The sequence below is a fragment of the Schistocerca americana genome, chromosome 5, assembly GCF_021461395.2.
Source record: "Schistocerca americana isolate TAMUIC-IGC-003095 chromosome 5, iqSchAmer2.1, whole genome shotgun sequence".
Taxonomy (NCBI): domain Eukaryota; kingdom Metazoa; phylum Arthropoda; class Insecta; order Orthoptera; family Acrididae; genus Schistocerca; species Schistocerca americana.
In genome coordinates, this window is record NC_060123.1 from 415,797,512 (window position 1) to 416,076,180 (window position 278,669).

General features: G+C 39.6%; 1 protein-coding gene across 1 annotated transcript; it reads left to right on the top strand.

Moving 5' to 3' along the window:
* The first annotated feature begins 47,740 nt into the window (after nucleotides 1-47,740).
* Nucleotides 47,741-230,503, top strand: LOC124615990 (lysosomal acid glucosylceramidase-like). Its single transcript, XM_047144199.1, has 11 exons — nucleotides 47,741-47,820; nucleotides 66,993-67,047; nucleotides 90,425-90,628; nucleotides 104,112-104,238; nucleotides 115,298-115,451; nucleotides 130,036-130,196; nucleotides 151,347-151,584; nucleotides 161,396-161,540; nucleotides 193,693-193,772; nucleotides 211,805-212,085; nucleotides 228,061-230,503. The coding sequence occupies exons 2-11, from the start codon at nucleotides 66,996-66,998 to the stop codon at nucleotides 228,158-228,160; spliced, it is 1,542 nt and encodes a 513-aa protein (XP_047000155.1). The 5' UTR covers nucleotides 47,741-47,820; nucleotides 66,993-66,995; the 3' UTR covers nucleotides 228,161-230,503.
* Nucleotides 230,504-278,669: the final 48,166 nt, after the last annotated feature.

Consider the following 278,669-nt stretch of genomic DNA (forward strand, 5'->3'; position numbering starts at 1 on the left):
AAGTGTCGTAGTTATCGTCCTCCGAAAGCTAAGTTCTGCAGAAGTCAATGTACTTACCTCATGATAAACAAAAGTGAAATGCTTTGCGTATAGATATCTTAGTTATTACGCTTATTGCCGTGATGAAGAAAGTGCTGTGCTGTAACGTATTGTTGTGCAACGGAAAAGGCTGTCTCCTTGTAGCTATACCACAAAAGTTACTACTAAAACATGTTTTACTTTCCAGAAGAATTCAGAAAAACTGTGCAGATATAAAACAGGTACACTGCAAAAGCAACATTGTAAATTGTCACTCATTAGTAGAGTCGTGATAAAATCGTGTAGCTGTCACAAACTAACCACTGTGTCATCTGGTATCTCACAGAAAGTACTTTAAATGCAGAATGTATTTTCAAGTAAACCAAAATGTTGCATTAAAATCTCATTAGCAGCACTGGTAAATGTTCTAAGTATGTGAGCCTTATAGTCGTTACGTAATCGTGCAACTAACAAGCAAGAATGTACACACACAATAACACTGTGTCGTCTTTTTACAATAACAATGCATTCATAATTTCTGTTTAAATAAATTCTCTTGGTTCTTGACTGGATATTTAACTTCAAACATTGTTGTATGTTAACAGATTCTAAGTCTGACAAAGCATACTAGTAATGTAAAGTGAAAAGTTATATGGCAAAGACAAAGTTAAAAAGCAGATTATCTTTCAATAAACGGTTTTACATGTGATATGTGGTGTAAACCTTTACTCTTCCTAGTACGCAGAGGTTCAACTTGAACGGAATTATCATGCGGTATACGTCGGTGAGGAATGCTAAAATTTTTCTCAAGGTTAGCGTCTATGTTATTTTTCTCTGAGCCAGCCAGCGCACGCGGCTGCCTGCGGTTCGCGTCATTGTCTGTTCCTTTGTTGGCGCACGTTGTTATTGGGATTAGGAGACCTAACTTCTACAAATTCACCTTGACGAGAAGGCCCTGCCCTGTTTGAAGCTCGCCAGTTCTGATGGAATTCAGGTCTGTCGTTTTGTCGGTAGTTTACATAGTTTCTTGTTTGTCGGTCATGTGGTAGAGAATTTCTCCCGGAATCATAACTGCGTGGTGGACCGTTGCGTCTGAAGTTATTCTGTCTCCCTTGATAATAATTATTTTGGTTCCCATATTGTCTGTTTCTATGGTTGTCTCTGTCACATTCATTACTATGGAAAAGCGATCTTTCACTGTAACTATTATTCTGCCAACGGTTGTCATACGGATGGTGTCTGTTTTGGTCACGATTTATGTTGTGAGAATAGCGTTGTCGTGTCCAGTTATTATTTCTTTCGTCGCGGAATTGTGACGGATGTGACCTGTAATTGTTGTGTTCCTGTTTTCGCGTTCCGTGATTTCCGCGAGTGTCAGTGTCAATTTCCAGTTCTTGTAACAGTCCCTGAAAAGCTTCAAGGTCCTCTTTGCAACGTCCTGCTAAAATAATATGTCGTAAATGTTCAGGCAATTTGATTAAGCAAATGCAGATAAGTTCTGAAGGGCTGCACGGGTATGAAAGATATTGATTCTTATGCAACATGTCTTCAAAATATTTGACAAGACTGGAAAATTCAGATTGCTGAAAGCGTTTCATCATCATGAGGCTATGTTTTACTCTTTCTTGTGTAGCTTGAGACCAATATGCTGAGAGGAAGGCATGATAAAATTGTCCTTCACTGTGACAATCGTGAATGACCGATCGCATTCTTACGGCTGGCTCATTCTCTAAGTAGGCACACACAAATTCTAATCTGTGCTGCAATGACCAGTTGGGAGGAAAACAATGAGAGAGTTGATGAAACCATGCTCGTGGATGCATGTCGTTGCCAGAATTCTTAAATGTTTTGAATTTACGTGTAGTAATGAACAGATTATTGTCAAAATCATCGTGTCAGCTTACTCACAGAAATCTTCGTTACTCAAGCTACAGCAATACAGCGAGCGCCACTTACAACTTCTACCTGGCACAAATGTGAGCGAGTGCGTCTTACCTACGATTCCACGACACGATGGTGGACATACTGCGCCAAACCAGCTCTTCGCCGCACGCTCATAGCTTATGGATCAGATAGGGCACTTTACTTCCGATTCACCTCTGAGTTTTACTACTCGGTCTTGCGGGAACTAACGTCGCAACAACCTTCACCAGAGCGCCAAATGGCCGTGCACCGGACACAGGCACGGCTTCTGCAGATCACGGCTGACAAGACTGGACGGCACGCGCGTTCGAGCAAACTGCAAGATTCCATCCCAGAGGAACATGCTTCTCTTCATCACATCCTCAGAGAACGGAGACATCGTAAAATACGACTCATCACGGCAGTTATTTCTGCGGAAAGGCAACGCACAGATACACACAATGCCATTTCCTGTGCCCTCACAGGCTATTACCGCACTCTCTATCTAGCAGGTGAACGGCGTGGCAATAACATTGAGGACATTCTGCATGATCTGCCATCTTCGGGTAGGGTGCAAGGCGACGTCACATTCTTGGAAGCCTTCACGTGGGAAGATATGCGCGTGGCCCTGTCACGGGGTGCGAGAAACAAATCTCCTGGAGCTGGTGGTCTTCCGCTGGAATTTTATAGCACCTTTTCTGACCTGACGGGAGAAGTTTGGCGGCAGATGTGCTGCGAACTCCCGGATCCGGACTTCCACGTTCCCCCCGAATTTGGGGAGGGCATGATCATCCCTGTGTCAAAACCAAATGGGGTGGTGCAGACCGCAAGACTTCCGGTCGTTGACATTAATGAATTCGGATTACAAGCTGTTCGCCCGCATTCTTCATGCTCGCTCTTGTCGAAGATGCCTTTCACGCCGACCAAACATATCTGGGAGGTGGCAGTAATATACATACGGCGTTAAGGTCTTTTAGAGATGTTGTGGCGCTCATGTTGGTATGCCACTTAGAAAGCACCCTCGTAGCAGTTGACCTAGACCACGCATTTGACCGAGTTGAGCACCATTTCTTGCAGGTTGTCTAGGAGAAGGTGGGACTGTCCCCAATATCAGCAGGTGTGGTTTTACCTCTCATCCATGGAGCCCCTTCAACAGTCGTGTCCATGGCTACCGCTCGCCACCGTCGAGCTCTCAGTGTGACAAGGAAGACTTCTGTCAGTCTTTCTCTACGCCGTCGCCCTAAAGCCTGCAATTCATGGTCTACGACAACGTATGGAGGACATTCGTCCCCACAATGTGCATTTTAAATATTGTGCCTATGCGGACGATGTAGTTTTCTTGGCGAGGTCGGCAGAAGATATATATATGGCGATCGCATGGCATCAGCGACACAGAGAGGTGGCCAGGAGCCGTATCAACCTGTGTAAGTCGCACTACATGGATGTGGGCAGAGGACTGCATATGAGTACGCCAGTGCTCATTGTCAAAGTCCCGGCGATGAAGTGTTTGGGAGTGACCGTCCATGGGAACCTGCAGCTTACAGCAACAGAAACGTATCGCAGACTGTTTAATGTGATACGCACTCAAGTTAGTCTCCATAACATTCAAACACTTGACTTGATCACGCGGGTACATTTTTTCAACGTCTACCTCGCTCCGAAACTTAATCATTACACACACATACTTCCAATGGCCGCTACGGCAGCAGCCAAGTTCCAGGCGACCTTAGGTCATTTCGTCAGCGAGGGTAGGGTGTTCAAGAACCGTTACGAGACGCTAACGTTGCCCACACATGCAGGTGGCATTGGATCGATAAAAGTACACAACAGAGAGCACGCTCTCTTCCTGCGGACGATGCATCGCCTACGTACTTCGGACAAGGACACCCTCTGTGGTGTCACCGCCAGACACCACACTTGCTAGGTGGTAGCCTTTAAATCGGCCGCGGTCCGTTAGTACACGTCAGACCCGCGTGTCGCCACTATCAGTGATTGCAGACCGAGCGCCGCCACACGGCAGGTCTAGAGAGACTTCCTAGCACTCGCCCCAGTTGTACAACCGACTTTGCTAGCGATGGTTCACTGACAAAATATGCTCTCATTTGCCGAGACGATAGTTAGCATAGCCTACAGCTACATCATTTGCTACGACCTAGCAAGGCACCAGTACCAGTTACTATTGATACTGTACTCATGTACCGTCAAGACCGACGCTCATCATTAATGGATTAAAGTTAAGTGTTCCACCAGCTACGTCCGTTTTTCTAAATTCTAATTTCCTTGTCCTGTTCCAGACCTCACCCCAGCCTGCGTGAGCTAAAACGCGTGCCTTTCGGCCTCCTTCTAGTAACACGGTGTTGGCTCTCCTGCCAACCAAAACATTGGCGACGAGGCAAAACCGCGTTCTTATCGATATTGCCCTGATTTACTTGGGTAATAGCTTCGCCACAATCTCCAGATGTACTGTCCGAATTTTATCGCTTACAGAATCAGCAGACGCAGGCCTTACTGGATGCCCTTGGACAGCTCGTCCAGGCTCAACGTGCAATGCCAAACGATACGGCAGCTGCCGCTCCACTGCTAATGCAGCCACAACATGCAGTTGCACCAACTTTTCGTCCTTTTGATGCTGCACTGGAAAGCTGGACGGAGTGGTCACGCCAATTTGGATTCCATCTCGTCGCCTACAGAATTCAAGGTAACGAGCAGCAGCCTTTTTTGTTGTCCTCCGTAGGGGTGCACACGTACCGTGTGATAGTCAAATTATTTCCCCGACGCGACGTAGCAACTCTGTCCTACGACGAAATTTTGTCTGCATTAGATGCATATTTCAAAGAAACAGTCAATGTAGTTGAAAAAAGGTATACCTTCTTTCGTACAAAATGTACGGCAGGTCAGACTAATAGGGAGTGGGTTGCAACCTTGCAAGGCCTTACTAGGGATTGTGCTTTTGAGTGTCAATGTGCACTCCCTTATTCAGATACTATGGTGCATGATGCAATTGCACAGAACGTTTCTGATGTTCGTATAAGGGAAGAGATTTTGAAACTAGTCAATCCCTCCCTTCAACAAGTGATGGACATATTGGATCGGCAGGACACATTTGACTTTGCTCAGGAATCATTTGCAACTTCGCCACCCGTGTGTCAGGTTAACCGGCCCACCGGGTGAGCTGCACGGAACAGTAAACAGCCCTCGCGCCCGGCTGCGCCGCTGCCGCCAGGCTCTCAGCCACGTGTGCCGTGCAGGCACACTAATGCAGTGATAAAATCATGCCTGCGGTTCGCTACTAGACATTTGCGTGAGAACTGCCCATCATGCCAAGCTATTTGCTTTTTCTGTAATAAAAATGGACATGTTCAGAGTGATTGCCAGAAAAAGCTCCGATTGGAAACTCACAACCATTCCAGGCCCTTTGCTTCGCGATGGATTCGAACCAAGGATACTCAGACTCGTGAAACTTCGCCCATGGAAATTCATGTAGTTCATTCCACTCCGCCCAGTGCCACTCTCTCTAATAGTGACTGTGTTCGTCCCCCAAATAGTGTGCGTCGACATATCCGGAAATCCCGTCAAGTCGCAAGTGATTATGTACCAGTGTCAGTTCACGTTGCATGAGACAGTCGCTCTTGTCGTCAGCAGGACAATAAACTTTTTGTAGACTTGGACATTAACGGCAAAGTGATACCATTCCAGCTCGATACCGGAGCTGCAGTTTCACTGATCAATCAAGACACGTACAAACAGCTGGGCACACCTCCGTTGCGTGCTGCAAATGTTAAGTTAACAAGTTATTCAGGTTAAGATATCCTTGTGTTGGGACAGTGCAGCCTTCACACAAAGGACAAAAGGACACACAAAACTTGTGTCATTTTATGTCCTTCGTTCTTCTTCTTTGGTTTCGATTTATTTCAGTTGTTTAACTTGTCTGTAGTAAATCAGGTCCTATCAGTGAACCAGACTGTGCCTTCAGACAGTGTTTCTCGTCTATGTGAAGAATTTGCAGACATTTTTGCACCGGGCCTTGGTTGCGCTAAGAACTATAAAGCACATTTGGAACTGAAAGTAAACACGCAACCGAAATTTTTCAGAGCGCGCAATGTTCCCCACGCATTGCGTGATGAGGTTGCAAAAACATTACACAACTTGGAATCACAAGGTGTAATTGAATGTGTGCAGGCTTCTCTCTGGGCATCACCCTTAGTAATTTTGCCAAAACCTTCCGGAAAATTGAGACTTTGTGTGGGCTTCAAGGCAACAGTGAATCCACAACTAGTGATTGCAACTTTTCCTTTACCTCGCCCGTAAGATCTTTTTGACAAACTGTACCCAGGTACACTCTTTGACGTAAAACTCGACCGGCGGCCGGCCGCTTCAGAGGCTAAGTCCGCGCCGATCGCGACATGGGACAATAAAACTGGCAAACTCGCTAATCCTCTAAGTCAGGCTATCTGCACAGTCTGGCAACACTGCAGACTGCGGCACTTACTGGAAGAAAACTTGTCCCATGATAGAGAAACACTAGGCTCATTACGCCTGTGGTCTAGCGGTAGCGTGCGTTGTTTTTGTTCGTAATGTCAGTGGATCGAGAGCAGCTGGCATAAAATATTTTTATAGCCTCTTCTGTCTGAATGCTGAAGACGTGAATGTAATGGTAGCGCAGATTCAATCTATTTCGCTTTCTGACACACCGATATCAAAATTTTATCCAGTAACGATTTTGCGGCAGATTTCCTGCAGACCATCCTCCTTTGGACGCCGTATGCGGCAAAGCTCCGGGATCCATTTGCTGGCTACCGGCAGCGGCCGTGGCGACAGCAGCGGCGCTGCACTCCCCCGTTCTTTATCGAAAGCGCCTGCTCCCGCTCATCGCTTTTGATTATTTAAAACGCTTTATTATTAAATGTTGCTCCACAGAAAATTTCTACGATTTCCATTCACGCTCAAAAGCAACGGAGACTGACGCCCTGATTAGTAGGCGGGTATTATATTACATTAATCGGCAAGAGCTGAGTATGTCCCGAAATTAATTTTATAGACTGGGACGAAATTAAACCACCTCGGTACATTCGATGAATTTATAAATGCTTCATACCTCGTTTCTTTTCCTTTCAAACTCAATTATTTGTGCAACTTTTGGTCTATGTTCGGATGTTTTCGTCAAGCCGGGGTGAGCGTCTGTGGTGTGAAGTGTATTACAGTTCTTGTTTCATTCCTTATGGTAACTCTATGCGATAAACTGTGTGAATACCTTGCAATGCATGCTCTGTAGCAGTGCAGGAACACTGCACATTTGGAGTTCCATGTATGGGTTCATGAAGTATTTAATGTTGATCGGAAGTGATAGTTAAGGTCATCAGATTTAGACCAGAAAAATTTGTCGTCTTGGAGGTTTCAGAGAACGGAAAGGAATTGCTAACGCCGGTGTTAGAAAACGTCTACAGTTAAATGCTATTGCAAAAATTTAGAAGAGGGGAACTATATTAATCAACATGTGCACTTCATAAACAACCTTCTGACATGTTAGACCTATATGACGAACAAAACTCAAATTTATATCGTTGACAGTCGCTTTGAATCTTTTCAGGATCTATTTTACAGTGAAGCACCTTGGCATTTGCAAAGCAGACACCCATGATATTAACTTAATTTACTAAGTCGAATCGGACAAAGATTGATGTTTAAAGGCATTCTTCAGATTTCGTATAAAGAATTTTTACTAGCCGTTTGCAACTCCATTAATTAAAATGGAAAATAAAAGGTTGTAGTCAGCGGCTTCCACCGAGATTGGAACTGCTATGTCATACAGTACGACCACCGCAACGCACAAGGAAACTTCTTTTTTTTTAATTTTGCTTTTTTTCTTTTACTTTTTTTGACGATTACCCCTTTTTTTCTCTCTTATTTTAAAGCCTCTTAGGAAAATGGCAATAAAAAAAAAACTAAGTGCCACCGCCACTTTTCATCCTATAACAAAAAAAAAAAAAAAATCTGGTCCACTTCAGGCGTTGGCTCCTGACTAAACCTACCCCAAGAGCTGCCTATATACCAGGGGAAATATGGGAATTCAAGGTTAGGGCTATCATTACAAACAAAACAAAATCTTCCTCTTTCTGAATTTTATTTTTATTTTGATTTTTGTTTTGTTTATTTTTGTTGTGTAATTGATCAGACGCCTTCTGCACCCCGCTGGTAATATGTTGAGTCACTTCTTCTCGAAATTGGTGTGTTCCGTTCAGTAGTTCAGAAATGTTCATTGGTTCAAACTGGAAACCTTCTTCACTCTTGGCTTAACACATTCCAGCTGCGAGGCGGGTCGTGGAAAGCACTCCCAAGGAAGTTCGAGAAAAATTGTCTGTGTTTTGGGTGGCGGACAACGACATAATGACGGTCGTTGAGGTATGTCCAAAAATCGAGTACAGAGTCTACAGTTTGACCAAATAGGTGGTTCTCCCCTGATGGTTTCTGACGTCGCCTTGTGGGCTATGTCTACATTTGAGACATTCAATTATCATTAATCCAGAATGATACAAGTTTCAGCTTCCGGCGTGGAAGAAGGCTGTTGACGCCGACATTATATCATTTCAACGTAGGGAAAGCAAAACAGGTCATTCAATGTTTCTCATTCAACATAAAGCATGTAAGATAATTTTCCGTAACGTTCATAATCATCTAAAAATGCAAACGAAGTAAAAATACATCTGAAGCTTATTCGAATTGAATATAATGTAAGATACCAAACGCTGTGCACCTCGATGTCGAATTTGTCCACGTGCAATCTTTTGCAGCATACAAAAAGAATGTCATGATTACCACGAGAATGAAGAAATATGTTGGTACGGATGGAAGCAAGAAGAGACGCAGTCAACAAATATTCGATTCCTCATGGCATTCATTTCATTTGAGACGTAAGAAGAGTTAAAGCGGGATATTACTTTCGTTAACACGAAAGATATGCCGCACATATTGATAACGAGGAAGTCTGCGTCTTCATACGTTTCCTCCTTGAAATCTGTATGCTCTCTTATATACTTAGTAGCCTGATCATTGTTTCAGTAATGTTACCCTCTTGTTTGACCCCGTAACGATGAACACATTCCAAATGCATGTCTCTGCATGAAAGTAGCTGTTCGAACCCTTCCTGGGTTGCTTTTTGTGTTTTATTGCTTGGAATTCCTGAAGCAGACCACTGTGCCTTCTCCCCTTGTGGGTTAGGTCTCAAAACTAAACCGCTTTTTATCCAATGGCATAATTTATTCAGACAGCATCAGCACAAGACTGTCAAACAAAGCCTTCCATTTACAGTTGCAACACACTAACCAGCACTGACCGAAGTGTAATCCACGGTCATGGTCCGAAATTAGCAGCTGTCTGCTACTGTGGCAAAGTCCGTACTACACTTTCGATTCCGCAGCACCATTTTATCTGGTAACACTGTGTAGTTGCAGGGTTGTGCCAGCATGTCTGTCCTCACACTGTCAACTTTATGTATCTCACTTCTCCTGCAGCGTTGATCACGAGGAGCAGAAGTAAATGAGTGTATTCTGCATGACGTAACATTCAGTATTCCCTTCTTTCATAGCCACTCTTCATGTGCATCGATACCAAATAGGAATGTGAAAACTCTTGCGAGTGAGAGAATGACAATAATCGCAACAAGAACAATCAAATAATGAATAATGTTTATTCCAACGCAGAACGAGAATGGCTTTAAATATAAAAATCTATATCTATATCCATATCTATTGATCTTTGAGTTGGCACAATGCAAATATATTCTTAGCATTTAGTTACTGAATTTAGTTCGGGATGTTTGCAGAGAAAAGGAAAAGTCGGTACTTCTCGCTAGTGTAATATAATGTGAACCAGCAACTACCCTTTCCTCAGAACACGACTCAAGCAGGTCCCCAAGTAGGTACCAAGGCACTGCTGCATTCTGTTCTCTGACATTGCTCTGATGACGGTTAATGCAGAGAGTTCCGATTATGAAATACAAAACATATTGCAGGTTAGTTCCTAGGATAGTAACATTAAATTTGCGTTGTAAACGGCACATGAACGTGACGACTATCCATATTACTCTTCAATATAAAAAGACAATATTATGGGAATTTAGCAGGAATACTCAACATGAACTCTGAAATTGGTTGACTGACCGCACAGGTGCTAAACGTCGTCAAGAGTGTACGATGGCCTAATCGCATTAGGAATATGAAGATCATCTTCGACAGCTCGCAACTTTCACCTTGCTATCTCCACCCTACTCCAGACAGCCCTCGGTGGAGTTCCACTAAGTTGCCGTTGCAATGTATGGCCTTCAAACCGACAACAGACCACATATTGAAAAATACAAGCGAGTTCTCTTGCAACGTAAGCTTATTGTAACTAATCTAAAAATTATTGGACAGGAACATTGTCCTATTCAAAAAAAGCTGTCTAGCAGGTCCTCTAATCGCTCCTTGGTACAGTCGTTTGACTATTGAAAATGGTTCCAACAAGTCACCACTAGAAAACACTGCTCTGTACCGCAATAACTCAAGATGTAAAGTAATACCACGGTACTACAAATATCAGGGAACACCTTATCACAGGTAAGACTGTCCTTAAGGCCTGTAAGCTCACATTTATTACAATAAATGACATACCTGAAATGTTACCACTCTCATTATTACGTCAGATTGGTAATGCACGTAGTAAGTTCGTCGTATTCATGATTTCCTCTTCAAAGTAACATACCGTACTTATCATTTAACACAAAATGACATTAAAAATTTAAGTTATTCACGAGCAGCTAGTTGAGAATATGTATGAACTTCAAATGACACGACGAACCGTCTTGTTCCGCATATGGATTAAAACCCAGCTCATGCAGACTAAGCAAAGATTTCGTTACTGACGGAAACTAACAGTCATTCCTGATTAAGCATACAGAGAGTGATATACCTCGATTTTAGACAGTATCAGTTAGCAAATATCAACTTTAAATTGCGTAACGCAAACATGTTTAACAGACGCGAATTCCTACCCATCATCTATTGTCCCTGTTAACGAACTACGAGAGATGTTAAATATTGCTTCTTCACAAGTAACTTACTTGAAATGCCGTGAGGTAAAGCTTTGTGTTGGACACGGATTCGAACCCAGAACCTAATCGGATTGCTATCGAAGCACAGTCAAATGTGACATATCGGATTTTCGCGGCAGTAGCAAGATGTTTTAACTGAAATGACGAGACGAAACATTAATTTTTTCCTTCCCAGGACTCCTACCCGGCACCTATCGCTGTTATATTCTAGAGAAAACGAACGTTAAATATGGGTTTGTTGCGCCAGCAGTGATATGTGAGCATGTTTGAACTAGAAATAATATGACGAAGAGTCAGCGCTCACTGGGAATAGAGCCCCACATATATCGTTGTTGACTACACACAAAGAGACGTCAGCTACCGAATTCTTCTCCACCAGCTGCTCAGAATAACATCTTGAACTTACAGTCATCTCGCAAATAGTTCTGTGTCTCACTGGGAGTTAAAAACGTCAGATATTGTTAGTGTTGACAACGAATGAAAATACATTAAAAATCAAAATTCTTATCCACCAGCAGATAGATGTTCTCATGCTAGAGCTTGATAATACATAATTAAATCTTTAGTGCCGGGCCAGGATTCGATCCCATTCACGCGTAATATGTGGAGATGTTAAGGAATCTGCAGTTTTGAACAAACAACGAATTGTAGCCGGGCTGTATTGTCACAAAGGGATCAAATTCCGCGTTAAGGGCGGTCTGAATTGCATTCCCAGTTCAGAACCAATTTTATCGACATACAGAAGCTCAGATAAAAGATGGAATAAGTGTCCTGTGACCATACATAGCGTTTGTTTCGTCACTTGAAATAAATAACTAGTATAAGAAAGGTTATTGCTGATAGAGTTTCTACATGTCGCCACTCCAGACTTTATTGTGGTTCAACCTACCGTCTACTTGGTAGAGAAGGAAAATCATCTTTAATGTGAATTTTCAGACCACACTGCCATTACGCCTTCTTCACTTGGTGTAGCCAGGAGAGAATGGACTCTGTCTCTCCCTATCTAAAATCATTGACAGAAGTGGGAATCCAACCCAGACCATAGGTATAACAATCTACCATCCGTCCAACAGACCACGAAATCCTCTTCTCTCATTTTTCTATCGTAACGCCGTTGCGCCACACTGGATGAGAATTCTGACACACAGGCGTCCTGTAGTAATTTGCACCATGTTCAGTAAATTCATTTACTTGGTTGACCAGATCACCATGAACTAGCTGCCTCGGCTACCCACTGCATACATTCCACTTTATATTTTGTAATCACCGAAATAAAATCACGTAACTGCCACCTACACAGAACTGCCAACAGTGTAGGATGCAGAAGTTTAAATAGGAAGTGTTCCTTTCCACTTGAGCTATTCTATTGGGCTATCTGTTTGTAGAAAACGTCGTTCAGTAAAAAAAAGAAAAGCTGTAACTGTTTGTCTCTCAGAAGTCAAGACCTGGCCATATGCATAATCTCACAGTGCTGTGGAATCCTAAAGTTCTGGAGGAATAGTTGTCGAGCTCTGGAGCTGTTGTAGCTACGTGTCAGCTAGTAGCGTAGATAAGATGTCGCGAGTTCGAATACATTTAGTGCTACATTTTTTAAAACGCAATTCTGCTGTCTGCTGAAGTTGTCAATCTAATGGAACTTAGAACATACTTCCCTTCACTTCTCAACCCAAAGTAGTCGCATGTGGAAAAAGGGCTAACTGCTGTGACATTTTGTTCTGTTCAGGTTTAATAGACAGCAGGCAGCATATGCATCTCGAAGATGTGTAGGGAGAGCGAATCGTTCCATAATATATCAGAAAAGTATTTTCTACATTAGCTGTCGTGTGGTAGTGAGATTTTATTCTTCTTCAAACTTTGTTTGACAGCTTCAATTCAGAACAAGTTTTCTACATGCATGTAATCAATAAACTGCACGTGCATTGTCATACTGTCATAGATAACATCAGAGAATTCGCATATATCGTTGATGATTAATTTCTCTCTCATGTTTACTATTGTTTTAACAACACTAAAGGAAACCTTACGAAAATTGTGCACTGTATTATAAGAAATGAAATAAAACTAACCACGATAACCTTACGACGAAAGTATGTTTTAATAAAACCGAGTATCTGGACACAAATGTGCCTCTATCGACACGAATTAGTAAAATACTACTCACTTAGATTTTGATTGGGTCTGTGTTTCATTGGTATGCTGTGTCATACTCAAGAGGTATGCAAATGTGGTATTTCATCCCTTTCACAGAAGGGATGAAAACGTTACAGTCGGTGAGACTGGAACTGCGAACCATAACAGACGCTTTTCGACAGGTCAGCACGTTACCACAGAGCTGGCGAAGAGGTATGGGTCTGAGCGTCCTCTTGCGACGGCAATAGTGCCTAGAACTCGTAAACCGGTATTTAAAGATCGAGATTAGTTGCGATTTCCACCTGCAACGACTTTCCTGGGCTGAAAACCGTAAATTTACAATCTTTTGTTACCCTTCAAGCGATAATAACTCAGATTATTCAATGGAAATGACAGGTAAAATCAAGTGAACTTTGAGGCTTAATTCCGTGCACACCAGGAAGTAACTCGTCGATCACAGAGTTGCCAAACATACGTTGCCTTGTTGCCAAATCTCAGTTACAGTACCAGCAGGAAGAAGACGAACCGATGTGATCCTACAGCGGGCTGGGAAGTGACCATAGCTGGTGTCTCCAAGTCGCGGCTGCTACGGCCTGGAATACGTAATGCGTCTGACTCGCTTACTGTTACTAGGTTTAGGGACTGGAGCGTAGTTACTAATAATACTCAGAACTGACTGCAAACTAAGCATCATAAATCAGTAACTCTCATTGTTGTTTTTATATTTCTTTAGTAAGTGTACTCAAAACTAAGAAACTCATTCACAGGCGTTTTCGTGCCTCGCCGATAGTCGAGCACAACAAACAAATAAAAATAAAAAAGAATGTTTATGTGTGTGTGTGTGTGTGTGTGAGAGAGAGAGAGAGAGAGAGAGAGTGAGAGAGATAAAAAAGAATGAGAGAGAGTGTAAAAAATTGTTGTAAAGAAATTGAATCATGGTATTTAAAGAAATCTTTCATTGTAATGACACGTTCCACATCATTACGAAATGTTGTATTCATGATCTATGGAACAAGAAGTAATCTAATGTAATGTAATATAATCTAATCACATCATATTGATGACTAGCCATAAAGAGTCATGAATTACCGAAATTTTTGCCAATACCAGTAACCAAATGTAAACTTGAAAATAAAAGACGACAAGTTTTGTAATAAACCGTGACTCCTATCAAGACCCTTTCGTCCCTGTTATCTAACCACGAAAGATGTCTGATATACCTCCATTCTGAAGTAACAAAGTGTGCATGCATTTAAAGATGAAGTGCATGATGTGAAGTTCTGTGACGGAGATACAAACCCAACACGTAATCGGATTGTTAACTAAGAAAAATCAAATGTTACGTATCGGTTTTTCTTACGAGCCGCTAGGTGTCTGAATGTAAAATAAGGATAAAAACTTTTGTGCCTAAGAGACAATCGAACTGCACACCTACCGTGCATCCACGAATATAGCTTAAGTATCAGTTTCTTACTCACGAACAGTAAGATGTGTGTGTGTTTGACCAGAAATAACGACACCTATTGCGATTGTTGGCAACACATGAACAGACATCAAAAATGTGCGTTAATTTTCACTAGCAGGTGGGTGTGCACTTGATAGAGCTGGAAATGAAATTATGAATATTTTTGTACTGGATCAGGATTTGGACCCACATATTTACCTTTGGAGGAGACCTAGAGAAGACTGCAGTCTTGGGGAAAGGAACGAAATGATTGAACTATACTGTTCCGAGAGATTCAGATCCTCGAAAGAGGAGATACGAATGCGAATCACAGTCCAGCACCAAATTTTTCAACGTCTCTAGTTCAATCAAGTACAGGTAAAGTAAGAGCCCTGTCCCTTTCAATGGCTATCGGTTCATCAAATAAAATAAAATTTGCTAATGTAAGTAAGCTTACTGGCGACTGTATTTCTGTTTACAATGACTTCCGCTATGTCATTTCCCAACGTAAACTGGCTCTGCCCAGTTGGTAATGAAGGAACGTGGTGCTTAATGCTGATTCTGGATTATAACGTCTTTCTCTTGAGGTTACCAGAGGTAAAATAAATCTGTTTGTGCCTGTTAAAAGCAAATGCCTGAACCCACGCATTGCATCTGTGATAGTTCGTTCCACCAGACCATTGTGGCCACATTTCCCAGCCCGTGGAGTGTACTGTAACGGAGGATGTGCTTAGCTTACAAAATTAATCATGGTGGAAAAAATGCGAGTCTATTAAATGGTTAAGTAGAAGCATGCTTCTGACGCAGAGATTATGCTATTCTTATGTCAGCAGAATGTAAAGACTCTTCTAGGCATCATAGGCTGGATGTGAAGCCCTTTTTGACTTTTCACAAATTCAGCAAATTTCTTAGTTCGAGAAAATCCACTGTGAAGTGTGAAGTTGCCGGATAATTCGATTATTACTGTTATTATTACTATCATTTAATTCATACCGCTGCTGGAACACGACCGTAGTCTTGAGGTAAAACGCGAGACCAGCTAATATGACGTCTGGCGACCGAAAGCACATATCGACAAAATTTTTATCGCCCCTTTCCTCTTGGTGCTAAAGCTATGAGTGTAATTCAAGCGAATCTACTATATAATATTAGCTGGTCTCGCGTTTTACCTCAAGACTACGGTCGTAGTGAAGAGTAATGTACTAAGACTCGAGTCAAGACTTCCTCTGGGAAGTGCCGCAGTCTACATGTTGCCAGATCGAGCATGTTGCCAGACATAGAATTCTGAGAGGAGCACGACTGTATTGTCCACCTTACGTGAACGACTCGGCGGTCAATTTTTTGGTCTAAGACTGTATCTACAACACATATTGCACGCTGAAGACCCAGAAGAATTAAAGAAACAAAAGTAGTTTATGAGAGCAACGTTAACCATAGCGTTCGAAGTATTCATAGTATTGTATACGCCGGCCGAAGTGGCCGTGCGGTTAAAGGCGCTGCAGTCTGGAACCGCAAGACCGCTACGGTCGCAGGTTCGAATCCTGCCTCGGGCATGGATGTTTGTGATGTCCTTAGGTTAGTTAGGTTTAACTAGTTCTAAGTTCTAGGGGACTAATGACCTCAGCAGTTGAGTCCCATAGTGCTCAGAGCCATTTGAACCATATTGTATACGTGTGTGTAAACGCCTTCCAATGACCACTCAAGGAAGACAAGGATACACAGTCTAGCTTCAATATTATAAATACGCCTCACTTTGTGGATGAACTCAGACTTAGGTTGATATTAATTTTGATTATTTAGCAGCACTGTACCAATTGGTGTTAAACTCGTTTTCAACCAATGATTCCCATAGCTACAGGAACACTACTTGTGATACCTCTTAGACAAAATACTTAAGCAGTGTTATCAGACGAAAAGATCAACCTGACACAAACTGTGGGAAGTTTGTGAAACAACCTTCGTACCTGGATAATGAGCTTTTTCCTTTTTGAGATATCTGTGAACGTTGCTGCTTAAGACGACTTAAGCAGAAACTAAATTCCCTCAGCTTCGATAATGTTTAAAGAAATCGTCTTATCGGCACTAACTCGTGATTTGTGAATTGTTACCGGCCGCACTCTGCCGTATTTCGCCGGTTGGAAGGCAAAAACTTACTGACAAATTTCAGACAGAAATTACTGTTACAGTGTACTTATGGAGCGAAATGAGTGGATTGCGTATTTTCCGGTGAGAAAGAGCACTGGCAAACAGTCTTCGCTACATGAGGTTATTTAAACTGGCGTCACTCTGAGCTAGAATTTATGGTCAGGTCAATGTTTCGGATGCGAGTTTTGCAACTGTGAAATACTTTCCTACATTATAGAAGCGAATATTAAATTTGAAATAATATTGCGAAAATTTTGTACTTGGACAGCTTAGAATGAAAATACTTCTGTTTATTTCAAAGGGAAACAATAGATTTCTAAAACATTGTCTGTCATACACAACTTGAAACAGGTCATGTCGACCAACTCATGTGGAAGAACTGACAGCGACGTATATCGGAAGGCAGTAAGATCTCTTGCCTTTTGGTTTGTCAGTACTCGATAGCCTTTTCTAGGTGCAAGTAAATGACGAAAGGCAGCGCGTTTTCGTCATCAAGTAACGTCTTCGTCAATTACTTTAGTTTTAATGTAATCTAAGAGTAATTGCTGATGTTTGATATTAACATGAACAGGATTCCGTAGACAGGGAAAGAACCTGTTCTTGGGAAACTACTTCTATAGTAACCAAAAGGCATTAAATGATCTTCAAGCACTTGTGTTCCAGCAGCGGTATGAATAAAATGATAGTAATAACAGCAGTAATAATCGAATTATCCGGCAACTTCACACTTCACAGTGGATTTTCTCGAACTAAGAAATTTGCTGAATTTGTGAAAAGTCAAAAAGGGCTTCACATCCAGCCTATGATGCCTAGAAGAGTCTTTACATTCTGCTGACATAAGAATAGCATAATCTCTGCGTCAGAAGCATGCTTCTACTTAACCATTTAATAGACTCGCATTTTTTCCACCATGATTAATTTTGTAAGCTAAGCACATCCTCCGTTACAGTACACTCCACGGGCTGGGAAATGTGGCCACAATGGTCTGGTGGAACGAACTATCACAGATGCAATGCGTGGGTTCAGGCATTTGCTTTTAACAGGCACAAACAGATTTATTTTACCTCTGGTAACCTCAAGAGAAAGACGTTATAATCCAGAATCAGCATTAAGCACCACGTTCCTTCATTACCAACTGGGCAGAGCCAGTTTACGTTGGGAAATGACATAGCGGAAGTCATTGTAAACAGAAATACAGTCGCCAGTAAGCTTACTTACATTAGCAAATTTTATTTTATTTGATGAACCGATAGCCATTGAAAGGGACAGGGCTCTTACTTTACCTGTACTTGATTGAACTAGAGACGTTGAAAAATTTGGTGCTGGACTGTGATTCGCATTCGTATCTCCTCTTTCGAGGATCTGAATCTCTCGGAACAGTATAGTTCAATCATTTCGTTCCTTTCCCCAAGACTGCAGTCTTCTCTAGGTCTCCTCCAAAGGTAAATATGTGGGTCCGAATCCTGATCCAGTACAAAAATATTCATAATTTCATTTCCAGCTCTATCAAGTGCACACCCACCTGCTAGTGAAAATTAACGCGCATTTTTGATGTCTGTTCATGTGTTGCCAACAATCGCAATAGGTGTCGTTATTTCTGGTCAAACACGCACACATCTTACTGTTCGTGAGTAAGAAACTGATACTTAAGCTACGTTCGTGGATGCACGGTAGGTGTGCAGTTCGATTGTCTCTTAGGCACAAAAGTTTTTATCCTTATTTTACATTCAGACACCTAGCGGCTCGTAAGAAAAACCGATACGTAACATTTGATTTTTCTTAGTTAACAATCCGATTACGTGTTGGGTTTGTATCTCCGTCACAGAACTTCACATCATGCACTTCATCTTTAAATGCATGCACACTTTGTTACTTCAGAATGGAGGTATATCAGACATCTTTCGTGGTTAGATAACAGGGACGAAAGGGTCTTGATAGGAGTCACGGTTTATTACAAAACTTGTCGTCTTTTATTTTCAAGTTTACATTTGGTTACTGGTATTGGCAAAAATTTCGGTAATTCATGACTCTTTATGGCTAGTCATCAATATGATGTGATTAGATTATATTACATTACATTAGATTACTTCTTGTTCCATAGATCATGAATACAACATTTCGTAATGATGTGGAACGTGTCATTACAATGAAAGATTTCTTTAAATACCATGATTCAATTTCTTTACAACAATTTTTTACACTCTCTCTCATTCTTTTTTATCTATCTCACTCTCTCTCTCTCTCTCTCTCTCACACACACACACACACACATAAACATTCTTTTTTATTTTTATTTGTTTGTTGTGCTCGACTATCGGCGAGGCACGAAAACGCCTGTGAATGAGTTTCTTAGTTTTGAGTACACTTACTAAAGAAATATAAAAACAACAATGAGAGTTACTGATTTATGATGCTTAGTTTGCAGTCAGTTCTGAGTATTATTAGTAACTACGCTCCAGTCCCTAAACCTAGTAACAGTAAGCGAGTCAGACGCATTACGTATTCCAGGCCGTAGCAGCCGCGACTTGGAGACACCAGCTATGGTCACTTCCCAGCCCGCTGTAGGATCACATCGGTTCGTCTTCTTCCTGCTGGTACTGTAACTGAGATTTGGCAACAAGGCAACGTATGTTTGGCAACTCTGTGATCGACGAGTTACTTCCTGGTGTGCACGGAATTAAGCCTCAAAGTTCACTTGATTTTACCTGTCATTTCCATTGAATAATCTGAGTTATTATCGCTTGAAGGGTAACAAAAGATTGTAAATTTACGGTTTTCAGCCCAGGAAAGTCGTTGCAGGTGGAAATCGCAACTAATCTCGACCTTTAAATACCGGTTTACGAGTTCTAGGCACTATTGCCGTCGCAAGAGGACGCTCAGACCCATACCTCTTCGCCAGCTCTGTGGTAACGTGCTGACCTGTGGAAAAGCGTCTGTTATGGTTCGCAGTTCCAGTCTCACCGACTGCAACGTTTTTATCTCTTCTGTGAAAGAGCTACAAGGAGTCGGATCAAACATCAATAAGGAAATCGCAAGAAAGTACTTTCGGCTCATAGTGCAATGTTGAAAAACTTACAATGCTGCACAACAGGTAACGCCTCTTTCCGCAGCTGACTAGCGAATTTTGGGTTTCTAGGAATACGTAACTACATTTATGAAATACCACATTTGCATACCTCTTGAGTATGACACAGCATACCAATGAAACACAGACCCAATCAAAATCTAAGTGAGTAGTATTTTACTAATTCGTGTCGATAGAGGCACATTTGTGTACAGATACTCGGTTTTATTAAAACATACTTTCGTCGTAAGGTTATCGTGGTTAGTTTTATTTCATTTCTTATAATACAGTGCACAATTTTCGTAAGGTTTCCTTTAGTGTTGTTAAAACAATAGTAAACATGAGAGAGAAATTAATCATCAACGATATATGCAAATTCTCTGATGTTATCTATGACAGTATGACAATGCACGTGCAGTTTATTGATTACATGCATGTAGAAAACTTGTTCTGAATTGAAGCTGTCAAACAAAGTTTGAAGAAGAATAAAATCTCACTACCACACGACAGCTAATGTAGAAAATACTTTTCTGACATATTATGGAACGATGCGCTCTCCCTACACATCTTCGAGATGCATATGCTGCCTGCCGTCTATTAAACCTGAACAGAACAAAATGTCACAGCAGTTAGCCCTTTTTCCACATGCGACTACTTTGGGTTGAGAAGTGAAGGGAAGTATGTTCTAAGTTCCATTAGATTGACAACTTCAGCAGACAGCAGAATTGCGTTTTAAAAAATGTAGCACTAAATGTATTCGAACTCGCGACATCTTATCTACGCTACTAGCTGACACGTAGCTACAACAGCTCCAGAGCTCGACAACTATTCCTCCAGAACTTTAGGATTCCACAGCACTGTGAGATTATGCATATAGCCAGGTCTTGACTTCTGAGAGACAAACAGTTACAGCTTTTCTTTTTTTTACTGAACGACGTTTTCTACAAACAGATAGCCCAATAGAATAGCTCAAGTGGAAAGGAACACTTCCTATTTAAACTTCTGCATCCTGCACTGTTGGCAGTTCTGTGTAGGTGGCAGTTACGTGATTTTATTTCGGTGATTACAAAATATAGAGTGGAATGTATGCACTGGGTAGCCGAGGCAGCTAGTTCATGGTGATCCGGTCAACCAAGTAAATGAATTTACTGAACATGGTGCAAATTACTACAGGACGCCTGTGTGTCAGAATTCTCATCCAGTGTGGCGCAACGGCGTTACGATAGAAAAATGAGAGAAGAGGATTTCGTGGTCTGTTGGACGGATGGTAGATTGTTATACCTATGGTATGGGTTGGATTCCCACTTCTGTCAATGATTTTAGATAGGGAGAGACAGAGTCCATTCTCTCCTGGCTACACCAAGTGAAGAAGGCGTAATGGCAGTGTGGTCTGAAAATTCACATTAAAGATGATTTTCCTTCTCTACCAAGTAGACGGTAGGTTGAACCACAATAAAGTCTGGAGTGGCGACATGTAGAAACTCTATCAGCAATAACCTTTCTTATACTAGTTATTTATTTCAAGTGACGAAACAAACGCTATGTATGGTCACAGGACACTTATTCCATCTTTTATCTGAGCTTCTGTATGTCGATAAAATTGGTTCTGAACTGGGAATGCAATTCAGACCGCCCTTAACGCGGAATTTGATCCCTTTGTGACAATACAGCCCGGCTACAATTCGTTGTTTGTTCAAAACTGCAGATTCCTTAACATCTCCACATATTACGCGTGAATGGGATCGAATCCTGGCCCGGCACTAAAGATTTAATTATGTATTATCAAGCCCTAGCATGAGAACATCTATCTGCTGGTGGATAAGAATTTTGATTTTTAATGTATTTTCATTCGTTGTCAACACTAACAATATCTGACGTTTTTAACTCCCAGTGAGACACAGAACTATTTGCGAGATGACTGTAAGTTCAAGATGTTATTCTGAGCAGCTGGTGGAGAAGAATTCGGTAGCTGACGTCTCTTTGTGTGTAGTCAACAACGATATATGTGGGGCTCTATTCCCAGTGAGCGCTGACTCTTCGTCATATTATTTCTAGTTCAAACATGCTCACATATCACTGCTGGTGCAACAAACCCATATTTAACGCTCGTTTTCTCTAGAATATAACAGCGATAGGTGCCGGGTAGGAGTCCTGGGAAGGAAAAAATTAATGTTTCGTCTCGTCATTTCAGTTAAAACATCTTGCTACTGCCGCGAAAATCCGATATGTCGCATTTGACTGTGCTTCGATAGCAATCCGATTAGGTTCTGGGTTCGAATCCGTGTCCAACACAAAGCTTTACCTCACGGCATTTCAAGTAAGTTACTTGTGAAGAAGCAATATTTAACATCTCTCGTAGTTCGTTAACAGGGACAATAGATGATGGGTAGGAATTCGCGTCTGTTAAACATGTTTGCGTTATGCAATTTAAAGTTGATATTTGCTAACTGATACTGTCTAAAATCGAGGTATATCACTCTCTGTATGCTTAATCAGGAATGACTGTTAGTTTCCGTCAGTAACGAAATCTTTGCTTAGTCTGCATGAGCTGGGTTTGAATCCATATGCGGAACAAGATGGTTCGTCGTGTCATTTGAAGTTCATACATATTCTCAACTAGCTGCTCGTGAATAACTTAAATTTTTGATGTCATTTTGTGTTAAATAATAAGTACGGTATATTACTTTGAAGAGGAAATCATGAATACGACGAACTTACTACGTGCATTACCAATCTGACGTAATAATGAGAGTGGTAAAATTTCAGGTATGTCATTTATTGTAATAAATGTGAGCTTACAGGCCTTAAGAACAGTCTTACCTGTGATAAGGTGTTCCCTGATATTTGTAGTACCGTGGTATTACTTTACATCTTGAGTTATTGCGGTACAGAGCAGTGTTTTCTAGTGGTGACTTGTTGGAACCATTTTCAATAGTCAAACGACTGTACCAAGGAGCGATTAGAGGACCTGCTAGACAGCTTTTTTTGAATAGGACAATGTTCCTGTCCAATAATTTTTAGATTAGTTACAATAAGCTTACGTTGCAAGAGAACTCGCTTGTATTTTTCAATATGTGGTCTGTTGTTGGTTTGATGGCCATACATTGCATCGGCAACTTAGTGGAACTCCACCGAGGGCTGTCTGGAGTAGGGTGGAGATAGCAAGGTGAAAGTTGCGAGCTGTCGAAGATGATCTTCATATTCCTAATGCGATTAGGCCATCGTACACTCTTGACGACGTTTAGCACCTGTGCGGTCAGTCAACCAATTTCAGAGTTCATGTTGAGTATTCCTGCTAAATTCCCATAATATTGTCTTTTTATATTGAAGAGTAATATGGATAGTCGTCACGTTCATGTGCCGTTTACAACGCAAATTTAATGTTACTATCCTAGGAACTAACCTGCAATATGTTTTGTATTTCATAATCGGAACTCTCTGCATTAACCGTCATCAGAGCAATGTCAGAGAACAGAATGCAGCAGTGCCTTGGTACCTACTTGGGGACCTGCTTGAGTCGTGTTCTAAGGAAAGGGTAGTTGCTGGTTCACATTATATTACACTAGCGAGAAGTACCGACTTTTCCTTTTCTCTGCAAACATCCCGAACTAAATTCAGTAACTAAATGCTAAGAATATATTTGCATTGTGCCAACTCAAAGATCAATAGATATGGATATAGATATAGATTTTTATATTTAAAGCCATTCTCGTTCTGCGTTGGAATAAACATTATTCATTATTTGATTGTTCTTGTTACGATTATTGTCATTCTCTCACTCGCAAGAGTTTTCACATTCCTATTTGGTATCGATGCACATGAAGAGTGGCTATGAAAGAAGGGAATACTGAATGTTACCTCATACAGAATACACTCATTTACTTCTGCTCCTCGTGATCAACGCTGCAGGAGAAGTGAGATACATAAAGTTGACAGTGTGAGGACAGACATGCTGGCACAACTCTGCAACTACACAGTGTTACCAGATAAAATGGTGCTGCGGAATCGAAAGTGTAGTACGGACTTTGCCACAGTAGCAGACAGCTGCTAATTTCGGACCATGACCGTGGATTACACTTCGGTCAGTGCTGGTTAGAGTGTTGCAACTGTAAATGGAAGGCTTTGTTTGACAGTCTTGTGCTGATGCTGTCTGAATAAATTATGCCATTGGATAAAAAGCGGTTTAGTTTTGAGACCTAACCCACAAGGGGAGAAGGCACAGTGGTCTGCTTCAGGAATTCCAAGCAATAAAACACAAAAAGCAACCCAGGAAGGGTTCGAACAGCTACTTTCATGCAGAGACATGCATTTGGAATGTGTTCATCGTTACGGGGTCAAACAAGAGGGTAACATTACTGAAACAATGATCAGGCTACTAAGTATATAAGAGAGCATACAGATTTCAAGGAGGAAACGTATGAAGACGCAGACTTCCTCGTTATCAATATGTGCGGCATATCTTTCGTGTTAACGAAAGTAATATCCCGCTTTAACTCTTCTTACGTCTCAAATGAAATGAATGCCATGAGGAATCGAATATTTGTTGACTGCGTCTCTTCTTGCTTCCATCCGTACCAACATATTTCTTCATTCTCGTGGTAATCATGACATTCTTTTTGTATGCTGCAAAAGATTGCACGTGGACAAATTCGACATCGAGGTGCACAGCGTTTGGTATCTTACATTATATTCAATTCGAATAAGCTTCAGATGTATTTTTACTTCGTTTGTATTTTTAGATGATTATGAACGTTACGGAAAATTATCTTACATGCTTTATGTTGAATGAGAAACATTGAATGACCTGTTTTGCTTTCCCTACGTTGAAATGATATAATGTCGGCGTCAACAGCCTTCTTCCACGCCGGAAGCTGAAACTTGTATCATTCTGGATTAATGATAATTGAATGTCTCAAATGTAGACATAGCCCACAAGGCGACGTCAGAAACCATCAGGGGAGAACCACCTATTTGGTCAAACTGTAGACTCTGTACTCGATTTTTGGACATACCTCAACGACCGTCATTATGTCGTTGTCCGCCACCCAAAATACAGACAATTTTTCTCGAACTTCCTTGGGAGTGCTTTCCACGACCCGCCTCGCAGCTGGAATGTGTTAAGCCAAGAGTGAAGAAGGTTTCCAGTTTGAACCAATGAACATTTCTGAACTACTGAACGGAACACACCAATTTCGAGAAGAAGTGACTCAACATATTACCAGCGGGGTGCAGAAGGCGTCTGATCAATTACACAACAAAAATAAACAAAACAAAAATCAAAATAAAAATAAAATTCAGAAAAAGGAAGATTTTGTTTTGTTTGTAATGATAGCCCTAACCTTGAATTCCCATATTTCCCCTGGTATATAGGCAGCTCTTGGGGTAGGTTTAGTCAGGAGCCAACGCCTGAAGTGGACCAGATTTTTTTTTTTTTTTTGTTATAGGATGAAAAGTGGCGGTGGCACTTAGTTTTTTTTTTATTGCCATTTTCCTAAGAGGCTTTAAAATAAGAGAGAAAAAAAGGGGTAATCGTCAAAAAAAGTAAAAGAAAAAAAGCAAAATTAAAAAAAAAGAAGTTTCCTTGTGCGTTGCGGTGGTCGTACTGTATGACATAGCAGTTCCAATCTCGGTGGAAGCCGCTGACTACAACCTTTTATTTTCCATTTTAATTAATGGAGTTGCAAACGGCTAGTAAAAATTCTTTATACGAAATCTGAAGAATGCCTTTAAACATCAATCTTCGTCCGATTCGACTTAGTAAATTAAGTTAATATCATGGGTGTCTGCTTTGCAAATGCCAAGGTGCTTCACTGTAAAATAGATCCTGAAAAGATTCAAAGCGACTGTCAACGATATAAATTTGAGTTTTGTTCGTCATATAGGTCTAACATGTCAGAAGGTTGTTTATGAAGTGCACATGTTGATTAATATAGTTCCCCTCTTCTAAATTTTTGCAATAGCATTTAACTGTAGACGTTTTCTAACACCGGCGTTAGCAATTCCTTTCCGTTCTCTGAAACCTCCAAAACGACAAATTTTTCTGGTCTAAATCTGGTGACCTTAACTATCACTTCCGATCAACATTAAATACTTCATGAACCCATACATGGAGCTCCAAATGTGCAGTGTTCCTGCACTGCTACAGAGCATGCATTGCAAGGTATTCACACAGTTTATCGCATAGAGTTACCATAAGGAATGAAACAAGAACTGTAATACACTTCACACCACAGACGCTCACCCCGGCTTGACGAAAACATCCGAACATAGACCAAAAGTTGCACAAATAATTGAGTTTGAAAGGAAAAGAAACGAGGTATGAAGCATTTATAAATTCATCGAATGTACCGAGGTGGTTTAATTTCGTCCCAGTCTATAAAATTAATTTCGGGACATACTCAGCTCTTGCCGATTAATGTAATATAATACCCGCCTACTAATCAGGGCGTCAGTCTCCGTTGCTTTTGAGCGTGAATGGAAATCGTAGAAATTTTCTGTGGAGCAACATTTAATAATAAAGCGTTTTAAATAATCAAAAGCGATGAGCGGGAGCAGGCGCTTTCGATAAAGAACGGGGGAGTGCAGCGCCGCTGCTGTCGCCACGGCCGCTGCCAGTAGCTAGCAAATGGATCCCGGAGCTTTGCCGCATACGGCGTCCAAAGGAGGATGGTCTGCAGGAAATCTGCCGCAAAATCGTTACTGGATAAAATTTTGATATCGGTGTGTCAGAAAGCGAAATAGATTGATTCTGCGCTACCATTACATTCACGTCTTCAGCATTCAGACAGAAGAGGCTATAAAAATATTTTATGCCAGCTGCTCTCGATCCACTGACATTACGAACAGAAACAACGCACGCTACCGCTAGACCACAGGCGTAATGAGCCTAGTGTTTCTCTATCATGGGACAAGCTTTCCTCCAGGAAGTGCCGCAGTCTGCAGTGTTGCCAGATTGTGCAGATAACCGGACTTAGAGAATTAGCGAGTTGGCCAGTTTTATTGTCCCATGTCACCATCGGCGCGGACTTAGCCTCTGAAGCGGCCGGCCGCCGGTCGAGTTTTATGTCAAAGAGCGTACATATTTTTCGAAGTTGGACCTAGCATATGCGTACTTGCAAATACCGGTGGACGAAGAATCCCAGCGCGTTTTGGTGGTTAACACGCATCTTGGTTTGTATCGATTCAAACGACTGCCATTCCGGTGTGCATCCGCCCCTGCATTGTTTCAGCAATATCTACAAACTGTTTGTGCGCCGGTCCCTACTGCAGCAAACTATCTGGACGATATTGTGATCTCCGGAAAGACGGAAGAAGAACATTTAGCCAATCTCAGAACATTATTTCAGGTCTTGCGACACAATGGTCTTCGCTTGCGGAAGGACAAATGTGTGTTTTTTGCTCGTGACTTGCCCTACCTGGGACATGTACTCAATGCCCAAGGCATACATCCCAGTCCAGAGCACCTCCGTGCCATACAAGACTTGCCTTCGCCGCAGAATTTGAAGCAGCTACAGAGTGTGCTGGGAAAAATTAATTGTTATTATCGTTATATACCACACGCCTCTTCCGTTTCAGCTCCGCTTCATCGCTTACGCCGTAAAGGTGTTCCGTTCGTCTGACCGACGGAATGCGAACGCGCCTTTCGCCAGTTGAAATCGGCGTTGCTTTCCAATACTTGCCTTACGCCATTCAATCGCCAGAAGCCCCTTTTGTCGATGGTGGATGCATCGGATTTCAGGATCGGTGCGGTGCTTGCGCACAAAGATGGTTCGCACGATCGCCCTATTGCCTTTGCATCCAAATTGTTCTCGTCTGCGCAAAGAAATTATTCACAGATCGAGAAAGAAGCATTGTCTCTCGTATTTGGTGTTACAAAGTTTCATGATTTCTTGTATGGTCGTCACTTTAGCATCATCACAGACCACAAACTTTTGACATCGCTTTTACATCAGAGTAAGCCTGTACCTCCACGTACAGCGCAGAAATTCATTCGCTGGTCTATTTTCCTCTCGCAGTACCGCTACGATATCTTGTATCGGTCCACTGCTAAGCACGGAAACGCCGATGCGTTGTCCCGTTTGCCTGTTGCTGAGGATAGAGCATTCGATTCCTCCGAACTTGGTTGCATGTTCATTGATTCGGAAACCGATGACGTGGTCGACTCGTTTCCGATTGATTTTCGTCGTGTAGCTACAGCCACAGCTACCGACCCTGTCTTTGCTACCGTTCTGCGTTTTGTTGCTACGCAATGGCGCTTGCCAAAGTCACGGATCGGGAACCCGTTGGTTCGCCGATTTTTTGCTCAGAAGGAGAGCCTTTTTGTTCGACGTGGTGTTTTGCTGTTGAGTTCTGATAATGATCAGTCCAGGGTCGTGGTCCCACGTTCGTTACAGTCCTCTGTCTTACAGCTTCTCCACCAAGGACAGTGGGGTATAGTGAGAAAGAAACAACTTGCTCGTCGGTACTGTGCTGGGTTCGGAATCGATGCCGCGATTACGAATATGTGCTCTTCTTGCATGATGTGTGCCGAACAACAATCAGCATCACCGCGGAAATTCTTTGCATGGCCAAAAGCCACTTCCCCTTGGCAACGCTTACACATCGATTTTGCTGGTCCATTCTGGAATGCTCAATGGTTGGTTGTGGTAGATTCATTCAGTAATTTTCCTTTTGTTGTCCGGATGTCTTCCACGACGTCATCTGCCACCATCCATCGTTATCTGCTATCTTTTACATTGAAGGTCTTCCACAGACTATTGTTTCCGACAATGGCCCACAATTCATGCCCGCAGAATTTCAGTCCTTCTGCAAGGCCAATGGTATTCAACATCCGACGTCCGCGCCGTTTTCGTCACTGTCAAACGGTGCCGCTGAACGATTGGTCAGAACTTTCAAGTCACAGATGTTGAAGTTAAAAGAGTCGTATTCTCGGGAGGACGCGTTATTGCTCTTTTTTTCCTCGTATCGCTCTCAGCCCCGAGATGGTCGTTCGCCGGCTGAGTTGCTCCACGGTCGTCCTCATCGAACCTTGATGTCTTTGCTACATCCGCCGCATCAGGTTCCTGTGCAGCGGCAGACACCTGCTTTTGCTCCAGGCGACGTTGTCTACTATCGTCACTGCCGCGGTTCACGGCGTTGGCTCGAAGGGCGCATTCTTCGCTGCCTCGGACGCGCTGTGTATCTGGTTTTGCGGGCCTCTGGTGAGGTGCGCCGGCATCTCAACCAGCTGCGCCTCTGTCGTCGCATGGGATCTGCCGCTCGCCGTCTGCTTTCAGCGACGGTGCCGTCCGGTCAGCGCCCTGGGGACCCATCTACTGCCTCGCCTCAGCCCCAGGTGTTACCGACGCTGCCTTCCATTTCGCCCCATGGCGACGCGCCGCCGCCACCGCCGCCGCCGCCTGTTCTCCCGCCGGCGACGCCAGCAGTGGACGCGTCGCTGCAACCGCCGATCGCCTCCCTGGGTCACGCGCTGCCGATCGCTTCCCGTGACCGGATGTCCTCCGACATGAAACTCTTGCCCGCTCCGGACCATATGTCGTCCTCGCCTGTCGGGTGCCCTGACCCGATGGAGGTCGACCCTTCGGCCCCTCCTGTCTCTCTGCGGGCGCATACACCGCATGTTGGCGTGCACCCTGGAGCAGGTTTTCAGGCGTCTCCTAGCTCCCCGCGGTCCGAATGGCAGGGTGCGGGTGGCACAGCCTCGCCTGTTGTTAGGCTCCCCACCTCGTCGCATACGTCAACATGGGGTCCTCCCCACGGCGGGCGGAAGCCTTATGCCACCACCGTACGCCAATTTGCGGGGGAGGAATGTACCGCCAGACACCACAATTGCTAGGTGGTAGCCTTTAAATCGGCCACGGTCCGTTAGTATACGTCGGACCCGCGTGTCGCCACTATAAGTGATTGCAGACCGAGCGCCGCCACACGGCAGGTCTAGAGAGACTTCCTATCACTCGCCCCAGTTGTACAACCGACTTTGCTAGCGATGGTTCACTGACAAAATACGCTCTCATTTGCCGAGACGATAGTTTAGCATAGCCTTCAGCTACGTCATTTGCTACGACCTAGCAAGGCGCCATTATCAGTTACTATTGATATTGATTCATGTACCGTCAAGACCGACGTTCTTCATTAACGGTTTAACGTTAAGTATTCCACCAGCTACGTCCGTTTTTCTAAATTCTAATTTCCTTGTCCTGTTCCAGACCTCACGCCAGCCTGTGTGAGCTGAACGCGTGCCTTTCGGCCTCCTCCTAGTAACACGGTGTTGGCTCTCCTGCCAACCAAAACACCCTCCCTGGTACACTGCTTCAGCAGGTGGTGCCTCAATCCCTCCAGACGCCTATTCCTGTTGGACATATCACGCCAGCACTGTGTCGCATTCGCACCTATGTGGTCGACACGAGTTATCCGGTGGATGTCTTGCCGACCACGCGGGATCGTGGAACTAGGGACTTCCACCGCTATTTCAACGGAAGCTGCCTGTTAATGTGGTTGAACGCCGACATCCGGCAGTTGGCTCTAAGCGGGTGTGGAGTAACATACACTCGCCTTTCATTCCCACCACTTTCAGGGCGCTGTGGTATGTGATAACGACTGAGAAATTCCCCACCCGACAACGTTTACAAATGAACATCTTTCCGAGGATCCTCTCTGCCCCAGATGCACCGCTATCGACACCGATATGGACCGTTTCGTTTGTGGTACGGCTACCGACTGCTGGCTCCTCACACGGCGCATGTTGACATTGTTGCTGCGACGGACGCCTCAGTCCATAGAGCCCACCGAACTGATCCATCCCGACGTCACTTACAATGCCACGGTGTGGGTTAAGGGTATGCCATTGTCATACTTTTTTAGTGAGAGCGTTGCACGGTTGCTAGATTTTTCGCATTATTTGACGAGCAACTGCACGGTTCTACGGCGCAAAGCGTCGTATGGTACGCTCTTTGCGAATTACTTGGGGTCGCTGCTTAAGCGCCCTCCAGACCATTGGGTTGTACCGGGTGTGAGAAGAGACAGATATTACACATCAATGGACTGATGAGAGACATCAACGGTAATTATAGGGTGGTTCACCCTCGCTGAACCAGAAACGACCAGGACATACCGCCGTCTGGCTGCAGCGGACACCTGCGAAAGAAGACAAAAAAAGATAGAAAAAAAGAATAAAAGAAATAAAAACATAACAACAAAATGAAAAAGAAACAAAATATAATTAAGTATTGTACCCCTTCCTTTATCCTTTTCTTTTTTTTGATAAAACGTTCTGAGGCGTATTTAGTTAGCTTTAGGGTGAAAGTGGCGGTGGCACTAGCTTAGTTTTTGCTTTTAGGTTAGATAAGTTTCTGGAGGTAGTATTGGTGATAGGGGCCAACGTCTGAAATGGAAGAGGTCTAAGGAATGAAAAAGAATAAAAAATAAAAAATAGAAGAAAAAACATAAAAATAAAAATATAAAAGAAAAAAAAGAAAAAGAAAAAATGGTAGAGCACTTGCCTGTGAAAGGCAACGGTCCCGTGTTCGAGTCTTGGTCCGGCACCCACTTTTAACCTGACAGGAGGTTTCAGAAGTGGCCTTTTCTGGCACTTAAAAGACGCAATAGCTCACTAAGCCGGCAATTGTAGCCCTATATTTTCACTAAAAGACATTTCGTGTTCTGACACTGCTGTACTGTTTACAAATGGATCATTCCCAGTAGAATATAGAGTGGAACAATACTTTCTGCGCCTGCGTGAAGTCGGGGCGCTAGTGTTGTGTCAAACGTTTTCATACATGAAAAATCAAAATGTTGCTCAATACTGAAACAGCTGTTAACACAAGTAGTACCCAAGACAGGCGCGATTTCTCTACATGATTACGTCTATTTTGTCACTGTCTGCTAGATAAAACGAAGTAAGCCTTTCTAATATTTCAGTAATTGTAACACTCGCCAAATAAGCGAATCTGTGCTGGCAGAAATGATCATTTTTATGTACCTCGTTTACACAAATAACGCGACAGAATATAATTCACGAATTACCAATATGAAATGTTTATTAGTCCTACTACAAGTAAAAAGTTTTATGTTAGGAAATAGTTTCACGTTTCATTCATACGCTCCAGCCTCTCAAGCATGAGATCGAAAAGTATTAGTATGAATTTTTATATAAATTTGGAATCGTCATGTTCTACCACGTAATTTGTGTAATGTCCCTGATTCTTCTCCTTCGCCGGCCGCTGTGGCCGAGCGGTTCTAGGCGCTTCATTCCAGAACCGCGCTGCTGCTACGGTCGCAGGTTCGAATCCAGCCTCGGCCATGGATGTGTGTGATGTCCTTAGGTTAGTTAGGTTCGAGTAGTTCTAAGTCTAGGGAACTGATGATCTCAGATGTTAAATTCCATAGTGGTTAGAGTTATTTGAACCATTTTTGAATCTTCTCCTTCCTCGTTCTAACAAACAACCCTGTCATCACTAATTCGGTTACTATTGCTGCCATTGTCAAAACTTATTCTCCAGTTAACTTCGCTAACCCTGCCAGAATCATGGATTCAATTATCTCGCGTTTATTTTCCGGTTAAACGTCATTACGAGTTCGTACCACACGTTTTCCGCGCTATTCCGAGAATAGAACTTCCGCGGCTGCTAATCGGGGACTGTAGAACTGGCCCTTAGTAGTGTATCGTTCTGGCAAGTTTTCTGTCAGAATTTCATTTTCTTGGATACACTGAGAAGATAATATGCAATCTTTCATATCTGTTATTCCTGTTAGTCGTTTATTTACACTCAGGCAGTTTGAATCTATGGATTTCGATAATAATTATAACCATGCTGATCATTCGGATAACTAATCGACCATATAAACAGCGAATTGCATTCACGCGTTCGGGTTGACTCGGCTCAGTTCTTACAGCCGCGTCCCCTTTTGTTTGGGTCATAGTTTTTTTTTATTATTTCTAGATGCGACGGGGATTCCCCTGGCAGAGACATCACGCACGCTTTCAAAAATCAACTTACGATTCTTCACAAATCAACTTTTAATGTGTTCCAAATGGTTAAAAAACCAACTGCGATGCGTTTCAAAAGCATACAAATAATCGATAGACCAACTTGCTCTGCATGGTAGTCGCTTTGTGAAACAAGGTTTCGTTCTTCAAGAATATGAATTTGGAGCCCCCTGAAATTGCCGCCTATTGTAGACACCCAGGTTTGCCCCCTCCTAGGTCTGGGACTGTGCACGTATGGCCACCTGCCGATTTGAACCTTCCCCACTGCATTAAAATGTCGCACGATGGTGGAACGATCAAAGTTCATCACATTTGCTAGTTCTCTAATACGCTCACTTGGATCATTGTGATCTAGTGCCGTTAAACGATCTTCATCGAACTCCGAAGCTCTTCCTGGAATTGGAGAGTCACTAATGTCAAAACGACAAACCCATTTTCTGTCTAGTGGCATTATCCCCGTACACGGCGCCGACGTTTCTGGCTGCCTCCGCTGCTGTCACTCCTCTATTGAAGTCAAATAGAAGAATATGTCGGAAATGTTCCAATTTCTCGACTTGTCACTCGATATCACTGCTCCACTTACTATCACGAAATGACAGTACGTCGACTCAAATAGCAACAGTAAACTACAAATAAAAATCAGTCAATAAATAAACCCATAGCAACCGAAATACCAACATGCAAAGCAAAAAGGCTACGAACTTACGCATCAGCCTACATATCGTTATGCGCCGTTGTAATAATTTGCACACGTCATCCCCACTGCCATCTATTGGCTGGCACAGCAGAAGCAAACGCATAATTTTGGCACTCCGGATTTATAACCATTTACTGGTAAAGACACTTGTCACAATTCAATATAATTCGGTTTGCTGGGGGTCGACTCACGACGAGGAGGACACACTCTCGGCCGGTACGACATTGCCTCCTACCACTAAGCCATTAGAATAAACACACACTTACTGCATAGCTGTATGCGACAGCAATAACACACGGTGGACGCACTCGCCGCTTGACTATCGATTTTTTTTGTGAGAGTACAGTATGCATATCGTTGAGTAAGGGATACTGGGTTCCTTACAAATTGCGACAGGAAACTGGAAAGACAAATTTTATCTTCATTTCAAATTAAGAAAGAAAATGCCCTCGTGAAGGAAAGTAACATCTTATAATAAATGTTAAAGACTTTGCTGTAAGAGGCTATTATGACTCCGATGAAGCGCGATGTTTGTTGCCTGGTGATTCAGTGGATGGCACAGTGTCAGACGACAGATCCGCTTTGCCAAGGATCGATCTTCGGTTTTCCCAACTTTTACCGTCGTATACCGCTTCTTCAACCTCTGGATATTGTTTGTTAACTTGTTATCTTGAGAAACTGCTACGTCGATTGAAGTGTAGATGCACATCAGTGATAGTGAGTGATTTCAGATGTTGGACGAAAGCAAGGGCGTACATCGTCAAGTATGACCATACCTTGTGAAGTACTGCGTTGTAAATCCAACTTTCGTAGTGAGGGCAGCTTTTCTATTATCTGGGATGTATCAGTTAAGCTTAGTTAATATAAACGGAAGTATTAGTTTTAACAGACATTTCAGATGCATTAAGTATCTCTAGAAAGTAGGCATGAGTCGACGATTTTCATTTATAAACAAGTAATATAATACTGAACTAAGTTTTATAGTTCTATACTGTTCCTTAGTGTTCTGCCAGTAACTCTCTCGTCCCGGATTCTTTAAAGACTGGACTTCCCACATATAAACCAACTTCAAATGTATAATTACAAATTAGTTAATGTGTTATATGTTCGGTTTTATGCGTGTAAGAGGGAAAAGTATAGAAAAAGTTTGAAGTTAAAGTTTGTTGGAAGTTGATAAATGACCTCATTATCAAAAGTTGGATGATTTCAGTCAGGGAAATTTGCGCTCCGTTTTAAGCGAAAGCTAGTTTTTCTCGCATCTCGTTGTTTACGAAGTCGTATTCTCGGAACAAAGTATCGAACGATGACGTTATTTGGCAGATACATTAAGTGGCGTATATGGATACTGTCTGCGAAATGTGTTGCCAATAGAGTTCTAGTAAAGAAGAAATAAATTAAAACGTCTTGACTGATGCTGAAGTTTACTGCAAGAACAGCAAATATATAGCAAGGGACAAAATTTTTTCTTTCTTCATATTGTGGAGGATGCCAACGATAAAAAGTTTCTTAAAGGTTTGAAGGTGTGTATGAAGTTTATTGGAAGTCTCTAAGTTCTCTCATTCTCAAGTATTTGACGAATATGGACTAAGTAGTTTAAGCACCGTGAGTTACGCTGCATCAAGACATTTACACAGTTTATAACAGTAAAATTTACCTCACAATAATTGTATGAAATACTGAAAATCATTCAGTGTTCCCCTGGAAACCGTTATATAGACAAACTACAACTGGGACCGTGCCCCTGATCAACCGGTTAGTAATATAGACTGAAGGTAAAAAAATCGCAACTCCAAAAAATAACTAATGTTGAATAATGAAATTCGAGAATACATTTGTCGAGGCAACATATTAAAGTGTTGAAAATTGCAAGATCATAGATTAATGTAAGTGAGAGATAAGCCATTGAAAATGTAAAATATTGGTGCAGCCGCCAGAATGATGAATGCAAGCTAGCAGCCGTGCACGCATTGTGTTGTACAGGTGCCAGACGTCAGGTTGCAATTGCTCGGTCAATGATGGGACGGTTAATACTCGTTTGGATGACGCTGGAGTTGTCGTCAGATAACATCCAATATTGGAGACAGATCTGGTGATCAAGCAGGCCAAGGCAACGTGTCGACAATCTGTAAACCATGTTGGATTACAACAGCGGTGTGTGGGCAAGATTTATCCTGGTGTAAAACACCCCTTGGAGTGCTGTTCACGAATGACACCTCAACAGGTCGCATCACCAGACTGACGTACAAATTAGCAGTCAGGGTGCGTGGGATAAGCTCGAGAGCGCTTCTGCTGTCACACGAGATTGCACCGCAGACCATACCTCCAAGTGTAGGTGCAGACAAGTTGGTTGCAGGCCCTCAGCTGGCCTCCTAACACGTGGCCATCACTGGCATCGAGGCAGAACGAGCTTTCATCAGAAAAAACAACAGACCTCTACCTTGTCTTCCAATGAGGTCTCCCTTGACACCACAGCGCAAATGGTGGTGGTTTGGTGTCAGCAGAATGCACGCTATAGGGTATTTGGCTCGGAACTGTCCTTGGAATTCCCGATTTGCGTCACTATGGTGCTAACTGCTGCTCAAATTGCTGGTGCAGATGTAGTAGGATGCGCCAGCGCCATACGCCGAACACGGTAATGCCACGCGGCCGTGCGGAGTCCGGTCTTCTTGCGACCGTACACTCCCATGACAACCGCTGACTGCAGTCATGTACAGTGGCTACATTCCTGCTAAGTCTTTCTACAGTATCGCAGAAGGAACATCCAACTTCTCGTAGCCCTATACAAGACCTCCTTCAAATCCAGTGAGGTGTTGATAATGGTTTATTTGTCGCCTTAAAGCAGTGATTCCCAACCTAGGGCCGGCCGGAGTGGCCGTGCGGCTCTAGGCGCTACTGTCTGGAACCGAGCGACAGCTACGGTCGCAGGTTCGAATCCTGCCTCGGGCATGGATGTGTGTGATGTCCTTAGGTTAGTTAGGTTTAATTAGTTCTAAGTTCTAGGCGACTGAAGACCTCAGAAGTTAAGTCGCATAGTGCTCAGAGCAATTTGAACCATTTTTGAACCCAACCTAGGGGTAATTACCCCTTGAGGAATAAATTGAAATTTTCTGAGAGTTAAAAACTAAACGATTCGATTCTGTTTCAGTCACAAAACTAAATTATTTCCAAAAGATCATTACTATTATCACAACTTTGTAAAACTCTGATACTGTTTGTATAAGTTATCAATAATTACTTTTCCTCAATTAGTAGCGTTATTGCGATGGAGGTTACAGGTTCCTTACATAGTTCACCCAATATATGTTGTGCTTTGTCCCGTACATCGCTGATGATAAGAGTGAGACATACACGTGGAAAATACTAAATATCTCAAGAAAATGTCTTCTCCAAATTGTAGATAGTACCTGCAGTAGTTCAGAAATTGCTTCATTAGTCGCTTCGAATCGGATAAATGTATTAATTGACAGCACGATGCAGGAGTAACCACATAAGGGCTACTATAGTACTGTACATAGTTTTTTATTAGTATTGATGGCTGTGGTCAGACACAAAGCATTCACAGCCTGAAGTCTTCCGTTTTCTGCCAGTTCAGAAGTAAGGAGTGCAGCAGTCAAGAGATTTACGAACAGTAAGAATAGTGCACACATTTTAACTTGGTTGACTTTAAATGGGGTTGCAGTGTGCAGGTCAAGCAAGTGAGGCAATGGAGAGGAGTAACGCAGGGGGAGTATGTTTTATAACGAGTGTGTACCCTCACTGTGATAGTTGGCTTTATTATCTAAGAAGGAGTTGTGAGTAGCACTTGTGATGCACCACGAATTCCTTCGTAATTCATTCTAACACACACACACACACACACACACACACACACACACACACACACACACACACACACACACACACTAAATATCATTCATCTTTAATCATTTTAAAAATAAAAGAAGTTTTTTAAGAAAAGCCTTTCATTCTATGGTTTAGTTAGGTGCTAAAGTTGGTGATAATATGATGGAAGCCACTGCCTTAAAGGCATTCTTGACCAAGATAGACTCACCCCCAAAGGCAACTATTGCTCACTGCCATTACAGCGTGTATTTAAAGAAAACCTGATTTGCATCCTCTAGCGCCACTCTTATGCGACTGGCGTGGAATTTGTATAGACATCATGTTCCAGATGTGGAAACGTGCCTGCCAACTTTCGTTTATGTCACACAACTCCTTCTTGATGTTGCGATTTTTTTTCCCGTCGGTGTAGATTCTGATCACTCGCATTCTACCGGTTTGGGAAGGTGGTGTTTACTGTAGTTTCGTTGTTCACAAATGTTTCCGTCATCAAAATACTTAGAAATCTCTTGAACCTCCCGGACATTCCCACGCTTAAAACTTTAGTTTCAGTCATAACAGATGACTGATAACGTGCCTAATGAGTAATCTTGTTTCACAATATCAGCCGATATTGAGCACATGAGATAATAGTCCAAAGCCTAACAGCTTACTGTAGAGCAAACTGAGGGATTCTCATTGAAGTGAGGTTGACTCATCTCCAACATATTACTTATGTAATAATGAGTGATACGTGCAAGGAAATTCCATGTCTTTCATCTGGCGCCCAGCGTACACAGTGACAGAAATACGACAGCATCTTGTATGTCCGAATATATGTAGGTTGGAACCTAAATAGTTGCAACTATTTATTCACAACCGATATAAAAGAGTTACATGTTTACACCTGTTACTGTCCTTCACAGTAGTCACCAGCGTTGTGTAGAACCCGTTGACAGCGATGTGGAAGGCGTAGTATACCGTTAGCAGAGCCTGTTCTGTTGATGGTGTGAACGGAGCGGGAGTGTCTCCCGACAGTACGCACTTGGCTGTTTTGACGCTTAGCTGGCGGAAGTCACGTGACTGTCCCTTCAGAAAACCCTTGGCTGCGATGACGGTTTTCATGCAGTTGCACCCGAGAATACTGAAGGAATTAGTTATGCATGAAATAATTTCCATCTAATGTTTTAGTCGTTCATGTTCAATTAACAGAATAGTGTAAAAGTTCCGCAGTAGGCCCATACTTAAATTTGCGTAATTGATATATGTGCGTACAGATACGCCGAAATATTCTACCGACAAGTGTCAGTTTTTTCTGTGAATATTAGTTGTTATAACGAAATGTGCGTTAAATATAGAAAAAATAAATGTGGTTAAAAAATTAACACAAGGCTGTACTGTACACAAGTCTGCTACCACGGTTTATTACGCATCCACATGTAGGGGGACCAAACAGGGGGATTTGAAGTATTTTTAATATTTTGGAAGACGAAAAGCGGCTTTTAAGTAGCCATAGTATAGTTCCAGCCCTGTTAAAAATCTGCATAAGAAATGCTGTATGGTGAAAAAAGATCATGGTTACATTTGAACAGAGTCAAAATTCGCACAACTCCAGAAAAAATAATTAGCTTCCAGCAAAACAAAAAAAAAACTTTGTAACACCATAACTCTAATGCTGTACGGATTTATTTTGCCTTTTGTTTTATTTAATGTTACGTCGTTGAGCTTCTGTAAATGTATTTGTTTGAATCGATAAAACAAAACTGTATACTCGTTCCTTTGTAAAAAAACTTTGATGTCATGGTTTGATTCTATGCATATTAGTGTATCTGTCATTTAAATTCTTTGTCCCATTTGGAGGGAACAAAACTTACAATATATAATTGTAACTTCTGTGTGATGCACCACGAATTCCTTCGTAATTCATTCTAACACACACACACACACACACTAAGTATCATTCATCTTTAATCATTTTAAAAATAAAAGAAGTTTTTTAAGAAAAGCCTTTCATTCTAAATGTCAATATGCGCAAATGTTCTGTCTTATTTAATGAATTTGGTTGCTGTTATGTAAACTGCTGATCCTCGCTTAGGGTTCTTAGTTGATTTGCATGTAAAAGTTGTGATTCCCCTCGGGAGCGGAACTGTGAAGCGCGCGCAAATTGTGGTCGGCCTAGGTAGAAAATGTGGAACAAGAGTCAGTCGGGGACGAGCTACGAGTCGGGGACGAGATACCAAACTGTGCACTGCCATGTAAATGTTGCGTATTGTGCTGGTTGCGAGAGAGGCTTTTCCTGCCGCTTTCAGTGCCTCGGATGGATGGACAAATAGCGGGAACCATTCTGGAATTTGTATCTATCATCGCCACCAAGAAGGGACAGAGTCCAGCAATTCTGCCTGCAAATCCACCTACCAACATGCAGTTGCCACCACATTGCGCAATCACTGTATCGGAATCCTATAATAATGTACAGTGAAGGATCAGCTCATTGGATGTTTTAGTGTGCACAAATATAAGGTAACTCATAACTGGATTTATGTATCTACCTTGATTTTTTCCTTATCATAACACCTCTCAGGTTCCTCTCCGTTTTAACTAAAGTGATTTCCGAATGTCCTTACTGAAAGAACATTAAAGACCAGTGTTTTTGCTAATTACTGCCTCTTGAACATAGTAAAAAGAAAATTAAAGTTAATGTGGCAAGAGAGTGAGTTAAAGTTAATGATGCTTGCTGAAAATAATTTTCCTAGTAAAACTGCTTATTAATGTATTGTTGCCAACTTCAAATTAAAAGTTCTTAAGACTGAGGCTTATAAAGTTATGCTTAGTAAATGATCACATTACTGCCTGTTGTAAATCGCAGAAGGCGAGTCAGTATCTTACATATATGTTAATTTTGTCTCTCAGTGTAGTAAAAGTGGAAAACCCATGTTTGCTAAGTGTTTGTCTTTCTTGTGTATTGGAAGTGCATATTAATAATATAACAGGATCCACAGTTTGTCTATTGTGTTAATGCTAGGTAACAAGTAATGGGAAGACCACTAATTATGAAAACCATAATTTCTTTATTCAAATGATAGTGAGAAGCAACCTGTTAGTGGATTCCAATTAACTTTCATTTTAAATAGTAAAGTATTTAACTGAGAGAGACTTAACCTATATCCAATTAATGATTCTGCAGTGAATAGTAATAATAACGTTATAAAGACCATTCAGTTTGTATAGTAAGAGTGTGTTTCGGTATCTCTTATAATTTTGCAAATAGTTTCTGCTGCTCTAACTGTTAGTTTCAATCTTACCGAAAACATATGTATGTGTCAGAGTTCACTGCACTCGCGTGTCACATAGTATAGGTTGTGTTTATCCATTAAAATTACTAATAACTATTTTCTTGAACGAGAATGTTAATCATTCTCTTGCCTAGTTAGGCTGGCGACCGTTCTCTTTATCAGTTAAACAGTGCAGATAGGCAAAATTTTGTTTGTTACTGTTCAAATATTTACGTAATTGTGACTTTCATTTCCGATAAGCCACCTCCGTTAGGGACAATACGGTCAACATAACAAAATTCCTCTCAGAAGGTAACACTGCTCTGTTGCTTTATACCATAATTGCTTTAACAAGATAGTTTTATTTCACGACCTGCCTAAAACTTTAAGGTCATGATACAGCAGTAGCAGACTGGAATGTTATAACTTCCCTAAACATAACAACTTTACAGCTGAAAAGCTTGAAAGTGTTTACTCTGAGCTTAGATATAATGTAATGGATAATGCTACAGGGCCCAAAAATATTGTGATGTATCGTTCTTTTATTCCAGAGAATCGCCAATATTCCTGTGAAACAATCTGTGACAAACACAAAGAAGAATTACGTACTGCTCAGAAAGTTACTCCCAGAATCATAAGCAGTGCCTATGTCTTAGAACTAAACTTAATGTGTTATCACTCTTTATAGAAGTGAAGCCAGATGTACTGTGTCTGTGTAAACATTGGTTATCAGCACAAGAAGCAGGGTAGTATAACTGAATTGAATGCCTAAATTTAATAAGTGCATGGTGCGGAACAACTGCTTCCTTCGGTAGTGTATCTAAATATACCAACAGAAAATCCAGTGTTAAAGAAGTTGACTTAAAAAGCTACTGTGTGGACCTAGATTTAGAGTTGGCTGCTTTGGAGATATTAAATCTTATTATAATAATTGTTGTCAAGTATACCATTCTCCAGATGGCAACTTTGAAAATTTTGTCATCAAAATAGAATCTTGGCTGTGCTATTTAATGCACTTGAAATCAGAAATTGCTCTGGGTGTTCATTTCAGTGTACGCTTTTGCAAGGAGAGTTCTAAGGAGGAAAATTTATGAATCTATTAACCATTTATAGACTATTTGTAGCATGTCATTTACCAAACAGAGGTGATGCCTGCCTTGACACTGTTATCACAAATCTAAATACATCGGACTGTTAGATGACTTTAGTTGACCCAATGACCTCTGCCAACAGAACACTAGTCATGGGACTTTATACAAAGAGAACTAATAGTCAACCAGCTGTCTCCTAGCATTCTAATTATGTATTCACAAAAGGGGTCATTAATAAGGAAACATTAAACTCTTTTAAAACAGCACTATCTACAGTAGACTGACATGTGGGATTACAAGAAATGGCTGTGATTACTGCATTTAAAGAGTTATTTGAGACCATCAAAACCAAATTTGATTATAGCTATCCACAGAAGACCAAAAAATGCAGCAACACAGGCAAACTCTGTGTGTGGTAAAGTATTTTGTCATAACAGACGTAACATTTAAGCATTTTTGTGAATTTCAGCCAGTTTTCTTTTACTTGAAACTAAGACTTGCAGTAGCGTGACACTAAATCGTTGATTTTTGTGCTTATGCGCAATAGTAAAATCGTGAAAAATTCCATTACTTTCTTTGTTGTCTTCTGTTAACTCAAATCCTTTACCAAACTCTGATACAGACCAATTATAATGTTTCATTGTGCAATTCAGTTTCATTTACACAATTAGATATCACTGAATTATAGAATACAGTTTGAATGGGCCAAGATAGTGGGATAGCATTATTTTAGTATACCATGATTAACAAAACTAAAAAAATGCATAAGTAAATTTTTATTCACCTTCAACTACATGGAATCTCTCTCTCTCTCTCTCTCTCTCTCTCTCTCACACACACACACACACACACACACACACACACACACACACACATGTGCATTAACACTACTAGGAAAAGGATAGTTTGCTATTCACTGTACAGGCACAATATAAAGACTGTTACACATTTGGCTTTTGGGCAAAGCCTTCTTCAGAAAAGAAAACACAAACAAATTTACACACGCAAGCTCACTCCCTGCACACATGTCCACTATCTGCAGCAGGAGATGTTGGTCACGTGTGCTTGCTAGTGTTAATCTGTTCGTGTTTTGTTCTCTGGAGAAGGCTTTGGCCAAAAGCTAAATGTGTAACATTCTTTACATTGTGCCTATTGCAACTCAACATGTCACCTTTACAGTGAGTAGCAAACTATTTTTTGCCTAATATTGTTGATATTCCAACCTGGAATTTCCTTTTTTTGTATTAACACTTCATCACCCCTCACAATATCCTTTTCCGCTTTGTGGAAAAAAATCTAGCCTGAGATTCAATCTTGGCATTCACATTTACTATATTTTCTTGTGAGCAAGAAAGATCTTCATTAAGATTGCCAATGATCTTCTTCAGACCCTTCAATACTTTGGCCTTAGTCTGCTGTCCACACTGTGTTCTTTTGCTGAGTGCAACTATAGTTTCACAGTGAGACATCACATCCTGTTCAAATGTGTCAGCAGATTTTTCTGAATTGCCAGAAAGCAATGCTGACACATATTCATTGTCTGCGCTAAAGGGCAAGGAACACTGTTCAGTATCTTGACAGCACCAGGCAATGATTTGGCACATGCTTGTATATGCTTACAAATGCTAAAATTTAAAATGTTGTCTAAACAGCTGCATTTATACAAATGCACACATATGTTACGCTTAAGTGAACATTTTCTTTCGCATATCAGTTCTGAATTTTTTACAACATACATACCACAATACCAGTGGAAGAAAGCGCTTCCCACAACCTTTCACACCTGCATAAAATCATCCCATTTGTTATCTCTGAACTACCGTTGTGGCTTGTTTTCACTCTTGACGCCCTAGAGCATTGTTTACGTTTTGAGAGCTTCACTAAGCCCTAGTAAACTTTGTCTCTCACTAAACATAACAAAGCGTTTAATGACTTGTCCAGCCTTCTGCACTTTTTCCCTTCTAGGTAACTGTATTTCATTACTTTATGTAGGGACTCCAAGTAATTGATTGTATCAATGCCCAATCGGTGCCTAAAGCAATACGCCCACTTTTCCACTCGCTGGCAGTACATCTTAAGAAAGTACCTGCCAAATTCCACAGTATCTGGATCATTCAATAAGTCTTCCAGCACTTTCTCCAGACTACAACTAAAAACATCTATATCCAGTTCAGTCTGAAGTGGCTTTAGTGAACTAAACACTGATGATTTTTTGTCACTACCCCCAGCAATTCTCCTTAAATTCTGAGATGAGTTCCGTTGCGTACACCAAGAACACAGCAATTGGCTTGGCCCAGGTCCCATTACTACTGACCATGCATTATAAAATGCTGGTGCATCGTCAGACGTAACATATTGTTCTTTACAGTGCCCACCCTCTCTCTCACACATTTGAAATAAAAAGACAGTAAGCACACGTCTCCCCTATTTGAAAAACAAAATGCAACTAGCATTCCGCACCATACCTATCAACAACGACAATAGCAAAAAGTTGAAAAACCTATGCAGTCATGCCATGAGTGCCATCCACACACATTTTATCTTCTCCATACTTCTGAAGTTGTTCAGCCTGAAAGTCTGTCATTATAATAAGAATGAAGTCTTCATCTCGAAAATTAGGATTCATTTGTTTTTGCCGCTTAAAATACAGTACTGGGTTGTCACTTTGTCTCTTAATTTTTTCAACCCACAATTTAACACTCATTGCACCATTTTCATGCTTCTTCGTTGCATATCCAATATCAAAATCCCTTTTTATATTATGCAAATCTTTTTTCTCAAGGAGATGAATTCTCTCCACACTTGCAGCGATTGGTGCACTTCGACGAAGTGTAGAACTCGTCCAACAGGAACACCCTGTGGCAGCCGTCCTGAAAATAGAAAAAAACAAGGAAATAAAAATGAAGCACATTGATAGTCCCTACATGTTTGTTCACACAAATAAATTTGATAATTTCATATTTCATGTACATAAGTGTCACATTATACATTTTACCTGCCAACTCTGCCCTCTCGTACCTAGGCAGAATGACATTTTGGGTGTGTCCCATATTTTTTGGAAAAAATTTTAAGCAGCATTTGTCGTCTCTTATTGTCACTTGCATGTTGGATGGACAAATGCTGCCTATTTTATTCGTGCCCATATTTTTGACACACCTAGCACCTGTTCCTTTAGCAATGATTGAAAGAGCGATGGCAGTGGTAATATCGGGAACGTTTTTCTAGTCGCTTCTGCTCCGAACAATTCATTACATAACGAACGTGGTTTGTGTCGTTGTGGTCTTTAGTCCAGAGACTGGTTTGATGCAGCTCTCCATGCTACTCTATCCTGTGCAAAGTTCTTCATCTCCCAGTACCTACTGCAACCTACATCCTTCTGAATCTGTTTAGTGTATTCATCTTTTGGTCTCCCTCTACGATTTTTACCCTCCACGCCGCCCTCCAATACTAAATTGGTGATCCCTTGATGCCTCAGAATATGCCCTACCAATCGATCCCCTCTTCTAGTCAAGTTGTGCCACAAATTTCTCTTCTCTCCAATCCTGTTCAATACTTCCTCATTAGTTATGTGATCTACCCATCTAATCTTCAGCATTCTTCTGTAGCACCACATTTCGAAAGCTTCTTTCCTCTACTTGTCCAAACTACTTATCGTCCACGTTTCACTTCCATACATGGCTACACTCCATACAAATATTTTCAGAATCAACTTCCTGACTCTTAAATCTATACTCGATGTTAACAAATTTCTCTTCTTCAGAAACGCTTTCCTTGCCATTGCCAGTCTACATTTTATATCCTCTCTACTTCGACCATCATCAGTTATTTTGCTCCCCAAATGGCAAAACTCCTTTACTACTTTAAGTGTCTCATTTCCTAATCTAATTCCCGAAGCATCACGATTTAATTCGAGTACATTCCATTATCCTCGTTTTGCTTCTGTTGATGTTCATCTTATATCCTCCTTTCAAGACACTGTCCATTCTGTTCAGTTGCTCTTCCAAGTCCTTTGCTGTGTCTAACAGAATTACAATGTCATCGGCGAACCTCAAAGTTTTTATTTCTTCGCCATGGATTTTTATTCCTACTCCGAATTTTTCTTTTGTTTACTTTACTGCTTGCTCAATATACAGATTGAGTAACATCGGGGATAGGCTACAGCCCTGTCTCACTCCCTTCCCAACCATTGCTTCCCTTTCATGCCCATCAACTCTTATAACTGCCATCTGCTTTCTGTACAAATTGTAAATAGCCTTTCGCTCCCTGTATTTTACCCCTGCCACCTTCAGAATTTGAAAGAGAGTATTCCAGTCAACATTGTCAAAAGCTTTCTCTAAGTCTACAACTGTTAGATACGTAGGTTTGCCTTTCCTTAATCTATTTTCTAAGATAAGTCGTAGGGTCAGTATTGCCTTACGTCTTCCAACATTTCTACGGAATCCAAACTGATCTTCCCCGAAGTCGGCTTCTACCAGTTTCTCCATTCGTCTGTAAAGAATTCCTGTTAGTAGTTTGCAGCCGTGGCTTATTAAACTGATAGTTCGGTAATTTTCACATCTATCAACACCTGCTTTCTTTGGGATTGGAATCATTATATTCTTCTTGAAGTCTGAGGGTATTTCGCCTGTCTCATACATCTTGCTCACTAGATGGTAGAGTCTTGTTAGCCTGGCTCTCCCAAGGCTGTCATTAGTTCTAATAGGATGTTGTCGACTCCCGGGGCCTTCCACATCGCTGGCAACTTGTTCTACATAACGCAGGTGACTACTTTGAAGGACAAAATGGGCCTGAGCACTATGGGACTTAACATCTTAGGTCATCAGCCCCCTAGAACTTAGAACTACTTAAACCTAACTAACCTAAGGACATTCACACATCCATGCCCGAGGCAGGGAACCGAGCGAGGTGGCGCAGTGGTTAGCACACTGGACTCGCATTCGGGAGGACGACGGTTCAATCCCGTCTCCGGCCATCCTGATTTAGGTTTTCCGTGATTTCCCTAAATCGCTTCAGGCAAATACCGGGATGGTTCCTTTGAAAGGGCACGGCCGATTTCCTTCCCCATCCTTCCCTCACCCGAGCTTGCGCTCCTTCTCTAATGACCTCGTTGTCGACGGGACGTTAAACACTAAACTCCTCCTCCTCCTCCGAGGCAGGATTCGAGCCTGCGACCGTAGCAGTCCCGGGGTTCCGGACTGCAGCGCCTAGAACCGCACGGCCACCACGGCCGGCTTTGAAGGGCAGTAACAGGTGCAAACTTGTAACTCTTTTGCATCGGTTGTGAACAAATAGTTGCCACTATTTAAGTTCCAACCCTCGTATGTGATTCAGATGAGATTATTGTGCAAAGCACATTTATACCGGCCCGAGCGACTAGGGGATGCCTGGAGGGACTACAAAGTTATAGAGAACGTTGTGTTCGGAGCAGCCTGAAACACAAACCCTCGCTGTCACGACAGGAACAAGAGTGATGATGATGATGATGTTTGGTTTGTGGGGCGCTCACCTGCGCGGTTATCAGCACCCGTACAAAGTCCCAATCTTTACATACTCCAATTTCGTCACGTTCACGAATGACGATGAAATGAAGAGTACAACACAAACATCCAGTCCCCGGGCAGAGAAAATCCCCAACCCGGTCAAAAATCGAACCGGGACACCGTGATCCACAGGTAGCAACGCTAGCCATTAAATCACGAATTGCGGACAGAACAAGAATGGTGATTGTTGAGGGAGGCTAGGGTTGGTGTAGTGAACAGGTGCAAAAGCGTTCAGGGTGAAGTAATTGTAAAGAAATGAAAAGTCTCGCTGGGTAGGCTAGTGTGGAGAGCGCCTGAAAACTGCAACAAAGGAACACTTCGGATGTTTCTTCCGACCTCATTTTAGTGAATTAAAAGCTCTTAATAAGCTTGACAAACACTTGGTAGACTTTGAACTCGTCTTCACCTGATCTGTAGTATCTGATAACGGGAAACGAGCGTAAACGAGTACTTTTGACATTTAACAAACACGTTATCGATAGTTCTCAACCTTTTAAAGAGGTTCTCTACTCGTGGGAAACGACCGTGTGATATGAGAAATTCCCAGACTCCGTTGTCGGAAACATTCGCCAGCAGCCCCTCTACGGAGACTGAACCGCTGCGAGTACGGCGTGCAGTCCGCTGTCAAGTAAGTGCACTGGCCGAAACTCGGAAGATACAAGTAGAACCCTAGTTTGTGTGTTTTTATTTATTGAAAAAACATTATGTCATCGTTACAGTCGGAAGATACTACGCTATAGTTTAGGTTTTATTAATTGTATTTGTATCGACATTTTTGCTACCCAAGACGCTAAAAGTCATCCTTTTTGCTTATTGGCGGGTGCTCATTACAATTATCATTCCTGTTTTCAAAATGAGTCATATTAAATTTTGTGAAACACGAGCATTTTTCAGTGTCTAGTAAATGCCTTTAACTTTACTTTTTGTTCATTAGACGTTATTTCTGACATTACTGGAGAGGCAGTGTAGCTATAAATAAAGTATCGAAAAAGTAGAAGAAAATTGTGAGAACAATGTTAAATCTACATGTTTGTGTTACTTTTCTTCATAATCGTCTTTGTGAATGAAGCTGTTATCGTACCCCTTAAGCAGCTGCCAAATTCCATTAGCACAAAATTCTGAGACTGCAGCCAGCTTGTGTAGCAAGCTCATCGGATAAAATGTTAGTCGCGCTCTTAAAAACGCACACTGCTCGCTTTGGAGGGCGCGGGTGGTATAGAACTGTTAGTAGGCCGTCATGTGACCCAGGGTTCAACACAGTGAGATGAATCGACGTGGAGACGTGACAGGTGATCGTGTCCAGACGTGCCCGTAACCACACTGTGAATAAAGCTGCCCGATTTCTCGGACTCTCGAGTACGTCTACAAAAAGTTCCGCCTTGGCAGCCGTAGCGGTCAGTCGCGCCGTGTTTACTTATTTACGTTGCAGTCAGTGTTTGTAAGTTACGCATTACTCGTGCCGTCTCGCTTAGTATTATTAAACCTGAATTCCACAGAGGTAACGCTAGGCGACACGATGCCTCAAGTCGCATGCTGTATGTCGCCTAGTGTTGCCAACTTCTAATGTTTCTCATGAACCAGTGCTACAAAGTTGCTGCTGCACGCCGGCCGAAGTGGCCGTGCGGTTAAAGGCGCTTCAGTCTGAAACCGCAAGACCGCTACGGTCGCAGGTTCGAATCCTGCCTCGGGCATGGATGTTTGTGATGTCCTTAGGTTAGTTAGGTTTAACTAGTTCTAAGTTGTAGGGGATTAATGACCTCAGCAGTTGAGTCCCATAGTGCTCAGATCCTTTTTTTTTTTTTTTTTTTTGCTGCTGCCCACGAGTTACCTCTGATTGCTCGTAGCATGCGCCTCAGTCAATTCCACTGAGGCAACATCAGAACAATGCAGCATTTCTTTGTAAACAACTGCAGTAGCTGGTTGGAGTCTCGAGTAACAGAAAAAAATGAAAACATGCCAAATATTTAATTCGATATTAAAACTTGAAGCACGGGGAGGGCTACAAACACACTAATACGAACTCAACACAGAGCCTTCCCCTTCGCTCATAGTTGATGTTTTACTTTGGTACATTAACCGTCTTGTAACAGTCAGTAGACCATATGCAAACCATTTTCCTTTTCTTTGACTATTGCAGTTCTTTTGCGTTCACAATGGCATACGGTCCGTAAATTCTTGATTTTCTTGTGTCCTTCGAAAACACTTCAACCACACTTTTAGCAAGCTGCTTCAACTACCTTTTCTTAATATGTTGCTTTTGTAATCACTGCGTTTGATGATGTTTATAAGTATTTTATCCCTTTAAACATAGTTAATACGAATTTGGTAAGAGCTTTAAAATAAAACGTTCATATTTTTTCTCCTTTGCTGTTTATCACTTGTTGTTCGTGCTGACCTGTAACTCTTAGCTGGGCGATTAACTACCTTCATTTTGAATCAGATAACCAGTTAACAAAATACAGAACGAACTTAGTTGTATTCACGAAAATATGAATTTGACGGCTAGAGCTGACCAGCTGAACAAAAAATGGGGAACACGCTATTAACACGAAAGGAATCAATATAATTTTGTAAACTACTGCAACAGTGACGATGACGTGCCGTAGACCGAAATACAACATAGAACATCGTCAAACACCACAGCAGATTATAAAACAAATCCTTAGGGGGAAAAAACCTCACTGATGATCACACAGTAGTACTGAAACATGTCTGGGAAGCAGTAAGTGTCACCATATGTAGCACTGGCTGCTGGTGCATTTCTCCTGCAGGGACACATTATGAAACCCTTTCAGACCACCATGAAAGCGGTTATTGTAGAAAACAGTGGAGGAAGAAGTGGTATAATGGGACACAAGTTTGATTTTTCGTACCTATTGCTACAATTTCTTTACTATTTGCTAAAGAGTTGCTGTGTACGTACTATGACATGTCTTTGACATATTTATCATAAATTTCGTTTTATAATGATGAGGCAAAAAATGTAATTTGTTATTGTTATTGGAATCTTGCACAAACTGCGAAAAGGGTTGTGCTGGTAATATGAACCCCAAGGAACCTTCTACAATCTGCGATAAAAAGGTTGTGCTCGTAATCTGAGCCCCATGGTATAAATTCAAAATATTAAATCAAGACAAGACAGTTTCATTAAATCAGATATAATTATAAGAGTGTAAAATGTCGAATGCTACTTGGACACTGGAGCACTGTGTGGCGAAATTTTTATCAGAACTTCCTAAAATCAGATGTCAATGCCACTTGGTTGGATGTAACCTATGAGAAGGTTCCAGCTAGAGTGAAGCCACTACATCAATCTAACACCAAATCCTCTCTGCAAGAAATGTCAGTTACAGTATACCCTCACACATAAATTCATTTGTTCAGATCAAAATGGAATTTGGTCGTGGACGGGAAGAAATTTGCTTTAATCCAGAACAAGTCGTACCAAAATGAACATCATTTTCCAACGAACTGGCACATGTTCCTAGGGACAAAACACCAGTCGTATATTTGGTACGTGGTTCATGTTACTCAGTACTCAATAACTACAGCTACACTGAACACATTGGACTTTCAGTGTTACCTGCAGCTGCAACATTGGATCATGTGTCAAAGTTGTGGCTGAAAAAAGTGTTGAGCGTTTCCAAAAGTTTTAATCATTTTAATTGGTTTGCATTGACGAGAAATCAGGTTGGATTTCAACGAGGACGGACGCCACGGGGTGCTAATAGTCTTCATTTGGTCAGAAAGAATATCATAATACCGAAGAAGATTTTTATGTTCCTTTTTCCATTTCTGTCTATGAGTGGTTATTGCACGTTGACGTCGAACAGAGTTCATCATATAGGACCGTGTAGCAACGATAAGTTTAATTTAATTTTTGTTCGTTATAAAGGTCATGTGCAGCCAACGAAAGACATTATGCTAGAATTCTTGTAGGCAGTGAAACTGGTATTTTTCAACAGCTCAAACGAATCAGTGCGCAAGCGTGAGTCACGTAAGGCTCAAATGGTTCTGAGCACTATGGGACTTAACTGCTGTGGTCATCAGTCCCCTAGAACTTAGAACTACTTAATCCTAACTAACCTAACGACATCACACACATCCATGCCCGAGGCAGGATAGGAACCTGCGACCGTAGCGGTCACTCGGTTCCAGACTGTAGCGCCTAGAACCGCACGGCCACTGCGGCCGGCTCACGTAAGGCGTTTATATGTATAGTTTCTATAGTAATAGTAGGTATCCACGTTGGCTTCGCACGGGTACACCAACCATCTACAGCTGGACGATTTGTCTGGCGTAAAGGTAAATGTTACATAAGTATATACTAGGTTGGTGCTTAAGTTCGTAGCGTTTTTCCATAAGTTTAATAAACGCCACAGATTCATGTAACACGGATTTAAGTCATGAATAATATATTCTCTTTCATTATTTACAACAGTTTAACAATGCTGGGGTAGCTATTAGATTTCGCGACTGTAGAAATCATGTGATTTTAAGGGGAAGAACTCGTCGATCCATGTGCGAAGCGCGTTTTCATCCTTAAAAGAAGTTCCTTGAGGTTGCTCAATAGAGAGCAGGAAATGAGAAAATCTGAGGGCGGAAGATCAGGGGAATAACTTGGGTGCGGAATGACGTCTCAACTCGTCTCCTTGTAGTGGTTTTCAGTCTAGCTGAAAGGGGGCGGATGTTATCATGGAGTAGCATCACTTCACACAGTCTTCCTGATTGTTGTTCTTGGATTGCGTCTGCAAGGCGTTTTAGTTGTTGACAATAAATGACAACAGTGATGGTTATACCTCGGTGTAGCAATTTGTAGTACACCACACCGTCGCTATTCCACCTGATGCATAACATCATCTCTTGTGGATACCCGTAGGTCTTTGTACAGGGAGTTGCACCGTTGTTTGGACTCAACCATTCCTTTCTTTTCCTTATTTTTGTCTAAAGACGCCATTTCTTGTCACCAGTAACGATGCAGAGTAGTCATGGTCGGTGCTGTTCACTAGCTGGTTGATGAGGAGCAAGCAGAGATGAACTTATGAGCACCTGCCGACTTCTCTGATTTTGGCTTAGAGCATGTGGTACCTATCTACCCGATTTTTGAACCTTCCCCATTGGATGCAAATGTCGCACGATGATGAAATGATCATAGTTCACCACATATGCCAGTTCTCGAATATGCTCACGTGGATCACCGAGGATTAAAGCGGTTGAACGATCTTCATCAAACCTCGAAGGTCTTCCCGAACGTGGAGAGTCCCTAATGTCAAAACGATCCTCCATAAAGCGAGAAAATCATTTATTGTGGCGCGCTGTCTAATGACATTATCCCCATACATGGAGGGAATGTTTCTGGCTGCCTCCGCTGCTGTCACCCCTCTACCGAAATTAAGCAGAAGAATATGCCGGAAATGTTTCGATTTTTCCATTTGGCACTCGATTTTCTATCGTCCAAAGCTTTACTCAATCTCCAAATGAATAAATGACAATATTTAAAATAGTGACAGTGGACTACAAGTAAAAAATGACAATCGTAAAGAAACCCACAGCAACCAGAATTCCAACTCGCCAAAAAAGAAAGAAAATACTACGAATTTTTGCACCACCCTAATTAAATGTCCATGTTCCCAGATTCGATCTTAGCCACTGCTTCAATTTTGAAAAAAAAAAAAAAAACGGCCTAAGACTTCGGTATGAGGAGTCACCCTCGTGTGCCAACGGCTTTGACAAAGAGGCTGGAGGAGCAGACAGAGGTTCACCCCCCACCTTTTTTTTATTACTCATCCATCTTCTGATTGGTTTTATGGGGCCCACTACGAAATCCGCCTCTGTGTGCCAACCTCCTTACCTCAGAGTAGAACTTGCAACATATGTTCTCAGTTATCTTCTGGATGTGTTCCAGTCTCTGTTTTCCTCTACAGTTTATTTTTATTTTTTTACCCTCTACAGCTCCATCTAGCACCGTGGAAGTAACAGATATCTTATCATCCCGTCCCTTCTTTTTGTAAGTGTTTTCCGTATGTTCCTTTCTTCTTCAATACTGCAGAGAACGTCCTGTTTCCTTACGTTATCAGAACACCTAATTCTCAACATTCTTCTGTAGCACCACATCTCAAACACTTCTACGAGGGGCCTTTGATAAGTCCGTGGAAAGTCCGAGAGATGGCACCATCGGCGCGTATCGAGGTCATGTTTAGTTAGTAGCATGTTTGGAAAGAACGCCAAGTTTCAGCCATATTGGTCTATTTCTCTGTGTTTGGCATTCGTATGAATCATGGAAGTCGAATGATTGTCAAGAAATTTCGTGTGGTGATTAAACATTACTTTACGAAAGGCAAAACGCCTCAGGAGACTAAAGAAAAGCTTGATAAACATTGCAGTAACTCTGCGCTTTCGATTAGAACTGTTTACAACTGGTTTCAAAATTTTCGGAGTGGCCGTATGGGCACAAGTGATGCTGAACTTTCTGGGCGCTCTCTGGAGGTTACGCCACCAGAAATCATTGATAAAGTCCATGATATGGTGATGGATGACAGACGAGTTAAGGTGCGTGAGATTGCAAGTGCTGTGAGCATCTCGTCTGAACGGCTACATAATATTTTGCATAAACATTTGGACATGAGAAAGCTATCCGCAAGATGGGTTCCGCGATTGCTCACACTTGACCAAAAACGGAATCGTGTGAAGTGTTGCAAGAATTGTTTGTAGCTGTTTAGGAAGAATCTGCAGGAGTTTAAGCGTCTTTTCGTCGCTATGGATGAAACAGGGATACATTACTGTACTCCTGAGACCAAATAACAATCTAAATAATGGGTTACCAAGGGAGAATCTGCACCAAAAAAGGCGAAGACCATTCCTGTGGCCGGAAAGGTTATGGCGACTGTCTTTGAGGATTCACAAGGAATAATCCTCATCGACTATCTGGAAGAGGGTAAAACTATTACAGGTGCATATTATTCATCGTTATTGGACAGTTTGAAAACCGAGCTGCAAGAAAAACGCCGGCGATTGGACGGCAAAAAAGTCCTTTTCCATCACGACAGTGCACCAGCACACACATCCCAGCAGTTGTGGTCGCAAAATTAATGGAAATAGGATTCCAAATCGTTTCACATCCCCTCTATTCTCTAGACTTGGCTCCCTCGGACTACTATTTGTTCCCCAATTCGAAGAAATGGCTGGTGGGACAAAGATTTTATTCAAACGAGGAGGTGATTGCAGCAACTAATAGCTATTTTGCAGACTTGGACAATTCCTATTATTCGGAAGGGATCAACAAATTAGAACAGCGTTCGACGAAGTGTATAAGACTAAAAGGAGACTATGTCGAAAAATAAAAAAGGTTTACCCCAAAGACGTAAGTAGTTTTTATTTTTGCACGCACTTTTCAAACGCCCCTCGTATTCCCTTCTATTCTGGTTTTTCCTACAGTCCATGTTTCGCCTCTATGCAATGCTATGCTCAAACGTACAATATTAGAAATTTCTTCGTCAATTAAGGTCTATGTTTGATAGTAGTAGACTTCCTTTGGCCGGAAATGCCCTCTTTGCCTGTGCTAGTCTGTTTTTAATATACTCCTTGCTTCGTCCTTCACGTTGTATTTTGCTTCCAAGGTAGTAGAATTCCTTAAATTCGTCTACTATGTGATCACCAATTATATGTTTTTAAGTTTCTCGATATTCTCACTTTCTACTACTTCTCGTTACTTTCCTCTGTCTTCGGTTTACTCTCAAGCCATGTTATTTACTCATTAGACTGTTCATTCCATTCAATATATCTTGTAATTTTTTCCGACTGTCACTTAGAACAGCAATGTCGTCAGGGAATCTTATCATTATATCATTTCACCTTAAATTTTAATCCCACTCTTGAACCTTTCTGTTACTTCCGTCATTACGTCTTCCATGTACAGATTGAACAGTAGGAATGGAAGACGGCAGCCCTGTCTGATCCCCGTTTTAATCCGAGCACTTCGTCCTTGGTCTTCCAATCTTACTGTTCCGTCCTGTTTGTTGCACATATTGTACATTACCCGCCTCTCCTTATACTTTACCCCTCTCGTTACCCCTATTTTTTTCAGAACTTCGAACATCTTGCACCATCTGACATTGCTGAACGCCTTTTTCAGGTCGAAAAATCCTATGTACGTTTCTTTATTTTTCTTCAGTCTTGCTTCTATTATCAAGAAGAGCGTTAGGAGTGCTTCTCTGGTGCCTTTACCTTTCCGAAGGCCAAACTGACCGTCATCTGACAGTTCCTCAACTTTCTTTTCCGTTCTTTTATATGTTATTCTTGTCAGCAGCTGGGATGCAAGAGCTGTTAAGCTGATTATGCGATAATTTTCGCACTTGTCGGACCTTGCTATCTTCGGAATTGTGAGGACGATAATTTTCCGAAAGTCTGACGTTATACAGTCGCCAGTCTTTTTTATTCTACACACCAACTTGAATGGTCGTTTGGTTGCTATTTCCCCTAGTGATTTTAGAAATTCCGGTGGAATGTTATCTATCCCCTCTGCCTTGCGTAATCTCAAGTCTTCCAAAGGTCTTTTAAATTCTGACTCTAATACTGAACCCCTATATCCTTCACGTTGACTCCCGTCTCTTATCATCAGGCAATACCTCCCCCTCTTAGAGGCCTTCAGCGTAATCTTTCCACCTATCCGTTCTCTTCTCTGCGTTTAATAGTGGAATTCTAATTGCACTCTGAATGTTGCCACCCTTGCTTTTAATTTCACGGAATGATGCCCTGACTTTTCAGTTTGTTGGGTCAGTCCTTCCGAAGATCATTTTTTTTTTTTTTTTTCATTTTCACGTCTTTCTAGCAACCATTTCGCCGTGGCTTCACTGCTCTTCCTACTTATTCCATTGCTGAATGATTTATGCTGCTATTTTCGCGTTTGTTCAAAAATGACTCTGAACACTATGGGACTTAACATCTGAGGTCATCAGTCCCCTAGAACTTAGAACTACTTAAACCTAACTAACCTAAGGACATCACACACACCCATGCCCGAGGCAGGATTCGAACCTGCGACCGCGCGGTTCCAAACTGTAGCGCCTAGAACCGCTCGTCCACTCGAGGCTCGCGTTTGTCCCTGAACATTTTAGTACTGCCTTGCTTCGTTCATAAACTGAAGTATTTCATCTGTTACACAAGGTTTCTTAGCAGTCACCTTTCTAGTATCTATATTTGTCTTTCCGACATATGTGATTGCTCTTTTTAGAAATGTCCACATCTCTTCATCTGAAATGCCTACTGTGGCATCCCTTATCTTTAGCGAATTTCAAACGCGTTTCATCGTTCCTCATTAGTTCAGTATCCCTCTTCTTTCTACGCTGATTCTTCCGTCAGATTCACTTAAACTTCACTCTACTCTTCATCAATACTAAATTGTTATATGAGTATATCTGCTCCTGGGTACGCCTTACAATCCAGCATCTGATTTCGGAACGTCTGTCTGACCGTGATGTAGGCCTAATCCATCTGGAATTTTGCCACATCTCCAGGTCTTTTCCAAGTATATCTTGTGATTTTTGAACAGTACATTAGCTATTACCAACTGAAATTTATTGCACAACTCAGTTAGCCTTTCTCCTCACTCATTCCTACTACCAAGCCCATATTCTCCCGTTTCCTTCAAAACCGCAAATTGCGAATACGATTATACACCAACTGTACAAATAATTACTGACAGATGAAAAGCTGTGCCGGACTTGGACTCGGACCCGAATTTCCCGCTTAAGGCCAGCGGTGGCCTTAACCATTTTGGCTATCCGTGCACGCCTCCCGGACTGAACCAATCTCTGATATGTCCCGGTCCGGCATGAATTGTCATCTGTCACTGATCATTTGTACAGTTGGTGTATAATTTTATCAGCAATTTGTGAATACATTTCGATAATTTAACACGGCTGCAGATCGTTGCCAAGGAGGTCATTGTATTAGATTACACAAGCCCTGAACCATACAGACAATGCCAACCTGTTCTTCATCTTTTGCTTGCGACGTCGGGCTGTATGACAAAACTATTGTTGTCGGCGTTAGTATCTGTCAAAACTGATGAAAACAAACCCATCGCTGAACTCCAGAATGAGATTTTTACTCTGAAGCGGAGTGTGCGCTGATATGAAACCTCCTGCCAGATTAAAACTGTGTGCCGGACAGACTCGAACTCGGGAGCTTTGCCTTTCACGGGCAAGTGCTCTACCAACTGAACTACCCAAGCACGACTCACGCCCCCTCCTCACAGCTTTACTTCTGCCAGTACGTCGTCTCCTACCTTTCAAACTGTACCGAAGCTCTGCTGCGAACCTAGCAAAACTAGCACTCCTGAAAGAAAGGATATTGCGGAGACATGGATTAGCCACAGCCAGTCTCGAGGAGGCACACAGTTTTAATCTGCCAGGAAGTTTCATATCAGCGCACACTCCGCTGCAGACTGAAAATCTCATTCTGGAAGCATCCCCCAGGCTGTGGCTAAGCCATGTCTCCGCAATATCCATTCTTTCAGGAGTGCTAGTTCTGCTAGGTTCGCTGGAGAGCTTCTGTAAATTCTGGAAGGTAGGAGACGAGGTACTGGCAGAAGTAAAGCTGGGAGGAGCGGGTGTGAGTCGTGTCTGGGTAGCTCAGTTGATAGAGCACTTGTCGGCGAAAGGCAAAGGTCCCGAGTTCGAGTCTCCGTCCGTCACACAGTTCTAATCTGCCAGGAAGTTTCCAACATTGAACTGTTTACAGTAACTTACTCTCTTCCCTACCTTCGCATTCGTAACGAATCCTACTCCCTTTATACCATTTTCTGCCGCTGTTGATATTACCCTATATCAATCTGATCAGAAACCTTTACCTTCTTTCCATTTCACTTCACTGACCCCCACTATATCTAGACTAAGCCTTTGCATTTCCCTATTCAGATTTTCTATCTTCCCTACCACTTTCAGAATTGAGACATTCCACACTCTGATTCGTAAAATATTATCCTTTTATTGGTCGTTCCAACTTCGGAACGGTGGACTAATCCGGAATCTCCCCCTTGGCGGCCCCCTCCCAGTGATCGGAATGGTGAGCTAATCCAGAATCATTGGCCAATGGAGGGATCATCACGACACTTTTCCAGTTACAAGTTGCATCTCTTTTAATACACATAAATATGTGTCTTTAATGCAGTTATTTCCATTGCCTTCTGCATCCTCATGCCACTGATCATTGCTGATCTGAAGGGCAAGAAGAGTGCCCTGAACATGTGTCCGCTTCTCCACCTTCTTCGACAAGGCGGTTGGCAGAATGGGAGTGAGTTGCTCTGCCGGTAGTCTTTCGGCCACCATTGCTGATGGTACAGATAACACTAAGTATATTACACATTCATCATTACTACAATTATTAATTTTAAACACAAATCTTCCTCGTGGATCAGTCTATTAATGAGAACCTTATCAAAACCCCCATAGTAGTTCGTGAGATTAGCCTTCACACACAAACAGAAATAACGCGTTGGTTGACTTTAATCTATAACAGATTTAGATCTACAGATGTGTAATTTTTTGGGTTTTTACAATGAAAGATCAAGTCGGTATAAGGACAGCGGCAGTGTTGGCCTGAGTGAGTTCCCATTAAGAAGTCGGTGACTAAAGATAAGCACCGATAAACGGGGTATCAGTTGCGATTAAGGTGTCTGGAGCTTTGGGAGCGACAAGTCTCGAGACATCTTGAATTTCTGCAGCAGTTACGAACTTAACAGAAGTTTTCGACAGGAGAGCTCGTGGACTTTAAACTATTGAACAGCAGAGCGATGTTAGACCTGTGCAAATTGCTTTTTAGGTTCGTGGACTTTCACTTTTAAGTGCAGCATCGTGTTTAAAGACTTGTGAAATTCGTTGGTTGGTGAGCTACGCCAAGTTATCCGCAAACGATTTTTCGAACTTTAACTCTGAACGGCAATGTGATGTGCCTGACTTAGTGTACTCTTCATGGAGCTCGGAAACCAATCTATCATTGCACTCGCCATAGTAAGCTGCGGTTCAACGAAACGTTTTTATTGCTGAAAAGAACCACACTTGTGTTAAGGAAATCCATTCATTTCGCCAACTATAATCCTGCTTGCAGTTTAATCAAGTTAAAGGAAGTTAACGGAATAATAACAGGATACTGCGAAAAGTGTGTGGCTGATCCCTGGACGCATACGAAGCTAACCAATTTTAAAAATCGGTCTCGCATTTAGCTAAGCGCTTTGAGATCGAGCTAGTGTATAAGGAGAGTATTAAGTACGATGACGTAGCAAGGAGGCTGAAGAAGACCTCAGTCTAGGTTATTTGCTTACTACTGCTTCTCGAAACTTCGTATGTATACACTAACGGGAAAAACGTGTCTGTCTCTCAATTCTGAGTTTTCACTAGCCGGCCGCTGTGGCCGAGAGGTTCTGGGCGCTTCAGTCCGGAACTGCGCTGCTGCTACGGTCGCAGGTTCGAATCCTGCCTCGGGCACGGATGTATGTGATGTCCTTAGGTTAGTTAGGTTTAAGTAGTTCTAATTCTAGGGGACTGATGACCTCAGATGTTAAGTCCCCTAGTGCTTAGAGCCATTTGAACCATTTAGTTTTCAGTATTTCCCTGACACACTCCCGCCATTCTTTGCACACCTACGTTGAGTGTCCTCCGTGTTGGTATGGCTCTTCTGCCTATGGTACATTTAGAGACAGAGCACTTGCCACGGTCTCCAACAATCGCCATTCCGTACGTATCGGTCTAAAAATGTGTCGACATCAGAACAAGATTAGAGATTCCACGGTGCGTGACAAACGTAAACAGTGAAAAGGATGCCCGTTTGTTCCATGTATAAAATGTCTGACAGGGTATTCTGCTACGATTTAACTAACTACGTTAATCGACTGCTGCGGGTCGCCGGCCTGAGTGCCGGGCGGTTCTAGGCGCTACAGTCTGGAGCCGAGCGATCGCTACGGTCGCAGGTTCGAATCCTGCCTCGGGCATGGATGTGTGTGATGTCCTTAGGTTAGTTAGGTTTAATTAGTTCTAAGTTCTAGGCAACTGATGGCCTCAGAAGTTAAGTCGCATAGTGCTCGGAGCCATTTTGCTGCGGGTCACATACGCCTTACTACTTTCTCTACGCTGCAGCCCACCTGAAAAACAAATCTGCCTGTTTTTATCACGACTTGTTGACATAGGAACATTATGAACGTGGAAAAGGGATCGTGGCAGGTTTTGCACGGTCCGCAAGTCGGATGTGGAGGAACAGGTGTTGTGAAGAGTGACAAATGATCCTGAAATACGAATATTTTGTTGTCAGGAACCCCATAAAAGAAAGATAAACTCTGTATGAGCATCCGTGCTTGTAACTTTAGTTCCGTATATCATTTAGAAAAAGAAATCTTTCAATGCAAAGAAATTCATACATAGTAGAATGCTTTGTTCATTTGCTTCCCTTTGAGCCCTGACCTTTAGTAGTTCCCTGAGGTCAATTTAGTAGACCTCCAGCAAACGCCTGATTCTTTAAAGAATCGAACACCCATCTATAAAACTGCTTCAAACGTCTGATCACAAATGAACTAATGTATTAAAGATTTGCTTTAAATATGTAGGCGAGAAAAATTTAGGGAAGATCTGAAATAATGCTTAAGTTTGTTAGAAGTAGCCAACTGCACACATTATGCAACACTGGATGAACACAAACTGGATAACTGGCGGTGCATTTTAAGCAAAAGCTAGCTTATCACGCATCTCAATGTTCATGACGTTATATGTCGTGAACCAGGTGTCGTACAATGATATAATTTTGCACGTAGGTTTAGTGGTATATGCGGATACTGTCTGCAAACTGTAATGTAACTGCCTCGGTAGATGCACACCAAGCGCGGCAGGTAGCCTGGGTTCGATTCCCGGCCTGGTCGGAGATTTTCTCCGCTCGGGGACTGGGTGTTTTGTTGTCCTTAAGTTAGTATCGTCGTAATTGACATTGCGCTATTAAGATTATGTGGATACGTCCCGAAAGCCAGTTTAATTTTTAAAAAATATGTTGCGAACGGAGTTCGTCGTAAAGAAACAATAAATTGAACTAGGAAAAATACAAAAAAAAGTAGAGGAATTCTGCAATCTTTTGGAAATTGAAATATCCCAAATTCTAAAGACGAATACCATATTACTATTAGGTGGGTTCAAGGCACAATGTGAAAATAATGAGGAATGATGAATCTGATTCTGATCATTAACACTCTAAAATTAAAGTCTAACTCCTACCTAATAAAGAACAAAGAAAGTCACGAAGGTTAATAAAATTGAGACAGACTTACTATAACAAAGGATCAATTAAAAACTATCAAGATGAAATTAAAGTGGCCAAACATGGCAACTGGCAATAAATATCCAAAGCAGTTAATAGTGCTGCACAGAAAACATTTGGGTCAATAAAAAATGAATGGAAAATGTGGTGGAATGAAAGCCATAGCTGAGAGGGCTAAAAAAATGGGGAAAATGAAAACACTCAAAGAATGTTGAAGAGAATGTCAATTTAAAAAAACAAAGAAAGGTAACAGTCAGATTAATCAAAATACTAAACGAGTCTTTGCAAAGGAGAAACGTTTGGAAATTGACAAAAACTTTGTAAAAAATAACACCCGTGACTTCTATCAAAGTTTGGGTTAAGCAATACTGTAAATTGTGAAATACGAGCAAGATATTTTCATCAGCTTTTGAGCTGTCGTGAACCAAGTCATATGTTGGAATTCTCAGATATTAACGAAAATCTGTAAGAAGATTAACCACCAACTATAGAAGACATTGGAGAAGTGATTAAAAATCTCAAAAACAACAAAGTTAGTGTAGAAGATTCTATTACAACTGAACTTTTGAATCGGTCCCTGCCAAATACAGCAAATGAGCTAAATTTATTCTTGGAAGAAATCTGGAAATGGAAAAATCCCAGAAGAATGGAAAGTTGGCAGCAGGAAGGCATTAAACAGGATGTAAAACAACAGCACATCAATCTCTTTACTGCTAGTAGCGTATAAAACGTTTTCCAAGGTTTTATTAAGCAGAGTAGAAGCAACACTTGGCAGTCATTTACGCGAATAAAAGGTGGTTTGAAGAAGGAAAGCTCATACTCAGAACAAATATTTAATCTCAAGTCAGTAATTAGCCACAGATTACTTAATTTAAAGAACACTGTAATTATGTTTGTGGATTTCAAAAAGGCTTTTGATCCTGTTGGCAGAGAAACTGTAGACAAAATAATTCGAGAACTTGGCGTAAAATCTAAACCCGTGAAACACATACAGATACAGTCTGCAAAGTAAAATTTATGGAAGAAATTTCACAGCCTTTCAAAATAAAAACAGATGTACGATAAGGTGACGGTCTACCCCTAGTTCTTTTTAGTAGTGTGTTAGGGAAAAGAGTGAGAATTTGGAACGAAAAACTTACTGAACTCAACATTTCGCCTTTTAAGGTTAGAAAAATGAAGCAAAAAGATCGAAATCAACTATCTTGCATTTGCAGACGATTTTGCTATACTTTCCGAAAATGTGGCATCTGCTACAACACAAATAAATCTACTGGAAGAAATACCCAGCAAAACTGGCTTAAGAATTTCTCCATAAAAAAACAAAACTTTTAACAGACGTTTAAAGCTTCTAAAGTATTTTATCCGTGGTCTAGGGGTAGCGTCTATGATTCATAACCAAAACGTCTTCGGTCCCGGGTTCGATCCCCGCCACTGTCCAAATTTTGATAAATAATCAGCATTGGCTGCCGAAGACTTCCGGCATAAGAAGTCAGCCTCATTCTGCCAACGGCCTTGTCAAAGAGGGCGGAGAAGCGGATAGAGGTTCAGGGCACTCTCTTGTCCTAGGGGTGGGAAATTGCCCCTAAAGGCGGAAGAATCAGCAATGATCAACGACATGAGGATGCAGAAGGCAATGGAAACCACTGCATTAAAGACACGTAATGTGTATCCACAGGACATGTGGCCTGTAATTAAAGAAGTGTCATGATGATCTCTCCATTGGCAAAAGATTCCGGAATAGTCCCCCATTCGGATCTCCGGGAGGGGACTGCCAAGGGGGCGGTTACCATGAGAAGAAGATTGAATAATCAACGAAAGGAAAACATTCTACGAGTCGGGGCGTGGAATTTCAGAAGCTTGAACGTGGTAGGGAAACTAGAAAATCTGAAAAGGGAAATGCAAAGGCTCAATCTAGATATAGTAGGGGTCAGTGAAGTGAAGTGGAAGGAAGGCAAGGATTTCTGGTCAGATGAGTACCGGGTAATATCAACAGCAGCAGAAAATGGTATAACAGGTGTAGGATTCGTTATGAATAGGAAGGTAGGGCAGAGGGTGTGTTACTGTGAACAGTTCAGTGACCGCGTTGTTCTAATAAGAATCGACAGCAGACCAACACCGACAACGATACTTCACGTATACATGCCGACGTCGCAAGCTGAAGATGTACAGATAGAGAAAGTGTATAAGGATATTGAAAGGGTAATGCAGTATGTAAAGGGGGACGAAAATCTAATAGTCATGGGCGACTGGAATGCAGTTGTAGGGGAAGGATTAGAAGAAAAAGTTACAGGAGAATATGGGCTTGGGACAAGGAATGAAAGAGGGGAAAGACTAATTGAGTTCTGTAACAAGTTTCAGCTAGTAATAGCGAATACCCTGTTCAAGAATCACAAGAGGAAGAGGTATACTTGGAAAAGGCCGGGAGATACGGGAAGATTTCAATTAGATTACATCATGGTCAGACAGAGATTCCGAAATCAGATACTGGATTGTAAGGCGTACCCAGGAGCAGATACAGACTCAGATCACAATATAGTAGTGATGAAGAGTAGGCTGCAGTTCAAGACATTAGTCAGGAGGAATCAATACGCAAAGAAGTGGGATACGGAAGTACTAAGGAATGACGAGATACGTTTGAAGTTCTCTAACGCTATAGATACAGCAATAAGGAATAGCGCAGTAGGCAGTACAGTTGAAGAGGAATGGACATCTCTAAAAAGGGCCATCACAGAATTTGGGAAGGAAAACATAGGTACAAAGAAGGTAGCTGCGAAGAAACCATGGGTAACAGAAGAAATACTTCAGTTGATTGATGAAAGGAGGAAGTACAAACATGTTCTGGGAAAATCAGGAATACATAAATATAAGTCGCTGAGGAATGATATAAATAGGAAGTGCAGGGAAGCTAAGACGAAATGGCTGCAGGAAAAATGTGAAGACATCGAAAAAGATATGATTGTCGGAAGGACAGACTCAGCATACAGAAAAGTCAAAACAACCTTTGGTGACATTAAAAGCAACGGTGGTAACATTAAGAGTGCAACGGGAATTACACCGTTAAATACAGAGGAGAGAGCAGATAGGTGGAAAGAATACATTGAAAGCCTCTATGAGGCTGAGGATTTGTCTGATGTGATAGAAGAAGAAACAGGAGTCGATTTAGAAGAGATAGGGAATCCAGTATTAGAATCGGAATTTAAACGAGCTTTGGAGGACGTACGGTCAAATAAGGCAGAGGGGATAGATAACATTCCATCAGAATTTCTAAAATCATTGGGGAAAGTGGCAACAAAACGACTATTCTCGTTGGTGTGTAGAATGTATGAGTCTGGCGATATACCATCTGACTTTCGGAAAAGCATCATCCACACAATTCCGAAGACGGCAAGAGCTGACAAGTGCGAGAATTATCGCACAATCAGCTTAACAGCTCATGCATCGAAGTTGCTTACAAGAATAATATACAGAAGAATAGAAAAGACAATTGAGAATCCGCAAGGTGACGATCAGTTTGGCTTTAGGAAAAGTAAAGGGACGAGAGAGGCAATTCTGACGTTACGGCTAATAATGGAAGCAAGGCTAAAGAAAAATCAAGACACTTTCATAGGATTTGTCGACCTGGAAAAAGCGTTCGACAATATAAAATTGTGCAAGCTGTTCGAGATTCCGAAAAAAGTAGGGGTAAGCTATAGGGAGAGACGGGTCATATACAATATGTACAACAACCAAGAGGGAATAATATGAGTGGACGATCAAGAACGAAGTGCTCGTATTAAGAAGGGTGTAAGACAAGGCTGTAGCCTTTCGCACCTACTCTTCAATCTGTACATCGAGGAAGCAATGATGGAAATAAAAGAAAGGTCCAGGAGTGGAATTAAAATACAAGGTGAAAGGATATCAATGATACGATTCGCTGATGACATTGCTATCCTGAGTGAAAGTGTAGAAGAATTAAATGATCTGCTGAACGGAATGAACAGTCTAATGAGTACACAGTATGGTTTGAGAGTAAATCGGAGAAAGACGAAGGTAATGAGAAGTAGTAGAAATGAGAACAGCGAGAAACTTAACATCAGGATTGATGGTCACGAAGTCATTGAAGTTAAAGAATTCTGCTACCTATGCAGTAAAATAACCAATGACGTCCAGGGGACATACTCCAAGAAAATGCTTTGGAAAAATCTGCAATAGAGGAAAAGAGAGAGCATATGGTAATCACAAAGTGCGTGCCAAAAAATGCAAAAATGAGGCACTACAACGCAACAGTGAAGCCAGACTGCCAGTATGCAAGCGAATGTCCTACATTAAACTAAAATTCAGGTAAATTAGAAGTACTAGAATGACGAATTATAAGGAAAATATTAGGACCAGAAAACACAGCAAAAGGTTGGAAATTACGAAGTAATGTTGAAATACAACAAAATTCTGAAATATTTAAAACGTAAAGAGAATAAGAAGACTCACGTTTTTTGAACATTTATTTCGAATGTAAGACAGTAGATTAATTAATAATATTTTCAAATATTTGTGGGGTAAGAAGTCTACAATAAGCTGGGCCAGCGAAGTAAAAAAGGGTTTAGAAATAAACAATATAAAAGCAGGAGATATAAACAACAGAGAAGTCTTTAGGGAAAAAAGTATTGAAAATCGAAGGATTCCAGGCATGGTAGCTAGAAAGGCTTGTTCAAAATGGTCTGAAAACAGAAAGAGGAAACATAGTGAATAGATAAAAACATACCAAAAGGAAAAAATCAAAGAATGAAGAACTTAAACTGGAAGTGGTCGTCAGAAGGGCTATTCGCAGTTACAAAAAAATAAAATTATTAAGCGTCTTGCCTGTTGCTACCGTTTTAGTACATGAACAGCGGAAATGTAATAAGCAATTAAACTTTTTTCCTTTCGTCATTTTGGAGGGGGGGGGGGGTGTCACCGAGAAAAGGTTTGGAATTATTTGTAACGTCTGTTGGATAACGTTAAGTGCTTCCATTCTCATATGCTTGATAAATTAAATCCGAACATTTGCGCACCGTCAATTAAGTTGCCTCGAAACAAACACAGTTTTTAACTATAATACTTGTCTTACTGTGTTAAGCTTTTAACATAAATTGAATTTTGACAGCATTTGAAATTTTTGAATTTGGTCCTTTATCACGCGAAATATTGAAAACCAAATTTTTGTTGCCCCTGGAAGCCGTTAGATAGGCAACTTGCAAATAGATGCTGTTGCTGTGCCTCGGGTTCCGAGACAGTTGCACAGTAATATAGATGTTATTCATTGTTGACAATGTATCAGTGCTTCACAATAAAGAGAAGGTTCCGCACCTACAGTGCTGTTGCCGCTAACGTTCCTGTGTAGAGGATGCTGGAATAAGCTGTAATGGTTGTAATTAAGTCCGCCCATGTGTTTTATTTGATAAATCAAGATTTCATTTGTGAACTTAACACTTTTAAAACGACAATCTGTTTGCATCAGTATCACTCGGTACTAAGATTTTTTCTTTATTGCAGACTATGGAGCTCCTGCATGCAATGGCTGCTTTCTTCATCCTAACTTGCTCTGCAGGTAAGATATCTGTTACAGTTACATATAAAAAATGAAAGGTCAGAAACTGAAGAAATAATTCACTTGTATGTCATGTAAAACAATCTGCATACATATCATGTGGGTACTCATATCAACGTAGAATTTTATGTTTTTTTGGAGTTTCGTTGAATAAATTATCTGTCCATTTGTTTATATCGCTATAGTTTATTCAGATTTTGGGTCTCCAATACAGCACTATGTACTTGGAAGGCGATAGTCAGCTTTTCTTCATTTGTACTTCGACTGCTCCCTCTAGTGCTTCAGTGTTGCCACTTTATGTGGTGCAAGGAGTAAACCACTGGAACGGTATGTGGGAGGAGGGACTTTAAATCCTCACCCAGTCATCTGCATTTACATTATGCATGATTCTCTAAATCGTTCTATAAGAATACCAGACTGTTCCTTACGCTTAGTTACGGCCGATTTCGTTCCACATCGTGCAAAGTTTGTACACAGCCTTTAATGACAGCGATGAGGAAGGAGGATGATAAGTTGTGAAGCTCCATGCAATTGTAATTTCGTTTATCATTTTCCCATTTGAATCTTAACATCCTTATGTAACGCGATATTTGAACGCTGCTCCTTTTTTCTTCACTAGCTTTACCATACCCGACGTTTCATTTAAATAGGTGGCTATTCGCAAAGTAAGGTCCGATCGGTCGCGAAATGGAAACCACAGTGAAAATCAAAAATATCTTACTTGCTACAAATTCCACTTATTTCTCTACATAGTCGCTGCTCCGACTTAACAGATTTGTCGTAACGCTGTGCCAACTTCCCAATACCCTCATTATAGAAGGCAAACACCTATGCCTTCCGCCACTTCTCTATGCGGGTCGCAGCTCTTTGAGTGTGCCAATATCTTTTCTTGTTAGCTGACGGTTCATGTGAGCATAGATGAACTTTAGAGAGAGCGAAGGCCGGGCTGTACACTGCGTGGTCAAACACTTCCCGCTGCAGGGCCTTCCTCACTGCGCTTACAGTGTGTGGACGAGAATTGTCATGAGGAAGGAAATGCATGACAGGTACGTTATGTGGGGTTGCATGAAATCGGGCGAAACCTCTCAGTGGGCACTCATACTTGGCGGGGGACTGTTGTTCTTGGCATCTTTACGTACTCACTGTGTGCTCAGAACTGAAAAGAGCGACATGACGCTGTCAACAGGCATACTAGAGACACTGACCAACACATCTGTGTAAAGCTTCACTGTCGTTACCATATCGCGACTTAACGGACCTTGCTTTCCGCGCAGCCCTCATGCATTCACTACTGAGCCAAAATTACTGGTCAGTGTAATGCACGGCATGCTAGCTTGCAAGAAGGAAAGCTGCGCCAAACCAGCATCGAATACCCGCCGATTAATGCCCACGGCTGATGCACTGATTTGTGGTTTTAGATGGTTTTCCACGCCAGTTTAGGCAGATGCTGAATTTATTTCCCAAAACATACGAACACAAACAATTAAAATACGACTACACAAAGAACAAAGTTTATACAATTCACAAACAGATTGGAACATCTCAGTTTCAGTCGTTCCACTGGCTCTATTGAGCTGTCTTCAGCATTCTATACTTCTTAGCACCACTGTCGGTGCATTGTTGTTGTTGTTGTGGTCTTCAGTCCTGAGACTGGTTTGATGCAGCTCTCCATGCTACTCTATCCTGTGCAAGCTTCTTCATCTCCCAGTACCTACTGCAACCTACATCCTTCTGAATCTGCTTTGTGTATTCATCTCTTGGTCTCCCCCTACGATTTTTACCCTCCACGCTGCCCTCCAATACTAAATTGGTGATCCCTTGATGTCTCAGAACATGTCCTACCAACCGATCCCTTCTTCTGGTCAAGTTGTGCCACAAACTTCTCTTCTCCCCAATCCTATTCAATACTTCCTCATTAGTTATGTGATCTACCCATCTAATCTTCAGCATTCTTCTGTAACACCACATTTCGAAAGCTTCTATTCTCTTCTTGTCCAAACTATTTACCGTCCATGTTTCACTTCCATACATGGCTACACTCCATACAAATACTTTCAGAAATGACTTCCTGACACTTAAATCTATACTCGATGTTAACAAATTTTTCTTCTTCAGAAACGCTTTCCTTGCCATTGCCAGCCTACATTTGATATCCTCTCTACTTCGACCATCATCAGTTATTTTGCTCCCCAAATAGCAAAACTCCTTTACTACTTTAAGTGTCTCATTTCCTAATCTAATACCCTCAACATCACCCGACTTAATTCGACTACATTCCATTATCCTCGTTTTGCTTTTGTTGATGTTCATCTTATATCCTCCCTTCAAGGCACCATCCATTCCGTTCAACTGCTCTTCCAAGTCCTTTGCTGTCTCTGACAGAATTACAATGTCATCGGCGAACCTCAACATTTTTATTTCTTCTCCATGGATTTTGATACCTACTCCGAATTTTTCTTTTGTTTCCTTTACTGCTTGCTCAATATACAGATTGAATAACATCGGGGAGAGGCTACAACCCTGTCTTACTCCCTTCCCAACCACTGCTTCCCTTTCTTGTCCCTCGACTCTTATAACTGCCATCTGGTTTCTGTACAAATTGTAAATAGCCTTTCGCTCCCTGTATTTTACCCCTGCCACCTTTAGAATTTGAAAGAGAGTATTCCAGTCAACATTGTCAAAAGCTTTCTCTAAGTCTACAAATGCTAGAAACGTAGGTTTGCCTTTCCTTAATCTTTCTTCTAAGATAAGTCGTAAGGTCAGTATTGCCTCACGTGTTCCTGTATCTCTACGGAATCCAAACTGATCTTCCCCAAGGTCGGCTTCTACTAGTTTTTCCATTCGTCTGTAAAGAATTCGCGTTAGTATTTTGCAGCTGTGACTTATTAAACTGATTGTTCGGTAATTTTCACATCTGTCAACACCTGCTTTCTTTGGGATTGGAATTATTATATTCTTCTTGAAGTCTGAAGGTATTTCGTCTGTTTCATACATCTTGCTCACCAGATGGTAGAGTTTTGTCAGGACTGGCTCTCCCAAGGCCGTCAGTAGTTCCAATGGAATGTTGTCTACTCCGGGGGTATTGTTTCGACTCAGGTCTTTCAGTGCTCTGTCAAACTCTTCACGCAGTATCGTATCTCCCATTTCATCTTCATCTACATCCTCTTCCATTTCCATAATATTGTCCTCAAGTGCATCGCCCTTGTATAGACCCTCTATATACTCCTTCCACCTTTCTGCTTTCCCTTCTTTGCTTAGAACTGGGTTTCCATCTGAGCTCTTGATGTTCATACAAGTGGTTCTCTTATCTCCAAAGGTCTCTTTAATTTTCCTGTAGGCAGTATCTATCTTACCCCTAGTGAGATAAGCCTCTACATCCTTACATTTGTCCTCTAGCCATCGCTGCTTAGCCATTTTGCACTTCCTGTTGATCTCATTTTTGAGACGTTTGTACTCCTTTTTGCCTGCTTCATTTACTGCATTTTTATATTTTCTCCTTTCATCAATTAAATTCAATATTTCTTCTGTTACCCAAGGATTTCTACTAGCCCTCGTCTTTTTACCTACTTGATCCTCTGCTGCCTTCGCTACGTCATCCCTCAAAGCTACCCATTCTTCTTCTACTGTATTTCTTTCCCTCATTCCTGTCAATTGTTCCCTTATGCTCTCCCTGAAACTCTGTACAACCTCTGGTTCTTTCAGTTTATCCAGGTCCCATCTCCTTAAATTCCCATCTTTTTGCAGTTTCTTCAGTTTTAATCTACAGGTCATAACCAATAGATTGTGGTCAGAGTCCACATCTGCCCCTGGAAATGTCTTACAATTTAAAACCTGGTTCCTAAATCTCTGTCTTACTATTATGTAATCTATCTGATACCTTTTAGTATCTCCAGGGTTCTTCCATGTATACAACCTTCTGTCATGATTCTTAAACCAAGTGTTAGCTATGATTAAGTTGTGCTCTGTGCAAAATTCTACCAGGTGGCTTCCTCTTTCATTTCTTAGCCCCAATCCATATTCACCTACTACGTTTCCTTCTCTCCCTTTTCCTACGCTCGAATTCCAGTCACCCATGACTATTAAATTTTCGTCTCCCTTCACTATCTGAATAAATTCTTTTATTTCATCACACATTTCTTCAATTTCTTCGTCATCTGCAGAGCTAGTTGGCATATAAACTTGTACTACTGTAGTAGGCATGGGCTTCGTGTCTATCTTGGCCACAATAATGCGTTCACTATGCTGTTTGTAGTAGCTTACCCGCATTCCTATTTTCCTATTCATTATTAAACCTACTCCTGCATTACCCCTATTTGACTTTGTGTTTATAACCCTGTAGTCACCTGACCAGAAGTCTTGTTCCTCCTGCCACCGAACTTCACTAATTCCCACTATATCTAACTTTAACCTATCCATTTCCCTTTTTAAATTTTCTAACCTACCTGCCCGATTAAGGGATCTGACATTCCACGCTCCGATCCGTAGCACGCCAGTTTTCTTTCTCCTGATAATGACATCCTCTTGAGTAGTCCCCGCCCGCAGATCCGAATGGGGGACTATTTTACCTTCGGAATATTTTACCCAAGAGGACGCCATCATCATTTAATCATACAGTAAAAGCTGCATGCCCTCGGGAAAAATTACGGCCGTAGTTTCCCCTTGCTTTCAGCCGTTCGCAGTACCAGCACAGCAAGGCCGTTTTGGTTATTGTTACAAGGCCAGATCAGTCAATCATCCAGACTGTTGCCCCTGCAACTACTGAAAAGGCTGCTGCCCCTCTTCAGGAACCACACGTTTGTCTGGCCTCTCAACAGATACCCCTCCGTTGTGGTTGTACCTACGGTACAGCTATCTGTATCGCTGAGGCACGCAAGCCTCCCCACGAACGGCAAGGTCCATGGTTCATGGGGGGGGGGGGGGGGGGGGGGGGTCGGTGCATATGTGATTTTAATTCTGAGAAGAAAGAATAATAGCAGAGTGTTTCATCAGACAGCCACAGTGGCACTTTAATATTCTGATACTGTATTTTCTCAACTTATATTTTACGTCTTACACAGCTATATTAAGTATATATACAGGGTGAACATTAACAAAACCGACAAACTGCAGGGACTGACTGTGAATATGTGTCCGGCAATGGCCAGGGTGTGTGCAGCGACAACAAATCGTCCCAGAACACAGTACCGAGTTGCAAAACATACGCATCACAACAGATGTTCAAAGCGATCTCCATGGGATTGTATGTGATAGGAATAGTAGCAGTTGTCATTCAGGATACACGTAATAGTACTTTGGCTTACACCATGTTTGCGGGCCACTTGCCTGGAGCTTGTGCTAGGGTTTGACTCAATATCCTGTAGAATGCAGTCCTCCAAATCTGGTGTACGCACAGTCCGACACCTCCCTGCGCGTTCGCCTGTCTGAAAGGCCCCATGATCACACAAATAGTATGAATTGTGGTTGGTGTCTGTCAGGGTGTTTGTATTGGTATAGCCGTGCTGCCTCTCGACCGTTTCTATCTGCTTGGCCGTTCATGAATACCGGACCATTCAGGACCTTTTTCCCTCCATTTGCAGTCAGGAATCCGCCCCTGCAGTTTTTCACTTTTATCATTGTTCACCCTTTATACTCCCATGACCATGTTATTACGTATCCATGCTATATTTCTATGTTCCTTGCTATATTTCTGTGCTTCCTTTTTTCCTACGCCTTATCTCGTCTGCTAGAGAGAGTGTGTGAGTGTCTTTGTGCAATGCTTCCATATACCTTGAATGGTAGTGGCAGTTTTGCCAACTTTTGTGTAGAGCTGAAGTTTGTTGATGCTAAGTTTGTTTTGTTTGCTGATGATACAAACATTGCAATAAATAGCGAGTCAAGTACAAATTTACAAATAGCTTCTAACTGAATTTTCACTATCGTTAATAAACGGTTTAAAGCTAATTCATTGTCGTTAAACTTTGAAAAGATGCAGTTCAGAGCGTGTGAGAGATTTCCTCCCATCGTGTGTATAGCATATGAAGACATGCAGATCGAAGAGGTTGACAGCGTTAAATTTTTGGAATTACAACTAGATAATAAATTCAGTTGGGAAGAGCATTCCACTGAATTGCTGAAGCGCCTAAAGAAGTCTGTATTTGCAGTCAGAATGATGTCAGTTGTACGAGGTATCAATATAAAAAAAAGAATTGCTTACTTTGTTTACTTTCATTCAATTATGTCACACGGGACCATATTCTGCGGTACCTCGTCAAACGCACCGAAAGTTTTTAGGGTGCAAAAGCGTATAATAAGACTTATTTGTGGAATAAGAACATCATGTAGAAACCTGTTCAAGGGACTTTGTATTCCAACCAGTACTTCTCAGTAATGTATGTCTATTTCTAACCAATAATTTCATACATAGTATCAACACTAGGAATAAGAACAATTTACTTAAAGACCCAAAATCACTTACTTTGGTCGGAAAAGGGGTCCAGTATCCAGGAACACACATTTTTCCATTAATCTCCAGCAGCTTTTAAAAACTTGGTTAAAGATTATTAGGATGTCATATTACAAATTTTCTTTTCCACAGACCTTACGCAGTTTCTGTATTGTGCTTGGCCAGTGTCATTAACTGCGTTGTCATTCTACATTGTGTTTCTTTCTTATGCTTTTGTGTGAAGTGTATTCGTGTCTTTTTGGGGATTTTAAAGTGTTCTATATTGTGTAGGACTTTTTAACTATTCCAGAAGACGAAATATTGCGTATTAGGAAATAGAGGAGAAGGTTGAAGGGAAGGTACTACCACTTAAAACTAAAGAAGTACGAATAACAGGAGTTAACTGGTAGGGAGAAAAATGTGAAGTTCAAAGAGTAGCTGGAGAGGCTCGCAGAGAGTGTAGAAGTTTTAACGGTTTCCGGAAATAGTGACAGGACGGCACCGGCAACGACTGTGGAAAATGAAGAGATAGGGTCCTTACTGAAGTTCCAGCAAGGGCAGTATGAAATAAATCGAGGGCATCGAGGCGCCACGAATGAACTGAGCGGCCTGCATCTCAAGTAGAAATCCTCCTCAGGTGTAAAGTTGAGGAGAGAGCACGCGCACGGTAGAGCGGCACTCAAAGCGATAGACTGGCAGTGGGAAATAGTGACATTATCATGTTGTCAGTACACGTATGGAGAGAGAGAAGAGATATGAGCAGGCCCAATTCATACAAAATGACGTGGCGTAGTGGCCTGGTGGTGGGGAGTCGGGAACATCGCATTGGCGGGACGTGCCATTTCACACAGAAGTGGCACTGTGAGAGATGCAGGACAGTCGTGCTATGAACGGAATAGAATATGTCGTCTCCAACGGACGATGATATTGATGCATTGGATCTTTGGGAACTCGTAAATGTTGAGCAGCGAAGAAAATTTTGAGACATCCATTATGGTTGAAAAAAGGGAAGAAATATGACACATTTGTTGTAATAAATGAAAGGAATATGCATCGTGAATGTTTCCAGCAGTTTGAAGAAATGTCTCAAAAGTGTTTCTGTATTGCAGTAAACAAAATAAAGGACAGCATTCATAGAAATGCAATGAAACTGGTTTGTTTTGATTACAATTCCTATTTTACACATGATATTCATATGTTTTGACCTGGGCTGTTGTAAATTCTCCAAATGAGGTTTCTACACAATAACAACAAATGAAAAACAGGGTGTTTCAGCAAAAAAACGTTGTAACTGCACGGATTCAACGTTGTCCGTGCAGGAAAATAAAAAGAATCAGTGTTCTTTTTTTTTAAAAAAAAAAGAAGCAGCATAATTAACTGTGTAATAGCTGGTACAAAAATATGCAAAATAATGTTTTACCTCATATACACTGCCTGAATCAAGAAAGCTCATATCGATTAGCATAACATAGATAAGCAAATCGGTAAGCATTAAACATCCCGTACACAGTATGCTTTAGTTATACCAGTAGTAAAATCCCATTTCACAGTCATTGCTCGCTGGAACACATGCAGTTTCTTCGACAATACGTAAACAAAAATAGTTATTAAATATTTCGTGAATGAAACTGGAAAACTGGAAAAAAAGATCTACAGTAACTCTGCTTCTGGGTTTACGATTGTCTGTTTATAGTTTTAAAATTAAAATAACTCTTAATGCAATGTCAACTTAAAATGTGATAGTAGCTCACTTCAATAAACCACAAATAAACGAGAGATCCACACAATGCACTACCCTAACGCCGAGTGACGCACATCGTATCTCGGTGCAGCCAAATGGCAAACATGTATTACTTATTTACTTGGTACTGCAAAAAGGCATCACTCCCCTTCCACTGTTCAAAACAAATGTTAGCTATATTTCGAACACTGCAATGTATGATGTAAAATACACCAAAGATAAGCTGACCAGTGACTACATCCTTCACTACAAAGTTTTCAAAACGCGCTTGGTAATTTACATATTTGCGAAGTATCACAGCATCTGTGGACAATAACGAAAATAAAACTAGTTCGCTATCAAACTGCGATGTCAAGCTATAGGAAGCGTACTTTTTTTTTTTTTTTTTTTTTTTGGGCGGATGTAGCTTTCCTGCATCTACATGAAACAATTTTTTGGAGGCGCATCAGAAGACTTCAAATTAACGAAAACGGCAGCGCGCCACTTGAACGCTCGCGTCGCTTCGTTGCGCCACTATAGCCGGATCCGCGAACGATGACGGTTCGCGCAGGCCGAGACAAGCGCAAGAAATGCATTGTTGCCGGTTCCAAGCGATAGTTGCGGTACGCGCATACACGTGCTTTGCGCTTGATATAAGCGTGTATCCCTCAAATTATGTCTCTCGCTTGCCTGTGTAGAATTTATCGCCTACCGCCACCGTCGGCCATGGCACCTCGCAACATATGGAGTAAAAATTCACTAAATAATTCCCTAAGATCACGTTAAACGGTCGCACTGCATACAACACTTACAGCACAGCACTGCCCTCAGAACACTGCTGTATGCTCATTGGCTGTCAGGGAATGCGCAAAACAACCTTAAACTCGACCATCATCTTTCATGACTCCAACTACAGTGCCTACCAGAGTCCGTACCGAGCAGGGTGGCGTAGTGGTTATGACACTGGACTCGCATTAGAGGACAAAGGTTCAAACCCGCGTCCAGCCATCCTGAACTAGGTTTTCCGTGATTTCCCTAAATCAGTTCAGGCATATGCCGGGATGGTTCCTTTCAAACTACACGGCCGACTTCCTTTCCTAAAACGATGGGACCGATGATGTCGCTGTTTCGTCCCCTACCCCCGATCAACCAACCAACCAGCGCCCATACGTGAATTGCTTCATGTGTTAACATGGAGGTGGCTTGTAACAGCGCAGTGTTCCCATCAGACATCGGCATCATATCATCTCTGTGTGAACTGGACCTTATAGGACTTAACATAGTCACGTATGTGGAATAGTGATCTTAATTTTCAATATATTTTTATTTTACTTCTCTAGATGGTGAATTTTATATTACCGTAGCTTTTTTTATATTTTATATCTTTACATTATATATTCCAGAAGTTTCGTTTTAGATCGACAAGAATACAATTCTCTATTACCCTATTGTCGGACAATAAAATTCCCCGTGGAAAGCATATTACTTACTGATAATCAATAGTAGCGTATCATAAAGGTTTGTTGGGCTTTACGGTGCTACGTTTTTAATGGCTCCTTAATAGGCTGCTGGAGTCATTCAAGAGTTTGTAATTCCTTTTTCTAGTGCTGGAATGAAGAGCAGACTGCTTGAGAAGGTATGTGAGTTTTTGAGCTTATTTAATAGCAAGGGAACTTTTCAGTCAGTGTAAAAATATTTAGACTCGAAACACAGTTCATCCCGCAGGCTTCATTCAGTCTGGTGAATCAGTAACGAAAGTTCGTTCATATTTTTGAGGGCCATCATAATCAGACGGGAGTTAGCAGATTATGTGTTACGTAATAAACAATTCGTCACAAGTCACAGCAAACCGTTTTAATTCGTCACCACTTTCAGTTTTTGTACACAATAATCATCGGATGCTTCTTTGTCACATTTAACAACATCCCAGGATAGTTCAAGTGAGAATGAGATGGTAAACAATGTAGGTGCCGTTTTTCCACAACACGTGTTTAATTCCTACTATGTTCCCGGTACTTTTACATGCCCCTAGATTTAATCCAGGTGAAAAATCATGGAGGAAATTCACACATGGCGCATAGTCTGTGTGCCATGCTGTACTTCCCTCCGGAGTTCCAAAATTTAAAAGAAATGAGAAATTGTTCTGCTCGTTAAGAACCTAATGCTGTAATTTTGTTGATCTCTTTTTATCATTAAAAGAAAACGTAGTGCTTCAGTATTAATTGCACTTGGAAAAAAACTGTCATTTTTTACATCATTCAGAAACCACTGCGACAGAGCCGTTGCTAGGTGTTTTGCCGCCCTAGGCGAGAACTGAAAAATGATGCCGCCTCTTTTTTACTACCATTGGTCTCCCCAATATCTCCCACCCACCCCTTCCGCACGACTTTGCAAATCCCCCTATACTTTCAATCATTAAACTAATGAGACCAGACGCCCTCATTTTCTGGGGACAGTCCTCAGTTCAGCTGGCACATAACTCACCTAAAACAAGGGATCAATTGATAGGACACAGGCTAAGATGCCAGGGCATCAGAAATTTGATTACAGAGGGAAGTGTGGTGGATAAAAATTGCAGGAGACAAAGGCTTAGTTATAGTCGGCAGGTTCAAGTGGATGTAGGTTGCAATAGCTATCCAGAGATGAAGTAGGACATAGCAGCATGGAGACCTGCATCAAACCGGCAGGAAGTAACCACATGGTGTGGTTTGTGGTATCTGCTTTCAGGAACCCAACTGAGCATGCTTGGGATCAGTTAAAACTTTCAGTGCATCTGTGTCATCATAAAAACTTTCCTCACACATGTGATGACTACAGGATGTTCACCATTAAAGAGTGAGACAGGCTTGAGCAGCAATGTATCAACTACTTTCTTGGCAGCATTCCAAGGAGCATCCAAGTGTATTAAAATGTGTGGACATCATTTTCAGTGGGATGAGGATGTACAAGAGAGGGTGCAGTTGTGGATCTGTAAGCAGCCGACCTTGTTCTATGAAACACGAACTGATCATCTTGTCTCCCACTGGGATAAATGTCCTAACAAGTGTTGTGATTACTTTTCTATGGAACCATTCCGTGGTCCTGTTGTGGTGTGTGCTCAGTTTGCATTTTACTGCCCCTTTTTGTTTTATTTTATGTGACAAACCACTTCTACGTTTTTATAGCACTATTTGTAGGGGAGGTTTTAAAAATTGATGTCCTTACTAGCTGGACAGAAATTTGTTTTTCTTCCCCTGGTACCATGTTTGTGCATATTAATGTTTTTATTCATCTCTTTTAAATTCTTTCTCATATATTTAGATGTTTCTAGGATAAAAACGTAGGGGAGTGGTGGGACTGAATGCTTTGAAAGAGGAGCCTACAGGAATCTGTTTGTTGTGCATGGTGCATTCTTCTTATAGCTCTTTTTTGGATGAGGAAGATAGCTGAGCAAGCAGTTGCGCTACGCCAGAATATAATTGCATATTGTAAAATACTGTGGAACTGGGAAATTCAAACAGTGTGAACCTAGATTTGTATGCAAGTAAACATAGGCTGTAGCATACTTTCTTTGGTGTTTTATTTCTTTTTGTTATGTGTGTCTGCTGTTTAAAATCATGTAGAACTCATATTCCTAAAAATTTTATCTCCAATGAGGATGTAACTCCAGTGGAGTTTATTGTCACATTTGTGTTGGTCACTTCTCCCTTTAAACAGAAGTTTAGAAAAGTTGTTTTGGATGTATTTATTATTAACTGATTTCCATCAAACCAGTCATTTAGCTGTTTGTAGTTTTACTTATGTTTGCTTGTAGCTGTCTTGAGGTTTCCCTTTAAGAGGGATGTTAGCATCATCTGCAAACAAGATATTTATTTGTGAATCGATGTATAAATTTAGATTGCTTATGTGCAGAAGCAAAAGAATAGGCCCAAGAATCGATCCTTGAGGGACTCCATTTTTTTATTTTTTTCATGCATCTGAAAAATATGTTGTAGAACTGTCATCTAGTTCATGTGTTATTACTAGTTTTTGTTTTCAATTGGTTAAGTATGAGGAAAGCCATTTTGACACAGTGTCTCTAATGCCCTACTTTTGGAACTTTTCCAACAGTATTTTGTTTAGATCTGAGAAAATACCACCACCATTTTGTTTTTTATCCATTGCTTTGGGAGTCTATTGTAAAAATTTATGGATGACACTAGTTGTGCATGTTGGCCATCAGTGAGGATTCTTTTCTGCATCTACGTTTATTTCTATACACTGCAAACAACTGTCAAGTCCAAGGCAGAGGATACATTCCATTGTATCAGTTATAACAGTTTAAGAATGATTTTTTACATGCCTGGGTACATGTCACAATTAATCTAATCTTGCCCCATGATCCCTACAGGAGCAATATGTAGGGAGTTATAGTATATTCCTAGATCCTAGTTCTTGTTGAGGAATTTCACTGAAATGTTATACAAGATTCTTTCAGTGATTTTGCTGCCAGCCGGTGTGGCCAAATGGTTCTAGTCTGGAACCACGCGACCGCTACGGTCGCAGGTTCGAATCCTGCCTCGGGCATGGATGTGTGTGATGTCCTTAGGTTAGTTAGGTTTAAGTAGTTCTAAGTTCTAGGGGACTGATGACTTCAGACGTTAAGTCCCATAGTGCTCAGAGCCATTTGAACCATTTTTTTCAGTGATTTTGCCAAACCTGGTACTAAAGACACTGGTCTAGTTTTCGAAATTTGCCTTATCTCCATTTTTATGAAGAGAGATCACTTTGGCAATTTTAAGACAGTCAGGAAAGGTTCCTATTGAAAAGGATGAGTTAATTTTAACTGCAAAGGATGTTGCAGTATTTATAATACATTCCTTTATGATGAAGTGTGAGAAAAGGATCAGCTAATTTTAACTACAAAGGATGTTGCAGTATTTATAATACATTTCTTTATGATGAAGTGTGAAATTCCATCAACTTCAGAGGACATTTTTTTTTTTGGCAGTTTTTGCTATGTGAATGATTTCATTTAGGATTGTTTCATAGAGACAGGTTTGCAATCTGTTGCATGTAATTAACTCTCTTGTTGTCAAAGTTCAGGATAATGTTTTCCTTTTTACTATTTCCTTCATACTTTATTACTTTCCAGATTGCCTTACTTTTATTTTAGGACTCAGATGTAAGCTTATCATTAGCCATTATTTTTGCCTGATATACAACTTTTCTGTATATTTGAATGTATCTTGTATTGTAACTGTTGTGCCTATTCTGTAATCGAGCAACTCTCTTTTCATGTTGTTTCAGATTTTGAGCAATTGTCCTTTTGTGTTGCCTGAGATTTTTATGCCTCTTGTTATCCATGTTTTCACTTTTAGACTTGTGCTACTTACCAACTATGATTTGAGAGAAAATGCTGTTCCAAAATAATAGTTGGGAATGTCAGAGAACTTTTCAAACGTTTTGTTGGTGTAATGCATCTGAGAAACTTATTCCCACTTTGTTGTGATTACATAAACTTTCACAGTGTAATGACTGATGACACAGTTCTAGGGTATGCAACTGGATAATGTACTCATCTTGACACAATATTTCAGTGGCTCAACTGATCATCATTTCAGGTGAGTATGCTCATGCATCATCTAGCCAGGATTGAGTTTTCAACAAAAACGACTTATACATTGTGGCCAGCCTACTGCAAATGTGGTAGCAGCAGTGCTGCTGCCCTGAAGTGCAAGTGATTAGTAGTGCACTGCTGGAAGAAATAGGCAAAATGATATATTGTTAGCAGAACACTAATGAACAAATCTGCTGGTTGAAACGAAGACCGTTGTTGTTCAGTATCAGACAAAATTGGGTTCCATGTCTTACTTTCAGGGAAACCCTTATCCCGATTAATAATATTATTAAATAATCAAATGGAAATGATGTGTGGCTAGGGCCTCCCATCGGGTAGACCATTCGCCTGGTGCAAGTCTTTCAAGTTGACGCCACTTCGGTGACTTGCGTGTCGATGGGGATGAAATGATGATTATAAGGACAGCACTACACTCAGTCCCAAAGCAGAGAAAATCTCTGACCCAGCTGGGAATCGACCCGGGGCTGTTAGGTATGACATTCCGTCATGCTGACCACTCAGCTACCGGGGGCGGTCAATAATCAAATTTTGATAGATTCTTTTAGAACACATTCCCAGTAGTGGGAAGCAGGAACAATCATATGTGTCTCATAATACAATACCTCATGTCCCTCATTAAGACAGTGTTCTGTCAATACAGATTACTGTGACTGGAGCAAACGAGTGTGACAGTAGTGTCTCTGCATCTGTCCTATATAGTATTGACAATTTGGCCAATATAAGCCATCTAACAGTGACAAGGAATTTTGTATACCTCTGGTTTCGTCAGTCCCAAATCATCCTTTACTAATCCAAGAAGGGCTCTAGTCTTAGATGGTAGCATAAATACACTTTTGATGTCATATCTTCTTAAAATTCCTGAAATTTTCAAGGATATACTCCTAGCAAAAAGTAAAAAAGCAACAGATTTACAAGTATCCTCTGATGGTTTCCCTGGCTCTCCAAACTGAAGAGAAAGACATATTTTTCAGTCAGTATAACCGTTTTATCTGAAAACAACTTTAGGGTGGTCCAATTCTCATATCAAATTTTCAGCACCGGAAATGGCATAGGATCTCTTCAGCAAAGTTCACAAGATCCCTGTGCCTTGGTGTCATGTTTGACAGTTGCTCATATGAAGATAGTGATCAGTCTGCATAGGTTTATTGTACACACTATGCCCCAAATTCACTTTATCATTTCTGTGAAACACAACATCAAGAAAACAAAGTTTGTCATTCTTTTCAACTTCCCCACACCCACTCTATTAGTTGACTCAAAATATGTTTTATTAAATAAAAAATATGTTGATGTCAGCAAATGACAATATTACTTAGTTGTTTTTTGTCTAGTTTCTCTTCGATTAACCACAGGGACCCTTCCAGGGGAACCAGTGTGACAGAGACAAAACATCAGTTCTGTTCGTAGATGATACTTCTGTCTAATTTGAAGATTAGGATTTGGAAAAAATTCTCAAATCTGTGATCAGAACCCCCAGTACCTTAGAAACTTGGTTTCAGCTAAATGGGTTGAGTTTAAACACATCTAAGACTCACATGAAGCAGTTCAAAACCAAACAGTCAAAATGTGAGCAGATTAAGATTGTACACAACAACCAAGATGTAGAAGTAGTCGACTCAGTCAAATTCTTAGGTTTATATGTACGTAAAAATTTCAGGTGGCAGGTACACATTGAATACCTAGCAAACAAACTGAGCAGCTTTGCATTTGCAATGCAAATATTATCAACTGCAACTGATATGGACACATGAAAAGTAGCACATACAAGCTGCTTCGAATCCATTATTAGGTACGGTATTGTTTTTTTGGAGTAACTTGACAAACATAGTGCAGTTACTAAAAATACAGAAAAAAATGATTCAAAATGTGTGCAGTGGATATCACAAAGAACTATGTATTTGTATTTTTTATTTCTTTATTTGTCCTGTAAATCGTGTTTACGTACATATTTTGCACAAATGATGTAGGACAAGTCAGGCTGGTACAGTATATACATCATATACATTGTTGTTTTGAAAGGATAAATAATTAAAAGTTATTCAATACATGTTGAATATTGATGACAAATTTAATATAATGAAATAAAATGGTAGACTTATTAAGAATATTTGAGCAGTTACACTACACTTTTCTAGTACTCTAAAAACTCGGAAACAGAATAGAAGCAGTGGTCAATCAAGTACTCTTTCAGTTTCACTTTAAACTTTTGTAAATTTTGGATCTGATTCAAATAGGATGGCAAGTGATTGTACAGCATTATGCCAGTATGATACACTCCTCTCTTACAAATGTTTGTACTGGCTGTATTGACACGCAAGTAATGCTTCTGCCTAGTGTCATGAGGGTGGTAATCACAGTTGTACTTGAAGATATTTCCATCTTTTAAAATACTTCCTTCTGTGAAATTTAATATTTCATACATATATACGCAAGGAAGAGGCAGAATACTGAGATTTTTAAATAGGGGTCTACAGGAGTCTCTGTACTTAGCATGATTTATTATTCTAACAATCTTTTTCTGTAGCCTAAATGTTTTGTTTGTATCTATGGAGTTCCCCCAAAAGATAATGCTGTACATCAGCAATGAATGAATACTGCCATGGTACATTGTGATCACAGACACACGGCTTGTATTTTGTGTGAGGATTCTTACTGTTTACATAAGTGTGTTTAGCTTTTTATTTACATGATTAAGATGTGTCTCTCATTTTAGGTTTTGCTGAATATGTATACCTAAAAATTTTGTGTCACTCACGGATGAGACAGTTTTTCAATCAATTTTAAAAATTGGTCTTGCAGGATGTAGTTTCTGTGAATTGTGGAAATTGACTGTCACTATTTTCTCATTATTTATTATTAGCTTGTTTGTTCTGAACCATTGTGTCAAATTTTGTATTATACCTGTAGCTGTTTTTTGTATGCTTTCTTCATCATGTGATTTGATTAGGATATTTGTGTCATTTGCAAAAAGTACTGTTGTCCCTTTAGTTATTTTTTCTGACAAATCATTAACATAAAGAATGAAAAGAATTGGCCCAAGGACTGACCCTTGAGGAACTCCATATGTAATGTTTTGTGAACTCCATATGTAATGTTTTGTACATCACTGTAAAAATTACAATTTTTTTGTGTTTTTATGTCTTTGTATTTTATCTGAGTGATCTGTTGACGGTCATGAAGATAGGAATGTATCCACTTGTTTGGCAGGCCTCGTATTCCATAATTACCTAGCTTCTGCAACAGAGTATTATGATCAATTACATCAAAGGCTTTACTAAGGTCAAGAAATATGCCGGACACATGTTGCTTATTATCTACTGAGTTATAATTTCATTTAAGAAGGTATAAATAGCTGACTGTGTTGATCTGCCAGTTCTGAATCCGTGTTGCGCATCGCTATTATGTTTTCTTTATTTAGAAAGGCTGTCAGCCTTCTAAGAAATAGTTTTTCAAGAATTTTACCAAAGCAGGACAATACTGATACAGGTCTATGGTATGCAGCTTCATGTTTGTCCCCTTTCTTGTACAGTGGTGTCACTTTTGCCATTTTCAGATTTCTCAGGAATATACCACTCACGAATAATGAATTGAAAATATCCATTAACGGTTCTATGATAGATGTTACACTTCCTTTGATGATAATATCTGGTATTTCATCAGTACCTGCTGAATACTTATTGGGTAACCTTTTTATAATGACATATAATTTCTCAGGTGTTGTTGGAGACATGAATAGTGTTCCTGTAAGAATTTTTGTATCGACCATTATTTCTAAAACTTAAAATATTAACTCTGTTGTACACCATACATGAATTATTTGAGGGAAACCATTTGTCCATTCACATGATAGTAGAAACAAAGAAAATTTTGTGCTCCCTACCCACTGCCTCAGACTGTATCCCCAGGGACCTCAATACATGGGAATGAAAATTTGTAATAAATTAAAAGGCAACTAGTTGACGCAGATGCAGATGAATTTAGGTTCACTTAAAAAAAAGCTATATGAGGTGCTGACACTGAAGTGTTATTACTCAGTGGATGAATTCATGCAGGACAAACTGGAAATTTGAGATGGATATAATGTGTTACATATTCAAAGAATCATTTTTACAGTGTTATTATTTATTGTAGTGCTATTATTTGTTAATGTAAAAATCATTGTAGATGTATTATAAATTTTTGGCATGTATCCTGTATGCAAACCAAATGGATTGCAAATGTACATCATGAGATGAATAAAACACAAATTCACAAATTCAAAAGGAACTCTGAAGGACCAATCCACAATGACCACAACTGCCAGATAAGTTCCACTGAATTAGAAATGTGATGTTCACATTTTCCAATATGGGGGCTGAGAAAGAGGAGTTTCATGCTTCTGAACCTTTGGTAACTCATATAATCTTGGGGGAAGAGCAGGGTGAATTTTTTAAGCACTTAATCAGGGAAGGAGCTCATCTTAAGAAGTGATAGCCTTCCACTGTATTTGTTCTGTAGGATCATTATGTAGTCTTTGATATGCTGAGTTCTCCAATAAAAGATCCATTTAACCAAATAATCTGCATGTGAGAAAAAAATGGTGACTTTACCTTTGTTGACTGGAAGAATAAGTAAATCCTGATCTTCTGTCATGGACTGAATGACCACCCTTTCATGAAATGAAATGTTGCTTCATGGGAGTGTTGTTAGATAAAGCTTATGAGCGTCCTCCTGCCTCAATTCCTTTGCCAATTCCTCAGGAAAGCAGGACAGTGCCTGCTCAACTGCACAGATGAAATAAATAATAGTACACTTCACAGTGTGGGAGCAAAAATATTTCTGTAATTCTGATAACATAGCATCATCCAGTTCCTTTTTAGTAAGATTAATTACAATCTGTTGATGGCTGTCATGATCAAATATGGTGGATTGAGAACAAAGTCAATAAAACGTAGACAATTCTTTCCTGACACCATTCCTCTGTGTTGAGTTTGAAAATGCCCATTCCCAGAATGTAGCCAACAGCTGAGATGAAATCACCAAATACATATCTTTGGATATAAAATCCAATTGTCTACAAGTAAAACAAATGTGTTCATATACTAGAGAAAATTTGACTTGCTTCTTAATCTTATTAGCTATTTTCATATCAATGTAATGGGCAATTCTAGCATATTTAGAAATAATACCTTCATTATGACATCTCAAAAAAAAAAAAAAAAAAAAAAAAAGTACACTCAGCAGCTTTCCGCTTTCCTTTTCTGTTCTCAACCCCCAGACTGGAAAATCTGAACATCACATTTCTAATTCAGTGGAATTTATCCAACAGTTGAAGCCTCATGTTGTGGTCCTTCAGACTTGCTTGTGAGTTTTGATCTTGAGTCACTTTTTTTGCACGTTCCTCTGGAAGAGTCTCTATTGTTAATTGGTGAGGGACTTGATGATGTTAGACACTGGACTCACATTCGGGAGGAGGGCGGTTCAATCCTGCATCCGGCCATCCTGATTTAGGTTTTCCGCAATTTCCCTAAATCGCTCCAGTAAATGTCGGGATGGTTCCTTTCAAAGGGCATGGCCAACTTCCTTCCCCGTCCTTCCCTAATCCGATGAGACCGATGACCTCGCTGTCTGGTCTCCTTCCCCAAACAACCCAACCCCAACTTGATGGTGAAACAACTAAGTGATATTCCCATGTGCTGATATTTGATATATTTCTTATTTAATGACATATATTTTGAGCAAACTGATGGAGTTGGTATGGGGAACCCCCTTCCCCCATAGTCACCAACTTTTTTAAGGAATACTTTGACCATTTCTTAAACCTACCTGTTTTTGGATATACTTTGATGATATTTTTGTGGTTTGGCCTCATGGGACTGATACTTTGAATCATTTTTTAAATCATTGTAATTGTCTATGTCTTAGTATCAAATTTAGAATGGTAAACTTTCTGTTCTTGATGCTATGGTTCACAGAAAATGACAATGAGACTTCGAGGTATAGTGTATATCATAGCCTTTGCATACTGATCACTATCTTCATGCAGCAAGCTGTCATCCACCACACCAATGCAGGGGAATCTTGTGAACGTTGGTGAAGAGAGCCTACGCCATTTCCGATGCAAATAATTTGATACGGGAATTGGACCATCTTAAAATTATTTTCTAGGACAATTGTTATACTCAACACGAAATATGTCATGCTCTTCAGTCCAGACTGCAGGGGTAATCATCAGAGATACTTGTAAATTAGTTGCTTTTTTACCTCTTGGTGATACTTGTAAATCAGTTGCTTTTTTACCTCTTGGTGGGGGTGTATTCCCAAAGATTTTTAGGAATTTTAAGAGGATATAACCTCAAAAGTGTATACCACCAGCTGAGATTTGAGTCCTTCTTGCAGCAGTGTAGGATGATTTCGGCCTGAGAAAACCTGGAGTATACGGAATTCCTTGTCAATGTAGGATGGCTTATAACTGGACAAACTATCCATACTATTCAGGACCAAAGTGTAGAACACCATTGTTACACTTTTGCTTCAACCAGAGAACATTGTCTCAATAAGGGACATAAAATGTTATGTATGGAGGTGCAAGTGATTGCTCCTGCTTCCTGCTACTGGGAATGTGTTCTAAAGGAAACTATTGAAATTCAATTATCCAACAAGATTTGTAACGGGGATAATGGTTTCTTTTTAAGTAAGATGTGGAATCTGATTTTGTCTAATATTGAACAACAATGGTCTTCATTTCAACAAGTAGATTCCTTTCATTATTGTTCTGCTAGCAATATATAGTTTTGCCTATTTCTTCCATCCATGTGCTATTAGTTCACTTGTGCTTCAGGGCAGCAGTGCTGCTGCACGTATGTGTTTGGGTAGCAGCCATGTTATATAAAGGAGCTGCTGATTCTGTTGGAAACTCAGTTCCAGTGAGATTGTACATCAGCATAGTCACCTGAAGACGACAGCCACTTGGTCCATTGAAATATTGTGGCACTATGACTACGTTATCCAACTGCATACCTGAGGACAGTGTCATCTTGTTCCCACCTTTCTCTTCATAATAAGTGACTGAGTGGTTCAACACTCTGTGTGTTCTCTCAGTCAAAGTTCTTTTATGGTATGCTGTGGCACTAATTGCCCTGAGATGGTTACCATTTGGGCTTTACGATCACTAAAATTTGTATTTATCCAGTAGTTTTTGTAGTTCTTGTTGGGATTGTTATTGTTTGTTTTAAATCAAAAGTATCTGCTAGGATTAGCAATAGTCCATATCTCTTGTTTGTTCCAAGAAAATCAGCACATTACTGTTGATTTCTTGCCTATATGTATGCTATTTAGTAATGTTCCAAGTTTATTGAGAAATGACTTAAAACCTTCCATTTGGGGAGTGTTAGGTACATACTAAAGCTGTATTTGCACCAATGATTTCTAAAACGGTTCCCTCGAAGTGTCTTTCTGTATTTAAGTGCTGGAGACTTTCAATACTTTTGTATTTCAGCCCACTTTTAATTAAAATTATTGTGATTTCTTCTACAGAAGTAATTTTCATGTGGGTAGCATCATATCAAAATGAAGCAACTTGATCTGCATTTAACCAGTGTTCTTAGAGACATAGAACACTGACAGCCACTTCTCTATAGCAGGAGCCCTAACCACCTTAACTATATGGACACACTTTCTGTCGGACCTAGATCCCCAACTTCCTACTCACCACACCACAACAACCCCCACTCATTAACCTCATACTCGCACATTTCTGATGTAGGAGTTTGGACAGTGGTTGTACATCTGAATGAAACTTTCCTTTTTCATCAGATACTCATCATGCTCATAGAATTATAGATGAGAGTGGTATTTATTCTATAACTCTATGTGTGTAATGGCTATTTGATGAAAAAGGCATCTGCACTGAAATTTTTACGTCAAAACACCATTGTGCCTGTAGAAGTATGGATATGAGTGGTGTTTGTTCTGTTGGACATGTCTGCCATGTCCAACAGAACAGATATCACTCATATCTACAGTTCTATCTGCATGACAGCTGTTTGATGAAAAAAGTTCAGTGCGGATGCACAACCAATGTCTGACTCCTATGGGAATCAGAAATCTGCAAGTGAGGGATTAATGGGTAGGGGTTGCTGTGGTGTGGCAAATGGGAATTTGAGTCTGATGGAAAGCAGGGTCTGTATGGCCAAGGTGATTCAGGCAACCATTTAGAGAAGCAGAGCATCTGGGTCCATGTCCCAGTCTGGCACAAATTTTCAATACTCACTGTTGCATTGCTGCAGTGCCATGTGCCACAGGAAGTCATTATTTCCTTTCTACATCTTTCCCATCTTGTTTCCTTTCCTTATTCATGTATATGGCCCAAATGCATCATTGTGAGTGGGTCAGAACAGGAACTACTCATGTCTGTAATTAAATCAATTAATTTTTAACATTCTTTAGCTTTTTCAGTCCATTATTTTTTGTGGGGGTGGGGAGGCTACAATCTTTTTAATACCTTCCTTTCATTGATCTCCAGCCATTCAATAGAATCAGATTGGTGATGGACAGCATTTCAGCTGCATATAGAGTTTCTGGTTTGATTACCATATTTTACTACCTTATTTTTGTGTACCATGGCAGGACTTTCTGTTATGTATTTTTGGTGAGTTGGAAGACCAGTTGAGCTTTATTTCTTCCAGATTCCTTTACCTTTTCTCGAGGACAGTCCATCTACCCCTATTTGAAACTTTGACCGTTTCTATTTTTTACTCTGTCACTTTAAAATGTTTTGTTGGGTTTCTTTTGTGTATCATTATTTTGCTCTTTCCAAAGGAGGTTTTGAGACCTATTTTTTTCTGCCTGTTTTTGTAGCTCAAGAGTCTGTTCTTTTGCTTCTTCCCTGGTTTTGGCTAGTAGGGCCATTTCATTTGCAAATGTCAGACAGCTGACTTTCATACCTTTGGTTTTTGTTCCTAGTTGGATTCCATTATGAGTCTTTGCATTCCATTCTCTGAATAAAATCTATACAGCACAATTAAATAGCAGTGGTGAGAGTCCATTCCCTTGCCAAAAACCAGTGTTTGTCCCAAAAGTATCAGATGGTTCTCCCATGAACTTAACTTTTCAGTATGATTTAGTGGGGATTCTCTGCTTAAGTTTATGGTTGTGTTGTCTGGGTGTAGTTCCTTAAATATAGTAATGAGGGATTCTTGATCTATTCAGTCATATGCTTCTTGAAAGTCGCGATTTTTTACTTATGACTTTTGATAGGCCCTGAGGTTTGAGGTTTAGTATTTGTTCTGAGTGGGACCCTTCTTTTCTAAAACCTGCTTGATATTCTCCAAGTTGACGGGCTAGTTACAGTTCTGCTGTGCTTAGTAAGACTTTAGAGGATATCTTGTACATTATATCTAGGTGTGAAACCCCTCTGTAGTTGTTGGGGACTCTTTCTATGCAGTAGATGAATGTTTTCATTCCATAAATGTTTCTTTGTTTATATCACAAGACTCATTATTTTATTTCTTTATCTATTTGAATCTAAGCTCACACACATTTACAGATGCGCAGTTGGTTCAAAGTGATTTTTGAGTTGCTTCTTATCTAATGCTGTTATTATTTAATCTCAATTGACTGTATTAATTTTATTTTACAATTTTTGTTACCATTCCAGTTGCAGTTAATGCTGACTCACAATGCATTCCCAAAAGTTTTGGATATGACAGCATTGTATGTGTCTGCAATTCCACATACTGTGATGAATTTGAAACAGTAATGCATTTTCCATCTGGACAGTATTTACTGTACACTTCAACAAAAGATGGGCTTCGCTTCAAGAAGAGCATTGGTTCATTTTCTGCAAGAAAGAATGCCTCCTGTAAGTACCTACAAGTAGAAAATTCTTAATCAGTTCTGTATGATCTAGTATCATGTGCCACAAGGTACTGTATCCATAAGCAATGTTTCTCTCAGACTGAATGTTTTTAATAGGCTGTTTTATACCTAGTTTACCCAGGTGATTACTGCTAGACCTAAGCTATAATAAGGAATCTGAACCATGCTGTAGGCTTGTAGATTATTAAGATCATGCAGAGTTAACTAAAGACTCAGTGTTTGTTGAAACTTTAATATTGATTTTCCGTCTGACAGTGGGCCTACTGACGGAGGACACAGAGTAATTGACTTAAAGATTAGGAATATTTCTCACAGTAAACTTCCTTGTGACTTCATGGGGATTCAAGATGGAAAAAGCAACTTTTCTTTTAAGTTAGCAGCTTTCATGCTAATTTACTTCATTAAATTTTGACAGCCTTAGCATGAATAGCACTAAGAAGTATCAGTATAGTTACTTGTTAAGTCAGTATAAGGATTGCATTTCTATGAGATCCTTCTCTTTCATTTGTATACCTTGATTAATTTAACATCGCTGAAGGTTCATCCTCTTGGTAGCATCTATGCAACATGATGAATAAATGTATGAATGAACGGCAGTAGTGTACAGCCACTGACAACTCATCCCAAAACATCTTGTTACTTACATGCAAAAATGACAATAATCAGTACGAACAAATGTTGGATATATCATGTGATGGAAAATAGAAGACATATCATAAGAGAATTTTACTGTACAGAAATACAACAAAGACCCTAGAGATTCAGGAGAGGAAGATCCTGAGAAAAATTCTGGAAGTGGCCAAAACAGATGGTGAGTACAGAAGATGATCAAACCAAAAGCTATACAATCATACTGAGAAAATCACAGATGTAGCCAGGAATAGTTGTCTCACTTTCTATGGACATATCACAAAGATGGACTAAACAAAACCAACCGACTTCTCAACCACAGGAAGAGCAGGAAGACTGTGACACCATGGTGGACAGAAGTCAAGAAAGACATCCAGGAACTGAACGTAACAGAAAGTGGCATTAGAAACAGAGAGCTTCTCAGAAGTATAGTAAAAGAAAAGAGGTCTCAGGACAGATAACCCTGTAGAAAGACTGGTGCCCTGTGGACAAAGGAGAGAAAAGAGAAACATAGCCAGAGAATGCGGGACTACTGGGCAAACATCAAGTCCGTCTCCAGGCTGAAAAGTTGAATATCGTGGTCCGTAGCTGGCCCATTCAAAAGTAGAAGAAGAAGAAACACCAACTCATAACAATGTGAGAAAAGTTGAAGAAAGAGCAATGAGAAGAAATGTGTAGAACAATTCACTCTTTTTAAATTCCTTCTACAATTAGCATCTTTTCTTCCCTGAAAAATATAGGGGTAGAATTAAACAGAAACAGGGACAGGGGATACATAATAACAGGATTTAAAGCATATTGTGCCAAGAAGAGAAACCTGTACATATTTCAGTGGAAAATTAGTAACCAAAGAGTAATCCTTTATTACCACAAGCATTGTAAAATCATCTGTTGTGTTACTCAAAATATATACATATGAGCTACAGACAAAAAATGTATGACCATCTCAGAATAAAACCAAAATATTTACAAACATTTAAAAACAGCAAGGCAAATGAAACTGATTTCTCACACAACACCCATGGGTAAAAATAACACACTGAAATCATTGGCCAACAGTTGTGGTGAATTCTTTGTCAAAGTCACAGCAAACATTGCACTTACTAATCAACAACCAAATACAGATGCATTGGATTTACTTAGTCAAACACTGTGTGTACCATCAACAAACTGTTTCAAAAATACAACTTGTTAAGGAAACTGAAAAATTCATTGGCATTAAAATTTAATGCCACCCATAACAAGGGGTCATAAAACAACTGAAATCATCTGATAGCTTAGATATATATGGCATATCATGCAACCTGCTAAAAAAAGTGTGTGATTGCATTCTGTATTCTTTAACCCATTGCATAAACAAATGCTTACTTGAGGGATATTTTCCTGATGAGTTAAAACTGTCTAGGATCGTCCCAGTAAAGACTCTCCATCTAGTTACAGGCCTATTTCAATAGTACCCACATTCTCCAAGGTAATAGAATGCATCATGTACCAACAATTATCATCTCACTTTGAGAATCTAGGAATAATTAATGCTTCACAATACAGGTTTAGGAAGAATCTGTCGACCATTGATGCAATCAACACGGTAGTCAGTTACATCCTCAAAGTTTTTGAGAACAAAGGCTTTGCTCAGGTCTCATTCTGTGACCTAAGCAAGGCCTTCAACTGTGTTGAGCACACACCATTACTAGAGAAACTAGAATACTATGGCATCAAAGGAAGCAGTCTCAGACTATTAAAAGCTTATCTCAACAACTGTAAAAAGGTAGTTTGTGTTGGTGAGGAAATGTCAAACAAAGAAAATGTTAAAGTAGGTGTGCCTCAGGGATCTGTACTGGGCCCCTTCCTGTTTCTGATAATGATCAATGACCTCCCCTCATTTATTAGATCCACCACTGTATTGTATCCAGATGATATGACTTTTCTTCATAGCAGTAACAATCTTAATGATCTTAAAACCTGTGCTGAAAATACACTCACTCACACAGCATATTGGTTTAGAGCAAATGGTTTCCTGCTAAATGAAAATAAAACTCAGCAGATAATCTTCACTCTAAGAGACAAGCCACTATCTGATGACCCTAGTTCTGTTAAATTCCTGGGAGTTTATTTAGACGAAAAGTTATCCTGGGGCCAACATGTAAACTACATTAGTAGTAAGCTATCTAGAGTAATTTATTTATTAAGACAACTCAGAAATTGTGTACCTGAAACATACATCAGATCATCTTATTTTGCATTTTTCCAAAGTATAATATCCTATGGCATTGTCTTGTGGGGTAACTGTAGTCATATACATGACATCCTATTATTGCAGAACAAAGACATTAGTATCATTACAAGTTCTTTACATAAGGCTCACTGCAAACCCTTATTTACTAAACAAAAAATTATGACAGTAATAAACCTCTATGTATACAATGTCTTAATCTTTATGAAGAAGAACCTACAAGATGTGAAACGTAGAGAAAATGTACATTATCCTTTCTTTCAGGAGTGCTAGTTCTGCAAGGTTTGCAGGAGAGCTTCTGTGAAGTTTGGAAGGTAGGAGGCAAGGTACTGGCGGAAGTAAAGCTGTGAGGACGGGGCGTGAGTCATGCTTGGGTAGCTTAGTTGGTAGAGCCCTTGCCCGCAAAAGGCAAAGGTCCCGAGTTCGAGTCTCGGTCCGGCACACAGTTTTAATCTGCCAGGAAGTTTCATATCAGTGCACACTCCGCTGCAGAGTGAAAATCTCATTCTGGAAAATGTACAGTGTTACAACACAAGAAACATCAAACACATATACACACCTTACTACAGATTATCAAAATCAATAAATAGCTATGAAGTCACAGGGCACAAACTATTTAATAAGCTGCCACATGCTATACAGGATCTTCCTGAACATACATTCAAAGACAAGACTGCATGAATGGTTTATTGCCCACCTGTTCTATGATATCAATGAATTCTTCAACTGTACAATGCAGTAATCTGACAGATGACCCACTGTACACTTATTGTAATATAAGCTAAAATATTTCAGTAGTCAATACCTTATCACACTGTATTATAAATTATAAATTGTAACTTCATTTGACATTGCCAATTGCTGTAATGGCCTAAAGACAATAAAATCTTTATTATTATTATTATTATTATTATTATTATCTAACTGTTTCCTTATGAGATATTCTTATTGCTTTCTTTTGAGCAATAAATACGTTTTCCTAAGGGGGGAACTACCTTAAACTATTAGTCGATATGGCATCAGAGGATGAAAAATGTAAATTGTGTTAATTGAATTATTTCTCTGCCCTTAAAGCTGGCTATAAGTATTACAATGAAAGTGGCCAAACCTAAATTTCTAGCATTTCTGGTTTATAGCCCTTGTACCTAGTGACAATGGGCAATAAGTATTTCAGGCAAGAACAGAACTGTAGTTTTTGAAAAATGATTCTACAGAAGAATTTTGAAGATTAAATGGCTACATTCATTAACTTTCAAAGAGGTAAGGAATCAAATTGGAAATAAAAGAAATTTATGGCACAACTTTATTAAAAAAGGGATCAGTTGATACAACACATTCTGAGGCTATGAGGAAACATAAAAGTCGTTATGGAAGAAAGTCTGGGGTGTGAAAACTGTAGTGGAGATCGAAACTTCACAATAGTAATCAGGTTTAAATGGATGTAGGTTGCAGTAGTTATATAGAGATGAAGAAGTTTGCACTGGATAGATTAGCATGGAAAACTGCATCAAAACAAATATTTTGACTGGATACCATTAGAGAAACAGCAATAACAACTTGGTTGCAAATTCACACAAAGATTTTAGAAAATCCAAAGGAATGTTATCCTTCCAAATTATCTGGTTATCTCTATTCAAGGTCTGAAGATTGGTGTTAACTGAATGCCAGTTAACAATGTGCATAATGAACAGACCTTTATTCTTGCAGCATGTAGTTAAATGTTGTTCTTTTATAAAAATTTCTTGTGGGAATTATAAACAAGCAATGGGAAATAAATAATAGTAATTAAATACAGCTAAGGTAATATCAGCTTCCCAAAGTACATGGATGTCCCATTGGTTTTTCTATGTTCTATTTAGGTTTGTTTACAAATTTTAACATTAATTATGTGTCAGTGGAGTTTCTAACACCTCTTCCACTATGCAAATATATATTGTGATTCATTTCACATCCTTAAAACTTCACCTTCTTAGTGGGGTCTACAGAACATGTTGAATGAATTAATCATTAACAAGGCACAAAACTCAAGACTTTGTAGAAAAGAGCTAAGGAGACCAAGAAGCTCCTCTTATTAGCTGATAATAATGAGATGAAAATTTCAGAACTAGAACACTGGAAGAGAGCACTTTACATGATATAAGATAGGTGACAAGTAGTTTTAAATCAAGAGAGGCACTTAGATATGTCGCATGTATTTTATGCTCCTTGGGAAACTGCACTATTAGGGGTGCATCAGGTACTTGGCTGAGAATAATCATATAATAGTTGACATCATATTACATCTACATCTATACTCTGCAAACCACCAGGAGGTGTATGGCAGTGGGTACATTCCATTGTACCTGTTATTAGGGTTTCTTCCCATTACGTTCTCATATGGAGCGTGGGAAGAATGATCGTTTGGATGCCTCTGTGTGTGCAGTAATTATTCTAATCTCATCCTCATTATCCTAAAGCAAATAATACATTGGGGGTTGTAGTATGTTCCTGGAATCATCATTTAAAACTGGTTCTTGAAACTTTATTAATAGAATTTCTTGGAATAGTTTACGTCTGTCTTCAAGAGTCTTCCAGTCCATTTCCTTCAGTAGGTCTGTGACTCTCTCCCATAGATCAAACAAACTTGTGACCATTCATGCTGCCCTTTTCTGCATACATTTCATATCCTCTGTTAGTCCTATCTGGTACAGGTCCACACACTTGAGCAATATTCTAGGATCAGTTGAACAAGTGATCTGTAAGCAACCTCCTTTGTAGATTGATTACACTTCCCCAGTATTCTACCAATGAAATGAAGTCTACCACATGCTTTACCTACAACTGAGCCTATTTGACTATTCCATTTCACATCCCTAAAAAGTGTTACACCCAAGTATTTGTATGAGTTGGCTGATTCCAGCACTCATTCATTGATATTCTAGTCATACGATACTATGTTGTTGTTTTTTTTTTCATTTTGTGAAGAGCACAGTTTTATGTTTGTGAACATTTAAAGCAAGTAGCCAGTCTTTGCACCACTTTGAAATCTTACCAAGAACTGGAAGAATATTTATACAGCTTCTTTCAAATAGTACTTCATCATAGATAACTACATCATCTGCAAAAAGTCTGAGGTTAGTATTAATATTCTGTTCAACATATCTCATTATGTTTGAGTTCAGCTTATGTTGTAAGATTCTACAACAAATTGATATCAAGGATATTGGATGGTAGTTTTGTGGATTGCTTATACTATCCTTTATGTAGATGGGTGTGACCTGTGCCTTTCTCCAAGAACTGGGTGCAGTTTTTTGTTCAAGAGATCTACAATAAGTTATAGCTAGAAGAGGGGCTAACTCCATTGCAGACTGACAGGGATTTCATTGGGCCAAGGAGCTTCGTTCAATTTTAAAGATCTCAGCGGTTTCTCAACACAACTGACACTAAGACTTATTTCATTTGTCTTTTCAGTGGTACAAGAATAAAATTGGGGCCGTTCTCCTGGGTTTTGCTTTATAAGGGAACATGTGAAAATACAGGGTGTTTCCATAGCAGTTTTAAGGCACTGTAGCATTTATTAAGTTCAACTTACAATTGTATGTAATACACCAAATAAAAGAGTAGCTCAACCAGTTTTGTTTGTATACCTGTGTGCAATGGGAAGAGTATGGAATGACAAAGAGTGACTGAAAAATGTGTTAAATGAGTGCGAGTCTTTCGCACTTAGCCCCAAGAAATACAAATGCAGAAAGTTTATGGATCTTTCTTTTTTTGGTGAATCAACTGTAACTGATGTTTCTTATCTTGTGTGCTACAGCTATGGCCCTCAATGGGAAGCAGCTGAACAACACATCTTTATTTGAGAGGAAGATGGTGCACCGCCTCACTGGCATAACTCAGTAAGCGACTGGTAAATGATGTTGTATCCAATCGGTGGATCGGGCGCAAGGGACCAGTTGACACAGCATTTTATGCACAACATCCACAATCACACACAATCTGACATGATCATGTGCATGTGCTTCCAATACCAGCTGATCTGTCTGAGTGTAGGAAAGTGTTATTGCAACAGTTACTCATGACACATTGATCAAGGTTTCCGAACAACTCTCCTATCAACTTGATGTGTGATCGGTGTCCACAGTGAATAATTGTAAGAGAAACTGTTTGCGTTTCTCTTTCATTTGGTGTACTATTTGTAATTGTGAGGTGAGTGTAATATGTGCTACAAAGTCTTAAAACCCATATATTCATTTTGAAACACCCTGTAGAATTAAGCATATCAGCTTCTTCCTTGCTACCCTCAGTTTCAGTTCCTGTGTCATTCACTAGAGCTGGACACTAACTTTGATGCCAATAACAACCTTTGCATATGACCAGAATTTTCTTGGGTTTTTGAAATATCATTTGACAATATTCTGCTATGGGAGTCATTGAAGGCATCATGCATTGCTGTCTTCACAGCAAAACACATTTTATTCAGTATCTCTCAAACTATAGCTCTCCACTTTGTTTTACACATATTACGTTCATTTCTTTAGAAGTTTCTTTACATTGACTATACCTTGGAGGGTCCCTCCCATTACAAACTGTTCTACTGGATACATATCTATCCAGTACATGCTCAACCATTCTTTTAAACTTGAGCCATAGTTCCTCTTCGTGCTAGTGTCCTGTGCTGAAAGATTCAAGTTCCTCATTGAGATATGACACTACTGATTTTTTATCTAGTGTATTGGAGTATGTATCTTTCTGTTTGTTTTAGCTGTCTTTTGCAATTTGGGAACCATTGTTGCCCCAACCAAGTCATGGTCACTGATATCAGTTTCAATGTAGACATCCTCAAAGAGGTCAGCTCTATTTGTTATTATGAGATACAATATATTCTCATTATGAGTGGGGTTCCTAATTGTTCATTCTAGGTCGTTTTCAGAGAAGCCATTTAGTAATGTTTCACAGAATGTCTTATCATGCCCACCACTAACAAAACTGTAATTTTCCCAATTAATTGTTGGGTGATTAAAGTCTCCACTGATGATTACTCTACGACTGAGGAACTCACATACAAGTGAACAGACATTTTCTCTGAAGTTATCGGTCACATCAGAAGATGAGTCTGATGGTCAATAGAAGGATCCAGTTATTTTTTTATGCCCTCCCTTGATACTTAGTCTTGCCCAAACAATCTCACATGCAGCTTCAGTTTTTATCTCAGTGTATTTCAGTTTCTTTTCTACTGTGACAAATTCACCACCTTCATTTCCCATTTGCCAATTCTTTTGATATACACTCAAATTTTTCCCAGAAATATCTGCTGTCAGTTTCAGGTTTCAACCAGCTTTCTGTACCTAGCATTATGTGAGCTCCAGTGCTTTTTAGGAATTGTTGTTGTGAATGCTTCAACAATTAACCATTAGGATTTTAATACTCTTATCTGTGGGAGGCATTTCTTTTGATCCTACACTGATACTTCTGGGTTTCCTACAGTTATTGTTACGTGGGTTGGATGGAGAGTAGCCTAATTTAAACCTAGCATTATGTGAGGTCCAGTGCTTTTTAGGAATTGTTGTTGTGAATGCTTCAACAATTAACCATTAGGATTTTAATACTCTTATCTGTGGGAGGCATTTCTTTTGATCCTACACTGATACTTCTGGGTTTCCTACAGTTATTGTTACCTGGGTTGGATGGAGAGTAGCCTAATTTAAACCTAGCATTATGTGAGGTCCAGTGCTTTTTAGGAATTGTTGTTGTGAATGCTTCAACAATTAACCATTAGGATTTTAATACTCTTATCTGTGGGAGGCATTTCTTTTGATCCTACACTGATACTTCTGGGTTTCCTACAGTTATTGTTACCTGGGTTGGATGGAGAGTAGCCTAATTTAAACCTAGCATTATGTGAGGTCCAGTGCTTTTTAGGAATTGTTGTTGTGAATGCTTCAACAATTAACCATTAGGATTTTAATACTCTTATCTGTGGGAGGCATTTCTTTTGATCCTACACTGATACTTCTGGGTTTCCTACAGTTATTGTTACCTGGGTTGGATGGAGAGTAGCCTAATTTAAAAAACCGCTGTGTGTGGCCAACACATCATCAGCTACCTGAGTACTAGCCTCTGCCTTGTGGTGCACACCTGACCCATTTAGGGGGATGGTACATTTCTCAACACTATGGCACAAGTCGAGGAAGTTGAAGCTTAGCTTGTCACAGAACCTCTGAAGTCTCTGCTTCAGCCCTTCCACTCAATTCAGAACCAAAGGGCAATGACCAGTTCTGGGGTCAATGCTATAAACTGTGAGCTTCATTGCAACTCCATGCACAATGCTGGTCTTCTCAACCTTCTCAGCCAGTCGCTAGAATGACCCAAATGTGACCCCGGAGCCCAGACAACAGGCATCATTTGTTCTACTGTGCACCACTAATCTGCAGTTGATTTGACCCTGTTTCCTCTATGGCTGCTGGAATAGCCTCTTCAACATGTTGAATGAGGCCTCCAGGCACACACTCTGAGTGCATCTGTCCCTTGCTGCCATTTCCCTAAAGGATACTATCATTCACCATGTGTTTGAACTGCCAATGATTAATAAAACCCTACCCTTTTGTGTTTGCCTCCTCTTTACACTGGACAAACCAGGTTTCCCCAAAAGTACAGGTGAAGTGAATACCACTAGTTCAGTTTTAATTTCAGTGAAAGATAGCACCTCAAACTTGCTGGTTAGGGGAATCAGTGCAACACCCTGAGTTCTCCCTGGTCTCTGTCCATCCTGCACAGGATGTCTTGATGCCTTGATCTACCACTGACATACCACTCGCAGTCAAGTGGACAAGTAGTAACAGATCCTGTACCTTCTGCAGAGGAGACAGAATCCAGAGGAGAGAACAGTACTTGAGGTTCCCCTGGTAGTGGTATCACTAGGTACACGACTCTCAGAAGCTCTTCTAACACACCGATTCACAGCAGCTGCCAATCATTAGACATCAATTGGGGCAATTTCCAGCTGCTTATGAACATCAATCAACTCATCCTGTATTCAAAAACAGCATGCACAGTGGGGCTGCACATTGGCTGGTGCAGAGTATTACAGGCCAGTGAACAAATAACTTGAAATTAAGCCTGCTGATTATCTTTTAATCTGTTGAGCTAAAAGGTTAACAATTACTTACAAGGATTGAAGCAAATACACAAAATGAGACTTCTGTTATGGCAACACAAAAACCTGTGTTAAAAATTACTAGTTTCGTAAAACATTTTTTGGTTAATTATAGTTGCTGACAAACTCAAAAACAGAGTTAATTTATGATAAATGTGAATAATGTATGGGGCTATTTCTCTTTAAGGAGAAACTAGATGTTACACAATATGTTTGTTACTATATCTGCTACTGTAACAAAATCACAAATACTGATTTACTACAAATTACTCAAAAATTATGTGAAGGACAGTGGTAGCTTCCGAAAATTCTCAAAAATGCACATTTATTTGCATTGATATAGAATAAACTTCAGGGTAATGTATTATTTGGTAGCAGCTGTGAACCACACAAAAAAAGATACTGATGATTTGTTATGAAATAATTTATGTATCCAAAACACTCACACTGGTAAATGGAAAAGTATAGTTTTGTGAGTATGCAAAAATTCTCAAAAAAATTTGTTACTCGTGTAATTATACAATCAAATTAGAGAATGACTCTTTTGAACAAGGATAGGCCCACTGTTCTCAAAAATTTTAAAAGCACACAATTATGTTTAAGCCTATAATTGATGATAACAGTAAGAGTTTATCATGGCACTCATGAATGTTTGAAATTTCACAATATATCACTATAAAAATGGGTATTGATACTATAAGTGAGAGATTATGAAGAATCAACATGAGCAGTAAACATGTGACTCTAGAACTTCAGATAGGTACATGAATCTTGTATACACAGTCTGACATAAAGGAGAATTCTGAAGTTGTCTTTTATATATAATAAATGTGCATATTGCACAGATTTTTTGCTTAGCTGCTTCTGTGCACACTTCTACACTGGTGTGCTGAAGAAGAACACTGCAGGATGAGTTTATCTTCTTCAAAACTCCTAAAATGTGCAGCACCAACAGAGAAAGTCTTCCATCTTACTGCTTAAAGGCCAGGATAATACTGGGTGATAGCTTCGGAGCACACCACTTGTCAGCCAGTATTATCCTGGTCTCAAATGTATCAATCAGTAACTTCAACGAGGCCACAACTTTCTAAAATCATGCTCTGAAATGAGACATTCTGTCTGAGATCCATTCTGTTTGCCCACCACACCTAGAATAGCTTTTCATCACCCTCCCAATCTCCACAATATTCTTGTCAGACCCCACGCTATTTCTGCATCCGAGATGCCTATAGCACCTACTCCTGTGATTGTCCCTGGGGCCAGAATTGGCCTATACACCCTCCCACCACCACCTATTCTAGCCCTGTAGCTGGAGATAATTATACTATCAAAGGGAGAGCCACTGGTGAAACGACATGTGTTATATACCAGCTGTTATGTAAACACACTTCAGCCTTTTAAATTAGCATGACTACCACCCAGTTTTCAGTCAGGATGAATGGGCATAGGCAGAGGGTGTATACAGGCAACACACACTATCCTATTGCAGAGTATGCTATGCAACATGACAGCCATGACCTCGGTGCCTGTTTCAGCACATGCGCCATCTGGATTCCTCCTCCAGATACCAGTTTTTCAGAACTCTGCAGGTGGGAACTAGTACTACAACATGTCCTTGGTTCTCGCAACCCACATGGCCTTAATTTATGATAATTCCTTCCGTCTCAGCATTTATTCACAGGAACTACTCCTTTCTTCACCCCATTTCAGTTTGCTACATCTTTTATTTTCTGACTTGTCTAATATTTTCTGTCTCCTCTCCCACCTCTGTTACATACAATGCATACAGATTTTCACCCTTATTAACTTGCACATGATGTTTTAGTAGTAATCCTGTCTTGCATACTATCCTGTTTTCCACCCTTAAACTCTCAGATTTTCAAATCTCATCCGGCTCAGTCCCCCAACAATCAGTCTTTCCTTCTCATCCTGTCTGATAAGTCTCCCCTGACCCCGGGGTTCTGGGTGACTTTTCTGAACTGTATGCCCCTCTTCCTTCCCCTTCAACTCTATCACCATGAGAAGAAGCCACTGGCTCCAAAAACTTGTGAAAGTTAAATCCTTTTGTGTGTGTGTGTGTTCCCCTGCCACTGCTTGGTGAGTAGATTTTTTTTTGTCTTTCCATTTTTACATCATATTATCAATAACTGACTATTTTTCATTGTTATATTTGCGACCTTAGCCTCTGTTTTCACTGGCATAATGGTTTCTAGCATACATATGGAGTAAACTGTGAGAATATTGAATCTAGTGAATAGCCTTTTGCAAGATGTTCGTTGTTTTATTTTGGCTATGATTCCCAAGGCCCTTTACTACATTATGAAAACTTTTTCATATTAGTGTGGCAAGTCCTACCCCACAGTACTATTCCATGAGGCAAGAGAGGGTATCCTAAACTAAAATATACAGTCCTTAGGGTTTCACAATGTATGGTGAGAATATTCTTGATTCACAAAAGAACATAAAATGTCCTTGTGCATCAAAGGATGGCCATGGTAGCCCAGAATTGGTTATGGCATTGAAATAAAGCATTTTAAAAGTATTTTTGGCTGATTACATTATTCACCAACAATCAATAGTAGCTGCTGTGTTCACAAGATGCAACATGGATAAAATAATGAAAGTAAATGATTTATCTGGGCACAGCAGTCGTTTGTTGGCACTGAAACATGTCAAACAGTTGAGTTCACAGTTTGAAATAAAAAAGTATAATTTAAATGTAAGCAATGAACTGATCACAGTGTTAAAGAGAACTTATGGGAAACAATACTTGGAAAAAGTTAACAAAACCAGTAGTATTTATGAACAATTTAACACTTTTTAAACATAGTCCTTCAGCTCTTTGGGCTCACTCTACTCATGAAAGGAATGTAAAATTACACAGGAACAGTGGCAAGAGATGAATAACATGTGAGATGAAAGACAGTTGCACCAGGATGAGGAGCATCTGTTATACAGAGAACAAACTGTAACCAAAAATTGTAGGTTCATTTGTATAATCTTAGTCTTTCATAAAAAGCAAAATAACAGACAATATAAAACAAACAATCTGAGGCCTCCAACAACAAATAAATAAAAAGTAATGAGGAAAAGAAATTTCCATTTTACTAGCTGAACAGTTGCAGTTACCAAGAGATTTCTTGAGCTCATTATTTCAGATGCCATCTCAACAATGAATCTTCCAACAGCCTGAAAAGTTGATTGATTCTGATAATATGAGGTGCTTCAGAACTCAAAAGAACTTTATGTACACAAACATTGGCCATAAAAGCATACATCAACGTGAAATACTGTATTTGTCCTTCATTTTAACCTGCATTTGTTACTAAACAAGCTGAGTGGCCTGACAAGTTTCAGGTTACTTGTATTTTAGCTATCTGAGGCATCTAATAATATTACCTCTTTATCTCCATGAAAAATTAATGTGATTGCCCAGGCAATCTCTCTCACATTTTATTTTACTTGCAGCCCTGACACTGCAAATTGACAGAGGTACTAAATATCAATCAATCATGGGCTTCGGAACTGCATTTACTGACTCTTCTGCAATTAATGTGTTTTCCCTTTCATCAGATGCTCAACAAAACCTCATGAGGTAACAATGACTAATTGCTTAATTATTTAAATTAATTTATTTGTCACTTATATCCATTTTCTGTAGACTGTATTTGTTATAAAGGTAACAATGTTGATAATGTTGATGATTTCACCTGAATATTGTGTTGCGAAAATTTATATAAAAGTTGTTGTTGTTGCGGTCTTCAGTTCTGAGACTGGTTTGATGCAGCTCTCCATGCTACTATATCCTGTGCAAGGTTCTTCATCTTCCAGTACCTACTGCAACCTACATCCTTCTGAATCTGCTTAGTGTATTCATCTCTTGGCCTCCCTCTACGATTTTTACCCTCCATGCTGCCCTCCAATACTAAATTAGTATATAAAAGTATATAAAAGTATGGCTATATAAAAGTATATGCAGCAAATTTATAAGTACTGTCTGTCTAGCCCTTCTCATTTTCAATAATTTATCTGTGTTCTTTTTAGAGTAAATGTTTCTGACAGAACAAATACTGAATAACAATATGCACAATAACAGCAATTAGTCAAAAACCTGTGGAAGTTTGGAGACCACAAAGAGTGACAATCAAAGAACAACTGGGCTTTCTTATGAAAAACTTAGAAACTTTTTAAATAACAAATATCAAATCACTATAGGAAACATAAAAATCTAAAGGTGTTTCTACAAAAATGTGTTATGCATAACAAAGTGTTATACAAAAGTCACAGAAATTGGACTGATGTTCCCAGATATATGTAAGCTACCGTAACATCACTGCAATGACAAAATCAGGATAGAGGGAGTGTCTACATGCACAAAGGAAGAATCAAGTTTTGGGTCAATCTTCTTAACCCAGCACTCACATGAATAGCTCTTTGAATGCTTTTGCGTACTATTTACTTGATAACATACAAGGTAGCAGTTCTTACAGTATACAGTATACATTTTTAACTTCACCAGGTAGTTTCAGAGAGTGCTATTGACAACTGTTACAAAAAACTGAGGAGATACTGGGTATGGCGATTTCAACATTCATTTCAACTTGGGCAATACTGATGAAGGCATTTATAGTTACTGATATCCAGAATTAATTTTCACCACTCAATTACATTCTCAACAGAAATAGAACATTGTCTGTAGTGACTAATAATTTATTCTAAAGCCAATTGTCTTTCATGAAACTGATGATGGGATCCCTGTAATAAATGAAATAAATGATATGCATCAGAATTATGATCCAATTTCAGCAATGAGATGTCCTTGTTAAATTAGTTTAGACTTTGAAGAAATAAATGATGCTGAACATTTTACATTCTTAACAAATCTTATATTACAAGGACACTTGTACCCATAGTAATTCTACAAGAACAAATAAAAATCAAATCAATCAAAATCAGATACACACCGTTATTTCTGAAACATCTTTGGTACACCAAATATTATAATGAAAATTGCTCAATTACACTGTGGCTGTGACAACAAACCAGCTGTTTAGTCTCAAGAATATTCACTTTCAAGCTGCAGCTGATGGTAAACACATCCACATATTTAATGAACATGTTTCACAAAACAATAATAAAAATTGAGCAGTTGCTGGGAACTCTCCCACCAACTCTTCATTTGTTCTCATGATAATCATGACATATACCTTCAATAGTTCTTTTCCGAAGTTGCTGTCTTCCCCTGTTGCGATCTCATCCTTCATCTCTTGTCATTTTATATGCCATCACCCCTGTGTCCTCAAATAGTGTTTTCTTTACTCCCAAAATTCTACTCTCTCTGCCGTTCTCTCTTATTAGCAAATCAATCCTCATTTTTATTTAAAGCCATCTGCCTCTCTCCAGAATTTAACTTCGCTCTCCTTGCTTCACACATTTTGCTAGAATATTTTCAGTACACAAAAAAATAAAATGTATAATTCCCTTGTTCAAATTTTGAAATCACCCTCGACGAATTATTCATTGGAAAAATAACACATTTCCAGAAGAAGAGTACAGAGCAATCTTTCCAGTGAACTATGTTAAAATGCATTTTATTTTATTGTAATTTTTATTTTTATTGTAAATGTTTAACCTCATATAGTTTGGCGTTTAAAACTCTGAAACTCTATGCCCAGACACCAGAGGAGGTGAAGTTAAAAATTTGTAATAAAATGAAAGGCAGTAATGTTTTAACATGGAAAGACTGCTCTTCATTCTTCTGGTGTAAAAGTGCTGTTATTGTACTGAAGAATTCATTGAGGACAGTTTTGCATTTTGAACAAGAGAATTACATGTTGTATTTTCTGTTTACTGGAAACTGTGATAAGTATTTATGTACCTATTTCTCAGAAAAAATGGCAGAATAATGTAAACTTTCATATTTCTTCTACAAAGTTTCTTATTGTAAAACCTGGCCTGTCACCTGAACATCAAATCAATTGATTTGGAAACTGTATGCAATGAGATGAATGAATCACATTTCACACTCACATTTCCTCACCTCACACAATCCTCTCCCCAGACCATATCTCATTAACATAGAGTCAGAGTTATAGTTAGAGAGAGAGAGAGAGAGAGAGACAGAGAGAGAGAGAGAGAGAGAGAGAGAGAGAGAGAGAGATATTGTTTGTCATGAGTAAACATTCACAGCAGTTATCTTCTTACTATAATTTATTCTACTCTCTAAATAATACAATTATTTGTAAGAATCTCTGTAATCACCACCATCTGGTATAGATGGTTTAATTAATGTAATTTTGTGTTGGACACAAGTTGTTGTTGTTGTGGTCTTCCGTCCTGAGACTGGTTTGATGCAGCTCTCCATGCTACTCTATCTTGTGCAAGCTTCTTCATCTCCCCGTACCTACTGCAACCTACATCCTTCTGAATCTGTTTAGTATATTCATCTCTTGTCTAACAACGGGAGGCCGCCAATTGTGAAATTCAGATTCGATTCATACTGCGCATAATAAAAGCCCATGGCCAGAGGTGTAATGTGGCAAAGCACCAAGATGCACTTCTCAGCCGTTGTCGAGAAAATCGAGTTAAAAGAAACCATTGCGGTGAAATACTCTCTACGATTAACAACTTATTACAGCGTCGTGGCGCAGCGGTAAGCACTCGGGTTCGTAATCCGAAGGTCGCCGGATCGAATCTCGCGCCATGCAACCTTTTTTTTCTTAGTATTTGTTTTTTGTAATTTGTAATTTGTATTCCGAAACGAATACGTATAGCGTAAGTCAAACGTTCGAATTAGAATAGACCCCCCAAGAACACAAATTTGCTGTGGCAGGTATGAAATATAAACTCCGTTACTCGCTCGTTACACTTGGGGCCGAAATGAGCCGTCGCATAACAGCGTAGTTGCCTGCTAACTTCGAAAGAAGGTAGATGGGGGTCCCTAGCGCAACTTATAACATCGTCGAAAATCAGTGCGGACAGGAGAGCTTTGGTACACCCTGTTAAAAAAAAAAAAAACGGATAAATGGAGGCGGTACAATTGGAGAGCGATCCGCCTTCACCAACATGCATAAGCAATTCATTAATATATATATATAAAAAAACAAAGATGATGTGACTTACCGAACGAAAGGGCTGGCAGGTCAATAGACACACAAACAAACACAAACATACACACAAAATTCAAGCTTTCACAACAAACTGTGGCCTCATCAGGAAAGAGGGAAGGAGAGGGAAAGACAAAAGGATGTGGGTTTTAAGGGAGAGGGTAAGGAGTCATCCCAATCCCGGGAGCGGAAAGACTTACCTTAGGGGGAAAAAGGAGGAAAAAAGGACGGGTATACACTCGCACACACACACATATCCATCCACACATATACAGACACAAGCAGACATATTTAAAGACAAAGACAAAGAGTGAAACTCTTTGTCTTTAAATATGTCTGCTTGTGTCTGTATATGTACGGATGGATATGTGTGTGTGTGCGAGTGTATACCCATCCTTTTTTCCTCCTTTTTTCCCCCTAAGGTAAGTCTTTCCGCTCCCGGGATTGGGATGACTCCTTACCCTCTCCCTTAAAACCCACATCCTTTCGTCTTTCCCTCTCCTTCCCTCTTTCCTGATGAGGCAACAGTTTGTTGTGAAAGCTTGAATTTTGTGTGTATATTTATGTTTGTTTGTGTGTCTATCGACCTGCCAGCGCTTTCGCTCGGTAAGTCACATCATCTTTGTTTTTAGATATATTTTTCCCACGTGGAATGTTTCCCTCTATTATATATATATATAATAGAGTAATAGAGGGAAACGTTCCATGTGGGAAAAATATATCTGGTTTGGAATTTTTCAACTGTCAGCTGCTTTCTCTTTAACATTTGAATTTCAACTGACACTTTGTTAGATGTAACTTAAGGTCACTATCAATATCAAACCCTAGATAATTCTGTGGTCCTTCATTTGATTTCTGAAGTTTTGTTCTAGCAAAATACTGTTATTTCATAGGGAATCCTGGTATCCTCCAGGTACAGTTTCTTATAAGTGGTTTTCAGAAATTGAATTTACGACGACTAACTTACAAGGGGAGGCCGCCAATTGTGAAATTCAGATTCGATTCATACTGCGCATAATAAAAGCTCATGGCCAGAGGTGTAATGTGGCAAAGCACCAAGATGCACTTCTCAGCCATTGTCGAGAAAATCGACAGTTAAAAGAAACCGTTGCGGTGAAATACTCTCTACGATTAATAATTTTCTACAGCGTCGAAGTGCAGCGGCAAGCGCTCGGGTTCGTAATCCAAAGGTCGCCGGATCGAATCTCGCGCCATGCAATTTCTTTTTATTATTAGTTTTCCGTAATTCAGTTGAAAAATTCCAAACCAGACAAGCAAATGGTAGCAGAAACTGAATTTATTTAGAAACAACTTGTGATAAAAAAAATAAAGATAAAATTCACTGGTGTGGAAAACAAAATGAATTTAGGAGAGCTGTAGCAAATGGAGCAGAAAAAGTATTAGGATTAGAAAAGGTTGTAAAGAGGCAGCCACAGATGAGATACTGGAATTAATAAAGAAATGACAGAGCTGTAAATATTTTGACACTGAACAGCTACAATGTACGTGCAAGAAGTTACAGTTACGTGCCAGATCAGGACAGGGCCTGTCCCAGATCTTGCCTTTCTTTATGCAGTGCACTACCAGTTGTGCTGTCCATTCATGTATCACAGACTGACTCCAGGCTTTATATTGTAACTAGGTTCTCCCTGACATTCCAAACTCCACACACGCTGTCTCATGAAGTTGTGAGATAGCACACATGGGAGAAAGAATATAACAAACGGTTGGCTGTAACCACAAGCTTATAGATGTTACCAAATGGCACTTTTTTTTATCTTCAGCAGGGTGTGCACTGCAGTGCAAGATATGAAAATTATTCATTTCACCTCAAAACAATCTGCACACTGTATAAGTGAAATAAATCATATAGATAAAATATTGGCCAAGTGTGAGAAAAATTCACACACTGAGAGTTCTGTGTAAAATAAATTATGTATATATACTGCAGAAAAAAAATTAGCACACCTGGAAAGGTGACATCGATTTTGATATGATGACAGAATATGCCACGTGAGGGTTAGTAGATGTACTCAAAATGGTTTGAGCATCATCTGCCAAAAGATAGCTTAGTGGCATAGTTACCAGATCACCCAAAGTGTCTACCCTTTAATAGGGAATGCTTGCAGCCGCAAGGCTCAGTATTGTGCAGATGTGTGAAGCAAGCATGCAAACATGCCAAGGAGATGCATTTGTGCTTCCTACAGCCAACTGAGTGAGTTTGAAAGGGTCGAAATGTGGTCTCCTGAGTGTTGGGATGGCCTTCAAAGAACTGCGGTGCATGTTGGACACACTGCATCAGTTGTGCAACAATACTGGTGTCAGTGGTCACATGAACATTATCACACCCATAGGTGAGATTGTGGATGTCCCCACAGCATCCCAATACTTCATCGTGGTCTGCGTAAGGGAAACTAATTACATCAGTGGACATACAAGTTCCCTTAATATTTGTAAATATATTGTCTAGACAGGATGAGCCTCTGGTAGGTTTGCAGTTAACATAACACAGGTTAAATTGTCAAAGCACATTTTTGAGCTCTGTCACAGTTTTTCTGTCCTTCAGGACATCAAAACTTGAATTGATATCCCCTCCAATGATAATATAGCATTTTTTCCATTTCGGTATACATGTGTACATTAAGAGTTCCTCGAGTTTCTTCAGAAAGATATGGGGGTCACCACTATGTGGCCTGTACACTACTACTATCATTAGCTTAAGGTTCTCAATTACTAGACCTGATATTTCAAAATGCATTTCATCACAAAGGGTATTGAGATCCATCCTGCAACAGTTTGGTGTGAGTGGTGTTTTTGCATATATTGCTACCCCACCATGTAAGTGCTGTTTTCTGCAATAGCAACTAAGTAGTGCGTAATCATGCAATACTTTGTACCCAAGCCCATCCTCTTTACACCAATGCTCACTTAAACATAGAATATCTACCATGTTTTCATTTGAAAATTCGTTGACTATTAAGTTTTTACCTGCCATACCCTATATATTGAGGTAGCATATTTTAAACTCTACTTTAGGTATTTCTTTTTTGCATATTCTCTTAGTTGACATGACCTAATGTTACCACATGAAAGTTGACCAGGTTGTGTCCTTATGTTACTAGAACACCCAGCGTAGTCTATGCATACAAGCTTTTTGCCATGTCAGTTGAAACATAATCCAAACACATTACTGGTCTTTATTCCTTCTCTAGCTTATCCAATACTATTCCAATAACTGTATTACTTAAAACACGTTTACCTAGATTATTTAAATGTTGTCCATGCTTGGTATGCCATTCACTGCTACAACTACTGGTGTTAATTAAGGAAACATTCTTAAAGTGCTTACAGATATCTTTATACTCCTTGTTGGTCTGCTCCACTTCCTTATTCACACATGACCACTGTGGCAAATCATTTCGATGGGGCACATTACCGACAATCACGTTGGTGTGGGTTAACACTCTGAAAGTCTTCTTCAGTGTCGAAGTAGCTATCTTCCTTTCATTTCTGCTGACGTCGTTTGCTCCGCCCATTACCACTACAAAGTCTTTGCCCGCGAGGGCTGTGCTTTCTTTCTTGATTGATGTTGAAACATCTCGTAAACCAGCTCCTGATTTAACGGTACCTTCTATTTCTATTTCAAACTTGTTAATCACACGAGGTTTGCTTTCTGTTAACATAGCTGCTAATCCTCTGGCATAACTGTCTGAATAAATCTTGATTTTACGTTTTTTCTTATACCTTACTTGGCTGTTCGCTAAGTTTTGAGTGTCCTGCACCACCTTATCAGATGAGTATGCTGATACAGTTTCTGTGTCATCTGTGTTTTGAAGCGAATTATATTTGTTATTTAATGGTAACACAAAGTCTTGCCTATGTTTATTGTTAAGATGTTTGTAAGAGTTTTCGATGGAGAAATGGGAGTGTTAGAGCTTTCGCACTATGTTTGGATTTACATGGTAGATGCATACCATATAACGCTAGTCCTTACAACTGTTTGCAAAATTTTCTGTTCTACACAACACACAAAGGAAAATTTTTTGTGCGGGTGGTGTTGTACTAGTACAGGGTCTCGCCAATATTATTAACTCTCTAGTGGAGAACAAATAGCTAGACCCTATAAAGAATGAGAGTGATATGCTGTAGTGCTTCCTTCCCAATTTATCTTGTTCTTATAGTGTCCTGAGAGTTGGACTATATCCTGATTGTTAGCACCACTGATAAGTGATACATTTAATGCAAGCTTATGTTAACATTTTGAAGAACGCTACAGAGATAGACATAGAACAGGAGACAATGGAAGGTGATGGTGGCGCAAAGATAAGGAAGGAGAAATGGAATATGGAGTTAGACATGAGAGAACATTTTGGAAACTCCAGATACAGTAATAATTCGTCAGAATTGGAGGAGGAGTAAGAAAAAACTGATGGACAAATAAAAAAGTTAATGTGACAATAAAAGCACTCAAAGTAAATGTTAAATTAAATTCACAAATAATAATGATTTAAATAAAAAACTTTTTAATATAACATACGAATCATTAGCTAAGGTTAGCAGTAACTACTGCTGCTAGCAATCCAGTAGAGGGTCAGTGCACAACGTGTTAAATGGCTTGATTGTATAGGGATTTTGTTGCACACTGTTGCATTATGCCCTTGTATAAGCAAATAACAATTATTAAGGTGGCCTAAGAAATCGGTCAGTGAAATAGTGATATATAAGACAAGAGTAAATTATGTAATGATACTGAGAATTAAGGCTATGAACCCTAAGGGTATGAATGTACATTTAGCACATGTTTGAATTATACTGTTGCTTTATTCATAGAAAATTACTTTGCTATGAATGTTGCTCCTACTCATACTATACACAATAGTACAATCAGAATCTGAAATAATTCTAGCAGGGCAGTTTCAGGCAAATAAACAGTTCACTACATCACAATCACTGTAAGTTGCATTATCTTACAGTTCAAATTCTCAGCTCACAATCTGATACACCAAAGACTAACAATGCTATAGGAATGTTCATACCTTTTACATTATGTTACAGTTCAAATTCGCAGCTCATAAACTGATGAACCAAAGACTAGCTTCCAAACAATGCTAAGGGAAAGTTGGGAAAGTTCCTACCTTGGAACTCAAACACATGCATCTCCCAGACTGTTCCACCTTACCTGCATGGCTACCACCACCAAAAGACCATGACCTCTGCCTTGCATCTCTGTCCTGAGTTTTGTCATGTGACACACTACTTTAGTGAAATTAATATCCATATACCTGACCATCACTCATTTAAAAACACTTTTCGTAATATTCGAATACTTCCATCAAATACATTACATAATTCTGTACACAATTAGTTGTCTAACATACTATTATATTTCTTGTTACAATTATTTTTTATTTAATGCATTGCATGAACTGGAATAGCAGTTGCTCATCAAAACAACTACTTCATTCTTCTTGCCCATTTCACATTATGTTATTCAAATTCTTCTACAATTATAAACACACAAATTCATTATTAAATAAACAGGAAATTAAATATCAGTACAAATTACCCATGCAGAGGTTAATAGCTTCATGTATTTGTGGATAGCTCTGTTTTAGGTAAACAATTTCTCCTGTTATGTTACACACATTTTTAAAATGTTCTAAAGAGTATAAATAATTTTTCCTAACAACATACAGATTCCCAGCCCCACAAAAATAGTCATGAAAATTAGTGTTTCTGATTTTAATAGATAAAATAGTACTCTTAAAATTTTAAAGGAAAAAATTAGTGGTGCATGTAATATATACCTGATGCACGAATGTTCACCTAAGTCATTAACAGTTCAGTTGCACTGAAAATGATATGAACTGCTGTGGGATTTTTCTCAATGACAGCTACTGTCTGCACTCCTTACTATTATCTACTGCATGTGCCCTATGTTTTTCATTTCAAGTTTTACAAAAATTGTTATAGAAAGCACAAATTTTCAGGACTCTCTATATGGGGTTAGGAATCTCTTTTGGGCTAGTAGAAATTATTTTATACTTTTTAGTCCATTTAAACAATGTTATATTGAAAAGTTTTTATTTAAATAATTATTTTCTGCTTTTTACCATTGTGTGTGTGATTTTTTCAATCAATTTCAATTGTTTGGATGAGATTTAAACAGAGATATATTGTAAATTTCAGGTTTATTTCAGTTTTTCCTCACCTCAGTCAAACAGCAGATTGCTTCCACCTATGTACATCTTGCACAAAAACCATGAAGGTAAAAAATAGGGAATTGAGCTGTCATGAGAGATATATGGTAAATTTCAGGTTTATTTCAGTTTTTCCTCACCTCAGTCAAACAGCAGATTGCTTCCACCTATGTACATCTTGCACAAAAACCATGAAGGTAAAAAATAGAGAATTGAGCTGTCATGGGGGCTGAGGGTATTAGATTAGGAAATGAGACACTTAAAGTAGTAAAGGAGTTTTGCTATTTGGGGAGCAAAATAACTGATGATGGTCGAAGATATAAAATGTAGACTGGCAATGGCAAGGAAAGCGTTTCTGAAGAAGACAAATTTGTTAACATCGAGTATAGATTTAAGTGTCAGGAAGTCGTTTCTGAAAGTATTTGTATGGAGTGTAGCCATGTATGGAAGTGAAACATGGACGATAAATAGTTTGGACAGGAAGAGAATAGAAGCTTTCGAAATGTGGTGCTACAGAAGAATGCTGAAGATTAGATGGATAGACCACATAACTAATGAGGAGGTATTGAATAGAATTGGGAAGAAGAGGAGTCTGTGGCACAACTTGATGAGAAGAAGAGACAGGTTGGTAGGACATGTTCTGAGGCATCAAGGGATCACAAATTTAGCATTGGAGGGCAGTGTGGAGGGTAAAAATCGTAGAGGGAGACCAAAAGATGAATACACTAAGCAGATTCAGAAGGATGTAGGTTGCAGTAGGTACTGGGAGATGAAGAAACTTGCACAGGATAGGGTAGCATGGAGAGCTGCATCAAACCAGTCTCAGGACTGAAGACCACAACAACAACAACATGGGGGCTTACCATCAATTGGTCTTACTACAAAACATTCATGACTGGAGCAGGAAAAGGGGCAAATAGCAGTAGTACAAAAAGTACGCTCCACCATATCACACTAGAAAGTGATTTAATATTGTGTTGTGATCCATTTCTGAGCTATGCTGAAAGTTTCAAGTCTCTAGCCAATCATTAAGCTAATTTAAAACCAACTGCAAAATTTGTACCAAACAGACAAGGAAGTGACCTAGTAAAACGTGTTAAAAAGGCAAAATACTCAAAATTATATCGTGAATAAAGGCTTTTGTGAGAGGAAAAAGTGTATAAACAAACATAATTGATAACAAACTGAATAAAATAAGAATAAACAAGGGAAAGAGAATGAAAATAGTAACTTGAAACCTGAGGACAGCGAATTAGTTCAGCTCACTGGGAAACTCAATGTAATCTCACATATTGTCTAATGTTATTCATTAAATCCTTGCAGCAATTATAGATTAATTTACTTACAGGTCTTATTTCACATCCACTGGTATCAACTTGAATCTGGGAAGAGTGCCAATAGGTGGATGTGACTTTTCTGTACGTGGTTACACATATGATGATCATGAAAACGATACACAGCTTACAAAATTTAATTTGACATGGGAGGACTACAATCTTAAGGTAACAATTGTTTTATACAATTATTCAGTTCCATTTTACCCTTTGTAATTCATATATATGTCAAACATAAAATATTCAGTCAATAAGTCAACTTGTCCACTAGTGTTGTAATGGACAGGACCTTGGGGATTGATGGGGATGACTTTTAGTAGGTTTGTTTTCATTAAAAGCTAATTTACCATGACTTCATAAATTAGTTATAATCACATCATTAAACCCTGTTGCAGTCATCATCATGCAACATCCATACATTTGGGAGAGTCTGTTAGACAATTAGAAATCGATACTGATTTCGAGATGCTTTTGAGATCCCAGTTCAACTACACATTTTTGAAATACAGGTGTGCACAACTCAGTAGTGCAGCAGAAGTCTTAGCTGTTCTGCCTACCTACAAGATACAGTTAAACCACTTTTGCTTTCTGTTGTGCCACAATAGGGTAGAGGCTTTTTTTCCTAGAGATACACACATTTGACTTGGCTTAAAATGCCTGTAACTATTCTTCTCCCTGAGGTATTAATTTATTACATAATCTATGTTCATTTATTGCTACATCTACAGACTGCTAACATTGGGAGGGGCTGGTAGAATTATTGACATATTGAAAACTAATTCACAGGGTTATTACTTTGTAACTCTTACTCTTTCCACCTGATTAAGCACTGTAGCCTTAGCACACTGTTTGCCTGTTACTCAGCACTGACATATATAAATGGGACAATACAGAATTAATGTAACTATAAAATTATTTCTAACTTTCATCAGATGTTAGCAGTAATTCAACTGAATGCAAAAATGACAATGGCAAAGGAAGATACAGAATTTTGTTTGTTATGTTTTGAATAAATTTACTTTACTAGGTGCAATACAAACATAAGACTTAATAAACACTTGAAATTTGACTTAATAAACTCATGAAATTTAAGCAGAGTTAGTTTTCAACTGGAAACATCTTGTCTATAAGTAAAACTGGTTTTGAAATTGGGAATGAGCTTGGAATTTCATCACATGATATTGCCACAAATGCTCTGATACTGTGCACAGTATCTGGTGGTGGAAGTCACCATCAGTAAACACAGTCATTCCTAGAAACTGTCATAGTGGTAAACCTACCTTGTCACTCAGTTTGAGTTTCCAAAAATTTGAATGATTCTTAATGAGCACAAGCCTGAACAAATCTGAAAGTCTGTACAGAACTTTTTACTACAGGCTTTTCAGTTGCAAATGTTAGCTTCATTCAGCACCTTGGCAATATATGGGCATCAGTAATTAAAATTCTAGTTTCAAAATGCTGTAGAAAGAGGACCACAGCATATTATTGATGCAGGGGGAATGTCATGGAATGAACAAAAAGAACAACAATTTGACCAATAGAAGCTGCTGTTAGCATCAAAATAAGCACAACAATAGATGCACGACACACTGCTGTTCCTGTGGAACATGACTGTCTCCAATAAAGATTGTGCACTTCTGGTAGAGCTCTTTTACAAGAGCAGTGACTGTGCAGCAGTAGTCCTGCAGAAGTTTCAGACACTCAGGGGTGTGAAAAAAAGACATTGGCCCAATGCCTCCTAAATGTCTGGAAAAATGATTACAGAAATCAGAAAGACAGGTTCTTTTGAAGTGCAATGTGGCAGAGGGTGGAAAGCAGTTGATCTGATGTCCGTCAAAGATGTGGCCACAGCACTGCAGTAAGGGTTGAGCAATTGTGTCCAATCAAACATCACACAGGGAATTGCCTGCACATTGGACATGCCTGCAAGCATAGTGTATAAAATTCTGCAAAACATCCTGCACTATTATCCGCACAAAAGTACCCAGGTTCAGAAGTTGCTTCCTGCTGACCTGCCAGCAAGACAAACATTCACTCTGGAACTTCCTGTCCACATGGAAGTGGACAATGAATGGCCATGGACATTATTTAGACAGACAAAGCCCATTTCCAAGGACATGTCAGTATGCAGAACTGCAGAATATTGGCAATGAAAAATCTGCACTCACGTCACCAGTAACACTTCATTCTGCAAACGTGACTCGGTGGCACAGGTTGATGGCCTTTTTTATTGAAGGGCTATATTTTTATGGAGAGATGAGTCCTGCCGGTTCTGTTACCTGTAATGAGTGTGTTGGGTAGGGACACTATGAATGTAGAGTGTGGACAATTAAGTGAGGATGTGGGTCTTGCAGGAGGCGTATGTGAGTGGTCCCAGCAGTTGCACTATCCTCTGTGCCCTCAGTGGCTCAGATGGATAGAGAGTCTACCATGTAAGCAGGAGATCCCGGGTTCAAGTCCAGGTCGGAGCACACATTTTCACCTGTCCCTGTTGATATACATCAACCCCTGTCAGCAGCTGAAGGTATTCATATATAATTTTAATTTCACTCTGATCTGTTGTTGTGGGTCATTTGGCCTTTTATGTGATTTTTCACCCCAGGACAATTCAAAATTAATTTTTCATATCTGACGTGGTACGGCCTTCCTACAGTGCATGGGCTTACCTGACTAACAGTGCCACAACTGTTGACTGCCAAAGTTGTGCAGTCACGCACATTGAACAGTACAGATGGTGTAATGGGCAACTCAAGCCATAGCCATTGTATTCCATCTCATCTGTCTGTCAATTGCAGCCAACACCTTTTATGTTAAAATGCTTATAGCACTATCTATTGATAAAATTTTTGTTAAGATATGTTTTTCTCTTGATTTTTCTCCCTGAACCAATACCGTGATGGTCAAATTTGACATCATTCTGAGCAGTGGTTCTCTTTCGACAGCATTCTGAAACTGGAAATTTACTTATGGATACACTGTATATTTTCAACTCCAGCTTCTCACTGATACATTCTTACTGATACATCTGCTTCATCTTTCCTCTCAACATTGTCTCCTTTGTTTACAAGAAGATGTACAATTATTGGCTAGCTTGGCTATTTGCTCTTGAAGAGCTTAATGTCCTCTTTTAAATTTATTGGTGTCCTTGTGCCATTTTGGGCTTCACAGAATTTATGTACATGCATTTTCCATGAAAAATGCAGCAGCTTTGAAAACATCCTTTATGCTACACAATACAGCACTCAGTTGCTATTTTCACCAAATACTTCAAAAATGCTTACAAATGTAGCTGTACTGAAGGCACACATCGTGTAATGCATTCTGAATGTGACCCCCCCCCCCAGACACTCTGATCTGTTGTTGTGGGTCATTTTGCCTTTTATGTGATGAAATTTGTTGCAAGTAATAGATCTCTATTTCCAACCAAAAGTACCAACACAAGGAATAAGAACAATCTACATTAAGACCTAAAATCACTTACCTTGGTCCAAAAACAGGTCCAACATTCAGGAACACACATTTTCAGTAAATTGCTAGCAACCATTAAAAACTTGGTTTCAGATAAAGAATGGTTTAATCAGAGTTTGAAAGATTTTTTTACAGGCAACTCCTTCTACTCTATAGATTAATATCTTTATAGCGATTGTTATACGAACATAAGTAAAACTGTCTGTTAGATTTCAATTGTGACAGCACTTGGTCACAACAGTCAAGATTAAGTATTTTATCTATTTTATTAAAAGTGCATAACAATGTTTCCTTCTGACAGTGTATTGATCCTATAAATATTAGCATCTCCAGTTTATTTTATTGTGTTCACCTATTTTGACAATCTCCTGACAAATGTTTGGGGTAGTAAGTATTATATTCAAATGTTTCATGTTTTGTATGTTATACTTTCTGACATGTTCCACATCCATGAGAATCATCTCATTTTTGGATCTGTGGAATGAAAACTGAATCTAATCTAACCTAATCTCTATGGCTCTATTGTATGTGACTATTGGTCCCAGCACACTTATGCAAAATTTCATCATATCTTTTCTCAATCTGTTATTTTGGTTTCTTCTTATTCTACCATTTATTGTATTATCTTTCTTGAGTTTGTATTTAGTATCCACTTCTTCAAAGGATGGTAACATTTTCAGCTTATATAATACATTTTTTGTTAACAATCAACAAGCAGTAAACTATTGACTGGACTCACCTGCAATTAACGCTATTTTATGCAATTAAATTTCATAATTGTATACTTCCATTACTTTCTGTGACTGAATTAAGGTTATTATAAACAATCTTCAGGTCCTGAAACTGTTAACTCCTGGTTTTGTGACATGTGAGTTGGTTTGAATGTATCAATATTTGTATCATTGTCAGAATTGAGATATAGAATTTTTTCACACACAATGTATAACTAAAAAAAGTTATGGCACAGGTGGTATGAAATGATTATCTGTGGATTATTCTTGAGACATTTGCCTGAGATATGTTCAGACCTTCTACTGGCTGTCATTTAATAGCTGGATGCTGGATGAATATGGTGTGCAGTACCAGTACACTACTGCAGCCAAATATTTGCTATAAGATGCATGATCTCCAAGACTGTGCAGGCACAGGGCTTTTTACATTTCATTACATTGAGTATGTTCCATGAGTACTGGTATATTGATGTGGGAAAAACAACCAAACTCAGAGTCAAACTCCATAGGCAACAATGTCTATCTCGACTGAAAACTTTTCATACAGCACAGAGGTTAACATGAGTACAGAAAGTCTGCTGATGGATGATCAAAGCATATGAAAAACTCATCTGGATTCATGAATTGTACTACACAATTGGATACACTGCTGGAAAGGTGTGAGCACAATGAAAACCAAACAGGCATAGAACAATACATTTCTTTTGGTGACAGTGCACTTTCCAGCATAGTGGTGGAGGTATTTTTGTGTCAACAGTGTTAACATTGGATAAAACTGTTCCTTTTGTGCATCTGCCATTGTCTGTCTTTAGCAGATGATACAGAAACCTTTTGTTGAATCATTTTCTTCCATTTGTTTGCCTACAACACTCTGTAGCTACATTCAGGGATACAGCACAACAGTTGACATGATATGAATTGTGAATGGGCTGAGGAATGTCTACTGATCAATGGGGGCACTTGTATGGCCCTACCAAGCCAAGCAACAACACTCCTATTAATATATCTGGGGCACCATCAAACGAGATTTGTGCCCTCTTTACTCAGCTGTTAACAAACTCTATAATTTCTGAAAGGGAGTTTAATTTACTCATCATGCATTGGGGTGGTTTCCAAAAGCTTTTAACATCTTAGTGGATCATTACTAAGAGCATCGTCATCAGAACAAAAGTACAGAGTGTTTAAAAAATGACCGGTATATTTGAAACGGCAATAAAAACTAAATGAGCAGCGATAGAAATACACCGTTTGTTGCAATATGCTTGGGAAAACTTTCGAAATTACAGTAGTTACAATTTTCAACAACAGATGGCGCTGCAGTCTGGGAAACTCTATAGTACGATATTTTCCACATATCCACCATGCGTAGCAATAATATGGCGTAGTCTCTGAATGAAATTACCCGAAACCTTTGACAACGTGTCTGGCGGAATGGCTTCACATGCAGATGAGATGTACTGCCTCAGCTGTTCAATTGTTTCTGGATTCTGGCGATACACCTGGTCTTTCAAGTGTCCCCACAGAAAGAAGTCACAGGGGTTCATGTCTGGCGAATAGGGAGGCCAACCCACGCCGCCTCCTGTATGTTTCGGATAGCCCAAAGCAATCACACAATCATCGAAATATTCATTCAGGAAATTAAAGACGTCGGCCATGCGATGTGGCCGGGCACCATCTTGCATAAACCATGAGGTGTTCGCAGTGTCGTCTAAGGCAGTTTGTACCGCCACAAATTCATGAAGAATCTCCAGATAGCGTGATGCAGTAATCGTTTCGGATCTGAAAAATGGGCCAATGATTCCTTTGGAAGAAATGGTGGCCCAGACCAGTACTTTTTGAGGATGCAGGGACGATGGGACTGCTACATGGGGCTTTTCGGTTCCCCATATGCACCAGTTTTGTTTATTGACAAAGCCGTCCAGGTAAAAATAAGCTTCGTCAGTAAACCAAATGCTGCCCACATGCATATCGCCGTCATCAATCCTGTGCACTATATCGTTAGCGAATGTCTCTCGTGCAGCAAAGGTAGCGGCGCTGAGGGGTTGCCGCGTTTGAATTTTGTATGGATAGAGGTGTAAACTCTGGCGCATGAGACGATATGTGGACGTTGGCGTCACTTGGACCGCAGCTGCAACACGGCGAATGGAAACCCGAGGCTGCTGTTGGATCACCTGCTGCACTAGCTGCGCGTTGCCCTCTGTGGTTGCCGTACGCGGTCGCCCTACCTTTCCAGCACGTTCATCCGTCACGTTCCCAGTCCGTTGAAATTTTTCAAACAGATCCTTTATTGTATCGCTTTTTGGTCCTTTGGTTACATTAAACCTCCGTTGAAAACTTCGTCTTGTTGCAACAACACTGTGTTCTAGGTGGTGGAATTCCAACACCAGAAAAATCCTCTGTTCTAAGGAATAAACCATGTTGTCTACAGCACACTTGCATGTTGTGAACAGCACATGCTTACAGCAGAAAGACGACGTACAGAATGGCGCACGCACAGACTGCGTTGTCTTCTATATCTTTCACATCACTTGCAGCGCCATCTGTTGTTGAAAATTGTAACTACTGTAATTTCGAAAGTTTGTCCGCCTGAAAATGTACTGTTGTCCCAAGCATATTGCAACAAACGGTGTATTTCTATCGCTGCTCGTTTAGTTTTTATTGCCGTTTCAAATATACCGGTCATTTTGAAACACCCTGTAGCTGCTGCATGCCTACATGCTTGTAGGTAGGCAGGTGTCCCTAATTCAGCTGACAGCTTTGTGTGTGTGTGTGTGTGTGTGTGTGTGTGTGTGTGTGTGTGTGTGTGTGTGTATGTGTGTACATTACATGACTCAAAAGAAAAAAAAATACATCTGTAGCAAACTGAGAATTGAACAGTGGTCATGAAGAGACAAGTGACTAAGTGTCTAAGTGTGTGTGAAATATTTTTGTCTTTGTTCAGTTGTGAAACACACTCTACCTAGATTTTACAAGGAATCAAAAGTGCATATCCCAGTGGTGTGTGCCTGTTCAGTTACTGCTTGGTTTATATGACTACACCAATGAAAATCCTATTGTGATGACCCGAGCAAGAACATGAAGCATGAATAACCTACATGAGAGCGACAGCATCAGTCTAGAGGATGCAAATGTAGCACAGCAGCTGTTGCCACATGCAACAGCAAGTACTTTTACAATCCAGCTTCCCATGCAAACAGCACCTCCAATCACAAGGTAGGACATCCCTTCAGTACCTGAAGCAACGATGGAATGCTTAATAACAGATGATTAATTGGAAAATAGATTCCCCAAGCAGCTATTGCAAGAATAGACATCATTAGTGATTTCTGATTTGTTATCAGGAAATTTGTTACAGATCTGTTGCTAAAAAGGCTTCCAAAACATATGTGGATTGTTCTTGCCATGAGTACAGAATGGCCTTTCAGCATGTTAGTAAATAAGGTGGAAAACAATGCAGGTTGCATTCAGATTAATGTTGGTACTGCCATAGCAAGAGTCAACATGACAGATGGCTCTGAACTGTCCATGCTAGGGATGCAGCCAACCAGCAGCCCCAATCCAAGCATCCCGAACAGCACACCAGCAACAGCTACAGATCAGCTGATGGAGGGCATCACACTGCTCAGCACACAAATTGTGGCACTACAAAAATAAAGCATAACATTCTGATGACAAAAAAAAGAAACAGATGGCATCATACACTTAACAGTCAACAGGATCACAGGACAAGTATGGATGGGCTGGTACCACCAATGCTTTAGTGTTAGGGAGCAAAATTGTGTGGCTCCTTGTGAACACCAAAATTCCTCCACCAGCCAGTACTCATTGTCCTGTTCATAAATGTTTCCCATCCTATCATTCCCCTGCTGAGTCTACCCTGCCAGTTCATCAGCTGATGTCTGAAACTGTAAATGCCTGCAGCATGCATTTGGGTGCACAACGCACGGAGATTTACATGAATGGCTTGTTACTCAGAATCCCTTCCTTTGCAATGGTTGCAACAAACCAGTTTGAGTCACAACTGTCTCCAGCTTCAACAGCCACAAACAAAGCCTCAAACATAACTGCAGCTCATGCAAAAGCATCAAGTTTCATCTCTGGGCATGATGAAACCCGCAGACACCTGACAAAATTTGAACCCATGGTGGGTACTGGTACAATACAAATGAGACATCACTGCATAAACTGTGTCCGGTTGTGAGGATCTGAGTTTTGAGGAGATCTGCCTGGAATTCCATATGAATTTAGGGGCCTCACACACATAGTGCCAAGAACTATAGAGAACAGATTTTACGAAAGCATTAAAAAATTCACAAAGCTTTTTGTGATGGACAAGGTATTAGTTCCCCATTTTTTTGTCAACAGTGGTGCTGACATCAGTGTGCTACTGGAACACAGTTTCAAAGCAGATGATGTCACATGATCACAAAGATTAACAGTTGCAACAGCTGCTAATAACTCATTTATCAAGACATTGGGGAAAGAGAAAGTGCTATTGGATACTTGTTTGAACAGACAGTTTCTGTAAACATTCATTATGGCGAATCTTAGAGAATCCATTTTGGGGGCAGATTTCTTGCACAGTTTCCAACTGGTGGTGGACATACACAGTGGCACACTTCTCCCATAGCAAAATAAGCATCAACACAGTACTGCCATAACATGGACAACATTATTGACAAATTTCCTGAGGTTCCATTGTGAAGCAAGCAAAAGACAAGAAGGGTCCAAAGACAATGCACTTCTTCCATACATTGACTGGAATTTGGATGTAGCTAAACCACAACACTGAAGACTGGGAAAGTTCACTGCAGCCAGAGTGGATATCAATAAACAAATTCAAGGAGTAATGGCACTTTCAGAGAACCAGTGGGCATCACCTTTATAAATGGTATTGAAATGCTATGACACATGGTGCCTATGTGGCAATTACCATGTACTGAATGCCAGAATGGTATCAGACAGGTACCCTATACCTCATGAGGTGGACTTTAACTATGCAATAGCAGTGGGAAAAGCTGTCAGTGTCATTGATTGCACCAGCCCATATCTTCAAATACCAGTCACATCAGCAGAGATAAAGAAGACAGCTATCACTACTCTATTCAGCTTTTATGAGTACCATTTCATTCTGTGTTGTTTAATAAGTGGTGCACAGATCTGGCAGCAAATTATACACCAAGTTCCTAGGGACCTCAAGTTTCGTTTTTGCTACTTAATGGATGGATGATATCTTAGTATTTTTGGAGTCATTAGAACAACGGGAGGAACACCTTCAGCAATTATTCAAGTGTCTCAGCCTATATGGGAATGAACATAATCAGGGAGAAATGTGTATTGAGTAAAAGCAGTGTCAAATTTCAGGAGTTGGAGGCATCATTTAATGGCATCATCTCTTTGCTGGAAAGGGTAGATAATGTTCAAAATGTGCCACTTTCAAAACTTTCAGAGACTTGCAGCATTTCCTTGGGATGGTCAGTTTTTTATAGACACCACATACAAAAAGCTTTGGTACTGCTGGCACCACTCACAGAATTATTAAAATGAAAGTGTAGAGCAGGAAACAGAAAATTAAAATGGAGTACAGAGAGTTGACGGCATTCAGTTCTGCTAACGACTATGCTGCACAGGCAGTGCTACTCAACTCACCTGCAACATAACACACATATGGCCACAACAGTGGATGCAAGACAAGTTGCTGTGGGAGACACTTTGCAACAATTAGTCAACAGGCTGTGGCAGCTTTTGGCATTCTTCTTCTCAGTCACTAATAATGGCACAGCAAAAATTTAGGACTGTTAATAGAGATCTTATGCTATATATGTGGTAATAAAACACTTCTGACACCAAACAGGAATGGATCTTGATCTTCTCATGTCATTTTTCTCCCTGGAAACCACTCACAGAACATTGAGGCAGTGCAGATGTACTAAATATATTTCACTGTTCATGATGGATGTATGTCACATCAAAGGAAACAGTAATGTGGTGGCCGAGTCCCTCTCACAATGCTTTGGTTGTGTAAAAGTGTCCCATGAAAGAGCATTGCTGAACATATATCTGAAGACCCAAAGCTACATTCAGCACTGGAGCACAGAAAGTCTGGCATTGTTTTGTCACAAATTCACTTCCAGAGCTCAATGTTTCATTATGGTCCAACATGTCTCACAACCTGCTGCAAGCTTTCATACCACAACAATGTTACCAACCAGTTTTTTAAGCACCCCATAATGTATCTCACCCTGGGGTGAGGCGATGGTTAGATTGTCAACAAAGAAGGTAGTCTGGCCAGGAATGAACAAAGACTGCCACAAGTGAACCCAGGCTTGTATGTACTAGATACCAATTATACAAATTTGGTAGGCATGTGTCAGCACCACTCAGCACCACAGTTATGCCTACAGCACATTTCTCACAAGTGCATGTGGACCAGGCTGGACCACTGCCTTACTCCAATAACTATTGTTATCTGCTGACTGTAGTGGACAGTTTTACATGACTGCCGGAGGCTTTCCCAATTACAGATATTGCAGCAATAACTGTGGTCTGAGCGTTGGTTAAAGCTGGAATTCCCAATATGAGGTTGCCCAACTGATTACTGTAGATGGGGGCAGACAGTCTGAGTCAATGTTATTCTATGAAATACTATGGCTCTGTGGTTCCTCCTACATTAGAATGACCAATTACCATCCCGCAAGTAACAGGGTGGTGGAGCCTCTTTATCGAACCTTGAAGGGTGCACTCATATGCAGAGGTGAGCATTTGATAGTGTCTTTACTGCTAGTTTATCTGGATTTATGGACTTGGAGGAATATGTGGGCTACTCTACAGCCAAGCTGGTCTATGGTGGAAATGTCAGATCATAAGCTAATTACTCTCAGAAAAGCTTCAGCTGTTACCACAGACAGAGAAATCTACTGAGGTTGGGAAATATCTACAAAAGAATATGGCCCTGTTCCATTAAAGCTCACATACACTGGACCATTCTAAGTCATCAGGAAGAATCAAGAAGAGAACAAACACCTTCAAGATATGGTGGAACAACTGTGAGGAAATAGTATCTATCGAATGTCTGAAGTCTGCATACTTTGAAAAGGGTTCAATAGAGTGGAAGCCTCTGGTCTCTCCAGATATGTTTTATGGTTACCTTGTCCCAACCCCCTGCCCCCCACACCACACACCTTACAAAGGCCTTGGGTTGGGCAGTGGAGGAGAAGCCAATGCAAGAGCTCATGTAACTGCAGACACCAATCTAATGGCATTAGTGGCAGTAACCAGAGCTGGTAGATCAGTCAGACACAAGGTTCATAATATCCCTTGGGCTCCAGGGTTCAAAATAGGGTGGTGGTGGAGGGGGTCTGATGTAGTGACCTGAAAAAAGCAGCAATCACAAACAAACAATTGACTAAATGTGTGTGAAATATTTTTGTATTTTATTTTTGTTCAGTTGGGGATTGCATGCTTTTGCTATATACCTAGATTTTATAAGGTGTAAAAATAAAGTGAATTAAAATTGCATATACACAACAGTGCATGTCTGTTCAATTAGTGTTTGGTTGGCATAGCTACCCCAACAAAAATCCTACAGAACATTCATTTTACTGAGGAACTATTTATTCTGTGTGACTGATTGTCAACCTTAAACTGTGACCATAAAATGCTGTGACAGGTTTCAACTTAGTCAATCTACTTAATAGAGCACAAGCAGTTTATTACAGACATTTCTTGCAGTCTGCTGGAAAATATTGTATACAATATGTGGTGCTAAAGACACAAGACTAATCACAAATGCGTACATACCTTTTACACAAGACTGCATAGGGACTTTATTGTTTTTCTGTTCTTTTGGAGTGCTAGACAGCCACTGTAGTAAACTGCTCATGCACTGAAAGTAAGTTGATTGATTTTGACACAATGTGCTACATAATTAGTTTTGCAAAAGTGAATTGCATATAAACTAGCACGAGCTTGCCTCAATTCATATACAACAAGAGATATATGCAGGATGCTCCTTGGAAGACAGTGCAGGCTAACTTAAGTCAGTGTATGAAAGTAAAGTCCATTCTGCGCTGTCTCAAATTTCTGCCTTTGACGAACAGAATCCACAATATTAGAACCTGAGCCAAGCGAGTAAAACACCTGCTGTACACTCCACAGATGACATCATAACTGTTCTAGGGCTGACTTATACATCAGATTCTGGTGTCGTTCCATCAGAGTGTACACCTAGTGACCAGTGCCCTCTGGCTAACAGCGATACAACAGCCAACAGTAACATATCACCATCTATCTGGTCTCCATAGTGGTATCAAGTGGTAATCTCCCTCAGTCCCCCCTCCTCCCTCCCACCCCTCTTCCTCCCTAGCAGTGACTGTCAGTGGAGGAGACTAAAGTGGTGCATGACCTGGTGAAACAGCTGCAATCGAGGGAGGTGGTTGGCATTGCTGTAGTAGGTCAATGCAGGATGACAGACTGTGCAAGATGCATAAGCCACTATGTAACTGGAGGGTCTGTCAGGGATGGAGATACCAGCACCTGCTGATCAGGAGGGCAGATTTTGTCAGTTCCACCAAAGTCCTTGGGCAGAAGCGATACTAAACTTCGAGGACCTACGGTGGATAGAAATCATTCTGTGGACCTAAGTTGGGTGGTGTCTGACTTGCAGGCCCACATTATGTTGCCCACTTGAAAAGGAGGGGCCTCAGCAGCACATGTGCCAGCAGTAGGTGCAGACTACCCAAGAATGTGCAGTGAAGGATAGCCACCAGGCTGCTTCACCAGGTAACAGTCAAGATAGCATTGTAATTTGCTAGAAAATGTTAGATGCAATGTTAGACATAAATTCCATACAGGTTACGAGCACATCATCATTCATTGATGCATATCCCTTTGCTGAAGGTTTGAGCCCCAATATGTCAAGGATAGTTGCATGAAAAAACATTTGTGTATGGTACATTTGAGTCCTTTTTCTGCCAACCTCTAGTACAAAAGCTTGAGATTGTGAAGGTGGTCCTCTGGAATTGTTTTGCTGTTTCGCCACAAGAAATGCATAAAACAAACCCTCCACTTGGAGGTGCAGTAACCAGCCTGCAAGTGCCCAGTCTATCTGCCATAATGATGTTACTGCATTGCTGGCCTCTGGGGTGGCTCATCATGTGGAAATCTAATGCAATGGTTTTAGGTCTAATTCCTGCTCACCGTGGCCTTTTTCAACAGTTGTGGCAGCTTCGTTACTTTTCTCAGTAGCACTGAAAAATTGTGGTGGTGTATTTTTGTAGTGTCCTTTATTCCAAACAGTGGTTTCAAGCACCTTTCCATTCTACTCTATCCTCTGCCAGCCTTTTCATCTCCAAATAACCACTGCAGCCCACATCTATCTGAATCTGCTTATTGTATTCATCCCTTGGCATCTATCTTCATATTCTATCCCCAGAACTTCACTCCATTACCAAACTGATGATTTGTTCATGTGTCAGGAAGTGTCCTATCAACTGATCACTTCTTTTAGTCAAACTGTCCCATGAATTTATTTTTTCTGGAATTTGATTTGATACCTCACTGTTAGCTGCTTGATCTATCCAGCTAATCTTCAGCATTTTTTTTGTAGCAAAACATTTCAAAAGCCTCTATTCTCTTTGTCTGAACTGCTTATCATCCGTGTTTCACTTCCATACAAAGCTACACTCCAGAAAAATACTCCAGAAAAGATTTTCTAACACTTAAATTTATATTAGATATTAACAAATACCTCTTTTCCAGAAGCGCTTTTCATCCTATAGCCAGTGTGCATCTTATATCCTGTCTGCTGTGGCTACTGTCAGTTGCTTTGCTGCCCAAATAACAAAACTCATCTACAACTTTTAGTGTTTCATTTCCTAACCTAATTCCTTCAGCACTGTCTGACATAATTTGACTGCAATCCATTACCCTTGTTTTACTTTCATTGATGTTCATCTTATAATGTGTTTTCAAGACAAAATCCACACTGTTCAGCTAATATTCCATGTCCTTTGCTTTGCCCTAACCCTGGGTTGCCTTAATCCTACATCACCAAGGCAACTTTGGGATCTGTTACTTCTAGATGCCTAACTCAAGATTACCTAGATTAGTTTTAATACCTGGTAGCCTTAACTTTTGGTAGCCTTTACCCTTGGTTGCCTTTACTCTTGACTGCCTTTGCTTTTCATTGCCTTGGTTATGACAGAAAGCTAAGGACTAAAATGTGTTACATCTTATATCATCCAAGTGAGTTTTCACAATGAGTTTACACACTCTTCTTGAACTAGTACTATAATCATATTCATGACCCCTTATTATTGCATATTCTCCCTTCATTCTTATCATGTAGTGGCTAACATCTGAGATGTAATAGCTGCATAATACTGACAAAGTCATCAGCTGACATTTTATATTAAAGCCGCAAGTATTGTCGAACACAAAAACAATACAGGTTATTGCTGTAATTAAGAGAAAAGGAAACAATTTTTTGATAGAATTGTACTGCAATAAACGGTTGACACATGAATTAATTTATGTGGTGTTATATTTCACAGATGCCTTTGATTAAATGGGCCCGGAATCTGAGGAACCAAAACCTGAAATTGAAAGCAGCAGCATGGAGTCCTCCCATATGGATGAAAACAAATTATGAGTTCACAGGTTCTTCTCTTCTTCTGGACCAATATTACCAGACATGGGCTGATTACCATATAAAGTCAGTACCCCCCAATTCAGTAATTATAAAATTTTGCATTACAGCTAAAGAGAAACTTGTGGGAGTTATATTATTAACGCAATCTGATAAATTGAAAATTTTGTCTTAGCATAGCTTCAAAATTTTCAAACTCAAAAATTGTAGACAGCTACTGGCTATTTTTCACATACAGCTCAATAACTGCTTAGAAAATCATGACCTTCTTTGTAATAGACAGCATGGTTTTTTACAAGAAAAAGTCTTTGAAATTGTTAATCAGACATTAACTGCATTTGAAAATAATAGCTCTCTTGTGCTATTTGATTTGAGTAAGACATTTGACTGTATATCCTTTCACATCTTACTAGCCAGACTACAATATCATGGAATAAATAATACACCATTATAGAAACTTCCTGGCAGATTAAAACTGTGTGCTGGACCGAGACTCGAACTCGGGGCCTTTGCCTTTCACAGGCAAGTGCTCTACCATCTGAGCCACCCAAGCACAACTCACGCCCCATCCTCACAGCCTTACTTCCACCACTACCTCGTCTCCTACTTTCCAAACTTCACAGAAGCTCTCCTGCAAACCTTGCAGAACTAGTGCTCCTTGAAGAAAGGATACACGGAGACGTGGTTTAGCCACAGCCTGGGGGATGTTTTCAGAATGAGATTTTCACTATGCAGCGTATTGTGCGCTGATATGAAACTTCCTGGCAGATTAAAACAGTGCACACACTGATGCAGAGTGAAAATCTCATTCTGGAAACATCCCCCAGGCTGTGGCTAAGCCATGTCTCCACATATCCTTTCTTCCAGGAGTGCTAGATCTGCAAGGTTTGCAGGAGAGCTTCTGTGAAGTTTGGAAAGTAAGAGACAAGGTAATGGCAGAAGTAAGGCTGTGAGGATGGGGCATAAGTTGTGCTTGGGTGGCTCAGATGGTAGAGCACTTGCCCGTGAAAGGCAAAGGTCCGGAGTTCGAGTCTCAGTCCGGCACACAGTTTTAATCTGCCAGGAAGTTTCATATTGGCACACACTCCGCTGCAGAGTGAAAATCTCATTCTCAATACACCTTTATAATTAATTGATTCTTATCTAAATAGCAGGAGAAATTTTGTGTCAGTTCAAACTAGGCATTTTACCTCGAAGAAAGTCATGTCTAGTGTACCCCATGATTCTGTCCTTGGACCATCTTCATTGTTGCAATTAATGATTTGCCATGTTATGTTGGACTTCAGTAAGTTATCTGATATGAAAATGATACAACTTTAATTACCACAGGTCACAACAAAGGTTTCACCAGAAGTCACAGGACACTTTCTTTTTCTCTAAACTGACTATCATCTACAAACTACTGTGTGAACCAGAAAAAATTCAGCATCTGCAGCTGAGACTAGCTATAGATGTAAAATCAAAATCTGTAAAACTGTTGGGAATATATATTGATTCCGAAATAAACTGGCAACCCCACATTAACCATATCTGCAAAGAGATTTCATGGGTGTCCTGTCTCATACGGAAATTAGCTGATCTAGTGAGTAATAAATATCTTTAGACAAGTTACTTTGGACTTTTTCAGTCTCTCACACCTTAGGAGCTGTTGCTATAGGGTCACTCATGTCATGGCAGTGATGTACTACTGAATCAGAAATAGGTTCTATTAATAATGTATAAGATAAATCCAAAGGAGCACTGCCATCCTTTATTCAGTAAGATCAAAGTATTGACAGTGATAAATCTTGATATCTATGCATCATTAATACATGTTGAAAACAACATAACAGAGCTTAACACCTGAGAGAATATGCACTGTTATGACACCAGAAACAAAAAATGTATAGACATTCCTAGGCATAGGCTGACAGAAAGGGCAATACTCACAAAGTGAGGTGCCTGAAATTTTTTAATGAATTACCACATTATGAACTCAACATATGTGTCAACAATTTTAAAAGTAAATTGTAAAATTGGTAAATAGACAATCCATTTTACAGTTTAAGAGACTTCTTTGATGCTTGTAATGTAAAAATTGAGTTTCTGGTTTATGATAGTTATTTTGTACAACTGGTTAATATAGGATAAATAAAACATATGTGATTAGTACAGTGATTGCTGTTGCATCATGTCATCAATGTAAAGCTTGTTTCAGTGCATGAGGTCAACAGCAATAAAGAACCTGACTCTGAATTTTAAAGTAAAACATCAAAAAAGGTAACACAAACTATAAGAAAACAATCAGTTAACATTATATGGACTACAGTTTGCTAATATGTCTTTGCATTGTTTGGATAATATGTGATGATTGTTTTCTTAAGTGAGAAAAGAGGAGTGTTGTTCATGTGTACTATATTCTACTTGTTCAAGCATTAACTCATGAATCATGTTTCATGAAACATAACCTCAGGTAGGGCGTGCTGAGATGTGGAACAAGTCATCAAATATATTGACAAAGTAAGGAAGATGTCAGAAACTAATTAATAATTAAGTATTTAAAACTCTTAACACACATTTGTGCCTAGTCAGGCTAAAAGTAACAGTACAGTTAGCAGGAAAATTGTTACTCTGAAGCAGGGAAAAACAGCTGTTTCTCCTTTATATTAGATAACTGCAATTTGTTTCCTGTTGCTAACTTGAAATTCAGCAAATTTGTTGACAACTTCTCATTTATGATGAAGCAAATAGACTTCACACCATCTGCTGTGGTCACAAAAAATTTTGCACCACCTTGAGATCTTTCTCTGTTTGGTTCTCAGGTATCAGAGTGGACTAACTTCATAAGTTTGTTTCAGTTCCTTCTCATTCAGTGTATGGAGTGGACATAGTGATTCCAGACACTGACATCACTGAATTTCAGACCTGTCACAGACTTGTTTTTGAGCATTTTGATCATATCTCATGAATTCAGGTGGTCTAATTGAGCATGGCAGTTTTGCGTATCACTTTTTGTAACTTTTGGCTTCGAAAAGACACATGCCTTTGCACCATTTTCCTGTAAATGAAACCAGTTACCTCTTAAGTGCCACATGTGTGGTCTTTGGCCACAACCTTTGCCACATTTAAAGTGTTCTTCATTGTTATGGAGATGGAACCACTGACAGCAGATGTGCTGTGTATGTCACCTTCATCTGTTACTTTCGTAGCCCTAAATTCACTTGTGTTTCTGTCACATTTGTGATTAATTTTGGACTTTTGCACATGTGTGATGTGCAGCCACTGGGTATGTACCGAAAACTGTTGGTCACAAAACTTTGGAGTGCGCTCATTCATAGAGAAACAGCAATGAAGTTCAACAACATTGTCTGCAGCTTGCACACTTAGTTTCTTCTTGAGAAAGCACTCATCTTCTCTACTTCCTTTCTTGTTACAAAGCTGCATTTGCACTCTGACTTTTCCCTTTTTTGTTTGTTCTGTGTTGGTGCAAGGTGCCATTGAGAGGGCATAGCAGTGACCAGACACTCATTGCAAGTAAGAATTTCTATCTGGCTTTCCACACAATAGGATGGCCAGATGACGGCAGAGGGAGGAGAGACTGACTGTGACAGCCAAGTGACTTAGACACACCTATAACTATGTCTCACAATGTAGTCTCAAATATACACTATTAACAACAATGTAATTTTATTTTCCTTTGCAAAGAGTCTATGCATTTGTATAGATTGAGGAAAGAGCAAGGCATCACACAATTACCACACATCTTGTGGATGCCTACAATTCGGTCCTCTGGGCACAATGGAAACAAATGAAACTATTCAGAAGTGTTCCATCACAAACAGTATGTTGCGCTTTGATTTGTACCTACCACAAACTGCGACCATCAGCTTTTGTGGCTTTGTGTGTGATTCTCTCAGATTAGCATGTGTTATAAGTTCCTCCCACATATCAAGAGTGAGGTACATCTGCAGTAGAGCTCTTCAGTCACTGGGGCACAAATTCCACAAGAACCATGTTGTGAAGTGCGTCTCAAGCCCGGAGACATTGTTGACTGACAGTTCTGACAACATAACACCAGTAAGCCATCCATTGCCAAAACCACCAGCAGCTGCAGCCCTGTCAGTGCACCATAGGTACTGTTCTCCTACTCTGTAAGCAGTCTGGCTCTATTTACTTAACATGTTATCCTGTGTGCTGATATTTTTAATTATGGATCCTGTCAAAAAATAAAGTATAATTAAGAAAATAGTGTGATTGAGGAATGAGTGACTAGACCCTGCACATTTGTTAACAGCTTTCAGGAAGGATCAAATTGCAATTACTTTAGACTAAGACAGCCATTGCTAAATACAAGTAAAGATGAGTACAATGGCATTCTGAGATGGTTAGAGAATAATGACTGGAAGGATCACATGATGCAGATAGGGAGTCATTTGAAGACTTGTGCTTAAATTTTGAATGAAAAATAATGACATTACTCAAGTCAAAGTTGTCTTACCTCCTCATCCTGGAAGTTCATGCAATGCACATGAAATAAAGCTCCAAGCAATTTTGTTGCCAAAATTTTATGGTGGCATTGCAGAATTTGCGAATTTTCGCAACACCTTGAAGGCACTAGTTATTAGCAATGAGTCCTTAACTATTTTACAATGGTACTATTATTTGTTGTCATGTGATTCTGGTGAAGCTTGTAAGCTGAATGAAAACTCAGTGGTTACAGAAAGTAACTTCAGGATTGCATGGGATCTGCTTATTCAAAACTGTAATAATCCCATAATAATTGTTGATTTGCACACAAAAGAACTTCTGAATCTGCTATCATCAAAACTGAGTCCGCTAAGGACTCATGGACATTAATTAGCCATCTAATGAGAAATCTGAACATGATTGAGGTCATGCTGGTTGACATTAAATTGCATGAGGTACTTGTGTCACATATTTTTCTGGGTCACAATAGTGTGAATCTGAGGAAATAGTGAAAATCTAAAACAGTAGTCACCACATTTCCTCATCTGAAAAATCTGGCTGCATGTCTAGAAATCAGCTGCCAGATGTTAGAGCTTATTTATTTGGACAAAATGCTGCAGCAGTCCCATTAGCAAGCCATGCTTACTAATGCAGAAGGGTACAATTTTTGACAAACATTTCTCACCACTGCCCCCAAATGTGAATTCTGTTATTCGACTCAAAGAATAAGTAGGCTTCCTAAGTTCAAACAGAGGCATGTTGCAAGAAGAATAAACTTTATGAACAGACAAAAGCTGTGGTTCACTGTCTGGCATGGCACGAAACATAGGTAGAAGGAATACCAGGCTGGCAGCTGCCGCGTTTGTAACAACACCACACTACGCTTCTGCACAAGGAACAAGTCACCTGTAGTTGTGATACCACAACAGAAAACATACTGCACAGTTAAACACAACCACCAAAATGCAGAAGTACTATTATCAACTGCTCTTGTAAACAATGCCAAGAAGAATGGGAAGATGTTCCAATGTGGAGCACTTCTTGACATAACTAGCAGCTTAGCAAACTGAATGGGATTACAGCTCAGCTGGCATCCAATACCAGTTAGTGGTGTCAGTGATGTTCAAACCACAGAGTCGTTGCATGTTTGTGACGTGTATTTTTTCCTCAAGATTTGCTAACTACCAAACACATGCTGTCTCAGCATTACTGCCTCATATAAGAGGGCCAGTCCCAACAGCACCCCTTGAAATCTCCATCTGGCAGCTTCCTAAGCACATAACATTAAAAGGTCCATCATTCAGTAAAACTTGTGATATTCATCTGCTGGGTCCACTGACCTTTTTTTAAGTATAGATACTTGGTCAGCTAACTGGAGAGAACCACCCAACCTTACAAGACACGTCATTCGGTTTGACTATGTTAGTAAAGATACCTCCTACTCAGTCACGTCCAGTGGTTCTGGCAGCAAGAAGAAATGAAGGCTGTGCTGTGCACATGGAGGAACAGCAATTATGTTAGGAGAATTTTGAGAAAAATCATTAAGAGGAAAGTTACGAGCAGGAGAACTTCACCACAGAAGCAAAGGCATTCATTCATATGATGTGACAGCAACACTATTACAAGGATACTGAAGAAATACAATATGATCAAACAGTCTCCAAGGAAAGCAAACTTATCTTGCTTCATCTCTTTCTGGACAAGGAATGGTGGTTAAACATGGGTTACAAACTGGGACAGTCAGCAGCTTCTTATAGTCAGAAGCACCCCATAATTCTTCTTCCTAAGCATCATGTAACTAAATTAGTAGTCAATATAATAGAAGGAAACATTCCACGTGGGAAAAATTATATATAAAAACAAAGATGAGGTGACTTACCGAACGAAAGTGCTGGCAGGTCGATAGACACACAAACAAACACAAACATACACACAAAATTCAAGCATTCGCAACAAACTGTTGCCTCATCAGGAAAGGGGGAAGGAGAGGGGAAGACGAAAGGAAGTGGGTTTTAAGGGAGAGGGTAAGGAGTCATTCCAATCCCGGGAGCGGAAAGACTTACCTTAGGGGGAAAAAAGGACAGGTATACACTCGCACACACGCACATATCCATCCACACATACACACACAAGCAGACATATTTAAAGACAAAGATTTTGGGCAGAGATGTCAGTCGAGGCAGAAGTGTAGAGGCAAAGAAGTTGTTGAAACACAGGTGAGGTATGAGTGGCGGCAACTTGAAATTAGCGGAGATTGAGTCCTGGCGGATGACGAGAAGAGAGGATATACTGAAGGGCAAGTTCCCATCTCCGGAGTTCGGATAGGTTGGTGTTGGTGGGAAGTATCCAGATAACCCGGACGGTGTAACACTGTGCCAAGATGTGCTGGCTGTGCACCAAGGCATGTTTAGCCACAGGGTGATCCTCATTACCAACAAACACTGTCTGCCTGTGTCCATTCATGCGAATGGACAGTTTGTTGCTGGTCATTCCCACATAGAATGCATCACAGTGTAGGCAGGTCAGTTGGTAAATCACGTGGGTGCTTTCACACGTGGCTCTGCCTTTGATCGTGTACACCTTCCGGGTTACAGGACTGGAGTAGGTGGTGGTGGGAGGGTGCATGGGACAGGTTTTGCATCGGGGGCGGTTACAAGGATAGGAGCCAGAGGGTAGGGAAGGTGGTTTGGGGATTTCATAGGGATGAACTAACAGGTTACGAAGGTTAGGTGGATGGTGGAAAAACACTCTTGGCGGAGTGGGGAGGATTTCATGAAGGATGGATCTCATTTCAGGGCAGGATTTGAGGAAGTCGTATCCCTGCTGGAGAGCCACATTCAGAGTCTGGTCCAGTCCCAGAAAGTATCCTGTCACAAGTGGGGCACTTTTGTGGTTCTTCTGTGGGGGATTCTGGGTTTGAGGGGACGAGGAAGTGGCTCTGGTTATTTGCTTCTGTACCAGGTCGGGAGGGTAGTTGCGGGACGCAAAAGCTGTTTTCAGGTTGTTGGTGTAATGATTCAGGGATTCCGGACTGGAGCAGATTCGTTTGCCACGAAGACCTAGGCTGTAGGGAAGGGACCGTTTTATGTGGAATGGGTGGCAGCTGTCATAATGGAGGTACTGTTGCTTGTTGGTGGGTTTGATGTGGACGGACGTGTGAAGTTGGCCATTGGACAGGTGGAGGTCAACGTCAAGGAAAGTGGCATGGGATTTTTACACTCTATTGTTGGTTTGCATGACAACAAAGGCGATACACAATGAGCTTGTCACTGATCTGTCCTTCCAAGCTCAATCCCAAGCTCCTTGAAGATTTATTTCACTGTAGAGCACTTGCATAAATATTTACAGTGACAATGGGAAGATGTTCATGGCACCAAGGAATGAGCTGAGTGAACTGCATAAACTGTTCAGCTCTCAGTTTCATTCAATAGAAATCCAGAACTATGCATTACAGAGTGGGATATTGTGGCATTTTATTGGGTGGCATTTTATTGCATATCACACTCTGCATTTTGGTGGACTATGGGAAACATATATAGAATGCATCCAGACACATTTAAAGAGAGCTGTGGCCAACCAAGTGTTGATGTTTGAAGAATTATACACACTTCTAACTCAAATTGACATGTGTTTGAATTCCCAGCCCATTATACAACTTCCTGATAACCCAAGTGCATTCTTGAATCTTACTCCACACCATGTTCTTACGAGTGAACTCTGAAATCTTGATAAGAGTCTCAGAGCCAGGCTTGCATTCAGAGGCATCATCCAGGTTTTTGAGATGGCAGTTCATCCAGCAGTATCAGCAGCATAAGTGAGAATGATGGTCAAAGGACTACCTTATCACAGCAGCAGCAGCAAACAAAAGACAATCTACAGCCAGGTACACTTGTCCTCCTCAAGGAAGACAATTTGCCAGAGTTCGTGTGGCAATATGGGGACATTTTTTTGCACACAGCCTAGTCCTGATGGTATTATAATCTACCCCTTCCTCACATCATTTGTTGATTGTCATTGTCTTTATGGTTAACTCTTTTAATAGATTCTGAGAGGAGTGAGATTTACAGTAAACTTTTTACTCATCTTCCTTCTCACAATTGGCTCTTGTTCTTCACATCTAGGTGCTGATTCTTGAAGTTGAAATTTTTGACATTATAGGTTATCATGGTTCCAATTGACAATAAGTTTGAAGTAAGTGTGCACTGTATTTTTTGTTTTCATGTTAATTTTATTCTCTCACATTTATCTATATAACAATGTCTTTTGAATTTTCACGCTAACAAATCTGAAATTACATTGTTAATCCTAAATATAAAAACATGTCTGGTCACATCAGAGGCATGTCCACTGCTACTTCACTCTGCGATAATAACAATATTCCAGACGGTTTACAAATTTTCTTGACAAATGAATTTCTATTAATTTATATTATTATTTTATAAATGAATCCAGAAATAAACATAATAAATAGCGTCAAATGGTCTAATAATAAAAATTTTAATTGTGACAAATATTTCGTAATTTCAAATATTTATAACATCCAAACTAAAATATTTTATAAAATCATTCCTTTCCATAAATTTTAGCTTGAAATACAATGTAATGTGTATAAAATTACATGAAAGTTTTCAGAAAAGCAACTGAGTTAATACTGAACTGTCCAAAATCCGAAAAATAATACTGGTATTGAAAAATACTGTTGACAATAATATGGAATAATAATATGGAAACAGTGTGTTTACAATATTTTGTGACCTACTATGAGGTTTGCCAAATGGTGTACAAAATGATGCCAAAAGATAGAATACAGATTGTCAAAGTTAAATTCTGAAATTACAAGAAAATTTTAGGTTGTATGATCATCACTTCCCTATGAACATAAGTATAGGTTACTTACTTTACACGTGGCTAAGGCCTTATCGACCATACACCTGCTCTACGAGCCTCTTCCAATTATTTCTATCCAGAGAAATTGTTGTCCAATCAGAGTTGATGCCCATCCTAGCTGCATCTTCCCGGATATTCTCCATCCACCTAATTCGAGGTCTTCCTCTTCTTCTCTTTCCTTCTAATTTCTTAGTGGATGCTATTTTGGGTAGTCTGTTCTCCGGCATCCTTGCTACATGACCAGCCCAGTTCAGTCTTCTCTTCTTTAACATTTCCACAACGGTACTATGTTTGTACAGCTCCCGTAGTTCTTCATTTTTCCTTATCCTCCACTCCAAGACATTTTCATCGAAGATTGGTCCAAATATTTTTCTTAGTATTTTTCTTTCAAATATCAACAGTTTTTCTTCATCTTTTTTCCTGAATGTAATAGCTTCACATCCATATAATGCTACTGGTACAATAGTTGACTGATAAAAACGGATTTTGAATTCAGTACTAAGTGATCTCATCCTTAAAATTTTGATACAGCTGTAAAAAGTTCTATTAGCTGCTATTTCTATTTCTGCTTTGTCTTTAAATATGTCTGCTTGTGTCTGTATATGTGTGGATGGATATGTGTGTGTGTGCGAGTGTATACCCGTCCTTTTTTCCCCCTAATGTAGGTCTTTCCGCTCCCGGGATTGGAATGAGTCCTTACCCTCTCCCTTAAAACCCACATCCTTTCGTCTTTCCCTCTCCTTCCCTCTTTCCTGATGAGGCAACAGTTTGTTGCGAAAGCTTGAATTTTGTGTGCATGTTTGTGTTTGTTTGTGTGTCTGTCGACCTGCCAGCACTTTCATTTGGTAAGTCACTACATCTTTGTTTATATATATATATATATATATATATATATATATATATATATATATATATATATATATATATATAATGGAAGGAAACATTCCACGTGGGAAAAATTATATATAAAAACAAAGATTAGGTGACTTACCGAACAAAAGCGCTGGCAGGTCGATAGACACACAAACATACACACAAAATTCAAGCTTTCGCAACAAACTGTTGCCTCATCAGGAAAGAGGGAAGGAGAGGGGAAGACGAAAGGAAGTGGGTTTTAAGGGAGAGGGTAAGGAGTCATTCCAATCCCGGGAGCGGAAAGACTTACCTTAGGGGGAAAAAAGGACAGGTATACACTCGCACACATGCACATATGTCTGCTTGTGTCTGTATGTGTGGATGGATATGTGCGTGTGTGCGAGTGTATACCTGTCCTTTTTTCCCCCTAAGGTAAGTCTTTCCGCTCCCGGGATTGGAATGACTCCTTACCCTCTCCCTTAAAACCCACTTCCTTTCGTCTTCCCCTCTCCTTCCCTCTTTCCTGATGAGGCAACAGTTTGTTGCGAAAGCTTGAATTTTGTGTGTATGTTTGTGTTTGTTTGTGTGTCTATCGACCTGCCAGCGCTTTTGTTCGGTAAGTCACCTCATCTTTGTTTTTATATATATATATATATATATATATATATATATATATATATATATATAGAGGGAAAGATTCCATGTGGGAAAAATATATCTAAGAACAAAGATGATGTGACTTACCAAACGAAAGTGCTGGCACGTCGATAGACACACAAACAAACACAAATATACACACAAAATTCTAGCTTTTGCAACCAACGGTTGCTTCGTCAGGAAAGAGGGAAGGAGAGGGAAAGACGAAAGGATGTGGGTTTTAAAGGAAAGGGTAAGGAGTCATTCCACTCCTGGGAGCGGAAAGACTTACCTTAGGGGGAAAAAAGGACAGGTATACACTCACACACACACACACATATCCATCCGCACATACACAGACACAAGCAGACATTTGTAAAGGCAAAGAGTTTGGGCCAAATGTCTGCTTGTGTCCGTTTGTGTTTGTTTGTGTGTCTATCGACCTGCCAGCACTTTCATTCGGTACGTCACATCATCTGTGCTTATTATATATATATATATATATATATATATATATATATATATATAGAGTCACATGGTGTGTATATATATCAAAATCTAAAGCACAAATCTATTATGTAACAGAATTATATAGCTGTATGAACGTGCAAATATAGTGTGGCATAGACTTAAACTCAGTCAATAGATAAGACAGAACTTTAGAAATCACATCATTTTACATACTACATTCCTGACAAAGGAGAAAGAAAAAAAGAGGAAAAGGAGAAAGAAAAAAGAAATAGGTGCTTGTGGATCATGTCTATAAGCTTTCAGTTCAGTGATATTGTGTGATCCAAACAACTTCTTAGAATTAGGATATACAAGTTTGTATGCATTAGGATGCAGATTTTCAGGAATTTTGAATTGTCTTATATAAATATCAAAGATATCAGCACTTTAGATTTTTCTTTGGCTTTCACCAACACAAGATCTCCTAACTCAAACTTAGGAAAAGTTGCCTTTATCATCATGTCTTTGCTTTCTCCTATCCATCTGCTTTTTCATCATCTCACTGACCTGCTTTTCTCTCTCTTGTGGTGACAGAATTTTATTTAGTGAAAACATTCTCAGAAATAAAGTTAGCTGCTCTGTGATTAAACATTATTTAAAATGGTGAAAAACCTGTTAAAGAATGTTATAAGCTGTTCATAATATCCTCAAAATCATCGACATAATCTAACCAACTGGTATGATTCTTACTACAATATATCCTAAACAGTCTTCCAATTTCTCTAATATATCTCTCTGCAGGATTACTCGATGGGTGGTACACAGAGGTTAGAATACGCCTTATTTTTGCATGATCAATAAAGTCTTTCCAAGTTTGTGATATTAACTGAGAACCGCTGTCCCATAAAATTGATGAAAATATGTGTTTTCAAACTTAGAAATGATTTGCTTACTGGTAGCTTTCTTAAGAGGAAACAGCCTTATGAACTTCAAAAATACATCAACTACCACCAAAACATAAATCGATTCTTAGACTTAGGCAAAGATCCATAGATGTCCACAGACATCAGGTCTAGGTTACTATTAGGCAGTATGTTTTGCACTTGACCTCTACTTGTTTCGTTACTTACCTTCACCCTTTCACATCTGTTACAGCTGGCAGTCTTGTTCTTGACTCTCCTTCCTATGTTATAAAAATAGATGTTTTCCTGAATCTTTTGTGTACATTAGGTTGATCCACAATGACCTTAACTCTCATGTGTATAAGTAATTTAAGTATCAATACACTGTTCCGGCCAACATAGTTTCCAACCATCTGAGTCAGTCTTACGTCTCCTGAATAAAATACCCTTGTGTACATCATAATATTGTTCAGTCTTTTCACCTCATTTCTTACCCAACATGCTCATAACCAATTTCCAGTTTTGATCATGATTTTGATACCAGCAGATGTCTGCAAATATTCAAGATCTCTTATTCCTCTTTCAGACCTTGAAGTACATAATTTTAAACTCTTTCTCTCCTTCTCCAAAGATGTTAGATGAGTCACTCCCTAAAGGTAGCCTGGACAAAGCATCAGCAACTACATTGTCTGTGCCCTTAATACATCTGATTTCATAATTGAACTGCTCTAAAAGCAAGCTCCAATGAGTAATTCCATTATGGTACAGCTTACAATCCTGGAGATAACATTGTGCTTTGTGATCAGTGTAGATGATTACTTTGAGACCTAGTAAATAATTTTTAAACTTGATGAATGCCCAATGTACAGCCAAAAGTTCTTTCTCAGTTAGAGTGTATGTCTTTTCATGCTTCTGACATACTCTACTAGCAAATGCCAGTGATCTATGTTCAATAACACCTTCAACTTCAACCTCCTGAAATAAATGAGCACCAAAACCAACATCATTAATGTCAGTCATAATACAAACAAGAAGAGACAAATCCAGTCTGAACAATACCTGACTCTGACAAAACTGTCCTTTGATCTCATCGAAAGCACACTGACATTCGTGATGCAAATCACAAACAGTATTCTTGTTGAAAAGTTCACACAGGTATGAAGCATTCAAATCTTGGCTGCTAAAAATTTTTGTATAGAATCCAGTTAACCCAAAAAATGATATAAGCTGTTTTTTGTTGCAAGGAGCAGGAAAATTAGCAATGACATTGAGTTTCTCTTTATCAGGTGCAATTCCTTTTTTAGATATAACAGGTCCTAAAAATTTTACTTCTTCCACACCAAATTTACACTTACCTATTTTCAAAGTCATAACTCCTGATTCCAATTTTGAAAACACATCTCTTAACAGATCCAAACGCTGTTCCCCAGTCTATTCAGTGACCAAAGTGTCGTCAACACACAAAATTACTTTTGAACTTATTTCACTCCCCACGACAGAATCCATTGCTCTTATGAATTCAGCTATAGACACATTTAGCCCAAATAGCACCACAAAGTATTGAAAACACTTACCTCCACAAAAAATGCAGTATACTTTCTAAAATTAATTCCACATGGAATCATATGAAATCCAAGAGGTCAAGTCCCAACTACTCATGAAATTTACATAATAAAATTTGTGTAACAGCTCATCCATGTTCTCAGGATGGTTAGTCTCTCTGATAAGAAACTTATTAAGATGCCTAGAGTTCAAAACAATTCTCAGTCCACCATTTCTCTTACTTATCACAACCAAAGGACTTTTGTAAGCACTCCAACTTCTCTCAATTACTCCCCACATTTCCATTTTCTGAATTTCTTTCTCCACATCTGTCCTTTTTGAAAATGGTATATTACAAGGATTGACAAAGAAAGGCTAATAGCCATTCACTTTCCCTGGTATTTCACTGAACACATTTCTAAACTCCAATAACAAATTCCTAAGTTGCTCCTTCTGTTAGACATTAAGAGTTTTAGTTTCTCTCACTTTAGAATCTACTAGACTTTCAAAATACTGATCCTTAGTCTCATCAAAATTTATATTGTCATAAAACATCTGGTGCTCACTTTGGTTGACAGTGTTTTGCAAATAGTTACAACTTTTCCCACAGTTTGAAATACACAAATTATCTTTCACATAAATATTACTTTTAGGTTCAAAAATAAAAAATTATTTAGCACTCCATCCAAAACAAACCTCAACTTTCACTATCCAGTCCATACAAAGAACTATATTTTCTTCCAAACTAGGGACCACTAAGCATCCATATTCGAAGGAGTATAAAGTTAAAACTACCTGAGATCTTACCAGCTCACTTTGATTACCTGTAGCTCCTCTTACCTTTACACCTACAATGTGCATTTCCTCAAAATTCTTACTATACTTGATCTTGTCTCTAAACTGTTCAGATATACGACAAATCGAGCTACTTGTAGCCATCAAAGAGTTGCCTTCCCTCAGATCAATTTCAACTTTAATGTAAGGGCACCAAAAATCTGAATCATCCTCTCTGTTGTCAGACACTTCATGCAAAGGCCTCTTTCAGTTTCATCAAATGTTCCATCCACACTGTCCTCACAAGGTTTTATCAGCTTTACATGTATCATAACATTACTTTGATTACTCATGTTGTCAGGTAAAGACTGAACACAATGAATAGATTCCATGGCATAACTAACATCATTTGTTACAGAAAAAACACAAAACACATTACTGTCAAAATTACACTTCCTGCTTAAATCCTATTTCACAAACAAACTTCAAAAAGTTTTCACCTTTACTCTCCAGGCTCACAGATAGCTCACCTTCACTGTTTGGATCATTACTCTGAATGACAGTAATGCAAAACTATTTTGAATGGACTGTTACTCCATGACCATCCTTACACATCACGTACATCACTTACCTTACATGTATTTGAAACATCATTTACAAACAACTGCAACTTAATTATTCTTAAACTCCACAAATACCTCATACTCATCATCATCATATTCCTCCAAAATTACTTCATCAACAACATCACTGACAATACACGTCTCATCTCCATCAAAGTTACTTACCTTGCTTATATTCATTTGCAATAAGCTACCAGTCTCAGACTTACCAACCTTAGTTACTTCACAGCTCTCATTCACATCTACTTCAAAAATACCACCTAGTTCAGATCCACTACAGTCATCATCTGATTTACATACAACAATAATACTGTTTTCTGCCCAAGAGAAGAAATCATTAGTACATACTAAACTAAAATTCTCACTACTCTCACATTCTGGTTTGTGATTAGCACTTACATCACCATAATGAAACTTAGTATCACAAAACTTTTGATCAAAACACAAATGAGGAATCTGATATTCTTCTATTCAATTTCAGAAACATGTTCCATATCATTAACCCTGTTATTTCTGTCTAACTGCAAGTGAAATTTGGAGGTCCTGTGTTTGTTATGATTCCTCACGCCAAAACTGTGGACCTTCACTAATGCAAACTGCCATTTCCTGATTAGTTGCTTCTGTGATTGTTTCCTCTATTAAAATACCCATAGTTACTCCCATTATTCCGGTCCTGCTACTGTTCAGAATTTCTCTCTCTGCTGTCACTTTGATACTGATGGAAGTTATCATTACTTCTGTTTCTTTGATTTCTCCCATTGCTCCTATTATTATGGTACATACTTCTTTCTACTGGCCCATCCAGCCTGTCAACATATTAGGAATAATTAATGCTACACAATACGGGTTTAGGAAGAATCTGTCGACCATTGATGCAATCAACACGGTAGTCAGTTACATCCTCAAAGTTTTTGAGAACAAAGGCTTTGCTCAGGTCTCATTCTGTGACCTAAGCAAGGCCTTCGACTGTGTTGAGCACATGCCACTACTAGAGAAACTAGAATTCTACGGCATCAAAGAAAACAGTCTCAGACTATTAAAAGCTTATCTCAACAACCGTAAACAGGTAGTTTGTGTTGGTAAGGAAATGTCAAACATAGAAAATGTTAAAGTAGGTGTGCCTCAGGGATCTGTACTGGGGCCCTTCCTGTTTCTGATAATGATCAATGACCTCCCCTCGTTTATTAGATCCACCACTGTATTGTATGCAGATGATACGACTTTTCTCCATAGCAGTAACAGTCTTAATGATCTTAAAACCTGTGCTGAAAATACACTCACTCATGCAGCATATTGGTTCAGAGCAAATAGTTTCCTGCTAAATGAAAATAAAACTCAGCAGATAATCTTCACTCTAAGAGACAAGCTGCTATCTGATGACCCTAGTTCTGTTAAATTCCTGGGAGTTTATTTAGACGAAAAGTTATCCTGGGGCCAACATGTAAACTATATTAGTAGTAAACTATCTAGAGTAATTTATTTATTAAGACAACTCAGAAATTGCGTACCTGAAACATACATCAGATCATCTTATTTTGCATTTTTCCAGAGTATAATATCCTATGGCATTATCTTGTGGGGTAACTGTAGTCATATACATGACATCCTATTATTGCAGAAGAAAGCCATTAGGATAATTACAAATTCTTCACATAAGGCTCACTGCAAACCCTTATTTACTAAACAAAAAATTATGACAGTAATAAACCTCTATATATACAATGTCTTAATCTTTATGAAGAAGAACCTACAAGATGTGAAACGTAGAGAAAATATACATTGTTACAGCACAAGAAGCATCAGACACATATACACGCCTTACCACAGACTATCAAAATCAATAAATAGCTATGAAGTCACAGGGCACAAGCTATTTAATAAGCTGCCACATGCCATACAGGATCTTCCTGAACATACATTCAAAGAAAGACTGCATGAATGGTTTATTGCCCACCCGTTCTATGATATCAATGAATTCTTCAACTGTAAAATGCAGTAATCCAACAGATGACCCACTGTACATTTATTGTAATATAAGCTAAAATATTTCAGTAGTCAATACCTTATCACACTGTATTATAAATTGTAACTTCATTTGACGTTGTCAATTGCTGTAATGGCCTAAAGACAATAAAATCTTTATTATTATTATTATTATTATTATTATTATTGTAAAAACTGTTCAAGACAATTGTCAGGTCCGTATACCAAATTGCACTTCAGTCTTTCTGGTAATCTCCTTTTAAGCATATTAATCAAGATCATTTCATCCAATGGTTTGTCAAGATGTGCTAACTTTCTAAGTTGGTTCTTACATAACTCTTCCAATGTGCCAACCCTATTCCTATGATTAGGACCATTCAAAAATTTACTTTTGATCTCCACTCTTCAGCTTCCAACCAAAATTTATTTAAAAAACTTTTCTCAAAACTCTGGTACATTTCCCACTTACTTAAATTTAAATTTACCCATGACAGAGCTATGCCTTCAAGACGTCTTTTATCAAACTTAATTTTTTGATTGTCATTCATGCCTGACACAAAGCTATCTCTGCAGTGGTGCAGAAAATCCACTGGATGTAAATTATCTGACAGAAAACTATTGATTAGAGTGTTGGACCATGCAATAACATTGTTTGCACACAGACTTTTATTAATACAACTTTCCTGAACTGCTGAATTTTCTTATCTAAAACAGTTACATTAGTTTGTATATTGTTTTCTACATTTAAAATTTTTTGGTTTAAATTGGAATCATTTTGTAGGGTGGTAGCTCCTAACTCAGGCAGTTTTTTTGCTATGACCTTCTGTTCCACTCTGACATCATCAACATTCTTTAATTGTTTCGCTGACTCAACTACAAACTCATTTTCTAAAACAATAAATTTATTTTCTAAAACATCAACTTTTTCATTCACACTTTTTAACCCCTCTGACAACCCATTTTCTAACTCCAAAACTTGATTACTAAGTTGACCTATCTGATCTTGTACCCTGTCCATTTAGCTACTGCTTTCAGTTTTCAAGTCCTTTCATTGTCCTTGTACTGAAGTAAATTTACTATCATTATCTGTTCTTATTTCAGTTAACTGATCATTAACTGCACTAAATTTGCTATTGTAGTCTGTCTTAATTTCCTCTAGTTTTGCCAAAATTAACTGTAAAACATCAGTCTTTACTGTTTCTTTACTGACAATGATTTTACTCGGCTCAAACATCTCGTGACTGGATCCTGCAGCTTCCATTTTACCTCACTTTTGCTTTCATTCCTATTCATTTTGTTAGCAAGCACACGAGTCCACAAACAAATTAATGTTACAAATAGTTTGTACTTATCTTTCTTTTTTGATGTCCCTGGTTGTAGTTGTAAAGTCCCCCTCACTTTCAATTATATCTGGTCCATCATTATTAGTAGTGCATCATCACTGTTAGTATAAAGATCCTATGTTGGTCAGCCTTCAGATTTGCTCCATGTGATCAAAAATTTATTTGTACATCATTTTCAAAAATCAATGAAATAAAACAGTTCCTGAAACAGACAAAACTTCATTATTAGCCAATTAATCACAGACAATGCCCCCACTTGTAATCTCACCCCTCTTTCCTTCTTCCAATTATTGCCCACATTAAACAAGGCCCAGTCCAAGTAATTAATAAGTGGTTTCTTACGAAGAGTTGATAGGAGCAAAGATTACAATAAACTTTCAAGTTTACTGAGCTTGTCATGTTGAGATGGCTCCAGTTCTTATTATTTGGGGGCTGATTCTTGAAGATGAAAATCTAACATCAGGCCCTTGCAGTTGATTGAACTAATGAAATTGGAAGATTGTTGTTGCAGAATTTTTGACATTAATATATTTTCCACTGATTTTCTCACGTTTTAGTATTTCTTACAGTATTTTGATTTTTCACATTATCATAGCCAAAATTACATTGTTCACACCTTTTATACAAAAATACATCTGTTCACATCAGAGGCAAGCTTATGACTCCCACACTCTGTGGAAATAACAATATTCCAAAGGGTTTACAATTTTTCTTATCTAATGAATTCCTACTATTTTTTGTTACATTATTAATTTCGATTATAATTTCATAAATGAATCCAGAAATAAACAGAATAAACAGTACAGGATTGTGTACTTAATAATAGAAATTTTAAGTGTAGATATAGTTCGTAATTTAAACTTTTTCTAAAAAAAATAATTTTAACTGTACATTTAGAACAAGTATTTATCTATTATAATGTCGAAACTAAAATATTTTATAAAGTAATTTCTTTTCATAAATTTTAGCTTGAAATATAATATGCAGTGTACAAAACTGTAGGAACGTTTTAAGAAAAGCAACTGAGTTAATACTGATCTGTCCAGAATTCAAAAAATAATACTCTTATCGACAATTACTGTTGGGGAAAAGTAATGCTAGAGGAGGATGTCCCATTACAACCCTGTCCCCAGCTTCAACCTTCATTATTCCCTGTTTTCCACCCGTTTCTTACTCTCAATCCAGCACTACCCAAGTCTTTTCCTGTTCTCCCTCTCCCATTGCAGCCTATCAACTCTGTACCTAGCAGCCTTGTTCTTCTCACTGCCCAATGGCTTCTACTTACACCCACCATGGATTGCTGCCCATGTCAGATGCAGGTGCAGTCTGTGTTCGGGCCTGAGCAGCTGTAGACAGAGTCAGAGTAGCTATGTGTGGTGTGTGTGTGTGTGTGTGTGTGTGTGTGTGTGTGTGTGTGTGTGTGTATGTTATATTCATCTGTAGAACATTTTTGCCAAAAAATTTAAAGTTTCATAGTCTTTTCATTGTTCTGTGTGAGACTCTATGTTGTGAGGAGGTATCTGTTCTTCTCATATTATTCTTATTCTACCCTGGACTGGACTTATTTGTTTAAGTCATCCATGGAAACTGAGACCAATTAACTAACTTGCTATCCACTTAATGTCCTCTGAGAGGAATCAAACAAGTTTCATCAATGCAAAGGCAATTATCACAATATGTGTGAGACAACTCCTTTCTCCACTATTTAGAACTAATGTACAGCTATGGCACATGCTGATCCCACAGATCTTGTAGGAATAAGATATGGATAGCATTTGAGGTTAAAGTATGTTTTAGTAGGGAGAGAATAATTTATTAATTATGACCACAGCCTATGTCTAAAATTAAAACTGCATTATCATTACCAGGAGCTAAAGTAGAATCCTCCAGTCTTATACCATACAAGCAAACAAGGTCCTACTATATTCAAAAAAATTAGCACTGTAAGATTAAAGCAAAACCGATCTGCAGCATTATTAAGCATCGAACACATAAAAACAGAGAGGCGAATGAAATTAGAAAAGAGATGCTAGTGTTTGTATATAAACAGTAAGCAGCAATTTTTCCCCTAAATAGCAGTTTTTCTGTTAATTTTTTATGTTAAACTTACCATGAGTAAGTGCAAATCGTTTGCAACAGTTTAACAATAGCTACTTGTTAATATAGTCCATAACAGTTGATCACTTTGTTTGATGTTTACTTTGACACATTTTCACTTCTAAAGGTTCTCCTTCAAGATGGAATCCACAGAATACAATAAATGATCTGTTGTAACTTGCTAACTATGGTAAAAGATTTGACTAACAAATTTTGTAACTAATTATTCTGCAATTCATGATAGTTTTTTTGCTAGTTGTCACATTCAGACCTTTACTTCATGAATATTCTTTTTTAGAGCATAGGAGAGACTCCAGTCATCTTCCCTGTCCTCTTCCCTTCTTCTCTCTCCTGACGAGTTTTTGAACATCCTCTAATGAAGATTCAATGTGTGTTTTCAACTGTGTGTTTGTTAGCTTTGCTCCTGTTGTTCCTACTGCTGCATTTGGCATGTACAGAGCTTTGGTGTCTCAAATGCTCTATTCTGTAATTCTATTAGACCTAATGTCATTACAGAGACAAATTTCCCATTTCACGAATTTCCTTGCTTACCACAGTAGCACACTGTGAAGGATAATTTTTAGTACATTAATTTTTCTATATCTCATTTTCATTTGTAAATTAAATACTCTAGTAAATTTTAGTCACTGACCTCATTATCAATTCCCAATATTTCAGATTCCTTGATGCCTACAAAGAAAATGGTCTTGAGTTTTGGGCAGTTTCGACAGGAAATGAACCAGCAACTGGAATAATTAATATACCAGGGATTAATTCACTTGGATGGACACCACAAAGGCAAAGAAAGTGGATTGTTGAAAATTTGTTTCCTTCACTCCATGCTTCCCAACACAGCAACGTTAAGCTTCTTTTACTTGATGATCAACGTCTCTTTGTGCCTTTTGTGTTAGATGAGGTAAATACGTGTTACAAAATTTATTTAGCTACATATTTTGCATAGAGTCATCAGTACCTGACCTTTGTGAACGTCAGACACATGGGTGTTAATATTACAAGTATTAAGTAATGAGTATGGCAGTTGTGGGGAAGGTAGATAGTCGTCTTCGGTTCATTGGTAGAATTTTGGGAAGATGTGGTTCATCTGTAAAGGAGACCACTTATAAAATGCTAATATGACCTATTCTTGAGTACTGCTCGAGTGTTTGGGATCCCTGTCAGGTTGGATTGAGGGAGGACATAGAAGCAATTCAGAGGGGGCCTGCTAGATTTGTTACTGGTAGGTTTGATCATCATGCGAGTGTTACGGAAATGCTTCAGGAACTCGGGTGGGAGTCTCTAGAGGAAATGAGACGTTCTTTTCATTAATCGCTGCTGAGGACATTTAGAGAACCAGCATTTGAGGCTGACTGCAGTACAATTTTACTGCTGCCAACTTACATTTCGTGTAAAGACCACAAAGATAAGATAAGAGAGATTAGGGCTCGTACAGAGGCATATAGGCAGTCATTTTTCCCTCATTCTGTTTGGGAGTGGAACAGGGAGTTAGTTGTGGTACGAGGCACCCTCCACCATGCACCGTATGGTGGATTGCGGAGTATGTATGTAGATGTAGATGTAGATGTAATTGAGTAGATAAACGTCTACTCACTAAGTAGTGGAAGGAGAACACACATTTAAAGGTAATTAAATTTGAAAGCTTTTGGAGCCAGTGGCCCTTCTTCTGGCAGATGGGTTGAAGGGGAAGAAAGACAGGTGAAGAAAAGGACTAGTGAGGTTTACGCAATGGAAGAGTTCTGAAAAGTTGCCCAGAACTGTGGACAAGGGGAGACTTACTAGACGGGATGAGAGGAAAGAATCATTGCTTTCCAGCATTCAAGCAGTCCTAATTTTTTAGAAAACCAAAGACTTTCCTACCATATTTATATTAAATAGTTTTTATTTAAGAAAAACATGAAATATTTTATGTCTAGCTGTAAATATACATTATTTGTCTTATTTTATAAATCTTTGAGTGGCATCCGTTGATCTATGGACTCTGGTCTGTAAATCTTACTTTTGTTCTTTGTCTGTCAGAGAATTTGAATTGCACTTGGTGTTGTTGTCATATATATTACATTTACTTACTTTCTTTTCCTAACAAATCAAAAAAGCAATCAATTTATAGCGGTGCAAGGAATATAATAAGTATTTGCGTTGTATGAAAACTTCATGACAAGATTCACTAAGTGCTAGTCCATCTGTAAAATATAGGAAAAATGTGTGCATAATGAAAAAATAGTATTTGTTATGAGAAGGAACATAGTTCTATATTAGTGTATAGTTCATCTTAGTAGAGTAGTACTTTTGATGCTTGTTCATTTATGTGTGGTGGAAACTGTAATGGTACAAGATTTTCCATGTTTTCCAAGAAATAATTCTGATGGCTGTAGTGGACTGGTGGGAAAATCACGTACAATATTAGTGTATAAATGAACAAACATGACAAGTCTTGCATTAGTGAGAAGAAGAGCTTGAGGGGTAAAGTTATCCACAGTTGGGATCAAAGTTTCTTTATATTTCATTGTTGTTGTTGTTGTTGTTGTGGTTAGTATGTCATGTGTACATGAGACATGCTTGCTTGTTTGAAGGTGTGTGTGTTTTCTTTTCTACAGAATGTTCGGCCCAAAAGCTAAATGTGTAACTGTCTTTTCATTGTGCCTATCTTCAACTCCATGTGTCACCTTTACTGTGAATGATGCTCTAATATTTTCACAATATTTTGCAAGTCTTCTCCTTGAACAACAAAGATTTCATAAAGGACAACTAATTTACAGCTAAGTGAAAGAAAGTAAATAGTTTCTATCTTCTGGATATATAGAAAAGAAAAGGCTTCAAGAGGTTGATACCTCTGGAATAACTCATACATCAGTGCTGAAGAACACAGCTTGACAGTCCAGCTGGGAAGCACTTGGATGCAAAACATGCACTTGGTCACTATATGCCATCAGTTCATTCATTCAAAACACTAACTGTCTGTTTAACAATAAGTGAAAATACTAGGTAAGTCTGCTTACTGCTTGGTAAATGGGAAACAGCTATGACATTTTCTGATGTTGATTTAAATCCATCATGGCTAAGCATATTTCTGTATACTGGAAAGCTGTAAGAAGGAGCATTTTGACAAGTTATACTTTAACCAGGCTTACAAAAAGACTGAAAATACTCACTGGAGATTTGACATCCCATGATAACTATATCATACAGGTAGCTGATGCATTGTGGGACGCTGGCAATAGTTTGTTCTAAATGTTTTTTGGAAAATTGCTGGTGTGACAGCAATGGCAAAAGGCAATCTGTTTCCAAGGGAGCCTCACCCAAAGGAAGTTGAAAATAAGATTCTGAAATACTGAACTCTGTTAGTTTGGAAAACAATTTGTTCAAAAATGGTTCAAATGGCTCTGAGCACTATTGAACTCAACATCTGAGGTCATCAGTCCCCTAGAACTTAGAACTACTTAAACCTAACTAACCTAAGGACGTCACACACATCCATGCCCGAGGCAGGATTCGAACCTGCGACCGTAGCAGTCGCGTGATACCAGACTGAAGCGCCTAGAACCACTCGCCCACAGTGGTGAACAAAACAATTTGTCAGGGTGTGTAAGGGTGTATGAGTCCACAATCAACTGAGTTTTTTCTGTATTTTATAAGTTCCCGCAAAGGCATAATACACTACCATGCCACACAGTAGAATAACACACCACCAGATTTGTGGACAATGGCTAAAGGTGATGTCCAACTGTTGTAAGGAATCAGGGGCAACAATTTTAACTCCTCTCTAAGTGATCCATTCTACCTTAACCTAGTGCTGTAGGGCTATTGGTATCTGGTGGGCTTTAAAAAATTGGAACTGCCAAATATTTTAATGTAATATGGGCAGAAAAATTAGAAGTCATTCCAAGGCCTGGAGAAAACAAGGAAGCATATTGGGAACACAAATAATCCGCATGTGCACATGGAACGGTATTATAAATTGCTTGGACTGAGAGTGGGATAGAAAATCCAAAGGCTGATTACACATGAAGGCCAAAAATATTTTACCTGAAGATTCTACTAATATAAACGAAGGAATGGTTCTGGTCACTTGCTTAAATGCCAGTTCCAGAACTACTTGCGCTATAGTTTGTTTAAAACTAGTTGTGACTTTTGACGTTTTGTTGATGGGAGGGGACGTGACGCCGTTGCCCAGGTAACACGAATAGTGAGTTGGCTTTCCCTTCCATGTTGCTAGCTGTTCACCTGGTGAAGCATTCCTGTTGCCACATCATGAACAAACAGTACCACATGATGTCACACAATAGATCCATCAAAGTCCATCATCTCTCGTAAAATAGTATTTTCTGGCTTTGTATTGTTCTGTAGTCATCAGGTATTGTGAGCAAGTGCTTTGTGTTGGCATCACATTAACAGCAATAGTGCAGTAATCTGAATACAAGATTTGTGATAAAAGTTTTGTCCAAGAACACATTCACTGGCAGGGAAGATAATGTTCTGCTGCAAAACATTCCTCAGAATTTTTCAACAATACTAAAGGACAAAACACTAAAACACTTTGTTGTGACGCATAAACCTCCAACAATGCAATGGAGGGGAGAGGATATTTTGCTCTGTGTAAAAAGAAACGTTCCACAAGATAAATTTGAACCTGTATAAGGCAGAGTTAATGGAACTTGCAGTGCTGTAGTATGAGCCAAAACTTCATGCAACCAGGTCGACGAACTGGCTAACAGTAAATGAAATAGTTTAATTAGGCATTCTCCAATAAAAGAAGCCACCATAAATGTTACATGACATGACTGATCTTGAGTTGTCAGCCATACCGAGAAGGTAGTTAAGGAGACATCGATTCATGAAGGACTGTGACAAGTTTTGGGGAAAACGTGACTTCTATTGTTGCCATGTTAATATCTGCTTTTTTTGTCATCAGACAGCAGGTTTTAGAAATATTCATCTCACTAAAATTCTAATTCAGTTGGGCAGAATCCTGAAATAGTGTAATATTGAGCTATCAACTGAGTGCAAGTCAGGTCAATAGTTTATGAAACAGACTATTGTCAGTATAAAAATAAACTTCTTCACTTATATTGTTACAAAATCCACAGCAGTTCTTGTTTCACCAGCTATTGATGGCGCTCAATAATTACATTATTTCACTGAAAAAATCTGCGGTTGCTTGAATATTGTGGTAGATATGGAAGTTTTGCATATTAATCATATGGCAAAACACTCTCTCCTTTGTGCACTGTCATTTGCCAAAATTGTATTTTGATATCTCAAATCATTTGGAGATATGAGGAATTTATGAATATTTCATCCCAATTTTCACTAGCATACAAATTCATGATGGTGCACCTTACATACATTCCATTTTCTCAAGGTTGGAGACAGACAGTGATATCCTTCCAAGTTAAAGGAATAATTCAATATATTACCTACATTCAATATGCAGCAGCACATACACTAACATGCACCAAACACAAATTCATAGCTATACCTATTTTTCACTGCAAGGTAAGAATATTTTGCAGAAGTTTACCTACTATCAAACTAACTATGGCCATTAACAAAATGATCAGGTCACGCCAATTAGGCCTGGAATTATACTTTGATCACCTGCTGATGCACCCAGCACACGTTGGCAACTATGCTTCAGTCCACTTACTGTGTACTGAGCTGTCAAAAGTCACAACTTATTTTAAATGCACTATACATGTCAAAATTGCATGATGGGTGGAAGCCATTAGCTCAGCTGGTGCAGATTTTAAGTGGAGATCCCAACTGGAGATATGTAGGCTGATTAATAATTTAGACTGAGGCCCCAGTATCAAAGAGGAATGAAATGGTAATACTATGAGTCTTTGCTGGCAGCATAAGGTGGTGTTGTGTTACTCTCAGTTCTGCGATGTCATTTATTTGCATCAGTGCACTTGACTGCTAACAGTGTGCCCAGCTCTGCCAATCATTTGCTATATGACCCTGGCAAAAACACTGCTGACAGACATCATTATAACATTGACAACTACATCTATCATGCAAGGAAAAACAATCAAGTCTGCTAGACAGTCTATGAAATTTTCACCAAGGCCAGGAGGAAAAACTTTTATGGCATTGGATTTGAGTCCTGTTTAGTCGAGGAGGAGTCACTAGGATTGCATGACATTAGTGAAAGATCACCATCAGACAGACAAGGCCACACCACAGTTCCTGATTGAGATGACAGTTCTGATATCTCACAGACCATGGGAATGGAAGCCTGAGGTTCTTGAGAAATTTTGAAAGCTGTAGCAATATCCAAAACTTCTAAAGAAGAATCTCACTGCCATCATTCCTGGTCACACACTTGACTGCCTGTTGATAGTCTAATCACTACAACATTTATTAACAAATCCATATAATATTTTCCACAAAGACATGCAAACTAGCATTTTCTACTCAGGTGTTACAGACCCATGATGATTAGCTGTCGGAGTATGCCTTGCAGTGTTGAAGGAACTCTAAATGAGTGGTCAGCACATGCATTTTTGTAGCCAAATGACCACTTAAAAGTGCGTGAAAAGCAGTGAGGAGCAGCACTGATGGGTCAGACAAATGGACCAAGTTTTTCACAAGATATTAGAGCCATGGCTTTGCAGATAAGAGAAACATTCACTGTTGCTCAAGATCCTGAATACTATTTCATGAAAATGAAGTAGAAAATGCTTTTGGGACTCTTCCCAGTACTCTTGAGCTTCATTAAATGACTGGAAAGTTGGAATTGTTAGAAATGTTTGTAGACATGCCAGATCTGTCAGCTTCTGTGTGAGCTTGCGCTGCAGTCTTAGCTATCTTTTCCAGAGCTCAAAAAACTGCTGGTCCAGTATAGTTGAAACACTCACCGAAATGACCTGAAAAGTTCTCTTCTGGTAGAGGATGGTTTGCTGTGCCAAAAAATCATTGTCACCACTCCTGTAAGCCTGATACAACAACAACACTGATTTTATTAGTCATAATTTATTAACAATTAAGTCACAGAAAGTAATAGATCCTGATTCTTCTAGAAATACACAAAACAAAAGACTTCAAAAGACTTCTGTTCAAGACAGAATTCAGATATTTTGTCAAATAACTGGAATGTTAGTGATGGAAAATCGCTGTTTGTTGGTATGAACCACAGCTCAGTGCACCAATATGCTGTTAGCTTTTTCACTAAAAGTACAACTGCCGGTTGAACTGTGAGTGAAGACAGTTCTGCACTAGGCAGATATGCAACTATGAGTGTTAGCCAAAGGTTGATGATAGGTAACACCAAAACCCTGATCACACTCCAGGAGAAAACCAGATAGTGCAGGTTCATTGTAAATAGATACACCAGAGAACATGCTGTTGGCCAGTTATAGCAAGTGAGGCCATAGTGGTCCATGGGAGCCCTTTTAATCTGCAGCAGGTGTTTTCTCTTGTATCCTTCCATGTTGCACCTAGTGATCTCATCATACAAATGCCTATTATATCGATAAATCCATCAATATGTCAGACATTATTAAAATAATATATGTTCTATCTTAGTTTAATGAGGCTAAGTGGAAATTTTAATTTGTCATTACATCCATTATGGTAGTGTGTAATTATAATAATAATAATAATAATAATAATAACCTGATGCATCTGAATGGCCAAGTGCAAGTATTTCAATTGGACACAAATTTTGGTGACTTTTGTGTCCTTATGTACTCCATTTATTCAATTTATTCAACTACAGAATGGGTACCTACAGTTTAACACAGAATCTGAACCTCTTGTCATTCCTGTCAACTCTTCACATTGTTGAGAAAGGAAGGCTATATTGAAGGTAGGCAGAAGATTTCTGTGGACTGGCTGGAATTTGATCTCATGATGTCTACGTTTCCAGGCAAGTAACTTTACCTCTAGGCAACCAGGCCTGACTGTAGTGTGTTATGGACGTGGACAATGCTACTTCGATAGGGAGTGGCAGTCCAAAGGTCTCAGTGTGGTTTCATAAAATGTATCCCATTTGTTTTCTGACGCATTTGCCTGATTAATGGTATCTGTCTTCTCCTCTGCTATCTTAGTTTTAAAGAAGTTTATGTTTACACCATTCAGAATCCACTTCTGTGCAACCATTTTAGTTGCTCTATACAGGGTGATTCAAAAAGAATACCACAACTTTAAAAATGTGTATTTAATGAAAGAAACATAATATAACCTTCTGTTATACATCATTACAAAGAGTATTTAAAAAGGTTTTTTTCACTCAAAAACAAGTTCAGAGATGTTCAATATGGCGCCCTCCAGACACACGAGCAATATCAACCCGATAATCCAACTCGTTCCACACTCTCTGTAGCAAATCAGGCGTAACAGTTTGGATAGCTGCTGTTATTTCTCGTTTCAAATCATCAATGGTGGCTGGGAGAGGTGGCCGAAACACCATATCCTTAACATACCCCCATAAGAAAAAATCGCAGGGGGTAAGATCAGGGCTTCTTGGAGGCCAGTGATGAAGTGCTCTGTCACGGGCTGCCTGGCGGCCGATCCATCGCCTCGGGTAGTTGACGTTTAGGTTTCATAACTAAACTTTTTCGTAGGACTCTCCATACAGTTGATTGTGGAATTTGCAGCTCTCTGCTAGCTCTGCGAGTCGATTTTCCTGGGCTGCGAACAAATGCTTGCTGGATGCGTGCTACATTTTCATCACTCGTTCTCCGCCGTCCAGAACTTTTCCCTTTGCACAAACACCCATTCTCTGTAAACTGTTTATACCAACGTTTAATACACCACCTATCAGGAGGTTTAACACCATACTTCGTTCGAAGTGCACGCTGAACAACTGTCGTCGATTCACTTCTGCCATACTCAATAACACAAAAAGCTTTCTGTTGAGCGGTCACCATCTTAGCATCAACTGATGCTGACGCCTAGTCAACAGCGCCTCAAGCGAACAAATGCACAACTAAATGAAACTTTATAGTTCCCTTAATTCGCTGACAGATAGTGCTTAGCTCTGCCTTTTGTCGTTGCAGAGTTTTAAATTCCTAAAGTTGTGGTATTCTTTTTGAATCACCCTGTATTATGAGAGTTGCTACTCATGATTGATGGTGAGTCGCAGATAGGAACAACAAAAAGTATGTGTGCGTGTGTGTGTGTGTGTGTGTGTGTGTGTGTGTGTGTGTGTCTGTCTGTCTGTCTGTCCACTATTTTCAACAAAGGCCTTGTAGGTCAAAAGCTTATATCGTGACAGTCTTTTTGTTATGTCTACCTGCTACTACTCAGCATCTCCACTAAATGGTGACTAGTAACTTTTTCAAAATATTATTACAATACATTCCATCCTGGGTATCCATTGTTTCATTTTAGTTGTTCATGACACAGCAAAACTCAAAAAGGGAAAGAAGTGAGATTATGGTATAACACCCTATTTGATAACAAAGTCATCAGAGATAAAGCACAAATTTGGATTCAGGGAGGATAGAGAAGGAAATAGGCCTTGCCCTTTCATAGGAACCACTCTGGTATTCACCTAGGTGATTTAAGAAATCCATGTAGATCCTAAAGCTGGATAGCCAGACAGGATTTGAACTGGATTTTAACTCTGCCAAATATAAGTCCAGTGTCTTATCACTCCATGGATTTGAACTTTGCCAAATATAAGTCCAGTGTCTTATCACTCCATTACTCACTTGTAGGAAAGCTTAAACATTCTGGCAACTGATGTGAGTAATGAAAACCAACACATATGTAATTAATACTCTCTTTCACATTGATCATCATATAATCTATTTTATCTGAGATTCACCCTATGTTTGTGAATTTAATGTATCTGTTGGTGTCATACAAATTATATGACAGGTGTTTAAATATTTAACTTTCAAATCAACAGCTTCATCATCAGAGTTCTGTTCACATTTAAAATTACATTTATCTTATAATGTATATGCAATGTTTGCTGATTTTCACTGTGACAAATGTTCTGTAGAGTGGTGGTTAAAAAATAACCTAGAAATTTGTTTGCATAATTTTAATTCATTGTTAGGTCAAATTTTTTTTCTGGCAGTTAACTTGACCATCAAGTTTGGAAATAATGTGCTGAAAAAATTAAAAATAGTAGTGATTCAGATTGCATGTCAAACTGCAGGTTCACTTATAACTCATAAGGTTAGACTGTTTTCAGGACAGAGGAAACCAAGAGCATTCAATTTCCAATTGGGAAAAAAAAAAAGTGGAGAAGCATTGTCATTTTCAGTTCAACCTTTCAGTTCATGACTAATGTAGTTTACTTACCACTATCTGAAATCTTTTTGCTGTCATTGTTTGTTTGGTAGCACCTGTAGAAAGAAATTTTTATTTTTAATTGCAAAGATTCAGCATTAATTTCTTATTTTACTGTAATTACTATCACCCTTCACAGGTGAATGAGTACACTAGCATAGGAGTTAAAAATGAGGATGTGGACATGACATGAATTAGAAGAAATTTGTTGGTATACAAAATTAGTGAGAACATTAAATTATTGAAAAATAGATAATGAAAGATTTGAAAAATGTAGTGAGACTGTAAGTTATGAAGTGAGAAATCAGACCTGTATTGTCTTGAACAATTTTGCCAGTGTGATATCTTTATATGTATCCTGCTTTGTAATATCTTTATCTAGATTGAAATATCAATATTCCATTCCAAGCTGGCTATATTATTTAATATTATTTCATTTCAAATGAAAGTTTTTTTCATTGCAGCTTATGCAAGATGAAAGTATGCAAAAATATGTTGATGGTTTTGCGGTCCATTGGTACTATGATCAAATATCTCCAGCTCGGATATTAAATAATACACATGAGAAATACCCCTCAAAATTTATTATATCAACAGAAGCCAGCATTGGTGAGTCAGGAATACATGCCTTATTTGAACACTAATAATTGCTTATGAATCTCATTTTTCCATCTACAGATGAAACTGTCTTGATGTGTAATACAGGGAATATATTAAAATATGTCTTGGAGGAAATATAGTAGCAATACATGTTCTTCATGAAACAATGATATCTACATGCATCTACAGCCTTTTATCCAGTATTAGTACATTTATATAACTACACATTTCAAAAATGACACAGATTAACTAAAAGTTGTAGAGAAAAATTCTTCATTTATAAAGTGAGTTATTACCATTAGGGGAGAGTGGGGCACATTGAACCATAAAAAATATTTCTCCATGTTACTCATCCAATAATTTTATTACAGACTTGTGATTTACAGATGTTATAATCATTCAAGTATCAAATGGCCATATATAATTGTTTTTTAGCTGCAGGCCTTTGTAGAAAATTTGGTAAATGATTCATTGTGCCCCACATGTGGGGTACAGTGAGCCACTTTAAACAGGTTCATTGAAGGAACCTATTTAGCATACAAAGTAAGTGTAAATATACTTTAAACATAATGTGTACATATATTCCATGTGTGAATCATATAATTAAATCTGTAGGCACACAATCATGTTACTTATTTTGGAATTATTGAACATCAGTGGACTTGAAGCTGTTTCCAAATTTGAAATATGATTTTTGTCTCTTTGTCACACCATCAGTAGCAGGTCGTGGGAGCACATAAAGTATGTTGCTATCTGGAACAAAAGCTTCATCCTTTACTTAATTCTTTCTCCTGCTCCACAGAAAATACCTTAAGATTGTCATAATTTGGTGTCAATCTTTCTCTGGAACCACATTTAATGTCTTGAACATATCAATGAAGAGTAGGGTAAGGTATTAGATGAGATTTAGCTGCTTGGTGAACTGCCATGCCCTTATTAAGAACGTCCTGTACAGCTTCTCGCATAACGTAATGGTCAGTTTTACCTGTCCTTCTTCCTGCAGTATGAAAGAACCATCTTCAAACCTGATAATATAAAATAGGACTGCTGAACGTCTGTGATTTAAAAGCCTTAAATTCCTACACATATGTTTTACCCATGCTAAGGAAACAAAGTACAGAGTGCTTGTATTGGACAATTAAAAGATTCCTGGGGCACAATGAACCATGGCTCATTGTGCCCCAGGAGAGCTTGATTCAATGTGCCCCAACAGTACATATTTCAAACAAAGCTCGTGTGAGGTTATGTATGAACATTGTTAATATTTGAAGATCTATATCATTAAAATACAGTATTGATATTGCTACAATGACTTACTTTCTCTATAATTTGGTGACAAAGGATTGAAAAAAATTCAATCTATGTCCCCAAAAATTACTTCACTGTCGCGAAACTAACATATCACCAGTTCAACACTAATGGCGGGAACTAGATCCTGCAGAAAACAAGTGGCAGTTGGTAGAGCAGTACTGACAACATATGCACAGAGGAAAAAATAATTTGCCACCTTATACTGAAATTATGCAACCTGATTCATTGTGCCCTGTGGTTCACAGTGCCCCACTCTCCCCTACTCCTTCCTTTATGTGTGATGTTTCATGTACATCCGATTTATTAAAATTGATGTATTACAGTAGATTTTGCCACTGTTCTTTCATTGAAAATGTTTCTACAGTCTACATCGTATTTAGAAGAACGGGTTATTCAATAACATCATAACCCCAACCATGGAGACCAGAATTCAAATCACCCAAAATGCAAATCCAACACTGCATCACTACAGTGAAAGATAGTGAAACGTACTTCTCATAAAATGCAGGTTTACATGCTCCACTACAGAGTTTAAATTCTGTCACAAAATCAACTCTGAATAAGTAAGAGAGAAGTAATGGCAGATTAAAACTTTTGTGACAAAGGATTTTACAGCAAGATCCTTGCATAAAATTCTGTAATACTAGAGTTCAAGCTGTGTCACAAGGAGGAGTGGGAGAAGTCTCATGGGGGTTGTAACACCCTCTTCCAATTATAATTTAGTAAAAAATTTATATTTTTAATGTAAGAATCTCCAATTTGAGGAAGAGACTCTCCCATATGTGATTAATCTTTTGAATTTAAATATTTTTCTGCTAGTTACAAATTAGGGGAAAGATGGCATTATAATCATTGGAAAAGAGGCAGTGATATACATGCAGCTTCTGGATATTCCACTCTCCTTCATAGTCTGGGAATACAAACTGTGGGTGTCTAGGCAAAAGCACCACCTCAACACTGGTCTTAAAATTTATGAATTTTCTTTTTGAGATCTTTGACAATGAATTGCATCCTTCTGTTAATATTGTTTTAAAATTTTGACTCTACTACCAATATTGTAGCAACTGTAGGACACATATTGCCAAATCTTCACCATTTCAAAACTTGAATTACAACAATCAAGAGGGAAAGAAAAATAATTGTTTTCACCTTATAACATATCCATTAGGACAATAAGATTACGCAGTTATTACAATATTTGCTCTGTAATATGAACAACATGAGTTTGTCCTATGAATTACTCATGTTGATTTGTTAAAACAATTTGTTAGTTTTATTGTTATTGCTGTTATAAAAGTGCTGTCTGTGACATGTTAAAACTGAGAACACTGGTAAGTTACAATTGCAAAAGGGGAAAGGTGAGGGAGCACAGAAATGTGTATGTATAGGACTTAAAATGAAAGAAAGCTACATAGTCAACAAATACATTTTGAAAATCACCTAAACAAATCCAAACTGTTACCATCTGTAAAGTTGAGATAAGAGTTTTGCTGCTTCCATAAATTTGTTGCTTTACACCATTTGATCCAGAAAATGTTTCCTTCTCAATATTTTCATTTTAGCTGCAATTTCGTGCTGAAACTAAAATTCACACATAATTATTATAATAATTATGTGCTGTGTAACAACTACAGAAAGAAGCTGTGTGAAAACTGTCTTTAGAAAACCAAAAGATATAATGAGAATTTAATTCATCATAAATATATGAAACATGCTCCCACATATTCTCAGTGTAAAATGTCAGTCAGCACAATTCTAGCTTCCAGAGCCAAAACACTTGTTGCATTTTCAAAACCCAACCCCACAGTCATATCATCTTTCAATGCTGGAAAGGTCTGTAAAATAATTTACCCATGACATCTTATCATTGACAAGTCCAGAAGACTGAATTTTGTTGTGGCATTAAAATTGAGTCCTGTAAGAGGACTGAATTTCTGTGGGACTGTAGTTTTTAAGGAGAGATTCATTTGTTGAATCTCAGAAACCTTGTTATGTATTTTCAGAAGGTATGGGGCTGATGACAACAAAATGCTTGATATAGAGTAAAAAAAATTAAGTGAAGAGAGTGCATTTGCAACAAAAACAAATGTTTGAAATTTGCAACAGTGATGTTTCTTTAATCTTGAACAGCTAATAAACGAAAATAAACATAAAATTCTGCACAAATATTGTATCAAAAAATGACAGCAGATATGAATTAACAAAAATGCCAAAGCATGCAATAACTATAATAATATTTAAAAATATAGACAATACATACATGAATTAGGATACAAACAAATAAATTAAAACATACTATATAAATTCAGCTAGTAAATAAAAAAGGAAACAAATGTGTGACATTGTGAACTGTAATTTATATATGCAGTACCTACTCACTGAGTAGAAATTAATGTATCACTTTAAAAATGACTGTAAAGAATGTTTAAAGGACTTTGTGTCCTGAATAATTTCTTGTTTTCACAGGTAGTTTGTTGAATAGTTTCAAACCTTTGTTGAATGCATACTTCTGACACATTTTATTATTTGTTTCAGCTGTACGAAAGTTTTTGCTGAGTCTGGTGTTATGGTCATGGAAGCTCCTCTGCAGACCTCTATCATTATATATTAAATTTGTTTTCAAAAATAAAATAATTTTTCTTGCTTCGATATGCTAAGAACAGTGAAGTCAAGTCTGTATGCCCCTCCATATTTTACTTTTGTTTATTGTTGTGATTGCCTTATTTTGAATTTTAAATATACTGGGTGCTGTCAGAGCATTCCCTGAAATTGTTACTCCATAGTTCAAAAGTACTGAATGTACTGTATTTACTCGAATCTAAGCCACACTCGATTCTAAGCCGCACCTGAAAAATCAAGGGAAAAAAAAATTTCCCAAATCTAAGCCGCACCTGAAATCTGAGACTCGAAATTCAAGGGGAGACAAAAGTTTTAGGCCGCACCTCCAAATCGAAACAAAGTTGGTCCATTGTAATATGAGACATAATTTAGGTCGAATGAATGATGATATAGCTACAGTAGTTTGGTTCGAGATGTAAGCTTAGCAGTTGACTTTACCAGGTAGCAATTGCTATGTGTCAGGCGCTCCATCCGTATTTATACGGGTACCTTTGCTTTTTCACATGCTTCGTCTGGTTTGAATTAATTGCTTATTTTTTCTTGATCTGTTAAGTGCCGTTCTCTTTGTTACAGGTGTTTACGTGACTCTAAGCTGAAGATGCATTACTGTACTGTGTCATGCATTGTTTGTCGCATTCTGATAACGAGGGTTTACGGCCTGTCGCCGCTCGCGGCATGGCTTGCTTTTGTGCGTGCTACCACCGCTTTTTTTAAAAAAGAGAGAGAGAGAGAGAGGAATCGTCTCATTAGCGAAACAATGGCAAGAAACTGCTATTTGTTGTTACTTACACTGCTGCTTTCTTTGATAATGATCAACAAGTACCAAATAATAGACTGCGTTAGAGATGTTCGATGTTCTGAACGAGAGTTTGGCGAAAATTTTTCTCCGTTTGAAAATCTTTGCACATGCCTCTTTAGTACATTACATTCTGTACAGAAGTTAAGAGTCATCATAGATTTAAAAATCTAGTCAATTGCCGTGCTTCATTTCTGACTGTATCACTATTACGCATAAGAATAATACGAATATAAACATGACATGATATGTATATTCTTCCGCGTTTGCTGTTGTCTCACTCTAGCTTCGTAGTTTATTAGGCAGACAGAATTTAAATGAGATAGCAGCAAACACGAAAGAATACATGGCAAAATGTTTATATTCGTATTATTCTTATGGTGAAGAGAATGCTGCATGTGATTCACAATTAATAAAAGTTCCTATTAGCAACCATCTCTTCTCACAGGTAGGAAAAAATTCAGAACGTAGAGTTGGCCATATTGACAAACATCCCTAACAGTCTTGCCAGTCGGATTTTTGTAGTACATTGAAACGCTGCAACATTCGAAGATGAACAATATGGAATTTGTATTTACTTCAATGGATAATGTATGAAAATGTGGTCGAAACACGGGGCAGAGGAAAAAAGGCTCGTTTTCCACATTTTTTTTAATTTATTTACTGACGCAGAGGTTTTGGCGCTAGTATTTATCTTTGTGCCTACAAAGCATGCCTGTGTAGCGCTACATATATTCGACGGCAGAAGTTAGTTGCGGCGGCAGATACCAACATTTTTCAGAACTTCCGCTTACTTTGCTCTTGATTCTAAGCTGCAGATGGTTTTTTGGATTACAAAAACCGGAAAAAAAGTGCGGCTTAGATTCGAGTAAATACGGTAAGCATAGTAAGCACTTTTAACAGTTTCCATATTAGTTCATGGCTCCAGGGCTCTTATGCCATAACACCTGCTACTTAGCTTACATAAACAAACTTAGACAATAAAAACTCCATGATGGAATAACAGTATAGAAAGGATATATTGCTACTCACTACATAGAGGAGGCATTAGTCACTGACAGACACAATGAAAAAGTACACCAGAATATTTAAGGTTTTGGTCACAGCACTTCCTCAGTAATAGAACTCCCACACATTCACACAAAAACATCTCAAACAAACACGTCACTGTCATTGGGCACTAAGTCCCAACAGCAGCTGTTTGTGACTTGAGCAGCAGTCTCCTGGTGGCTAGTGTTAAGGGTAAGGAGGTAGCATGCAGCAAGAAGGACGATGGATAGCACAGTAAAGGTGGGAGAGATGCCAGTGCTACCTGAAGCAGCATGCAGGGACATAATGGGGATATAACAGGGCTGCTGTGTGCAGAATCAGGTGACTGTGCTGGGAAGAGAAGGGATGGGGATGTAGAGAAGAGGATAGGACCTGTAAGTGCATTGACTAGATAGAAGGCTTGTGTGTACTGTAATGGGAGCAGGGAAAGGGATAGGCAGAAGGAGAATAGGGAATAGCAAAGGTTCAGGCCAGGAAGGTTACAGGAATGAAGGACATTTTGGAGAGAGGGTCCCCACCTGTGCAGTTCAGTAAAACTGGTGTGGGTGGGAAGAATCCAGATGGTACAGGCTATGAAGCAGCCATTAAAGTGAACTATAACATATTGGGTGGCATGTTAAGCAACTAAGTGATACATCTGTCTATTGGCCACAGTTTGGCAGTGGCCATACATGTGGACAGACAGCTCTTTAGTGGTCACACGCACATAGAATGTGCCAGCTGAGTTTGTAGATCACATCGCTACTTTCAAAGATGGCCCTGCCTTTGATGGGGTAGGAGATGTAAGTAACAGGAATGGAGTGGGAGGATGTATGGGACAGGTCTTCCATCTTGGTCATTTGTGGGGATATGAAATGTGAGGCAACGTGTTGGGTGAATGGGTGGAGTAGAGACAGGAAACAAAATTGTGTGTGTGTGTGGTGGTGAGGGGGGGGGGGGGGGTGAGGAGGATAGTGGAGAGGACATTTCTCATTTCAGGGTAGGATATGAGATGGTCAAAACCCTGGTGGAGAATGTGACTGAATTGCTCCAGTCCACGGTGGTACTCAGTCATGAGTGTTGTCCTCCTTTGTGGCGGGACTATAGGTATAAGGGGAATGGTAGGTGATGTAAGATAATACATGAGAGATCTGTTTCTGGACAAGACTGTGAAGGTAATTTCAGTCTGTAAAGCTTTGGTGGTATTTGGTATCACAGCAATTTTATCACCATAACATATTGATCCAGCACCAGAGCATATATTGTCATACGCAGGATGTTTATCATGTGCTATTATAAATGGTTGTTTACATGTTGTTGTTCAAATATATTTTGTAGACCACTTGTGCCAAATTCTTTAACGATTGCCTATATGGCAAAAGCAGCTTGAGTGACAAAGATGTTGCTGCATGTGGCAGCTGGCCATTAGAAGATGAACTGGTGGTCATCCTTAAGAATACTGTAATTGTTAAAAGTAGTGGTAGCCCTGTACATTTGTTTGATTTAATGTTTCTAAAAAGATTTAACATGGACGTTATGAGCAGTTGTGATTGGGACTGTAGCAGTTGCAGTTGAGCTTTGGGTGCTGCTCACAGGGTCAGAGAGTTCAGACATAATGGGATCCAGTTTACAGGTGTGGTAAGTCAACTATAAAGAGAGTGACAATCAGGAAATTTTGGAGCTCCTCAGGTTTCCTGCTGGTAAAATATGGTAAAATATGTTCCAATTATAATAGTCATAATTGGTTTTAATTGCAGATAGCACTATTAGTACACGGAGATCTTGCAAAATAATGGTGTAGAGAAGGGGCATATGTGAACTGTAAGCTTATTGTAACATTGGACTGATAGAGTTATCATTACTTGCAGATTTATTGTGGTGAGTGACCATTCAATAAGGACATGTTAGTGTTTCATGTTGGCTAATATCTCAAGAGGTTTTTGGTGCATTGTTTTGGGGAATTAGCACAGCTGGCACTGATCCACAGCCAACAATAACCTGTTGTACAAAAATATTGAATAATCAATGAAAGGATAACGTTCTACGAGTCGGGGCGTGGAATGTCAGAAGCTTGAACGTGGTAGGGAAACTAGAAAATCTGAAAAGGAAAATGCAGAGGCTCAATCTAGATATAGTAGGGGTCAGTGAAGTGAAGTGGAAGGAAGACAAGGATTTCTGGTCAGATGAGTATCGGGTAACATCAACAGCAGCAGAAAATGCTATAACAGGTGTAGGATTCGTTATGAATAGGAAGGTAGGGCAGAGGGTGTGTTACTGTGAACAGTTCAGTGACCAGATTGTTCTAATCAGAATCGACAGCAGACCAACACCGACAATGATAATTCAGGTATACATGCCGATGTCGCAAGCTGAAGATGAACAGATAGAGAAAGTGTATGAGGATATTGAAAGGGTAATGCAGTATGTAAAGGGGGACGAAAATCTAATAGTCATGGGCAACTGGAATGCAGTTGTAGGGGAAGTATTAGAAGAAAAGGTTACAGGAGAATATGGGCTTGGGACAAGGAATGAAAGAGGAGAAAGACTAATTGAGTTCTGTAACAAGTTTCAGCTAGTAATAGCGAATACCCTGTTCAAGAATCACAAGAGGAGGAGGTATACTTGGAAAAGGCCAGGAGATATGGGAAGTTTTCAATTAGATTACATCATGGTCAGACAGAGATTCCGAAATCAGATACTGGACTGTAAGGCGTACCCAGGAGCAGATATAGACTCAGATCACAATATAGTAGTGATGAAGAGTAGGCTGAAGTTCAAGACATTAGCCAGGAAGAATCAATACACAAAGAAGTGGGATACGGAAGTACTAAGGAATGACGAGATACGTTTGAAGTTCTCTAACGCTATAGAAGCAGCAATAAGGAATAGCGCAGTAGGCAGTACAGTTGAAGAGGAATGGACATCTCTAAAAAGGGCCATCACAGAAGTTTGGAAGGAAAACATAGGTACAAAGAAGGTAGCTGCGAAGAAACCATGGGTAACAGAAGAAATACTTCAGTTGATTGATGAAAGGAGGAAGTACAAACATGTCCGGGAAAATCAGGAATACTGAAATACAAGTCGCTGAGGAATGAAATAAATAGGATGTGCAGGGAAGCTAAGACGAAATGGCTGCAGGAAAAATGTGAAGACATCGAAAAAGATATGATTGTTGCAAGGACAGGCTCAGCATACAGGAAAGTCAAAACAACCTTTGGTGACATTAAAAGCAACGGTGGTAACATTAAGAGTGCAACGGGAATTCCACTGTTAAATGCAGAGGAGAGAGCAGATAGGTGGAAAGAATACATTGAAAGCCTCTATGAGGGTGAAGATTTGTCTGATTTGATAGAAGAAGAACAGGAGTCAATTTAGAAGAGATAGGGGATCCAGTATTAGAATCGGAATTTAAAAGAGCTTTGGAGGACTTACGGTCAAATAAGGCAGAAGGGATAGATAACATTCCATCAGAATTTCTAAAATCATTGGGGGAAGTGGCAACAAAATGACTATTCACGTTGGTGTGTAGATTATATGAGTCTGCCGACATATCATCTGACTTTCGGAAAAGCATCATCCACACAATTCCGAAGACGGCAAGAGCTGACAAGTGCGAGAATTATCGCACAATCAGCTTAACAGCTCATGCATCAAAGCTGCTTACAAGAATAATATACAGAAGAATGGAAAAGAAAATTGAGAATGCGCTAGGTGAAGATCAGTTTGGCTTTAGAAAAAGTGAAGGCACGAGAGAGGCAATTCTGACGTTACGGCTAATAGTGGAAGCAAGGCTAAAGAAAAATCAAGACACTTTCATAGGATTTGTCGACCTGGAAAGAGCGTTCAACAATATAAAATGGTGCAAGCTGTTCGAGATTCTGAAAAAAGTAGGGGTAAGCTATAGGGAGAGACGGGTCATATACAATATGTACAACAACCAAGTGGGAATAATAAGAGTGGACGACCAAGAACGAAGTGCTCGTATTAAGAAGGGTGTAAGACAAGGCTGTAGCCTTTTGCCCCTACTCTTCAATCTGTACATCGAGGAAGCAATGATGGAAATAAAAGAAAGGTTCAGGAGTGGAATTAAAATACAAGGTGAAAGGATATCAATGATACGATTCGCTCATGACATCGCTATCCTGAGTGAAAGTGAAGAAGAATTAAATGATCTGCTGAACGGAATGAACAGTCTAATGAGTACACAGTATGGTTTGAGAGTAAATCGGAGATAGACGAAGGTAATGAGAAGTAGTAGAAATGAGAACAGCGAGAAACTTAACATCAGGATTGATGGTCACGAAGTCAGTGAAGTTAAGGAATTCTGCTACCTAGGCAGTAAAATAACCAATGACGGATGGAGCAAGGAGGACATCAAAAGCAGACTCGCTATGGCAAAGAAGGCATTTCTGGCCAAGAGAAGTCTACTAATATCAAATACCGGCCTTAATTTGAGGAAGAAATTTCTGAGGATGTACGTCTGGAGTACAGCATTGTATGGGAGTGAAACATGGACTGTGGGAAAACCGGAACAGAAGAGAATCGAAGCATTTGAGATGTGGTGCTATAGACGAATGTTGAAAATTAGGTGGACTGATAAGGTAAGGAATGAGGAGGTTCTATGCAGAATCGGAGAGGAAAGGAATATGTGGAAAACACTGATAAGGAGAAGGGACAGGATGATAGGACATCTCCTAAGACATGAGGGAATGACTTCCATGGCACTAGAGGGAGCTGTAGAGGGCAAAAACTGTAGAGGAAGACAGAGATTGGAACACGTCAAGCAAATAATTGAGGACGTAGGTTGCAAGTGCTACTCTGAGATGAAGAGGTTAGCACAGAAAAGGAATTCGTGGTGGGCCGCATCAAACCAGTCAGTAGACTGATGACCAAAAAAACAGAAATATAGATCAAATAAAACTTTGAATAGTGGAAAATTAAAACAAAGTTCCCAATGTCTTAGTTGAAGCAAATAGAATTTGCTCTTAATTAATCTTGATGCCCAAAGAAGGAAAAAAATAAAAGAAAAGATGTTTTCAGAATATAACTTGGTACTTTCTTTTAAGACATAAATACCTTGCATATAATTCGTGGCGGGCCGCATCAAACCAGTCAGTAGACTGATGACCAAAAAAACAGAAATATAGATCAAATAAAACTTTGAATAGTGGAAAATTAAAACAAAGTTCCCAATGTCTTAGTTGAAGCAAATAGAATTTGCTCTTAATTAATCTTGATGCCCAAAGAAGGAAAAAAAGAAAAGAAAAGATGTTTTCAGAATATAACTTGGTACTTTCTTTTAAGACATAAATACCTTGCATATAATAATCTGACAAAGTTGTTATTTATTAACTTATATTTCATATAGAATGTAGAAACATTTCCAATGAAAGAACAGTGGCAAAATCTACTGTAATACATCAATTTTAATAAATCAGATGTACGTGAAACATCACACGTAATGCGTTACTCTGTTAAATAGGTAATAGAAGGAGTAATGGTAATAACTCACTTTATAAATGAAGTATTTTTCTCTACAACTATTGAGTTGTTCTGTGTCATTTTTGATATGTGTAGTTATATAAATATACTAATACTTGATAAAAGGCTGTAGATGCATGTAGATATCATTGTTTCATGAAGAACATGTATTGCTACTATATTAATTTCTCAGAATTATTTTGCCAAAAGACTGAAGCTATTTGAATAATTTTATAAATGTATCAATTGAAAGGTATACTGTAGGTGTTGCTATACATTTTTTGCATTGGTAATAATGATCCAGGAAATATGTGATAATCATTCTGATAAAAAGAAAAGGAATAGAGAAGAATATCTGTTTGAAATTGATAAATAATAAGGAAAGGACTAAAATTGTATCTCTGATTTGGATGTGGCATTTAACTTGATCTTTGCTTGAAGTCAGCAAAATCTATATGATAAAACAAGGGATGTTTGGAGTTAGTATGCATATTTTGATTAATTGTGAATAAAATAAGCTTTGTCATCATCATATTTTCTCAAATTTTTAACATTTTCACTCTAGAGACTTTAAAAAATCAATAATATTATTTACGCAAATCATTGATATAGTAGAGTTTCAACTGTGCATAGTTACATGATTTATAACTAAACTGCAATGAGAGTTAGTATGCTCTGTACACTCATAACAATTACACAAGTTATGAATGCAGGGTGTACATAAAAACCAGGGAGATATTTAATTATTTATTGCACAAGAACCAGACATTGTACAGATATCATACAAATGTCATTTTGAAGAGAAACCCTGAAAGCTTTTTTTCATGTATTCCACCACAGCATAGTTTGCTAATTTGCCAATAGTCAGCGCTAGTTACAAACATGGCATGTTAAGGTGCAGAGCGAACTTTCTGTGTGTTGGAGTTTGACAAAAACAAGTGTGCTACAACTGTTCAATGGATGTTTAAAACCAAGAAGCCACCAACAAGGAAGGCCATTTACCACTGGCACAACAAGCTCGTTATGGCGGGTTGCTTGTTTCCGGCAAAGAGAAGCGGATGTCCCAGTGTGAGTGAAGTGAATGTAGAGCGCATATGAGAGACATTCATAAGGAGTCCAATGAAATCAGTGTGTCGTGCATCCTGTGAACTCAACATGGCTCCAATGAGACTGTGGAAAGTCTGTAACCTCCCCACTCACTTATCGACCTTAATGACAGTGAAAAATTAAACCGCGTGTACCTAATGGAAATTTGGGAAAAGCAATCGTCACCGAAATTAATCTATCGGTAAAGAGGGAGGAAAGGGTTACATCTAAATGAAAGGAAAAATGCAAATGAAACTGGTGGAAATTAATTTTGAAAAGGGGTACAGTTAATAAAGAAAGTAAATGTGCGGCCGTTACGTTAACAATTAACTAGCGGTAATTAGATATTTGAGATTTGGGGGAAATCACGGTCGCCAGTCCTAAGGACAATTACTATAGTAACTGAAAAAGAAAGGTTATTACACATATAATTAACACTAGAAGCGTGGCAACTGAAGGTTGACACGTGTAGGGTGAAAACTGAAAGTTTGTCAGAAGTAATAAATTTCGCTACACTCTGACTTAATTTAGCAAAAGAATTAATAAAACCGGAAAATCGAAAGTTAATTTAGTGACTGAAGTTAATAGTGAGCTTTCTTTCTGAAGCACATCGAAATCCAGTAAAATACGGTTAGTCTTGGACTACCTCAACAATCGTTTCAAAAGCAACTTGACTCTACGCAATTTAGAAACAAGAGATTTAACTTTGAACTTGAATTAAATGATTCTGAACTATTAACAATAGTAAAATTTAGTACGTACCAAGCTGAGCTGCAGTCACAGGTAAGCTAAAATATGCTAACAAAACTCGCACTCTAAATTTGTGCTCGTGTAACCCAAATATTGTAGCCAGCTACTGAACTTTGAAATTAAAGCAGTGAAATCTAATTATATTATTTTAATGCTGGCGTTTGAATTTCAACGACACTCGGGTTCATTTCGGAAAAGGAAGGGACCCTGCTTGGCAATGCAATTGGGACAATGAGCAACAAAGGTTCATGCTAAGTTGCCGTAATTTTGCGAGGCAAATGGAACAATTTGAAAAGCTGAGGTCTGCCATACAGTTCTGAAACTTTACGTGCTTTTAGTCTTCCTTGTTGGTTGATTGAAGGTTTGAAGCCGTCGATCGAGGAGGTGGCGACAGTCACTCATTGTCGGCCGTCGCTGTTGCAGAAGCTGGATGTTGGCGCGCCTTCTTCTCGACACGGTCACCGGGCGAAACGGGCTCTTGATGTGCGCCAGCTAATGCTTCCCGTCCGCGACACCATGTCAGAAACTATCATCGCGAGTCGAGCGCAATTACATGCTGCCAAACCCCGAAAGCGCGGCAACTCGCGGGAGCGTCACACAACACCTGCTCCACTCGCTACTCCCGCCAGACTCTCCCTGCCCGCGCCCCACGCGGCAGAGTTAACACTCCCAAAGATCCTACACACTTTGATTCTTCACACGACCCATCGATGTAATCGTTCGATAGCAGTTTTCCCTAGGCAAGACCCAGCGTAAAAATACAAATAATATTTACGAAACAAACCAATTATACATCGACATAAGTGCATAAATATATATATACAAACAGTAAAACAATTACAATATATAAAGAGACAGGAATGTCATATCTTGAGGTAACAAAACAAGGAAAAAAAATAATAGTACAATAGATGAAAATAGGAGGATATGCATTTCCGGCGTTACACGTGCCCCACATTGTCTGAGGATGTACGTGTAACGTAAACAGACTCAGAAAATGTCCCAAAAGAGAAACAGCGGAAATGTATATGCTCAAAACACAACAAAATTTAGCATTCGTCTAATTAACCATAAATCAATTTTTAGACCATAATATTTGAGTGGAGACACTCCTAATCTTTTTCCACTCTGTCATCTTGCACAAAATAAAACAGGTTGACAACATATTAAAATTCATAGAAGATATAGAAAATGTTTTAGCTATTCCAAAATCGTCAAAATCCGTAACACTATCATGAAATGGAATACTATTTACAAAATTAATCAGAGTACATGGCCATAAAAACAGGTAGATCAAAATACGCAAATAAATAATTAAATAGACTACACATTTTATATAACCTTTTCATAATTAATATTCTCGTCACGAGAATCTATTTAACGCTAAACAAGAAAATAATGTACAGCAGATCGACAAAAACATAAATATTGACAGTAGAATTCTTTCAGCTGTCCAGGAAGAAAAACAATTCCGCCTTTCGTACTCGCAAGTACAAAGAATGCCGACAGCGGCACAAGAGCCGACAGCGGCACAAGAGCCGACAGCGGTTCCGCCCCGCCAGTATTGTTGCGCCCGCCTGTGCGGCACGCTTGATCTCACTCGCCTGTGTAACGGCATTTCCATAACGTCCGTTTCACTGAATTCTTTCGGAAAAACTCACTCCCGAGTAATCTCAAGGAGTCCATAAACACTATCACAGTGGATAACTCAACACTGTCCATCATCACACGCATGTACTAGCCTGAAACTTAAAACAGCGTCTAAGTACATCGGCAATGACTAGTAAATCACATATTTATGAAATCTTACAGCTATTTACAAAATCATATTTACATTCCTTAATCTACTGTGACTCAGCTGAAAACTTAAACTAGCAGCTTGGATTTTTCAGTTGATTAGATCATGATTAAATTGATTAAAATTAAATTGATTAATCAAAATTAATTACTTATTAATTACAACTTCTTTAATGACCTTGGTCAGTCAAAAGCATGGCCACATGGCACATCCTTAAATCTTACACTCTATATCTACATACTGTACAAATTACCCTATCTGTGGTACTAATCAATCCTTGGTTGGTACAATTTCAGGTCTACAATGTTTCGTATACCTAATAGCTTTCCAGAGCTTGGATACTCTAAGCAATAAGCATTTGTGTGAGGTATACCAATGACTTTATATGGTCCATTATAAACAAACTTAAATTTAGAGATTTCATTGTCTATCTCGCTCGATTTCTCATGAGCTTTTACAAGTACTACGTCTCCGATTGCAAACTTAGCAAAACGCGCTTTAGCGTCATGACGACGTATGCGAGCATCGGCTTTTAGCTTCATTACTTCTCGCAAACGATCTTTTTTCACACCAATACTAATGTTAATCCGTGGAGGGAATTTGATTATCTCTTCCAATTCACTTTCTACACTTTTGTCAATGCCGAAATTCCTGATGTTGCAGCAGTTCAAACTCATTCCTATGTCAATGTCATCCGGCCAGTTAACAATGTGTATAGGCTGGTATTGCCTATGCACACCGTCTCCTGCCTCGTCAAAACCAACTACCATTGTTTTATCTAGTGACATACATGTCAAAGTTTTGCTTTCGCAGTTAATCACTGCACGGTACTTTAATAGCCAATCTAACCCGATAATTACTTCCGTAGTTAAGTCTGGCACGACGACAAACTCTTGTTCAAATCGTGCCCCACATATCTCGAAGTTGACAAAAATCTGTTTTGTGACCGGTTTACTGGCCTTCCCAGTAGCATCGAAAATTTCCACTCCTGTTACTGGCATAACTACGATGCCGGGTCTGTCTTTCAGTAACTCAAATATTTTCCCAGATACAGCACTCAATTCTGCACCGGTGTCAATCAACACGTTTAGTTGTAGGTCGTGCATATTAACAGACACTACTATCTGTCTACACTTGTCCTCGACTGTTTCTTTATTTTCCCACAGTAAATCCTCGTCTATATCCAGGTCATTCCAGAAAAAATCATCCGGCTTTGATCCTAAATCCGGTTTATCTGGCGGCTTCTTCAGCCTCTGTTCACATACAGTTTTAATTTCAACACGTTTGTCCTGAGGCATAGTCTGTAGCTTCGCCTCCAATACCGAAACCTTTTCCTGTAACTCGTCAACTAGCGAGTGTTGCTTTGCTATCAATTCACTAATTGTCACCTTCGTTGATTCCTCTTTAGCCAGATTGATCTCATCTGCCAATCTACCTGGAGAAATGTGCCCAGTAGTATCTGCAATTACTTCCTCTAGATCTGCGCAACCCACACTGTTATCGTCTGACCGTATAACGTCAGCTCTAACCTCATACACACTGTAATTTACGTGGTTTTCTACCAATCGTGTCCGGCTATCACTAAAATTTTCGCAATCTTTCTCCTTAATACTTTCGCAATGTTTAAACTGGAGGTTTGCGTCGGATGGGTCGGCTACTTCTACCACTGAAACTTTCGGTAAAGTCTGCCGGTTAGGGCCAGAACTTTCCGTTACTACTTCAACATCCAACTCTTGCGGGACGAAACACGACGCATCTTGCTCGTGCTCCCCGTTAACATCAACTATTTCTAGTAAAGTCTGCCGGTTAGGGCCAGAACTTTCCATCACTTCACAATCACTATCTTCCTGCGGGACGAGACGCGGCAAATCCTGCCCGTGCTCCCCATAAACACTTCTCCCGTACAGGCCCCTATAATCTTTTAGTTCGTCGTATAAGCGACCGAACTGCCTTAACCAGACCTCATCCCTCTCTGCATCCCCTCGCTCGATGACGGACGTTTTATCCGACATCTGATCTTCTTTCAACACTTGCGAATCATTCTTAAACTCAATCTCCAGTTCCACTGTGGGTGTTACAGCTGCCACTTTATAATCGATTTCCGGAACACTACTTAAATTGTTCTCACTGACAGTGAATGTATTTTCTACTGCCGTGTCTACAGCTGATCTACTACTTGTGGGCGCACTCCTTTCTCCTAATACTGGCGCACTCTCCCGCCGTTGATTATTCCATACGGAATTTTCATAACGACGACACCTGGGTTTTCTCCTGTTATTGGGCCGCCAAAATTTCTCCACGCCCGGTCGGCCCCTCTCCGGCGCGGCTAATGGTTTCCCTGTCTCGTCCCAGCAGATACTCTCCCCGGATACTGCTGAGGCGGCTGGTCACACCCTCTGACGTTATTACTATTGCGCGAAGCCCGTATCACGCTAGTATGATACTGGTTTCCGTTATTCCTGTTATTATTTGCATTGTACCGATTGTTATTACGGTCCGAACCATTATTGTTATTGCTGCCGTGGTTGCGGTATGCATTATTCCCATGGTTATCGTTGTTGTGGTGATACCCGTTGTTTTTACCACGGCCTCTACCACTGTCGCGATTATTGCGCCAATTGTCCTCGTCCTCCACTCTTTCCAGGAAATCATTGATTGTCCTGTAATTGCTTCCTACGTATCGTTTTGTATCATCTGGAAGCTTTTTGTAGAGTTCCCAGACTATTTCGGATTCCGTGCGGCGATCACGCAAGTATTCCAACTTGCGGATCCAGCCCTCACAAAACTGCTTCATCGAACCGCGCGAATTCGCATCGAAAGGCCTCGATACGACAAATTCGCGCCAGACACTTTGCTGTTTTTGCTCTGACCAGTATTCAGCCAGAAACAAATTTTTAAATTCGTCAAAAGTCAGGTCCGTAATGTTGAGGTTTAAGCCCCAACGCTTGGCGTCACCAGCCAACACATCAATAACCGCATTAATTTTTCTCTCATTAGTCCATGATCTGAGTAAAACTCTTTCACAATTCTTAATGAAATCCGTCGCGTGTATACCGCCTTTTTTCAAGGGGTCGAACCGCTCCTCTTTCGTCAACAATTCCGAACTATGTGCATAGATTGGCACATAGCTCTGTTTTTCGTCAAGTTTGTTTTCTAATTCCGACACTCTCGTAATTACTTGGCAAGTGGTTGTCGCAAGCGTTTCTACTTCCCTTTTTTTCTCTTCGCAGGTATTAGCCTGCTTCGTCACTTTGGTATCTACTTCGGATACTAAAGCCTTTAAAGTTTCCACCTTCTTTTGATCCTCTTTTTTCACTAATTGAATTTGTTCCGTCACCTTATTCTCGATGATCGGAGCAACTGCTTCTCCTACACTTTTTTCGATTCTGCTAATTTCGGAATTAAAACGCATATTTATGCTCGCAAATTCCGCCTGAACGCCTATCATTTCCTGTTTAAGATTACCGATTTCGGTATTAATCACAACAATATCTTCTTTGATTTTATCAACTTTTGTGTTAACAACTCCAACATTGTTATTAACAACGTTAATAGCTTTGTTCCGATTGTCTAGCATCCGTTCAAATTTTTCAGACTGAGCTTCTTGCTTGGCAGCCCGAGCTTCTTGCTTGGCAGCCTGATCTTCTTGCTTGACCGATTTACTCTTGATTTCGTTAATCAAAACGTTCAATAAATCAGTTAAATTCCCGGAAACTACCGGTTTTACTTCCGTAGCGGCTTCCTCTTTAATTGTCCCCCCGTATTCGTCATCAAGGGATTCAGATTTGATTTTCACTTCTGATTCCGAAACATTTTCTAAAGTTTGGAATTCCATTTCTGCTCTTTGTTGCGTTTCGGCGGTCGCGTCTTTCATGCTAGCCGCCTGCCCCTGAATAATGGGTACCGCGGTGCGCGTTTCCCACTGTTCGACCGATTGTTCCGTATCCAAGTCTACCAAATTTTGGCAATTGTTGCCTTCACTCATTTTAATAATTTTCAATATAACTGCCAAATCTCAAATATAATTAGGATTACTCCCACTACTTATTCTCGCTGACGTAACGGCCTGTACGTAACCAGTACTTTGTTACGAGATTTGCAACATACAAAATTCGTGTCCAGAACAACCTCAAATCCGAAGATTGTCCTGTCACCAGGTCGCCACGTGTAACCTCCCCCTCACTTATCGACCTTAATGACAGTGAAAAATTAAACCGCGTGTACCTAATGGAAATTTGGGAAAAGCAATCGTCACCGAAATTAATCTATCGGTAAAGAGGGAGGAAAGGGTTACATCTAAATGAAAGGAAAAATGCAAATGAAACTGGTGGAAATTAATTTTGAAAAGGGGTACAGTTAATAAAGAAAGTAAATGTGCGGCCGTTACGTTAACAATTAACTAGCGGTAATTAGATATTTGAGATTTGGGGGAAATCACGGTCGCCAGTCCTAAGGACAATTACTATAGTAACTGAAAAAGAAAGGTTATTACACATATAATTAACACTAGAAGCGTGGCAACTGAAGGTTGACACGTGTAGGGTGAAAACTGAAAGTTTGTCAGAAGTAATAAATTTCGCTACACTCTGACTTAATTTAGCAAAAGAATTAATAAAACCGGAAAATCGAAAGTTAATTTAGTGACTGAAGTTAATAGTGAGCTTTCTTTCTGAAGCACATCGAAATCCAGTAAAATACGGTTAGTCTTGGACTACCTCAACAATCGTTTCAAAAGCAACTTGACTCTACGCAATTTAGAAACAAGAGATTTAACTTTGAACTTGAATTAAATGATTCTGAACTATTAACAATAGTAAAATTTAGTACGTACCAAGCTGAGCTGCAGTCACAGGTAAGCTAAAATATGCTAACAAAACTCGCACTCTAAATTTGTGCTCGTGTAACCTAAATATTGTAGCCAGCTACTGAACTTTGAAATTAAAGCAGTGAAATCTAATTATATTATTTTAATGCTGGCGTTTGAATTTCAACGACACTCGGGTTCATTTCGGAAAAGGAAGGGACCCTGCTTGGCAATGCAATTGGGACAATGAGCAACAAAGGTTCATGCTAAGTTGCTGTAATTTTGCGAGGCAAATGGAACAATTTGAAAAGCTGAGGTCTGCCATACAGTTCTGAAACTTTACGTGCTTTTAGTCTTCCTTGTTGGTTGATTGAAGGTTTGAAGCCGTCGATCGAGGAGGTGGCGACAGTCACTCATTGTCGGCCGTCGCTGTTGCAGAAGCTGGATGTTGGCGCGCCTTCTTCTCGACACGGTCACCAGGCGAAACGGGCTCTTGATGTGCGCCAGCTAATGCTTCCCGTCCGCGACACCATGTCAGAAACTATCATCGCGAGTCGAGCGCAATTACATGCTGCCAAACCCCGAAAGCGCGGCAACTCGCGGGAGCGTCACACAACACCTGCTCCACTCGCTACTCCCGCCAGACTCTCCCTGCCCGCGCCCCACGCGGCAGAGTTAACACTCCCAAAGATCCTACACACTTTGATTCTTCACACGACCCATCGATGTAATCGTTCGATAGCAGTTTTCCCTAGGCAAGACCCAGCGTAAAAATACAAATAATATTTACGAAACAAACCAATTATACATCGACATAAGTGCATAAATATATATATATATACAAACAGTAAAACAATTACAATATATAAAGAGACAGGAATGTCATATCTTGAGGTAACAAAACAAGGAAAAAAAATAATAGTACAATAGATGAAAATAGGAGGATATGCATTTCCGGCGTTACAAGTCCTGTGACAGAATCTGTCTATGAAACCATTCAATTGGCGTTAGTACAGAAGCTCAATGACAAAGACAAGCGTTTTGAGTTTTGTTTGCAGCGGCAACAATTGAATGAGAATGGGGATGGCATTGTTGATCGCCTAATTTTTAGCAAGGAAGCCACATTTCACACTAATGGGAAAGTGAACAGCCATAAATATCAAATCTGGATACAAAGCATCCACACAAGCACACTGAATTTGAGTGTGATTCCTCAAAGGTAAATGTTTTTTGTGCCTTGTCACATCGAAAACTGCACGGGCCATTCTTCTTCGCTGAGAGCAGTGTCACTGGATATTCCTCCTTGGACATGTTGCAGCAATAGCTGGTGCCTCAATTGCAATTGGACTCTCCATTCGCCTTTCAGCAGGATGGGGCTCCACCCCAATTTCATCGTGGGTGCTTGAACACCAAGCTGCCACATCGATGGATCGACCGTGCTACAGAAGGGACAGCTATTTCATGAGATGGCCGCCCCGATCACCAGGTCTCACTCCATGTGACTTTTTTCTGTGGGGCACACCGCCTCTACCACATGATGTAACAGAGGTCCAGGAGAGAATACGGGAAGCAACTGCCACAGTCAACGATGCTATGCTGGGATGGGTATGGCAAGAATTAGATTACCGTATTGATGTCCCTCATGGTTCACATATCGAATGTTTGTAAAACAAAATTTTAGAGTTTCTCTTCAAAATGCAATATGTATGAGATCTGTACGATGTTTAGGTCTTGTGCAATAAATAATTGAATGTGTTCCCAGACTTTATGTACACCCTTATTTACCAATGACTAGTTAGAAATCGTATCTTTAGGCTGTATCACTATTCTGCTATCACATTGTCACTGCCCCATTCTCCACAAACTCTTCCATACTTTCTGGATGATCATTCTCTTGTTCTAAAAATGATCATTCTCTTGTTCTAAAAATTTGTTTAAACACCTAGAGACCAATACTAGCTTGACACCTTCATCTCTCTTGGATACAGCAACCAGTGGATTATTATACTTGCCCCTGCATCCCTCTGCTGTCCTCTACTTTTGTAATTTCTGAAGGTCCATTTTCACTGCTTTTCTTTTGCAAATAGGTATTCTACATGGTTTTATAAGGAATGTATGGTGATTTATTGCTTTCAACTTTTATTGGTAGTCCTTCACTCTACCCTGATTTTCACTAAAAATGTCACAAAACTCCCACAAAAATGTTTATAAGTCATCTTTCTCTACTACAATTAACTTTTCAGTTGCATTAGGTTTTTCAGTAATAAGGTGTGCATAAGAATAATTTACAATATTATGATCACAAGAACCCTCATCCTCAACAAAATAATTGCTATTATCCATAATTACTACTACTCTTATCTGATTACTACAGTTTTCATTAGACATCATATAGAATTTTGTTTCTTTAATGTTACCAGACCTTGATTCAACAAACAATAATTTAATTTTTTTCCAACTAAAACTATCATTTTCTTTTATAGTCCAATCCATACCTAATAATATGTGTTCATTTATGTGCTCACCACAAAACAGCCCTGTTCAAAACTAATGTTCTCAATGCTAAACATTACCGAAGCTTGTCCATTGATTAGCTTGCGAAGTTTGCACATTGCTCTTTTGATCCTAGCACCTAGCACCTGTGATTGGAAATTCAGTATAATTCTCTGTATGTTTTATTCTGTCACTCACCGGCCATTTGACCATCTTCTTCTGTGTAAGTAGGAGATCCCAGGTTCGAGTCCCGGTTTTGGCACACATTTTCCATTGTCCCTGTTGACTTATATCAACACCTGTATGCAGCTAAGGGTATTCATTTCACCGTAACATACTGTACTACTTGTGTCAGTCGAACTACCTCTTTTCCAATTACAATCTGAATGTTAATATAGGGACTGCCTAATATGTCTTTATTATCAAGAATTTCATTCACAGCTAATAAATCATTCTCAGCTTCTCTAAAATTTAATTATGTTCCTATAGGTGACTCAAATGATGTGGTTGGCTGTTAAGCCCCTAATGGCACCTTACAACTAACTTCAATATTCTCTTGTACAGCAAATCATCTTCTTTAGTGTGTATGTGTTGACCATTCAAGGTTATCTTACTATCTATGTTCCAATTACTTAAATGAAAATGTGTGTTTTCATCATCTACCTGAAAATCACTATGCACATCACAACTAACTTCTGCATTCTTAATCTGACTAGCTGTAACTTCAAGTATCTTATCATTATTGTGTTTGTTCTGCTCTAGCTTATAATCACTATTTGTCAAGATCTCATTGGTATACTTTGACTCTCATGTACTTCTTACTGTGCGTTATCATATCATCACCAAGACCTACAACTTTGCTACTAGTATTATCGTCACTGATTTCAACATAAATCATACCATCAAACACTTCACAAAACGAAGCACTATACTCCTCATTAGCATCAAAATCAACATCACTTCTGGATAAATACACATCAAAATCATTAATCTTACTTCTAACATCAACATCAAAATCAATCTTATAGATCACATCAGCATCAGCATCAAACGTAATAATAGTTGTGCCAATAGGTTCACAAGCAACGTCATACAACATACTATCTTACTCCCTAAGCACATGATTATCAACCTCCGCTATAACTACTTCAGCTAAAGTAGAAGCAACTTTGTCAATCATCAAACTTATCAACCCAAATCCATCAACATCTTTTCAGCTGCTAACATTACTTGACACATACTGATCTCCAGATTCATCAAAAAGATTTGCAACATATTATAACTTAATTCAAATTCCCAGCTCACTTCCTTTTCTTCATCCTCCATCTCCCTCAAAATATTTTCCCAAAATTCTCCATCAATATCAGCTCTGTTTACATGGTAATCCCTATTAATTCTTTGATGACAACTAGCTTGTGAACAGTAACTCCTTCTCCTAACTCTATTTTGACTAGCCTCGTTTCTGTATTTACATCCCACCTCAGAGGGACAGGCATCCAATGGGTTGTTTACCCATTTCCCTGGTTATCATTTCTGTTGTCTCCTCCCTTATCTGAATGTTTCCTTTCTTCAATCCCCTATTGCCTGTTCCTCAGATCATGACCTCTATCATCACCCCTTCTGTCTTATGTAGCATAATTATTGCTGTAATTAGTACCTCTGAAATTATTCCAGTCCCTTCTCCTGTTTCTGTCATTTTATTGATTGTGGAGTACCCTCCACTCTGATAATGGCTCTCCCTCTAATTACTATTACTGTCATATCTTTCATGTCTCTCCCATGTCCTATCCAATTTACCTACATTCTTCAAAAATTCCTCTAGTGAATCATCTGGGCCACAGCCCAATCCCCATTGAGATTTGGCAATCCACATTTTAAGACATGAAACTGAATAAGCTCGTCTAGTGGTTTATCCAAAAGTGCCAATGTTCTTAAGTGTCTCTCACAGTTCATTCTCATGTTACTTACCTTCTCTGTAACTGGAACCATTTAAATTCTCGCTCTTAATCCAAGCTTACTTGCTCTCTGAACAAAATTTGCTAAGGAACATGCTTTCAGACCCTTCAAATGACATGTCTAGGTCCATGCTGGTTACCCCAGCATAATGCTTCCTCATCTAAAACTTCTTAACTAACTTCACTTTGAAATGATCTGGCATACTGAGTGTGAAAATATCTTTGCATTGACACAAAATCTTCACCAGATGGAGCTTATGATCTCTCTGGAAATATTTTAAAATCACATTATTGAATATATTAGTATATAAAAAAATTATTACTGAAATTATTTGTGTAATAGTTTCTTTCTAATTGATTGACTTTAGAGTTAACAATATTTATATTCTTGTTACAATCCTCGACATTTCCACTTGCAATGCCTAACTCTTTCTTTAATTCCGTTTTATCTCATTCCAATTTTTTGTATACAGTATGTGACTCTAAATTAAAAGATATATTCATATGCTTGAAATCCTGTCCATTGCTCTCTGTCTCTTGAATTATCATTTATTCTGTTTCTCTTAATCTCCTCTCAAGAATAGTAACCCTCAAGTCCACTAATTCCAATTCAGTATCAGTCAGTTGTTTAAATGTACCTAGTTCAGCTTATACTTTATCAACTCTCTCAGCTATACAATTAATCAAACAATAGAAAATCCAGGATGGAATGTAAAAATATTATGAAAGGAAAGTTGTTGCTCACCATATAACGGAAATGCAGAGTTGCAGATAGGCACAGCAAAAAGACTGTCACACATAAGCTTTTGGCCAGCAAGGCCTTCATTGAAAAAAGATGATAGACACAGACACACAAACACAATCACGTAAATGCAACTCAGACACACATGACTGCAGTCTGCAGTGTCACGCAAATGGCTTCAGTTGCCAGAAACTGCAGTCATATGTGAGTTGCATTTGTGCCTTTCTGGCCAAAAGCTTATTTGCGACAGTCTTTTTGTTGTGCCTATCTGCAACTCAGCATCTCCGTTATATGGTGAGTAGTAACTTTCCTTTCATAATATAGCAGTACAATTAAGTTTTTTATTAACCAGTGTTAAGTCTACCTTTATTTCTTTTAATCCTATTCCCATTTTTATTTATACTCTTATTTTGTTCTGGCAGTTTATCACCAAAGAATGTTGTTAACTGGTCAAAAAGGTATTTTAATGTCTCTGACTGTTGATATCTCTGAAGCAGCAAACAAATACTGCTTGTATTATCTTCACAGTCCTCTTCCCCTCTGGCAATTATCTCTCAATTTGACGAGTTAAGTTGCTGCACTTCATCGTTATTACAATCTGTGCTAACACTCAAGCCTATCTTACTTATATTGTTGCTGCTCATTTTGAAAAATTGTACAAATTAGTCACAGACAAACCTTGTAAAATGCAGTACAATCCTAACACAAGTTTTCACACAGCCTAAGAAGCCTGAAGGTTACCCCACAGGTGCTCAACTGGCAGGGTAGGCCGTGTGCACACAGTTAGGATCACATTCTGCTTGATCAGCTACTGCTGTAATTGTTGTTGAACTGACATCTGTTCCTGCTGTTGCTCCTGCAGCGTTATTTGATGCTGCCAGAGCCCCAAAAGCTTTTGATCCATTGGTACAAGCTCTTTGACATAAAAAATTCAGCCTCATTGCCACTTTAGTAACGCAATACACAGGGGGAGTAGTGCCCATAGATAGATTCAGATAAAACAGTAAGCAGCCAAAAAGAATTGGATGGACATGAACAGTTACTGTAAAGTCATGTGAGAGGTACTGTGGGGCTAGCAGGGCATCCACGCAGGCTGACCAGCATTCTCTGTGTGCGCCCGTGGGTGCACTGTGCTGGGCGGTGCGGGCGGGTCAGTGTGCAGTCTACCTACACTCTCTCTCTCTCTCTCTCTCTCTCTCTCTCTCTCTCTCTCTCTCTCTCTGGTCTTACACTTAAGCAGTAAAAATATTAGCCATCACTGAACTGATAAGGTAAAATGAAGGACAAGCAAATGCAAAGCCAAAAGAATCATCAGTAGCTTGTGAACGAAATCTGAGTAACAAGTAACAAACCAAGAGAATAACATTGTGTGCAATAGTAGCATTGGTGACCAAAAGCTTCTGATGCATAGACGCAATGGCCAAGAACCATATTCTCACTTTCCTCCTAGCCTATGCTACCAGTGGGTCTTCTCAAGTCATGTGCCACCTACGCTGCTCGTGGTGCAGCCATGAAACCAGATGACTCAGGATGACCAGTGTTGATCCATTCATCTTGGCATCATTGTCTGAATCTGTAGACAGTTCTGAATTTACAAAAACTGAAAATATTTATTTAGTTTCCTGTCACAATTTTGTTTTGTTCTTAGAATACAAATTTAAACTATCTATCCTTTGCACAACTGTCTACTATATGTCAGGTCAACTTGACATAGTGTATGGAAGTCAATTGTGCCCTGCAGACAGTTCAAAAATATAATGTAATAACAGAACAACATTTTTGTATATTACACTGAAAGTATTTTACAGACACATGATAAAAATGCAGGGAATGGTTAAAAAATGAATGGATACATGGGGCTAGTTACCATTAAGGAATATATATCAACAGTGACAGTAAAATAAATAAATGATGAAATGTAGTTGCTGGTCTTTTATGTCAACAAAGGTCGTAATCACACAAAGTTTGGAACTGGTATCCCTGTTTTATACAAAAAAATAATTTATACTGTATGCAACATTTATGATGTTTAGTTCAGATGTGATTCCACAATACTATTCACCTTTGTATGCTAATCTATAAATTCTGAGTGTAACTGTGGCTTACAACACACCCAGTAAATACAGGAGATGTAAGTAAGTCAGCCACATGCTAACACTTCTCCACTGTTGTCTCCAGCGCAACTTGCAGAGAATTCACATAGTAAACATGACAGTCACGGTTGTTCCAAAGATGTCTGATTGGGTTAAGATGTGGAAAACTACATTTAAAGCTTGACTGTGGTCTTCTATGTAGTTGCACACACTTCTATCCATGCATAAACATATACTGCCATGGTGAAAGATTTGTTTCTTCTCAGAGAACACTGCTTCCATTGCCTTTTGTTCTTCCAGAAACTGTAGAATATCATTTGTTGTCCAATATTTATTGAGAGACATCCTGATATTCATCCATCCTGTGAAACAGAAAACATGATTAATCAGAGAACTTTATGTGTTTAATGAATAAAAACCCATTACAGCATAAAGAATCTGACATGCACAATTAAGGGGAAAATACATTATCCTATTGTGCAGAAAAACTGGCAACTGACTTTGTAACTCAAACTGAGACACATTTTGCCTAGTACAATTTGGTACACAACTCTAAATGTACACTGTTGCCACAATTTTATTTCTTCCACAGTTGCCTTCCAGGCCACATCATATGGTAAGAAGCAATGATACTAAGTAGATGTCCATCTTTCACAGGGTTTACGAGGTGGAGTCCAACATTTTTGGGACTTCTGCTGCCATCTGGGAAGTAGGAGTAGTAGATCTTTGCACCGCTAGGTGGCGAGAGCTGCATATCTGATGAGTCAGTGTGTGGAGTGGCATTCAGTTGGGAGGACATGTTGCATGTCCACAATGATTTCCGTAATACTCTGTGTTTGGTGTGTGGCGATTTTATGATGGATCTGCGAAAAGAACAGTGAGTGTGTATCAAACTCTGTGCGAATCTTGGGAAAATTGCTACGGCGAACCTTGCAATGATTCAACAAGTGTTTGGGAGACAGAGCATGAGCTTTATGCATGTGTTTGAGTGGTGTGCTTGGTTCATGGCCGGCTGTACAGATGTTGAAGATCATGCTCACACTGGAAGGCCCGTTAGCCACACAATACCAGACATTGTTGCCAAACTTCAACAACTGGTTCATGCGGACCGACGTCGAACCATTCAAGACCTTTTGGATGAAGTGGGTATTGGTTATGGGACATGTCAACAAATGTTGACTGATGAATCAAGCATCCATTGTGTCACCACAACATTTGTACCAAGGATCTTGACTGCCGATCAGAAGGCACAGCATGTTGAAGTGTGCACGGACCTTCATCAGACAGCATCTGATGATCCAACCTTCTTGGTGTGGGTTATCATCAGCAATGAAAGCTGGATTTATGGTTATGACCCAGAGACAAAGCAGCAATCATCCCAGTGGAAAAGCCCAGTCTTTCCAAGACCCAAAAAAGCGAGACAGGTGAAGAGCAAAGTGAAGAGCATGATTATCGTTTTCTTTGATACCAAGGGAACTGTGCACAAAGAATTTGTCCCACCCAATCAAACAGTGAATTTTGCTTACTACTGTGATGTTTTGCAACGTCTCCATAAAAATGTGTGGTGATGATGGCTTGAACTTTGGCATCAAGGGAACTGGCTGCTGCACCACGTCCTTGCTCACCAGGACCTTTATGGCAAAAAAACAACATGGCGGTTGTACCCCACCCATTGTGCTCACCACATTTGGCACCTTGCAACTTTGTGCTATCCGCAAAACTGAAACTCAAATTGAAAGGCCATTGGTTCGATACTCTAGAGAGGATTCAAGAAGCATCGCTGGCGGTGATAAACACCCTCAAAGATCAGGACTTCCAGAAAACGTTTGACCAGTGGCAGAAGTACTGGGACTGATGCATACGTGCAGAATGGAACTACTTCGAGGGTGATGGTGACCGTTAGTCCAAAGGTAAGGTTTTCAAGAGATGGCAGCACCAGTCCCAAAAATTTTGGATAGCACCTCGTATGTGGCAACATTACACTTCTTACCTGCTGTTGCTGGCAATTTTGGATAGCACCTCGTATGTGGCAACATTACACTTCTTACCTGCTGTTGCTGGCACAGCTTTGAAACTATGTTGCTACCAATCATTCACTTAGGTATTCTCTCTATGAAGTGTTGCATATTTACAAAGAAAACTGAGATTTTCATTGTGTGCTATTAATATTTTTGTTCAAGAGTTAAGATAATTCATTTATAAGATACATACATTCAAACAGAGAGGCTTTAGAGGCAATCCCATGAGACACAGAGTATTGTTGGCACTGCAGACTGTAACTGCAAAGGCATGTGGTATTTAGCTCCAAACAGTGCAGAGAATATAGGCAGAAGCAGGGTGAATGGAGACCTCTGATCAGTAAATTAAGTTTGAATCTCCAAAGAAAGATGTTAGTGGAAGAAAAACTGTCACAGATTTGAATAATTTCCAGAAGGATATTGTTGGTGGTACAGTAATGGAATTCTATGATAATGGGAAGTACCCCACAAGGCAAAGATGGCAGTTGTTGTAGGCACCAAAATTTGTTTCACAGTGGACTGCCATTAGATTGGAATGATTTTGATATCTTTGGGATTCAGGTACAGACAAAGTAAAGATTGCAGATGCTTTCTGATGGAGAGATCCTGTATTGTAAAAACTAGGCCAACTTTTCTGAGAAAAACACTTAATGTGAGGAAAGCAAATTATCTTGTTATTTATGTCAATGAGATCTGGTTCCACCAAAATCATAAAACAATCACATCTGGCAAAATTCAAAGGGGAATAGCAGTTTGAAACTGCTGGCTGGCAAAAAAAATCACACTTATTATCTGTCATGCTGTATTGTTTTAATATGACTTTATCAACAGTACAAAAATCATGATGATAGAAATAGTGATGCATTTAAAAAGTGGTTTTATGGTTGATTACATGATGGACAAGATAGTTACATGAAACTCTTGGATAATCTCAGTTATAATTTTTAATAAAAGATTCATATACAACGAAGGAAGGAATTATACAGAATGCAATGACTAGAAGAGAAAACTGTTTCACTTTTCTGGCAGCTATACAAAAGCAGAAATGCTAGCGCAAGTCAGATGTGATAAGCATTTTTACAATCAATTTGAACCTGACAGCTTAGCAGAAGGATTGGGCCATGATATTGTGAGGCATCCTCCTTATCAAAACAGTACATTCCAATATAAAATACACTGCTGACTAACAAAATTGCAACACCAGGAGACTTTATTTATTGGGTGTATACAGTATATTAGGCATGCCAGTCATTCACCAACCCATAAGATTTTTTCAGTGCTTGTGATAAGTGAAGAACAAGCTGACCAGGGCAACAATCACACACTCTATGTATTGTTGTAGCTCAGGAAAGTGTGACCAACATGTGATCTTGTGCTACCTTGTTGAAAAATAATGTCATGAAGACCTCAAATTTCAGCATAGCCACTGGCCTTAACATGACGGAGATGTAACAGCTGCTGTCCAAATTGCCATCTATGTTAACCAGGGGTGATCATCTTGTGTACCCAGTGGCTTCCTGTTCAATCACACAAAGTATAATACCCATGAGGCAAAGGTATGTCAGAAATGTAACACCTGCTGTCCAAATTGCCAGCTATGTTAACCAGGTGTGATCAACTTGTGTACCCGGTGGTACCCTATGCCATCACATGAAGTGCTACACCCGTAAGGAAATGACAAGAATAATCTGTCACTGTTCCTTCTCCTCAGAGCTTTCACAAATGGATATCTCCATTGTGATGTTGTAACTAGAACTGTGACTCATTGGAGAAGCTGTTATGGTGCTACTCAAATGCCCATTGTTAATGTTGGGCACATCCTCGCTATTTCTGTTGCTGCCACAAGGGAAGCCTCTAAATGGTCACTGTGCTGGTGATTTGTTGTGCCCCAAACAATATGTTTATCCTCTCAAGCATTAACTACATGGCACCACTGCTATCTTGCATGGCGCTGGGTATGGCACTTCTGAACCCACAGATTACATGTTTCTATGACAGTCATGGAGTCCCAACCAATGCCCCAGCAGCAATATGGTTGAATGATTGTCCTGAAATGCATATGATTTGCATATTCAAGAATATTAAACATTTTATGCTAATCTGATGTTTGTTGTATGCTGCCTTCATGGTGCTGCAATTTTAATGGCCAGTGGTGCACATGGATGTTAGGGAAAGAAAAGGCCTCATCCAAAAATTGCATATCCACAATTAAATACTTGCAGAATTTGCCTGAGGGAGCAAATGATAATGTTACTACAGAATAATAGGTTAGGTGCACATGACACATCAAAATTTTGCAAGAAAATGTCTTTCTGAAGGAAGGTACATGAGACAGATTCATTGGAAACATTGTCATTGCTTCAAATGTTCCCTTGGATACTGAATTCTCATGTACATTTAAATATGTGGAACAGAACAATTAAGCATCAAGTAATATTATTAACTGTCTTATTTCTCATTCATTTTCTTCCTCAGTCTTTTAAACTTTGTTACCTCTCCCTGCTCTCTTGAGCAGGAATGTAGTGTTTTCAAAAATGTTCTTGCTTCATAGTTCCATAATTATAATAAATTCCTAGGAATAAGTCATTGTTTGCTTCTGACCATAGAATTGTTATTGAAATGCGTTATCTGCCAGTTTTCATATGCACCTTGTAATGCATCATGCATTCATATGTTACACAGAATTGCTTCATTGCTTGATGGCATAGTTTGTGGACTCAGCTTGAAGGGCATGCCCCTTTGTTCCAAAGGCTTCTGACTTCCAATTACTGAGGTCTAAAGTGGGAAGATGAGTGGGAGAACCTTCAGGGAAGATGGAGGGCTATGTTCTTTACCTGTTTCTCCAGCTGCCAGTTTTGCTGCTCCATAGTATAGCACTAAAATCTTTAACTCATTTTCACACAATTTTAAGGCTTAAGAAATACTGATTTTTTTAGGAGATAAACGAATCCCTGCTACAGAACTTTTTATGGATTTTTCTGTAGATAGTGGGAGATTAATTGATTCATATTTTGTGTTTTCTCGTTTATTTAAGGTTACTGAATTTTTGTTTAAGTTATTTTGTCTGTTTCAGTTGCAGTATTTCTGATAATCTTTGTGTTGTTCTGTATAAAGAGGTTCCCTTGTATTGTTTTGTTATCAACATAACATTCCTATCTTTTATTATTTGTTATTGTTTCTTTCTAGTTACCGTTGGCCCAAATGTCAGCAGAGTGAGACTAGGTGACTGGTCAAATGGTGAAGAATACATGGCAAACATAATAGAGGTATCTTTATTGTATTCACATTCCTTTAATAGATACTATCATTCACTAAAAATATTCATCTAAAAGCAATGCTATACCATAGTTAAATTCAATGAAATGTGACATTATCACAGTGCAAGACAGTGATCTATTTATTTATAAATAGGAGAATTTAAAGAAATATTTGATAACTGAGGGTTTTTTTTTTATTTTATGCCAGATTTCAATCTGTTTGATCACGATTAGATATGTCTAGAAAAGGTTTATCCAGACATATCTGATGATGATAAAATAGACTGAAGTCAGTATAACATTCAGAAAAGTTACTGATGAAAAACAGTTTTAAATTGTACTAATATTTTATTTCCACCCATGTCAAGCTGCATTCTTTTGTCATACTTTCTTCAGCACAGCTTGTTGAAGAAACTTGGAGAAAAAGAAGAAAAATATGAGTAAATTATTAACATTAATTTTTGTTATTCTTGTGTTTTCCTGAGTTGGTCACTTAGAACATTTCAGTACAGTAAAACCCCATCTCTGTGTTCCACAATTTTATGTTTTCCCAGTTTCTGTGTTCATTTTTGTCAGTCCAGTCCCAACAGAAATCCTTTTTCCTCAATACAATACTTTCTCATCATCAATGATTCCATCTTACAACATTTCCTTCATTTTAAGTTTTCTTTGATATTTTCATGACCTGTAACATTGATTTTCACACAGATTTCTGCAAAAAGTGCATCATGTTCCTGCTGAAAGTCAGCTTTGGAATTAAGCAGAAAACATAGACAATACATAAAATTATTGACCATGTAATGTAACATTAGCGCAGTAGGCAAGAGTTTCATTGTCAGTGTGTTGGATCATGCCACCTTTATTATAGGTTCACTGTGTATGGAATCGTGAAAAAGTATGCTGTCACTGCCTTAATGATAATTATGATCTGATGATAGTGACTATAGTAGCAGCCTTCCTTCAACTCAAAAAGCTTTAATTTAATTTCACAGTCATTTACTCAAATAAACACCACTTTTGAAGATGGCCATCCCTATAATGGGCTACACTTCTATGTGAAAGATGCTAATCCATACTAGCCACACTGTCCTAGATTGGTACTACCTGCTGTCAGGCATAAACATGCCTCTTCAAAATACTCCATAACATGACAATAATTACCACCTTCATTCTCACCCATGACATCCCTGAACTGAGCAACCTCCTTGTCAGCAAAAAGCTGTAGATTTTGTGCCTTTTGTTCTCTGAAGACTGCCAACTTTAGTGCTTTAAACAATGTTGTATTATATGTTTTATTTACTGTAATTTTATAATGGATTTCAATAATAAGGCTCAAATTTGAATGTGAATGTCTTTTTAATGTGGTTTCACAAAATACTTTTATTTCCATGTCCAGTTCAACATTGGGCATGCTCGAAACATTTTGAGGCAGTACATTGACAGTGCATCAGAGGATGATAATGCATTTGATGCTTTGCGTAGGCCTAATGAGGAGAGACAAGTAGAGCTAATTGCTATTAGAAAGAAATAAAAACAATTAATTAGTTCAAACAATGGAAAATCCAGGATGGAATGTAACAATATTATGGAAAGGACAGTTGCTACTCATCATATAGCAGAGATGCTGAGTCACAGATGTGTGTGTGTGTGTGTGTGTGTGTGTGTGTGTGTGTGTGTGTGTTTCTGCTCCTTTCGCAATTTTGACTTGTCCTATATTCAATGTACTGTTTAAGTATGTAATGAATCAAATGGACCAATAAATAAATGAAATGAAACGAAAGACTGTCTCAAAATAAGCTTTCAGTCAACAAGGCCTTTGTCAAAAATAGACGAAACACACACACACACACACACACACACACACACACACACACACACAAACGCATGCAAATGCAACTCACACACACATGACCACAGTCTCTGGCAGCTGAAGCCACACTACGAGCAGCAGCAGCAGTACATAATGATGGGAGAGGCAACCGGGGGATGGTAAGGAGGAGGCTGTGTCAAGGAGGGTGAGCTATAGTAGGGTAGGGGTGGGGGACAGTGTTGTGGTGCTGGGCTGTGTGCAGGGATGAGGTGGGGAGAGGGTAGGTCTGCTGGGTGCAGTTGGGAGGTTAGATGGAGGGTGGGGGTGAGGCGATGGGGATGGAAGGGGAGCAGGAAAGGAGAAAAGTAAAAAGACTGTGTTGGTTGGTTTAAAAAGAATTAAAGAAAGTGCAAAACAATCCCCACATTACCCACCACAGAACTTCTGTTTGTTTTTGAGTCCTCTGACCCTATGTACACAGCAGTACATGAAGACTTCTTAATTACCAGAAGCGCTCCATTTATTCAGTCGACTATTAAGTATATGAGCAAGTGTGTTGGTTGTTTTAGACAAATGGAAGCCCCAACCTGATTTTAAGTTTTCAGTGCAGTTTTTGGGATGCAAATTTTCTTGTATTATCTCATGTTTGGGTCTTTAATATGGCATAATGCCATACGTGTCAGAGGATGAAAACATGCAGTCGAAGTTCAGCAAACAGTTGAAACTAGCCAAGAGTGTGGAATGAAACACTTCATCTCAAATAAATTGACTGCCTCTGTTGAGAAAATTAGTAAAGGTCAAATTTCTTTAGCAGACTGACAAAAATAACTTCATTGTTCCGCAAGACGATTAATGCTTGACTGCCAGAAACATGAAAATAAAATAAAATCAGAAAACTGAGACTAATAACGTATTTTAGCCTTCTGTAATTATATGAAAGTATTTTAATTCACTTGATAACTCCCGGCCACAGAAATCCATTTCATTTTCGTTTGAAATGAGAGCTCTAAACAAGCAAAAATGGCAAATCACAAAATGTAAACGTGGGTCGTCTGGAGAAGATTGGGTGCATAAGAAAAATTTTTCCAGGTAGCATCTGACAAGCTTGTTGCTACTACTGATACAGCTAACAGCCCACTTCAAGTAGCAAGAAGCAGGAGAGGTACCACTCATACGCGACTCAATTGCTCATGCACATGGGCCCGCTAGCAACCGTTCAAACAATCCTAAAGTAAATAGTTGTGACGTCACGCTCAATGGAAGCTGTTTGTTGTTATTAAGTACTGCATAGTCTTCATTCTTTAAGCCTTTGACACATTCTGCTGTTCGTAAATACCACATTTTCTATGCAACTTACGTTTTATTGTGGTTTTTTCCTCTTGTTTATGTTTCATTGCTGCACAATTATTCTGCAGTAATGGGATACAGTAAACTTGTTTGTTGGAGTATCAGTTCATACCAGTCAAAATTACAAAAATTTAACTGAAAACTGAAACAATGAAAAATTCCTGGTATTTTGAAAAATTCCCAGGTTTTTCGCGGAATTCCTGGTTGTCTCGGGATGTATACTCCCTGGAGGATAAATGCGGTCTGTAAATGCCTCAGTGAGACCCTTGGTGTATTTCAAGAGGGACAGCTCGTCACTGCAAATGTGACAACCATGGGTGACTAGGCTGTATGAAGGGGTCTTTTTGATATCATACTGCTGTATGGAAGAGACTTCTTGATATCGAAGTGGAGGTACTGCTGGTGGTTAGTAAATCTGATATGGATAGAGGTCAACATCTAAGAAGGTGGCTTGTTGGGTTGAGTAGAACCAGGAGAAGCAAATGGAGGAGAGGCTGTTGAGGTTCTGGAGGAATGTCAATAGGGTCTCTTAATCCTCAATCCAGATCACAAGAATGTCATCAATCATTCTGAACCAAGTGAGTGGTTTAGGATTCTGGGTGTTTAGGAATGATTCCTCTAGATGGTCCATGATTAGGTTGGCATAGGATGGTGCCATGTGGGTGCCCATAGCCGTACCCCGGATATGTCTGTAGGTAATGGTTTCAATGGAGAAGTAATTGTGGGTAATGATATACACTACTGGCCATTAAAATCGCTGCACAACAAAGATGATGTGCTACAGACACGAAATTTAACTGACAGGAAGAAGATGCTATGATACGCAAATGATTAGCTTTTCAGAGCATTCACACAAGGTTGGCGCTGGTGGCGACACCTACAATGTGCTGACATGAGGAAAGTGTCCAACCAATTTCTCAAAGACAAACAGCAGTTGACCGTGTTGTCTGGTGAAACATTGTTGTGATGTCTCATATAAGGGGGAGAAATGCATGCCATCACGTTTCTGACTTTGATAAAGGTCGGATTGTAGTCTATCGCGATTGCAGTTTATCGTATCGCAACATTGCTGCTCGGGTTGATCGAGATCCAATGACTGTTAGCAGAATATGAAATCGGTGGGTTCAGGAGGGTAATACAGAACGCCGTGCTGGATCCCAACAGCCTCATATCACTAGCAGTCGAGATGACAGGCATCTTATCCGAATGGCTGTAATGAATCGTGCAGCCACGTCTTGATCCCTGAGTCAACAGATGGGGACGATTGCAAGACAACAACCATCTGCACGAACAGTTCGATGACGTTTGCAGCAGCATGAACTATCAGCTTGGAGACCATGGCTGTGGTTAACCTTGACGCTGCATCACAGACAGGAGCGCCAGCGATGGTGTACCCAACGACGAACCTGGGTGCATGAATGGCAAAACGTCATTTTTTCAGATGAATCCAGGTTCTGTTTACAGCATCGTGATGGTCGCATCCATGTTTGGCCACATCGGTGAACGCACATTGGAAGTGTGTATTTGTCATCGTCATACTGGTGTATCACTGGGTGTGATGGTATGGGGTGCCATTGGTTACACGTCTCTGTCACCTCTTGTTCACATTGACGGCGCTTTGAACAGTGGACGTTAAATTTCAGATGTGTTACAACCCGTGGCTCTACCCTTCATTCGATCCCTGCGAAACCCTACATTTCAGCTGGATAATGCACGACCTCATGTTGCAGGTCCTGTACGGGCCTTTCTGGATGCAGAAAGTGTTGGACTGCTGCTTTGGCCAGCACATTCTCCAGATCTCTCACCAATTGAAAACATCTGGTCAATGGTGGCCGATCAACTGGCTCGTCACAGTACACCAGTCACTACTCTTGATGAACAGTGGTATCGTGTTGAAGCTGCATGGGCAGCTGTACCTGTACACGCCATCCAAGCTCTGTTTGACTCAATGCCCATGCTTGTCAGGGCCGTCATTACGGTGAGGGATGATTGTTCTGGGTACTGATTTCTCAGGATCTATGCACCCAAATTGCATGAAAATGTAATCACATGTCAGTTCTAGTATAATATATTTGTCCTATGAATACCCATTTATCATCTGCATTTCTTCTTGGTGTAGCAGTTTTAATGGCCAGTAGTGTAGTTGATTATGGCAACAAGGAAGGAGGTTGTTGGTTTAGAATCCGTCAGGTATTGGGAAAGCTAGTATTCAATAGCAGTCAGACCAAGGGTATTAGGGTACTATTTACAATAGTAAAGGGACAGTACTGTGGAGGAAATGGTTGGTATCTTTTATATAGGAGGGAAGGTTACTGGTAATAGGCTGAAGGTGTCGATCTACAAGAGCAGAGATTCTCTCTGTGGGTGACCAGTTAGCAGCCACAATGGGGCATCCTGGGTGGTTGGGTTTATTGGACTCCAGGGAGATGTTCTGGGATGGGTCTAAGGATTTGAGGAAAGATGGAGATCCTACTGGATTTCTGGAATGGGGTCACTATGGCAAGGTTTGTTGGTGGATGTATCTGACAGCTGGAAACCACAACAGTGGTGGAGCCTTTGTCCGCAAGTAGGAGTTTTTAGACGCTGGACAGCAGTTCTTTCAGCAGATGTAAAGTTAGTTTGCATGTTGAGGGATTTGGGAAATGATGGTGGTATTGCTAGAAAATGAGCTAGCACTCAAAAGCTGGTGTGAATGGTGTTTTCTGTTATGTGTTTCTGTGCTGTGAGAGAGTGACTTCTTTTCCTTTATTTTATGTTTTGCTCCATCGAGGAATTTCTATTATTATTATGAATGTAAAATACTCTTCTATTACAGTGGCTTCTATTTTTGCCTCAGATTATAATTTTGTTAAAAAAACTGCAAAATAAGAAAATGCAAATTCTGTAGTGAATGGTTTGAAAAGAGAGGAAGCTTGGAAAATAAAGTCTCTGCATGGGTGTGTTATAACTCGCTTTGCACACTGTGTGCTTCTTTAGTGGATACAGGAGCAAGGAACAGAAGCTGTTCATCGACAGCAAATTCAGATATTAATTTATTCTACATCTAATGTCAAACAGTAATAAAAAAAAAAAAAGTGACTTTGTTGCTGTAGTTGCAGCATCGTCTGGTAACACCAGTTTTGAATGTAGAAATATATACATATATAAAAGATTTATAAACCTGTCACTCTTCACTACTATGTCTATTAAGAAGATGTCAAGCCCTGGCCATTATGAAAGACTGTGAATGTTATTCAACTCCCAAACACAAAAAATGGGCTCAGTGCCTGAATGTTCGAACTTAAGTACACATGGCACTGGAGCTCTGCCGAGAGGGTGCTTGCATCTCACTGCTAGTGGTGTAATAGTTTGTGGCAGTGCTCTCATGCTGTAGTGGCAGCTGTAGGAAATGCAGTGGTGTAACTGATGGAGTGCTTATTTGAAACTGCAGCTGACTGGATTGTGGCCAATACCGCAGTGGGAAAGAAGTTGGTGAAAGTGAACTATTTTGCAGTATGTGTTCTTGCTCTATTAATTTTGGGAAGAAAGGTTTTCAGGCAGTTTTTAACCACTCCTCTCAACAAAACATAAGTCTAGCCTTGAAATTAAATGAGAACCACATCTGTTACATTTAGAACTGTTCATATCGGATATGACCTTCAAGTTAGTATACATGTGCCAATAATTTGGATGTTAACAGATGTTGAGTATCAAAGTTTATCCACCACCGCTTAAGTTATTTGGCCAGTGAAATCAGTGACTTTCAGTTAATCAACAGATTTATCAAATGATATCTGCAATGATTTTAAGAAGTTGTTACCTGATAGCATTTCTGAACATCAGAAAGAGATTTTCACTCTGCAGCTCACTCTGCAGCAGTGTGTGCATTGATATGAAACTTCCTGCAGATTAAAACTGTGTGCTGGGCCAAGACTCATACTTGGGACCTTTGCCTTTCATACGCAAGTGCTCTACCAACTGAGCTACCCAAACATGACTCATGCCCCGTCCTCATAACTTTAATTCCACCAGTACCTTGTCTCCTGTGTTCCAGACTTTGCAGAAGCTCTCCTCCTCAAGTTTCATATCAGCCCTCACTCCGCTGCAGAGTGAAAATCTCATTCTGGAAACATCCCCTAGGCTGTGGCTAAGCCATGTCTCCGCAATATCCTTTCTTCCAGGAGTGCTAGTTCTGCAAGGTATGCAGGAGAGCTTCTGTGAAGTTTGGAATGTAGGAGATGAGGTAGTGGCAGAATTAAAGTTGTGAGGACGGGGCGTGTTTGTGCTTGGGTAGCTCAGTTGGTGGAGCACTTGCCCACGAAAGTCAAAGGTCCTGAGTTCGAGTCTCGGCCCGGCACACAGTTTTAATCTGCCAGGAAGTTTCATATCAGCACAGAATCTGCTGCAGAGTGAAAATCTCATTCTGGAAACATCCCCTTGGCTGTGGCTAAGCCATGTCTCTGCAATATCCTTTCCTCCAGGAGTGCTAGTTCTGCAAGGTATGCAGGAGAGCTTCTGCGAAGTTTGCAATGTAGGAGACAAGGTACTGACGAAATTAAAGTTGTGAGGATGAGGCGTGAGTCGTGCTTGGGTAGCGCAGTTGGTAGAGCACTTGTCCATGAAAGGCAAAGGTCCTGAGTTCAAGTCTCGGCCCGGCACACAGTTTTAATCTGCGAGGAAGTTTCATTTCAGAGATACCTAATAACTGATGAAGTGGCACCATATATCTGGGAACGTATGTTAGAAGAAGCATGTTCATCATCTTTCACATTGAGTTTAGGTGAAACTACCTTTGTCAGAGATAAAAAACAATTCTTCTTCTTCTTCTTCTTCATCTTCTTCTTCTTCTTGTGTTATGGCCTCTTTAGGACCACGGGTAGCCCCTTCATGGACTGCATTTTCCTCTTCTACTCCCAGAACCTCTTCTTCTCTCCCGCTCTTCTTCTGAGATCTTCAGAGTCCTATTCTCCTGTCGGCTCCATTGGTGACACTCTGTATTATTCTCTGTCATTGATCTCCAGCATATTGGTTGGTGTAAATTTGTTCCTCCAATTTTCCTGTCCTTCCAGGAAGTTTCATTTCTGAACATCTTTCACATTCACCTCAGGAAATGAGATACCTAATAACTGATGAAGTGGCACCATATTTCTGGGAACGTATGTTAGAAGAAGCATGTTCATCATCTTTCACATTGAGTTTAGATGAAACTACCTTTTTCAGAGATAAAAAATAATTCTTCTTCTTCTTTTTCTTGTTTTATGGCCTCTTTAGGACCGCAGGTAACCCTTTTGTGGACTACATTTTCCTCTTCTACTCCCAGAACCTCTTCATTCTTTCTCTTCTTCTCTCCCACTCTTCTTCTGAGATCCTCAGCGTCCTATTCTCCTGTCGGCTCCATTGGTGACACTCTGTATTATTCTCTGTCGTTGATCTCCTGCATATTGGTTGGTGTATATTTGTTCCTCAAATTTTGCTTTCCTTCCCCTTGATCCCCAATTACAACTAGTCCTTCTGAAGTTCAAGAATCCACTTGGTTTCTGTCTTTTCCCTTGTCCTCCCTCTTATTTCCCACACTCTCTTCGTTATTCTGTCCATACTCATCCTAATTACATGCTCAGCAAACCTTGCCCTTTTGAGTCTGATTTCCCCAGATATTGTTCTCATGTTCCAGTACAGTTCTTCCCTAGGTCTTTTCATCCATCTCTCTCCACCTCTTTCAGGACCTAGTATTTTATTCAGTATTTTTTTCTCTTCTTTCTCTCGTTGTTCTGGCCCATTTCTTCCTAGTGTCATCGTCTCAATGGCATATAACACTGCATTTCTTACCATTGTCCTGTAGTTGCTTATCTTTGCCTCTGTGGATATGTTCTTTTTATTGTATATCTCTCTCATCAAACAGAAGGCTAACCTCATCTTCTTTATCCTCTTTGTTATTCCCTCCTTGCTCCTGTTTCTTCCTGTTATAAACTCTCCCAGGTATTTAAATTTGTCCACCATTTGCACAGTGCCTCCTGGTGTTTCCCAGTCTGCAGTGGTATTTAACGTCTTTGTCTTGTTATAGGCGATCTCCAGTCCCGCCTTTCTGGCTACCTTACTTAAGTTGTTGAGTTGTCTCTTTGCCATTTCACTTACTATTGCTATGTTGTCTGCAAAGGCTAGGCAGTCCACTTGACCCCTGTTGTCCTTTTTGTCCCCCATATGGGTCTTTAGTATTCCCATTTCCTCGTTTATTGCTCTCCACAGCCTGATCACTTCGTCCAATGCTATATTGAACAACAATGGTGACAATCCATCTCCCTGTTTAACACCAGTCTTGATCTCAAATTCTTCTGACAATGCTCCTCTGAATCTCACCCTTGCTTTTGTGTCTGTCAGAATTTCTTTTATGGCTTCTTGTGTAGTTCCATCTAGTCCTCTGTTCTTCAGGATCCTAACAAGAGTCTGTCTGTAATGGAGTCATATGCCTTTGTGAAGTCCACAAAGGTTATTACTGTCTTTTTGTTTTTAAGGCCCTATGTTCTATCAGTTGCATCAGGATAAATATCTGTTCTATACATGCTCTTCTCTTCCTGAATCCTGCTTGGTAGTCACCAGCTGTATTTTCTACCTCTTCTTCTACTCTCTTGAGCAAGAGTTTTGACAGCACCTTGTATCCAACCTCTAGTAGCGATATTCCTCTGTAGTTGTTTGCATCTCTCTTATCCCCCTTCTTATGTATTGGTACTACAGTTTCATTCTTCCATCCTTCTGGCAACTTCTTTGTTCACCAAATCTGTTTGATTATATTGGTCATGTTGTCTATTGCTTTGCTGCCTCTGCACTTTATCATCTCAGGCGCTATACCATCTTCTCCACTTGCCTTATTATTCTTTAGAGCACTTATGGCTTACCTTAGGACCTTCAGCCAACAGAATTGTGGAATGGTGGGATGGTATTCAATATTACTTTTTTAAGCATACACCTCTAGAAAAAATTGTGCTATTGTTCAGACCAATAAAAAGTATTTACAAATGACTATTACATTTTAGCCAGAGAGTAAGTGTTCCGTAACAATGCATCACCTAAGAGCTCACTTTATCAGCAAAACTGATGGTGAAGCATTACTTCAGAAATAATGTGAAGCACTTTCTGAAGCCAACATGTCCCTAAATAAATGCCTTATGCTGGGATCAGATGGATGTAAAGTCAATAAAAAAAAAGTGTTTAAGCTTTTAGACAGTGATATCTGGGAGACCTGAGGCAGGCAACTTAATAAACATCAGAACTTGCAACATTCACATGATGCATAATGCCTATACAAAGGCTCTGGAGTGTTAGGTGAAGAAGCATCCAAAGTTCTGATCAGTGTTTACCATTATTTGGAAGGCTGGCCTGTTTGCTGGGAAGATTTTGAAGGAATTCAGTCTAAGTTTAATATTCCATATCACAAGTTTTTGAGGCATATAACCACAAGGTGGCTTACCTTAGGACCTTCAGCCAACAGAATTGTGGAATGGTAGGATGGTATTCAATATTACTTCTTTTAAGCATATACCTTTCGAAAAGAATTCTACTATCGTCAGTCCAAAAACTACAATGCCATTGTGAATGCTTTAAAAAACCATCAATGGAAGCAGAACTTCATTTCATAATTTTATCTGCTGAAGCATTCAGTAAGTTCACACAAAAGTTGATTCAAAACTTGCATACAGAAATAGGCAACATACTTCAAATTTTTTTGGCAAGATTACTTATGAGATGAGAGGAAGGTTCTACAATTTGAAAAAGATGACCCAGTTATATGTAACAAAATTGTTGACAACTACTGCAGCAGCACATCTCAAAAAGAGGGCCATTATCCAAAGAGTTAAAGTATGCAAATGTCTCTAAACTTGTTAAGATTTCTCTTACAGTGTGCCATGGAACTGCAGACATAGAAAGAAGATATTCCATTTTGAAGCACATGTTAAAAGAGGACAAGGCAGTGATGACCAAAAGACTTTTAAACACTGTTTTGACTGTGAGACATCCTTTGGGATAATATCCCCATTTTCCTTCTGTGCCCATTGATTCATAGCTCATTAGGTAGAGACAGCAAGCACAAATAATCACACTGTTTACAAGGAAGAATGTGAAAGGAAAAGAAAACTTGAATTAGAAAAGAAAAGCAAAAAGAGGAACAAAACCAAAGGTGTCTTGCTGAGAAGATTACAAAGATTAATAACGTGGAAAAATCAGATGGCTATAAGATAGCTGCTCTGAAAGAAAAGAAAAAAAAGAACACAAGTTCCCTAAGGAGGCATGAGAAGAACATCTCTCTCAAGCTTGAGCTAAAGTGAAGAAAACACTCAAAAAAATTATTTGAAGGCAGCAAAATTGGTCCAGGACACGCTTGATGGTGCAAAAACCACAAAAATAGAAATATGAGTAAATGAAATGGAGGTGGAAGCCATTCAGAAAAATGCTGAGAAAAGAAAATGAGTACTTCATTTTTTGCTAAGATTCCTAAGAAACGGTAATCTAAAAATATTTTGTTGATCTTTACCAGCACTGAAATGTAGAATGTCATTAGCTGTAAAAGTGTTGTTTGTGAATTAGAGATACCAATATTGAATTACCGACACCAAATGATTTTGCTGTCACTGCATACATTGTCTGGCTATGGATAGCTTCCACAGTAGCTGGAATTCAACTAGTGATCTTCTGAATGAACATGCCCACACCAGAGATTATCAGGTTGAACTGAGGCATGTGAAGGGCTTAGAATAATGTAATTTGTGAGTTGACAGGCTTTAGCATTGTTTCTTGGCTATTTGCAATGCAATATTTGTGCCAGGATTTTGCTGGTGACGGATACTGTGTGGTGGGATGTGAGAAACACATTAACTGCTGCCTGTGTATGAGCTACCAGAACAGTTTTGGCCCTCTTGTTCTTAAATGTCTGTGTCATAAATTTTCAATCCTCGGTTTATATAGATAAACTGGTGTTAACGTTATGTGTTCATTGCCATTCCTGATGCAGACTCCCTGAAATTGACTTGAAGCTAGGACATGTATAATTGTGTGGTAAGTGGTGGAACATATAATGATGATATTGGGGAACCTGAAGGGTATATCTATCACCATTAATCACTTGGAGGTGCAGAATGGGCCCACAAGGTCTAAATGTATACTTCTTACCTTAGAAATTGCAACACTCTGCACAACATCAAATTAGGATGAAGTGTACTAAACTCTTGGATATGCAAATTATTAGCTTTCAAGTGTAACCAAACAAAGTAGGCAGGGGAAGCATCTATCAGTATATCTCACAATTGGACAATGGAAGCACTGTAATATACTGAGGCAGCAATTTATGATTCTGCAATAATGCTTTTTGTAGCAGTAGGGCCATAGTCAGTTCTTTGCTGGATCCCAATAGCCCCATGTGGCTAAGACCCTAGAGGACTGATATATTATTTTAATGGGTCATAAATGACATGGACAGTGTTCAACTGTCTCCCTGGTGACAGTTTCTTTAGATCTTTCACCCACTGAAGATATCTGGTAGGAGCTGCCAGAGGGCAGGGTAACCTAGAAGTGATTCCCATAATCAGCAGTGTGAGTAGATTAGCACAGTAGTGATAATTTATCACTAGCATACTTTATACAAGTAGCCTACAGTGTCTCTTCTGTTTGTTAATGTGTAGCTTGAATTGTAATGTATTCCTAAATGCTCTTCACCATGATCATTTATGATCATTTACAGAACATGATATGTGAACTGATTCCAGTGAGAAGGATCATAATAGGATATCAAATGGTTTTATAGAAGAAGGAAGAGGGGAACAATGCCTGCACTTGCTTTACAAATTTTTAATTTAAAAAAAATTTATCTACATTGGTCATGGATATTTATTTTTATAAATGCCTTAGAAATATCTCTATTTTCCAGTTTTTTGTTTTTGAACAGTCTTTTAAACTTAATCTGGATTTAGTTGAGCACCCGATAGGTTCCTTTTATTCTTAACTGTTTAAATTTCACAATGGCTGAAGGGGCATTAGTCACAGATTAATCTGCTACACAGCGACAAAATGTGTAATTTGTTATTAAGCACCTTGTGTGATGTGGGTATGGTAAGAGAAATTTAGCAGTATTGTAAATACCATAGTTAACACATTTTATTGGTATTGAGAAGCAAGATAATGTTGAGACAACTCAAATTATCATCTTTCATTGACTATTTGGCTCCTGCAGATGTGCTTGCTACATACCGAGCTGAGTGCTGTGTCACTCTCAGATGGTGCATCCATCTACACTAAGTAGCCTGTGTTTGGGCCTTTACATGGGCTGGGGTACCTAATCAGCCTACCTCACGCCATGTTGAATATCTGTGGAGTGCTTTCTGTGATGTCTCATTCTACTGCTCTGAAATTTGGCACTGCTGAGACAAACATTATTGTAGGTGTATAAATTAGTTTCTGACTTCGGAGCTGCTCTGTAGATTTATTGTTGTCCCAAATTGATAGAGGAGATTTGGAGGAACTCTTGTTGGAAGATACAACTGTAATGTTACACCTGCAGGTGTAAATGGCTTAGGACTGTTGCTTGCAAAGTCTGTGGAGGAGTTGTCACCTATGTCAACACAAAATTATTCATCCTCAATCTGGCTCTATGTAGAATAGATGAAAAAAGCATTGGGATCCAAATTTTGCTGAAAAGTGAGGTTGAATGCAGCAAAAGAGGTCATCACAAAGTGTCTGAACACAACCTAGTTGCCTAAAGCTGTTGAGATATAGGGTGGAAACACCACTGTAAACTTAAACTCATCAACAGCACTTAGGTACCTGACTGCTGGCTCACCTATGCCTGCCATTAGTGCTCAGGGGACAGCAAGGAAGCCCATGTTAGTTCTTCAGTAGCACTGAAGTAAAATCCAAAGGCCAGGCTTAAACTTGTCAATAGCTCCTCAGGAGTGGTGGAGTATGACGAATTAACTTGTCAGCAGCAGCCAGAGGGTTAATAACAATTTTTTAATGTTTTATTTTATCTCATATGTGTATTTGCCCAAACCAAATGATAAATCTGGAAAAGCTGGGTAGAGACACAGGTAACCAAAAATTGTTCATTCTGTATGGCACACCAAAATTATAGAACTATCATTTCAGTTGTATTATAAAATGTTTTTCATGTAATTTTTCCCATGGTTGAATTTTATGTAAAAGGGTATTGATTATTATGATTCATACTGGTGAATAATATTATATTGAGTCAAAAGGCATTTCCTTTGAAATAAAAGAAATCATTTATGATGTATGACATAGGCATCATATCCCGGTGCAAGAACCAGGTGCAAAATGTAACCAATCCACCCACTCAGCACCTCCTACTCCATTCTTCGCACAGGCTTATCCATCAGATGTTGAGCCACCTGTGGAAGCAGCCATGTCACATACCAAATCCGCTGCAATCACACTGTACAACTTTTTATGCCAGTATAACAACCAACCAATTGTCAACCAGAATGAATGGCTACTCCTAAACTGTAACCAAGAATGAAGTTGATCACCCAGTGGCACAATGTGCAGCAGGTACAATGTGCAAGAAATTTTTGAAAAGGTTACATTACTAGTTTTGATGCACTGAGTCTTCATTTTCAAATGTCATCACAACCTTAAAACTGCATTAATAATCGCAATCACACTTCTTTCAGAAATTTACAAAAAATACGCTAAAATCAGTAAACAGAAGCAAGGGCAGCAGAAACAGGTCACAAGACATCATGACAAGTTTTAGTTGATCAGTCATTTCACACTTTAATGCAGTCTACATGAATACTGCATCAGGATGAAGAATCTTGCTGCATTACATCCCGCAGTGACACAATGATCATTTTGCAAACAAAGGCTCATACATCGTACTCTGATAACGTGCAGCAAGCCCGAAACTAGAACACTGCATGCAGTCATACTGTGTTCTGGTAATGAAATCTTTGTAAGATTTCATTAGCACAGTACGATTGTGTGCTGTGTTCTACTTTTGTACTTGCTGCACATTATAAGATTACGATATGTGAGCCTTTGTTAGAAAATGATCATTGCATCACTGCAGGATGTAATGCAAGAGTACATTATAGCTTTCATCCAGGTGCAGTTTTCATCTACACTGCATTAAAGTGTGAAATGACTGATCAGACAAAAACTATGATGAAGTCTTGTGTCCCATTTATGCTGCCTTTGCTTCAGTTTGCTGGTTTCCCCGTCTTCTGTCCTGTAACCCACTTCCAACACACATCACCTTTGTCATGTGCCACACTCCACCAGCTCCAATACTGTGTATCACATGCCCAGTCCATGTACCTGCCACTCCTCCCTCCCGCATTCTGAGCCAGCAACTCTGCTGCCTCCCTCCAACCACTAGCTACCCATGCCACCCATGTTCCTACTTCATGCTTCTTTCTCGCCATCCACCCAAAACCAATTGTGTGTGTGTGTGTGTGTGTGTGTGTGTGTGTGTGTGTGTGTGTGTGTGTGTGTGTGCGTGCGCGCGCGCACGCATTTGTATGTGTGCATGGATGTGTGCATTTATATTGATATCGTAGCCTGACAAAAGATTTATTTTGAAAACTAGCCAGTTTTCTTTCTTCTTTGTGTGTGGTTGTTTAAGACTCAACATTTTTTTCTGTTTGGTGAATGGCCTCCTTTACTCATAAAGTGTTCACATTCTGCCAGAATTTTCCTTACTATATAAATAGGATATGCTTAGTCTAAATACCTGAAGCTTAATTAAGTTTCTGATGGTAATTAAATTTTTATTTAACCAAAAATAATATTACTCAGTATGTTTCCATGAGACTTGTCAACCCATCCATTGTTTTGCATTAAAGGTGTTCTCAGTAATTGAGAGCATTATATTTTATGTTATTGTGATGTTTTCTCTTTCAACTTTCACCTTACCTTTTCCCAATGCTGCCGATTTGATTATTGATTTTTCCCTTTTATTCCTATTTAACATTATTCAGTTAGACATTTCTTTCTTTTTACTTCTTTTTCACTATTTGCATCACATTACTTTTATTTATTGCTGTCAAATATTTCTCATCTGTGCTCCTAGTTTAAATCTGTCTTTTCCTTGCTCTGACTTGTGTCTTGCATCCCTAGCTGTTTCTGACTTCTCAAGTTTTCAAACTTATCTCTCACTGTCATTTCATTTTGCATTTTATCCCTCATACACTACGTGATCAAAAGTATCCAGACACCCCAAAAACATATGCTTTTCATATTAGGTGCATTGTGTTGCCACCTACTGCCAGGTACTCCATATCAGCGGCCTCAGTAGTCATTAGACATCACGAGAGAACAGAATGGGGTGCTGCATGCATGGAACTCAAAGACTTCAAACGTGGTCAGGTAATTGGGTGTCACTTGTGTCATATGTCTATACACAAGATTTCCAAGCTCCTAAACATCCCTAGTTCCACTGTTTCCAATGTGACAGTGAAGTGGAAATGTGAAGGGACACGTACAGCACAAAAGCATACAGGCCGACCTCTTCTGCTGACTGACCGAGACTGCTGACAGTTGAAGAGGGTCATAACATGTAATAGGCAGACATCTATCCAGACCATCACACAGGAATTCCAAACTGCATCAGGATCCACTGCAAGTACTATGACAGTTATACGAGAGGTGAGAAAACTTGGATTTCATGGTCGAGCAGCTGCTCATAAGCTACACATGATGCCGGTAAATGCCAAATGATGCCTCACTTCATGCAAGGAGCATAAACATTAGACGATTGAACCTTGGAAAAACGTTGTACTGAGTGACGAATCACAGTACACAATGTGGTGATCCGATGGCAGGGTGTGAGTATGGCGAATGCTTGGTGAACGTCATCTTCCAGCATGTGTAGTACCAACAGTAAAATTTGGAGGCAGTGGTGTTATGATGTGGTTGTGTTTTTCATGGAGGGGGCTTGCACTCCTTGTTGTTTTGTATGGCACTATCACAGCACAGGCCTACATTGATGTTTTAAGCACCTTCTTGCTCCCCACTGTTGAAGAGCAATTCGGTGATGGTGATTCATCTTTCAACATAATTGAGCACCTTTCATAATGCACGGCCTGTGGCGGAGTGGTTACACGACAATAACATCCTTGTAATGGACTAGCTTGCACAGAGTTTTGACCTGAATCCTATAGAACACCTTTGGGATGTTTTGGAATGCCGACATTGATACCTCTCCTCAGTGCAGCACTGCATGAGGAATGGGTTGCCACTCCCCAAGAAACCTTCCAGCACCTGATTGAACATATGCCTGCAAGAGTGGAAGCTGTCCTCAAGGCTATGGGTGGGCCAACACCATACTGAATTCCAGCATTTCTGGCAGAGGGCACCACAAACTTGTGAGTCATTTTCAGCCAGGTGTCCGGATACTTTTGATCACATAGTGTACATTCCTGCTTGACCTTAGTGTTTGATCGGTTTTCCTGCTTTGCCCTGAAATAAACCCATTTTCTTCTCCATTTCTTTTGTTTTACTAGGTGAGGAATCTTTTGTTTCAAGAGCCTTGAATTTCATCAGCTTTTGAGAATTTATTTATGTCTGCACCTGCTGATGGTAAGCTAAGAAGACATAATTTGCATTTAAGATTAGATATTGTTGACTGTTATTCAAGGTACAATATGAAAACCTCTTCGTTACTAGAACATTTTTGATACTTAGTAGATATTATAATTAAAATAAACACACTAAAAATTTTGTCTACATGTGTAATAACCTATTGTAACAATTATTCCGTTAATGTTTTCTGTATGGCGTGTGTTGCAACTAAATACAACGACATATCCTGTGCCAGTATGTACCACTCAGCCAACAATAAAATGATAATCACTGCACTATCTACCATATACTTCCAGTGTATTCACTTAAATCGTCTTTCCAGGATTTCACACACTGGGTTACTGGATGGTATGACTGGAATCTGGCATTAAACCAGGAAGGTGGCCCTAACTGGGTAGATAACTATGTTGATGCTTCAGTTATTGTGAATGCAAAAAATGATGAATTTTATAAGCAGCCATTATTTTATGCTATTGGCCACTTTTCCAAGTTTATTCCTGAAGATTCAGTGAGGATTAATATTGTTCCAAACAATGAAAATGGAATTGAAACTGTGGCATTCACAACTCCATATAATGCAACAGCTATCATTTTGTTCAATAAGTAAGTTCCTTTTTTCATTGTTTTCTATTTACAATAGAGCAAAAATTCACAATAATATAAATAGTTTTTTCATGATTTCATGAATGAAGGTTTGCTGCAGATGTTTTCTGAAGTATACTGAAGAAAAACTGCAACCAGAACATTTTTTGTATGTATGATTTATTTCACCTTACCTAGTTTCACACCTTGGCTCATATTCACATTAGCAGTAATTATTTCTTCAACAAATTTCACACTTTTGTCCCATAATACAACACAATATTAATGACTGTGTGTTTTATAGCAACTTTAACATTTTATTTCCTGATACTTGAGAAAAAATTTACTTTATGTATTAAAAAACAGAAGTCTGCTTCACTGATGCATGTCATGCTGAAGAGAAAGCTGGTAGGCACATGTTTATTTATGTCATTGGACAATGAGCCTAGGCCATAAACTAATTATGTTGAAATAAATAATTTAGTCAAAATTTGTGATTGGTTGCTTTTTTCCACCTATAATATTTCGTAGGTTTCTAGCAGAGATAATTATTCCACTACATGATGTGGCTATGTGGGCATGATGCATTTGGCAATGTTCTGCATGGGGGAGATAACTCGCAACAGTGAGGGCATGACATGGCTGGCAGTGTTCTGTACTGGTGCGGTGTGGTTATTGGCATTATGTGTCAGCTCAGCATGGATGGTGGACAAGTGGGGGTTTGTTGATGTTGTGCAAATGTCATCACTCCATCCATGAGCAGTGATGTCAGAGTCAGTGATATTCAGGCAGGGTCGGTTTAGCTTGAGGTTGGCATGCTGTTGTGTGTGCCATCATGGAAACTGCACATCATGCCCACCATCATTGTTGTCCACATTTTTGATACACTGTGTTTCTTGATCAAATGTATTCAATTCAGTAAACTATGACGAGCATCTAGAGATTCTTGCTCATGGACTTGCAGAGGACATTTCACAATCTGCAGTCTATACCACGTGGTCAGGATGTGATAAATGTTGATCTGCATATGCAGACAGCATAATAATTGTGATAGTGGTTTATCACTGAACACTTCATTTTTAATGATGTGATGAATTTGTTCCTCTGGGGAATGGTTGATATGGCAAATTAGAGCATATTTCACAGTTCCATATTTATTGTCTGTTGCGGGCACATGTATGGTATCACTTATTGTTACAGTATTGTGGTTTAGAAGTGTGATGAATATGGTTGCATGAATGATTGTGGGGTTGCTCAAAGCAAAGCTATTGTCCACAATGATGAACCACAACACAGGCCAATCCAACCGCTATGACAGAAATGGGAGATGTGTCCTGTAGTTGATGGATTCCCATGATGAGCACCTATTATTTGGGAACAACATTATAACATGATACGGTGGTAGATGGCACAGTAGGTAACACAGCCGGCTGCATGAGCTGCGCTACAACTGTATTTTACCATGGTGAGGTTTACTGATCAAACACAATTAAGCATGTGTCCAATAGATTGGGTTGCCTAGGTTCAGGTGTGGCCTAGTTGCCAAGGGAAGTTCTGAGAGAAATCACAAAGTACACACAACACAAACTGCACACTGCTATAGCTCTGTCCAACAGGGTGTCACTATGACTTCTTATCACTCTGGTTACATTCATGGTGTTATCCATAGTTACAGGTGCCATCCATGAAAGAAGAGATGTTGTCTGTCAGTGAAAACTGTACTGCAAAATTTGAGCATGTCAGTGGCATCATCGATGTGTACATGTCAGAAATGATAAATTTTTACATGATCACAATTGACAGGAGTCACTAATGTGGATCCACAGGTTGTAGGAGATGATTACAATGAATAACCATATGGTTATAACGCGCTGTAGAACAACATTTATTACTGATAAGAGGATACATTCCTAAGCATTCCTGTTCATAGAGTCTATTGTGCCAGAGCTGAGTCTACCACCAGCGATGTTACCTCGCAGGGTCACATTCCCATAAATCATCAGAAGATCAAAATAAATTGCAACAGGTTTTAAACAAAATGCCTGTATAGCGCAAAAAGTGGTAATTGACCCTAAACAATGAAAAATGTGAGGTCATCCAGATGAATCCTAAAAGGAATCCATTAAATTTTGATTACGCAATAAATCACACAAATGTAAATGCCACTAATTCAAGTAAATACCTATGAATAACAGCTATGAACAACTGAAACCGAAACAATCACGTAGATAATGTTGTATAGAAAGCAAACCAAAGACTGCATTTTACTGATAGAACACTAAGAAGATGCAACAAGTCCACTGAAGAGTCTGCCTGTACTAAGCTTGTCCATCCTTTGCTAGAGCATTTCTGTGCAATGTGGGGTTCTTACCGGATAGGATGGACAAAGGACAATGAAAAAATTCAAAGAAGGGCAGCTTCTTTTGTATTATCATAAAATAAGGGAGACAATATCACTGATATGATATGAAAAATGGGGTGTCAATTTGTGGGTAGATGTTTTGATGAATTTTCAATCTCCAACTTTCTTCCCCAAATGTAAAAATATTGTTTTGATATCCACCTACATAGAAAGGCAATTTCTCCTGTCATTTTCTCTAAAGACCAATGGCGATGGGATAAGGACGATGGTAGCAGGCTCCGAGTGAGGCTGGAAGCTACTAGTCTGGACCTGCACACTGGCGGCAGGTGTGTGATGGTCGCCTTCCTGAGAACCCGTGTGACTACTTGGGAATCCGGTCCTGCATCTCCGACTGGGCAGGCCTATTTAGGATGACCGCTGCCCACCCTGAATGGGGAAGGCCGTAGAAAATGTGGGCTAAACATCGGAAGTCACACTTGAACCGGGCTGGGAATCCGCACCCAGTAGGTCACTCCTTATACTGCGGACGTAAACAAAAGAAGAATGAAATGATTATGACAATAGGGACATGGAATGTCAGGACCCTCCTGGACGTGAACAATTACAGACCAGAGAGAAGAACCGCTCTTATCACCCAAGAACTAGCCCGTCTAGATATAGACATAGCTGCCTTGAGTGAGACAAGACTCTCAGGTGAGGGACACATTAGTGAGGTACGTTCAGGGTACACCATCTTCTGGAAGGGAAAGGATGCAGGAGAACCACGCATCCATGGTGCAGGATTTGCTGTAAAAACGAAAATAGTGAAAGATCTTCGACTTACACCTGTCTCAATTAATGAAAGACTGATGACTCTTAGAGTACCCATTGGTTCAGACAGATTCATCACCTTCGTCTCTGCATATGCTCCTACTTTAGACAGTGATGAAGACACAAAGAATCAGTTCTACCACCAACTGAACAGTACTCTCTCTAAAATACCCATTCAAGATAAATTAATTTTACTTGGTGATTTCAATGCCAGAGTGGGAAGGGACAACCGTTTTTGGAGAGATGTCATGGGTAAACAAGGGGTGGGAAACTGCAATGCAAATGGGTTGCTACTTCTTGGTCTATGTGCTGAGCACGAGCTTTTCATCTCCAATACCCAATTCCGTTTGCGTAACCGCTATAAGACCACATGGATGCACCCACGCTCCAAACATTGGCATCTTATAGACTACGTTATTACGCGACACCCACCACGCAGAAAATTCAACATAAGCAACCTGAACAACAAAAATGTTCGCTCACACTTCCAAGACATACTGTCCGAACAACTTAACAGAGCTCCAGCAACCACAGATGACGTCGAACAAGAATGGACCACATTAAAGAACATCATCAAAGAAACTGCTGAGAATGTTGTTGGTTGTAGTGCACGGAAAAGAAGTGACTGGTTTGATGACAACCACGGAGAAATCCAAGCCATCATCAATGCAAAGCGGGATGCTTACCTATCCCTTGCTCAAGATCCATCCTGTGCAGAAAAGAAAGCACACTTTCAAAAACTCAAGCAGAAATGTCAAAGTGAAATACGAGTAATCAAGAACAAATGGTGGCAACAGAAAGCCACAGAACTCCAAAATCTTTCTGATGCAAGGAACCTGCGTGGCTTTTACGCTGGTATTAAAGAGCTGTATGGACCTATCCGCTCCTCATCAGGAGCACTGAAAGCTGCTGACAACTCCACCATTCTTACTGAAAGTCAAAACATCTTAAAACGTTGGAAAGAGCACTTCAGCTCACTGTTAAACAGCCCTTCTACTGCCGCTGGAGATTTTCTCAAAAATGTCCCACAGCACCCTCCAAAACCCTGGCTGGCTGATCCTCCAACTTTTCAAGAATTTTGCAAGGCATTCAAGAGTGTGAAACCTGGGAAGGCTCCTGGACCTGACAGCATCCCGATGGAGCTTATTGAGGGTGGCGGCTTGCCTCTAAAAACTAGACTCTTCTCACTTATTATATTAATGTGGGAAACCCGCAAGGTACCAGCTGACTTGAAGAACTCCACAATTGTCACCATCTTCAAAAAGGGCGACAGAAGCGTCTGTGGTAACTACCGGGGAATATCTCTACTCTCTGTCACTGGAAAAATTTTTGCAAGAATCCTTTTAAATCGCCTCCAGACACTTTCAGAGACTATACTACCTGAGTCTCAATACGGGTTTCGACCTTCAAGAGGGACAATTGACATGATCTTCTGTACACGACAACTACAGGAGAAGTGCAGAGAACAGCAAAAGCCTTTACTACTTGTTTTCTACGATCTAGAAAAGGCCTTTGATACAGTTCCCAGAGAAGCCATGTGGATGGTCTTAAAACGCTTCGGCTGCCCTGAACATTTTGTTGACCTGATTGAAGCTCTCCACGTTGATATGACTGGACAGGTCCTCTGCCAGAATGAAATGACTGGTGAATTCCCAATAACAAGTGGGCTTAAACAAGGATGCGTTCTTGCACCTACATTATTTGCATTGTATCTGGCAGCTATGCTTTACGAGACAACCGTAAACAATGCAGGAATAGAACTAAAGTACAGGTTTGATGGAGGATTATTCAACCAGTCCAGACTCCATTCAAAAAGGTTCACCAGTACCACTCGTGTGACAGAGCTGCAGTATGCTGATGACAATGCCTCTCCAGCTCATTCACCTGCAGAGTTGCAGCTGTCAGTTGATTCCTTCAGCAGGGCGTACGAACGATTTGGTCTCTCCATCAATATTTCAAAGACAAAGGTGATGGCGCAGCCAACTCCTGGCTCCTCCGTTCCTGACTTCAGCATATCCATCTATGATACACTCCTGGAACAAGTGGACCATTTCCTCTACCTGGGAAGCATACTGTCATCCAACTGCTCATCTGGAAAAGATGTGGAGAATAGAGTACATGCTGCACATGTAGCATTTGGTCGTCTTACAAAGCGTGTCTTCCTGAATAAAGACCTAACACTGTACACCAAACTGATGGTGTACAAAGCTGTAGTCATTTCCACCCTGCTATATGGTTGCGAAACCTGGACGTTATATCGCTGCGATCTGAAGAAACTAGAACGCTTCAACCAACAGAAGCTAAGATATATCATGAACCTGAAATGGGATGACTTCATATCCAACACGGCTGTTCTAGAGAAAGCAAAAATGCATAGCATGGAAGCTCTTATCATTGGGCATCAACTCAGATGGGTCGGACATGTCCAGCTGATGAAAAATGACAGACTTCCACGCCAAATGCTGTACAGCGAAGTGAGCACAGGTAAAAGGCCACGAGGTGCCCCTCTCAAACGTTATAAGGATCAGTACAAGAAAAATCTGAAAAACTTGAACATCGATCCGAGTAACTGGTCCACAATAGCAGAAGACCGAAGTCGCTGGCGCTCAGTTACCTCAAATGCTCTTCAAAACTTTGAGCTGGAACGTCGAAGAATGGAGAATGACAAACGCCAGAGACGTAAACTCCTCCAGGCTCAGCCACGTCCTCCACCTTCCATCAGCTGTAATGTCTGTGGCCGACTGTTCCACGCTAGGATTGGATTGCTAAGCCATCAACGACACTTCCACGCCTGAATCGTGACAAAGGAAATCTCAGGAGAGAAATGAAAACTCGGATACGAGTATCAGCCGACGACATAGAAAGGAATGACCATCATAAAAAAAGAGAAGTCAGAGTTCACATGGGAAGGTTTATGTTTTCGCTTTCCTCATGTGAAACTGGTTCAGTGAACTTAAATATCTTGACTTCTGAAAAACATGACCAAGGATGTATGTAATGTAACTGAACTCACCTTGCTTTAAAAAAAATTCCTGATATTGATTTGATGGTTACAATTACTCCATGAAACAATCACAAATTAGGTAAATTATATACTCAAAAGCACTATTATTCTTTATCCTAAAATTAATTATCTTCCTGGACTTCCACTTTTTACACTGTTGTTGTGCACACATCTTTCCTGGTGCTGACGTTTGGAATATTCATTGCCACTCACTGGGATGCATTAAGCCATGTGCAAAGTGAAATGTGTAACTTAAATTGTACTTCATATTTCCATAACATGCAAGACTAGGAGTTTTATCATAAAAATTGTGTAGAGAAGACCACTCAATGGAGCAAATGGTCGTATTTGCTCTTATCGTTTCAAGAACCTGGTTAAGTAAGAAACTTTTTTGATGGTAAATGATCAAGCTATTGTATAAAAGAGTGTCTAAGATAAATGTTTTCCATCAAGTACTATTCAATGCTGCAGTGCCTGAACCCTTAAGAAAGTGATTTTGAATTAATATTTCCTCTTAAGAATAAGAATAAGAATCTTTATTAGCCGTTCAGTATTTTCTAATACAATGGGCTTCGTCAATAAGTTCAATTACAGTATAAAGATGGTTATATTCTCATAACAATGTATATATAAATCATATGAATGTTAGTGTAGTACAATAGCACACATTTGGAATTTTATATATTGTTTATTTTACAATAAAAAAGAAAACATTATACAGATTTATATTAAGCGAGGAGTATTCATGTTGATGACACTATGTCATTATCATATACATGTTGATAATACTATGTCATTATCCTAAGCTACTGATACAAATATAGAGCACTCGAAATAGGTCTATTATGCCTATATGTTAGATATTGTTTTTCCAAGTTTAGTTCCTACTACAGGCAGAGGTACCTTTCCCTATGTTAAAACAGCAAATCTGACACATTACAATCTTTATATTCATCAACTGAGTAAAATGCTTTACCTTTGAGCCACTGACCCAATGTTGTCTTAAATTTACTTTTAGATACTGTTTGTACAATTTTAGGGAGCATATTAAACAGTTCAAGGCCTACATATTTATAACTATTATGTGTCTTGGACAGTCTAGAGTATGGCAGATCAATTGTGTGGTTTCGTCTTGTATTGTGGGTGTGGACAGATGACCTAAGGGGATATTGAGCTATGTTTTCTTTTACGTGTAATAAGCAATAACAGATGTACAAACAAGGAACTGTCATGATATTAAGTTTTTTGAAATGTTCCCTGCATGTACCCCTAGGAGATAAACCCACTATACATCGAAGAGCTTTTTTTTGCCATCTGAAAATTGATATTGAATTTGGAGAATTTCCCCAGAGCAGAATACCATATGAAAGATGGAGGTGTATATAACCAAAATATGAATGCAGCAGCAAGTATTGGCTGACACTACTCCTAAGCTTATAAAGTAGGAATATAGCGCGTGCAAGTTTAGAACAGACTATGTGATATGTTTCTGGTCAATCATCATTCCTAAAAGTTTAACGGACTTATTTTCTTTGTTTGATACCTTCAAATTAAAGAATATTTCCTCAGTTTTTGTTTCATTTATGAATAGGGAGTTAGCACTAAACCAATGAAACGATTTTTCAAATATTATTTTTTTTTTTTCCTCGTACAGATTTCTCGTACAGTCCACATAGAGGATTGTTTTACAGGGTAACATATCATTAACATACACTACAAACAGGAAGGGCCCAAGTATGGAGCCCTGTGGCACACCTCTTTTTATTGTTTGTAGGTTTGACAGCTGCCCATTTACACTAACCAATTGTACTCTGTTGCTTAAGTAGGATTCTAATAATTTCAGGGTGTCCTCTTCCATGCCATAGTGTCTTAATTTCATGATCAAAGAACTATGAGATACAGTGTCTAGGAGAGTAGCACAGGAGATTAATTTATTTTCAAAGCCATCATATATATCACCAACAATATTTTCAACCACTTTAACTGTGGATAGTTTAGACCTGAATCCATATTGTGAGTTACTTAATGATTTATTCCTCTCAAAATAGTGATTTATTTGTTGGTGAACACAGTCTTCGATTATTTTAGATATTATTGGGATTAATGAGATAGGGTGATAGTTACGTGGGTTTGATTTATCTCCTTTCTTAATTATGGGAATAGTTACTGCTATTTTCAAACAGTCGGGGAAAGTCCCTTGCTGTAATATACGGTTAATGAGAGTGGTTAGAGGGGACAGAAGATGACTTGATATCTTCTTTATGACGAAGTTTGACAGACCATAGAAGTCCTCTGCTCTGGAACTACTTAGTTTGCCTATTGCTTTGCTAACATCATTTTCAGTTACTGTTGCCCAGCAGAATTTATGGATTACATACTTATTTGAACCTAAAAGTGTTTTAGCATCAAGCATGGCGTTGAGGTGAGAAAAATCTTATTGTAAACTGAAGTTAACAAAGTGTGAGTTTAAGACATCTGGGGCTGTGGGTATAGCTAGTTGAGTTGCTGGTCTATTTATTTCACTTTTAATTACTTCCCAGGCAGCTTTACAGCTGTTTCTGGATTTAAGAATATAGTTATCATTCGCCCTACGTTTTGCCAAACGTATTTCAGATCTATAAATTGACCAATGGACCTTGCCGTTGGTGGGGAGGCTTGCGTGCCTCAACGAAACAGATAGCCGTACCATAGGTGCAACCACAATGGAGGGGTATCTGTTGAGAGGCCAGACAAACGTGTGGTTCCTGAAGAGGGGCAGCAGCCTTTTCAGTAGTTGCAGGGGCAACAGTCTGGATGATTGACTGATCTGGCCTTGCAACACTAACCAAAATGGCCTTGCTGTTCGGGTACTGAGAATGGCTGAAAGCAAGGGGAAACTACAGCCGTAATTTTTCCGGAGGGCATGCAGCTTTACTGTATGATTAAATGATGATGGCGTCTTCTTGGGTAAAATATTCCGGAGGTAAAATAGTCCCCCATTCGGATCTCCGGGCGGGGACTACTCAAGAGGACGTCATTATCAGGAGAAAGAAAACTGGCGTTCTACAGATCGGAGCATGGTATGTCAGATCCCTTAATCGGGCAGGTAGTTTAGAAAATTTAAAAAGGGAAATGGATAGGTTAAAGTTAGACATGGTGGAAATTAGTGAAGTTCGGTGGCAGGAGGAACAAGACTTTTGGTTAGGTGAATACAGGGTTATAAATACAAAATCAAATAAGGGTAATGCAGGAGTAGGTTTAATAATGATTAAAAAAAATAGGAGTACAGGTAAGCTACTACAAACACCATAGTGAATGCATTATTGTGGCGAAGATAGACACGAAGCCCACGCCTACTACAGTAGTACAAGTTTATATGCCAACCAGCTCCAAGGATGACGAAGAAATTGATGAAATGTATGATGAGATAAAAGAAATTATTCAGGTAGTGAAAGGAGACGAAAATTTAATAGTCATGGGTGACTGGAATTTGGGAGTAGGAAAAGGGAGAGAAGGAAACATAGTAGGTGAATATGGATTGGGGCTAAGACATGAAAGAGGAAGCCGCCTGGTAGAATTTTGCACAGAACATGACTTATCTAGCTAACACTTGGTTCAAGAATCATAAAAGAAGACTGTATACATGGAAGAAGCCTGGAGATACTAAAAGGTATCAGATAGATTGTATAATGGTAGGTAAGACATTTCCAGGGGCAGATGTGGACTCTGACCACAATCTATTGGTTATGAGCTGTAGATTAAAACTGAAGAAACTGCAAAATGGTGGGAATTTAAAGAGATGGGACCTGGATAAACTGACTAAACCAGAGGTTGTACAGAGTTTCAGGGAGAGCATAAGGGAACAATTGACAGGAATGAGGGAAAGAAATACAGTAGAAGAAGAATGGGTAGCTTTGAGGAATGCAATAGTAAAGGCAGCAAAGGATCAAATAGGTAAAAAGACGAGGGCAAGTAGAAACCCTTGGGTAACAGAATAAATATTGAATTTAATTGATGAAAGGAGAAAATATAAAAGTGCAGTAAATGAAGCAGGCAAAAAGGAATACAAACGTCTCAAAAATGAGATCGACAGGAAGTGCGAAAAGGCTAAGCAGGCATGGCTAGAGTACAAATGTAAGGATGTAGAGGCCTATCTCACTAGGGGTAAGATAGATACCGCCTACAGGAAAATTAAAGAGACCTTTGGAGAAAGGAGAACCACTTGCATGAATATCAAGTAGTCTGATGGAAACCCAGTTCTAAGCAAAGAAGGAAAAGCAGAAAGGTGGAAGGAGTATATAGAGGGTCTATACAAGGGCGATGTACTTGAGGACAATATTATGGAAATGGAAGAGGATGTAGATGAAGATGAAATGGGAGATATGATACTGTGTGAAGAGTTTGACAGAGCACTGAAAGACCTGAATCGAAACAAGGCCCCCGGAGTAGACAACATTCCATTAGAACTACTGACAGCCTTGGGAGAACCAGTCCTGACAAAACTCTACCATCTGGTGAACAAGATGTGTGAGACAGGCGAAATACCCTCAGACTTCAAGAAGAGTATAATAATTCCAATCCCAAAGAAAGCAGGTGTTGACAGATGTGAAAATTACCAAACTATCAGTTTAATAAGTCACAGCTGCAAAATACTAACGCAAATTCTTTACAGATGAATGGAAAAACTGATAGAAGCCGACCTCGGGGAAGATCAGTTTGGATTCCGTAGAAATGTTGGAACACATGAGACAATACTGACCCTACGACTTATCTTAGAAGCTAGTTTAAGGAAAGGCAAACCTACGTTTCTAGCATTTGTAGACTTGGAGAAAGCTTTTGACAATGTTGATTGGAATACTCTCTTTTTAATTCTGAAGGTGGCAGGGGTAAAATACAGGGAGCGAAAGGCTGTTTACAATTTGTGCAGAAAGCAGATGGCAGTCATACAAGTCGAGGGGTATGAAAGGGAAGCAGTGGTTGGGAAGGGAGTGAGACAGGGTTGTAGCCTATCTCTGATGTTATTCAATCTGTACATTGAGCAAGCAGTAAAGGAAACAAAGGAAAAGTTCGGAGTAGGTATTAAAATCCATGGAGAAGAAATAAAAACTTTGAGGTTTGCCGATGACATTGTAAATCTGTCAGAGACAGCAAAGGACTTGGAAGAGCAGTTGAACGGAATGGACAGTGTCTTCAAAGGAGGGTATAAGATGAACATCAACAAAAGCAAAACGAGGATAATGGAATGTAGTCGAATTAAGTCAGGTGATGCAGAGGGAATTAGATTAGGAAATGAGGCACTTAAAGTAGTAAAGGAGTTTTGCTATTTGGGAAGCAAAATAACTGATGATGGTCGAAGTAGAGAGGATATAATATGTAAACTGGCAACAGCAAGGAAAGCGTTTCTGAAGAAGAAAAATTTGTTTACATCGAGTATAGATTTAAATGTCAGGAAGTCGTTTCTGAAAGTATTTGTATGGAGTGTAGCCATGTATGGAAGTGAAATGTGGACGATAAATAGTTTAGACAAGAAGAGAATAGAAGCTTTCGAAATGTGGTGCTACAGAAGAATGCTGAAGATTAGATGGGTAGATCACATAACTAATGAGGAGGTATTGAATAGAATTGGGGAGAAGAGGAGCTTGTCGCACAACTTGACTAGAAGAAGTGATCAGTTGGTAGAAGATGTTCTGAGGCATCAAGGGATCACCAATTTGGTACTGGAGGGCAGCGTGGAGGGTAAAAATTGTAGAGGGAGACCAAGAGATGAATACATTAAGCAGATTCAGAAGGATGTAGGCTGCAGTAGGTACTGGGAGATGAAGAAGATTGCACAGGATAGAGTAGCATGGAGAGCTGCATCATACCAGTCTCAGGACTGAAGACCACAACAACAACAACAAATTTTTCTTATTCTAATGTACATCTCTTTGTACCCGCTGCTGTTATGAGATCTGTCCTTAAACATCTTATACATGGATGCAGTAACTTAGCCTGAGGACAGAGTGTTTTAGAAACTCAATGTCTTTTAAACTTGTGTACAACATCTATGCAGTGTTTCCTACTACTCATCCAGAAATAATAAAATTTCATGCAGAACTCAAAATTCATTCTTCATTCTGCTGTCAAGAACAAGTGAGAAAAATAACAGCAGGTTACCTCATATTTATTTTGAAACAGTAAGCAATTGGAAAACAATCAGGAAAAAACAAGTTATGTAGAGAACTTCACTTTGTAACATAACTGTAATGCAGGTAGTGTAGCTCATTCAATAACCTATATATAATCATATTTAAAAACATTGTCCCCTGCAAATGCTCTACTTTGGTGTTACAACATACATTTCTTGATTATGACAGGCAGTTAAACATATATGTCTTAACAGTATTTTCAAGTGACAGTGGTTATATAAAATAACTTAAACCAGTCAAAAGAAAATAAATCTTTAAGTGGTACTGGTCACTGTATCTTCTTCCCACTAAAACATAATCCACAATTATGTTACAGCATTAAAAGACTGCTAGGTTTTGCATATTTGCTGCACTGCGTGTTAGTGTTGTAGCCAAGAAGCTGAACTTGTTTTGTTTTCTTCAAGTCACAGTGTGCAACATTTAATTCCTTCTATTAAAATATTTCAGTAGATTGTGTTCCAAGTTCAAAAATTAAAAGGTGGGCCAGTGACAAAATAAATACATGATATGGTCTGTTACTAATATGCAGGGTGTAAGACTACCGTAGAAAGTGACATTTTTAAAATTAATATTTTAGCAGCAGAAAAGTGTTTTGATTTAAAATTATCTGGGAGTAACCACATTGTTCATGGTTGTCACAGTGCCTGCCAGTAGCTGAGTGGATTGCTTTTGCCCAAATTTATTATATTTATTATTTCTACTAACTTCCCTGCTGACAAGTCAGTGCTGATTATATGAAGAGAACACCCACATCTTTTCAAACAAGTTCAAGTATCTTCTACAAGGGGGCAGCTGCCCACCTTTCCCTTGCTATACATGCCAACAGTGATGTTTAGAGAGAAATCATGTGAAGAAATAAAACTGTACTGTATACAGAATGTAACTTTTCAGTTGGTGGGGGATGGGAAGGGGATGTGAGTGGTATCTGTCTCCCACAAACACTACTCTTGTAGGTTAGGTAGCACACAAAACAAACATTCATCTGTGTTTCTATGAAACCAGGGGTGACACTGTGAAGTAAGGAGTGCTGAAATAACTTTACATAAGAATCATATGCTACAAATTAAAAAAAAATACTACTGTAGAATGTTAGTGTGATAAGAATTTGTTGCTAATGAAACCTAAAATCAAGAGGATCCAAGGCAATACCAGCTGACTTCTATCGATACCCCCACTTTCCAGGTCCTCTGCAAAAAGTGCCAATTACATTGTGCATGTAGTAATTGGAAAATTTAGCTTCTCCTTAAGCTTCTTGCCACAGCAACTTTGTCTTGCTTTCCAAAACAAGTGGTAAAATCAAAAGGGACTAATTTCATTCATTCATTCAGGGACTAATTTCATTCATTTATTCATTCATTCATTTAACATCAGGTGTACATCCCATCAAGAATGAGAACCATTAGGGGTTTGGAGCAAGTCACGGTATCGATTAATAAGAGACAAGCAAATCATAGAGTCGTATTAACCATAAGTTATTACTATACTGCTTAGTGATATACATGTTTATGCCAACTAAATTTAGCCTAGTAAATCAGAGAGGAAGCCACTACTTTTTTAGAAAAATTGCAGCTTTCTCAGTTATGTTAAACAGTTGCATTGGTGTTTTTCAGTGAAAACAATTGTTTACGATTTCCAGTCCTTAGTCCTGTTTACAGTACATTACTACCTGTTATGCAGATTCACAGTGAATGCTGCTACTTGGCTTATAAATAACAGAACTTTTCCACCTTTGAACTGATATTCAGATAATTTATAGAATGAGTGGCTAATGAGTTATCTTTTTAGTTTTCTTTTAAAATGCCAAAGGCTTTCAGTACCATGTTTTGTTATCTGTGCACAAGAGTAGTTAATTCTACTCTGAACTTCACACAATGAGATGATATATTCATTAAAATGATTAATAAACAAATTCAGTGGTAACTGAGTGTATAAATATCATGACCCTTAAAAAGACCTCTGCAGCAGGTGTGGTTATATACTTTACAGAATATGCTTACTGCTCATTTTTGATGAATAAATACTTTATTGACTTAAGGTACACTGCTCCAGAAAAAAAAATCTATGCCTAATGCAGTCATCCTTGGACAATAGAAGACAGTTAGTTAAGGTAAATAATCAAATGTCAGAATGTCTTCCAGTTGTAAAGGGTGTACCTCAAGGATCTGTTCTTGGACCTTTCCTTTTCATTATTTATATAAGTGATTTACCTGCAGTTGCATCGTGTGATGCAGTGCTACATGCTGATGACACAACACTCATATATGTGATACCAATCTTGAAAATGTGCTACACAGCATGGCAGTGGCAATGGAGAAGTGCACTACTTTGTTTGAGGCAAATGTACTGCAGAAGAATGATAGTAAAACTGAAGCTATTGTATTCAGTCTGAATGCTCCCAGTCATGATAACGAAACAGTAAAATTATTAGGATTTCATATAGATCCAAAGCTCAGCTGGGATACCCACACAGGGAAGATATGTGGCAAATTGGCACATGCCATACATCTGTTGTACAAGCTGAAGAATAGTGTCAGTAAAGAACTTCTGTTGTAAGCATATTTTGCATTCTTCCATTCACCTGAGTTATGGAATATGATTATGGGGCAAGTCCTTAGGCTCAAAATTAGTGTTTAAATGGCAAAAGAAAGCCATAAGGTGCATAGCAGAACTTAGCCCGTATGAATCATGTCGAGATTATTTTAAGTAACTAAATACAATGACAGTGCCTGGCCTATATATTTACAACTGCCTTGTCTTTGTTAAAGAGAATCTGAGTAAATTTGACTGAAGGAGGACAGTTCATGACCATAACATAAGAAGTGAACATATAATTAATATGCCACATGCTAGGTTTGCAAGGACACATAAGAGCTACAAATATCTTGGTCCTGTCTACTCCAAGAAATTACTTGAAAATGCCTACACAGTGCCAGTAAATAAATTTAAAACTGGTCTTTTGAGGTGGATCAAAAGTAAAGTAATTTACTATGCTCAAGAGTTCCTTGAGAATGTGACAAATGACCCACTTGCCTTATGAGAATGAACTATAAATTAACTGCAAACTATACATATGCCACAATGTGCAACTATTTTATTAGTTTCATTTACTGTTAATTATCTGTTTGATTATTTTTTTGTCATTCACTGTACTACATAGTTCATTTGTCTTGTAACTGATCTATTAGGAAACTTCTTGTTATTGACATTTGCACAAATATGTATTCTATCCATCCTAGATTATTATATTGTAGTTAATAACATTTTTCATGTCAAACATTATATTCTTATAATTATTGTTATTATTATTATGTAAACACTGATGACACCAATTGCATGAAAATATGCTGAATAGTGGAATAAAACATTTGTATTTATAATTATCTATAGCTATTACCAGTACACATCCTAACCATAGACAAAGTTTACACAAATGTAAAGTGGACAAAAGACTTAATTCTGAAATTATCAAAAGTCAAACATTATAACTATCATCTATTTCATCAGTTTTTATCAAAATTTACTCTTGATGAAATGCATTAACATGATAATAAGGTTTTCTGTTTCCTTAAAAATATTGTTGATATTCCAACCTGGAGATTCCATTGTTTTCTTTTTTGCTTCATGTTCTGACTGCTAATGTTTCTGTGTTCTAGGGGAGATCATAATACAACAATATCAATTGCAGACCCAGATCGTGGCTACATTACTCTTTCAATTCCAGAAAGATCTTTCAACACTCTAGTGTACTGGTAACATACATGTGTGGAATTTTTAATAATGTCTGAAATTTTTAAGAATGATGCCTCAAATTGTTGATGGACATGGAAGATTAAGATCTCTTATAAGACAGCTTAAATTTGTTTTTTGATTATGGACTGAAGAACACAATTAATAATTCAAATAAAACTATTTTGTTGTCCATGTACAAATAAGTTAATGAAACGGTGATGTGTGTGTGGGTGTTTGTTTTTTTTATTTTACACTCAGTGAGCTGAGACAGCATGTAAACCAAATGGCCAGTGCAATAGATTATTATTATTTTATCTTCAGTGCTTGTAAAGGCATTTCTGATGAACTGTCCTATATCTAAAGCTTTAATTTCAAATCAGCCATCGTACATTTTTGTGGTGTTATAACAGCCTCCTTTGAGACCTAATTTAGTGAACTGCATGTAGTCTGCTAAATGTGATAAAATCTCTAAAATAAACATTTTCAAGTGGCAGTACATTGCAGTAGTTATGCTGATATGGACATATTTGCGTGGGGTACGCTAAAGTAGAGAGCTGCTTCAAAACAATTTTCAGTCCAAAGATGATAACAACAAGAAAATTTTCCTTGACGTGCTATCTGTACCTTTAAATGGCTGTACAATGCTCTTTGATTTACAACATGTATATCTATGTAATGACTGGAAAATTTGTGTTTTCATATGCATTTACTGATATATGATAATGAGTCACTATACAGCTTACTGGAACAGCTTTTATGTGGATAATTTTATAACTTATAGTATAATATATGGTAGCATATTCTGAATAACAAATGATATAATTATTTCACAGTGAAGTACAATGCAAAGCAGGCTACTGGTTGCACTAAGCAGCGATACACATGTAAACCACTGTATACATTTGAGGAAGAGGGTACAAACCCTTGAAAAGCATTTTGTATTTTAATAAAAAACATGAATGATTGACAATATCTGTTTTAATTTACATTGTAATGTAAACAGTAATTTATAGAGTAGGATAGTGACGCTCATAGCTGATGCAGTTATTATATTAAATCCCACTAATGCATTACAGTCAAGATACTGTAGCTGCAGGTTCTTTGACCAAATCTTTTGTCCATCCAATGTTTTCATCCCTGGTGAGTAATTGTATTACAGATTTTGAGGCATCTCAAGCTCAAATAGCAAACACAACTAACTGGCCTGTCTGACACTCACAGGCCAACCCATTAACAAACTACTTATAATTTTGATCTAATTTTTAATGTTCCCAGCAACTCTGTTAATGAAGTTGACAGTCTACAATATAATCTGTGGGTTTGGCTTTCAGGTTCTTGTTTGTTTTTAACTAATAAAATACTCTGGAGAAAAATGATCTTAAAAACTAAAATGCAGGTTGACATCATTTATTTCAGCTTTTTATGGAATTTCTGGCCTCATCATCATCACATTCAGTTCCTGGGATTAGGCTAACTGCCTATTCTGTCTTAAAATGTTATTGCTGATCTCATCTCACTTTGTGTCTACCAGGGTTTCTTCTTTCTCACAGACCATATCCTAAAAGTTGTTTTTCTTCTGGCATTCAGCTTACATGCTCTTACCATTTATTTCTAAATTTCTCTATTGTGTTTTTTATCTCCCCAACGTTCAATTCTTCTCTAATTTGTTAATTCCTGATCCACTCTTGGCATGTACACCTTTTCACTGCTCTTAGAAATCTTATTTCAGGTGCCTATTTTGTTTAAGATAGATAATTTCCTTGCTACAAAATAATGTAAAAATCAATTTGTAAAAATTACTTGTAAATATGCTCTCTTGACCTATCCAATATCATATGTACAACTGTACAATACTATGATTGCCTGGATCAATAAAATACAATACAATACAACGCATATCAGCAAAACAGCTCTGTGCACATACATGGAACAAGAAACAGCAATAACATTCATGTATCCTATGCCAGGACATCAACCTATCAGAAAAGTGTTCTTCATAGAGGTACACAATTATATAATCACGTTCCCAACAACATCTAATTATTGAAGGAAGACTGTTCAAAAAAAGCTTAAGTCATTTCTGATGGATCAAGGCTTCTACTCTGTAAATGAATTACTCGCCAATTGAAATGGAATCTTGTAATGTAAAATTTCAAATGTAATGTGTGACAGATCACACTAGTTGTATGTATGGCATTGCATTAACATAGTCATTTGTGTTTACATCAACCTTGTAATAAATTATATTATTGTATATCATTATGTGTGTGAAAACCTTCTCTGTATTCTTTATTGACTTGTCCTATAGCTGTACAAGATGTTGCAGGACCAAAATTAAATAAATAAATAAAATAATTATGTTCGTTACTTATTTGGTTTGCTAAATAATTAACACTATTAACTTCTTAATTTTTCTGTTACTGACAACAATTTTTGATCTGACTGGCTCAACTCCTTTAAATGCTATTATCTTCATATTATTAACTGAGATTTTCATATTGTATTCTTTGCCCAGATTTTTTTAATACCAAGTGCAATAAACTCTAAAAATGGCAGGTGTTTGTGGTTCCATCTTAATATGATGTTGATGTATACAGGGTGAAGCAAAATTACCGCTTTCGGGTTTGCTGCAATACTCACATGCCACTGATAAAAAAAATGTCTCTCAGAAATTTTTTACTTCCAGCGAGTACATCTGACAGAAAAAAAGATGTTAAACTGGAAATGTGGCAATACTGTAACCAAATGTATGGTAACTACCTCTGTCAGGAAACATTAGTTGTTCTGTACATTTGGTGCAGTGGATAGCGTTTTGGGTTAGCATGCAGGAGGTCAAGGGTGGGACACATTTTTTTTTATTTGGTAATTTCAGTCTCACATTTCATACAGTAATATACACCATTTCTTAGGTCACAAGTATCCTAAATTTACAACATTTTGTAATGCTGACCATAACAAATACATGGTTAGACAAATAAGAAAGAGACCTGTCATAGGACATAATAACTACAAAAACAATATCAGTTTTGAGATGCTTAAATGATAACAAAGTACAATAACACAACATGTGCTTGTCATTTATACTACATGTAATATGACTCAGACGTCGCACATTAGCTACCAGTGACAATAATAATATCCGTATTAATGATCGCATGATCTTCACAACAGAATATGTTGTCCTCAGAACAACATATGCTCAAACCAACCTCCCTGCACATCCAAACATTGCACAAGCCACTGGATCATACAGCTCTGGACCCTTCACAGCAAAGCTGTGTCCACAGTAGCAAGACAAGCATGAACACGCACTACCAGTTCTTCCACATTTGTCGGCGGAGTAGATTACATGTGCTCCTTCAGGTGTCCCCACAGGAAGAAATCCAGGAGATTTAGGTCAGGTGAACGCGGTGGCCATACAACTGGACCTCCACATCTGACCCACTTCCCTGGAAGTGTTCTGTCCAAATACTGACGCACATTAATTCCAGAGTGTGGAGATGCACCATCACGTTGGAACCGAATCCTCTGCCGAACATGTAGTGGAATATCTTCCAGCACATCTGGCACATAGTTTGAGACCAATGAATGATACTTTCGTGTAGTCAAGCAGTCAGGCAACATGTTGCGGCCCAGACACCTGTCGCCCAATATTCAGACCCAGACGTTTATACCAAAGCGAACTTGATATCTACGGTCGCAGGTGACGTGCCGGTTAACATCACACCAATAGTGTGCATTGTGCATCTTGAAGACACCCTCACAAGTGAATGTTGCTTCATCCGACCATATTTTGGTGTTCACGAAGTCATCGTTTGCTTCTTGTTATTGTTGGAACCATTCACAGAATTCCATCCACTGACAGTGATCTGCAGGATGCAGGTGTTGCGTGAAAGCTTAATGATAGGGGTGCAGCACATGCTCGTGCAGCACGTTAATGACCGTGCATTGCGAGACATGCAGCTGCTTTGCTACGTGTACTTCATTGAGGTTCTTGGTGTATGATCTCCAGAATAGCTTGCTAACTAGCTGGAGTACAGTGAGTCCATGGACGACCTCTGTCAAGTGATGGTGGAAGGAGAGAACCTGACTCCCAAAGGCGCAGCTCCAGACAGCGAAACACATTTGTATCTGGATGGCATTGACAAGGATATGTAGCAGCATATTCACGAGTGCCAGTGCCAGCCCAGTTATCAGATGCACCAAGGACCAGAAGCATATCCACATATTCATCGTTTCTGTATGCCATATGAATGCCACACTGGTTTAGAGGTTTACAATGAGAAAATTTGATACGTATACTCATGTACATTGGAGTCTGTCACGTGCACATTTCTCTGCTCGCAATTAGTCCCTGTCTGGTGGACAGCACATACAGCATAAACACACCATCAGTCCTGCGCACTGTTCCATCTGACGCGCATTACCCCTCTGACAGGCATTGTTCTGCAAGACTCATCCCAACATCACTAATTGAGAAATGTTTGGTTTTGAATTGCACTTTTTCACTTATGGAACCAGACATGATGTTTCCACAATCCCATCTATAGAATAATAATAATAATAATGCTTTGAGATACATACTACACAGCATGCGGTTACCAGACTCAGTGTTGAAAGGCATAATTAGTGGTACCATGCTGATAACACATACAAATAGTAACCGAGTTTGGACATTATTCACAAAGCACATTGCTAGTCCTACTGGTAACATAAGGCCCTAATGAAATGTAATAGTAGTAATCTATGGGACCACTGGAGGAGGGTACAAAGAAAATAGGTTTCATGTCTTGTAGATGAAGTGGTGTGAATAAATTCACTCACATGACGTGGAAAGATCTTCTTTCAAAGCTGACCAATCTTCCATTTCTAAGATTGTAGTATGTAAGCGCAAATGTTTTCTAGAGGACCAGCTGCAATCGCTGTTGACAATTAAGATGCCAGATACCGTACCACCTGGACTACCTTTATCAAATAATAACCATCGACCTCCAACATGCTAACCCAAAACTCTATCCACTGCACCAGCTGTGCAGCACAACTAACACTTACTAACAGAGGTAGTTACCATACATTTGGTTACAGCGTTGCCAGATTGCCACTCTTTAACATCCTTTTTCTGCCGGATGTACCCACCAGCCAAAATTTTGTGACAGTCATTTTTTTTTTTTATTGCTGGTGTAAGAGGAGTCGTGCAGCGAAGCCGGAGTGCACGAATTTTGATTCACCCTATATATAAAATAATGTCGGTAATAACCTGCACCAATGTTTGACCATTGACTCACACGTAACATACCTGAAATTCTTGCACCTGTTTGAATAATTTTTTTAGTGCTTTTGTATTTATCTTTCAGAATCATTGTGATGTGTTTAAGATAACCTTGTTTCTCTAGTTTACTCCATGATATTTACCTTTTTACATGATCAAAGGCTATCACAATATTTCTGAAGGACATATGCATTTCAATATTAAATCATGCCTTTTCTCTATTAACTTTTTTTATTAATGAACACACTTTCTGTGAATGACCTTACCTTCCTGAAGCCATGCTCATCTACCAAAATGAGTGTTTCCTCATGGCCTGTTGTCTCTTGGCACTCATTCTAGACAATATCCATCAAACTTATCTCTCTGTAATTAGCACAGTTATTCTGTTTTCCATTTCAAAAAATGGGTATGACAACAGTACTATTCCTTGTACTTGGTATTTGTCCATTTTTTTCAGCACAAATTTAACAGATGGAGCATTCTTAAATTTAGTAAGGTACAATCATGTTTCTATTTTTTTTTTTTTTTCACTGTGGTTCATTAAGTATTTCGTATATCAAAAGGTAATCTATGTAAGGATTGCCTACCACTTTATCTACTGATAGCTCTGCCTTTTACTATACTATAACCACCTGTAATATGCTGAGTTGCAGATAGGCACAACAAAAAGACTGTCACAATATAAGCTTTCGGCCAATAAGGCCTTTGTCAAAAATAGATGACACGCATGCACACACACACACACACACACACACACACACACACACACACACACACACAACCCATACACAGATGACTGCAGCTTCTGGGCGCTGAAGCCATACTCAGCTGCTAGAGGCTGCAATGATGTGTGTGTGTGTGTGTGTGTGGGGGGGGGGGGGGGGGGGGTATCATCTATTTTTGACAAAGGCCTTATTGACTGAAAGTTTCAATTGTGACAGTCTTTTTGTTGTGCCTATCTGCGACCCAGCATCTCCACTATATGGTGAGTAGCAACTTTCCTTCACATAATATTGTTACAGTCCATCCTGAATTTTCCATTGTTTGATAACCATTGTAATGTCATTCCCAATCTTCTTCTAATATTGGGTTTGTATCGGCTGTACCCTTCTCAATTTACTAACATGTTTCATTGCATTACAAACTATTCTTTGCTTAGCATGTTGGGCATCCTTGATATTATTATTAAATTTATACTCTGCTTGGTCTTTAAATTTCTTACAGCTGTTTTTACAATGTTTCTCTTTGAATTATATTTATCTATTTTGCTTTCAGTTGTTGTCTGTAGAGATACATTGTTCAACTTCTTTTTCTTCTCAGTGGATGTTATTTCATTATTTGATATCTTCTTCCTTAGTTTATGCTTTTTACCAAATGCCTCAAGAGCAGCATTGTGCATGCAACTGCTAATACTTTCCCATTTTTTGTTAATATAATCACTAGTAATTTCATTTTGTAAGGTCTTAACCTATTGCAAGCCACATAATAATAATTCCTTGATTCTGTATTAGGAACACATTACACATTTCTTTTCCGTCTTAGTTTTATGAATCAATGTAACTCCATGTAACTAATAAACTGATTTTTTAAACTAACATGAAGTGATCTGAAATTATATCACTGCTGTAAAACACCCCAATGACATCACACAGCTACATAAATTCCATTTCTTCTTCTAATATTTAGGCTGTATATCATTCAGTCATCATCAGAGTGAGCTGAAAGATCGTAGTTCCAGCAGTTTTTCTGTCCTTTTAAACTCACAGACAACAGCACTGTGCATGTATCCACAGATACACAAGTACCAAATATGTTGATTGGCTGCAAAGAAATACAATAATGCATGATTTATATATGTGGCTGTGTGGTCATTCCACGCTGGAATGTCAATGTATCACTGTGATTGGCACTGTGGTGAAGTCTTTGTAAGTTTATTACAGGAAGCACCAGATTCCATGACTTACCCAAACTGAAACCACTATTTCTATTAATTAAATTTGCCAACAAGTGAATTTCAATTGCCTCTTTCACCACTGAGTTCCACATCTGTACACCACAGAGAGACCAGCATCAATGCAGTGCTCTGGCACAGACAATTTATTGGACTGTAAGAGCCATGTGTACCTCCAATGTTCTGTACATTTTTCATGTACTATAAAAATCATCTGTCCAATATATGAAAGACCACATTTGCAAGAAATCTTATAAACTTCAGCCTTCTGCAGCATTAAATCATCTCTAATGGAATCCAGAAGTGCTGCTGTCTTTGGTGGAGGAAAAAAAACACTGTTACTTTGCACTTGCTCAGTATCCATCCTATTTTTGATGACAAGCTTCCTTCTTATGGCATGAAAGCCATGGATTTAAATCTTTCTGTGTTTGCATTCATTAAGGCAACCTTTGGTTTCATTCATAGCACGTTATGTATCTGTTATAATAATGTGTGCTCTGTGAACCAAAGACCTGAGAACACTCATTGTCTGGGAAGAATGGTGGCAGCTATTTGCATGTAAATATAAATATAAATGAATTGGGTGTCCCAAAGTGCCATAATTTTTTTTTGTAAAACCAAATCATCTAAAAATGGAAGGCATACCACCTTTTCAATTTACATTATAAACAGGATTTTTCCATGGATGGCATTAGAGGGTGTAAAAATACTTGTAATTTGTCTTCAACATGGGGCCACATTACCTACAAGTCATCAACATGTGTCCAAAATACTGTGGGCTGATACCAGCAACTTTTCCTCAAAGTTGTTTCCACAATAAACTTACAAAGATGTCAGTGCAGTGACATTTGCAGTGATACATCAGCATTCCAGCATTCTCCAGTGCATGTGTCTCTATGACAGCATGCACAATGGCTCAGTCTCTGAATTTAAAAGTATGGAGTGAGTGCTGGAGTGTCAGTCTTTCAGCTCACTCTGAAGATGCTGTTTATTTGATATCTAGATTCCGATCACTGTGCGACCATCTTCAGTGTTAAGGAACATGTGAAGAACCAGTTACAATAAGGTGACACACATAGCTTATTAAACACACTGTTGCATAAGTGTTAACTATAAGTTAGTCGTATGATATATATGTTAGTAAATCTAAGTTAAAACATTAAAAACATTTTATATGCATATTGTCACACCTGAACTATTCATGTCAGAAGCTGAGTTCATGCTGAGGCTGCTGTTTACAATTACAAGACAGCTGGCTTCAGCGGACAGCATACCAAACTACATTTATGATGGACTGCCATCATATATTAACTTTATTTTATTTTCACAGTCTGTATCTTTTAACTTTTTATTTATTATTTTATGCTTTTATGTTTTCCTTTGTTATTTCATCCCAGTTACCCTGTGTGGGTGGGGGGTGGGCAGGGGGCTGGCAGCAGTACAATTAAGCTCCTCTTCACCCAGTAGAACTGAACACCAAGGAAGTGTATGTACATATGTACTATGAATTTAAAATTATTTGAAAAGATGACTCTAATGAGAGAAATATAAATAACAAAAAGCTGTCTTCATGAATTGTTTAGAAGCAGTGATAGAAGTGAGGACAGATAGAACAGTTAAAAACACTTAAGTAACACTTGAAGAACACTAAACACTTGGAAAACACAACAGAAGATTCATTAACCAATACAAAAAGAAGCACTTTGCACTTTCATTAAAACAGGAAAAGGACCTGCCCAGAGACAGTAGACTGTAGATGGAAGGAAGGGTGGGCATGGAAGGAGATAGGAGAGTGGTGGTGATCAATACTGAGGACAGGTAAGAGGTCCTGATGAGACAGGGGTGGCTGTGGGGGACAGGAAGAGCAGCATAACAGGTACTGGGATCTATAGATTGGGAGAAGAAAAGGGGGTAGGGGATGTTGGATGACATCGAAGGGGAAAAGGAGAAGGTATAGTATGGGATGAGGAGGAGGAGGAGGAGGGAGTCCTTGGGGTGTGATAGGGTATAGTGGATTCAGAGTCGGTAGGACAGGTATATGTTGGGCCAGAGTTCATGGTTCGGGAAAGAGAGACAGTTGAAATTTCTTTGGGAGAAGATGTGGAGGGAGTGCAGGTGAACGGTTGGTGGGATGCAGGAGAACACTAGGACTGCAAAGAAGAGGGGACACAGTAGGATTGTTGGGATCAAGCTTACAGATGGTGTAGGTTATTCAGAGGTGTTCAATGCGATTGAGGAGAGGAGAGAATTGGATGAATACGTAAAGGATCCTTGTGGGGGGAAGGTAAGCTGGTGCAGAAAGTGAGTTGGAGAGTGGAGAGCTTGGCATTGGAGGATCCGGAGAGAATTACAGAAGTTGAGGGGGAGGGGGGGGGGGGGGGTAGATACCCATGCAACATTTGCTTAGCAAAGGATGGGGCAGATCAGGCATTTGTATGAGTGAAGGACTAAGGAGGGGTGTAGTCCTCAAGTTCACCCAATCCCTTTTAGAAACTAATGTACATAAGACAAATAAGGTGGCCGTAACTAAAAGCAGTAGCTAATGTTTTAGAGTTGTTCATGGTGGTAACTGTGTGAATTAGCTAGTGATGTCAGTTACTGCTGCACATTTTAAAACTGAACATAATTTTAAAAATACAAAACACCTTTTTTTATCAACACATTGCTAAAAACTAAGTACAGGTAAAGAAATTGGAACAGACAAGACTGGTGTTAAAAGTCCTCATACCATCAGAAGTACGTTGAAAGGTAAGGAATCTTTCTGCTTAAAATGCCCTCTCTTATGAGTTTTGTATACATATCTATTAAAATTTACACAGTTTGGTGTTAAAACTAATAACACAACATTGTGGGAAATACATTACATTTGTCTCCATAAGCTTTATACTCATATGCAATCTAGGATGAGTGTGATCATAACTAGGTAATTATTGATATGCGTGTCTGTTGGGATTGGTGCATAGTAGCAATCCCAATGATTATTAAACATTTCCCAAAACAGGGAGCTTCTTGTGGCCGTCTGCTCATTAAGCAGTGTTACACAAGATGAAGCTTAATGGCAGACAGTTACAAACTCTTCCATTGTTTATTACAGCCATCTTACTTGTTTAATGTATATTAGTTTTTAAAAAAGCATAAAATGATAAAACTTATGAATCATGGAGTTAAAACAAAGGTAGTACATGTTGCCAATGCATTGTACATGTAAAGAGCATACTGTAGATTAGTATGAGGAACACTGAAGCCAGCTGTCTTGTAGTTATTAACAGTGTCCTCAGTGTGATCTCTACCTCTGCCATGAATATTCCAGTTGGGACTACATGCATATACAAGTGTTTTTAACATTTAACTTTCATTTACTGGTATCTATTTTATGACTGACACAATTAAAGCTTATCAACTGTAAATTTTAATAAGGCATGCACATTGTCTTATTATAACTGGTTGCTCACATGTATTTTAGCACCAAAGATGGCACCACACAGAGACTAACCAAAGATGGTACCACACAGAGACTAGATATGAAATAAACAGCACTGCTGTACTATTTACTATTTCAAATGAATACAGTTGCTGGGCACAACTGTTTCCCTGTGGAATCAAACCTCTCAGATTATTGATGTTGTGAAATGAATTACATTTTCTCAAATTTTGTTAATATGCTGTTCTCCAATAGCGTCCATTAAATCTGATCTTGTAATGTCCCCTATTTTTGCATTTAGGTCCCCACTTATGACAACATGATCTATTTTGTCATAATTATGCAGCTCTCTCTGAAGCGTTTCATAAAACTCTTCCATGTCATTGTATTCCCTTCCTGATGGGCATGTATTCCTGTAACATATGATCTCTGTCTACAGTAAATCTGATTATTAAACAATGGAAAATCCAAGATGGAATGTAACAATATTTTGAAAAGTGAGTGTGGCTTCAGATGGCAGAAACTCCAGTCATGTGTCTGTGAGTTGCATGTGTGTGTGTGTGTGTGTGTGTGTGTGTGTGTGTGTGTGTGTGTCTGGGTCTGTGTGTGTGTGTGTGTGTGTGTGTGTGTGTGTGTGTTTTGTCTATTTTTGATGAAGGTCTTGCTGGCCAAAAGCTTATTTGTGACAGACTTTCTATTGTGCCTATCTGCAACTCAGCATCTCCACTATATGGTGAGTAGCAACTTTCCTGTCATAATATTGTTACATTCCATCATGTATATCTGTCATTTGAATATTATGAAAAGGATAGTTGCTACTCACAATATAGCAGATATGCTGAGTTGTAGATAGGCACAACAAAAAGACTATCAGAAAATGAGCACTCAGCCAACACACACACACACATGACTACAGTCTCTGCCATCTAATCTGATGCAATTTTCCAGGGACTGCAGTAAGTCATGAAATACATGAAATGTATTTGCAGTTGCGAATATGGACAACCATCAGCTTTATACAAATGTTTGATGACATATGGAAGTTTTGGTCTGACCATGAGTCATGCTTGAATACCCAAATAGTAAGGAACTGCTTGCAATAAACAAGAAATATGGGTACAAGTACTGGGCTGGCACAAATTTTCATTGTCATCATTCCATTATACAGCTAATGGTTGTCCATATTTGCAACTGCAAATACATTTCATGTATTTCATTATGGTTGTGGTTGGTGTAGTGCCTGCTCCTCTGGATGTGCATGAATGTCCAAAGGAACATTTCATTATAATTCAGAATAATACAGGCAGTGCAATATCGTATCTATCCACCAAAACTGGGTGGGAAACATTCGAGTAAATTGTCTCCTCTGTACTGGTATATACAAAATGAATGTACGAGTACAGGTTGTCGACACATGGTTGAAAACATATAGAAGTTTTTTTTTTTTTTTTTTGTATGGCTGTGAGCCATTCTTAGATAGCCAAATGGTAAGGCAACTGCTCGCAATAAGCTGGAAATCCGGGTTAGAGTACTGGTCCCACATAAACATCCAGTGTCATCATTCCATTATAGAACTGATGGTTGTCCATACTCGCAGCTGTGAACACATTACATGTATTTCATTATGGTTGTAGATGCCACAGTGCTCTTAAGGAACATTGCATTATAATTCAGAATAACACAGGCACTGCAGTGTGGTATCAAAGTTTATTGTTCCATCAGATTTCCTTGTTCCTTTACACTACATGGCTTTCCTGTGTAGAACTATGTTTCTGCTTGTACTACATATATTACTGCGATTGTTATGTATGTTATTATGATGGGGCATTAGGCTACAATTTTATCCCGGAACTCTGTTTTGAGTAAATTTGTCTTCATACAACATGTGATGTTGCTATTTTCTTTATGTCTGAGAATTTCCTTTTTTCCATAAAAGCCAAATTATGTTATAAAGATGTCTGCAGTGAAATATTTCTAAAACGTTTTCTGTGTTACATATTTATTTACCATTGTGAGAAGCATAATTTGAATGGAATCAGAAAATGCATGATATTCATGACAACCTTTGTACGCTGTTCTGCCCTCTTTTTCACCAATACTCTGATTAACCAACCTGATTAAACTAAGAATCTTAGCCTTTAGAAGTACTGCTGACAGTACAATCATTGGGCATGAGGAAGATTCTCAGATCAGGAAAGGCGTGGAACCTCTCAATGTGATGCTACTCAACAACCCTTAAAACTCTTCAGCTTGAAAGGTTTGTGTAAACTATACAAAAACTAATCCACAACAGCCAGTCCTGTTACAATGACCCAAGTAAACATTCACTTTGTATGTCACCCCAGCTGACACCCAGACCCTTTCGTAGGAAAGGAACTTAAATGAAATACTGATGGAAATAGTAAAATTAAAATTAAACCATATTGTTTTCATCAGAGTAAATTGTTTAATTTTATTTGTATGTCTCTCATACTTTTAGGAACCAGTTGGACGATTAAGTGGAGAATATTCACAGTTTATTTTTTCCGGTCTAGTGATTCAATCATGAAGCTATTTGGGAATCACTGGGCAGCTGTGGCAACTCAGTCATCATGTAGAACTACTGATGGTTTAATCTTGTATTATAGCTTGCAGTAAAGCTAATGTCCCTTTGCAAGTTTCACAAGTGTGGACAGAAATAGAAATACAGGTGTTTGATCCTGGTCAACCAATAAAATACTTTCATCAGTGAAGTAATCCCATCACTGTAGATAACCCATGTGTCATGCCTTGCCTAAAACACATGGAAGGAAGCAGTGGGCTTTTATGTGAGAGTGGTGAAAACTCATGGTCTTGACAGTAAAATACTCTTGCTTTTAGGTAAAAAAATTCACTTATTTTTGGATACAGTCCTCTTTAGTCCATTGGCTGGCTTGGGGGAGGGACCAAACAGCATGGACACTGGTCACATCAGTTTAGGAAAAGATGGGGAAGGAAGTCTGCTATGCCCTTTCAGAGGAATCATTCTGGCATTTGACTGAAGTGATTTAGGGAAATCATGGAAAACCTAAATCGGGATGAGCTGACGCAGGTTTGAACCATCAACCCCCAAATGCGAATCCAGTGTGCTAACTACTGTGCGACCTTGCTTGCTCCATCCCTCATTCAATGCATTTCGTTGAAGGTATTTAAAAAGACCCACTGCCATCCTTGAAGCAGCAAGATCCCTCGGTGTTGTTGTCACTGTGCAAATAAACACACACACTGTACATGTTTTGCCATATCGATTACCTAGTGAACTTCTGTCATGATGGTATTCATGTAGTTAAGACACACATATGTGCATTACTTGCGTCCTGGCAGTTGAGATGTAACTTCTTAAAAGTGGGAGTGAAATGATATAAACTTGATACAAATAAATCTTATCAGAATTATACAGGTAGATGTCTTGGTTATCTTGACAAGAACGGGATCAGTAGAATAATCATCAGCGTGCAATGTGACTTGAAATAATAGGTACACCTCTATATGTTTTTGAGGTATTTTATCACTCAGAGCAACACAGGTGGTCTATTCCAAACAACAGTAAACCCCAACTCACATTCTTATATACACTTTCAAACAATTGACGAGGAGGAGGAGATTAATGTTTAATGTCTTGTCGGCAACGAGGTCATTATAGATGGAGCAGAAGCTTGGATTATGGAGGGATGTAGAAGGAAAATGGCTGTGCCCTTTTGAAGGAATCTTCCTAAAATTTGAAATCATGGAAAATCTACATCAGGATGGCTAAACATGGGTTTGAACCACCATCCTCCTGAACGCAAGTCCAGTGACTTTCAAACAATTATGTCATTGTTTGTGTTACAGTTTTCAGTAATTACAATTGAAAAGTATTTCATTAAATCAATTTCACATACATACAGAAACAGTATAAACATTACTATTCATTTCACACATACGAACTAGCCAGAAAACAACGATAATATTTGAATTTACATCAGGTATGCAGAATAAACCATGACATTGATGACTTTATTAATTACACAATAACAAAATTAAGTAGATTGTTCCTAATTAAAACAGAAGACAACAATTACAGCTCTTCCTATCACTTAACTGATTTTATGGGTTGGACATGTTAGTACTTCATAGTCATTTACATATTACATTACCCACGAAGTGGAGATTACTACTTTGCCCATATTCCTGGCATTATGACTATCTTGTCCTTTGGCTAATGTGGAATGGTTGCATATGATAAAATTACTGTACTTAGGTAATACACAAAACAGATCCTTTACATTGTTATAATAGTATTGGATGGTGGTGGTTAGTGTTTAACGTCCCGTCGACAACGAGGTCATTAGAGACAGAGCGCAAGCTCGGGTTAGGGAAGGATTGGGAAGGAAATCGGCCGTGCCCTTTCAAAGGAACCATCTCGGCATTCGCCTGAAATGATGTAGGGAAATCACGGAAAACCTAAATCAGGATGGCCGGAGACGGGATTGAACCGTCGTCCTCCCGAATGCGAGTCCAGTGTGCTAACCACTGCGCCACCTCGCTCGGTAAAATAGTATTGGAATCTGGGTGGTGGCTAGCCCTCAATGAACTAAGAACTGTGATAATGATCTGTTCAAATTGCTTTGCATTCCAGACTGTTACATTTCCGTACCACCCAAAGTGTGTTGCACATCACCCCAGAAGATGCAAGACTCTTGCAGACAATCCACATAAAAGACAGCTGGTAATGAGAAGTAATTTTAAGACAGTCAATATAATTTGTGTATACAAAAATATGAAGTAAGGAGTATTACACAGTTACTTAGTAATGAAAATCTTAATATTATGTGAAATCTCTAAAGAAAAATGTATTTTAAACATGCATGGCCTTAACTCTTATTTAATTTTTTTGCATTTGTCATTCACAACAGACTTTTCCTGCATACAGATTCTCACCTTTCATAACAGCAGGTAACTGTCTCCTCTAATAAATCATATAGCGGCTGGTTTCTTACAAAGAACGCTTCGACCTGTCGGCTCTGGACTGCAGCTGCGGGGATAAGTCCCAGTGATGGCACCCTTTGGATGGCTGAATAGAGAAATAATACTCAGTATGTGTTGGGAAACCTTTGTGATGAGGTGTGTTGAGTGAGGAAATTCGATATGGGAAGGGTTTACACTGGACGATTATTCCACCTATGTAAACGGATCTGTTGACTACTTGGCAGTCGTAGTGACAGTCTCTCTGGTCTCTGAGCATATGGTATGGCTGGAGATGTGCGCCGGCCGGGGTGGCTGACCGGTTCTAGGTACTACAGTCTGGAACCACGTGACCACTACAGTCACAGGTTCGAATCCTGCCTCGGGCATGGATGTGTGTGATGTCCTTAGGTTAGTTAGGTTTAAGTAGTTCTAAGTTCTAGGGGACTGATGACCTCAGAAGTAAAGTCCCATAGTGCTCAGAGCCATTTGAACCACTTTTTTGGAGATGTGCACACAGCTGCTTGCGCGGTTGGTGAGGGAGCGGCTTTCTCCCACCCAGCAATGCTGCAGCTACCTGGCAGGTAGCGGACGGCGCGCACTTCACAATCGTGTGTGTGTGTGTGTGTGTGTGTGTGTGTGTGTGTGTGTGTGAGTGTGTGTGTGTGTGTGTGTGTGTGTGTGTGTGTGTGATCGGAAGGTTTTTTTCTGCCAGATAATATTTAGGGGAAATGAATGCTGAAGGACGGCGCTTTTGTTCGCAAACAAGACCACCACGATATATGGCGAGTGTTTTTGAAATTTAATTACTTGACTTGCTTTCGTCTGGCTACACACATGGGGATGTACCACATCACGCTTTGTGATGTGATCACGTCTGTAAGTCTCACAGATGTCACTTGGGGTGCTGAAATCGCCGGCTAATCGTCCATGGGCCTCTGCACAACTCTTCCAGGCTCTGTGGGAAGTAGATGTGTTGTCATGACGTTCCCAGTGAAGTGCACTAAGGGAGCTATTTTTCTAGTACCATGCATCTGCTTGGAGTTGTTAGTGGACGCGTATTTTATAGAGTCTACTTCTGGTACACATATTAGGCAGCGAGTTTTGCAATCTCTGTGGAATGTTTAGGTCTTTATTAGCAATTTGTTTGTGATATGTTATTCTCACCACCAATCTGTAGCCCCATAATCAACGCAGAACATCACGTCTGAGATTTGTGACAGTGGAAAGCTATTGCTTCCTACCACCTCTTACCTGTCAGCACAACTGAGCGAAGAGTTGTCATCACCTGATGATTCGTTCAGGGACTAGCTGGACTTATGGTCTGTGCACCACGTGAACCAGCTCCCGAACTGTGCACGTGGGAATACGTGAGATGGCTGGCACATCTCCCCTGCAGTCGGTGCGAAGGTGCGCTCAGAAGGTTTTTATTGTTATTATTATTATTATTACTATCATCATTATTATTAACTAGTACAACATAATAATTTATGTAGGTTACCAGTTTATAGTAAGACTGGTAGAAGAAGTTGTGGTAAAGTGCCTAGGACATGAAAATGGGCCATTGAATACTATCGTAAGATTGGTAGAAGAAGGTGTGGTAAGGTGGCCAGGAGATGACAAGTGGCCATTGCATACTTTTTGCCCTGAACAGCGCTGTTGCTTGCCTAGGAGTGGAGATCACATCGCCATTGTTGCCAGTCAGATAGAATGTGCAAGCTTGTTCTGTTGTTTTTTAGTAATTTTTTTTCTGTCTTCCGATTCAAGGTAAATCATTTATATTATTCTTGTTACCTCACTTGTACGGTGAGTAATAACTTTCTACAATATCAATGTTTAAACAATATGTTTTGGCCTATAAATGTAGTGGCTTGTTATTTATTTCAGTGTGATGGTTTCTTCTGTGGATCACTAACGCCGTCATGGCATCCGGTTGGGAAAAATGGCCAAGGCGTTCACCACAATCAGAGTTAGTTACTTCCAAAAACATGCATAATACACCAGATAAAACTGATTTCTAAACCGTTTTGTATACAAAGCTATTTCCCACAGTTAATTCCTTTGTGACAGTCTTGAATTGAATAAGTTATATTATTTAAAACCGTCTCTGTTCTATTTGGTCTAATACAAAAGTCCAATTGAAAACGGTCTGTTTGGTGTTCTTTCAGATACTAGGGCGTGAAGATGACTGGAAAATGTGTCTGGAAATCAGAAGAACAAACATGGGAACCTGTTTCGATGGCAATGGCCACAATACTTGCTCACTACAGGAAATTGGTCATTACGTTAGCTTTCAGAAAAATGCATTTAGTTGGAATATATTGTTATCTTTTTCTCTTAAAAATGTTTTGTGTGATACCATGTACTCTGTAGATTCAAAATGTGTAAGTGATAAGCTACTATCAGTAACCATGGTTTGTGAAAGTTGAATTTCTGTTGGAGTAGTCACTCTAACCCCCACCTTAATATGCCACCAAAGGTGTGTGACCCCACAGTATCGATACTCGGTCATAAGCAAAAAGGTTTGACGACCACTGGCATAGGGGCTGGACAAGTGGGGAGTAGAGTCCATGCTCTTATCATATGAGAGCAGCTTCAGTCTGAGTAGTGTTTCTGGACATACACCGAAATGGCGAGAGTTGGAAACGTGGCCAGCCGGAGTGGCCGAGCGGTTCTAGGATGACCTCAGATGTTAAGTCCCATAGTGTTCAGAGCCATTTTGATTTTTTTTGGGAAACATGCAATGCCCCCAGGAAGTGTTATCATGTGGGGGGCATAGTGTTTCATGGGTGCACTGATCTCCAAATCTCTGAACACAGTACACTCAGTCCTCAGCGTTATTTCACACTGTACTCCATTACCACGTGCATCTGTTCAGGAACGGAGTCAGCATTGGCTTCATTCCTAAGCATGACAATGTGCGACCGGATCGGACAGCAAGGATAGAAAAGCTCTTGGAACGAGAAAATTTCGAGGAATGGACTCAAACGCCCATTCCCATTACTTAAACCCCATCGACTATATGTGAAATGTTTGTGGAGATGTATTGAAACATGTCCACATGCACCAATGACAATCCAGAAGTTGTCAACCGCACTGGTCGAGGAATGGAACGTCCTACCATGAGAGGTCATTACCAACCTTGTGGCAGCCAAGGAAGCACGTTGCAGGGTGTGTATTGACATCTGTGGTGATCACACACTATTAAGAACTGTGTCTCTTCTTTTGTATTGTGCAGGGAACCGTCACAAATCGTGGTAACTTGAGTATAATTATTGGCTTTGAATAAAGGTGTCATTTCGGTTTGTCTCACTGCATATTTATTTCAGTTACTTTCTGTACTACACCGTAGCAATTCTTCCTGTATAAGGTCCAAGTTACATCGAGCTGTGTTATTTGGCAGTAATAAATCATGAGAAAGTTACTTTTGTCCTTAAGTTTTCAATCTACACTGAAGAGCCAAAGAAATTGGTACACCTGCTTAATATTGTGTAGGGCCCTCGCGAGCACGCAAAAGTGCCGCAAGCAGACGTGGCATGGACTCGGTTAATGTTTGAAGTAGTGTTTCAAGGATTTGACACCATGAATCCTGCAGGGCTGTCCAAAAATCCCTAAGAGTACTCGGGGTTGGAGATCTCTTCTGAACACCACGTTGCAAGGCATCCCAGATATGTTCAATAATGTTCATGTCTGGGGAGTCTGGCGGCCAGCGGAAGTGTTTAAACTCAGAATAGTGTTCCTGGAGCCACACTGTAGCAATTGTGGACGGGTGAGGTGTCACATTGCCCTGCTGGAATTGTCCAAATCAGTCAGAATGCACAATGGACGTGAATGGATGCAGGCGATCAGACAGGATGCTTCCGTACGTATCACCTGTCAGAGTCGTATCTAGACGTATCAGGGATCCCATATCACTCCTACTCCATACGTTCCACACTGTTACAGAGCTTCCAACAGCTTCAACAGTCCCCTTCTGGCATGCAGGGTCCATGGACTCATGAGGTTGTCTCCATACCTGTGCATGTCCATCCACTCGATACAATTTGAAACGAGACTCGTCCGACCAGGCAACATGTTTCCAGTCACCAACAGTTCAATGTCCATGTTGACGGGTCCAGGAGGGGCGTAAAGCTTCATGTCGTGCAGTCATCAACGGTACACGATTTGGCCTTCGACTCCGAAAGCCCATATCAATGATGTTGAATGGTTCGCACACTGACACTTGTTGATGGCCCAGCACTGAAATCCGCGGCAATTTGCGGAAGAGTTGTACTTCAGTCACGTTGAACGATTGTTTTCAGTCGTCGTTGGTCCCGTTCTTGCAGGATTTTTTTCCGGCAGCAGTGATGCCGCAGATTTGATGTTCTACCGGATTCCTGATATTCACGGTACACTCGTGAAATAGACGTACAGGAAAATCTCCACTTGTACCTACGAGATGCTGTGTCCCATCGCTCGTACACTGACTGTAAAACCATGTTCAAAGTCGTTTAATCTTGATAACCTGCCACTGTAGCAGCAGTAACCCATCTAACAACTGCGCAAGACACTTGTTATCTTACATAGGTGTTGCCGACCGCAGCGCCGTATCCTGCTTGTCTACATATCACTGTATTTGAATACGTATGCCTATACCAGTTTCTTTGGCGCTGCAGTGTATTTTCACCGCCGACGTGATAATAGTTGATGACACACCACTCGCACTGAATGCAGGCAATATGAGAGTGAGCCACCTCACCTAGCGCGTTCAAAATGTGATTGTGGGTATACTTTATTGGGCTGTGAAGCGTTGCCTAAATTCCAAAACAGACATCGATCAAGGTGGTGACTGATTAGACACTGATCTTGCATTCGGGAGGATAATGGTTCAAATTCCTGTCTGACCATGCAGGTTAAGGTTTTCCATGGTTTCCTCATCGCTTCTGGCAAATGCCGGGATGGTGCCTTTGAGAAAAGAGCACAGCCGATTTCTTCCCCCATCCTGTTGTACTCCGGGCTCGTGCTCTGTCTCTAATAACTGAGGTGTCGATAGGATGTTAAACTTTAACCTTCCTTCCTTCTTCTTTCCGGCACAGACAAAAAACGAGCCATAATCATCAGTCAATGGAAATTCCTAACCACTCTACAGCCCATCCATATTCATAGAAACTCACTGTAGTGGAGCAACCTCTGGATCTTTGTTCTTGTCTTGCGATACATAGCCACCTTTTGGGCTCAGCAGCTGGGTCCTGAGTCACAAGTTCTATCCCTGCCACTGCCTAAATTTCCAATAAAAATAATCAGTAATGGCTGCTGAGGTCTTACTGTATAAGGAGACTCATTTGTTCTGACAACGGTCTTGCTAAACAGGGCAGAGGAGCGGACAGAGGTTTCAGGAATCCTCCGGCCGTGGTGACCGAGCGGTTCTAGGTGCTTCAGTCTGGAACCGCGTGACCGCTCTGGTCGCAGGTTTGAATCCTGCCTCGGGCATGGATGTGTGTGATGTCCTTAGGTTAGTTAGGTTTAAGTAGTTATAAGTTCTAAGGGACTGATGACCTCAGCAGTTAAGTCCCATAGTGCTCAGAGCCATTTGAACCATTTTGAATACTCTTGCCTTGGGGATAGAAACTGCCCATATGGGAGAATTACCAATTATCAACCGTATAAGAATGCAGAAGCCAATGGAAACAACTGCGTTAAAGGCACATAAAATATATCCTCAGGACATGGCCATTAATCGAAACCTGAGATCGGACCAGACTTTTACAATTTCTGATCAAAAGCGGACGAAAAACGTGTCAGGTGAACAGAGCAGCGGGTGATAGATGCTACGAAAGAAGCGCACAGGACCACCGTGGTCACGAACAAGGTGCAGGGAACCTCCTACTGAATCTGAAAGGATTGCTGCATTGTCCAGGGATCACATACTAGAGATATGTTTAACTAGAAAAAATTAACCCAGAATTTTTCTCGTCACAGTAATTTTCAGATTGACGGAAAACGTAACTTGAGAACGGTACCTACGATTTTGAATGGAATTTGATGCCGGTATTCTAAACTGAATTTTCTATCAGTGTACATACAACTTTTACACGAAATTTACCCAAAGTAACTATGCCAGGCACCTCTTGATAATATAATGACAATCTTACAAAGATCGTAATGTGTAATTAGTGTAAATAACAGTGAAACAAGGACACCACTCTCTTTTGATCTGATCTTTTATTTGAAACATCAAGCATCAAATGTTTTGCTGTGTGGAATAGTGTAAGCTGACTTTTATTCCTTTAAAATGTACTATTAAACGTTAAGCATATTTCATTTACAAACCTGTCCTTCCTTTATAGATTCATAATTTTGTGCGTTTTCTTAAATAGGGTAGCATTTCTTTTCGTTATTACAGCTTGCGTGCGCCATTTCACGCGCCGTAGTCTTTTGTTTGCGAAATACGAGGGAACAATCATTTTAATATTAGGAAATCCGATAATCAATTTAATTCTAACTTCTGCAAGGAGACATATTTAAATTCACTGTCAGTGACAAATTTTACCAAAAGATTTGGCCTCCAAGCCAAAACTGTAGGCCGTGGCTACTTTCGGAAGAAATTGCAATAACTTTTGTAAAAGATCAGAATTAAGTCAGTCATTTAATGAAAGAGGTCTCAGTTTCTTTTAACGTTGCCGCCATTCCTTTGCACTTCAATATAAAAATAGTGCACAAACCGAAATTGCCTTCCATATTAATTGAAAGTAAAATAATTAAATCCCAATTAACGGGTGGTGACATTAAATTGGCGGCCTCAGACGAGGACTGCCAAGGAATAAATAATAAAAGAAATATTATTGTCTATGTAATTGTTACAATTTCATGTTTGCAGTTATATGTATTTTCCGTTTCATCTATAACATGTCTGCAATTGAGAAACATTAAGTGAGCGAACCAAGAAACGGAAAATAATTAAATTAATAAGGCGATAAGAAATCGCAACTGTAATGTAAGGAAAAACAGTTCAAGGCCAAATCTTGTACTTCGTGTTAGAAAATAGATGGGCCTGGTCTCCTTTCCTGTACGAATTTACAAAATTATTTCATGTTACTTTTAGATAATTATGTATGAAAGTTACGCGTCACAAGATGTAATTTATTGGTGGATTCGCGTAATGGCTGCGCGTGGTTAGATTGTTTAGCTTGTTGGTAATTATTACATTTGAAAGTGATTTTCGGTTAGAAAAAAATGGATCTTACCACTATGGGAGTTAACTTCTGAGGTCATCAGTCCCCTAGCACTTAGAACTACTTTAACCTAACTAAGTACATCACACACATCCATGCCCGAGGCAGGATTCGAACCTGCGACCATTGCAGTCGCGCGGATCCGGACTGAAGCGCCTAGAACCGATCGTCCACAACGGCCGGCTTCGGTTAGAAGATAAGTGTTTACGATTTTTGCCTGTATAACTTATAGATATGGGGAAAATAGGAAAGAATCCGACAGTTGAGAACGAGGAGAATGTACACGGTTCGGAATTAAATGCCGACGACCGCCAAATTCCAGACGTTGAACCAAAAGGTATAAGTTCTGCCACGAGCAATGCTGATATACCGGCAGAATTAGACGCCAAGACTGAGTTACCAACTCCTGTATCTGGTCCTATTACCGAATTGTATAAGGAACTAGCAGATCTTATACAGCAAAATTTCGAACAACTTGTGAAAAGCAAACCTCGCAAGTGAACGAAAATTTCATAAACCTTGCGCGACAGCAGATCGTGCAAATTATGAGGCTCATTCAAATGAAGACTGGTCAATGCATCTACCTTTGCCTTACACGTAAGGTGGCACTATGTTGTTTTTTTAACTAAGGGTATGGTGGCGCCATCTATTGGTAGAGCCGGCCGGGGTGGCCGAGTGGTTCTAGGCGCTACAGTCTGGGACCGCGCGACCGCTACGGTCGCAGGTTCGAATCCTGCCTCGGGCATGGATGTGTGTGTTGTCCTTAGGTTAGTTAGGTTTAAGTAGTTCTAAGTTCTAGGGGGCCGATGACCTCAGCAGTTAAGTCCAATAGTGCTCAGAGCCATTTGAACCATTTTTTTTCTATTGGTAGAGAGACTGAAGGGTGCGCACCGTTTGATTTTGCATACCGCCAGTGAGATTTCACGCCGAAGAGAAGGTGGTCATACAAGTTATCGTCCACCACTGAACATGCAGGCGAGTAAGCAGGAACAATGAGGAGTGATTCGATTTTTGGCGGTGGAGGAAGTTGGAGGCTGAGAAATGTATCGACGGATGAAGACTGTGTACTGTGAGTACAGTCTGAGTCCTGAGTCGTTCAAGTGTTGTGGAATGGCGCAAACGATTCCTTGAGGGGCGCGAGTCACTGGAAGGCGATGCCCGTCCTGGACAGGCGCACCGTGTCATCACACTGGAAATGGTTGCGGAAGTGAATGCTTTAGTCTCGGACAACAGCAGAATCACCGTGGACGAGATCCATCGGTTACTTCACCCCCTCCAAAGAAATCAAAGGCCGTGCACACCAGTTCTGGTAAGGTCAGATGTCCTTCATTTCTTACCACAAGGGCTCACTGTTTTTTCCTGGAACGGGGAACTACCATCAATGCCCAGCGTTATCAAGCCACCTTACAGAACCTTAGACGAGCCATCAAGTCGAAACGCCGAGATATGTTGTCCAATGGCGTTATCCTACTGCATGATAATGCCCACACATGCGGTGAAGACGACATTGCGGCAGTTTCGGTGGGAAACGCTGGAACATTCACGGTACCATCCAAACCTTTCAGCGTGTGACTTTCATGTGTTTGGACCTCTAAAACAAGCTATTCGCGGACATCGATTCGCAACGGGCGACGAAGCGTGTGACTGAGTCCAGCCTGGATCCGACAGCAGCCTACTAGCTTCTTCAAGGATGGAATCGACCGACTAGTGTCGCAATGAGATAAATGTGCCAACGGTTTTGGCGACTATTTTTGAGTATGTGTACTGCGTATAACTACATGCTTGAGTTAATAAAATCGTTACTGTTCCTTTACACTTGTGAGCGGGTTTCGTTTGAATGCTCCTTATAGCACGCGCATTCTGAACAAAATGAACAAAAATTTTAAGTAATTTACAAATCAACAGAAGGAACAAATAAGCGGCGAAATTCAACACCAGATGAATATTAATTTCGAACGCTTCGCTAGCGAGCAAGCTGTGCGAATTAGCGAACGTTGGAGGAAAAGTTAAATGTAGATTTTCGGCGGTTAACCGAAGAGCAGTCGCTGGAACAAGAAAAATGATCAGCGGAATGAAGAGATTGTTGCTTGGTTGCATAACAAAGACAAACAGATTACCGAGACCTTAACAGCACAAGTGACAGAATTAATAGCGACTTCGTGAACTGGTTACATCAAAAGGATTCACAGGTTAACGCGCTTAGGACTGGATTACACACCGTAATTCAAAATTCTACTGCTGAACTGTCATCTCAGCACACAAGGAGAGTGTTGGTGTAAAACCATATTAGAACAAATTAAAACTATGCTAAAACGTGATCTTCCTAAGCGGAAGCGTGGCGTGGAAGAACACGTAGGCAAATTTCACAATGAGTTGTCAGCTGCGTGCAATAATTCAGGCAGAAGCCCAGCGGCAACAAACAATACGCATTTGTACTAATCGTCTGCACAGTCGGATGTGTTGTACAGAGAAACATCGTACAACACGTACACGAATGAGTGGTATTCATTGTGTGGTACAAGGCGGCAAATGCTTTGACGAACATCTTGTTGCAAGAGAGTTTGCTCAAGAATCGTCAATTTCGGACGTACATCCCGGGAAAGAGAGGTGGTCAACACCTCGTTATTTTCATGGAGAGTTTCAGAGGGATGCAGCCCAGATCCTGCACAGGCACCCACAGAATACAATTTGTTGCCTCCTACGTACAAGGCGAAGGTGCGCTGTTGGCATCAGAAATGTGAAACATAGGAACAATTCGAGAGAGCGTTTTTATCAAAGTATTGGTCTCCAGGCCAGCAAGGGAGATTAAGAAAATAAGTTTACAACAGTAAAAAAGGTACTCTACGCAAGTACTTCAAGAAATATATCAATAAGACAAGATACTGGGATGATCCCATATCAGTAAAGGATGTTATACGAGTTTCAAAGTCAAAATTACTGTTAAATTTAAGAGAAAAGCTACTGCACTCTCCTGAAAATGACATTGACCAGTTCATGTCTGTTGTTGACTCGATAGACTTGTTACATGAGGACACAAAGCAGTGGACTCAAGACAATGGGCAGGTTAATAGTAACGACAATGCGTACTATAATAACTGAGGTAACGGGGACCAAATCTGAAACCAAAACACTAACACTAATGGTAGTGGAAATAAACGAAATGCGCCCCCGCATTGTTATAGAAATAATTACGCAAGGAAAGAAAAGAAAGTACGATAATCGGTTTTAACCCGACTATCGGAATTACAACCACAGTAATAATCAGGATAAGAACATAATGCGACAAACATTGCCAAACAACGAACAAGGGAATTGGCAATCGAATCACGACAAAATAGTGGGCAACAGCATTCGATACAGAGCAACAACCCAAACAAAAGCAACCAGAATAACAGTAATAATACCATGAACTGGCGGGTAAAAACCAACCCATGAGGCTAAGTGAAGTGATTGAAAGTAATCAATCACCAAACAGCCTGCCAACAAATTAATTTCGATCACATCGAGCCCTCGGATAGTGGTCCGGAATAGTGTGGAGGGCAATAAACAAAAATAGAGCAATGTGGTCCGTTATGACAACGGCATTGATAAACATGATGAATTGTTCTCTGTGGAAAATTCCTGCAGAGAGAGAAAAAATTCTGTGGTACAGACAGCATTTGAAGCTCAAGTAGATAAATTACCTTCGCTATTAGTAACTGACACCGATGCATTGGCGAACGTTATTTCTTATAATTTGTGTATATGTATATGTGAGAAGGGTACACTTCCCAAATTACCAGTCCAGGATTTTAGAATTATTGGTACGATAGGCACCAGGTCGAACAACATTAGTTGGCAGACACAGTTGGAAATACTGACATGAAATGGAGCGTTTTACTGCATGTTCCTGGTGGTTGAGAATTTGTCATCCAACTGTATTATTGGTGCACGATTTTTGCAAGAGAAGGACGCAAAAATCGACTTCTCGGCATGCAAATGTAATATTACAGTTGATGGAGTAAATATAATTCCGGATTTGCTCAAAACAAAAGCTCGCCATGGCAAATTCTGCCAGCTAGTGTAACCTCCGTTTGTAGGTATTGAACCTCCACTGACAAGTGGTAGTTCAATTGCTCTAACAGAAACAAGTGTGCTAATTTGGACAAAAACAAGCAAGATCTCGAGGCAATATTACCAGGAAAGATATTAGAATCAGATTACTTAAGTGAGCCGCAGAGAAATGAATTATGCAATCTCTTGTACAGATGTCTGCAAGTCTTTACAGAAAAACCAGGTATAATGAAAGGATACCTATATCACATGCAACTTAAGCCTAATCCATTTCCTGTACCAATAGAGAAGCCGCAAACAAGGATATCAAGAAAATCCTAGAATGGGGACTATCAGAAACATCCTTATTTTCTTTCAGTAGTCCTCTATTACCTGCAGCCAAGTCAGGGAGTAGTTAACGCTTAGCGTTTGATGCACAAGCGATCAATAAGATTATAAACAACAAATACAGAAATTTTATGGTGTGCGATATCTATCTGTCTTCGACAGATTTACGGTATTCCTGTTGGCAGATCTTGCTGTCTGAGGAATCAAGAAAATGTACCGCATCCAGTTTCAACAGCAGAAGTTATCAGTTTCGTGTACTACCCTTTGGGTTAAATGTGAGTGCTGGTGTGTATCACCGCTCTAGACACAGTATACATACCTCATCACTGGATAAAATAACGGTATACGAAGACAACCTGCTGATAGCCACTGCAAAGTGAAACGAGCATATTGAGTTACTTGACAGAGTACTTCACAAGTTCCAGAATGCTGGTGTCACTGCAAATTGGTCGAAATCCAAGTTTGGAATAGACAAAGTAAAATTCGTAGATCATATCGTAACAGCTGAAGGTATTAAACCAGACGCGAGTAAGATTGAGACATTAAAAACATGCCATCTCCTTGTAACACAAAACAGCTAAAGGCTTACTTTGGATTAGCTTCTTTCTTTCGTCGTTTTATCTCCCGAGTCAGTTGCTTAACCCTCCGTTACTCCCGCGAAAATTCGTTACACGGTCACTTGCGCGGATGACAGCTGTCATCCACAAAGCAAGCGGTCTATTTGTATACTTTTAAAGGTCTTTATGAGTGATTTTATGATTGTTTATTAAATCTAAATGTAATACATTTAATATTCCTACACAGTATAATATATTCTAACGTTTGAAACAGTACAACCACTCGAAGAACAATATCTTCAGCTGAATTACTGGCATTACATGGTCCCTCTGGTTGCTTACCGACGTACGATTCTAAATTCAAAGTGTAAGCTGTTTCTACATCAACCAAAGCAAACACTTTTAACCCATACTTTGCTGGTTTGCTAGGGATATATTGCCTGAATGGAATGGGCAGTTTCCTCTAAATCCCAAAAGCTGTTCGTCAACAGTAAGATATTCACTAGGTGAAAAATATTTTTGGCAATTGTTGGGTGAAAAGTTGAAGTACCTCTCTGATAGGAGCCAACTTGTCAGTCTCTCTGCGAACACCTCTATCAGGGATATTAGACATCTCAACAGAAACCTGAATCGGCTTTCACTTATGCATAAATAACACAATATTCAAGTCCGTTTCCCTTTGAGTTATCCCACAATTTCGATATACTCTTCCTTGAACATCTCAAAGATCCACACAGGTATAACAAACCAACGAAAGCTCTGATCTCTATCGCATCCCTTTCCCTAGAGAAGTTACCATGTACTTCACTCATGGATATATTAGTGCATGTTGCGACAATGCTTATTATGTTTTCATCCAACAACAAATTCAGAATTTCTATTTGTCTTTTTTACACGAGCTTGATTTTTGGTCCAGGCAAATGCGTAATAATATTACAAGATTTGCTTCTAACAATGGTAGGATATTTATTTTTCCTCCATTTAGTTATTCCATCTTTCCCTAAAAGAAATGCATCCTCTTGAGTTACTTCTTCCTGTGACTCATATTCATCGTTCTCTGGCACTTCCGGTTCTGTTAATGAATCATGACCGCTTTCATGAACACAGTCCTCCGTCTCTGAGTCAGCGCTATCACTGCGAGCATCTTTATCACTCAGCTAATTGAACCATTCCAACCATACATTAGGATCTCTGCTAAACTCTGTCCGAGGTTTTTTTGCTTTTGACATTTCTTCCGCAGTCTAAAAATAAAGAGAATACTAGGTAACACGGAAGGTAACTGCAGTCAGTTTCAGTAAGCCCAAATTTCCGCACATGAAAGATCGATTGTATCTAGGAAAGCAATAAAGTAATACAGACTTACTTTGTTTCAGATTGTGCCAGCAGAGCTCGCGCGGATGACTGGTGTCCTCCAGACTATAATAATGTTTCATAAACAATGTATCTTTCGTAACTGAAAGCCAACAATGATTGGAGCTAACTGCTGGAGAGATAACAGAAAGGTACTGAAAATGGCGCGATCTCAATCCTGCCCTGTCAGACAAAATTGAGCGGGAAAGTCATGTGGATGACGAGTGTCATCCGCGCGAGCGACGGAGGGTTAATAGTGAAGCACCTGCGGGTGCCAGATTGCGTTTGATGATATCAAACGCCCTCTAGTAAATGCAATAATTCTGTATCACCCAGATATGAGCCAAGACTTCTGTCTGACGACAGATGCGTCATTCTCCGGACTGGATGCTTGCCTGTTCCAAATGGATACTAACAGCATCAAAGTTGTGTTTAGAGTCATCGGGTTTGCAAGTAGGACCATATCGGAATAAGAGAGATCTTACTCTGTTACAGAAATCGAGGTATTGGCCGTAATATGGACACAAAAGAAATTTAATTATTATGTGTATGGTAAACAGGTCAAGGTGTTTTGTGACACCAAGCCTTGAGTTTCCTCATGAGCTGTAAGTTGTTGCATCACTGTTTGTTGCGCTGGTCATTGACCCTTCGTGAATACGACTTATAGATTGTTCGTATCAGCGGACAGGAAAACTTGGTAGCAGACGCGCTATCTCGTCTACCGCAAGGACTGCTTGAGTATTCAGAACTCGTTGAGCCGACTACTGAATTTTAAAGTACTGCTAATCAAAGAAAAAAAAAATGGAAGTGAGTGTGTGGCATTGTTGGCCGGGAGGCCTCATCCGGGAAGTTCGGCTGTCAAGTGCAAGTATTATTTCAGTGGACGCCACATTGGGCGACTTGCGTGCCGGTGATGAGGATGATATGATGAAGAGGGCAACACGACACCCAGTCCACGAGAGGAGACAATCTCCAACCCGGCTGGGAATCGAACCCGGGCCCGCTTGCTCGGGAGGCGAGCACCTTCCCGCCCAGCTAAGCTGGCGGACGCCAATGAAAGAAGCTACATACACGACGTCCTAATTGAATATGTGCCCTAACATGCAGGCCTTAAGGAAGGGATGACACTAGGTGGAACACAGTTATTCAAGCAATAGGTCACGGACCAGTAAATCCACATTTTACTTTACACAATGGCATCCTATTCCATCGTCTTGATACAGAAAAGGAACAATGGTGTGTATGTATTCCGTTGGAATACAAAGTTCCTTTGATATGAACACCCACTCTTCCACTATGGTGTAAACAAACGTTATTGTTATCTTCCCAATATTAAATGGTACATATTCACAAAACGTGTGAAACTGTATGCTACGAAAACCACCACTACTGCTCGCATAATCAAACGCACTGCCAGTGATTACATCCCTAGGATAGGAAAGCCCTCAGCAATACTTTCTGACAATGCCAGTAATTCTACCAGCCGTAAGTGGAAATCCTTTTTAAAAGAACAGAACTTCAAGCAAATGTTATTATCATGCTACCACCTGGAAGGAAATCCCATTGAAATAGTGGTCTCAGGGAAATCAACAGATTTATCAGAACTTATATACCTCATAGATAGACCAAGTGGATCGAATATACACATAGAACACTTCTAGGAAAGTATTAACAATTTGCCACACTCCTCCACCACTTTCACACCTGCAGATTTTATACTAAAGACACATGAAAATATTGAATGGATTAAACCCCTTTCAAGAATGCCTGGGAGGAAAAATTAAAACGAGCTGAAATTTCGTTAGCTCACCAAGCGCAATTTAGAAAACATAAATATGACAAAACCTTGGTTAAAGTACGGAGGTACCGAATTGGAGACGTAATGTTACTAAAAGCCATTTAAGCCCTCCTTGTACAAAAAGAAGAATGAGAAGTGGCAGCTGAAGTACACTGGTCAGTACAAAATTGTGGACATTCCTTATGAATGAACCTATTTAATTGCAAACATCCTATCATATAAAATTAGAGGTTTATGCCAATTTATCATCTCGTGAAATTTATTTCATAAATATGGCATTTGTATTGAATATATCTGTGTAAATATTTCATTTCTGTTTTCATGTACATAGTAGAGTTACTTGCGAGAAGAAATGTCTCAAAGTGATGATATGGATACTGTACACAGAAGCTGAAATGGATTTAAAGGACACTAAAAAATGACTTTGCCAAAACTCCATTTTACTTGTAAAACCAAAACCTGTCTTATAAAGCCATATTACGCAATAAATTATAAATAGCAGTGTAGTTTTCCAAACAGAATTGGTAGATACTATATTAGTTTTAAAATTATTTATTTATAATTTCGCTCCAAAATATGAGATTAGTTCTAAATAACTGTGCACTGTTCATGTCAGGAGTATATGTCCCGCAAGGTCAAGGTAAAAGTTTTGAATAGTAGTATATGTACTTATGTACATAAACACTAAAGGGTGATCTCCTGTGTCAATGCATTAGCCAGCAGGCTAGGGGCTCAAGTCATCTATCTTGTAATTAAACTATGAGCTTATTTTGGCACTTACTGACGTCCTCGGACATTAAGCTTGCATTTTAGGTTTATTTATTTATTAGCGTGCTTTCTTTTCGGTGTGGCACAAGATTGGGAATTTGCCTTGAACTGGGTTTTCCTTGGAATAAACTGGGTGCAATATACGAACTAAAACACGTACATGTAAGGCACGGTCGCACAGCACATAGAATTATGGCCAAACACAGTTTGCATCGCGGATTTTCAAAAATATTGCAAAAACTGATATAATCAATGTTCATTTATAGCTGTTTTCGAATGTAAATATTAAACAAGTAGTATAAAGCGATGTTGCATCAAACGATTCTCCACACAGCAAAAAACAAGCTACTTTGAACGTTAGATGAAACGCATAGCTTCAGTATCAGCGGAATTTGACTCAAATTACTGTATGTAATTGCAAATGTGTAACAAGACGAATGCCAAAATCGGTGCTACTAAAGAGTCTCAGAAAAAGCCATAGTATTAATACGTGAACATAGTGTGCAAATAAACAAAACTGTGCAAAGGAACTAGTCCGTGAGAACAGTGAACATACTAGTCTTGCAAAGCGCGTAATGAAGTTGACGCCTACCTTCAGTGAAATGTTGCATGACGCGTGCAGGTAAAGATCCTGTGTAGAAACTCTAAGGTAAAGCACGACAGCCGTTCTATGGAACTCGCACAGCTACGAACCGAGTATACACAGCGTGCAACGTAAAAAACCGCACCTCGACAATGTTCGCGCGAAGTACTGGATTGTCGGCGGTGGAATGTAAACCACGTGATCGCCCACTACTCGCAGCATTTCAGAACATACGAGACTTGTCACCGCTAGGCTGTGAACGCTGTTTTGGTGCAAGTATTGATAGCCACTGTCCCAATAAATAAACTATAATGCTCACTGCAAATAAAACACAATCATGATGCAATTGGAAAGAAACGACATCGTGGACAACAGTCCAGATAGCAAACTTCCACTGTGGCAAACGAAAGAAATAAATGGACAGAAAGAACTGTAAACTATTACCACGAACAGAATATAAATCAATATATGCATCCATAGAACAATATATGTACTAAACACTCTCTTTCAGACAAGCCGCGTAATTGCACGCTTGTATATTAAGGCTTAATGGATTGTATTCCGTGTGCCCCATACCCGAGATGCCTGTCTTGCGGAAGAGCCACCTGTAGCCAGTACGACGACCATCTATCAGCAAGAACCGCCGTTCCTGTAATCCGTCTCAAGGACGTGAAACCGTCAAAAATTCTTAATCGAACTTAATTTTGTAAAGACTTACAATTCCAACTTGTGTGAGAAAGTACATTTATGACAAATCCACATAATGTGACCTGTAAACGAAAAAACTATAGTGATAAGAGACTCTTACACGAAAGAACTGTTTAAAGACATAGCATTTTATGTAATAATCCTGTTTGACATGTGTTATCTTGAACATGGCCGTCAGAAATTAATGTGTTTTTAAAATGACATGACAAGATACCTATGAATTTCTGCAATATTTATACTGTCTTGTAAAATGTAAAATATCATTGTGGTTTGCTATCCAAATATTCAAATAACTTTCAGTGAAGAAATACTGAGAGATCTGTACGTCCATTCCTTGATTTTTTTATTCCGTTTTCCTTGGGACCGCGTCTGAATAGGTGAACGAGTAATTACAGTTAGAACACAGGCCTCAGTCAAATAACAAGCGTAGCAGTAAGGCGTAAATGTAAACGTATTCAAATAATCGCTCTTTTTTCTGAAATGTCAAAATAGGCATCCATGTAACATTTAAAACTATGAGCTTATGCCCATGAATTATGTAAACGACAAATGAAGTGACTTTAGTTAAATGTTGTTCGCCAAAAGACAAAACAGTGTGATCTCAACATGGCGGGAGGGGGGGGGGGGGGGGGAGAGAACTTTATAACCAGCGCCGGCTTTAGGGTGGGGCGACTCGGGCGGTCGCCCAGGGCGCCGGGGCCCAAGGGGCGCCACGTACTAAACGCATATAAAAAAAATTACAATTTACAATCACCCATTTCGCGATACTAAAATATTATTCAGTCTCATTCAACATACGTCGCTAATCTCACGAATGCGCGATGAATTCGGGGTAGCAGAAGAGAAATCATGCTGAATGCAATCTTCGTATTGTCTGCAACCATCCATGTTTGACGCGGGCTAGCACGGGCTCTACCAAAGCGCCTCTCTTATTTGTTTCAAGAACTGCAACAAGGAAGAGCCCATGCAGCCGCACCATCTCTCGTTTACAACAGAAACTACCGGTCGCTCCAAATAAAAGAAAATACAGACTGTGAAATATACATTACATCATGATTTAATTAATACGAATGTATTTATATCGAATATTTGTGACTTAATGACTCATGTACATTAATTAATAGATCATGCAATGCGTGCACTGCATTCATAGAGAATTCTCCCCTAACTTACTGAAATAATACAGCGCCACACAATGTTTGTTAGACTGCATATGTTGGCAGCGCTACGATTTGCACCCGCATGTCAGTAATTGTCAGTAAGAGTCGGAGGCAGCGGTCATGTTTTCGTGGCTGAATAATTGTGAGTGAAACGAATGTCGTGACTGTGTCAACATTTTAATTTTCTGGTAGGTGCGAAAAACATTTTTATCTTTCAGTTCAGGTTTTTTTCTAGTTACGTCTACTGTTAGGTGAGTTTCTTTATTTGTTATAGATCGAATATTGTGGTCGCGAAATAGAGCAGTGTCCAAGCAATAATTTTTCAAATTATTAAATCATGCCAGAAGAGAAGGAAATGATTAAAAAAAAGCTTTCTGGTTCAGAAAATCGGAAAAGAAAAGCTGAAAAAGAAAAAGTTCTTGAAGAAACTAAAAAGCACATGAATATTTATAAGTACCTTAAAGGAAATTCTAAGGCAAATACTTCAGATATTGAATCAAAAGTCCATGTATCAGCAAATATTTCTTCAGACTGTGAACAATTATACACAAAAAATATACAATCACCTATTGAAGGTGATCAAATTGACCAGCGCAGTACATCTTTGCATGAATCCTCTGATATTTCTCCAAGTCAAAATCAACACATGACATCTGTGGTCGATGAAAGTATCAACGTTCTTGCAATAAAAGAATACAATGTTTCTGATGTAGGTACGTGGCCAAAAGTACCTAATACTAGAGATATAGATCGCATTATAATATGTGGACCCTCACAAGTATGTCTAAATAACTTTCCAAAAGATGAAAATGGGCGTCATTTCTCTTCAACTCATTACACAAGAAAACTATCAAACGAAGAAACTATCAGACGACGGTGGCTAGTTTATTCTGTATCAAACGACAGTGTCTTTTGCTTTTGTTGTCGACTGTTTGATTTAAAGTCAACTACTAATTTGACTACCACTGTGGGTTTCAGAAATTGGAAACATTTAAGTGAAGCTCTGAAACTGCATGAAAATAGTCCTAACCACAAAAAAGCATTTACTCAATGGACTGAAGCTGAAATCAGGTTTAAAGCTGGATTAACTACTGACAAGGAAGAACAAAAGCTAATTTCTAAAGAAAGTTTACGATGGAGCAATGTGCTTCAAAGATTGATGCACATTACTTTGTATTTGGCTGAAAATAATATGGCATTCAGAGGGTTATCAGATAAATTATTTACCCCAAATAATGGAAAATTTTTAGGTCGTGTACAGTTATTGGCAAAGTTTGATCCAATCATGGAAGAGCACGTCAGACTGGCATTGAATGGTGATTTGGCTGACCATTATTGCGGCAAAAATATACAAAATGAATTAATAGAACTCATGGCATCACACGTTATGTCTACAATCGTATCCCGCATAAAGGGTTCAAAGTATTATGCAATCATAGCTGACTGTACTCCAGATATAAGCCACAAAGAACAACTTTCGATAACTTTAAGATGCGCCGACATAACAGAGGATGGCGTAAGTATAAAAGAACATTTCATCTCATTTTTGCAAATAGATGATACAACCGGTGAAGGCCTCACAGAAAGCATTTTAAAAACATTGAGTGATCTTGACCTTAACATTAATGACTGCAGAGGACAGGGCTACGATAACGGCGCGAACATGAAGGGGAAAAATAAAGGCGTCCAGAACAGAATTAAGAAGTTAAATCCACTAGCTTTTTTTGTGCCATGTGGATGCCATAGTTATAATTTGGTATTGTGTGATGCGGCAAAATCATCAGTAAAATCCGTGACACTGTTCGGAATGTTACAAAGAATGTTTAATCTATTTGCTGGATCGGTAAATAGATGGAAAATTTTGAATGACCATTTGAAGATATACACCCTGAAAAATGTGACACACGCTGGGAAGCTCGAATTGATAGCGTCAAAGCGGTTCGGTATCAATTATGCGAAATGCATGACGCTTTGGTTTCCTTGGCCGATGCTACTGAACAAAGCGATGCTGCGGTGTCACACGAAGCGACAACACTAGGAGGACAATTAAAAGACTTCAGCTTCATTGTTTCTCTTGTGACATGGTATGATGTTCTGTTTCAAATTAACGTTGTGAGTAAAGCAAGTCAGTCACCCACAATCAACTTCGTCGAGTTTATGGGAATCCTTGACAAATGTTGCTCTTATTTGGAAACATATAGACAAACAGGTTTCGAACAAGCTATTGTAACAGCAACTGAACTGGCTTCGGATCTTGATACGCAGCCATTATTTAAACCACAAATGCGATTTGGACGTATTAAAAGCAGGCCGGGTGAAGAGGCTGTTGATGATCAAATAACTGACCCAAAAAAGAAGTTTAAAGTAGAGTTTTTCAATGCACCGTTGGACACCGTGCACATATCCATGAAAGAAAGATTTGAACAGATGCAAGAATTTTCTGCGACGTGGAGTTTCTTGTTTGACATTTAAAAAAATCAAAATAAAGAAGAACTAATACAATGCTGTTCTAAATTACAAGAAAAGTTAACTGTCAACATGAAGTCAGATATTGATGGAAATTTGCTGTGCGACGAAATTTTAGGCCTGCAACACTATCTCGAAGACAGCCAGGCAACGCCTATTGAAGCCTTAAACTTCATAAAAAAGCATAATCTTCAAGAGTTATATCCCAACATCTGGATAACGTTACGTATTTTGCTAACAATACCAGTGACTGTCGCAAGCGGCGAACGCAGTTTTTCCAAACTGAAGTTGATAAAAACGTACTTGCGGTCTACAATGTCTCAAACAAGACTAACCAGTTTGGCCTCACTGCCATTGAAAATGAAGTTGCAGAAAACCTGGACTTTGCTAATCTGATCAGAGACTTTGCCGACAGAAAAGCGAGAAAAGTAAAATTTTAGTCGTTTATAATTGTTTTTCATTAGGCGTAATATGTTTTGTGTTCAGATGACTGACAGAAAATATAGGTTTATGGCTTACAGTTATATTAAATTCAATAAAAAAATGGTACCCAATTCAAAATTAGTGTTTTTTCGTTATACATATTACCTCCTATATATAAAAATCAATTGTTGTGTGTTAGTCTCACCAAAACAAAGAAATGGCTTGACCAATTTGAATAATTTTTGTTTTGTTTTGTTCGCTTTAGTACAGGGGTGCCTCAGAAAAGAAACGAAATATTTGGGATATACGAGCCTGTTTCAACCACATTTTACGCATCTTTTCTTTGTTTGGAACACGCAAAAACAATTTTCTGGAGTTGTTGTAGATGTACAGTGCAGTACTACGCAATATTTTTAGACAATTTCCCAAAACGTGAATGCCCAAACAATATATCACTGCTATACTGACTGTTACGGCAGCGACAGCAGCATGCTGGACTGACGTCACAGGCTACACAAGACTCACATGGAGCGTCTTAGCGGGCTTTCAGATTATTTGGATTTCATTTCCATTTAAAAAAATAAAATACTCAAATTTACGATGGAAAAAACCATGTTATGATCATAAGATGACGCCATTAACCACTTAAGACGATTTCTAGAAAACAGTCAAATACCGTGTTGCAAAGCACTGCCAGGTTCGCTATTTATACAATAAAGGGCGCCAACTGGACGACTCGCCCGGGGCACCTGGATGGCTAAGGCCGGCCCTGTTTATAACGTCTCCAAATTTTATACGAAAATTACCCAAAGGAATGTAACTATGCCAGACACCTTTGCATAATACATTGATAAAGATACAAAGATCACAATGTGTAATTAGTATAAATAGCAGTGAAACAAGGGCACCACTCTCTTTTGCTGTGCTCTTTTCTGTTTGCTCTCAGTCTCTTGCATTGTGCTTGTCCCTCTTGATTCATGTTACGCAATTAATTCTGCGGAGTTGATGAAGGGGTCATAGGAGATCTTTCTTGGACTGTTACTTGTTTGCAACTGGAATTGTTATTAGTAACCAGAATACCATCTGTGTGCATTTCAATTCGCGCGTGTCACGTAGAGGACATTTTGTTTCAAATATTAGGCACAAAATGTTTTGCTCTGTGGAATAGTGTAAGTTGACTTTTATTTCTTTAAAATATACTACAGTATAACCTCGTTAGCGCGAACTCGCATAAGACGAACTCGCGGTTAACGCGAAAAAAATATTGGTCCCACCATGAATGCATTAGTTCTTATGGTATGTTTTATCGGTTAACACGAACTTCGGTTAAGGCGAATTACGAACTCTGTTTCAGTTCCTAGCGTAATTAAATCTCACTCTAATACAAACTTCCGACCTTACTTAGAGTATTCTAAAGCGTAATTTTTTTCCGAAATGAATGTAGGAAATTTAGCTACAAAGCTAATTATACTTATTGTTGACTCGTTTTTAACGTATTGTAGGTCGGTAGCCGCGATTATCACCTCAACAATCAGCGTATGCTGTACATTGTACGACATTCAATAATGTGTGCAGCAGCATTTAGCAATGTACTCAGTGCCAGATTTGAAAGGTGTTCTGTTAGTCGTAGCCGTATCGAGTTGGAATACTGAGTAAAAACTACAGTTACAACCGGTACAGTAGCAAGCGAAAATGGCAAATAGGAAACAGACAGCTCTAAATGTACAGTTAAAGCTTAAGATTCTAGATGAAGTGGACCGTGGTACCAAGAAAACAGCAATTGCAGAGCAGTCTGGAATACCTAAATCTACTTCATCTATGATTATTAAGAATCGACAAAAAATTATTAATGCTGTGGCATCAGGTTTTGGAAACAAATCTAAACGACTTCGTACCGCCAAGTATGAAGACATCGAGACGTTACTGCAAGAATGGTTCAATCATATGTGTGCATCTAACATACCTTTGACTGGCCCTGTGATTCAGTCAAAAGCAAATGATATTGCTAATGATATGGGCATCGAAGACTTCCGTTGTTCTGCTGATTGGTTGTATCGGTTCCAAAAGAAACATTCAATTTCATCTGTACAAATTTATGGTGAAGCAAATAAAGTTGGTGAAGAAAGTGCGAACAGCTGGTTGCATGAATTCAACCGAGTGAGGGAAAAGTATGCCTCGTGTGATGTGTTTAACATGGATGAAACTGGATTTTTCTACAATTTTTTACCAAATCACATCCTGAGGATAAAAGGTGATAAGTGTCACTGTGGAGCACGAAGCAAACAACGTGTGACCGTTGTACTGTGCTGTAATGCTGATGGCAGTGAGAAGTTTCGTCCCTGGGTTATAGGTAAATCCGAGAAACCACGTTGTTTTAAAAACATAAATATGGACACTTCACCTTGCATCTACTCTCACCACAAGAAAGCTTGGATCGATGGCACATCATTTCGCAAGTGGCTTCTTCGTTTCAACAGTCGAATGGTTCCTCAAAATAGACATGTTCTTCTTATATTGGACAGATGTACTGCCAATAACATTCATGATCTGAATCTATCCAACGCCACAAGCAGCCTTCAGCCTTTTGAGCAAGGCATAATCTCTCTCATAAAGAGAGATTATCGTGAGCGACTTGTAAGAGCTGCAATTCGTGCTGCTGAAAACAATAGAGCAACCCCAAACAGGAATCTGATTGACACAATAAAAGCCATCGCAGCAGCCTGGAACTCAGTGTCGCCACAATCATATAGGGAAGTGCTTTAACAGGGCTTGGAGACATACCAACACTGAAGATGTCCACGAGTTAGAAGATGCCACTTCACCTGATGAATGGACAGTTCTGCAGGACGTTGCGAACCCGGGGATTAGTACCGAAGAATTCATTAGTGTAGACGACGATGTTACCGTATGTGCTTCTGTGGAATCGGATGTGCCAACAGCTGTGAACGAGGTGCAAGAAGGGCCATCAGAAGAAAGTGAATAGGAAGAGAATAGAGATACCATTCCACCTACCCGTCAGGAGATGTTTACAGCCTTGGACTGTTTAGAACGGTTCGCTTCAAGATCCGACGTCACTGCCGGGTTTACGGACGCTATCATTACAATCGGTTGTGAAATTACAAAATATTACCGTTCCCATGAACGTCAGCGAACCATGACCGAATTTGTTCCAAGAAAGTAACGTCCATAATTTGTGAGTATTGGAATTTTACAATCACTTTATAGTGTTATAAGTCTACAATAACATGATTGATAGTGTAGTGTATTACACATTAGGTACTGCTGTACATGTATACTTATTAAAATCTGTGTTTTTCACTTAACATGCACTTTTTAACAGGAACTCCTGATTTTTCGGTCCCTTCGGATTCGTGTTAACGAAGTTTTACTGTATTAAAGTTTAACTATATTTCATTTACAAACCTGTCCTTCCTTTACGGATTCACAGTTTTGTGCGTTTACTTCAGTACGGAAGCATTTCTTTTCGTTACTACAGTTTGCGTGCGCCATTTTATGCGCCACAGTCTTTTGTTTGTAAAATAGGCCCTACGATAGAACCTGCAATCATGTTAATATTACAAAGCTTGATATCCAGTTTAATACTTCGCAAGAAAAGGCATTTATTAAATTTATGGTCAGTAACAAATTTTACCAAAAGATTTGCTCTCCGAGCTAAAATTGTGGGGCTTTGCTACTTTCAGAAGAAATTCATTAACTTGCGTAAAAGTTTAATATTAAGTCTGTCATTTAATGAAAGAGGTCCCAGTTTCTTTTAATGTTGTCGCCATTGGTTTTCACTTTAATATAAAAATATTTCACAACCCGAAATTTCCTTCTATATTAATTGCAAGTAAAATAATTACACCTCAGTTAACGGGCGGTGATGTACAAGTAGCTGTTTTGCGGTATCTTTAAAACTCTATTTCGGTGCTCGCTTTTGTCTCGATTTTGTGGGCGAAGAAAACGACATGTATTTAAACACGTCACCATTTTGTTTGAACTTAATATTTTTCAATTATCCTATGTAAGCTGATAGAAATTATATGGAAAATGACTTATACAAAATTATTTCGTTACAGGTCCAATAGCAGGGCTTCGGGAATTCCCGACGATGACCAAAGGATCTTTCCACCTTCTGCAGCGGCTACAGCAAACTTTTGATATGGACACAAAAATGATTTCATAATGATGAAAGTGGAAGGATAAAACTATATCAACAGACTTAGCATTACTTTTTATTTTACTTCATTAAAGATCACGAAAATTTCCTATTTTTTGTGCGTTTAAAGAGGATTACACCCTTAAGAGTGCAAGGGGAATTTCACTGTCAAGCGGAAAGGAGAGAGCAGATAAATGGAAAGTGTGCACTGAACGACCGTACGAATGGGAGACCTACCCTATGTCGTGATAGAAGAAATGGAAGTCGATGTGGAAGACTTAGGGGATCTAGTATTGCAGTCAGAGTTTAAAAGAACTTCAGAAGACGTGCGATCACATAAGGCTGAAGGGATAGAAAAACATTAGGGAAAGGGCAACCAAATGCCTGTTCAATTTGATGTGTAGAATCTTTGAGTCTGGAGACATATTATCAGACTTTCGGAGAAATATCCTCCACACAATGCCGAAGAAAGTGGGAGGGGGTAAGTGCAAACCTCATCGCACAATCAGCAAAACAGCTCACGCATCCAAGTTGCTGACAAGAACTTTATGTAGAAGAATGTAAAATTAATTTGAAGATCCGTCAGATGAGGAACAATTTGGGTTTAGGAAAGATGAGGGTGCCAGAGAGGCAGTCCTGAGGTTTCGCTTGATAATGGAAGCAAGACACGCTCATAGCATCTGTCGATCAATAAGAAGCGTTCGACAATGTGAAATGGCCCAAGATGTTCGAAATTCTCATTAGAATGCAAGACCAATAGTGGAGTTCTTTGATTGAAAAAGGTGTAAGATGCACTCTTCTGCCCCTACAGTTCAATCTAAGGTATGAAAAGTCTTCCCGAGTGCAGAGGGCACCTAAACTAGTCTTCGAACTGGAAACTACAACAACAACAGAATACTTTGAATATTGCTTCCGACCTCATTTCAGTTAATTAAAAGCTCTTAATGAGTTTGACTGGCACTTCCTTCACCTGATCAACCGTATCTGATAAAGGTAAAAAAACGAGCGTAAAGATGTACTTTTATCACTCAAAGAACACGTTATCGATTTTTTGCTGTTCTTTTAAAGAGGTTTTCTACGCGTGGGAACGGTTAATATGGTGTAAGAGATTACGACAGATTCCGCTGTAGCAAACATTCGTCAACAGCCACTTCACGGAAGACTTCTTATGACCTCATTTCATTTAATTAAAAGCTTTTCATAAGCTTAAAGGCACTTGGTACGCAGTGAACTTTTCTTTCACATGATCTACATTATCTGATAACAGGAAACGAGCTTAAAAGTGTACATCTGTTATTCAGAGAAAGCATTATCGATATTTCGCTGCCTTTTAAAGAGGTCTCCTACGCGTGGGAACGGTTAATGTGGTGTGAGAGATCAAAACGGATTCGGTTGTAGAAAACCTCATTTGTCAACAACCACTTTACGGAAGACTGAAACACTGCGAGTACGACTAGCAATCCACTGTCAAGTGCGCTCACCGAAACGCAGAAGGTACGAGTAGAACCCTAGTTTATGTGCTTTTGTATCGTGAAGAAACATTGTTACATTCGGAAGCAATACTTTAGGGTCTTTTAGTTGTACTTTTACTTGCATTTGTATTGATATTTGATACACAAATCGCTATAAGTCATCCTTTTTCATTATTGAAAGGTGAATATTGTAATTATCATCCTTGTTCTTAAAATGAGGCCGGCCGGAGTGACCGGGCGGTTCTAGGCGCTACAGTCTGGAACCGCGCGACTGCTACGGTCGCAGGTTTGAATCCTGCCTCGGGCATGGATGTGTGTGATGTCCTTAGGTTAGTTAGGTTTAAGTAGTTCTAAGTTCTAGGGGACTGATGACCTCAGTAGTTAAGTCCCATAGTGCTCTGAGCCATTTGAACTTAAAATGAGATGCACTAAATTGTTAAAAACAAGTGTCAAAAACAAACGTCGTTCGATATGTAGTAAATCTCACAACCGCTACTGGCTATTATTGCGAAGTTATTTCTAACATTATTGAAGACGAGGCAGCGGCTTCCAAACAGTTAATATTAGTACGTTGACTATTTAGAATGTAACCTCCGGCGAGCTACGAATAAAATACCGATAAACTAAAAGAAGAAAATAATGAGAGCAGTCTTTACACCTTTGTTCAAAAAATTCCATATTACTCGTAATTTCGCGCCAATGGCGTGTTGGAGTGAAATGCAGTTGGCATGCGTTTAATGTGTAACTGCTGGAAGTTTCATTGTTGTTTGTTAGTTATTGTTCAGTGCTGTATTGAGTAGAATGTTGTGTCGCAAATGGCTCTGAGCACTATGGGGCTTAACATCTGAGGTCATCAGTCCCCTAGAACTTAGAACTACTTGAACCTAACTAACCTAAGGACATCACACACATCCTGCGACTGTAGCGGTCGTGTGGTTCCGGACTGAAGCGCCTAGAACCGCTCGGTCACAACGGCCGAGTTGTGTCGCACGGTTTGCGTATTTCGAGATGGCAGAGTTAGAGGAGCTTGCATGAAACTCAAGAAAACCTTTACAGTGTCACCGCCAAAAGATGCAGGAAGCCTGTAGTGAGTCGGCTGGGATGGACGAGCTGTTCTAGGCGCTACAGGCTCGAACATCTTGCCTCGGGCATGAATGTATGTGATGTCATTAAGTTAGTTAGGTTTAAGTAGTTCTAAGTTCTAGGGGACTGATGACCTGAGATGTTAAGTCCCATAGTGATCAGAGCCATTTGAACCTCTAATGATGAGTGCTTAAGCTGTACTCGGTGTTGCGAATGGTTCACGTGGTTTAAATATGGCTGGACGGAAGTTAAGGATGATCGTCATTCAAGACGTCTACCGACGACTCTCATGTCAGGAACACCAACGAAATTATGCATGTCAATCGAAGACTGAGTGTCCGACAGACTGCAGAAGAACGTAACATTTCAGTTGGATCACGTCATGAAATCCTGACACAGCATCTTGGCATGCGTCGTGTTGCCGCCAAGTTCGTCACCCAGCTCATGAGTCAAGATCAGAAAGACCTTCGCCTCGCAATCTGTGATGAGCTTTTGCATCGCACAAATGAGAATGAGATATTTCTTAAGAGAGTCATAACTGGTAATGAGGTGTGGGCTAAGGTTATGATGTTGAGATCCGGGTTCAGTCTTCACAAAGGGCCGGCAAAGTTTCTCCGAGACCAAAAAAAGCTCGTCGGGTCAGGTCGGGTGTCAAAGCCATGCTGATAGTTTTCTTTGACTTTGAAGGATTAGTTCATCATGAACTTGTGCCACAGGGACAAACTGTTAATCGGTGGCATTATCGGGAAGTGTTGCGACGCCTGCGAGAAAACGGGAGAACGAAACTGCCTGAAAAGTCGCGAGACAATTCATGTCTCTTGCCTCACGATAATGCACCCACATATTCATTCCTGTTGGTGCGTGACTATAGCACAAAAAACGAAATCACTGTGCTGCCTCATCTCTGTACTCTCCAGACCTAGCGCCTGTAGATTTTTATTTCCAAAGTTGAAAACTCCGTTGAAAGGACGAAGATTTGCAACGATAGCAGAGATAAAACAAATTTCGTAGACGGTGTTTCGCGCAATCGTGCCTGGGGCATACCAAGGCAGGTTCCGGGAGTGGAAATGGCGTTGGGAGCGGTGTATTAATTTTGGAGGAGAGTATTTCGAAGGAGGCCATGTACAGTAAGTAAAAGGTAAGCGTAGATTTTTTTTTGACAAAGTTCCGGAATGTTTTGAAAAGACACTGTAGTGAGAAAAGTCTGCGATAGCGAAAAGAACATGCAGGGTGGCGCACGAAATATTACCAGTTGTTTCTTTCACAATTTACGACGCACATTAGATATCCCGCTGGGATCTCTACAGCAATACCAGCAGAGCTTGGAAGAACAAATGAGTTACGAAATGACGTGTAATTCATGATACTGCCGCTAGGAGACTAGCAAGCAGCAATGGCTGACAATGATGACTGACGACACAGCAACGATCGGCAATTTTGTTACTTTTTCATGAAACGAAAAGCCTTGTTGTGACTCGGAGGCGTTTTCGACAACAGTTTAACACACGATGGGTTCCTTGCAAGAAGACCATCCTCAGGTTGTACGATATATTTGCACAGGAAGGAACAGTATTGGAAGCGAAGCGACTTCGGCCTAAGCCTGTTTGTTCGCCGGAGGATATTGAAGCGGTACTAGTTACTGTACAGAGAAGTCCCGGGAAATCGTGTAGAAAGGCAGCAGTGCAACTGGGAATATCCAGACGCTCCGTTCAACGCATTCTTAAAAGTGACCTCCATATGTACCCATACAAGATGACCTGTGCACAGAAGCTCACTGAAGAACGCAAGCAGCAGAGACTAATGTTTGCTCAGTGGGCGGATAGGGAAGAAACCCTCCACAACGTTTGGTTTTCAGACGAGGCGCATTTTCATTTAGACGGTGTGGTTAACAAACAAAATGTATGCTTTTGGGCCACTGAAAACCCGCAAGTGCTTCATGAACGACAACATTATGCTTCGAGGATTACAGCGTGGGCAGCAATTTCCAGTCACGGACTTATTGGACCCTTTTTCTTTGAAGAAACTGTGAACAGCGAGCGTTATTTGAGCATGCTTCTCAATAGCTTCATTCCACAGCTTTTTGCTACTGCTTTGCCCTTCAACACGCAGTGGTTCATGCAAGATGGAGCAAGGAGCAAGGCCAAATACTGCAAACACTGTGTTGGAGTTTTTACACGAGCATTTCGACGTGCGGATCATTTCACTCAGGTTTCCAGGTCGCTTCAATGACGGACAAAATTGCCCCCCCCAATAGTTCAGACCTCAATCCATGACTTTTTTCTTTGGGGGTACCTGAAGAAAAAAAATTTCCCGAAACGTTCACGTGATTTAATGGAGCTCAGAAGACTTATTCGTCAAGCTTGCAGTGAAATACGGAAGACATGTGCCGTAGGGTAATCACTAACTTCAGTGTTCGTTTGAAGGAAGTTAGGAAACGAAATGGTGGACATATTGAGCATGTGCTGAGTTAAAACAAATCTCCATGGACGTCTCTTCATTGTAGTATATGTTCCTTTCAAATTGTATTGACAATAAAGTTTATATTCAAAAACAAAATGGTAACACATTTCGTGCGTCACCCTGTGTATAGGTGGTGGTAGTATCGCGTACACAAAGTATGGAAGGGAAACGCATTGGCGAAGCTGTCACTTGTAGTTGGGTGATTCACGTGCAAAGTTTTCCACGTGATTATAGCCGCATGACGGGAGTTACATATTTCGAATGTGGATTGGTAGTTGGAGCGGAGCTAGACGCATGGAAAATTCCATTTCGGAAATCGTTAGGGAAGTCCAAGAACCACAATGTAAAGAGTGTGCCGAGAATACCAAATTTCAGGCATTGCCTCTCACCACAGATGACGCAGCGGCCGACGGCCTTCAATTAATGACCGAAATCAGCGGCGTTTGCACGGAGTTGTCAGTGCTAATAGACAAGCAACACAACGTGAAACAACTTTCGGATGTACGACGAACTTAACCGTTAGGACAGTGTGACAAAATTTGGTGTCAATAGGCTATGGCAGCAAAGACAGACGCGAGTGACTTTGCTAACACCACCACATCGGCTGCAGCGTTTCGCCTGGGCTCGTGACCATAGCGGTTGGACCCCAGACGAATAGAAAACCGTGGTTGGTCTGCTCCGGGTGGTAAGAGCTGACTGTAGGATTCGATTGTGGCGCAGACCCTACGAAGCCATGGACCCAAGTTGTTAACAAGTCACTGTGCAAACAGGTAGTGGCTTCATAATGGTGCGGGCTGTGTTTACATGGAATGGACTGGGTCCTCTGATCGGACTGAATCGATCATTGACAAGGAATGTTTATATTCGGCTACTTGGAGACCTTTTGAAGCTATTCATGGACTTCATACTCCCAAACAACTGTGGAATTTTTGTGGATGACAATGCGCCATGTCACCAGGCCATAATTGTTCGCGACTGGTTTGAAGAACAGTCTGGACAGTTCGAGTGAATGCTTTGGCCACCCAGATCGTCCGACATGAATCCCGTCGAACATTATGGGACATAATCGAGAGGTCAGCTCTTGCACATAGTCCTGCACCGGCAACATTTTCGCTGTTGCGGACGAGTACAGAGGCAGCATGGCTCAACATTTCTGCAAGGGACTTCCAATGACTTGTTGAGTCCTTACGACGTCGAGTTGCTGCACTATGCCGGGCAAAAGGAGGTCCTACACGATATTACGACGCAACCCATGACATTTGTCTCCTCAGTATATTACGAATGAAGTAGTTATCGTTCCTCTTGACAAGCTGAAAAAATCGCTTAGCGTAAAACTTTGATGTACACTACTGGCCATTAAAATTGCTACACCAAGAAGAAATGCAGATGATAAACGGGTATTCACTGGACAAAAATACTATGCTAGAACTGACATGTGATTACATTTTCACGCAGTTTGGGTGCATAGATCCTCAAAAATCAGTACCCTGAACAACCACCTCTGGCCGTAAGAAAGGCCTTGATACGCCTGGGCATTGAGTCAAACAGAGCTTGGATGGCGTGTACAGGTACAGCTGCCCCTGCAGCTTCAACACGATACCACAGTTCATCAAGAGTAGTGACTGGCGTATTGTGACGAGCCAGTTGCTCGGCCACCATTGACCACACGATTTCAGCTGGTGAGAGATCTGGAGAATGTGCTGGCCAGGGCAGCAGTCCAACACTTTCTGCATCCAGAAATGCCCCTACAGGAACTGCAACATGCGGTCGTGCATTATCCAGCTGAAATGTAGGGTTTCGCAGGGATCGAGTGAAGGGTAGAGCCCCAGGTCGTAACACATCTGAAATGTAACGTCCACTGTTCAAAGTGCCGTCAATGTGAACAAGAGGTGGCCGAGACGTGTAACCAATGGCACCCCATACCATCACGCTGGGTGATACCCCAGTATGGCGATGACGAATACACGCTTCCAATGTGCGTTCACCGCGATGTTGCCAGACAGGGATGCGACCTTCATGATGCTGTAAAGAGAACCAAGATTCATCCGAAAAAATGACGTTTTGCCATTCGTGCACCCAGGTTCGTCATTGAGTACACAATCGCAGGCGCTCCTGTCTCTGATGCAGCGTCAAGGTTAACCGCAGCCTTGGTCTTCGAGCTGACAGTCCATGCTGCTGTAAACGTCGTCGAACTGTTCGCGCAGATGGTTGTTGTCTTGCAAACGTCCCCATCTGTTGACTCAGGGATCGAGACGTGGTTGCACGATCCCTTACAGCCATGCAGATAAGATGCCTGTCATCTCGACTGCTAGTGATACGAGGCCGTTGGGATCCAGCACGGCATTCCGTATTACCCTCCGGAACCCACCGATTCCATATTCTGCTAACAGTCATTGGATCTCGACCAATGCGAGCAGCAATGTCGCTATACGATAAACTGCAATCGCGATAGGCTACAATCCGACGTTTATCAAAGTCGGAAACGTGATGGTACGCATTTCTCCTCTTTACACAAGGCATCACAACAACGTTTCACCAGGCAACGCCGGTCAACTGCTGTCTGTGTATGAGAAAGTGGTTGGAAACTTCCCTCATGTCAGCACGTCGTAGGTGTCGCCACCGGCGCCAACCTTGTGTGAATGCTGTGAAAGGCTAATTATTTGCATATCACAGCATCTTCTTCTTGTCGGTTAAATTTCGCGTCTGTAGCACGTCATCTTCGTGGTGTAGCAATTTTAATGGCCTGTAGTGTAGCAGGCGGCCCCGGAGGCAAGCTCACCGAATAAAATATTAGTTGCACCCTTAAAAGCGCGGACGGCTCGTTTTGGAACGCTGTGGTTAGTGTACCTGTTACCAGGCCTCCATGTGTCCCTTCATTGGAGTGAAGAGATGTGTGTACGCCAGTCGGTTGTATGAGATCAGCACAGTAAGATGGGTCGACTTAGAGACGTGCCAGAATGGCAGAAAGGAGCAATCGTATTCAGACGTGCCAATGACATCGGTTAGCTTCATTCCTAGTGTGATACACAGGAATAAATCTACCCGATTTCTTGGTGTGTCAACGCGGGTTGTCCAATGTGTTTACAAACATTTCCACCACGTCGATGGCAGCGGTCAGTATTTATTGTATGCTGCAGCCAGTGTTTACAAGTTACGTACTACTCGTGCCGTCTCGCGTAGCCTCTACTAAGAATCAACCTGCAAATCAAACATACTTCGGATAAAAAGTGAAACTGGAAATTTGTGGTAAGTTCCTATGGCACCAACCTCTGAGGTTATCGATCCCTAGACTTACATACTTCTTAATCGAACTTAAATCTAACTTACGCTAAGGAGAACACACATACCCATGCCCGAGGGAGGACTCGAACCGTGGTAAGGCGCCTGAGACCTCGCGGCTACCCCGCGTGGCGATAAAAAGTGAACTGCGATCTATAACATAGAAGTTATCAAAAATCTGAACGTCGTAAGCCAGTTCAGTACGAAGCACAGTTACAATTAGGCTGCTTACATCGGTCGCAGTATTTTATTCCTCGAAAGTCGTTGTTGTATGATAAGACAAGTAGTTAAGTCATCACAAACCAGTTTCCTTTGTGATGTAATTGTCCTAACAGACCAGTTGCTTACGTAAAGATAAACAAATATATCTTTGTTCCCTTGCCTCTTAACAGTGCGGATATGATATCGTCGTTTCAAGAAACACTGTAATTGAGAAATCACACTGGTGTCCAAAATTAGAATAACAAGCAGAAATTTTGTAAAGTTGCGTTTAATTTGCCACAAAACAGTGTAAACATATGATAGTAAAGTAGAAATAATCTACAGAACACAGAATGTAAACAACTGCAATTTGCATAACTCTAGACAAAAATTTTCCAACTTAACGGATTTGCACACACATTCCGGGAAGTGGTTAACGTGCGTGTGAGCACCCCTGACAGCAATACAAGTCTGACAACGACGGGGCACAGTGTGTGTGAAGTCATCAGACTCATGTTGAAGCAATCACGCCCATTGTTCATGCACAGCTGCTCGCAAGTCTTGGAGAGTGGTTGCTGGATGCTGATCTGACGCATAATGTCTCCCTAGTGCAGTCCAGACATGCTCTGTGGGATTAAGATCGGGAGAGCGAGCAGGCCTCGCCACACGTTCAGTATCTTCCGTTTCCAATGACACTGAAACCACCTGTGCTTTATGAGGTCGGACATTATCGTCCATCAATACGAAGTCTGGGCCCACACCACGTCTCAACAACCGCACTTGAGGTCCCAAGATCTCGTCGAGATACCTAACAGCATTTAAACCTTGCCAATTCACCTGTACTATTGCATGAAGAGATGTTTGATTGGTCA

Bases quoted from the DNA above. Each gene is read 5' to 3' on its own strand.
- LOC124615990 (XM_047144199.1), top strand. From the start codon at position 66,996: ATGGAGCTCCTGCATGCAATGGCTGCTTTCTTCATCCTAACTTGCTCT. The intron at 104,239-115,297 runs GTAACAATGACT...ATTTACTTACAG, and splicing joins GCTCAACAAAACCTCATGAG to GTCTTATTTCACATCCACTG. The intron at 193,773-211,804 runs GTATCTTTATTG...TCGTCTTTCCAG, and splicing joins ACATGGCAAACATAATAGAG to GATTTCACACACTGGGTTAC.